We start from the raw sequence: 254,756 nt of genomic DNA on the forward strand, positions 1-254,756 counted from the left end.
CCTTATGTGATATGTATCATAGTTAATAAATCAATCTTGTAAAAAACCAAACCTGAGAGAGATGAGGGTGGCCCTCCTCCCTGGGCCCTGAGCACACCCCCAGTGGGCAGCCAGCAGGGTGGGCTCCGGCCCCACGGGAACCCTGGCCCATCCTCAGACCATCAGGCAGGAGGGGCGAGGCAGGTCTCTGGCCAGGGGGTGAGGGTCCCAGAGCCCCACATCCACCCGCCTAGGGGGAGGCAGTCTCCCATGAGGAGCTGCTGGCACCCTCCACCTGCACCCTCAGGGCTGCTGCCAGGAGCCCCTTCTCTGCTCTCTCGGAGCCGCCCTGCTTCCCCTGCAGCTGCAGTTCTTTCAGGTCCTTAGCCGTCGCACCGCCCACAGACCCCTGTGGCCAGAGGGGCCCAGCAAGCCAGGGCAAGCCCAGAGCTGGCAGTCCCTGCCCTCCCTCTGTGCTGTGGTCTGGGTGGAGGCCGCAGCAGCGGTGCTGGGCTCAGATGCCCGGGTTTGTCCCTGTTGACCCAGGACTGTTGGCCTCTCAGGATAGCACCTCTGGGGTGCAGGTTGGCTGCCCTTGAGAGACACCTCTGCCACCCAGGCTTGGTCTACTCTATCCCTATTCTCTCCTCACCCTCTTCTCTCTTCAAGTCTCCTTAGGTCGCCCTCCAAGTGCCACCTGCAGCCATGACCTCTCTGTTCCCACAGCCTCCCTTCTGGCCCAGGTCCTGGTTCTAGTCCACCTGGACTCTGATGGACACGCCCGTACCTTAAGTGGCCTCCCTGACCTGTCTTCATCCACCAAAGCTATTCCAGAAGGCAGAGCTGGCAGGAGTGGGGACGACTCACCCAACGAGCTGCCTCTCGCCCCTCCTGTTCCCCCGGCGGATGCCGTCCTTGATCACAACGCAACCTTCCCACGCCTCAGGCTCTGCACGCGGCTGCCCCACGGGTGCCTCCGGCGGCCCCACCCCTCCAGTCAGGCTCCGCTTCCGCCTAAATCTTTCTCATTCTCCGAAGGCGCTTGCTTGCTTCTAGCTTCCCAGCTTTCGCTTCTGCTGTTCCCTCGGCCTGGAATCCTTCCAAGGCACATGCCCCCAAACCTCACCTCTGTCCATCAGATCCAGGCCTTCAAAGCCAGTCTTCCTCCATGAAGTCGTCCCAGACTCACACACGGATTCACTCAACATCTGTTGGCCTGCTGTGAGGACTATGTGGCTCCCGTGAATGTTTCAGCTTTTGTCCTTTTTTTTTTCCTGGCCTTTTTAGGGCCGCACACGTGGCATAGGGAGGTTCCAGGCTACAGGTCAAATCAGAAGCATAGCCACTGGCCCACGCCACAGCCACAGCCATGCCAGATCCAAGCCGTGTCTGCGACCTACACCACAGCTAGTCAGATTCATTTCCGCTGAGCCACGACGGGAACTCCAGCATTTGCCCTTTCAAAAAAAAAAAAAAACAACTATAGTATACAGTTGGTACTCCATATATGTTCTGACATAAATCTGTCAATCTGTCTTTGCCTCTAGTTCCTTTTTTTTTTTTTTTTGGCTGCTTCACGGCCTGTGGAATTCCTGGGCCAGGGGATCGAACCTGAGACCCCTGAAGGTGCAGTTGGATTCTTAACCCACTGTACCACAGCGGGAACTCCTGCCTCTACTGCTCGATGTTCAAGTCGTGTACTTGTGTTTTTCTCTCTTTTTTTGTACTTGTATACTTATATTTCTCAGCCACCATCCACCCAAGTCTAGAACTTTGAGGGGCCTGGTTCCCCCATTTGTCTTCTCAAAATGCCTCACCAGGGGCCTTGAGCATGGTGGGTCCTTGGTTTGTTTAGAATACAATGGTCTGTTTCCACCTTGCCTTTAACTTGATCTCTCTCTGTAAGCCGCCCTCTCCCACATGACTCCAGCCTGGTCCTCTGCTCCAGGTGCTGCCTTCCAATCCACCTGCCTATGACACTCCATTTGGTGACTCCAGAGTGACACACCCACGGCCAAACTCCCGGCCCCTGTCTCCAAACCTGCTCTCATCCACCACACTCCCTCACAAGTCAGAGGCCCCAGAGACCTTCCTCAGGGTGTTACCCTCCCTTTCCCATCAACCCGGCCCACTTGCAATTTCCATTTTTTCCTTCCACACAGCTCTTCCTGGGTAAGTCACCCCTTTGCCCAGACCGATCCCCCGCTCCGCTTTCAAAGAAAAAAAACGTTCTCTTCAACAGCGTTTGTCTGTCTTGCTATTCAGATTATATTCACCCACTTAACACCTATGTCCTGAGTGTTTAATCTGTGCCAGGCCCCGTGGAACACAGCTGAAAGCTGACCTCAAGTGGAACAGATTCAGTAAACAGGCAAAGAAGTGAAGGCATGCCATGATGCCATCATCCATGAGGGGTTATGGAGGATGTGGATTTGAGGGAACAGGGACGTTACTTGGGTAGGTCAGAAAGACCTCTCCGGGAGGTGACATTGCAGTGGACAGGGACCAGGATGAACTGAGTGAGGCGCTTGCCTTGGATACAAAACTTAAGGGGACACAAACTTAGGGATCAAGATAAGAAATATTTCAATGTGTCCTTTTTAAAACTCAAAGCCTGAGAGCTTCCTTGCCTTCCTGCTTGCATCTCTTAGAAGCATCTTATCTTAATAAATCTGTTTCTTGCCTATCAAATAAAAAAAAACAAAAAAACAAAAAACCTCACAGCCTGGGAGTGCCCTGGCAGGCTAGCAGTTAAGGATCCCCTGTTGTCACTGCTGTGGCACCTGTTCAGTCCCTGGCCCAGGAACTTCTACATGCCACTGGCACACGTAGCCCAAAAAAAAAAAAAAAAACCAAATCCATGTTGATCAAAATTTCAGGTAAAAAACAGATTGAGTAACAGTGGTGTGAAGCCTGAGGCAAAGGGAGAAATCGGGGAGTTCCCTTGTGGTGCAGCATGTTAGGGATGCTGTATTGTCACTGCAGCTACCTGGAGTGGAGAGAAAAGTGGGCATGGATTAGACCAGAGACAGGAGACACCAGGTGGGAGTCTGGATATCCTAAAGGTCAGGGCGACAGAATTTGCTCAAGATTGTATGTGGCAGAAGTTCCTGTCCTGGCTCAGTGGTTAACGAAACCGACTAGGAACCGTGAGGTTCGATCCCTGGCCTTGCTCAGTGGGTTAAGGATCCGGCGTTGCCATGATCTGTGGTGTAGGTTGCAGCGCGGCTTGGATCCCGTGTGACTGTGGCTGTGGCGAAGGCCGGCGGCTACAGCTCCGATTAGAACCCTAGCCTGGGAAATTCCATACGCCGCGTGTGCGGCCCTAAAAAGAAAAAAAAAAATTGCACGTGGCTGTGAGACAGAAGAGGTGGGATGATTCCAGGCTGACACAAGGTGTATCTATTTACTCTCTGTTCCCCAGGCTACAGCCAGCACCCAGCGAGTACTAGGCGCTCACAAGCCTAAAGCCAGGAGGTGGAGAAGGCGGCGTGTTACTGCGTTCAGCCGCCAGGGGGCAGCGGAGTGCCGACCGCTCCAGCCCGGTCGGACCTGGGATGTGTTGGAAGCCAGGTCGGTGGCATTTTTAAAGCAAGGGGTCAAAACAGCACGATTAGAAGGATGGCGGGTCCCGGGCGGGGGGGTTTTGAGAATGGGAATGGGGTTGGAAGTGTCCCCATTCCCATTCTAAGGAGCAGATGGGACAGCTACTCTTCCCGTCATTTCATCCAACCATTCATCCATCTGTTTATTCCATCACACAGGGGGCCAGGGTTCCTGTCTTGGCTCAGCGGTAAAGAACCTGACTAGTATCCATGAGGACGCAGGTTCGATCCCTGGCCTCACTCAGTGGGTTAAGGATCTGGTGTTGCTGTGAGCTGTGGTGTAAGTCTCAGACATGGCTTGGATCCTGCATTGCTGTGGCTGTGGCTACAGCTTCAATTGAACCCCTAGCCTGGGAACCTCCATATGCCCAGGGTGTGGTGCTAAAAAATAAAATAAAATAAGACTCAAGGGGCCAGGCCACACAGGGCCTCTGAGGGCAAGATAATAAGCTCAAAGTTTGTCCTGAGGGCACTGGGGACCTGTGAGTGTAGTTTGAACCATGGGTGGATTTGCAGGAAGCCGAGGAGGGAGAAGAGAGACTGTTCCCAGGTACTCTGTTTCCTGGGGGAGGGTTAAAGAGCACACACTTGACATAATGTCAGCAAGACAAATCATATTAACAAAAGCTATTAATTTAGAGACAGTTGTTACAGGGCATCGGGCCCTGTTTTCATGAGTTTTCAGGTATCAACTCAGTTTCACACAAACTCTATAAAGTAGGCATTATCATAATCCCCACTTTCCAGATGAGGAAACTGAGGCACAAACGGGCCAAGTCATTTATCCACCATCACAAGCTAGTAAGCAGGAGCCAGGATTTGAACCCAGAGCCCATGGCTCTTCCTGTGGCTCCTGTAATAAGCGACCACAGACTCGCTGGCTTACAACAGAAGTGTGCTTTCACACTTCGGCAGGCCAGAAGCACCAAAACCAGGTGCCAGCAGGGCCCTGCTTCTCCAAAGTTCTAGAGAAAAGCTGTTCCTTGCTTCTTCCAGCCTCTGCTGTCTCCAGACCTTCCTCAGCATCCTTCCAATCTCTGCCTCCATCCTCACATGGCCTCTTCTTTCTCCCTGTGTATTTTTCCTGTGTATCCTCTCTTCTCTCCCTCTCTCTCTCTCTTTTTTCTTTTCTAGGGCCGCACCCGTGGCATATGGAGGTTCCCAGGCTAGGGGTCCAATCAGAGCTGCAGCCACAAGCCTAGACCACAGACACAGCAATGGGGGATCCGAGCCGTGTCTGCGACCTACACCACAGCTCACAGCAATGCCAGATCCTTAACCCACTGAGTGAGGCCAGGGATCGAACCTGCGTCCTCATGGATACTAGTCAGGTTCATTACCACTGAACCACAATGGGAACTCCCTCTCTTCTGTCTCTTATAAGGACACTTGTCACTGGAGTTAGGGCCCACCCAGATAATCCGGGATAGTCTCATCTCAAGACCCTAAAGTTAATTACATCTGCAAAGACCCTTTTTCCAAAAAGGTCACATTCACAAATTGCAGGGGTAGGACATGGATATATCTCTTGGGGTGGAAGGGGCATTGCTCAAGCCCTTCTTCCCCATGGTACTATTATTGTCATTGCTGTCATCAGTCTTATTTTTATGCCGTAAAAGGCAGCTTGGGGCTGAAATAAAATCAGGGGTGCCCATCAGGCAGACGGTAGAGGGTGGTTTGGAAGGTGGGGCGATGCGCAGCAGGCCTGTTTAATCATCACAGCGGAGTTCTCTGGTTAGAACACGTCGCTTTCCATCCCTGTTCTGGAAACCGAGACCCCAGAGCCAGCCACTGCCCGCCGGGGCCAAAAAGTAAAGAAATAAAATAAAGAAATAGGAGTTCCCATCGTGGCTCAGTGGTTAACGAACCCAACTAGGATCCATGAGGATGCAGGTTCGATCCCTGGCCTCACTCAGCGGGTGAAGGATCTGGTGTTGCCGTGAGCTGTGCTGTAGGTTGCAGACTCAGTTCAGATCTGGCGTTGCTGTGACTGTGGTGTAGGCCGGAAGCTGTAGCTATGATTGGACCCCTAGCCTGGGAACCTCAGTATGCCTTGGATGCTGCCCTAAAAAACAAAAAAATAAAATAAAATAAATAATTTCAGAGGTATCGCCTCACAGCCCCCCTTCACCCTGCTGCCTCTGCAGCAGGTGTTCAGCCTCTAGTCCCTCCTCCAGGGGGGATTCTGTGGGGTCAGCCGTGGAAAGAGAGTCCCCTTCTCTCTGGGGGGAGCAGTCCTTGGTGGGGGGAGCCTTCAGCCAAGCTCCTGTGTGGGAACCGCAGACCCCGAGCCGTCTGTCTCTGTAGCTGGTCCTCCAAGCACGTGGGTCACTGTGAAGACAGGGTACCCATCATGCACCACTCGAGCCCACGGGCTAGTTGGCCGCTTGCTACTCTTTAAGTGCCGGCGCCTCCATCTGGGCCCATGGCCTTGCCCAGTGTCACGTGGGGGCAGGCGACCTGCTCCGGGATGCCGACCCTCCCGCCGTGGGCTGCGCCGGAACCAGCATCTCGCTGTTCCCTGAGGCTCACGGTCCTCTTTTGGCACCTGTGCACGGGTGACAGGGAGACCTTACTGTCCATCGTGAGGTCCGAGTTCTTTCCTGACACCTTGGGTGACCTGCAGAGGACAATATGGGGCTGGAAGATGGGAGGCACCTGGGACAACACCCAAGTGTCACGCTGGGTGACATTTAGATGTGAGGCCCTTTATCGAGTTGGTGGGTGGTGGTTCCTCTCATTTCCTTTATTCTTCCCAGGAATTGTCAGGACTTGACCAGCCTACCTAAAATTGAGTGTGTGCACACACGCACACACGCATACAAGCACCCACTCACACACGCACGCACTCCCTGCCTTTTCTTTTTCTTTTGGCCATGCCCTCAGCCTGTGGAAGTTCCAGGGTCAGGGATCAAACCTGGGCCACAGCAGTGACAACGCCAAATCTTTAACCTGCTGAGCCATCAGGGAACTCCCCACCCCTGCTTTATTTTTCTCTAGCATTTAGCTCTACATCATGTAAATTTTTTCTTCTTCTGTCTCCTGACACCACCACTAGGGTGCAAGCCCAAGTGACAAAAATTTCTGCCTGTTTCTTCCCTGTTGGATTCTCGGAGCCTCTGGCATACAGTAGGTGCTCAATAAATGTTTTCTGCTAGCTGGATCAAAACCAAAAGCAGGACAACTCTGGGATAACAGTGGCCTGTCCATGTCTCAAGTGACCTTCATGGTCCATTTAATATGCTTTCAACTGGAGTTCCCGTCATGGCTCAGTGGTAACAAATCCGACAAGTATCCATGAGGACGCAGGTTTGATCCCTGGCCTCTCTCCGTGGGTTAAGGATCTGCCGTTGCTGTGGCTGTGGTGTAGGCCAGCAGCTGCAGCTCTGATTCAACCTTGTGCCTGGGAACTTCCATATGCCTCGGGTGTGGCCCTAAAAAGACAAAATAATTATAATAACAATAACAATATGCTATAAACATATTCTGTCTCAGAACTAAACATGAGCTTGTCCTCTCAAGGAACACATTCCTGGAGTGGTGGCCCCATTAGCACCCCTGGTGGCCGGTGTTGGGGATGGTGGGACATCTCCTTGACAACCTGAGTCTCAGCATCCTGGCCTCGAACCAGCCCTGGCTCCAGGGACGATGACTATATATAAGTTTCCCAAATGCAGGAGGGATGTAGATGAGACTCATAGTAGGACTTCTGGGAAGTGAGAGCCTGGCATATGCTAGGGAGGTCTCGGGGAGAATGACACTCAGCTCTGAGGGGTCTCACCGCTACTGGGACCAACACCTCCTCGGGAGCTCAGACCCTGCACCTGCTCCCCAGCCTTTCCTGCCTCACCTCATTCAAGGGCGGCTCCATCCTCCAGGCCCTGAAGCCAAAACTTCTGCATGCCCTTGACTCCTCCTTGCCTTCTGTCACCGCCACCTCTGGGCACCAGCCAACCCCACGAGTTCTGCTTTTGAAATATCTCCAGAATCTCACACTCCTTCCAACCCTCACTGCCTCCTGGTCGGGCCACCATCACTTCTTGTCTGGATTTTTCCAGTCGCCTCTTCAACTGGTTTCCCAGCTTTTTTTTTTTTTTTTTTTTGCCATTTCTAGGGCTGCTCCCGAGGCATACGGAGGTTCCCAGGCTAGGGGTCCAATCGGAGCTGTAGCCACTGGCCTACGCCAGAGCCACAGCAATGCGGGATCCAAACCGCGTCTGTGACCTACACCACAGCTCACGGCAATGCCGGATCCTTAACCCACTGAGCAAGGCCAGGGATCGAACCCGCAACCTCGTGGTTCCTAGTCGGATTCGTTAACCACTGAGCCACAACGGGAACTCCCATGTTTCCCAGCTTCTGCTCTCAGCCCTTATGCTCCTTTCTCCACCCAGCAGCCCAGCTTGTCTTAGAAATAGGAATCAGGAGTTCCCATCGTGGCTCAGTGGTTAACGAATCCGACTAGGAACCATGAGGTTGCGGGTTCGGTCCCTGCCCTTGCTCAGTGGGTTGACGATCTGGCGTTGCTGTGAGCTGTGGTGTAGGTTGCAGACGCGGCTCGGATCCCGAGTTGCTGTGGCTCTGGTGTAGGCCGGTGGCTACAGCTCCGATTCGACCCCTGGCCTGGGAACCTCCATATGCTGCGGGAGCGGCCCAAGAAATAGCAACAACAACAACAACAACAACAAAAGACCAAAAAAAAAAAAAAAAAAGCAAAACAAAGAAATAGGAATCAAGCATTCCTGCCTTCAGCAATCAGAAGTTAGGGATAGACCTGAGCCACAGCAGTGACAATGCTGGAATCCTTAACCTGCTGAGCCACCAGGGATCTCCCATAGATTCTTCTCATACCTCAGGTTTCCCAGCAAATGCCACCTCCCTTGAGAAGGCTTCCTGTCACCATAACTACCCTTCAGTCACTTTCTTGCCTCACCCTGTTTTATTTCCTTCATAGCGCTTAGCCTAGCAAAGATCGTCTTTTTTATTTACTTGTTTTCCTTTTCTTTCTTTCTTTTTTTTTTTTTTCTTTTGGTTGTACCTGTGGCATACAGAAATTCCCAGGCTAGGGATCAAACCCATGCCACAGCAGGGACTGAAAGCACTGCAGTGACAACACTAGATCTTTAACCCACTGAGCCACAGGAGAACTCCATCATATTAAGAATTCTGCTGCTGTCCCTTTTCCCCCTGCCCCCTCCAGCCCATCACATCTTTCTCTTCTTGCCTGAGACCTAACCTCTCTTCAAAGCCTCACAGTAAGCATTCTCTTTTTTTTTTTTTTTTTTTTTTGTCTTTTGTTGTTGTTGCTATTTCTTGGGCCGCTTCCGCGGCATATGGAGGTTCCCAGGCTAGGGGTCCAATCGGAGCTGTAGCCACTGGCCTACGCCAGAGCCACAGCAACGCGGGATCCGAGCCGCGTCTGCGACCTACACCACAGCTCACGGCAACACCGGATCATTAACCCACTGAGCAAGGGCAGGGACCGAGCCCACAACCTCATGGTTCCTGTCGGATTCGTTAACCACTGCGCCACGACGGGAACTCCCAGCATTCTCTTGATTGATTATTTATTATTCCCTATCTTGCATCCCCCAGGGTCACGTCCCTAAGTGCCAGATCCAAGCCACATCTGCGACCTACAGCACAGCTCACGGCAACGCCAGATCCTTTACCCACTGAGCGAGGCCGGGGATCGAACCTGTGTCCTCATGGATGCTAGTCAGATTCGTTAACCATGGAGCCACAGCGGTAACTCCCTCATTCTTCTAGTACTTAATTTCTTTGACAAATATTCTATTTTGAGATGTGTGGGATGTGGGGGAGCAGTTTTTCATTTATTTTGGGAAACCTGTTAGATTATCCCCATTTTACAGATAAGAAGAGTGAGACACAGGGAGGTAAAGGAAGCTGCTCAAGCTCACACAGATGGAACCAGAATTACAACCTGAGCCTATCACGTCACCTTAAATCCATCTTCTCTTAGTAGCGAATGAGAATATTTAAGAAGTCGTTGGGGAGTTCTTGTTGTGGCTCAGCAGTAACAAACCCGACTAGTATCCATGAGGATTCAGGTTCGATCCCTGGCCTCACTCAGTGGATTAACGAGCCGGCGTTGCCGTGAGCTGTGGTGTAGGTCATAGACGCGGCTCAGATCTGGTGTTACTGTGGCTGTGGTGTAGGCTGGCAGCTGCCGCTCCAATCTGACTCCTAGCCTGGGAAGGTCCACGTGCAGCTGTGTGGTCCTAAAAAGACAAAAAAACAAAGAGTGAAAAAGAAGTCATTGGAACCCTTCAAACACACACACATACACTCACATCCATGGTCTAGGGCCTGGCAAAATCCTTGTCCCTCTCTTTGATTTCCCCCGGCTATAGAGAGCTCATCACCTTCCAGGACACATAGCATCCTTCTCCTTCTCTTCCACCCAGGCTTCTTTGGGAGGAACGGGGTCTCCGTGCTTTGATGGGAAATGTCTCCAAAGCCGAGGAAGGCCCAGGAGAGCTGAATGCAGCCGAGAGGCTGAGAAGCCTGGCTGGGGCAGGAGGTGTCAGATATGAGACCATGAAAGTCTAAACTGCCACCATCTCCAGATCCCCTCCCTACCCCTTCAGGCCCCAGGTGGTAGCTATTCACTACTGCCTCCGCGCGCGCGCCCAAACTTGTCCCCAAACCTTTGTCAAGAGTTCTTTTTGAGGAGTTCCCATTGTGGCGCAGTGGTTAACAAATCCGACTAGGAACCATGAGGTTGCGGGTTTGATCCCTGCCTTTGCTCAGTGGGTTAAGAATCTGGTGTTGCCGTTAGCAGATGATGTAGGTCGCACATGCGGCTCGGATCCCACGTTGCTGTGGCTCTGGTGTAGGCCAGTGGCTACAGCTCCAATTTGACCCCTAGCCTGGGAACCTCCATATGCCGCGGGAGCGGCCCTAGAAAAGGCAAAAAGACAGACCAAAAAAAAAAAGAGTTCTTTATGAAAATGCACCTCCAGGAGTTCCCATAGTGCTGCAGCAGAGATGAATCTGACTAGGAACCATGAGGTTGTGGGTTCTATCCCTGGCCTTGCTCACTGAGTTAAGGATCCAGCATTGCCATGACCTGTGGTGTAGGTCACAGACGTGGCTTGGATCCTGCATTGCTGTGGCTCTGGCGTAGGCTGGTGGCTGTAACTCCGATTAGACCCCTAGCCTCCATATGCCCCACAGGTGTGGCTCTAAAAAGCAAAAAAAAAAAAAAAAAGCAAAAACCACGCACCTCCATTCCCAGCTGGAGGGCCCCTGCTCTCTCCCCTGGGGTTCAGCCTGATGCATGCCCTGACCTGGAAGCTATCCTATTTCTTCACCACAGTATTACCAGGGCGGCAGAAGGGCTCAGACATCACAGAGCAGACCACCCATTTCACAGCTGGGAAACTGAGACCCAAACTGTGCTTATTAGTGACTCCTCGAGGGATGAGAGGTAAGACAATTTCCGTCTGGGTATATGAGGGCGGATGTGTGTTTGGATGTATGTATCATGTCTAGCATATTAAATGCCTGGTTCTATTCTCAGCTTTAAATGGCTGAACTCAGCGGTTCTCAGATTTTTTTGGTTTCAAAACCTCTTTGCATTCTTAGGAAAGACCAAAGAGCTTTTATTTCTGTTTCATAAGCCATTTCAGAAAGTAAAACTGAGAATTTTTGAAAATAATTTAAAAATTCATTTTTAGGAGATCCCGCTGTCGTGGTTCAGCAGGTTAAGAACCCAACATAGTGTCCATGAGGAGTCGGGTTTGATCCCTGGCCTCACGCAGTGGGTTAAGGATCTGGCCTTGCCACAAGCTGCAGCACAGGTTGCAGATGCGGCTCAGATCTGGTGGTGGTGTGGCTGTGGTGTAGAATGGCAGCTGTGGCTCAGATTCAACCCCAGGCCCTGGGAACATCCATATACCATGGGTGTGGCCGCAAAAAAAAAAAAAAAAAACCTCTTTTTTTTTTTTTTTTTTTTTTTTTTTTTTGTCTTTTTGCCTTTTCTGGGGCCGCTCCTGCGGCATATGGAGGTTCCCAGGCTAGGGGTCGAATTGGAGCTGTAGCCACCGGCCTACGCCAGAGCCACAGCAACGTGGGATCCGAGCCGCATGTGCGACCTACATCACCTGCTCACGGCAACACCAGATCCCTAACCCACTGAGCAAGGCCAGGGATCAAACCCGCAACCTCATGGTTCCTAGTCGGATTTGTTAACCACAGCGCCACGACGGGAACTCCGAAAACCCTCATTTTTGAATAGTAATAATAAACGCATTATGGGCTAACATAAAATATTTTATGAAAAATTTTAGGAGTTCCCTGGTGGCCTAGTGGTTAAAGATCTGGCATTGTCACTGCTGTGGCTCAGGTTCAATTCTTGGCCCAGGAACTTCTGCCTGCCACAGGCATAGCTAAAAAAATTTTTTCAGATGAATGTCATTACTTTACACTTTTGCAAACCTCTTTAAAATCTGGCGTCATAAGGGACACCCAGGGAGTTTGCATCGTGGCGCAACAGAAACTAATTCGACTAGGAACCATGAGGTTCTGGGTTCGATCCTGGGCCTCACTCAGTGGGTTACGGGTCTGGCATTCCTGTGGCTGTGGCATAGGCCAGCAGCTGTATCTCGATTTGACCCCTAGCTTGGGAACCTCCATATGCCACATATTTGACCCTAAAAAGGAAAAAAAAAAAAAAAAAAAGCAAACACCCAGATCCTCCTGGTTGCTTCTGCAGGCAGCCTGCCATGATATCACATGGCATACAGCTTCTGGAAAACCCCACTGGACACTCATGGGAGAATGAAGTGAAAAAGGCAGAAAATGTCTCTGAGATGGTCTCAGGCATCAGTGCCCGGGTCACACTTTGAGAACTGCTGGCTGAACTTAATGCTCAACAATGATGCTATAAGGTGGGTACTAAAATGAAATTATCCTCATTTTACAAGGGAGAAAATTGAGGCCCAGAGAGGTGAAGTTACTAGTCGGAGGTCACACAGCAGTAAGTGGCAGAGTTGGGGTCTGAACTCCAGGAATTAGACTGTTAACCTTGACAAGATCTGTGTGTGTGTGTGTGTAATCATAAATAACTTGCAAGGAGTTCCCGTCATGGCTCAGTAGAAATGAATCTAACTAGTATCCATGAGGACGCAAGTTCGATTCCTGGCCTTGCTCAGTGGGCTAAGGATCAGTGTAGGTCACCAACACGGCTCAGATCCCACATTGCTGTGGCTGTGGTGTAAGCCAGAACCTGCAGCTCCTATTCGACCTCTAGCCTGAGAACCTCCCTATGCCACAGGTGTGGCCCTAAAGAGACAAAAAATAAAAAATAAATAAATAAGTTGCAGGTATGTGTGAAATTCTCAAGGCCTGGCATGGTACCTGCCCAGGCCCCAGAGCCAGTGTCAGTAGTTAAGAGCCAGTGATCTGGAGCTCCCTCGTGGCACAGCGGGTTAAGGATCTGGCATCGTCACTGCATCAGCTTGGGTTGCTGCTGTGGCTTGGGTTTGATCCCTGGCCAAAAAAAAAAAAAAAGAAGAAGAGCCAGTGATCTGAGCTCGAATTCCTACCCTGACACCGTAACAGGTCTCTCTGGGGAAAAAGAAGAAACTACTATTGGCTGAGAGACCATCGGCAGCAGGCTATCTGGTATCTATGCCTCAGTTTCCCTAGCTGTAAAATGGGCTTAGTCATAGAACCCAGCTCAGAACTTTGCAGTTGGGAAAAGAATTAGCGGAACATAAGCATCCCAAATTGTTAGGTGTGGTTATTCTGAGCCATTTTAAGAGTATTCCCATTGGAAGTTCCCGTAGTGGCTCAGTGGTTAACGAATCTGACTAGAATCCATGAGGACGCAGGTTCGATCCCTGGCCTTGTTCAATGGGTTAAGGATCCAGAGTTGCTATGAGCTGTGGCGTAGGTTGTAGATGCGGCTCAGATCCTGTGTTGCTGTGGCTCTGGCGGAGGCCGGCAGCTACAGCTCCAATTCAACCCCTAGCCTGGGAACCTCCATGTGCCGCAGGTGCAGGCTTAGAAAAAAATTTTTAAAAAGTGTTCCCATTGAGTTCCCTGTGGCCTTGCAGTTAAGAATCCAGCGTCACTGCCATGGCTCAGGTTACTGCTGTGGCATGCATTCAATCCTTGGCTGGGGAACTTCTGCATGCCAGGACCTTGGAAAAAAAAAAGTGTTCCCATCAGCCAGTGCCCATGAGGGTTCAGAGGTGTGTGCCTCAGTTCTCTGTCCATCCAGAGGTGGCCCTTGCTCTTTGCCACCCCCTGCCCACCTGCCTCTCCTAAGACTTCAGTCCCACCTTCATTAGCTGCACTGTGATCTCCTAGGAGCACTTAAGCACCTGGACACCCCCATGCCAGGCTGCCAAATGGGCTTGGGAAGGAGAGGTGTGGTATCTCCTAGGCTGGGTCATCTGGATCCCTGTTCTCTGTGGGAGGCACTGTAATTCCTACGTTCTCAGCTACGGTCTAATGGGAAGCTCTGATGTTTTGGTTCCCACGAGAGCACGAATAAGACCCCAGAATAAGACCCCAGGATATCGTGGTCACTGAAATTCCTCGGATTCCTGTGTCCCGGTCCCTGGGAGGTCCGGATATCAAATCCTGGTCTTATAGGTGGGGGTGCGGGGTGGTGAGCGAAGGTCACCTTCTTGTCCAAAGGGTCTTGCTGACAAATTGAAGTTTTCGGCTGGAAAATGAAGATCTCCGACGCCTGGATTTGCTTCTGAGTCTCCACCCCTGCAGAGGACTTGGGTGCAGGATGCCGCCCTTGTCCGGAGGGGCTGCTGGGGTGCCCGGTTTTCTTGGGGGAGAGAGGGTGATAGTTCTTCCCGATGGGGTATAGAGATGGAGCCTGGATGCCGATGTTCCCCTCTCGCGGTGGAGAAACTGACTGAGGTTCTCGTTTGGGTGAGAAGGGGCTGGCCCCTCGATGGTGCCCTTGGGTGAGAGGACGCAGACACCTGAGCAGCCCAGGACTCCCTTGCTGGGAACCCCCTGCCATGGAAAAGGCCGAAGTGGTTGACGCTGGGCTGGACCGAGGGGCGGAGACTCAAGGGGCGGGGCTCTAGCAGACCCCGCCCCCGACCGCTAGCGCTGTCCCCGCGCATTCAGGTCTGCGAGGCCTCGGTGGGCGCGGAGAGCCTAGCACCACAGCCTGCGCGCCCCACCGAGCCCGGCGCGTCCCGGGGTCTATGGGGCCGCTCCTCTGCGCCGCCCGGCCGGCCCCACGCCGCGCCCGGAACCTGCCCCGCGGCCAGGTAACGAAGCTGTGGGTCCTGTGGGTAGGGGACGCCTGGTGCCTGGCATGAGAGGACAGGGAACTCCTGGGTCCCGAAGGAAAAGGGGACCGGAACTCCAGTGTCCTGGGGGCTAGGGCGTCGGAGCGTCTGTATCCCGAAGCAGAGGGAAGGGGCACACGGATGTTTGGGTCCTGGGGAAATAGGGAGCTAGGGGATCTGGACTCCAAGGTCTAGGGCACCTGGTTGGGGAGGCTTGGAGGCGGCATGGATATAGGGGTGGGGGTGGATCCTGAACGCCCAGTCTTGGAGGAATAAAGACATAACGGAACACCTTCCTAATTCGGGGGGATCTGGATAGGAGGACATCTGGGCCCCAAGGGTCAGGTCCACCCTGGGGGCGTCCTCGGCCTGAGGCTCTGGCCACTGCATCGGGGGTTGAGGCTCGCACGCCAGGGTCTTCAGGGAGGAAGTTGTGGCTGCGGAGATTTGGCGGCCGGGACACGTGGCACCACCCAGAGGGGCTGGGGGTTGTCTCTGGACAGAGCGTGGGGTGGGGTCCCAACCCTCTGCCCTGCTATCTCCTTAGCCCTGTCCAGGAAATAGGAGCACCGCAGATTCGAGAAGCGGGACTTCTAGGGTGTGCTTGGGGGGTGGGGACGGACCCCCGGGGCAAAGGGCTCTGGGGGCCGAAGCTGCGCGCGGCTGGGCTCCGGCGAAGCGCCCGCCCCCCGCCCGGCTTGGGCATGCTTGGCACGCAGCGCGCGGGCCGGTCGGATCCGTATGCGCGCCGCGTGCGCCTATTGGTATGCGGGAGCCGGCCCGGCGCGGGCGTGAGGCGGGCGCGCCGGCGGGCGGCGCGGGGAGGCGGCGGCGGGGCACGTCCTCGCCTTGAGCTTCGCCTCGAGCCCGGCACGGTGAGAGCTGCAGACTGTGTAGCGGGGCCTCCAGGGAGGGGAAACTGAGGCACCAACCAGCCCCAGCGCCTTGACGGGACCCTGAGCCCCACGCGGACCTCGGTTTACCGAGCAGGCGTCCCAGGGCCCCCCTTGAGCACTGAGCTCTGCCTCCGGCTCCTTCCCGCTGCAGGAGACGCGGCTCTCGAGTCCCGCAGGCTGCTCTGAGCCCGCCTGAGCCGGTCCCCGCGGAGATGGCGGCCCCCTACCCCAGCAGTGGTGGCGGAGGCGAAGTCAGGTGCGGGGGAGGTCGCGGCGGCAGCGTCCCGTGGGACTTTCTGCCGGGGCTCGTGGTCAAGGCCCCTCCCGGACCCTGGTGAGCAAAACCCCGCCCCTCGGGCCTTGGCCCCGCCCCTAAGGGAAGAAATTCACACTCTCTGCCCCGCCCACTGGGGGGCTAGAATTTCTTACCCGGAGTTGCTGCTTTACTGCGGTTCGGTAACGCCCATCCCTGGCGTTCTGTTCCGAGCCCCCTTCCTCGGAATTCCTACTACCCAGTACTCTTATCTACCCCCTCTTCCTCTTCCCCAGAATTTAGACCCAAGTTTCTGTCCCCACGGCCGCGCGTAGAAGTCACACTCAGGCTCTGCCCCCACCTGAATCGACCTCCAACGTCCCGCCTCCTGCCCGAGGCCCGGGGAGGCGGGGCTCGCCCCTCCACCCCAGACCCCCGAGCCTGGTGGCTCCTGCTGACGCCCCCTCCGCGCCGCCCGCCCAGCCTGCAGGCGCAGCGCAAGGAGAAGTCCCGGAACGCAGCGCGCTCGCGGCGCGGAAAGGAGAACCTGGAGTTCTTCGAGCTGGCCAAGCTGCTCCCGCTGCCCGGAGCGATCTCCAGCCAGCTGGACAAGGCGTCCATCGTGCGCCTCAGCGTCACCTACCTCCGCCTGCGCCGCTTCGCTGCGCTCGGGGCGCCGCCCTGGGGGCTGCGGACCGCGGGGCCGCCGGCCAGCCTCGGTGAGTGCGCGTGCAAGGGGGCGGGGGTCTCGGCACTCTCCTGGGGGCAGGGGAGCCCTGATCCGAGGTGCGCGCTAGCCCTGCCCTGGTCCTCCCCCGGGAGAGAGTAAGGCATTTGGAGTCAGACCTTTTGTGCGTCCCTATCAGGCGGCTTCTATTATCCAAGCCTCAGTTTATTCATCTGTAAAGCGAGCACACGAGGTGGGGACAATTGCATGACTTCTGGCCTGATCAAGGGCCTGGCCACTCCAGGGATCATACCACTAGCACATGTTATTCGTATTAGGGGAAATGAATCATTATCATCACAGAAGCGACCCGCAGCTCCATGGGCGGGACAGAGGGGACCCAGCCTGAGCTCCCAGCCACGAATGGGCAAGAAACCCCCGCCCTCAGATCCCAGAAGGAACACAGACTCTGGAGTCTGAATGCCCAGTTTGGGAGAGCGGGAAGGAGACAGGATACTATGGCAGGTCAGATGGGGAGCTTCAGAAAGACAGGGGTCCCTGCCCCACTCGGCCGCTCGCCAGTATTGTGATCGCCTCACCTCTCTGTACCTCACTTGTGAAATGGGAATCAGGATGAAGGCCCTCGCCACCACTGCCCACCGCCCTCCCACCCCGGGCTGAGAAGGGGTAATAGGTGTAAGGACCCTCTACACACCTGGCACTGAGTAAACAGTCAATATGTGGCTAGTACTGTTAATGATAGTATCTGCAGGTTTATTGAGCATCTACTATTCTGAGCCCTAGGATCCAGCAGGAAACAAACTGGATAAAGGTCCCTGCCCCAGGCAGGCTGAGGTCCTACTGCCAAGACACAAGATGAAATAAACAAAGAAATGCAATGGATACTATGTAAACCTCTAGACTATGTAAAACAGATATATAGGCAAATATCTCTTTTCCTTATTATTCAGACTTTATTATTGATAGATGTTTCAAAGTGTTATTGTTACTACTTCTATTTCCTATTTTATTGCATTACTCTTATTACTAGAAGAGAGAGAATCATGTTCAGCTGCGAGTGCAGGGGACAGGGACAGGACATCCTGGGCTACTCCCCCACCACCACCAAAGGGTTGTCCTTAGGGTGGGGTTGGAGGGGCTCCAATTCCCCTCCTGCCCCGGTCTCGGGGGGAGGGGAAGAGAAAATAGCATTGATTAAGCTCGCAATAAATCACCATTTAAATTTAAATAATCCGGCTTCCCAGGCGGTAATTAGGCGAATTGACTGGCGCGGAGAGAATGCGGCATTAGCGCCGCTGATTACTGTCATTACGGCGAACAACATGTGCGCTGGCGGGGGATAAACATCTTGTCTATTGTCCCCAAGCCCTGGGGAGAGAAAGGGAGGGGGGACGCGGAGAGAGCCCCGACGGCGTCCTCTCCCCCTGTCTAGCCCCGCTTGCGGGGCCGGGCCATTCGAGGGCCAGGGTCTCGCTGACGTCACAGCGCTGAGAGGACCGACCACCGACCTGAGCAAGCCCCTGCCTGTATGTGGGAAGGGGGACAGGACAGTGTGGGGAGGAGATATTGCGTGGACTCCCTCCCGAACCCCCACACTGAAGAAACCAGGGCATCTCCTGCTCTGCCGGGTCCCCACAAGAGGCCAAGCACCTGCTTCCCAGGTGCAGATGCCAAACTGACCTTGCGACTTAAGTGCCGTGAGAGGGCAAAGCGCTGTGTCTCTGGCTCTCTGAAGAGGAGGGGAGATTCCATATCCTCCTCAAAAATAATAGTAATAATGGAGTTCCCCGGCGGCCTAGTGGTGAAGGATCCAGCATTTTCGCTGCAGCAGCTGGGGGTTTGACCCCTGGCCTGGGAACTTATGCTTGCTTTGTGGGGGGGATAATAATATACATGTCAGGAGCTCCCCTTGTGGCTCAGCAGGTTAAGAACCCAACTAAAATCCATGAGGATGCTGGTTGGATCCCTGGCCTCACTCAGTGGTTTAAGGATCCTGTGTTGCCACAAGCTGCCACATAGGTCCCAGATGTGTTGCTGTGGCCATGGCTAGGCTGGCAGCTGCAGCTCCAGTTTGAGCCCTAGCCTGGAAATTTCCATATGCCTCGGGTGCAGCCCTAAAAAGAAAATAGTAATAATAATTATTATTATTATAATAATTATATACACATCAGACACCATGTTGAGCATGCTACATATTTTTGCTTAATCCTCAAAAATCGTCGGAGGGAGTCAATGCGTGATTCCCATTTTATAGAAGGGGAAAGCAGCTGCAGAGAAGTCAAACTGTTTACCCAAGGTCACACAGCCGGGAAGGGGCCCACCAGGCTCCAAAGTGCACCATCTCAACACCCATACTTGGCAGGTTGGTGGGTCTCCAGGGGTGGGTCCTACCTTGCAGATCTCAGCCTCTCTCTGGGCCTCGCTCTACCATCTGTAAAATGGGAAGAGAGATGCTGAAGTCTAGCCAGAGGGCTCTGAGTCTGGAGAGGAGACCGCCTTGACCTTATATCAGCATTTGTCATTCATTCAACAAATGCCCAATAAATACCATCTCGGGGAGTTCCCGTCGTGGCTCAGTGGTTAACGAATCCAACTAGGAACCATGAGGTTGCGGGTTCAGTCCCTGGCCTTGCTCAGTGGGTTAAGGATCTGGCGTTGCTGTGAGCTGTGGTGTAGGTCCCAGATGCGGCTCGGATCTGGCGTTGCTGTGGCTCTGGTGTAGGCCAGCTGCTACAGCTCTGGCTAGACCGCTAGCCTGGGAACCTCCATATGCCATGGGTGAGGCCCTAGAAAATACAAAACAAATATATATATGTACCATCTCGGTGCCAGGCACAGTTCTAGGTCCTGGAGACACAGCAGAGTACAGGACAAAGTCCTTGTCCTCGAAGGTGGGCGTACAAACCTGGCACAGTAGGCCCCCTGCCCCCACCTCCTGGGTCTCTTCTTACCCCCTCACCCCTTCACTCCCCTCCCCCACTTGGCCCACCTTGTTGTTCAGAGAAGACTGTTCGCACCTCAGGGCCTTTGCACGGGCTCTGCTTCCACCCGGAGCCCCCTTCCCTTAGAATGTGGGCTCTTCAGACAGCCCCCTGCTTCTAGCACTTCCTGCCTTCCTCTCCTGCCTTATTTCTTTCTGTAGTACTTACTGTCATTGATACTCGATATTTCTTTTTTTTTTCTCTTTTGGCTTTTTTTTTTAGGGCCCCACCCATGGCATATGGACGTTCCCAGGCTAGGGAATCAGAACCATAGCTGCTGGCCTATGCCACAGCCACAGCCACACCAGATCCAAGCTGTGTCTGCAACCTACACCACAGCTCTGGGCAACGCCAGATCCTTAACCCACTGAGCGAGGCCAGGATCGAACCCGAAACCTCATGGTTCCTAGTCGGATTCATTTTTGCTGCGCCACGACGGAAACTCTGATACTCTGTATATCTTATTTCTCTTGTTCATTGCATTTCTCTCCTATAGCACCTTGTTTGTTGATCCTAGAACAGTGCCTGGGGCACAGTAAGGGTCACTAAATATTTGTCAGTAACTGTGGAACTGGGAGAGAGGAGAAGGGACATCTTAAGTCACAGATCAAATACAGCCTCTCTGAGAAAGTGGCCTTCGAGCTGAGGCTGGAAGGCAGTGAAGGTGCAAGCTGTGAGAAAAGCTGGAAGTAGAGCCTTCCAGCCTTGGGAAGAGCAAGTGCAAATGTCCTGAGGCAGGGGGTAATCAGTTTGCTGGGTGCAGCCCACAGCCATGAGGTCAGGAGGTCTGGAGAGGGGTAAGTGAGGCAGGAAGTTGTCAGCCGGTCAAGAGGGCCAGGTCTTGCAGGACCTTGTGGGTCATGGGGAGGACTTTGGCTGTCATCCCAAGTGACATGGGAACCAGCGAGGTGGTGGATGTGAGGGCAGAGCAGGGAGTCCAGTGAGGAGGCAGGTGCAGTGGCCCAGGTGGGAGGTGGGGCAGCTAGACCTGGGGGAGGGGTGGGGGGCCATGGGGTTTGAGGTGGTCGGATTCAGGTCAAGCAGTGAGGGTCCAGCCTCTGGACTTGCAGAACCTGGAATGGGCGTGCAGGAAAGAGAGGCTCAAGTGGACGGTAGGGTCACGGTACCGGGCAGGGTTGAGGTTTCCCACAGCAATACCGAGACTAGCTCCAGACTCATCTACTGTGCACCAGCTTTGTGCCATTTTCAGGCATGTACCCCTTCGGCTCTGGCTCTAGACCCATTTCACAGATGCATCTGAGATGAAATGTACCCGCTCCAGTCCTCAGGCTTGCTTCCAGGGAGCAAGGCGCACTCTGATTTTGGCAGGGGGCTGCCTGTCCCAGACTTCCAAAGCCTAATGAAATCCCAGCCCTTCACCCCCCACTAGCAGAGGTTGGGGGCATGGGGTGGGGGCAGCAAATCCCTCAGGGCAGTTGAGAATGGGAGGTGGAGGGGGGGGGCATGTGTGAGGCCTTGGCTTCTCCCCCCCAACCCCCTCTGTGTGTGGAGGAGGAGAATGCTCCAGCAGTCAGGCTCCGATAGGAAACTCAGCAAATGTTTGTTGAATGACTGAATGATGGTTGGGGTTTGGTCTTGAGGAGGGGGCAGGTCTGGGAGTAGTGAAGGGCCCCCTGCTGAATCTGGGGGACACAGTAATTAAGGTGTTTGTGGGAGAGAGGAGGGAACGTGGAGGAGTCGGGGAGTTGGTGGGTGTGGGCGAAGGGGGAAGGCTGGGGGTAATAAGACACACAAGTCAGGGATGGGGACAGACCCAGGGGACAGGAGGGAGCAACAGCAAGTGGTTGAGCCCTCCCCCCTCACACCGCCCATCCCTACGTGCCCATTAACGCTGTTAATTGCAGCCGTTCAGTCTGACCTGGGCTGATCCTGTGAGAGGGAAAATGAAGGAATTAGCAAAAATGACAGGGGAAAATTGCGACAATTAGCTGGCGGCATTGTTCCCGCCTGTCACCCGGCTGGTTCCCGCTGCATCTCCAGGGAGGGGTCCCCGTCAACCCCCCCCATCATTGTTCCTGGAGCTCCAGGTGGGGGTGGACAAGGGTGTGAACAGCCGGGAGGGTGTCGGGGTGCTCCTGGGGGAAAGGAGGTGGAGCCTAGACCTTAGGGGGTTGGGAGCAGGGGGCTCCCGATTTGGGGGAGGGGGCGGTGTTTTGCCGCCTGGTGTTTTGATGGTCTGGAGATAACAATAGCAATCTCGCTGTTAACACTGATCCCAGCTCCATGTTTCAGAGCACCTGCTGCGTGCAGGCTGGTGCGGGGGGAGGGTGCGGGGGGGGGGCCTTTCTGTTCCTAAGCCGATGTTGAACGCCTCTGCGTGGTCAGCCGCATCTTAGTGAACCCTTTTTTTTCCCCTTGGCTGCACTCACTGCATATGGCAGTTCCCCGGCCAGGGGTCGAACCCACCCCACAGCAGTGACAACATCAGATCCTTAACCCACTGAGCCACCAGGGAACTCCTTGGCAAACCGTCTTGACAGAGGAGGAACCTGAGGCACAGGGAAATGAAGGCACGGGTCCCAGGGCACACAGTTGGGGAGGAAGAGCTCTTGACATCAGACCTGGACCCTCAGCCCTGCAGAAGCCAGGCGCTTGGGGACCCTCAAAATCACTGGCTTCCCAATTTGGGCACGGACCCCTTGAGGGGTTCGTCCTCTGCAGAGTCAGGGAAGGGATCTTGGGTGGGAAGAGGGTCCAGGAACGCAGAGCCTCTGCCCACACCCGGCGTGCCTGTCCAGAGAGCTCTGCTCCTGGCTGAGGGGGGAGGGGTTGGGCTGTGTCTCTGCCTCCATCTCTGTCACCATCTCTGTTGTCCTCCTGACACGTTCTCTGGATCTGTCTCTGTGCATGTCTTTCCCTCTGTCCGTCCAGCTCTTTATGTCTCTCTGTACCTACTTCTGTCTCAATTTCTCTGGGTCCATATATGCCTCTGTCCCTGTCTCTTTCTTTTTTAAAAATTTTATTGGGGAGTTCCCGTTGTGGCTCAGCGGTAACGAACCCGACTAGTATCCATGGAGGTCATAGGTTCGATCCCTGGCCTCACTCAGTGGGTCGAGGATCTGACACCGCCGTGAGCTGTGCTCTAGGTTGCAAATGTGGCTCGGATCCCCCCAGCAGCTGCAGCTCTGATTGGACCCCTAGCCTGGGAACCTCCATATGCTGCAGCTATGGCTCTAAAAAGCAATAAATAAATAAATAAATAGGAGTTCCCTAGCAGAAACAAATCTGTGCGCTGTGGTGTAGGTCGAAGACACGGCTTGGCTCTGGCATGGCTGTGGCTGTGGCATAGGTCGGCAACTGTAGCTCCGATTCCACCTCTAGCCTGGGAACCTCCATATGCTGCAGATGCGGCCCTAAAAAGACAAACGACAAAAATCCATAAGTACAATGAAATAAACTGTGCCATTCAGTGGTGATTAGCACAACATTGTGCAACCAGCACTTCTGTCTGGTTCCAAAGCCTGTTCATCACCCTGCAAAAACCCTGTGCCCACTGGCACTCCCTTCCCAACTCCTCTTGTCCCTGCCCCAGCCCCTGGCAGGCCCTGGCTAATCTGCTTTAGGCCTCTGCATTTGCCTATTCTGGACATTCAGATGAATGGAATTCTACCGTCTGTGGCCTCATGATTCCAGCTTCCTTCACCACCATGTTTTCTTTTTTCTTTTCTTTCTTTTTTTTTTTTTTTCTTTTTAGGGCCACACCCACGACATATGAAAGTTCCCAGGCTAAGGGTCCAATCAGAGCTGTAGCTGCCAGCCTACACCACAGCCACAGCCACAACCACATCAGATCTGAGCCACGTCTACAACCTACACCACAGCTCAAGGCAATGCCAGATCCTTAACCCATAGAGTGAGGCCAGGGATCAAACCTGCATCCTCATGGATGCTAGTTGTGTTCCTTTTTTTTTTTTGGACTTTTTGCCTTTCCTAGTACCGCTCCCACGGCATGTGGAAGTTCCCAGGCTAGGGGTCTAATTGGAGCTGTAGCTGTTGGCCTACGCCAGAGCCACAGCAACGCGGGATCTGAGCCGCGTCTGCAACCTACACAACAGGTCACGGCAATGCTGGATCCTTAACCCACTGAGCAAGGCTAAGGATCAAACCCGCAACCTCATGGTTCCTAGTTGGATTCGTTAACCACTGAGCCACGATGGGAACTCTGCTAGTTGTGTTCTTAACCCACTGAGCCACAACAGGAACTCCCCATGCCATCTTTTTGGTTCTTCACAGCACTGACCGCAAATGATAATTCTGTATTTGTTAGTTTTTTGCTCTTTTTTAATCTGCCTTGGCTTGGGTGCCTTGTGAGGGCAGGACTGGGCTGTCTTGGTCACCTCTGTGTCCCCAGCACTACTTAGTGCAGGGCCTGGCACATTGCTGGGGGGAAAGGAGTCTGCTGAATGACTGAAATGGGTGAATGAATGAAGGAATGAGTCCCTTTCTGTGTTCCCTAGTTTCTCTCTGTATGTTCTCCCCACCTCTGCCCAAACCCCAGGCCTCTCCCTGAGAGCATCCAGGGCCTCCCCCAAGATGGTTACAGGACTGGGCGGAAGAGAGATATGTAGCCTGAGGGCCTGCCCAGAAGGCCAGGGGTCAAACCAACAGGACCCGGCCTCACCCCTCCCTCTCCCACCCCAGGCCGCAGGGGCCCCGTGGCGCTGGTCTCTGAGATCTTCGAGCAGCACCTGGGAGGACACATCCTGCAGGTGAGGCCGCTTCCCCGCCTGCTGCTTCTTGCTGCCACCTGGTGGCCGCCTCTGAAAAAGGCACCCTTTCCTCTTGCATTGGCTCCCTAGGGAGCCCGGGAACCGGGCGGGGGGCGGGGGGCAGAATGCCCTGCTCCCCTCCTGCCTGCTCCTCCCAGCGCCACTGAAGCTCCTTACCCCGAAATAATCCTTCCTTGGCGGAGATGCAGATTTCCGAGAGCCTTTTACAGATACCAGGCCCTCCTCTCCCCGTCCCCTGTCTCTCCCCACTCTAGTCCCTGGATGGCTTCGTGTTTGCCTTGAACCAGGAAGGGAAGTTCCTCTACATCTCAGAGACGGTCTCCATTTATCTGGGTCTCTCACAGGTAAGGGGCTGGCTCCGCGCCCTTGGCGACCCTCCTCTCTCCTGGCCTCACCATACCAGCGTGAAAAACGGACTGCATCTTTGGTTCCCAAGTGCATTCCTTGGAACCCCACATGGCACCGAATAGGGCTCCTCCTCTGTTTTTTGTTTTTTAGGGCCATACCCGTGGCATATGGAAGTTCCCAGGCTAGAGGTTGAATCGGACCTGCAGTTGCGGACTTATACCACCGCTCATGGCAACGGTGGATTCTTAACCCACTGAGCGAAGCCAGTGATGGAACCCACATTCTCATGGATACTAGTCGAGTTCGTTACCACTGAGCCACAACGGGAACTCCCCCGCCCCCACCTTTCCTTTTTTTTTTTTTAAGAGGAGGGTTCTTCAATTACCAGGTGAATTTGCCAATGAGTAGCTGCCACGTGTACTGTATTTACCAAAATGTCTTTCTTCTTAAACTTAAAAGATTACAGCTGTGCATATCAGCAGGGCTTAGGTTTTGCAGCTTGGAAGATTTTCTGTGGGATTTTAGTTGACTGGCTTGCGTTTTGCCTTTATTGCAGCCCATTCTTTCTGCCCCAGCTTCTGCAGCTGGTGGCTGGAATACAAAAGGAGGGCAAGGAGAAGCCAATAGCCCCCATCTCCGGAGTCCCTGGCTCCTTGTGGCATTTTAGGCCTTGCCAATCCGATAAATACAAATTGCTGTCAACTTTTGTCGTTTTTACAAAGATTTTTGACAAGTGGAAAATGTACAGAAAATACCTTGCGTTGGCATTTGGCTTTCGTGAACAGCTCTTCAGTGAGTTGTGGGCGATTCCTGGAGGAGGAGGAGCCTGAAGGAAGACTAGAAACCGAGGCAGGGAGGAAGAGGGAACGGCTTGACGACGCGGGAGGGGGAGGGGTTAACGAGGGGGAGGAGTTCAGAGGGGTGACCAGTAGGGGGAGCCCGTGACCCCCAAGCCCAGGGGCCGTGGGAGCCCCGGGTTTCTGAGAGGAGGCGGGCCACGACCAGGTGAGTCACATATGGAAGAGGATGGTTGTGGGGCCAAAGGCCAAAAGGATGCGGGGGTGGGGGGGAGCTGAACGCAGCAGCGGGAAGACGGAGGCTGGGGTGGCCGGACTCGGAAGGTGTGGCGGTAGGAGGGCTGCTGTGAGAAATTCAAGGGGTGAACTGAATATAAAAAGTCGGTCTGATTAAAAGATTCTAACTCTTTAAAGAGTTTGAAAGCCATTCCGCTGCTTGTGTCCTGATTTCCATTCCTGCTGGGACATCCTGTGAGTCATTTCAGGGCGCAGCTGATCGGCTGTATGGGGGTGACAGTGAGTAAGCAGGAGCTGGGGAAATGGAGGCTATTGCACCCCAATCCCACCCCCCTACACAGCTTCCTAATGCTGTAGACAGAGGCAGAAAATCCTGTTTGTTTGTTTTAGCTGCCCCACAGCATATGGAGTTCCTGGGCCAGGGATCAAATCTTGAGCCACAGTTGCGACCTAGGCTGCAGCTGCAGCAGTGCTGGATCCTTAACCCACCGTGCCAGGCCGGGGATCTAACCTGCTCCTGATCCCCTTGCACTAGAACTCCGAGAAAATCCCTTATTATCACTGGATTTGATAATTTGAGAGTTTTGTAATTTTCTTTTAAAAGGTTAAAAAAAATTTTTCTGGGAGCTCAGTGGGTTACAAAACCGACTAGTAGCCATGAGGATGCTGGTTGGATTCCTGGCCTCGCTCAGTGGGTGAAGGATCCGAGGTGGTTGTGAGCTGTGGGGTACGGTCACCTGGGATCTGGCGGGGCTGTGGCTGTGGCGTGGGCCGGCAGCTGCAGCTCCGATTGGCCCCCTAGCCCGGGAACTTCCATATGCTGCAGGTGTGTCTGTAAAAAAGAAAAAAAAAATCAAATAAATGCATAACACCGGTATGAGACACACCTGCATGTAGGTGAGCCTGAGGCAGAGCAGTTGGGCAGGTGACTGCGCGCGCACCTCACACCTCCCTGCATGTCCCTCCTTCGCCGGCAGGTGGAGCTGACGGGCAGCAGCGTCTTCGACTACATCCATCCCGGGGACCACTCTGAGGTGCTGGAGCAACTGGGGCTGCGGGCGCCGACCTCCGGGCCCCCCACCCCACCCTCCGTCCCCTCATCTTCCTCCTCCTCCTCATCGTCCTCCTCGTTTGCGGATACCCCTGAGATTGGTAATTCCCAGGGCCCCCAAAGAATGAGGCCTGAGGGTATATCCGGGAGGCTGGGTAGAAGTTCTCCAAGAATGTCTCGTTTATCCAAAAAGCGCCCTTGCTAGAGTTGTGCAGAGCAAGTTTTTGTAAAACGAACCAGAGTCTAAATTGAGGCAACTTCCTAAAGTTGCTTAAGCGCCCTAAAATTGCCTGGATCCCCAAGATTTGAGCTTTAGAAAGACCCCTCTGGCTGCTGAGTGGAGGTGAGCGCCTGTGGGTGATGGCTGGAACCAGGCTTTGGTAAATAATAATAATGCATCAGAATCCCTTTGTGACTTAGCGGGTTAAGGACCCGATGTTGCTCTGTGAGGATGCAGGTTTGATCCCTGGCCTCGCTCAGTGGGTTAAGGATCGGCATTGCAGCAAGCTGCGGCTCAGATCCAGTGTGACATAGCCCTCAGCTGCAGCTCCAATTTGACCCCTAGCCATGGAACTTCCATATGCCACCGGTGTGGCTGTTAAAATAATAATTAAAAAACATTTTCTTTAAAGCATGCTTATTGGGCATTTGCATGGACCCTGCCTTACCTACTTTATTAAATCCCCAACCACAATCCCACGAAGCAGGAACTATGACTATCTCCATTTTATAGAGGAGAAACCTGAGCAACAGCACAGAGAGGTTAAGTGTTCCAGGTCACACAGCTGTAAGCAGTTGAGCTGGGCTCCAGCTCAGGTTTAGTCTCTGGCCTCTGGCTCCAGGGTCTCTGCTTCTGCTTCCTCTTCTTCCTCTTCTTCTTTTTGTCTTTTTAAGGCCACACCCAAGGCATATGGGAGTTCTTATGCTAGGGATCGAATCAAAGCTGTAGCTGCCAGCCTACACCACAGCCACAGCTTAATGCACTGAGTGAGGCCAGGGATCTAGCCCGAATCCTCATGGATACTGGTCAGGTTCATTACTGCTGGGCCACAACGGGAAGTCCAGGTTCTGTGCCTCTAACCTTCCTCTCCAGGGGAAAAGTCCACTCCTTGTTGGGGAAGGAAGATGGTGGAGACTACCCTGAAAGTTCCTTCCGCTCTGAGTTATTGGGGGATTGAGTTTAACTTTCCCATAAATTGGCTTTTCTTAGGTGGGGTTTGCTTAATAACAAAACCACCTGAGCTGTCAGCTGTGCTTACAAGATTGAGATGTTTGTGACACATGTGGGAGTTGGGCGGAGCATGATTATATTTATACCTAAAATTGAGGCACGGGGTGATCTGGATGTGAACATATTTAAAAGATTTCATGGGATTTATAGAATAATCTGCCTTTGCGAGTCCTATTTGTTGCTGTAGCCTGAGCACCCACTCTGTGCTCGGCTGTGTGCTGGGCAGGGCTGGGACACTGTAGTGACAAGACCAGAACCACCCTTCTAGATCTCATGGTCCAATGGGGGAGACTGAGCTGTTTGCTCCCAGGCAGTGATGACCTAGAGTGGGCAGGGCTGGGGCAGGAGACACCAGAGGGGTGTCTGACACAGCCTGGCCATCAGGGAGGGTTTCCCCCAGAGATCTGACCCCAGACCTGGAGGTTGAAGCGAGAGATGATGTCAGCAGGAGGCAGTTCTTGCTAAAGTCTTAAGCCAGAGTGAGGAGGAGCTGGGCTTCTTCCCAAGGGTACTAGGAAGCTATGGCAGGTTCAGGGCAAAGGAGGGATAGAGTCAGATCCTGTAGAAAGAGCTGGCCTGGTGCTGCTGGCAGGGGACATTAGCGAATGATGTCCGGGAGCTTGTAGAACCATTAGGTTGGTCTGAGTAACTGTGGCCATGACCCTGTGTCTGGATACCTGTGCAGAGGGTGGGCGGTGGCTTGTGTGTGCCCTCTTTGGGACCCCATAACCTTCCTTCACTCTCCGCCCCAGAGGCCAGCCCCACGGAGATGTCCCCCTCCTCCCGGGTGCAGGAGCGCTCTTTCTTCATCCGCATGAAATCCACTCTCACCAAGAGGGGGCTGCACGTCAAAGCCTCGGGGTACAAGGTGGGTGTGAGCTCTCGGCTCCAGCCTCTGGCCCCCGCGCCGGTGTCTGGCCGGAGGAGAGCCTGCACCACTGCCAGCTCTGCCGCGGTGCATCGGAGCCCGGGGATGAGGGCCAGAGCCTCCCGCCGGCCTTGCCCTCCTGCAACCGCGCCCGCCGCCTGCAGGTCATCCACGTGACGGGCCGCCTTCGGGCCCGCGCCCTGGGTCTCGTGGCCCTGGGTCACACGTTGCCCCCGGCCCCCCTGGCTGAGCTGCCGCTACACGGACACATGATCGTCTTCCGACTCAGCCTGGGTCTCACCATCCTTGCTTGTGAGAGCAGGTACCGGGATTGAGGGCTGAGGCGGGCGGACGGAGCACGGGGGCGGGGGGGGGGGGGGGGGGGAAGAGAAGAGACTCGGGGGCGGGGCCTCCGGGATGGAGGCGGGGCTGCGCCCGGGCCCGCCCTTCGCGGAGCCGCTTTGCAGAGCTCCCTCTTCCCTGATCCTATTTCTCTCTGCCCATCTCGGCCTCACATCTCTTATCTACTGCATCCACCCCCGGCCCCCGCCTCCACGCAGTGGGGTGGGGGGATTGGAGACGGGAATTAAATAGTGAAAGTCTCCAAGCTCTGAGCGCCTCTGGAGTGCCCGGGGCCACCACCCCCCTCAGGAGTGCCATCTGCTTGAATGCCGGTGGAGGGCTGCCTTAGGAGGGACAATATTATAAGCCTTCTCATGCCCACTTCACAGAAGGAAAAACCGAGCACTCCAGAGCGAGGGTTTAGACCCTGGGCGATTCCAGAGCCAAGTTCTGCTTCTTTCTCCCCACCCCACCGTCTCGGACCCCTTCCCCTCTCCTCTCTGTTGCCCCCTGACCTCAGAGTCAGCGACCACATGGACCTGGGGCCCTCGGAGCTAGTGGGCCGCAGCTGCTACCAGTTTGTCCACGGACAGGATGCGACCAGGATCCGCCAAAGCCACCTGGACCGTGAGAACCCCCCCGACCTGAGCATCCCCACTGCGCCGCTCCCGGGAAGTCCTCTGGGGCTGACCACAGCCCCTCGTGCTGCCAGGGGGTTCGGTTCAGCACAGGAAGAGCAGCGAGACTCTGAGCAACGGCTCAGGACATGGGGGGTGGGCAGTGAGGGGGACCGTGGGGTCCTTCTGACCCACCCTTTAACATCCAGGGGCCTGGAGGCGGGGTTACCGCTCCGTCTTCCTGACGCGTGCTCTCTGTCTCCCTCTCTGCACTTGGTCCTTCTTCTCTCCCCGCCCTCTCCCCTGCCCTGACCTGCCCTGACCTGCCCTGCCCTGCCCTGCCCTCCGCTCCGGCCCCCTCTGCCATCTCCCTGCCCCCTCCCTCCCCCTGCCTGTCTCTCCCTGTTTCCCTGTCTCTCTGTCCGTCTCACCCCATCCCGCCCCATCCCTCCTGGTCTCTCCCGCTCCCTGGGCGGGGCCCAGTGCTGGACAAGGGGCAGGTGATGACCGGTTACTACCGTTGGCTGCAGCGCGCTGGGGGCTTCGTGTGGCTGCAGTCTGTGGCCACTGTGGCCGTGAGTGGGAAGAGCCCTGGAGAGCGCCACGTGCTCTGGGTCAGCTACGTGCTCAGGTGAGGGTTGCGCCCCCTTCCTCTCCCCCAGGGAGCTCGGAGCTCCCTCCAGAAGACTCTGACAACTCCCCTCACCTTCAGGTGGGGGCTCTTCGAGGAGGGCTTACTAGAAAAGGACAAGCCGGGGGGGGGGGGGGTAGAGGACACAAAGGGGAACGGGGTCTAGGGAGAGTACAAGCCTGGAGGCGGAATGACCTTGCTTGCAGGGGGACAGGGGGAGAGGGACCACCTTCCAGGGAGAAAGAGGCAGCTGCCAAGTGGTCTCGGGCCTCGGTTGATTCCGGGGCACTGGGGAGCCGTGGCAGGCCCTTACCAAGGGAGGGCCACCACAGAGCAGAGCAGCTGATGGCAAGAACTAGAGGTGGGGGAGTTCCTGCCATGACTCAGCCGGGAACGAATCTGACAAGCATCCATGAGGACATAGGTTCGATCCCTGGCCTTGCTCAGGGGGTTAAGGATTTGACGTGGCTGTGGCGTAGGCTGGCAGCTACAGCTCCAATTCGACCCCTAGCCTGGAACTTCCATATGCCTTGGATGTGGCCCTAAAAAGACAAAAGAACCTAGAGGTGGCGAGGGATTCTGGGCTGAGGACACGGCCCAGGCAGAGGCTCCTCAGCCGGTCCCATCTGAGGAACTAAAGGTAGTGCTTCGGGCTGAGGGAAGCTGAGGACGACCACAGGGGCAGTGAGGGGAGGGTCAGAACTGGAGAGTCACAGTCAGATATGCTTTTTGGAAAGACCACTCTGGCTGCCATGATGAGGGTGGTCTTGGGGACAAGACTGGGGCCAGGAGGCTGGGGGCAGGTCCTGGGACATGCCAGTTGGTACAGGTGGGGTAGGGGAGACGGCCCTCTGGCCTTCTCTGGCTTTGCCAGGCCTGGAGCAGGAGGCTTGGAAGGAAGATGCTGAGGTCAGATGAGCATGAAGGGACACTTACGTGTCACATCTAGGAGGCCACAGGCAGCAAAGATCTGGCCTCGAGATGGGGTCAAGTTGGGCTAGAAGCCAACTTGGAGTGTGGGGGCCAGTGATGTGGCCTGAGTGCCCCCAGTGGGGGCTCGCCATTCACCTTGGGGGTGGGGTATCTATCCTCAGATGGGGAGGGGAAGTCTATACTCACAAGACATGCAGCCAGGAGGGGGTCTCCCCTTACCAGAGGCTGAAAGGCCTGGGACCCCAGTTCCCAATCCCATCTGTCTTGTTCCAGCCAAGCCGAGGCAGGGGAGACACCTCTGGACGCCTTTCAGCTTCCGGCCAGCTTGGCCTGTGAGGACGCGTCCAGCCCGGAGCCAGAGCCCACAGGTGAGCCCCACCTCTTACCCCAGCCCCTGGGAGGCTCCGAGCAGCCTCTGGGACCTGTGCTGTGTGGTAGGAAAGCCACTTACAGTAAAATTAAAATTCCATTTGATTGGTCGTACTGGCCGCATTTGAAGAGCCCTGTAGCCAGAGGTGGCCAGATCTAGGGAACATTTGTCCTTGAAGGAAGTCCTGTGGGACAGCCTGGGTCCAGGCCAGTCTCTCAGTCCCAGTCCCCTGACATCTGGGGCCTGATCACGCCCTGCAGTGGGGGCTGTCCTTGGCACCATATGGCATTTAGCAGCATCTCTGATGTCTACCCGCCAGAGTCCAGGAGCAGCCTCCTCCCCAGTTGTGACAACCATAAAGGTCTCCAGATCTTGCCAAATGTCCCCTGAGGGGACAAAACCACCCCAGCAGCGACCCTGGGGTCTAGACCACTGAGCACAGCTCCATTCCACCAACTGGAAGACCAAGGACCAGGGCTGTGCCCACACGCGGTGGCGCCCCCTCAGCATCTTCCTCTTGCAGAGCCGGAGCCTCCAGTGGAAGGAAAGCAGGCCGCCCCCCGGGAGGAGGAGGAGGCCCCCCAGCCCCGGGGCAAAGCCATCAAAATGGAGCCCAGCCCCCAGGAGCCTGAAGACCGGGAGGACAGTGGGGATGAGGAGCCCTCGGGCCACCTGGCCCCTCCCAGGCCCGAGTTCACGTCTGTCATCCGGGCAGGGGCCCTGAAGCAGGACCTGGTGGGGCCCTGGAGCCTGACGCCTCCTGGAGACCCCCCACCTTCCCTCCTGCACACGGGCTTCCTGCCGCCCGTCATGCGGGGCCTGTGCGCCCCGGGCACCATCCGCTACGGCCCGGCCGAGCTGGGCCTCGTGTACCCGCACCTGCAGAGGCTGGGTCCCGGCCCCGCGCTCCCCGAGGCCTTCTACCCCGCCCTGGGCCTGCCCTATCCCGGGCCGCTGGGCACCAGGGTGCAGCGCAAGGGGGACTGAAGCCTGGAAAAGGCGCCTGCACAGCCGGACCTGCGGGCAGGTGAGGACCCCAAGGGGGCCAGGCTCTCCGCCCCTGTGAATTAAACGCCGGCGGTGCCCCCGCGGCTCCTCTCTCTCTTCCCGACTTCTCTGCACGGGCCCCCGCCCCTCCCCGCTCAGCATCCCCGCCGCAGCAACCACCACGCCGAAGCCGCAGTCAGCGAAGGGTCAGGTTTTAATGTCCCGGTCCTCGGGCCCGGGCTGTCCAGCGCCCCGGCCGTCCCCCGCAGCCTTGCAGCTCACTCCGGTGGCGGCCGTCCCGCCTCATCGGGCCCTTCGGCCGCGGCTGTTCCGTCATCCTCGGGCACGAGTTCCACGTCCAGCTCGAGCTGGCCCATGTAGAGGCCGACGGCACAAGCCCACAGCAGGCCGGCGGCCAGCACGGCGCCCACTCCCGCGGCCGCGCCCCCCAGGGACAGCTGCATGGGTCCCCGCAGCGCCGCCAGGCCCACCACGTAGGAGGCACCGCCCCACACCACGCACAGGCCGCCCAGCAGGAAGAAGCCTGTGGGACAGAGCAGGGTGGGGTCAGGGAGCGGATCCTGGGGACTTAGAAGGGTCAGGGGATGGAGGTGGCCTTAGAAAGGGTATGGGTGCCCTGGAGGGCAGGGGAGGGGGCAGGGAGTGTACAGAGCCAAGGTCCGGATGTGAGAAGGAAGCAGAGGGTGTGTCTAGGACTTGGAGGGGGGTCCAGGATCAGAGGGTGGGGGCGCTGGTCTGAGCAAAGATAAGGGGCAGGACCAGGCCGAGAGTGGGGCTGCCTGAGGGCCAGACCTGCATTTTTGTCCACAAGTCAGGTGGAAAAGGGTGAGCATCCACAGCCCTGCCCTGAGCCACCCCCTCAGGTGGGTCCAGTGCCAATGAGGCAGGGATGGGGTGGGTAGAAGGTGGATGCTCACCAGTGAGGCCGAGGCCACTTTTGGTGGGGGAAGAATGAGGGGTTCTAGCCACAGTTGGGGGGGGTGAGTCTACCCCCATGGAGTGGGGTCTGCATTCCCTAGCTGAGGTGGGGGGGGGAGGCGTCTACACTCTCTGGTGGGAGAGCAGGGGTATGTACTCACCATAAGCAGCTTCACGCCCCATATCACTCTGCATGAAAGAGATGACCCCGATGCCCGATGCCAGGAGGCCATTGCGGAACCAGGAAAGGAAGGCTGCGGGGCGGGGGGGGGGGGGGGGAATGGGAGGAAATCAGCAAGGGCCCACACCCTGCCCCTGCCCCTCCCTGACCAACCAGACAGAGGGGCTCCTCTTCATCCCACCGACCCGACCCCAAATCCCCACCTCTTCCTGACAGCCCCCAATCTAAGAACCCCCAAAACCCTCACTGAGCCCCTCTCCCACCCAACTTGGCAACATCAAAGATTCAAGACAGTCTGCAGAATCTGGAGGGGGATCTAGGACCAAAACTGCAGAACCTAAATCTGGGGACGGGAAGATTCCAAGAGGTCAGCTTGGTCAATGTCTCCCTCACATCCCCATGGCCACCCCCTCACTTCCTTCTCAAACCTTCACACCAACCGTTACCCCTCCCCGCTCCCCCAGGCCTCTCTCCAGCCTCCCCGCTCAGTTTACTAAATCCACGCTGCTATCAGGTGTGCTCTTCCTGGAGGTAATTCACATCCACTCAAGTCCCTGGTGTGGCACTAATCGGGGCTAGTCGGGTTACAGCCATCCCCACCGCTACACCTGTCCACGATCTCTAAAGCCCATCCTCTCCAACCCGGACCCCTCCACCCCCACCCAGCACCCTGCCAAATGAGGCCCCACCCCCTGCAGCCAGGAGCACCATGCCCTCCAATCAGCTCAGAGCTGCTCTTCTATTGGGTGTTCCCTCTTCCAACCCAGAACTTGCCCTCTCTTCTGTGGGGATCCACGCTCCCGCCTTATGCAGAGTGGTCGCCTCTTTAATCCGAACTGGCCTCTCCAACGAGGCCCCCCTCTTGTAGGCAACTCCCTCGCCCCTAGCCCTCTTTGAAAGCCTCCGCCATCCGGACAGGGCCGTTTGATAAGGCTGCCTGTCCTGGCCCGACAAAGCTCTCCAGTCCCTACTGAACCTCATTAACCAGACCCGCGGTCGCATCTGCAAGCCCTTCTATGCGGACAGTCTGCGCTCTTGCAGCCAGCGCTTCCCTGCTCTTACACGGAAGCCGTTCCTCCTCCTGAGCCTCTCCCTGGGCCAGGTTTCCAGCAGGGTCCCACCACCATCCGCTAGCGCGCGCGGGCAGCTCAGCTATTCGGAACCCCTACTCCCATCCGAGGCCGACCCCATCCCCAGACCTGTCTCATGAGCCTTCCGAAGGAGCCAGGCATCTGCGCGATCCAGCTCGGACACCGGGGGCGGCGAAGCCCCAGAGCGGGGGCCGTGGCCAGGGGCAAAGGACCCCCGGGCGCCCCCGCTCCGGGGCCGCGGAGGCGGCAGCAGCGCCCCCCGGAAGCGGAGTCGGGCTAGGCGGGCAGCCCGAGCCCACCACCAGCCACCTCCCATGGTTCGCACTACGGCCGCCGCGCACCGCACCGCCCATGGGCTGCCGGTAGGCTGAAGCTCACGTCACTCGAGCTTAGCGGCCTATCTATTGATTATACGCGTGCCACTCAGGCCCGGTACGCACTGCCCATTGGTCAAAATGGCGCTGATCCCGCCTCTGTCATTGTGCCGGTACTGCGCGGCCCACCTTGTTGTTGGAACTGGACTTCAAATCCCAGCGTTCATTGTGCTTGGGGAAGGCGGGTCTTCTGAAGTCGGAGGCGCGATGTCTGCCGGTACTTGTAGTCTTTGCTAAGTAACTTTAATTCTTGGGGCCAAGAAACCAAAACCAAACAATACTTGTGATGCTTAATGTAGAACCTTTGCAAAATCTCGAAGAGCCCAGAAGAGAAAGTAAAACTCAGCATTAATCCCACCAATGAGTGGTTACTGCTAATATTTTTTTTTTTTTTTTTTTTTTTTTTTTGCCAAGCCCCTGGGCATGCACAACTTCCCAGGGATCCAACCCGGGCCACAGCAATGAGAACGCAGGAGCCTCAACCCACTGAGCCACACCAGGGGATTCTGTCTTTTATCGAAAGAGATGTAAAACGTTTGTTATATGAAAAAAATTAATTTGTCAATCACTAATCAATCATGAACATTGACCTGTAGCACTGAATACTTTGCAACGGCATATTTTTTTTTTCTTTTTAGGGCCGCACCCGGGGCATATGGACGTTCCCAGGCTAGGGATGGAATGGGAGCTGCAGCCGCCGGCCCACGTCACAGCTACAGCCACAGCCACGCGGGATCCCAGCCGCGTCTGGGAACTACACCAGAGCTCACGGCAATGCCGGATCCTTAACCCACTGAGCGAAGCCAGGGCTCGAACCTGCAACCTCATGGTTCCTAGTCTGATTCATTTCCAAAGAGCTACGATAGGAACTCCAGCATATTTTTATCTATTATTTATTATTATTTTGTCTTTGCTAGGGCGGTACCCGTGGCATATGCAGGTTCCCAGGCTAGGGGTCTAATCGAAGCTGTTGCCTACGCCAGAGCCACAGCAACGCCAGATCTGAGTCGCGTCTGTGACCCACATCAGAGCTCACAGCAATGCCTTAACCCACTGAGAGAGGCCAGGGATGAACACGGAACCTCATGGTTCCTAGTCAGATTCATTAACCACTGCGTCACGACGGGAACTCCAGCATAATTTTTTTTTTTAATATTATTTAAGAGTTCCCCTTGTGGCTCATAAGTTAATGAACCCAACTAGTATCTATGAGGACGTGGGTTCGATCCCTGGACTCACTCAATGGGTTAAGGATCTGGCATTGCTGTGAGCCGTGGTGTAGGGTCACAGATGTGGCTAGGATCCTGCATTACTGTGGCTGTGGTGTAGGCCAGCAGCTGCAGCTCTGATTGGACCCCTAGCCTGGGAACCTCCATATGCCACGGGTGTGGCCCTAAAAAGACTATATATACATATATATGTATGTGTATATATATATATATGTATGAATATTTTTTTGAACACAGTACAAGATGCAAAAGTTACAAAGTAAAAAAAAAGTTACAAAATCATCTAATGATAAGTAATACACATCCCATTTCCCAAGCCAATCCCTACCCCCTGTTCCGCGCAGCCTGTTTCAACGGTTCACACTGATGCTTCATAAGAAGGTACCACAATTGATCCCAAGCCCTAGATTGTTTGCGATTTTCCCTGCAATAAATAATTGTAGGAGTTTCCTTTGTGGCTCACAGGTAACAAACTTGCCTAGTATCCATGAGGACACAAGTTGGATCCCTGGCCTTACTCAGTGGTTTAAAGGATCCAGTGTTGCAGTGAGCTGTGGTGTAAGTAGCAGATGAGGCTCAGATCTGGTGTTGCTGTGGCTGTGGTGTAGGCTGGCAGCTATAGTTCCAATTCGACCCCTAGCCTGGGAACTTCCATATGCCTCGAGTGCGGCCCTAAAAAGATTAAAAAAAAAAAAGTTTCCTTTTAGGTTTAAGCCTATGAGTTGAGAGGGACCTGATTTCACTGCCAAACTTCAGGGGCCAGCTTCTGTCTCTGGGTCCACAAATGGCTTTATTTATTTTTGCTTTTTAGGGGTGCATTTTCAGCATATGGAGTTTCCCAGGCTAGGGGTCTAATGTGAGCTACAGTTGCCGGGCTATACCGCAGCCGCAGTAATGCGGAATCCAAGCTGAGTCTGTGACGTACACCACAGCTCACAGCAATGCCAGATCCTTGATCCACTGAGTGAGGCCAGGGATCAAACCTGCAACCTCATGGTTCCTAGTTGGATTTGTTTCCACTGTGCCACAATGGGAACTCCCACACATGGCTTTACATATCCCCTTACTACAGTGTCCTCATGATTTCTGTGCTTATCTGTCCCTGCCATCAGACTGTGAGCGTCCAGGGGACTGCGTCCTTGACTGACAGATCTCCATGTGGCTCCACTCAATCCTGGTAGGGGAATTGGTAAATAATAAGAGCACACACTTACCAATGAGCTTCTCTGTGCCAGGAATCGTGTTAGGCACACTATGTGCACTGGCTGCACCTGAGGCTTGAGGAAGTTTCCAGGCCAGGTACAGAACCCCCATCACTACAGCAACCCAAGTCACTGCAGTGACAACACCAGGTCCTTAACCCAGTGTGCCACAAGAGAACTCTGCTCCCCTCTTTTACAGGGGAGAAAAATAGGCTCAGAGAAGCAAGGTAATAAAACTTAATGTTTGCTGAGCACGAACTCTATGTGTCAGGCAGTGATCTTGCTTCATGAATCCTCATGATAAGCCTATGCAGTATGTGCTCTTATTCTCCCCTTTCTACAGAGCAAGAAGAGAGGTTAAATTAGTTGCCGTAAATCACACAGCTAATTAGACAAGTCCAATGTCAAATTACTAGCCACTGTGCCATGCAGCTTATACTCATTCATTCATTTAACAAGTTTGACGGAGCTGCTCTCTGACATTATGCTACACATTTGGTATAAATCAGCAAACTGATCAAATTCTCTGCCCTGAACTTCCTCAATTTGATAAAGAGCATTGATAAAAATACCTACAAGTTGGAGTTCCCATCATGGCGCAGCAGAAGTGAATCCGACTAGGAACCATGAGGTTTATGGGTTCGATCCCTGGTATTGCTCAGCGGGTTAAGAATCAGGTGTTGCTGTGAGCTGTGGTGTGGGTGGAAGATGCAGCTTGGATCTGGCGTTGCTGTGGCTCTGGTATAGGCCGGCAGCAACAGCTCCGATTGGACCCCTAGCCTGGGAACCTCCAGGTGCCGTGGGTGCAGCCCTAAAAAAGACAAGAAAAAAAAAAAAAAAACTACAATTAGTATTATTTTTTTTTTCCCCATGGCTGCCCCTGTGGCTTATGGAAGTTCCCAGCAGCTGCTAGCCTACCCCATAGCTACGGCAACACCAGATCTGAGCTACATCTGTGACTTAACATCATAGCTTGCAGCAATGCCAGATCCTTAACCAACTGATCGAGGCCAGGGCTCAAACCTGAGTCCTCATGGATACTAGTCGGGTTCGTTATTGTGGAGCCATGACAGGAATTCCCCTAGCATCATTCTTAGTTGTGAAATATTTACTGCTTTTCCCTTAAGATTAGAAACAAATTAAGGACTTCTACTCCCATTACTTCTAATCAAAATTATATTGGAGATCCTAGCTAGTGTACTAAGGCAGGAAAATAAATAAAGGGCACAGGAGTTCCCACTGAAGCTCAACAGCTTATGAACCTGACTAGTACCATGAGGATGTAGGTTCAATCCCTGGCCTTGCTCAGTGGGTTAAGGATCTGGCGAAGTCATGAGCTGTGGTGTAGGCCGGCAGCTGCAGCTCCTATTTGACTGAGCCCTAGCCTGGAAACCTCCATATGCTGCAGGTGCAGCCCTAAAAAGACAAAAAGAAGAAAGGGCATAAATATCTGATGGAAGAAGTAAAACTGTCAATATTTGCACATGATATGATTGCTTATATAGAAATTCTAAGGAATTGAAATAACCACTAAAACTAATAAATGAATTTAAGCAAGGTTTATAATCAGGGTATATGATCAATTTTAAGAAATCAATTTTATGTTAAACAATAAATAAATGCCAATTATTTACCATCGTGAGATAGTTTCCTTACTTAATTGTGAGCAGCTGTGATAATTACTTTTTTTTTTTTTTTGTCTTTTGTCTTTTTGTTGTTGTTGTTGTTGCTATTTCTTGGGCCGCTCCCTTGGCATATGGAGGTTCCCAGGCTAGGGGTTGAATCGGAGCTGTAGCCACCGGCCTACGCCAGAGCCACAGCAACGCTGGATCCGAGCCGCGTCTGCAACCTACACCACAGCTCACGGCAACGCCGGATCGTTAACCCACTGAGCAAGGGCAGGGACCGAACCCGTAACCTCATGGTTCCTAGTCGGATTCGTTAACCACTGCGCCACGACGGGAACTCCTAATTACATTTTCTGATGGAGTTCCCATTGTGGTGCAGTGGAAGCAAATCCGACTAGGAACCATGAGGTTGTGGGCTCGATCCCTGGCCTTGCTCAGGGCTTAAGGATCTGGCGTTGCCATGAGCTGTGGTGTAGGTCGCAGACGTGGCTGGGATCTGGCGTTGCTGTGACTGTGGTGTAGGCTGGTAGCTGTAGCTCTGATTGGACCCCTAGCCTGGGAACTCCATGTGCTGTGGGTGCCGCCCCCCAAAAAAAATTTATATTTTCTGAGATGTTCTAGCATGAGTGGAGATCTTATGAATCCAGAAAAGCGGCTCTCTGTTCACCATAACCCCGACCAGAGCAGGATATTGATAATCTTGATCCTCCAATGTCACCCCATTTAGCTTCTGGGTCCACAGGGAGCCATATCAGATTTATACAGGGAACAGACAATGTTCAACTTACCTGTTAAGGAAATCACTCTGCCTTCCTTTGGAGGGTGGAGGGTAGCTGGGAGAGATCAGCAACTTGCAAACTGACATGCTAGATCCTTGACCTTCTGCGCCAGAGGAGAACTCCTTTTTTGTTGGTGTTGATTTTCGACCACTGCGTGCAGTAGCCTGATGTGCAAGCTCACTTAGCAGGAATTGAGCCTGGGCCACAGTGGTGAAAGCGCTGAGCCCTGGCCGCGAGGGAACTTCCCAGAAGGTGTTTTTAAAAGAGCATCTAGGGCTGTGTGTCCCTCGCTTAAACCCTCCCATGAGGGGGTGGGGGAAGACCTTCCACAGCTGTTCTTTGCTCTCCAGAACCTCGGCTGCAAGGCCTGCTGAGCCAGGGCCCTTCCAGAGGCAGGGCTGAACCTCTGCTCCTTCCTCTCCTACTGGGAAGAGCTCGAATTTCAAGGAGGGAGAGGCAGGTTGGGGAGCTCTGAAGGGGGTTAACCTTGGGGAGGGCATTCAATGAGACTGTAATAGCCCACCTGCTGGTAATGAATACTAAGCATTAAATGGGATTAAGTGGGAACTGGAAATATTCGAGACACATTTTTCACATTCTTGGCTCGTGAAATAGTTTCAGCTGATGAGAGAGAGGGAGAAAAAAAGATTAAATGCCAGAAAGGGTCAGGTCAGAGAAAACAAATCCTCTTTAAAGAGACAGATCTGACCAGTTGCCTCTGTCTGCACTTGTGATTTGATCAGTGGTTCTAATTCAAATCAGCTGGAAGTTCTAAAAAAAGTATTGAGAGTTCCCGTTGTGGCTCAGCAGCAATGAATCTGACTATATCCACGAGGACACAGGACACAGGTTGATCTCTGGCCTCACTCAGTGGGTTAAGGATCTGGCTTTGCCGTGAGCTGTGGTGTAGGTTGCAGACAAGGCTAGGATCTGGCGTGGCTGTGGCTGTGGTGTAGGCCCACAGCTGTAGCTCTGATTCAACCCCTGGCCTGGGAACCTCCATATACTGCAGGTGTGGCCCTAAAAAGACAAAAAAAGAAAAAAGAATTAATGCTTGAGCCCCATCCTAGAGCACACAGTCAGGACCTGCGGATCAGGCAGATCAGGCATTGATATCTTTTTACAGTGAATATATTTTTATTCACCACAAGAAAAGAAATGATACTTATATAATGTGATGGAGCTGTTATCCAACAGAGTGCTGGTAAGCATCCCACAAACTGTATCTATAGACCAATGTATATCAAATCATAACAGTTACATGGACCTAGAGATTATCACACTAAATCAGTCATATAGAGAAAGAAAAATACATGATACTGCTTATAGGTGGAATATTTGTAAATGATACAGGAGTTCCCTGGTGCCTTAGCAGGTAAGGACCCAGCATTGTCACAGTTGCATAGGTTGTAACTGTGGCTCAGATCTGATCCTTGGCCCGGGAACTCCATATGGAAAAAAAAAAATCTGGAAAAATATATAACAACCACTTTATTGTACAACTGAAACTAAAACAATATTTTAAGTCAAGTATAACAAAAATTCTAAAAACTCACCAGCTACAGTGCAAACTTACATGATCACAATTTTTATTTTTTTATTTTTTTTGTCTTTTTAGGGCCATACCCATGGCTTATGGAGGTTCCCAGGCTAGGAGTCGGATCGGAGCTGTAGCCGAGGGCGTACACCACAACCACAGTAACCATACCACAGCTCATGACAATCCTGGATCCTACTGAGCAAGGCCAGGGATTGAACCTGCATCCTCATGGATACTAGTCAGATTCATTTCCACTGAGCCTCGACTGGAATTCACCTTACATTGTCTCAAATTTTTTTTTTTTTTTTTTTTTTTTTTTTTTTTGGTCTTTCTAGGGCCGCACTTACAGCATATGGAGGTTCCCAGGCTAGGAGTCAAATCAGAGCTGTAGCCGCCGGCCTACAACAGCCGCAGCAACGCCAGATCCTGAACCCACTGAGCGAGGGCAGGGATGGATCCTGCGTCCTCATGGATTCTAGTTGGGTTTGTTACTGTGGAGCCACGACAGAAACTCCCTGCTTGCCGATTTCTGAGCTCAGACTATTTTCTCTACTGCAACAGGCCTTTCTTCTTTCTTTTTTTATGGTTGATTTACAAAGCCTGGAGTTGTTTTTATTTGACATCTCCCTAAAATTTCTCCTGTGTTCTTCATTAGGTTATTTCCTAGATACCTTCCAGTTTTTAATCACTCTGGGAAAGGTCTTCTGATTTTCCTTTAATTTCCTGGTTGGATATTGCTGGTCCAGAAGAATGCTCTTGGTCTTTTTCTTTGCTACTAATTTTTACAATTTTTTTTTTTTATAATTTGAGATATAATTCACATACCATAAAAATCTATTTTTTTTAAAGTGCACAATTCAGAGTTCCCTGGTGGCCTAGAGGTTAGGACTGGGTGCTTTCACTGCTGCTGCCTGGGTTCAATCCCTGATGTGGGAACTGAGATCCCACTTCAAGCCACTCCACATGGTGGCAAAAAAAAAAAAAAGGAAAAAAAAAGATATACAATTTATTAGTTTTTAGTATATTCACAAAGGTACAGCATTAGGATATAACTTCAAAATGTTTTCATCATCCCCAAAAGAAATCTCACATCACCATTCACAGGCCATTAATCCTATCTCCTATCTCTTTCTTGCTTGCTTTTTTTTTTTTTTTTTTTTGTCTTTTTTTTTTTTTTGCCTTTTTTAACCCCACATCTACAGCATATGGAGGTTCCCAGGCTAGGGGTCAAATCGGAGCTGTAGCCGCCGGCCTACCCCACAGCCACAGCAATGCGAGATCCAAGCGGCGTCTGCAACTTACACCACAGCTTCATGGCAACGTCGAATCCTTAACCCACTGAGCAAGGCCAGGGATCAAACCAGCTACCTCATGGTTCCTAGTTGGATTCATTTCCCCTGCACAACAATGGGAACTCCCAAGTTAACAACTTTTATGACATCCTGGCCCCTGTCACTTCATCTCTTTCTGACAATCTTCATGCTAATTCTAGAGAACTGGGAGTTCTCAGGCCAGGCTCAGGAATTTTAGCAACACAAAATACAAGCCAGGGAGTTCCCATTGTGGCTCGGTCGTTTACGAACCCAACTAGTATCCATGAGGACTCAGGTTCGATCCCTGGTCTTGCTCAGTGGGTTAAGGATCCAGCATTGCTGTGAGCTGTGGTGTAGGTCGCAGACATGCCTTGGATTGGGTGTTGCTCTGGCTGGGGTGTAGGCCAACAGCTGCTGCTCAGATTCGACCCCTAGCCTGGGAACTCCTGTATGGCACAGGCGTGGCCCTAAAAAAGCAAAAAGTGAAGAAATAAAAATAAAATGAAAGTCATATAAGCAGCAGCAGACTTGGCTGCTGTTTATATAGGCAGAAATGGAAAAGAGGCTAAATAGGATTTTAGGTAATGCTAGGAAATGGGGAATATATAGCATTTTTCTTAACCAAATGCCACCTCTCCACATTTCATCCTCCCTACCCAGGCACTCTCTTCCTTGTAAAAATGACTTAAGGGAGTTCCCTTGTGGCACAGTGAGTTAAAGACCCAACATTGTCTGCTGTGGCTCTGGTTGCTGCTGTGGCATGGGTTTGATCCCTGGCCCCAGAACTTTCCGCATGCTGCAGGCATGGCCAAAAAAAGAAAAAAATATATCTAATATCTTAGCAACTTTCAAGTTACCATTATCTGTACTCAGCATGCATTGGATCCCCAGAAAGCATTCATCTTCTAACTGGAAATTTGGACCCTGTGACCACCTTCCCCTATTTCCCAAGAACCATCACTCTGAAAGCAGAATCGTCAGGGCAAGCCAAGCTGCAGGGAGGGGCTGGGGCCCTTTGCCATCACCCCAGAGTTCTTACATTCCCTGAGGCTTCCTGGACATTTGGCTCAGCTTCAGCATCCTGTGTATGCATCTCCAGGCCTGGATACCCCTGGGGTGGACATGGGCCTTCTGCCCACTTCCAGCGAGGCAGCTGTGGAGTATGAGACATAAGGAGTTCAAACGGAGGGATCGAAAGGCTCTGGAAAGCAGCTCTGTTCTCCTTGCCCCTCAGACCCCGACCTAAGCCTGTATTGTTCACTGGTCTCTCAGCTTAAGTCACTGCCCTTTCTGATCTCACATCTATGCCCCCAGGCCACAAGACCCTCTCTCCCTCCACCTTTGCTTCTCCAGAGGACCCGAGCCACAGTAGTGACAATGTTGGATCCTCAACCCACTGAGCGGGGCCAGGGATCAGACCCACATCCTCATGGATACTAGTCAGCTTTGTTACTGCTGAGCCACAATGGGAACTCCAAGAACTTTCTGCCCTGCTAGAAAACTCTCCTAATCAATCTATAAATCTACAATTTCCATGTGAATGCTGCCACTTGAGGTAGGATGGCCTTGCTCAGTGTGAAACCTTGACAACTGTACAAGGCAATCCTATGTCCTATATACCTGAAAGGAGCCCAGAGAACTCACTCTTTCCTGGATACCCATTCATCCATCCACTCCCTCTCCAGGCTTTCCTGGGCTCCTCTTCTACAAGAAGTGATCCCTGTGTTTAGAACTTAGATTAACTCCTGGCTTGGAGCACTGGTTATTCTTAACAGACCCCTTCATGAAGACACATCAGATCATCCGTGAAGTGTAGGAGAAGCAACAGTCATAAAGCTGGTAGAGTGGGCTGTGTGGGGAGAGAAGAGTGAAGTCGAGATTCTTCCTGGGAAGACTCAGAGCCTGCCCTTCTGCTTCCTGGGACACACTGGGGAGAAAGGGAGGTGCCAATGGTGAAGCAAGGCTTAGTGGGGAGGGGTCCTCTCCCCCTCACCTCCTCCTCCACCAACTGTCATATCTCCTCCTCACTGCAGACCCTCCTCTATAGCTGGACTGTGACTCTGAGGACACCCCCGCGTGAGGGCTGGGTCCTCTACCTTTCTGCCCAAGCAGCAGAAGGCTTCACAGCACCCCTCGAAGACAGCAGATGCCTGGGGCATGAGAAAGACAGTCTATGTATCTTAGACCCATGCTCCTATACCTACCTCTCTGCATGTGGGACAGATGCAGCTCTGATCTGATGTGGCTGTGGCCGTGATGTAGGCCGGCAGCTGCAGCTCCGACTTGACCCCTAGCCTGGGAACTTCCAGATGCCACAGGCTCCAAAAAGCAAGCAAACAAAAAATACCTCTAAGGGAATAAATTTGCCTTGTTTTCAAGCCACAGAGTTTGTGGTCATTTGTTACAGTAGCAACAAGAAACAAATACAGTTACCAAGCTTGACTAGGGATACAGTCGCCAGGAGGTGGGCGGTCATGACCGGCAGGTAGACAGAGAGGAGGATTTGCAGTTGTGTTCGTTTGAACAGGTGGGAAGTCCAGGGTGCTCGCTGGCATTCAGAGCTGTGCTGGCCAGTGCGGCAGCCACAGCGCACAGGTGGCTGTTTAAGTTTAAACTTTATCAAAAATTATCCCAGTTGCACCGGCCATGCCTCGAGAGCTCATTGGCCACCTGTGCCATGTGGGATAGAATTGAGAGAGAACATTTCATCATTGTGGAACATTCTAGTGGGCATTGCCGGGTGAGAGAATAAGACACAGAGAATGAGATGTCATAATATTTAATGTTAGAAGAGCAGCCTGAAAGTAAGGGGAAGGGAAGGGAGCAGGAAGTTGATAGGAAATGTCTAAGGTTGACACATTTTGAGAGAAACAGAGTAACCAGCAGACGAAAGAAGAAATAATGCGAAAGCTTTTGCCTTTCAAGGGGGCTACTGGGGATATGGTAGGATGGTCAGAGGTGGGTGCTATGGAATGAACGGTATTCCAAAGATTCGATTGTTGAAGCCCTAACCCTTCACGTGACTGTATTTGGAGACAGGGCCTTTGATTTCTTCATGTTTTGTTTTTTAGGACCGCACCTGCAGCATATGTAGGTTCCCAGTCTAGGGGTCGAATCGGAACTACAGCCGCCGGCCTACACCACAGCCACAGCCGTGTCAGATCCAAGCCACATCTGTTACCTGCACCACAGCTCATGGCATCGTGGGATCCTTAACCCATTGAGTGAGGCCAGGGATGGAACCTGCATCCTCATGGATGTTAGTTGGGTTGCTAACCCACTGAGCCACAAGGGAACTCCGAGATAGGGCCTGTAAGGAGGTAATTAAGGTTAAATGAGGTCATAGGTTGGGACCCTGATCCGACAAGATTAAGATCCTTAAAAGAGACATCAGTTTTCTCTTTCTCCCCTTCTCCACCAACTCCTATCCCTGGGTCCCGTCCACCCAAGCTCACTCATTGGCTGGAGCAACCTGTAGGGGTGTGGACTCCACCCAAAGTGGGGAGTGGATTTCTGGACTCATGAACTTGGGCCTTAAGATAATGCTGCTCCCTGCAGTTAGTGATCCAGGCCACCACACTTCCTCAGATGGCTGATGTAGCCCTTGGAATGGCACCTGCAAACAATGAGGGCTGCCTGGGAGAAAGGAGGGCTATCTCCAAATATTTCCAGCTCTCTGCCTCTCCCGCCACCGAGTAGAATTACACCGTCCCACCCCTGGGAAGTTAGGCTGGGCCCCTAACTAACTAAGGAAACAAAACGGCAGAAGCCAAGTCCTTACAAGTCCTTAGCTCTCGGGGAGAAGTATTTAAGAGCTGGTGGGCTCCTCTCCACCTCCTTCTCCACTGCCAAGTTGTTCCAGGGACAGTGCTTGTGGCACTAGGAGGAGCAGAGCCCCCTGACTTTGGATGAACCACTGAGATTTGGGAGTTTATTTCTGTAGCACAAACTTACCCATCCTTACCAACACAGCTGCCAGGCTCCAAATCCTAACAAACTGTTTCCCAGTGTTGTTAAGAGATGCTCACCAGGTTACACCATGGACAACACTGCTGAGAGAAAAAGCAGTTAGCCTGTTCCCCCCACCCGGGGTGGGGCGGGGGGGGGGGCGTTTTTTGCAAATACCCAGCAGGGTTCCTAGGAATATTGAATGATCATGTCTCATTTCTGGGCGGAAGCTTGTTTATGGATAAGGGACAATCCAGTGATTGTGGTGAGAATGACTTCTAAAGAGATTTCCAGGAGTTCTCATTGTGGCACAGTGGAGGTGAATCTGACTAGGAACCACGAGGTTGTAGGATCGATCCCTGGCCTCAATTAGTGGGTAAAGGATCTGGCTTTGCTGTGGCTGTGGTTTAGGTCGGCGGCTACAGCTCCGATTTGACCCCTAGCCTGGTGCAGCCCCCAAAAAAAGACCAAAAAAAAAAGGAGACTTCCAAAGATTTTTTTTTTGTGTGGGGGGCCGCACCCGAGGCATATGGATATGGAACTTTCCAGGCTAGGGGTCCAATCAGAACTGTAGCTGCCAGCCTATACCACAGCCACAGCAATGCCAGATCCACGCCTCATCTGTGCACAGCTCATGGTAACACTAGATCCTTAACCCACTGAATGAGGCCAGGGATGGAATCCGCTTCCTCATGGATATTAGTAGGGTTCATTACTGCTGCACCATGACAGGAGCTCCGAGACCTCCAAAGTTTTTATTGCTGGGTGAGAAACACTTAATTAGCAACAACTGTGGCACATGCGTTTCAGGACATTTCAAAGGGGGTTGTTAAGGTCCTACAGAATCATCAGAGCCTTCTCTGCCTGCATCCCTTGAATCAGCTGAAAGAATAGTGTAGGGGGTTTGAACGGTGGTCCCCAAAACACACATTCACATTCTAACCCCCCCAAAACTGTGAATATGGCCTTTTTGGGAAAAAGGATCTTTTCAGATGTAATACTCAAAGACGGTTTTCCTGGTGTTCCCGTCATGGCACAGAGGAAATGAATCCAATAGGAGCCATGAGGTTGCGGGTTTGATCCCTGGCCTTGCTCAGTGGGTTAAGGATCTGGCAGTGCCATGAGCTGTGGTGTAGATCACAGATGCAGCTCAGATCTGGCATTGCCGTGGCTGTGGTGTAGGCCCTCGGCTACAGCTCTGGTTTGACTACTAGCCTGGGACCCTCCATATGCCGCGGATGCAGCCCTAAAAAGCCAAAAAAAAAAAAAAAAAAAAAAAGCAGGTTTCCTTTTGGGGTGATGGAAATATTTTGGAACTAGAAAGAGCTGGTGGTTGCACAACACTGTGAATGTACTAAGTGCTACTGAATTGCTCATTTTAAGGTCATTAATTTTAGGAGTTCCCTGGTGGCTCAGTGGGTTAAGGATTTGGCATTGTCACTGCTGTGGTGAGGGTTCTATCCCTGGCCTGGGAACTTCTGCATGCCATGGGTGCGGCCAAAAAAAAAAAGTTAATTTTATGTATCAGGAATTTCACAATTAAACACATTAATATTAAATACATGAGGAATATATATATTAAAGTGTCAGGAAATATTCACTGTGCTCGGAGTGTAATAGGGTATGACCAGTTTGGATGACAGTTTATTTATATATTTTATAAATAAGTATGTATACATTTGCGGCTGCACCTATGGCATGCAAAAATTCTTGGGCCAGGGATTGAACACACGCCACAGCAGTGACCTGAACCAGTGCTCTGACACCACCAGATCCTTAACCGTTAGGGTGCCAGGCAACTCATAGAAGCTTCTTATAAAACTCAACCTTCACCTGCCCTATGACCTTGCCATCTCACTCCTAGGTGTTTACCCAAGAGAGATGAACATCTTGTGTTCGCCCAGAGACTGGTACGAGAGTGTTTGCTGCAGATTTATTTATAACAGCTCCGAAGGAGAAATGGACAAATGTCCCTTAGCAGGTGAATGAGCAACTGTGGTCCACTGTCCAATGATGCACAAGAGTGCTATGAAAGCAACGAGCTGCTGATACAGACACCAATCCGGATGCTGCCATCCAGAAGTGCAGAAGTTATCTAAGAAGAAATCAGAGGAGTTCCTGCTGTGGTGCAATGGGTTAAGGATCCTGCATTGCCACAACTGTGCATAGATTGCAGCTCAGATTCTACCCCTTGTTCGGGAACTTCCATGTGCCTCAAGTGTGGCTGAAAATGAAAAAAAAAAATCAGAAGAGCGGCTGCCCCTGGGAGGGTGAGTGCAAGGATTGACCAGAAGGAGCATGAGGGAACTTTGTTCTCTAGATTGGTAGGGGTTTGGGGTATTCAGATGGATGTGATTCTCAAAACTCCACAGTGCACATGCAAGATGTGTGCATTTCATGATATGGAAAATTCCACCTTAAAAAAAAGAATGTACATAAATATTGACGTCTGATTAATGATAAACATACTGCAGGATTTAGGGTATTCTAATGTCTGAAGCTTATTTTGAAATGTATCCGAAGTTATGATGGATGGGTGCGTGGAGGGATGGAGAGATGGCTAAATGTATGGCAAAGCGAGTACAGTCAGTACTCACAGGGTCTGGGCGGTGGGGCAGGGCAGACACCTGAGGAACGCCTAGCATTCCTCGCTGGTCCCAACCTCCCAGTGGGAGGCTCTTAGCATCGCTCTTGGCCCCACTCACCAGCCGAATCTGTCCTGTCTGGTCTCCATTTCTTCCTCCAATAGTAACGCTCCTCAGGGCTCCACGTGTCTCCTGCGTGACGCTGTCCATTCCTGCAGCTTTGATGATCAGGGGCCACAGCCTGCAGCCCAGAGCTCCAGGTCCAAAGCTGCCCTCAGCCCCTTCCCAGCCCACCTTCCCCTCCCACGTGCCATCTCAGGGAAGGAACTGCCCTCCCCTGGGACTGCCTCAGACATCCTGTCCTGACCCCTCACCTCTGTCACCTGCCACATCTGACCTGGTCACAACCCCTCTCTGCTCTACGCTGTAAGTCTCAAGCCCACCTGATCCTTTTGCTTTGTTAGGCTCCCTACTTGCTGCCCCCTCAATCCATCTCCAACAGATGGAAGGTTCTGGACTCCAGCCATTACTTGAATACAAGCTCTTCCCTGCCCATATCTGTGTGTAACACAGCCTTCAAGGGTCCCCAGGACCCGCCAACCTCCCAAGCCCCAGGCGCCACCTTCCTTCCCCTCGCAGACCTCACCCCAGCCAGCGGTTCATCCCTGCTGGAGCCTGGTGCCAGCCAGTGGATCTGAAGCAGAGTGGGGCACAACCCAGATACGTGAATGATGGCTGTACCACAGCTGGAGCTTCCAACTCCTGCGCGTTCTCCCCCTGCACTAGCCCTGCGGGTGTTTGCCGGCTCACCTTCCAAGCGGCCATAGGCTTGCCCCAGGATGCTGCATATTTGACTAGTCTAAGAACAAGACATTGGACCTCTGCACCACTCTGGCCATGGACCAACACAGGGAGAAGGGCACACAATCTAATCCTGCCAATGAGACTGAAAGGAAGTCTGCCCAGGGACGTCGGGGACGCGTTTCCTTGCTCATAAAGAGATACGTGGGGAGAGTTTCTTTCCTGTGTCTGCACTTGGCTGTGTGAGAAGGCGAAGGCTGGAAGACATCCTGGCCTTGCAATCACGACTGGCAGTGTGGAAAGATGGGCTGAACCTGGGCGAACTTGGAGTTCACCGACTTTACCACCCTTGGACCTGCCCTACCAACATTCTTACCTGAAATGATGGACTCCTGCAGCTGAACTGGAGTTTTGAGTTAATAGGTGACATCATCCTTGCTCAGTGTAGATAAATGAGAAGAAATTCAGAGATTGAACCCCGAATTTTTTTTTCCTTTTGCCATTTCTTGGGCTGCTCCCACGGCATATGGAGCTTCCCAGGCTAGGAGTTGAATCAGAGCTGTAGCCGCCGGCCTACGCCAGAGCCACAGCAACGTGGGATTCGAGCCACGTCTGTGACTTAAACCACAGCTCACGGCAATGCCGGATCCTTAACCCACTGAGCAAGGCCAGGGATCGAACCCACAACCTCATGGTTCCTAGTCAGATTCGTTAACCACTGCGCCACGATGGGAACACCTGAACCCCGAATTTTTGAGAGACCTAGAGCTTACCTGCTTAAACCAACAACTAGGATAAGGGCCACGAGAATACTTCCTTGAGAAATATTGAGGATGCCAATTAAAGGACGGGATGGGGAGTTCCCGTCATGACTCCGTGGAAACGAATCTGAATAGCATCCATGAAGACACAGGTTCAATCCCTGGCCTCGCTCAGTGGGTTAAGGATCTGGCGTTGCCATGAGCTATTATGTAGGTTGCAGACGCGGCTTGGATCTGGTGTCGCTGTCGCTGTGGTATCGGCCAGCAGCTACAGCTCCAATTCGATCTCTAGCCTGGAAAACTCCATAGATCGTGGACATGGCCCTAAAAAGCAAAAAAAAAAAAGACATGTCAAAGGTGTCTGTTTTAATCCCAGAAACTGTGAATGTGTAATTTACATGGCAAAAAGGACTCTGCAGAAGTGACGAAGATCTGAGACATATAGTAGGTGACCCAAGCTAATCACATGGGTTTTAAAAGCAGAGAAACTAGGAGTTCCCTCGTGGCTCGTAGGGTTAAGAATCAATGTCGTCACTGCTGTGACTTGGCTCGCTGCTGTGGTGCAGGTTCAATTCCTGGCTCATAACTTCCATGTACCCCGGGCTTGGCCAAAAAACTAAACCAAACAGAGAAGTTTTCCCAGCTGTGGTCAGGGAGAGACGTGACAATGGAAGAAGGGGTCACAGACATGCGACATCTTTGGCTTTGTAGCCAGAAGAGGGTCACAGCCCAAGGAAGGTGGGTGGCTTCTAGAAGGAAAAATGAGTTCCTGTCATGGCTCAGCAGTAATGAATCCGACTAGTATCCATGAGAACTTGGGTTCGCTCCCCGGCTTTACTCACTGGGTTAAGAATCTGGCATTGACGTGAGCTGTGGTGTGGGTCGCAAGTGTAGCTCAGATCCTGCGTTGCTGTGGCTGTGACGTAGGCTGACTCGACCCCTAGCCTGGGGGACTTCCATATGCCACATGTGTGGTCCTAAAAAAAAAAAAATTAAAAAAAGAAGCTGGAAAAAGCCCGTAAATAGAGTCTGTTCTTCCAGAAGGGGTGCAGACCTCATCCGACTTTAGCCGAGTGAGACTCATGCCACATGTCTCACTCCCAGAACTGTAAGGCAACAAGTCTGCATTTTAAACCACCAGGTTTATAAAATTTACATGGCAGCCATGGAAAACCATTAGAGGCCCGCTGACACCCAGAAACTGGAGTAAGTTCAAAGAAGGCATAGCCGCTCTCTAGGCCACGCACATCCTGTCCCTTCCCAGCCTGAGTGTGGCTTCCTCAGAGGAGACTCCTGATTACAAGCAGTTAGTGTCTGTGACCATCTGCGCTGCTGTCACAAAATTGCAGCGTCCTGGAGGCTGCCGTCGAGGGCCAGCAGCTCCAACGGTCTCATGAAGAGCCTCTTCCTGGTTCCCAGACGCCCGTCCTCTTGCCACATCCTCACGTGGTGGAAGGGGCCAGGGTACTCTGGGGGCTCCCTTTCGCCCTTTCGTAAAGGTACTGACCCCACTCATGAGGCTCCGTCCCCCTGCCCCAATCGCCTCTCCAAGGCCCCACTTCTAAATGCCGTCACATTGGGCGACTCGGTTTCGACATGACGAATTTTGAGATGACAAACATTGTCAGTGGCAGTTAGGGCTCCCACTTCTGGAAGCCAGTCCGGTTGTCCCGAGCCTATCACTGACCTCTGCCGTCACCCGGGTGCATGTCACACCATGTCCGTATGGGTCCCCCAGAGCTGCGGCTCAGGAGGCGTGGGATGCCGTCCCCAATTGCTAAGGAGAGCCGAGGCTGTCCGGAGGCACCATCCCCAAGGTGTCATCGTGACGGTCATCCTGGGACTGGCCACTGAGAACAGACTGGGTTTCAAGGCTGCACATCACCCCCTTGTCATCTCGGGAGCCAGGGACGTAGGAGCAGCACGGAGAGACAAGACCCGCAGGCTTTTTAAAATAACTGCATCCTTTAATGGCAGTAATACAATTATTGGATTAAGAGACCACAGGAGAAAGGGCAGGTGACGGTTCTGGAAGACAGATCTGGAGTACAAAAGGGGGCGGAATAGAGTCATGCGACAATCATTGTAAAAATACAGTACGTTATATACATATTTGCACCATCAACTTTCAACTCTGAAATAGTATTTACACTTTTGTTACAATCCTGGTTAGAGAACAATTTTTCTTTAAAAGCTCGGCCTGATGGCAAATGAAAATTTCGGGTGAATTCATAGTCCCATGAGGTTCTTAGGCTGAATGTTCCGAGAGGAGAGTTCCAGCTTCTATTTCATCCACAGATTTTTTAAAAAGGTATTTAATTTTGCTTTTACAAAAGAAAATTTTCAAAGGAGGGAAAAAAACCCAACCACGGCCACACTGTGTATTCTTTCTTATTTTACAAACATCAAGGGCTGCAGCCCTCTGCTTCAAGGCCAACTCTAGTGGCTGAAGAAAAATCTCACTAATGATTGTTTAAAAAACAAAACAAAACAAAAAGACACAAAGACAAACCAAACCAACCTGATCATGGCACACTGACCCCGACGAAGGGGCTGCGTCTCCTGTGCTCACTTCTGGCCCCAAACTCAACCACCATTTCTCTCCTGGGGGAGGGGGGTTGGTATAGGAGCCCCGTTTACCTCCCACCCCAAGGAGGTAGGAAGGGGGCCCCTTTGGCTGGGACACCAGGTTTCCTCATTATCAGCGAGGAAGAGTTAGGGACCTTAGGTGAGACGGCTGAGGCGGTGGGATGAGAAGGGAAGGGGCAGGAGACAGTCGGCATGTACTGACATGCAGGCGGGAAGGACCCTGGCCACCCAGCCTCGGCCAGTTCCTCTCGGGCCCGTCCCTTCAGGCCATGTTCGTAGTGTGGACCTCCTCTGGACAGGACAGGCCCGGCCAGGGTCTTAGGGGCGGTGGGGGCACTCGGGGCAGGCATCTCTGCTCCCTTCCTGGCTCAGCCGGATGGGAAGAGCAGGACACAGGCTTTGGGCTCCTTGCCCCCACCCTCAGTGGGTTCCCAGTCCCTCTCCTGGAGAGGGCCATGCAGCCCCTTCCTTGCCCTGGCTCGTCTCTCACCCTTTCCTCAGGCCCCTGTCCCCAAAGTATCCACAAATCCAACACTGTACATGCTTCTGAACTCATGCACCTGTCAGCTTGGAAGAAAACCAAACGCACCAAAAACCACAGGCCCTAAAGATATGGTGCAAGGAGGTGTGAAGAAAGCGGAGGGAGCAGAAACACTTTGCCTAGAACCACCAAGGGTTCCCTGTCGGAAGCCTGGTGGAGTGGCCACGCCACGGATCCTTGAGCTGTCCCCAGAGGGGCTGGCACACTGGGCACTCTGGCTTCTGAGGCCCAGGGCAGACCCCAGCAGGAGGGGAGAAAGGCATGGCCGTGACACGACAGGACAGGATGAGGGCTAATACTGACGGAGAACACGTGGTCTGCGGAGGCGGCCTCCTGGAGGCAGCTCTTGGGGGACGTCGCCCCACACCAGCCCTGCCGACTCCAGGTCCATCTCTTACCCTGGAATCTTCTGACACAAGCTGGACAGCGCGGGTTTAGGGATGCACTCTGGACGGAGGATGGCAGGAAGGCCCATGTGAATCCGGACGAGACAGCAGTGGGAAGGGACTGTGTCTCTCCCAGCCCAGGCAGCTTCTGAGGGTTTGCTCATTCTTTCTTGATACTTTTTCACTTCCACTGGCCCCTGAAGCGGGTCATCATTGCCAGCACACTGCAGAGGAGATGGGGTTCTAGAAGCGCCTGGACCTGCTTCCACGCTGGTCCTGCCCACTGTCGTGGCTCCGTCTCTTCTTATTCACGCAACACAGGGTGAGCAGTGTTTACTGCCTTCTTGATGTCTGCTGTTCCTTTTGTCCTGGGGGCATGGGGGCTAGGGGAGAAGGAAGAGGGGCCAGGCTTTGCCCAGAAAACCCACCGGACCCCCAGCCACCAGACCGCGGCCCCAGCCTTTAAGGAGTCCCTGAAAATCAGGCCCGGCCAGGCCAGGAGGAGTGCCAGTTGGGGCTGAGGCCCGGGGACTCGCGACTGTTCACACGTACACGTAGGTTTTCTCACCGGGAGCCTAGGAGCCCCGCAGCGCTGACCAGAAGTGAAGATGGTTATGTACAATTTATATGTTTCAAAGAAAGTACTACCAAAAAAAAAAAAAAAAAAAAAAAAAAAAAAGGCAAGGGGAAAAAAAAATAGAAAAAAAAGAAAGAATACCCCCCCCTCCCCCAAGCCCCCAACTCTGGCTGCTGCCCTTAAATATTGCCCTGGGAAGGGTAGGGTGCGGGGAGCACTCGACTCTGGCTTAATACTACTGGCAAAAGGGGGAGGCAGTGGGGTCAAAGCCTTTAAAAACATCTTTCAGGGACCCAGCGTCCTGCTCACCCTCTCGGGCTGGGCTGTTGCCGGCAAAGGGGCTTCCGGAGCCCGTCTTGGGTGCCTGTTTCACCGTCCCGAAGAGCGTGGGCACGGGCAGGTTGTGCACACCAGGCTGGGGGGAGGCGCCCTCTGGTGGCGGGGTGCCTGAGGCAGCGGCGGCAGGGGTGGCCTTGGGCCGGGGCCGGTTGTAACTGTTGTATCTGTCCGTGGCTGCGGCCGCGCCCCCATCTGCCCCGGGCTTCCCTGATTCGGGCTGTTCCAGAGCGGACTTGCGGACAAATGGAGGCTCCTTGGCCTTGGTGGCGGCACTCTTGCCGTTGCCCTCGGGACCCTTGGGCTGGGTGCCCGTGTCGGCAGCAGGCTCTGTGGCTTTGCCACCAGCATTGGGAGTCCTGGGGTCATAGAGGCTGATGCCACTCAGCACGCTGCTCTGCCCGCTCCCGCTGCCCTGGCCCAGGCCGCCTGCTGCCAGCACTCGGGGGTCATAGGGGGCAGTGGCTGGTGGGGAGGACTCCCCGCTGGGGCTGGCGGATGGAGAGACTTCAGTGGAGCCAGGCTTGGCGGCCCGCGAGGAGGTGGCAGAGTCTGCTGGTTTCTGCAGCCGAGGGTCGGTGGGTGTCTTTCGCACTCGGGGGTCACTGGGCTTGTCACCGGGACCAGGGGCTGCGAGGGGCCGGTGGCATTGACAGTCTTTAGGATGCGAGAGAGGAGCTCGAAGTCAGGCAGGTTGGAGCCGGATGCGCTGGGATCTGTGGAGGTGCCTGGGCGCTGCCGGGGGTTGGGGGGGCCCGAGGTGGTGGTGGTGCGGTGCAGCCTGGGATCCAGGGCAGGCATGGACTGCAGGGCTACGGGCACGGGGGGCACCGCATCCTGCTTGGGGATGGGCAGGGGGATCAGGTCCTCAGGGTTCCAGAGCACGGTGCGGGCGAAGCTCGGCTTGCTCAAAGTCACATCTTTCTTGATGTGGCTGAACTGCTGCAGCTGCGATCGCGGGTCCCGCAGCGGGTGCCCAGGGAGAGGATCCAGGGGAATGTTCACAGCCTTCTCCCGAAGGGCCCGCTCCCCTTCCTCCTCCTCTGCAGGGGGTGGCCCAGACCCCTTGGAGCCACTGGGGCCCACGGGACTGGAATGAAGGCCGCCTTCGGGCTTGGGGGTGGGCAGGGAGCGAGCCAGTCGAGGGTCTGAAGGTCCCGTGTCACCTGGGCCTGACCCACCGGAAGCCTCAGCATGACGGCTGAGTCTGGGGTCCCGGCTGAGGCGGGGGTCAGCCAGCCGGCCTCCCGTGGGGTGGCCCTTCTGGAGGCGGGGGTCCCCCAGCCCACTGCTGCTCAGCTCCCCGCCGGAAGCCTGGGGTCGGCTGGATGTCTGCTGCCTCAAGGTCTTCAGGATGGAGGTGACACTGCTCCCACCCTCATCCTCGTCGCTTGAATACCAGTTTCCAGGGTCACCTGAGAAAAAGCAGAAAGGCGCAAGGAGAGGGTGAGTGGCCACCGTGTCTGCCACCAGGCTTCCTGGACCCCATGGCGGCCTGCTCCTCTACCTCTTACCTCTCACAATCTCAGGTTCTCCTCTCTTAAAACACCTCCCTCCCCTCCAAAGGATGCCACCAAGAGCCAGGGCGCTCAGGCAGGCCAAGAACGGAGCCCGGCAGGCCGCTGGCTAAGGCTTATGGACTTTTCTCCATGTGCCAGCACCATTCTAAGTGATTTGTCTTATTTGTCACAATCACCCAGGATGTAGTATTATTAGCAAGCCCATTTGACAGATGAGAAAACAGAGGCAAGGACAGTGCCATGAGATTGGGCAGGGGGCGGGGGCCGAGCCAGGACTGAGCTCAGACTCTGAGCCCAGGACTCTGCTGTCACCTCCTCACCTCCCGGGCAGATCCAGGCCCCTACGTGGCAGGCCCAGCTCGGAGGGCCTGTGAGCTGACTCGGCTCTCAGTGTGCCTGGGGCTTACCAGCACTTGCTTCCCAGGCCCCTCGCACATTACAGAGACCCAGGGAAGGGCAGTCACCAGCAGCTAAAAGGCGGGGCCGGGTGGGCAGACTCAGAAACCGGCCCGAATCCAATGGTCTAGGCAGGTGCAACCGGAGGCGCCGGGGATTTGTGTGTGTGTGGCGGGGGGTGGCTGTCCCCTGTTCTCACTGTCCCATTTGCCCCTGGGCTCCTGTCAGGTAGGGCCACCCATGGCCTCTGGCTTCAGGTTCTAGAGACCATTTGTCTGCCCCATGTCACCCTGGGGTGGATGCCATCAGGTCCCTGGCAACTGCCTGTGACTATGTATATTGCTACTGGCTTAGGTCAATGACAAGTCTCAGCTGCTGGCTTCCCACGGACATGGTCTGGGCAAAGGGGGACTGAGCGTCTCCCTACAGCCTCCTCGGTGAGGGTGCGGGGTAAATCTGTCATCTGCTGTCTCCTCCAGGCACCAGCCCCCCTCCCTCCTCGATGGGGTCAGGGTCTCTCCCGAACCCCACACACAGAGGGCTGCCCCAACTTCTACTTTTCTCAGGGACATGCAGCAGCCCTGGCAGCTTCACGGCCCTGGGCAGGGGGCCCTCCCTGGCCACAGGCTCCTTTCCGGCACGTTCCCCACCTCTCCCCTGCACGGCGGCCCGGGGGGCCTGCGCCCACTGGGGAAAGCCCCTGCCCCTGGGGAGGACACATGCCTTCCTCATTCTCCCGGTCCTGCTTGCTGCTCTCAGCCAGCCTCCTCGCTCTCTCCTCCTCCTCCTGCTGCTTCTGCTGGATCCTCAGGTACAGGGCCCTCTGGGCCGAGGGCAGGAAGTCGGGGACACCGGCGCCCGGCTTCGGCCGGCCTGGGGGCCCTCCCTCAGAGAAGCTGTCAGGCTCCAGAGGGTGCTCGGGGAAGAGGTGCTCCCCAGGCTCCCCCGGCAGCTCTTCGTAGTGCCCGTAGTCCTCTGTGGCAGGGAAGAACCGAGGGTTCACGTCGGGAAGGGCCGCACAGCGCCAACTCCGACCCACCCTTGCCCTTCACTGGAAACCGCCCCCGATGGCGATGGGTGGGAGCGAGCAGCCCCCCCAGCCCTTCCTGCCCCCCCCATGGGGCCCGCGGAAGCCCAACAGCGGGAGACGGAGCAGCCAGTGGGGAGTCCCCACCTAGGATGCAGCCACTGACAATGGGGTGCACAGTGTGGCTTAGTGACATGGGCAAATGCTCATGAAGTGAAAACAGGACGGAACGTCATACAAATGTTTATCAATTGCAAAGAAAAGGCTTTGAAAAGACAGACAGAAGACAGCCCCTCTGGAATGAGACTGGGAGAGGGGCTGAGAGATCTTTCACTTTAGGGGCCCCTGAACCCCACACACGTTTATGAGCATGGTGTTGCAGAAGGGGATGGGGTGGGGTGCTGCTCCCACAGAGCATCTAGGAAGCACAAGACTGAAGGGTCTGCCTCCACTGCTGAAGGGCAGGCAGCCACCTCCTCGACAAATTCTACCCAAGTCGGAGCCAGGGACGGGGGAAGAGCACAGGGGGGTGCAGGACGACGCACGCGGAGACCGAGTGTGTGTGTATCGGGGACAAAGCCTAGTTGGCACCGCCCCACAGAAGGTTCTGCAATGAACCCAGGAAGAGAATCTTTATCTTAAACTTTCAGGATTCAAATGATTAAATCTGTAAATACTTCACACACAAAGCACTTGAAGCAAAAAGTGAAAGGTCACTTTTTTCTAGCCCATGAACTTCGTAACACATCAAGCTGATGGGTGAGCCGCTCTGTGTCACACCCTGGCTGGGTACATGGCTTAAACCACAGTCCCACCCATCATCCCTGCTTGGAATTTAAGAGTGAATTACTTGATGGTCCTGCAATTCTGAATGTACTAAAAGCTACTGCACAGCATTGAGAGAGGAGATTTCATGACGCGGACATCAGAATGAGTTACTCCAGGAGTTCCCGTCGTGGCGCAGTGGTTAACAATCCGACTAGGAACCATGAGGTTGCGGGTTCGGTCCCTGCCCTTGCTCAGTGGGTTAACCATCCGGCGTTGCCGTGAGCTGTGGTGTAGGTTGCAGACGCGGCTCGGATCCCGCGTTGCTGTGGCTCTGGCGTAGGCCGGTGGCTACAGCTCCGATTGGACCCCTAGCCTGGGAACCTCCATATGCCGCGGGAGCGGCCCAAGAAATAGCAACAACAACAACAACAAAAAGACAAAAGACAAAAAAGAATGAGTTACTCCAGAGACAGCAGCCATCACCGGCTTGGGAGACTTGGATTTCTCCCCGCAGACCCTCTCCAGGCCCGTGTCACTACACACACTGTTTATGAGGGGAGAAGACGGGGGCAGACACAGCCTCTCCAGGTCGCCTGCTCTTCCCGCTTGAGAACATGCCCCTGCCCTCTCCTCCTCAGGACTTTGAACCGTATCCTTTGCCCCCACCGACCCCAGCCTGGTCGGCTCCCTGGCCCTCCCTCCACGGTTCCGCATGGCTGTCAAACAGGTACCTCACGCTTGATATGGCCGAAGCAGAAGTGCTGCCCCCCCATCCCCCAGCAGGATTTCTGGCAACGGGGCTGGCGAGCACGCCCGTCGAGGGACTCCACCCCAGCCGCCTCGTCACATGGACCCTACAGCGCCACCTCCAAACCTAGCCCTGCTACTCCCTGGAGGCGCCCAGCCGCCGCCCACCTCACCTCTGCCCAGGATGACTCATGGGCAGCCCACGAGGCTCCCGGACTCCACCCTGGACCCTACCAACACCCGTCGCCCTGCCGCCCCTCCACCGAGTCCCCCTGGTCATGGCCTGCAGTCCTGTGTTCTGGGACCTCGCCCCCACCTCCCTCTGCTTTTCTCAAACAGGACGCCTGGCTGGGGCCTCCCTACCTGCGGGAGCTGCTACCTCTGCCATGCCCGGGAGCTCCTTCCCCCTTCACGCCCAACTCGCATTCCCTCTTCTGCCAGGCCTCTGCTGACTGGGGCGCCCCCGAACACAACACAGCCCGCTGCAGCTGCCTCCACCCTGTCACCTCCCCCTGCGGCCCAGCTCGCCTCTAGTGATGACTCGCGCTGCAATGAGCCTATGTGCTTATGCACACGTCTCCTGCCTGCTTCTCCCGCTAAAATGCAGTTAAGGCAGAGGCCACGTGCTCTGCTTGCTCCAACCCCAGGCCTGGAAGCACACCTGGCCCTTGGCAGCAAGGACGCATCTCATCCTTTGGAAGGCTCCGACTGATGTGGCACTGTCACCTAACCAGCCCACGGTCAGACACCTAACTTGTCACCAACACATGTTCTTGTTTTAGCAAGAAAGGAAGGAAAGGAGGAAGGAAGATGGTCAGTGGTGGGGACAGAACAGCAGAGTCGCAAGGCAGCTCCAAGCCCAGAACCATCTGGAAGGAGGCCGCTTTGGCTGAGGGCACCTCAGCCTTGTACTCGATCCTATTGCATACCGCCCCGCTAACTCCCCAGGCTCCCGTTCACGCAGATCAAGCTGGACTTATAAAAAATTAAATAAATTACAGCAATGATAAGCATAACACTCCTTTTGGATTCAACATAGTGACACATGTCACTGAAAACGCTCAACCACTCACAGGACAGAGATGGAGTTGGATTCATGTTTTCCAAGACTCAGACCAAAGAAGAAAAACCAGATCTTCCTGACTACATTCCACTGTGCCAACCCAGCAGCCCCAGCTGGCCCCACCCAAGCCCTGCATACCTGTGTCCCCAATGAGGCCTGGCTCCATTTCCATGCCCTCCTGCTGCTGGTAGAAGTTTTCATAGAAGTTCTGGGCTGGCGGGATGGGGGGCATCATTCCAGAATGTGGGGAGTCTCCAGGACCATAGGGCATCATCGGGGGGCCTCCAGGTCCCATGGGTGGGCCCGGGTTCATGCCTGGGCCCATTGGCATGTCGGGGTGCATGTCGGGGTGCATGTCAGGGTGCATGTCCGGGTGCATGTCAGGGTGCATCGGGCCCCCCATCGGCCCTGGGGGTCCCATGTTGGGCCCAGGGCCCATTGGCCCTGGGGGTCCTCCGGGTCCAGGGAATCTAGAAGGAGAAAATGGTATTGTGAAAGGGGCTGCAGAGGAAGGGTGGCGGCCACAGTCCTGAGGAGACCCAGAGGCCTCCTCATGGTTGAGCAACAAGCAGCTCCAACTTGGGCCTTGGAGCTTTGGAGAGAGGCAGGAGGCTGGCTCGGCCAGGCTAATGGCGACAGGCCCCGGCACAGAGGAGCCTGGCTGAGCCCAGAACAGCCCCAGGGCACTCACCTCACACCCAGCTTCTCGGCCAGCTGTCCTGTGGGCCGCACTACAATCTCAAACAAGGAGGGGATCTTCTTGTTGTACATGTCCTGCTGCTGCTGCAGCTGCTGTGGGGACAGCGGCTCATGCACCGGCATGGGCATCTGAGGGGGCCCAGGGGGTGGAGGCGGGGGTGGGGGCGGGGGCGGGGGGCCACCCTGCAGGGGCCTGCCATTTGGAGAGGTGGGGGCCGGCGGGCCGGGCGGGCGGGGCGGGGTGGGCAGGAGGCCCACGCCAGGGGGTGGTTTGGGCAGGGGGTTGATGCCCTGCTTCTTCAGTTCCTCGACTTCCTTCTCATCCTCGGCGCCTGCTTCCGCGTCATCGGCCAGCATCTGCGGGTGAGAAGGAGGAAAGGCGGCGAGGCTCAGGACTGGAGGGTCAGGTTAGAGCACACTCACACCTGCCTGAGGGCTGAACTTCCTGAGGAAAACTCGCCAATACCCTGAGGCCATCACAGCCTAAGGCCGATGACCTCTGAGCCTCTTTGGTTCAGAAATCAGGGACCCACACTACTGCATGCACACTCGGTGACCAGCTGACAGGAGAGCCGTTCTTGTTTTGCAGCAAAGTACACGTACTGTAACATGCACCACGGCACCATTTTCACGTGTACAATCCAACAAAATGATGTGCATTCACGATGCTGGGCAACCACAACCTCTACCTGGTTCTAGAACTTCTCTATCCCCGCAAATAAGACTCCTACCACTCAGCAGTCACTCCCCATCCCCCCGCACCCCCGGCCCCCGCAACCCCTAATCCACTCCCTGTCTCCAAGGATTTGTCTTATTCCGGACAGTTCATACAAACAAAACCCTATAATGTGCAATCTTTTGTGACTAGTTTCTTTTGTGTGTGTGCTTTTTTAAAAAAGTCGTTAATTTTTTAAATATTTAATTAAGTTATATTTTTAGGGCTGCACCCACAGCATACGGAGGTTTCCAAGCTAGGGGTCAAATCAAAGCTGTAACTGCCGGTCTGCAGTTCACAGCAATGCCAGATCTTTAACCCACCGAGCAAGGCCAGGGATAGAACCCGCATCCTCACGGATACTAGTCAGATTTGTTTCGCTGAGCCGTGACAGGAAAGCCTAAATTTAAAAAAAAAATTTATTTATTTTTGGTTGTTGTTTGTTTCTGTCACTGGCTTCCTTCACTTAGTGTGGTGTTTTCAAGACGCATCCATGTTGTAGTTGTGTCACTTATTTTATCTATTTCAAGACTAATAGTCCTTTCCTGTTTGGATTTTAAGCGTCTCTCACCGCACCTGCAATGAAACCTCAATCGCTTAGGAGGGCTTCACAGGGCAGCAGGGCTGGACATCTGGGGAGGACTTCGTGGCACCCTGGAAGGTTCATTTCCTTCTACGGTACACGGACTCCTCTACCCTAGGCATCCAGCCCAGTTTCGGTTCTGCGGACAGCTAAGCTCTTTCCAGCGCGAGGCCCTGGCCTGGCCCAGGCCTCTCCCTGGGCGTTTATTTTTCCCTCCATTCCTCACGTGTGGCTCTGTGTCCCCTACATGTCGGGGTCTCTTACTAAAGGCCAACTCCGCGTGACTGTCCTGGTCTCCTGTCTTCACTACCGGGACACCCACAGCTCCCTTGAAAATAATGCCCAGGCTTTGTAAGATTTTATATTTAGTTGTACCTTTGTTTACTCCTGGCCCAATGATACCAACCCCAGGAGAGCAGGACCTTCAGCGCCCACTGTAAGGCCTGATACAGGGAGATGGACAAACTCAAAGTCTTACCAGTCAGGATGCTGTGCCGAAGTTACCACCACAGGTGTACCTACTTTTCTTGGAAGGCCAGCTTGCAATAGTGGCCTTCAGCTAGTGCCCAGGAACCTGGATGTTCAAGAGGCCCCCCGCATTCCCTGTGTCTCGAATGTTTGTACACACAATGTGCTTTGTGCAGAACATCACTTTTCCTTCTGGGAGTCTGGGGTTGCATATGTGCCAGGCAGAGGCTGCCCTCAATAAAGCCCTGGGCACTGAGTTTCTAGCGCATGCCCATGATGCAACATCCCACACATGCTGTCACAACCCGAGGAGTTAAGCCTGTCCCTACAACTCCATGAGCCCGAGTGCTCTTGGAAGCTGGTGCCTGGTTTCTCCAGTCTTCGCCCTGAGCCTTTCCCTTGGCTCGTTCTGCTCTGTGTGCTTTCATTAGGATAAATGCTTAGCCATGAGTAGGACTACATGCTTGGCCCTGGGAGTCGCCCCAGCAAACTGGCCAATCTGGGCCTGCATCACCTTGGAGACCCTGGCACAGATGGCTTAGTGGATCCTAACATGGGGTCCAGAGACGGCCCATCCCTGGCCCCTCAGCCTCAGCGCTGCTCAAGAACTCCTTGTGCTCCTCCACTGAGCATGGTGGGGACTGTGGGTGGTGGAAGCAGGCATCCCTGGCCAGTGTCAGGCATTTCCTGGCTTTTTTCTCTCCTTACCACTAGCAACGGTATATGGGCCCATGGAAGCAGGGTCCAAGAAGAATTTGGCTTCAAGGGAGATGGAAAACGTGGACTGATCAGTGGAAAATATTTGTCCCTTAAAGCCCTGCTACTCAAGGGTGGTCTGGTTGTAGACCAGGAGCACAGGGGGACCTGACGAACCAGGACTGCATTTTAACACGTGTCCACTGCAGTTTGGAAAACACCGCCGGAGACGAGCTGTGCTGGGAGAGCCCAGTACCTCACAGTGTCTTAGCACCGCTCTCGCTGGGGGTATGGGGCCCAGGGGCCCTGACTGCTCCACTGCCCCCCGTCCCACCTGCTTCCCTCCCTCTGGCCAGCTGGCCCCTTTCAGTTCCTCAACTGTGCCCGCAGCCGTTGCTCACACCGTGTCTCCTGCCAAGCACGTGTCTCTGTCATTCTTCCGGTTAGCACAGTGTCACCTCCTCACCCAGCCTCCCCTCCTATCAGCCTGTTAGAGTGTCTCTGGGCTCCCTGCCCATTCTCTCTGCTGCCCCGATTCCGGTATGCCATCAGTATCTATCTGATGATTGCATCCTATCTCCTCACCAGTGTCCCCCCACCCAATGCCCAGGACAGCACTTGCCACAGACTAGGTATGGCCACACATTTGTTAAATAAACGAGCAAGAAAAACAAGCAGATGCATCTCCCTCGCACTCCCTGGACGCTAGAGGATGGGCGCAGCAGGGCCGGGGGCGCGGGGGTGTAATAAAGGAGGTGGGGCTGACTGCCACCGTGGCTGCTGGTCTTCCTCCCCAGCTCCCTGGCCCGGAGGGCCTGTCCACCCTCTGGCCTTTGGCTGCTGCCCACTCTTGCTGGGCTACTCCACAATCTCAGCTACAGGTGCCATCTCCATCTGGCCACACCCCAGTCCCCATGCCACTAGCTTGGCTCTGTGAAGGATGGACCTGCCACCACCTGACCGCTGACCCAAGATCAGGGCGTTATCCCCGACTCCTCCCTTCACATATTCCACACCCAAACCCTGCCCTGGAGCTGGGGCCCAGCCCTCCTAGTGGCTACCTGCCCGGCCCAGACCTACCCTCCACCCCAGACCTACCCTCCACCCCAGACCCCCTCCCAGCCTCCCGTGCGGTCTCCCCAGCCTTCTCTGCACACAAGCACAGTAACCTGCGGTTGCAGAGGTGGCCGTGCCCGGCACTGCTAGGTCCTTTCAATGGCAACTCAGTGCCCTCAGGTGCAGGCAAAACCTATCAAGGTTACACCTCATTAAACAGGAGCAAACTTGACCACAACTTCCTCTCCACCCGCAGAGGGGGTGCCATGGTCCAGCCATGAAATGCAGCACGCTCTCATCACCCTAAGACAAGAGCTGCCGGTGGCGAGCACCCAGCACTTCCCTAGGCTACTCAGCAGGCGGGAACACCCAGTTTATGGCCCTTTTGCCGGGGACAGAGCTGCGGTGATCCTGCCACTGCCATCCTGGCATGGAGCACAGGGCTCAGCATACAGGGGCACGTAATGCACTCTAAAACCAAAGGACCTGAAGCTCTGGCCCACAGGACAGCCTCTGAGAGGGTACTGCCGATCCCCAGCAAGGCTAAGGCCCATTCTCCCACACGTTCGCCTCCTGGGGTCTGGTCTACACCTGGCACTTCAGCTTCTCCAATGTGCCCTGCCACGGGGACTCCCACTCCAGCACCCAGCCTCCCTTATCCCTTGCGCAGACCACACAACATCTCAACCAGGACTCCAGCCTGGGGACTCAGCTAGCTCCCTGCACTCATCTCTTTACCCACCTGCCCGCCCTGGGCCGAGGGTGCTGCCTTGAAGGCATGGGCTGAACTGCATCAGAGCCCAGGACGGTGATGCATAAAACACATAAGAAAAAATGACCACCCTCTGACTGCAACCCCCAAAAGCTGAACCCAATCCACTCAGGCCGTCTTGCACGATGCTGTGGAGGGACACAGCCGTCCCTAGAGTCCTGTGCGTCCCTTCTTAGGTCTCTCTGCAGCAAGGAGGTGTGCTCCCGAGCCTGTCACTCCAGACAACAGGGCCTGGCTGGGTCCCACAACCTCCCCCACCAGGACTGATTCTGAATGATTCCAGGGTTTCCCAAAGTCCAATTTTCCTTTTCCTCTTAATGGAAAGGGACTGCTGCACCTGCATGTACACAGATGTGTGGGCCAAATAAATTAGTTCATGTCAGTTTGCTAAAAATGCTAAGCTTCTGCGGCCACGTGGAAACCATGCAAATGTTCTTCAACTGGTGACTAAATCGCCGAACTGAGATCATCTACACAATGAAGACTGCCCAGGACAGACAGAAACCACCGCCAGCAACTGCGAGAACGTGGATGAATTTCAAATCCATTACGCAGTGACGAAGCCAGATTCCAAGGGCTACAGAAACTACACACAAGTTTAGAAACTATGGACGATACACATCTACTTCTGCTGCGTTCTTGAAAAGGCAAACTATAAGGGCAGGTAGCAGATCAGGGTTGGAGATGGGAGAAATGCTGACTCTGAAAGGGAGTTTGGGGAGTGGATTTCCTCTATAGATTGTGAGGTGGCTACATGATTTTCTGTGTTTGTCAAAATTCATAGAACAGGATGGTACACAAACATACACACACACCATACCCAAGTATACATATGGCATATGGAAGTTCCCGGGCTAAGGGTTGAATTGGAGCTGCAGCTGCCAGCCTACACCACGGCCACAGCAACACTGGATCTAAGCTGCATCTGTGACCCACACCACAGCTCACGGCAACATTAGATCCTTAACTCACTGAGCAAGGCCTGGGATCCAACCCACATCCTCATGGACACTATGTCAGGTTCTGAACCTGCCGAGTCACAATGTGAACTCCAGGAAGGTGATGCATTTGGACAGACAGAAACGTCACTGAGAAGCTGGAAAAGAAGGCTGAGGAAAAGGGAGAAAGCATACAGATGTTTTGAGAGAGGGTAGCTAAGGCCCAGTCCTAAGTGGCAACATGGCTTGGACCCAAGGGCTGACCAGGAGCCTCGTGCCCTGGCCTGGCTGACCATGCTGCAACCATCCAGGGAGAGGAAAATGGCTGACCCCATGCCTTCATCGGGGTTAATCTGGGCCTGCTGTAAAAGTTTAAGTTTTACTCTCTGACCAGAAGTTCAACTCTGGGAATAGTTTTTGTAGGTTCAATACTCATTTTTTTTTTTTTTTTTTTTTGTCTTTTTGCTATTTCTTTGGGCCGCTTCCGCGGCATATGGAGGTTCCCAGGCTAGGGGTTTAATCGGAGCTGTAGCCACCGGCCTACGCCAGGGCCACAGCAACACAGGATCTGAGCCGCGTCTGCAACCTACACCACAGCTCACGGCAACGCCAGATCGTTAACCCACTGAGCAAGGGCAGGGACCGAACCCGCAACCTCATGGTTCCTAGTCGGATTCGTTAACCACTGCGCCACGACGGGAACTCCTCAATACTCATTTTTATTATTATTATTTTTTTACTTCTTAGGGCTGCACCTGCAGCATATGGAAGTTTCCAGGCTATAGGTTGAATCGGAGCTGTAGCTGCTGGCACAGCTCATGGCAACACTGGATCCTTAACCCACTGAGTGAGGCCAGGGATGGAACCCCAGTCCTCATGGATACTAGTCAGGTTTGTTATTGCTGAGCTATGACAGGAACTCCCTGTTTTTCTTTCTTTTTTCTTTTTTTTTTTTTGTCTTTTTGCTGTTTCTTGGGCCACTCCTGAGGCACATGGAGGTTCCCAGGCTAGGAGTCAAATTGGAGCTGTAGCCGCTGGCTTACACCAGAGCCACAGCAAAGCGGGATCTAAGCCGCGTGTGCGACCTACACCACAACTCATGGCAACGCCGAATCCCTTAATCCATTGAGCAAGGCCAGGGATGGAAGCCGCAAACTCATGGTTCCTAGTCGGATTCGTTAACCACTGCACCACAAGGGGAACTCCTCTTTGCCGTGAGCTGTGGTGTAGGTCACAGATGCGGCTCTGATCCGGCGTTGCTGCGAGCTGTGGTGTAGGCCAGCGGCTGCAGCTCCGATTAGACCCTAGCCTGGAAACCTCCATATGCCACGGGAGTGGCTCAAGGAAAAAGCAAAAAGACAAAATAAAATAAAATAAAATAAAATGTGGCTATCAGAAAATTTAAATTTAAATTTGTGGCTCTGATCTAGAGTGCAAACTCTGACTCTCCAGCAGGGGGCAGTCCTCAGTCAGGCTGTCTTGTTCTTCAAGTGAGAAATGAAGCTGCCATTACTCTTCCCACTACTTACCCTGCAAGTGACTCACAAACTCTAGACAGCTACTGGTTACAAAACCCTGTTCTTAGAATAATAGGCCAAAAGGCCAGGCAAAGATGAGAACTTTCTCCACAAATGCGGTCCTGATGAGGTGTGGACATTCTTTTGCTTTGCTTTGCATGGCCTCACCTCAAGCCCTCAGGCAGCCCCTGCCCACATTTGGACAGCTGAGTCACGGATGGGTGGGTCCTTGAAGCTGGCTGAGGCACTGACTCTTTCCATTGTCAAAAAAGAGCCAACCTCCTCAAACTTTCTGGGAACCAGATGAATGGAAAGAAAGCCTTCCACTGAAAAGACATGTGCTCTTGCAACCATCCACCCTGGGATGGGTGTCAGGAAACCAAGGACAGGAACCTGAGGCCCCAAAGTCCTTGGCCTGACTCCTTTGGGAAAATAAAAGGTATGAGGGTGAGTTTCTTCTTTTTTTCTTTTTGTCTTTTTCTAGGGCTGCACCCGCGGCATGTGGAGGTTCCCAGGCTAGGAGTCTAATCGGAGCTGTAGCCACAGGCCTACGCCACAGCCACAGCAACACGGGATCCGAGCTGAGTCTGACCTACACCACAGCTCACAGCAACACTGGATCCTTAACCCACTGAGCGAGGCCAGGGTTCGAACCCGCAACTTCATGGTTCCTAGTCGGATTTGTTAACCACTGAGCCACGAAAGGAACTCCAAGGGTGAGTTTCAAGTGCCACCTGGCTGGTAAGGATGCCCTGACACCTCACTGGAGGAAGTCTCCCCACCCTGAGAGCGTCCAACTGCCCTGTACTTTGTCTGCTACATAAAAGAACCCTTAAGAATTGCAAACTTTATACCCTTCTATCAAAACAGAACCCATCCCTGGAATTCCCTAGTGGCCCAGTGGGTCAAAGACCTGGTGTTGTCACTGCTATGGCTCAGGTCACTGCCATGGCAAAGGTTGATCTCTGGCCTGGGAGCTTCTGTGTGCCGTGGGTGTGGCCAAAAAAACCCAAACCCAAACAATCAAACAAAAGAACCCATCCCAGGTCTCTGCTCCTCTTTGTGCACCATGGGGCTCTCTCTACAGGACAGCTAAGAAATCACGACTGTGTCTGGAGACACATCAGGCAACACCCTCTTAGGTAGCTGCCCTCAGTGAAAAGTGCCCTGGCCAGAGATATGATACACATGCGCCCACCTCAGTTTTCTCTGCAGAGACTACCGGCTTCGTGTCCTCAACATGGCCCAGCCCAGAGGCCAGAGAGGCAGGGGTAGTGCCGCATTAACGGAAGGCGCAGCGCCTGGCTCCTGTCAGCCCGGGCCTTACCTTATCCAAGAGCTCTCTCGTCTCCTCAGTCAGAGGGTCGTGTGAGAACATGCAGTCGTCACCGTTGATGCAGTTCCCAGTGGTGTGATACAACTTACAGGGAAAATCACGTTCATGGCAAGTTAAGGCAAATGCTTCATCTCATGAAACCCACCCAACTGAGGACAGAATCCAAGTCTCTTTTAGAGATGAGGAAACAGAAGCCCAGAGAGGGGAAATGACTGGCTCAGGGTTGCACTGCAGGTTGGCAGCTGACCCAAGAGGAGACCCTGGGTCTGGAGAGCTTCCCACCCCACCACTTAGGCCTTGAGGCTGTACCCTCAGATAGTCATTCCACAGAAATAGGGGAAATTTTCAATGATTTGCCCAAGGTTATGTAACCATTTGGAAAAGTCTCAGAAAAACAGCAGGTAATGATATAGGCCAGTACACTTGACCACTGGACAATATGGGGGTCAGAGATGCCAACCCTCTGTGTAGTCAAAAATCCAAGTACAACTTATAATCCGTCCTCTGTATCCTTGGCTCTGCATCTGTGGATGCAACGAACCACAAACTGTGTAGTCCTGCAGTGTTTACTACTGAAAAAAATTCCATATCTAAGCGGATCTGCACCGTTCACATCTATATTGTCCAAGGGCCGGATGTGTATGTAAAGAGAAAGCATAACCTGTGGGCCTGAGTTTGCTCATCTGCAGAATGGGAACAGCAGACCAGTCACAGAGGCGATGTGAGGGTTAGAAAGGAGGGAGACGCACAGGAAGCTCTTGGCATGGCAACAGCACCCGGAGCAAAAGTGCCAGGAAGGTCAGCTGTTATCACCAATAAAGCGAATAGATTGCAGCCTCCATCAGATCAGATGCAGGCGCCAAAGGATATCATGCATATAGGGGCAGTTCTCGGCTCTGGCACAAAATCCAGTGATATAAAACTTGCACAGTTCTCGCTTCTTTGGTAGCTCGATGTCATGGCTAAAATTACAGTGGTCTCCCTGGAAGAAAAAGAGAGGTGGTGAAAAGCTAAGGTGGTTTGCAAAGGGAGGTACTGCTCTGTCACTGCTGAAGCACAGAGGAACCAGGACAGAAATGAGCCCCACCCCCATCCCGAAAGGACAGGACACCCAGGAAAAGCAGGTTCGCAAGTGTGGTTCCCTGCTAATTTTATTTTCAGTCTTTTTAGGGCCGCACGCATGGTATTTGTAAGTTCCCAGGCTAGGAGCTAAACTGGAGCTGGAGCTGCCGGCCTACACCAGTCACAGCAACGCTGGATCCTTAACCCACTGAGCAAGGCCAGGGATCGAACCTGTGCCACAGCTGCAGCTCAAACCACAGCAGTGACAAGGCCAGATCCTTAACCCACTGTACCACCAAGAGAACTCCTCACTGCTTCTTTCTTTTTTCTTTTTTTTTTGTCTTTTTTGAGATTTCTTGGGCCGTTCCTGCGGCATATGGAGGTTCCCAGGCTAGGGGTTAAATCGGAGCTGTAGCCACCGGCCTATGCCAGAGCCACAGCAACGCGGGATCCGAGCCACTTCTGCAACCTACACCACAGCTCACGGCAACGTCAGATCCTCAACCCACTGAGCAAGGCCAGGGACCGAACCCGCAACCTCATGGTTCCTAGTCGGATTCGTTAACCACTGCGCCACGACGGGAACTCCACTGCTTCTTTCTAATTCTTCCTCCTCTTGCCTTCCCTTCTCTCCCCTTCTCTTACTCACTGGTTTTCACTGTTTGCTGCATGTCATACCCAGTATCCAATTTCATGCTTCTTGCTTTCTAACAGAATCCAAATTTTGTTTGCACCCAGCCATAAATACTCTTATTTCTACAACTTCCCACAGAGCTCTAGCCAATAAAATGTATGCAAAAGTCCCCAGGAAGACAATACTGCCTTGATTTAAAAAATTAAAAAAAAAAAAAAAAAAATCCCTTCACACATTTTTCCTCCTACTACCCCTTAGACATGACGCCTGGAGGCACAGCAGCCATTAGGCAACCATGAGGATAAAAGCCACATGCTTAAAAATGGCAAAATAAAAACTAGGAAGGAATTTGGGTCCTCCAGGGTGCCACTGACCAATACACCAGCCCTGCAGTGCAGCCCTAGCCACAGACCCTTTGTTCTGAGACACAAACATCTATGTGTTTAAGCCAGTGGAGATGAGTTTTCCACTATTTGCAGTCAAACCATACAATCCAAATAAAATGACATCCAGGTGAATTGAAGAGAGAAGCTGTTCTATACCCATTCATTGCCTCTTAGGAATAGCTAACCACTTTTGTTTATATGCACTTTAAGTTTCTAAAAACAGTAAGAGTTGCAACTATAACAAGGCATATTTTATGCATAAACACATCTTTGAAACACAACAGTATTTTTTCCTAAGGCAGATACACAAGTGCAGTCCTCCCTGGGCACCTGCTTGCCAACGTCCGCCTGCTGCCTATATATATGAATAAAGAGCTGGCTGGTAGAACTAACGCTGGATCTTGCTTGCTTCCTTCATAACTCTGTGGCTCGCTGGCCCGTCTTTCAGCATTAGACTCTGCTGTGAAGTTCAAGGCTGGTCTGATTGCCCCCATCACCTCTTCTGTTTGGATGCCTTAATAATTCCCTCTCCAACATCGAAGCTCAATAATTTAACCAGGATACGCTACATCTTTGCACTAGCAAAATGTTCTAATAAAATATCTGAAGCCACATGGATTGAGTGAAAATTTGGCCTAAATATCCCCCCAAACCAAAAAAAAACCCAAATGTGTCACCCATCTTGTTCTAGCTCGTCAGTCACTCTGAGGAGTGAACTGAGGCTTCCAGGCCCCTGGGCATCTCTCAGATAATCACTCCAGATCCATCCAAACACTGCCCTTCAGTGAGTGTGGACTCCAGAACATTCCCAGAGGCCCACGTGTCCTTGGGAGGGGTGCCACCCTGCCCCAGGCACCCTGGCAGTGGACCGGGCCCCTTACCCATGTGCACCGCCCTTCCACGAAGTATTTGCAGATGACTTTGCCTTTCTTGTCGGACTGCTGGTGGGGTTTGTCATGGTCACTCCGCCGGTAGCTTCCGCCGCCGCCATCCTATGAGGAACACAGGGTGCAAATGTAAAGGGAAATGAACAGGAAGGGGGAGAGGCGCCCGTGCAGGCCGGGAGGAAACGGGCTCTAAGCGAAAGAGGGTGAGCGGGGTGGGCTGGCAGGGATGCGCATGCCCTCGTGTAACCAGAGCACTGGCCAGCAGGTTACGCCCAGCACCCGGGGCTGCGGGGCTGGAGCCCACGGTGTGGCCCGCAGGCACTCGGAGGGGCAAGGTTCTGGCACCTGGAGCTGTGGGCAGCTGAAGACCCAAGCACCGCACACCTGTGCGGGGACACATCCACTCCTAGCAGAGCGGCAGACGCCTTCCAATAAAACGCTCCACGGTGACAGGATGGGTCACCTAGAACCTCCCAAGACTGGGGGACTCAGAAAATCGGTGACCGAAGGTGCTACAGAGACGTGGTTGTAAAAGCAGAGCGTTCCACCAACAGCGCATCCCCCACAAGAGCTGACTCGTGCTGACAGGCCCTGAGGGGAACAGCTGACGGGAGCAGGGGGACAGGATCAGCCTCACGGGACAGCTCATTAGAGGAAAACAACTTTGAGTAGAAACATCAGATCAGAATGAAGAGTCGACTCACGCCCATGTCCTCATCGTAGAAGTCGTCGTCCTCATTCATTCCGCCCTTGTTCATCCCTCCGCGGCTGCCACCTCGACCACGGCCCCGGCCCATCCCTTTCCCTCGACCGCGGGAGCCCCGGCCGCGGCCTCGACTTAAGCCTGCGGAAGAGAGAAGCGGTGTCACCCTGCAGCCTCTCTCCAGGACCCACGTCCGGCAGCTGCCAGAAGGAGGCCCACGGACGTGTCCCTCCTGGCCCCTGCCCACCTCGTCCTCGGCCGTCCTTGGACCGGCGGTACTGGTTCAGCTCCTTAGAATAATCGTCATAATCCTCGTCTCCCATTGGCTCCTCACTTTCTCCATACTGGGATCCCCAAGGGAAGAAAAGCGGGAAAGTGTCATTTGGGGAACAACGAACCATGTCCTTCACGGTACACTCTGCCCCTTTCTGCCTTTTTAGTGCTCAGGACATCCGACTCAGAAAGCCAGTGAGCAACCCAGGGACGCACACCTACGCCCCCTCTGCACACGCCGCGGCCTGAGCGGCGCCAGTCCTGGTCCTTCCCCTGCAGGCGTCGCTCTCAGGGGCAGTGCCCAAAGGACGGCTGCACAGGAGACCAAAGGGCAGCGTGGAAGGGTCTCGGGCAGGGACAGAGCAGCGAATGCGGCAGTTCTCTGAGTATGTGTGCATGTGTGCACGTGTGTGCGTGTGTGCAGGAGGTGAGTCAACGGGCACTTGATTTCAAGGCATAAAATGTTTTGAGAACACACTCAGGAAGCCTGTCCTCAGCATCAGGGATGAAGTCTCTGAGAGCAGTGGGATGGGTGTATCTGACAGCTCATCCTTTGGTACTTTGAACCACTGGAAGGTTTTCTCTACTCCAAATAATAAAAGAACATTTTAAAATACATAAACCAGAGGTCCCATCATGGCTCAGCAGAAACAAATCTGACTAGGATCCATGAGGATGTGGGTTCAATCCCTGGCCTCGCTCAGTGGGTTAAGGATCTGAGCTGTGATGAAGGTTGCAGACACGGCTCGGATCTGGCATTGTGGCTGTGGCGTAGGCCAGCGCCTCAGGTCTGATTCGACCCCTACCTAGGAACCTCCACATGCTGCAGGTGCGGCCCTAAAAAGACAAAGAACCAAACAAAAAACAAAAATAAAACACACAAACCTGCCATCTGATGCTTTCTTTCCACCTTAGTCTCCCAGGCCACCTCCAACAGAGCTTGCAACCCACCAGCCAGCCGCCACCTTCAACTCCCCCCCCATCCCCCAAGCTGGAGAAAGCCTCACCTCCATCTCTTCCTCGTAGAAGTCCTCATCATCCTCAGGGTGGTCTCCTCCCATAGAGCCTCTGCCCCGGCCTCGGCTGCCCCTGCCCATGCCTCGGCCTCGAGACCCTCCACGGCTTCCTCGGCCCCGGTAGCCCCGGCCCCGGCCCCGGCTGCCTGCAAGGACATTCAGACAGTGAGGGCCAGAGTGAGCAGAACCACGAGCAAGAGAGAAGTTAACCCATCATCTACCCAAGGTCAACCATTTCCTCCCCTTCCTCCGCTACAAAGCTTTCCCAGCTGCTCCAGGCCGAATCACGGTCCCTGGGCCCCTTGATGGAGGTGGCTCAGCACTGTGGACACATACCCGCTCCAGTACTCACTACACAGTGGCATTAGCCACGGGTGCCGACAGAGCACTTGAAACATAGGGCTGACCAAAGTAAGAAATGCTGTGAGTACAGAGTGTGCACTAGATTTTGAAGACTTAGTTTAAATAAAACACAAAATATAAAATATCGATCACATCTTTTTTTCTTTTTGCTTTTTATGGCTGCACCTGCGGCATATGGAAGTTCCCAGGCTAGGGGTCGGATCAGAGCTACAGCCACAGCAACCCCAGATCCGCACCAGGTCTGTGACCTACACCACAGCTCACAGCAATGCTGGATCCTTAACCCACTGAGCAAGACCAGGGATCGAACCCGCATCCTCATGGTTACTAGTCGGATTTGTTTCTGCTGAGCCACGACGGGAACTCCACATCTATTTTTAGTATGTGTTGAAATAAGGTTTTGAATGTATCAGGTTCATAAAACGTATTATTAAAATTAATTTCATCTGTTTTATTTTTTTTTTAACGTGATCACCATAAAATGTGTAATTAAATGGCGTCTTGCATTTTATTTCTATTGGATACTGCTGATCCATAATCTCCCCAAAAAGCTGGGCCTCTTCAGGGAGGAGTCCAAGAAAGACCGCTGGAAGGAAAAAACAAATGAAAAGCCAAACAACAAGCTGAGCCTCAAGCAGGGCTAAGAACTGCTGAGCTTGAACTTCTGGAAGCCTTCTAGGGGTGGGAAATATCACTGCCAGAAGATGATTGTAAGAGGCCAGGCTGAGTCTCGGGTGCTCTGCCCTCCCCTACCATCCTCCTAGCTGCCACAGGTTCAAGGTTCAGAGGTGTGGCAATCCCATGGGCTGCAGTCACACCTTGTCAGGTGATGGGAAGGTTGGAGCAGCCAGCTGGCAAGTTACCCTCCTCAAACATGAGAGAAGCTGTCCCCTGTCTCTTCACAGTGGACCAGGAAGTGAACTTACAAAACAATCCTGGGGAGTTCCCTTGTGGTACAGTGGGTTAAGGATCTGCATTGTCCCTGCAGTAGCCCAGGTTGCTGCTGTGGTGTGGATTTAATCCCTGGCCTGGGAACTTCGTCTCGACGCAAGCATGACCAAAAAATAGCAATGACAACCACTCTTCAGCCCCAGCATCCCTCTCCTTGCCTCACACCAGCCTGGCCCCACCTCCACCACGCCTCGGCTCTGGACCTCCCCTCACGTGGCTGAACTCTGGCCCCCTGTGCTTGTGTGTGCAGCTCCCTGCCCATCTCTTCTCCCAGACTTGACGCTTCATGAGCACAGGGCCAATCAGGTGTGTCTCACTCTGCACCTTGCTCCCAGGTCTGCTCCAACACCCAGAGGCCGAAGCTGTCGGGTCTCACCTCGGCCTCGGCTGCTGCCCTCCTTGGCACGCCGGTACTGGTTCAGCTCTTTGGTGAAGTCGTCGTAGTCGTCCTTGCCCATGTCCTCCTCCTCGTCACCCTCGTACTCCCCATACTGCTCGTTCTCGTAGTCTTCATACATGCTGTAGCCTTTGCTGTCCATCTTGGAGTAGGCCTTCTTGGGCAGGGGCGTGGTATGCGACGGGGGGTACTGCTGATGGGACTGATGGGGAGAGGAGGGTGAGCCGGCCCTGGGGTCTCGGGTCCAGACTACCAAGATCCCCACCGATCCCTGAACTGGTCCATCTGTCTGGGTATCTCTGCTGTCCCTGGGGTGAGATGCTAGTCCCAAGCCACTCTTGGGCCTGGTTCCCACCGGAGTGAGATGCATCCCGTTTGTGAGATATATGTTTCGAGTCTTCAGAAAGAGCCACAGACTTAAAGAAACTTGAGAAACACACACCTCATGATCCCTGAAGAAGTGGAGAGGGCGTACTTCCCAGGGACATAGAACAATCTCATTTGGGGAGGGAGCCTGGTAGGCTAGAGGGGTGCTCCTTAGTCAAAATTTTCCTGGGGCTGTGGAATTCAACGAATGAGCCAAACTAGAAAACTATTTTAAATAATGCTTTTCAATGTGTGCTAGTCCCAAGAGATAACAGGATGAAGTTAAAAAATACACACATGTGCGCGCGCGCGCACACACATATATACGGAAACCACCAAGATGTCCTTTCAGCAGGTAAATGGGTGAGCAAACTGGTACATTCACACAACGGAGTATTCATTCCGTAATTAAAAGAAATAAGGAGTTCCCGTCGTGGTGCAGTGGTTAACGAATCTGACTGGGAACCATGAGGTTGCGGGTTCGGTCCCTGCTCTTGCTCAGTGGGTTAACGATCTGGCGTTGCCGTGAGCTGTGGTGTAGGTTGCAGACGTGGCTCGGATCCCGCGTTGCTGTGGCTCTGGCGTAGGCCGGTGGCTACAGCTCCGATTCAACCCCTAGCCTGGGAACCTCCATATGCCGCGGGAGCAGCCCAAGAAATAGCAACAACAACAACAACAACAAGACAAAAAAAAAAAAAGAAATAAGCTACAGAGCTATGAAAGACAGGGAGGGACTGTAAACACATACCACTAAGTGAAAGAAGCCCAGGTGGAAAAGCTACGTACTATGTGAGTCCAATTATATGACATTCTGGAACAGGCAAAACTAGAGAGACACTTAGAACACTGGTGGTTGTGGGGAGGGAGTGGTGAACAGGTGAAGTGCTGAGGACGTCTAGGGAACTGAAACCCTATTTTATATGATGGTTCATCGTGAATCGATAGCAACACGCATTGATCAAAACCCAAGGAACTGTGAAACACAAAGGGGAACCCTAATATAAACTACGGACTCTAATAAAAAATAACACACTGGAGGAGTTCCCGTGTGGCTCAGCGGTAACGAACCCGACTAGTATCCAGGAGGACATGGGTTCGATCCCTGGCCTTGCTCAGTGGGTTAAGGATCCAGGTTGCCGTGAGCTGTGGTGTAAGTCACAGACCTGGCTGGGATCTGGCATTGCTATGGCTCTGGCATAGGTCAGCAGTAGCAACTCTGAATGGACCCCTAGCCAGGGAACCTCCATATGCCTCTGGTATGGCCCTAAAAGGACAAAAAATAGGGGGAAAAAAAAAAAAGCCTCAACCCCTAGTTCCCAAAGCTCATGATGTTCCCTCCATTGCCTGCCAACCTCTGATTTAAAATGTGAATCTGTATTAGTAGATCAACGTCAACTATAATATCTTACAAGTTATCTGTTATGATGGATGATGCTGGGACATCGTTAAGAACTACTAGCTTTATAAGTATTTTTTATTAAAACTTGAAAATCTACATCGACTTACTTTACTGGTTTTGCTGGGGGAAGAAAACAATACACAAACTGGGACAAATAATCAAAATTTACGTTTAAGCTCCATGATAGAATAGGATAAATATTTAACTTCTGGTCTCACAACATCTGAAATGATTTAATGATAACTTAATTCTCATGCCAGTTTTCCACAAAACCTCATTTCTAAACAGTGGAAAAGTCAGCAATGACAGGGAGAAATCATCTTTATTGGATGCACTGGTCCTACCCAGGGCACAGGAAGAAGTGGCACAGAGATGACTGATCAAACGCCAGCTCCTGTCCATCAGAGCTGTGCAAGCAGGCCCAAGTTCTCTAAGCCTCAGTCTGGGGATAAAAATACCTGATCTTGAAGAATTCAAATCCACGTGAAAGGCCACACCAGGAGGCCCAGCACATAGCAAGCGCCTAGCAAACATGGACAATGTTATCGCTCCGTGAGGAGCCCCTGACCAGCCATTACTCACCGGCGCGTACGGGGGGCTGTACTCTCTGTACTTGCGGTGCCCCTTCTCACTGGGGCTGAAATCCGAGTCATCCGAGAAGTCAGAGAAGTCATCGCTGGAAGAAGCATGGCGCTGCAATGACAGGGGCAGAGGGTTCAGTGCTTCTGCTGCAGGCAGGCCACAGCGTGGACTGCTGGAATGTGCCAGAAGGGCTCTGTGCTCTACGTGAAATGCCTCACCTAGGGGCATTTGGTGGCAATGGAGCATGAGCTACCAAGGTCTTCATTGGGGAAAGGAAAAGCAGCACTGTTAAAAGTGCCCTCCGGCCTGACACAGCAAGCCCAGCCCCAGGGTGCCGGCCGGCCGCCCACCCACCCGGGCAGCACAGGCCCAGTGCGGCCTCCGGGACCTACTTTGTGCTTGGATTTCCGCCTCTTCTTGGATCTCCTCTTCTCCTTCTCTCGCTCTTTCTTGCGTTTCCGCTTCAGCCTCCGGTGAGACTTCTCCTCGTCAGAATCGCTGTGGTGCTTATCCCCCTTCTCCTTCCGGCTCCTCTCCGGGCCTCCGGAGGTGTCCTGGGTCTCCTCGGCCCCGTCATCTTCCAGTTCGCCTTCTTCCAACTCACCATCCTCCCTACAAACCAACCCCAGAGCCGACATGAACACGGGGTTTGAGAGGAGACCCTCGGGGACTCTGGAACTGGCCAAGGCCGACAGGAACACGGCCGATGCTGAGACAGAGGCCTGGGGAGGGGACCACGCTGTGTCCTGCTCCGTCTCTTATCTCCCCCTGGAGGGTCCTGTCCTGGCTGGGGGGCAGGGGGGCCAAGGCTTTTAAAGGTACTGCTACTAATGAATCGTTCAGGTCCCGGGCCCCAACTTTCAAGGCCAGCTGCACAGCTCTGGGCCAGAGGGGGGAACTGAGCAGGGAGAAAGGGGAAGGGTCCTAGACCCGAGACCCTTCTTGAGGTCCCCACACGACGGCTGTCAGACTGCCCACAGAAGGGGTTTGCCCTTGTTTCCCACCTGACTCACCTCGCCTCTGGGCATCCTTCCTAGCCTCCCCATCCTAGCATCTCCTGACTTGGTCAAATCCCCACGTCAACCCAATCTCTAGGACTTTAAAAAATAAAAGCACTCCCCAAATATGACCGATGCTGCCAATAGGATATTGTGAGTATCTACAGATCTGTGGGGTGGGGTGGGGGTGAGGGATAAAACAGGGTTAAGAAAGCAGCAGCTGGAAAAATACTCCAGTTTTGAGCCAAACCCACAGTTACAGTTCTCACAAGTACAGGAGGTTTTTTTGGTTTTTGTTTTTTAGTGACTATAAAAAAAATAATAATAATTTAAAAACTCCCAAAGTTCCTGATGCATGATCATGGTTAAGTATGTGTGAGAGCATAAAAAACTCCTTCCAAAAAACAAACAAACAAACAAACACCTCCTTCCTTCTCCATTATCTAAGACCCACGAAGAGAATGAAGAAAAGATAAAGGAAACGTAGTGAACCCCTGTCCTAAAAGGCTAACCACAAAGGGAACTAATCCAGACAGCAAAGGCCTTGGCTGTTGTGCTGGGACCAGGTCGGTGTGGGAATAAGCTCAGCAGACAAGCCCAGCCCCTGGAGCCGGGAAGGTTCTAAAAGGCTTTGTAGGAAAACAACTGCCGACCTCTCTGAGGACCCTTCACAGCCTATTCGCTCACATCGCTCCCTTTGTGCGTCTCCACGCTGTGCCCCAACTGTCAAGGAGACCTTCCTATTAACTCTCATTCCCAATTCAAAGGGGTCGAGGCACAGCTTAAATCCCAAGAAGTCCAGCCCCCGTCTCCCCCCCCCCCGAAAACTGTTGCCCCAGCAGAGGTCAAGGGCAGCTCTCAAACACAGAATGCAGGACCAAAACCTCCTCCTGGTGCCTCAAAGTAAAAATACAGAGGGGTGACAGATGGGTGCCTCGTGCAGTTTCCTTGTAACCCGCCAGGTCGTCCTGGGCCAGCCTCAGGAAGATGCTGAGTAAACTTGGAGGAGGCAGCATCCCTGACCAGTGAGGCCCCTGCTGGTTTGGGTGCGGCCCACAGGTGGAGCCGCTCTCAGGGGAGCGGCTCTGCTGGAACGGCCCCACCCACAGAAAAAGCGCCACCTAACTGGGGAAACTGGTTTTGGCGAGCTTGTCAAGCAGAGGGGGAAGCTGTTATTCAGATTCGGGGGCAGGGCACACTTCCTGCTGCTGCCTGGAGTTTCACAGGACACTGGGAGAGTGGTTCCCAGAGCAAAATGAGGTGTATCCCTGCTGGGGACACTGTGGGAGGGCCAGGTCACCACCCGTCAGGAGAAATACACGGTGAGACAGACTAGAAAAACAGACGCTATGGGAACCGGGGAAAGCCCAGAGACAGACCAGAGAGGAAAGGGTTGGAATTCTGTGAAGAAGAGCTAAAAAAAAAAAAAAAAGCCCCTCTCTCCATACTGGAATCTGGAACGGGAAAAGCTGAGGACAGGGGTGTAAAGCAGCCAGAACTCCAGGGCAGGGATGGAGGGAACATGGGGAGACAGGAACTGCCTGGGGGGCCTAGAAGCCCAGATGAATGCAAAGAGCAAAAGGCCCTCCTGGAACCGGGAGAGGTCTGTCAGAATGGAAGGGACTGTGGGACACCATTAACTGTCATTTCCAAACAGGAAGAACTTAAAGGGACAGGAGACAAAAGGATCTGTTGAGGTCAGACAGAAGTGGCAGGAAGCTGGCTCTAAGCTCGCCATTCCTCCTTAATCTGTGAGGAAGGAGAGGGAAGACAGAGCCCATGCATCAACCGCCTACTTGGGGCAACATTTCTGAGCCATCTTCTCTGTACCAGGTCCTTGAGCACCTCTTGTTCTGCATCGTCCTTGCAGGAAAAGATATACATTGCAGGAAACCCAGTCCACAGGGCAAGGTCTATGCCACAGGGCCGAGGGTGTCCAGCCAGAGGGAGTTGGTATCCCCAGGCACTGCCCCAGTGCTACAGCTCACGGGTGAGGACACTGTGGCAAGAAGCAAAGGTCTTGCCCAGGATCAGGTGTGACTCCCATCCCTGTTCTGCTGCCTCACATCAAACACCCGGGGGGAGGGGAGACACAAAAGACCATCCGAGCAACTCCCAGAGCTTTACCCATCATCAAGAATAATTCCAGAAGGAGGTCTTTTCATTCCAAAGGATTTATCCAAGGCAGGGAAGTGCGGCAATCAAATCCACCATACAAAGACTTTTAGCCGAAGACAGATTCTCTGCATTATCTATATTTACAACTCCAGGCAGATCTGGGCTCAGTGAGAATCTACAACTTTTCACAAACCAGGTAAGTGGACACTTGAAACTTTGTGCCCTTGGAGTTGGGAGCAGCCGAAAAATAAACAGGATACCAAATGCCCCTAGTGATTTCTGAAGGACACTGGGATGGCCACACTTGCCAGTCCACTGTGCCCGCTCAGTGCCATCTGGCCCCATCATGCTCTCCAACTCTTCAGAGCCCTTGGCTCACCTCTGACCTGAGGAGGTGCCCTCTGCCAACACTGGCAATGCCCAGCTAAAGGTCCTCATGAATGCAGGGTCTACTTTCTTCAGCCTCCGTTTAACAGAAGGGGAAAAAAAAAAAAAAAAAAAAGACGACATTCAAACCAACTGGGACAGAGGTAGAAATCCTGTGGGCCACCAACATGACTGCACAAAGGCTGCCTCCACAAAACAGTAACCGGGTTTAAGTGGTGCCACTTAAGAGACTGTCTGCAAAATCCCCGTCAGAGTGGGATTAAATACCGAGGGAGCAAGGTTAATAGACGGTGACATAATCCCCCAAGCAAAGTGGGGGAAGCCACTCTGCGCTAATCATTTCAATCTAGACGTGCCAAACCCTCTTGAGACAAGCCCGCAGGAGAAACGCTGAAAGGCTGGCCTGGGCAGAGACCGCCCGATTCCCAGAGCCTGGACTGGCAAGGTGTTGGGCCGACCGGCCAGAGACATCAGGGCACCAGGAGACCAACTAGGAACTGGAGCTCAGGAGGACATGGGCAAAGGCTGCTGCCTTGCCGAGGGTTAGTTCTGCCTTGTGCCTCCTGGACTAAGCATCCAGGGCATTTAAAGTTCCACATGTAGAGCTGGGGATGGCCAGCTTGTTTTCCTGGGTCAAAGATGAGCTCTGGGTGCCCATTCTAAGGAATGCCTACGGGGCCAATCCCACGGGCCACGGACGACTTAGGTTCATCGCGTACCGTGGGTTTGGCAACAACAGTACCATAAAAAAACCTCAGGCTTTAAAGTAAAGTAGACTGGCCCCACCCTCCAGTCTACACAAGTGGGCATCCTGCTTCTTTCTTCAGACCAAATGATTCAACTGGCTCTGCGTCTTTCCTAGCCTGAGCTCTTGGTGGGGAACCTGAGCCTTGGTTTTCTCATCTGTAGAATGGATTCTGTAGAGTACCTACCTCAAGGGGTTGTGAGGGTTAAATGAGACAACAGGAACAAAGCTCCTGACATGGGGACAGGCACAAATAAGTACCAGACAAACAGCAGCTCTGATACTAAGCAGCAGCTAATATGAGCACCCTTCTACATGGATAACCCTAAACCAGCTGGAATGCTTCCCGGAAGCAGTTTCTCTGTGGAGAAGCTACAGCCAACTCCGCACTATCCTTGGCCTGTCCATGCATGCACTGTCCTCTCCCAGTAACTCCTACTGGCATCTCCTCTCCTCAGCTCTCACCTAGGTGGTACGAGAAAGGAGCCATGGAGCTGACCAGGAGGAAAAGGCACAGGGAGAGTTGAGCCCCGGGAAAAAGGGACAAAGGTCTCTTACAAAAATGAAGTTTGGCAACATAAAAATTCCTTAGACAAGAGAGCTGGATGGAAACAAAAAGGGGCCTGGCTTTATGGATCTACCTGGTTTACAAAATGAGAGAGCGAGAGCAAGAGCGGGAGAGAGGCAAAAACCAAAAAAGATGAAAACCCATGCGAGCAGTGGCTGTTACCTGAAGATCATGAGAGCCCTTGACCAGAGGCAGCTAGGTTAATGGGAAGGTCAGGGTTATGGTCATTAACTGCCCAAACTCTCAACAAATTGCCTGGGTAGGCTTTGAATGACCATTAACTAGGCACAAAATTACCAAAATTACAAGGAGGCTCCGCCTCTTCAAATGTTTAACCAAAGGCCTAGGATCCCCAAATCCAACTCTATGGGACAGTCATTTACTACGAGTAAAGGCTCAGAGCCTCTCCTTCACAAAACTGGTTCAGGGCTCACGCCTGAGGAAGGCCCCCAACACCTTCCCCCTCGATTTAGGCCGCGGTGAAGCACCCACAGCCAGGGGTGGGGGCACCTCACTGAGGGGCTTTCAGAGGCAGGACATTCTTGAAATAAACCTCTGGGTCTTGCACATGTTTTTCAGTGTCCTTACTACCTAGGTTCATCAATCACAAATCAAGAGCAAATGGGCGCTATGCCTCCCTCTCCCTCAACATTCTCAGGTGTGGTCATCACTGGCTCTGTGACACCACAGCATTTCCATGGCAGTGTGCCCACATCGTGGACACCACCTGAGCAGCAGGCACAAACCAACCATCATGGAAGAAGAGAAGCCTAAGCTGCACCCCGAACCTCTCACTTCAGTGGAAGCAAAATGGCCTCCCCGCACCAGGACTCGGACACGAACACCTACAGGCAGAGGTCGATGTGGGGGGAATTAGAGAAATTACAACCTGGACTGGGTATTTAAGATACTGAGAAATTATTGTTAATTGTGTTAGGCATGATTATGGTTTTGTGGTTATGCTAAAAAAATATATTCAAGTTAAAGATTCATACTGCAGAATGTATGGGTATAATGAGATGAGAACTGGGATGTGCTTTAAAATACTTAACAGGGGAGTTCCCTTGCAGTGCAGTGGGTTAAGGATCCAGTATTGTCACTGCAGCAGCTCAGGTCGCTGCTGTGGCACAGGTTCAACCTCTAGCCCAGGAGTTTCCACATGCCATGGACATCGCCAAAAATCATAATAAAATAAAATATTCAAGGGGGATGGGGGAGGTAGTAAGATGAACAAAAACTGGCAAAATGAGTACAACTGCTGAAACTGGTGATGGATCTATGGCAGACCATGCTACTATTTTCTCTTAAATATGTTAGAAAACTTTCCTAACAAAAAGTTAAAAGAGAAAAAAGATGCCCTGGGGGGGAAAACCTCTCCGTAAAGGGAGGAAAGGTTGTTAAGGGCCTCGAGAAGTTAATGTCCCCAGCTTAGAGCTGGAGTCGGGAGTTCCCCGTCCTGGGAAATGAATCCGACTAGGAACCACGAGGTTGCAGGTTCAATCCCTGCCCTTGCTCAGTGGGTTAAGGATCCGGCGTTGCTGTGAGCTGTGGTATAGGTTGCAGATGTGGCTCGGATCTCGTGTTGCTGTGGCTGTGGTGCAGACTGGAGGCAACAGCTCTGATTAGACCCCTAGCCTGGGAACCTCCATATGCCGCGGGTGCAGCCCTAAAAAGACAAAAAAAAAAAAAAAAAGAAAGAGCTGGAGTCCAAGGTGGGGGCCTTGGCCAGCCCTCACCAAGGCCTCATCTCTCCGCTGTGGTTTCGACTATAAAACCTGCCTGCGTACCTCAGGGTCTTTATATGTCCAAGAACAGTGGGAAACATTCATTACTAACACCCTGAGCAGCAATTTCTATGGTAAGCACCACACTGCTGGGCCCTCCAATGTCACTGCGACGCATTAACAAACTTACACAGTAGCAGTTTGCTAGTATCCCCATTTTACAGACAGGGAAACTGAGCCCAGAGATGGAAGAAATTTGCCCAGAGGGTCACATCAGGAAGAAGAACTGGAACTTGAGCCCAGGACTTTCTGACTCCAGGCCCAGCTCTTAACCTCAACTCTAAAGACAATTAGAAATTAGCTAAAAAAGAACAATTTACATAACAGGGCAAGGGAACACAAAACAACACATAGGCACAGAAAACCGATGAAAGGAAACAGTACTGCAAAAAATGCCAAAGTGGAGTTCCCACTGTGGTGTAGCAGGCTAAGGATCCAGTATTGTGACAAAGGCTGAGCACAGGTCGCAAATGTGGCTTGGATTCCCACACTGCTATGGCTGTGGTGTAGGCCAGCAGCTGCAGCTCTGATTCAACCCCTAGCCTGGGAACTTACATGTGGGGCAGGTACAACCCTAAAAAAAAAAAAAAAAAAAAGCCAAAGTGAGATACTAAAATGCTGGGCAAATTCCTTAAACCCTCTCTGTGCCCCAGTTTCAACTGTGAAGGGAAGGCAGTAAAGGAACCTCCAGAATGAATATATATCCCATGGGGGAGTTTCCTGAGACTGTGCAAACCAAGTGTTTAGCACCAATCTGGCCCAGAATAAATGCCTAGGAGTAAAAACTGTCAACGTGCAAAGATACAAAGCTAATCCAGGCCTTCCAAACTCAGCTAAATGGAATTGGGACATTCAAAGATACAACCAAAGAACACTTGGATAGTTTAGGGATTAAGAGGTACCCAGAAAGTTTCAAGGAATCCCAGCAAAAAACCAAACAGGACCTATCCCAAGATGGACAGAAAGCAACCAGAATCCAAGGGAAGAACATCCCACAGTCCTCTAACACTAGAAGGAACATTCCATCCCCAAGCGAGAGGCATCCACACTGGGGTTTGTCCAACCACACAAACCTCTTGGGTAGAACATTTCTAAAGAGCTTAAAACAAACTGACCAAGAAAAAAACCTGGCCTGCCTGGGGAATCTGAGTCAAAGCATCCTTTTCTTTGCTCAAGTAGCTCTTCTACTCCCACTCACTCTGAAAACAGCCATGCTCTTGATAAAGGTATTTCTCTGATCCAAGTTCTTCCTGTCAGATGAACCTCTGAAATTTGCTTCTCAGCAACAAAGAATTTCCTAAGCACCTTCTCAGGCCAAGCACACTTTGGATTGCTTACAGCTGGGAAGACGCTGGTTCTCACCCAAAGAGGGATTACTTCTGATTCCAGAAAGGAAAATCTAACCATGAAGCTTGTGAACTAAGACTTCCTGTTTGTAATTTTTTCAGAGGAATCAATTTGGTTCTATTCAACCAAAACAACGTATTAACATTTTCCTCTTAAAAGAGACCTGGCCTGGAACACAAAGATTTCTTGTTCGTAATTATCTGTACACAATTATTTGTTACTTTCCAGTCAACTGTGGGCTCCTGGAGGGCGGAGCAGAAGGAGGCGGACCATCATCCCTAAGCTTCCAAGGGCCCAGCACAGGGCCAGGTACAGACTGGGCGGGTGCTTGAGGTCAGTTCCACACAAACAAGCCATCCGTCTCAGCTACCCACACCCTCTTCGTCAATTTCACAGACAGTGGACTATTTCCCAGGCAGCCACCTAGTTAACTTAAAACTCTAGATGTCAACTGAGGGGCTGTTTTCAGTCGAAAAGTCAGTCACCAAGTGTTTCTTGAGAGGTTCCTGACAGGCCAGGGGGTAAATGTCAAGAGCTCCTATGTGACGGGTGCATCAGCAGAGCAGATGAAAGTGGCTGCCAGTCAGTCACCTCAGGGCTGCAATCCCCCTCTGCTGCAGAAAGGTTGTGCTTCCTGGACTGCTCTGGTGGCCCGTGCAATGGCAGGGCCTGGAATCCCAAGGAAACCTAAGCCCTAGTGTCTGTTAGGAAAATGAGGAGGGCAATAATCCAAAGCCACCTGCAGTAGACATTTAGCCAAGTGACACTCGCTCATGTCTGGGCCCAGATCCCTTGGGTTGGGCCATAGCAGGGATGTGTTAGCTGCCATCCCTTCCACTCTGGGCTTCAAGAGGTCTCCAGTTACTTCTAATGAATGAAAATCCCTTTGATTTACAGGTTCAAAAGCCTGGGCTTGGCTTCCTTCATCCACTGGAAGGAGTGAACACAGCGATGATGGAACCTCCGCAAGCTATGGAGGGGCAGGAGCACACCCCCACTCTCCCTGGGGACCACCTGAAAGTTCCCTCCCAGTCTCCCCCACCACCTCCACCACTACAATAAAAATAACCACGGTGTCTGCTGTGCTGTACAGGCACTCCTGGGACCAGGCCCATCTTCCCAGCGCAGAGGCCAGCAAACTTTTTCTTGCAGGGCAAAAAACGAAATATTTTAGGCTTTGTGGGCCATACAGTCTCTGTCCTCATTACTCAACTCCGCTATCTGGCACAAAAGCAGCCAGAGGCGATATAAACGAATGTTCCAATAAAACAGCACTTAAAAAGCCAACGTCTGCTGCTCCCTGTCCTATCTGCAGTGGCTTTCAAATTTTGACCTTGACCCACATCTCCTCCTCTGCATTTCTCTCAAAGAACGTTCACAAAGCCACAGTGAACCTTCGCGGCACACTGCTCTCTCTATCCTCTTCCACTTTGTGTTTTCCAAATGCAGGAGGCAAATCAATAAATGGACGTCACATCCCACTAATGCCTGTATACTGCAGTCTGAAAAACATCCTACCAGATCCAGGACAGCACGGGGGTACAGAGCTCAGGTCTGGGTATACCCGAGGTTCTAGGTGCCACTGCACCCAGTAGCTCTGTGACCTTCAACTAGTGACCTCATCTCTGTTTCAGTTTCTTGGCATAGGGCTGAAGTGAGCTAATGCATGAGAGGCACTCGGCCCCTGGCGGGTAATCTTTGACCTTCACGTGACAGGGCCCAAGAGGTACTGTCACACCTTTGGGAAGGCCAGGTTAGCAGTTGAATAACTCACCGGTCACATCCAACCTGCCTGACAGCCATATCCACAGCCATCCAACACTCCCCACCACCTCTCTACCAGAATAGAGCCAGCCTAGTGTGCATGGAGCAGGCAGCATCCATGCTGTATTAAGCTTTACAGGTTTCTGGGACCACACAACAGGGACAAGTAGGACAAGGGAACCAGCTCAGAACTCAGCTGCTGAGCCAAGGTTTCACTGATGGGTCTGCCTGGAATCTAGCCACTTAGCCTAACCCTAAAAGTCTTTTTTTTAACTCAATAAATTTTATCATACTTATAGCTGTACAACAATCATCTTAACCCAATTTTACAGACTTTCCATCCCAAACGCCAGCCCATCCCCCGCAACCTGTCTCTTTACACTTCACTTTTAAGGCCTGCCTTGCAGCTGGGTATCATCAGGAGCCGCAGTAGCAGCAACAAACTCTCACAGTGGCCAGAAGCTGCAGAAGGTAGGCAGACACCAGAAGGTAACATGAAGCCTGGTAAAGGCGGTGCCAACCTCTGCCCAACTCTAAATAGAGTCCTGAGGGAGAAGAGCTCCTAGAACACTGCAAAAACTGCTCCACTACAAGAAAAACATGGGACATGCCTGGCTGCTGAATGAACACAACCTGAACTGACTCAGCCAAATCACCAAGGGGTGGGAAAATCCTGGAGCTGGGACAGACCTCACTCATCTCTCTCAGAGACTCTGGGGAGAGTCAAGGACTAGCTGAAGGGGAGCTGACACGGTAGCAGTGGGGGAGGGGCCAGAGCCCTGGTCTCCCAGCTCTCAGGAGGCCCACCAAGGTTGCAGCCCTGATCCTAATTGCAAAAGATCCACAGGGGAAGGGAGCCAGCCCCAGCTCAAGACAGTGACTGTTCTAGCATATTCTACTAAGGACACTGGCAAGCAAGACATGCCTGAAGATGGCTCCCACTGAGTTTTTTGCTTTTTCTTTTTTGGCAACTGGAGTTCCCAGGCCAGGGATCAGATTGGAGCTGTTGTTGTGACCTAAGACTCAGCTTAACCCTCTGTGGCCAGGAGGGGATCTAACCTGCATCCCCGTGCACCCAAGATGCCACCGATCCCACTGTGTCACATCGGGAGCTCCTCCACTGAGTTTTAACCCCGACTGGCTCTTTGCAGTTAATTAAATACGCTGACCAAAAACCTAAGAGGTGAAAGATAAATTGACTTCCTTCAAAACAGATGTTACTCATTTCTGTTTACACACCAGACTGTAAATTCTGTTTAGAATTTTTCTCTAGTACAGATGGCAGGAGATAAACTAAGACTCCGAATGCCAGGCATTGTGTGGGTGTCCTGCATATGCCCATTTGATCACAATGACCCCAAGAGAAGGACGTTATCCTCAGTGCCCACTGCACAGAGAGCCAGGCCGAGACACAATCTTATCTGCCCCCGGAGCCCACACTGTTCCTTCATATCCTGTTGCCACCTTCCATGTTCAAAAGATGTCACCTGTTCCCTTACCAACAGCAAGCTGAGTCACCAGTTCACACAGCTAAGAAATAACAACAACAAAAAACACATCCGAGAGAGATCCTCTATCCAGAGCAATTTGGCCAGCAGAAGCAAACTCTGCTCTGAGCAAATAATATGTGCACTGCTCACCACAAAAAAAAAAAAAGAAAAAAGAAAACTGTTCCAATAGCACAATGCAACTATGTCTACGACACCAACCAAGAGACTATGTCTTCATTCAGCAACTGTTAGGAATTCATTTAAAAACTGCCCGTGGGACCTCATATTGTTACTAAAAAAAGCAAAAAACCAAAAGCAAAAGAGATACATAACAAGGACTAGGCTGATGAATCTGGAAAGCCAAATCCAGGAAATCTGGCTCCCCACAAAACAATCTGCTTTACCTTAACTTACCCAAATGAACTTTAGATGCCAACCAGACAGACAGGCAGCTTTTCCATTCTTTCCACTGGGTTTCAGCTCTGAAACCAACCTCAAACTTACCAGGATTCCCTCAAACAATGAACAGATCACGCCTATGGGTCTTTGAATCGGCTTATTAAATACCAACTGCCAGAAATCTCAGAAACCATCCTTTTTTTTTTCCTACTGTGTCACCAGTTATACTGCGAAAGTACACGTGAGCCCGTTGCTCATTTCTAACTCGGCCACTTCACTATTTGCTCTGGATTATTTTCTCCTAACCTCCTAAACTGCATCAGAACCAGTTGTTCTAGTACTAAAAAATACCTTTTATAGGGGCCAAAATTAGGTTCTCTGAAACATGGTTTGACCTGAAGCGCCTGGAAATAGTTTCATTAGCAATTATTTACTGTAACTGGATCTGGCCTATATGATGAGACCTGGTTCTAGGGACTTCATACCCACAAAAATGGAAGTGAACAACAAACAGAGCAACCCTGAGACCTCCATTTTTCTATCAGGGAAGGGAAAAGATCTAAGAGAAAGAAGCAGAGATGGCGGTACTATTCAACGACAAACCAGCCCAATATGAAATTGTCCACATTCAACTGGATGGAAAAGTACAACCTCAGACCCAACCATCCATCCGTCTCTAACCTGCCAGTCAACAGCTGAGAAAGGCTCCACTCCTACAGGCGCCAAACAACTTTCCCTAGGGATCAGTCTTCCCGGCTAAAGGCTGAAGAAAAGCCATAGAGGTGGTTTTCTAAAATAGCTAAGCTCTACTTTAAAAAAATAATGGCTTGTCAAGAATCAAAATTTAACCTTCAGAGCAAAGAGAAACCCTAGCTGGGAGATAGTACAGAAAGTGAATTAGAAAGCCCTTTGGAGGAATCATTTTTTCTTCTGAAGAGCAAATCTGAGGGGAGTAAAAAATAAAGGGGTTTCTGGGCAGAATAAACATATTTTCATAAGTGATTTTGTTTCTACTGGGAGACTTTTGCTTGCTTTCAGATTAATTCTCTCCCCAGAGAACACAAAAATGTTAAAGATTACAAGTGTGTAAGAGCTGCTGTTAAATCAGGGATTCTGAGCGACACCCTTTTTTTTTTTTTTTTTTGCAACATCCATTAATTTGAATTTTAACTAATACTGGTACATCAGTTTGGGGGGAAAGGTAGTACTGTGACATTTCAAAAACAAAGACTACTGAAATTCAGTTTGACATCATTATTGGGGCTGCTTGGATGTGATGGATGAGATTCCTTTAGAAGAAAAAACAATAAACCATTGTGCTGGTATGCCTGAGCGTTTTAAAATATTTAAAAATTAATGACTGCTAAAATTTTCACTCACAAGAAAAATTCCATTTCCTTCACATTTCATTTTAACAATAAAGTTAAAAAGGCATCCTTCCACAACTCAGTAGCCCTTGACACTTGGAAGGTTCATCTGTTAGCGTCCAGTTTCTGCACTTGGCTCCTGGAGGAGGAATTTCACAAAGGATGGGTAACTCCAAATAAATGCAAAGCATCTGCTGCTGACTCTGCGCACTGGATGGTGTGTTCAGTTTGTGCTTCAGACATTTTTTGCAGACTACTGGACTGTGTGGACCATTCTTCCTCCCACAAATGATTTTCATACCTAAGATCACCACAGCAGTTAAGTTGTGAACATGTTGAGAGGAAGATCAAAACAACTGGCCCACGGAACTGCAGTTTACATGTTTCCTCGTCTAAGTGTCAGTGGACTTACTTTCATCTAAGAATGGAAAAAGAGGAAACAGGATCTTTTGCAGGGGAAGAGAGCTGTGTGCTAAAAAGTTTTCTCTAACAAAGTATGTCAGGGACCAAAAGTGGGCAAGAGGGAAAATGGAACTTCAACGTGTTTTGTCTTTTAACGGAAGAACTTATGCTTGTAAAACACATCAGAAGCAGTGTTTGGTTCTGCAAGTCATTTCTGTTGCTGTTTTTTCCTTGTACACGTAGGAGAGGAGGGGGTACTGGGGGTCAGAGGAAGTGTTCTCTCCACCATGGCTGGGCGTGTAACACGTTTGCATCAACTTTTCACGGTCAGGCATGTGCTTTCGAACAAAGGAACAGTGGAGACAGGGAGAGGAGACTGAGGCTTGACACACTTTACAGATTTGGTGCTTAAACAGTACTTTACAAATGACTTGCTTAATTTAAACGTCCATCACCATAAGAGACATTGGAGTCAAATGAGAAAATTGGATCTACTTGAACCACAATCTCTTGGGGGGGGGCAAAGGGAAGGAGAACATTAACTTGAACGTAAGTATCATAAATCAAATTCAGTAACCTTGTCTCCCACAAATGGACCTGAAGTATCCACTTTCTTCAAAGATGAAGGCTGGAGACAAAGCAATGGATTGACATGGCAAGAGGGATGCCAAGGGCTTGAAAACACAGGGGCCTTTTACATAGGTTTTTGTCATGTTACAGTAATACACTTTTTTCTTGAAAAAAAAAAAAAAAACTGTGTACATTAAATTTTAAATATTAAACATTGAAAAGGATGTGCAAGTCTAAAAGGGCTCAACAGGGTTAGAATCCTGATTCGAACATATAAATTCACTCTCTCAAGCATCACTTTGGTCTAAAGGCGAGGAGGAAGGCAGGCAGGAAAGGGACAAAAAGAGGGAGATAATTGAATTACTCAATAAAAGAGGCTACTTACCATCCCAACCCATTGTAAGACATACACTTCTGACATAAGAGAACTCCTTAGAGGTCGAATAAAGCGTGTAAGCACCTTTGAGTAATGCACCTGCCCCCAAGAGGGGGCCCGGAAGCCCAACGTGGGTTTAGCGAACAGACCTTTGCTAATCTGTTTATTTCCTTGAACTGGAGTCAGGCTGCGATGGGCTGCGATTCCCAGGATGATACATTTAATTAGAACAAAACAGAACAAAACAAAAAAAAAATTTTTGTAAAAGCTCACCAAACTGCTGCACTTGTGTCTCTGAATGTGGGTGGCATTTCTTTTAAAAGGCAAAGTATGGTCTGTGAAGGAGAAAGGGAAACGGGGGAGGTGGGAGTGGGGAGAAGGGGCCGTGGTGCCTGGCAGGGAAGCCCTAGCTAAGACCCCTGTCTAAGGGAGGGTCCTCCCCAGCCCCGGGCTGCGACGGGGCAGCCATCTGTCCAGCGCCTTCTCTTCCCCTCCCCACCCCCACTCCTCCAAGCCTCACTTGCCTGTCGCCTGAAACCCTTCCACCACTTCCAATGCCACACTCTAGCCACCTCTTCCCCTGCCCCAACGGGAAAGTGTGGGCGAACCCTGCACCCCGACCTTCTGCTGGAGCAGGGAACACGGGGCCCCAGCTCGCGCTGAAACGCGCCGGGCTGGCCCCCTTATCACCCTCCCTCCAGAGAAGGGCAGGAGGCGAACCCATTTCGCACTTACTAAAGGCAAAGGGGGCGCTCCCTTTCGCCCTCTGCCAAGGCGCAAGGAAACCTCGTTTTCTCTCCCGGAAGGGATGGCGCCCCGTTTTAGCTCGAAAGAAGAGGGACCCCCCACAAGAAAGAGGGGAGCAACTTCCTCTCCTCTCCAGGGCAGGGAAACCTAACCTCACCAGCTCCCTCCCCTAAACGCATCACCTACCTACAAAAAGCAGGAGGACCCTTCCCTTTAACGAAAAGACATGGGCTTCCTCTCCCCCACAGAGAGGCAGGGGCTTCGAAAGGGGGCTAGAGATCCCCCCAGTTCTGCCCTCTAGGGAACAGCTCGGAAACACCTCCCGCCAAAAGTCCTAGAGCCCCCACCGAAAGGGAACCCCCCCGTTAGGATGGATAAAGACGTGAACGAACCCCCACTTTCTGCCTCCTACGAAAGCTAGGGGACCTCTCCAAAAAGGGCAGGGCACACCTCCCCCAGGAGAAAGGATATTGCGGGGGGCTGGGAGACCCCCAACTCCAAACCCCTAAGAGCGGGGCTGTGGCTCGAGATCTCCCCCAAAAAGGTCCGGGAGCCCCTCCCCCAACCCCTTCCCCGAAGCCAGGCGACGGGCAGGCGGGCCCGAGGCTGCCAGCTCCGGGCGCAGGGGCAGCCAGGACCCCAGTGGGCCTCCGAAGCCCCCCTCGGCGCCCCCTCCCCAGGGCGGGCGGGCGGGCGCGGGGGGTCCGGGGGGCGCCTCCTCACCTTCCCCTCAGCATGGCGCCCAAAAAAGACAGAGCGAGAGCGAGGGAGAGCGGGCGAGCGCCGCGAGGGGGGGGAAACGCATGAGGCCAGGAGAGAAAGCAAGCGAGAAAGAGCGAGCGAGCGAGAGACACCCACCGACCCCGCCCTTCCTCCTCCTCCTCCTCCTCCTCCTCCGTGGCCCGGCCCAACATGGCGGCCTCCCCCCTTCCTCCTCCTCCTCCTCTTCCTCCCCCCGGGGACGCTGCCCCGGCCGGGCCGGGGGCCTGACCTGTCGTCAGGGAGCGGGAGGCGGTGGTGGAGGAGGTGCGGGGTGGCCGGGCAGGCGTCGGGGGAACACGGAGGAGGCGAAGGCGTTGATGGCAGTGGCGGCGATGGCGGCGGCGGCGACTCTGATGGCGGCGGCGGGGGGGTCCCGGGCGCGGCCTCCATAGTTCCTTTGGGGGGGAGGGGATGTTAATGCACGAAAAAGGACTGCTTGGGCGTGGCGGGAGGGGCACACTTCAGCTCGGAGGGCTCCTGACAGGAATGAGTATATATTTTTTCGGTTTCGGAATCACCTCTGCGCCGACCTCCGCGTAGGCCGCGCGGCCTTGGCCTCAGAGGGCCGCTCGCCGCCTGCTTTCTCCGCAGCCCGCCTCTAGGTTCACTCGCTCACGGGCGCGGGGCCCTCATTGGGGCGAGAGGGCCCCCCCCACACACACACCCCCTCGCGGGCCCGGGGGAGGGTCGGAGACCCGGAGGACACGGACACTGGTGGGTGGTTCGGTGTAATTAGCGCGGGCCGCGCGCGATGGAGCAAGCGAGGGGGAAGGGGAGAAGAGGAGAGCGAGCAAAGGGGATTTAAAAAAAAAAAAAAAAAAAAAAAGGATTTTAGGGGAAGGAGACGGGCCGCGGAGACGGGCCGACTGTCTGTCTGCCCGCCCGCCCTAGGTGCCCCAGCTGCCCGGCCTCCGCCGCAGTCAGAAATTCACACAAAATGGCGGCTCGGCCCGGATAAGCCCAGAGGCTGAGGCGGGAGGAAGGGCGAGGTGGGAGGGGGAGCAGGGAGGCTGTGTCACGTGGAGCTGAGACACGAAGGGCGGCGGAAAAGGCCGAAGGTGTCGATGTGGGTGGAGCTAGAGAAAGAATGGGAAGGCCCGGGGAGCCGGAAATAGCCGAGGCGAGTCGGGACTGGCGGGGGTGGGCAGAAACGAGGAACCGAGGTGATCCGGAAAGAACCGAAGGCGGTGCCAAGGGTGGGTGACAGGAGGCGGAAACAGCCGAGTGAGGCCGGGCGGCGGTAATAGCATTTAGACAGAAAGAACTGAAGTGTGTGGCGGATGAGGCGATTAATAGAGTAAGAGAGTTTGAGGAATTCGCCTGAGAGCAGGCGGGCAACAGAGAATTGCCAGCCTGAGAGACAGCGGGAAGAGTCGAAAGGTTTAGGCAGAAGAATGGGAGAGAAGGAATTCGAGCTACGGAGAAAAAAAAAAATAACCGAAAGCTGGTGGCCGGGTGCCTGGAGTTGTAGGTTTCCGGAGGATGAAGCCGAAAGGGCCCGGAGATGACGTCATTAGAGACCTCGGTCGTGGATGTTATCCTTGGGCAGTGTGAGAGGGCGGGCCTTGGTAGTGCTTTGGCAGAGTTTAAGAACCTAGAACGTAGTAGGTGGAAGACTCTTAAATGCTGGATTTGGGAGCACTGACAGGGTTCGACAGTATAAAAGGATAAATCGTTTAACCCTCACAACTGTACTAAGGAAGCTACTATTATGTCCATTTAATAGGTATCCTGAAGCTCAGTGTCTTAAGTTTTTGGCTCGAGGTTGTAAGATTACGCGCAAGAGCCCAGAAAGATTTTTAATCAGAGCTGGCATTTCATTGCCTCCTGCAAAAATTTGTTCAGTCCTATTTTCAAGAGAGGATCTTGGTTGGATACTTTATGAGCTTCTACATGGCTAAGTGCAATGATGGGCGATGGAAACATAGTGTCTTTATGTATATAAAAATCGATAATGCCCCAGGGGAAAGAAACTGAAAGTTAAAGAGTAACTGAAGGGTTCTTAATATTTTGGGGGGCAGGGTTGTTTAAGCTGACACGGAAGAAGAAGAAATAGCTCCAGGCAGAGGAAATACCTTATTTCAGGCCCTGACAAGGCAAGGATCACTTAGATGCCAGGAACCGAGAAAATTCTTGTAGCATGAGAGCGATGTGGAGACAGAGGCGCCAGATCACATGCTATATTAATCCTACTATAAAATTTAGAAATAAACTCTGCCAGGGTAATTTACAACCTCCTTCAGGGAAGAAATTAGCATTCCTGATAAAGTAAAATGATTAACCTATTTTCTTTTTGTCTTTTTAGGGCTGCATCTACTGCATTTGGAAGTTCCTGGGCAAGACATTGAATCAGAGCTGCAGCTGCTGGCCTACACCACAGCCACTGCAACTTCAGATCCGTTCTGTGTCTGTGACCTACACCACATCTCAAGGCAATGCTGGATCCTTAACCCACTGAGGGAGGTCAGGGATTGAACCGGAGTCATCATGAATACTAGTTTGGTTCCTTACTGCTGAGCCACAATGGGAACTGCCCCTTTTCCCTATAAAACCAGGCTCTCTTCCGTTGCTCTTTGGACTTGCCTCTGGTTCCTCTTAAGTTGTAAATCCTGAATTGCAACTGATTTGTCTCTGGATAAACCCATTTTGGAGATGAAATAACTGGCTTTTTTATTGGTTTGGGTTCAGTATTATACAACTTGATAAGAGAATATACTATGTAATCACCTAAATGATGAAATGGAGAATGATAAGCCAACCCAGAGGCCCCTCCTAGCCCCATCTAGTCACAGCCTCCCCCAAGGTAATGGACCTTCTGATTCCTAACCTCATAAATTAATTTTGCCTTCATGTCCTCATCTAAATAGAATCTACAAGACATACTCTTTGGTATCTGGCTTCTTTCACTTAACATTTAATTGGTGGCATGTGGTTGAAGTTCATTTGTTCTCATTTCTGTGTAGTATCGAAACTGACAGCACTTAGGACTTGAACCTAGCCTGAACCCAGGCCTCTGTCCACCATTGCTGAACAGAAACGCAGAGACAGAGTTTGGGTGAAGGAGAAAAAGATAGCTTTATTGCTTTGCCAGGCAGAGGGGGCCACAGCAGACTACTGCCTTAAAGACTGTGCCCTTACAGATAAGAATCAGGGTAGAGGCAAGCTTGTATTGTCTTTCAAAGCTGATGTTTAGGAGTTCCCATCGTGGCTCAGTGGAAACGAATCTGAGTAGCATCTATGAGGACGCAAGTTAGATCCTTGGCCTTGATCCGTGATTTTAAGTATCCCATGTTGCTGTGAGCTGTGGTGTAGGTTGCAGCGGCCACTCAGATCTCATGTTGCTCTTGGCTATGGCGTAGGCTAGTGGCTGCAGCTCTGACTCAATCCCTAGCCTGAGAACCTCCATATGCCATGGGTGGGGCCCTAAAACAAACAAACAAACAAACAAAAAGATGTTTAGTGGCCCCAGGACTGGTGCTGGTGGTCCCCCTTCATTCCCAGAATGAAAAATCCTTCTTCGAGTAATTCTTCCATTTCTTGAGAGTTTTAGTTCTACGGAAAGGCTCAAAGATATTGTTATGTATTATGTATATTCCTTAAGGAGGAACCAGGACCCTGCCCCAAGGCTCCACTGCTCCTCCCTGGTCTCTGCATCCCCTCCCTCCCCTGATTAGCCACTGCCCTTTGGAACTCAGGGAAGGTCATGGAGGCTGAGGCGTATTCCCTAAAAACAGAAAGGCTTGTGTGCCTAGGGGCCCCACAGGGCAGGAGCTCTGTTACAGTTACTGTAAGTTTATTTTGTCTGTTCCTCTGTTTCTATTTTGTAATTAAGTTCATTTGTATCACTTTTTTTAGGGGGCCACACCCACGACACAGGGAAGTTCCCAGCTAGGGGTCAAATTTCAAATCGGATCTGCTCCTACATCACAGCCACAGCAGTGCCAAATCCAAGCGTCATCTGCAGCCTACTCCACCGCTTGCACCAACACCAGATCCTTAACCCGTGGGCCAAGGCCAGGGATCAAACCCACATGCTCATGGATACAAGTCAGGTTCTTAAACCATAACAAGAACTATATTTTTAAAAAACTTTTTATGAAAGTATAGCTGGTTTACAATGTTACTTCAATTTCTGTTGTACAGCAAAGTAACTCAGCCACACGTACAAATACACTTTTTTTAATACTGTCTTTTTTTTTTTAATACTATACGTTTTTTATACTATCATGTTCTAACCCAAGAGACTGGACACAGTTCCCTGTGCTGTACAGCCTTGTATCATTTTTTTAGATTCCACGTATAAATGGTCTCTCTCTGACTTACCTCACTTAGTAAGATCATCTTTAGGTCCATGCACATTGCTGCAAATGGTTTATTTCATTCTTTTTATGGCTGAGTAACAGTTCATTGTATATAGGATCACATCCTTTTTTTTTTTTTTTTTGTCTTTTTGCTATTTCTTTGGTGTGTAGTTTTGTTTTGTTTTAGGGCCGTACCCATGGCATATGGAGGTTCCCAGGCTAGGGGTCCAATCGGAGCTGTAGCCACCAGCCTACGCCACAGCCACAGCAACGGGGGATCCGAGCCTCGCCTGCAACCGACACCACAGCTCACGGCACACCGGATCATTAACACACTGAGCAAGGGCGGGGACTGAATGCGCAACCTCATGGTTCCTAGTCGGATTTGTTAACCACTACGGGAACTCCAGTACCACATCTTCTTTATCCATTCATCTGTTGATGAACATTCAGGTTGCTTCCATGCCTTGGCTATTAAAAGTGGTAATCTTGGGAGTTCCCGTCCTGGCGCAGTGGTGCAGTGGTTAATGAATCCGACTAGGAACCATGAGGTTGATCCCTGCCCTTGCTCAGTAGGTTAACGATCTGGCGTTGCCGTGAGCTGTGGTGTAGGTTGCAGACGTGGCTCAGATCCCGCGTTGCTGTGGCTCTGGCGTAGGCTGGTGGCTACAGCTCCGATTAGACCCCTAGCCTGGGAACCTCCATATGCCATGGGAGTGGCCCAAAGAAATAGCAAAAAGACAAAAAATAATAATAATAATAATAATAATGTGGTCCTCATTTAAAAAAAAAAAAGTGGTAATCTTTTTTCAGGGGGGACACCCATGGCATATGGAAGTTCCCAGGCTAGGGGTCGACCCGAGCTGCAGCTGTGACCTACACCACAGCTCATGGCAATGCAGGATCCTTAACCCACTGAGTGAGGCCAGGGATCAAACCCACGTCCTCATGGATACTAGTCACGGGTAGTCCCTATTGTTATTAATTTGAGTAGTCCTTTGCAGAGAAGACACATTGCAGAGTGTGGGCCAATACCAGCAGCTGGCTCCAACCTCTGGAAACCCTGGGGAAGAAAGGAGACCACTGGTCAAAGAGAGACATTGTGCTGGATCCTACTGACTGCCAACCCCATCTCTATTTCTACCTTCTTTCTTGCTAATGCAACCTTGGATTTATTTAGGAGACAGGAGGTAAAGAAGTCCAGTTTAGGAGATGGTCAGTCATGGGTCTACCTAGTTCTTAAAAAGATGGTGTCACCCCCTAGAGGACATTTTGAAAATTATGGAGGGAAATTATTTTTGAACTAAATTATATTTAGTTCTCAAGAGGAAAATACTGGAAGTTTGTGTGGGCTTTTGGGGGGCATCACAATAATGAGGGGGTTGTTACCAGCATTAGAGGCTAGGGAATGGGGTGATAGGATGTTCTACAACATTACATTGGTAATGAATGATGGTCTAATAAATGAAGTCAATGATCTTTCTTAAACAATGGAAAGAACTGTTGGGAAGTTCCCATTGTAGCTCAGTGGTAATGAACCTGACTAGTATCCATGAGGATGTGGGTTCCATCCGTGGCCTCTCTCACTGGGTTAAGGATCCAATGTTGCTGTGAGCCGTGGTGTAGGTCTCACATGCAGCTCAGATCCCTTGTGGCTGTGGCGTAGGTGGGCAGCTGCAGCTCTGATTTGACCCCTACCCTGGAGACTTCCATGTGCCGCAGGTGTGGTCCTAAAAACCAAAACCAAACAAATTTTAAAAATGCATAGAAAAGGAAATTTGCAAAACATATATCACCACTTTGGGGGAAATAAAAATGTTTTTGAACTTGATGGGGTGGTTGTCAATGGCGGCTGCATTAAATGCCATTAGAATGGTTAATTTTATGTTATGTGAGTTTCACTTCAATTAAAAGAAAGTTTAAAAAGGAGTCTCAAAGTTCCTGCTGTGATGCAATGGGGATCAGTGACATCTCTGCAGCAGGTTAAGGATCCTGCATTGCCACAGCTGAGGTGTCAGTTGCAAATGTGGCTTGGATCTGATCCTGGGCCCAGGAACTCCATATGCTATCGGGTGGCCAAAAAAGAAAACATATATAAATAAATAAAACAGAGTTATCTTCTTGTACAGTGGGTTAAGGATCTGGCACTGTCACTGGGTTGCTGCTGTAGCACGGATTCGATCCCTGGCCTAGGAACTTTCATATGATGTGGGCATGGCCGAAAAAATTAAAAACAAATATATCCCCAAGTTTTAGAATATACCGTTACATTGAAATTTCTCCAAGAGCTGTAAAAAAGTAAAATGGGGAAAAGGGAAAAGGGACCTTTTTCGATATTGGGTGTGTCAGATATGCAGCAGAAGGCGGAGCAGTGAGCTTTCTGTTCAGGGCTCTTTTTCACGAAGAGATCATTTTACAGGAATTACTAAATATCCACAGGTAGTGGCTCAGGTCACTCCCTAACCAAATGCAAATGAGTCCATGCCATGGATCTTTTTTTTTTTTTTGCCTTTTCTAGAGCCGCTCCTGCGGCATATGGAGGTTCCCAAGCTAGGGGTCTAATAGGAGCTGTAGCCGCCGGCCTACGCCAGAGCCACAGCAATGCAGGATCCAAGCTGCGTCTGCGACCACAGCTCACAGCAACACCAGATCCCTAACCCTCTGAGCAAGGCCAGGGATCAAACCTGCAACCTCATGGTTCCTAGCTGGAGACATTAACAGCTGAGCCATGACGGAAACTCCTACATGCCATGGATCTTTAAGGTCACTTTTTTTTTTTGCCACTCGAATCCGAACCACAGTATCCACCAGAGCCACAGCCATAACGACGCCAGATTCTTAACCTGCTTCACCACCAGGGTCACATTCAGGGTCAGTATATGAACTAATAAATCATTGAATGCTAAGGATCTGTTTTTGCTCTTCAAAATAGTTTGACTCCTTTATTTTGCTTTTTATGATCCATATACATTTCACTTTAACAATATAAAGCAACTTGGCAAAAGTGTTTATTTCCAAAGGCTTATCCAAAAGATACTCAATATAGCCTCCTGTTGCCTAGTCATTCCATAGCTTTTATTGTTTTTTATTATTTTTTATTTTATTTTGTCTTTTCTAGGGCCGAACCCAGGGCATATGGAGGTTCCCAGCCTAGGGGTGGAATCGGAGCTGTAGCTGCTGGCCTATACCAGAGCCACAGCAACGCAGGATCCTTAACCCACTGAGCGAGGCCAGGGATTGAAACTGCAACCTCATGGTTCCTAGTCGGATTTGTTAACTACTGAACCACGACGGGAACTCCCTCCCATTCCATAGCTTTTAAACTTCTTCCCTAAACAGAAGTTACTTGATCTTGTCATTGGCATTTTTACCTGTGATCACTAGTAGTGGCCAGCATAGTATGATAGTTTTGGATTCAGAACTTTAAAACAAGGTTTTAAAAAACCTTTTTAGGAGTTCCCTGTCAGCCTAGTGGCTTAAGGATCTGTTGTTGTCACTGCTGTGGTGCAGTTTCAATCCCTAGCCTGGGAACTTCCACAATCCACAGGCACAGCCAAAAAATAAAAGTAAAAAAGAAGGAAGAATCAAATGAATCCTCATGTACCCATTATGCAACGTCAACTCTTATACACTCGTAGCCAAGCTGTTTTCTCTCCCACTGACTGACCACCCCCCCAACTCTGATTGTATTGAATCAAATCTCAGATTATTCCATCTCTCCAGCTAGCTATCTAGCTCCACACACATATATACAGTTATGTCCACATATGTAGCTATATATATATACACATATTTTTTTGTTTTTGTTTTTGCTTTTTAGGGTGCACCTGCAGCATATGGAAGTTCCCAGGCTAGGGGTTGAATCAGAGCTACAGCTGCCAGCCTACACCACAGCCAGAGCAACACAGGATGTGGGCTGGAGTCTGTGACCTACACCACAGTTCACGGCAATGTCTGATCCTTAACCCACTGAGCAAGGCCAGTGACTGAACCCACATGCTCATGGATACTAGTCAGGTTCATTACCATCGAGACACAATGGGAATTCCTGTAACACGCCCGCGCGCGCGCGCTCTCTCTTTTTCTCTATTTTTTTGGTCTTTTTTGTCCTTTTAGGGCTGCATCTGTGACATGTGGAAGTTCCCAGGTTAGGTGTCTAATTGGAGCTGTAGCCGCTGGCCTACGCCAGAGCCACTGCAACACGAGCGGCATCTTCGACCTACAGCACAACTCACGGCAATGCTCGACCCTTAACCCACTGAGTGAGGCCAGGGATGGAACCCACAACCTCATGGTTCCTAGTCGGATTCATTGCCACTGCACCACGACAGGAACTCCCATGTATTTTTAAATATGCACTGCTACCTGAATTGGGTTAAATAATATTTTCCTCTCCTCAAATTCATGTCCTTCCTGTAACTTCAGAATGTGACCTTATTTGGAAATAGGGTCTTTGAAAATACGAAATAAATGGAGTTCCTGCCTTGGTGCAACAGGATCAGTGGCATCTTGGGAGCACTGGAACACAGACAGGCTCCATCCCCAGCCCAGCATAGTGGGTTAAGGATTTGGTGTTGCCACAGCTGCCATGTAGGTTGCAACTGCAGCTTGGATCTGATCCCTAGCCAAATAACTCCATATGCTCCAGGGCAGCCAAAAAAGGAAAAAAAAAAAAAAAAAAAAAAAAGTGAGGAAAAAAAAGGAGTTCCCATTGTGGCTCAGCAGCTAAAAACCAGTTGTAGTCTATGTGGGGATGTGGGTTTGTTCCCCAGCCTTGCTAAGTGGGTTAAGGATCTGACATTGCTGTGGCTGTAGCATAGGCTGGCAGCTGTAGCTCTGATTCAACCCTTAGCCTGGGAACTTTCCATATGCTGCAGGTGCAACCAGAAAAAGACAAAAAAAAAAAAAAAAAAAAAAGAAAATTAAAAAAAAATTTTAGAAAAGGAAATGGGGTCTTTGAAGATATAATTAATTAAATTAAGATGAGGTCACATTGGAGCAGGGTGGCCTTAATTCAATACGATTGGTGTCCTTAGAAGAGAAGAGACACAGTACACGCACACCACGGGAGAAGACCATATGACAAGAGAGGCAGAGATTAGAGCGCTGCATCTACAAACTAAGAGATGCCAAGGATTGTTGGTAACCATCAGGACTAGAAGAGGCAAGGAAGGATTCCTTCCCAGGGGTCTTCAGAGAGAGAGTTTAGACATTCATTTCCAACTTAACTGTGAACCAGGAGTTCCCGTTGTGGCTCAGAGGTAACAAGCCTGACCAGTATCCATGAGGACGCAGGTTCAATCCCTAGCCTCACTCAGTGGGTTAAAGATCCCGTGTTGCTGTGAGCTACGATGTAGGTCGCAGATGCGGCTCAGATCCAGTGTTGCAGTGGCTGTGATATAGGTTGGCTGCTGCAGCTCCTATTTGACCCCTAGCCTGGGAACCTCCATATGCCGAGGGTGCGGCCCTAAAAAAAAAGAGTGGGAGAAAAAAACAAAACCTTAACTGTGAGGCAATACATTTCTCTTGTTTTAAGCCACCCAGCTTGTGATACTCCATTATGGCAGCCAAAGGGTACTAACACATACCCATAACTTTCATGCCAATCCAGGACCAGAGGGATTATCCCAGCCTCACCCTTTCTCCATTTGTCCCCGCTCCAACACTAAGACAACCTGACCTGTGCTCACCTTCATATACTGGATGCAGTTATGAAGCAGTCTATTTTAACAACATACTTAAACTTGGGGAAATAACTGCTAGATGAGTTTGACTAGCTTAGCCTAAGAAAAATTCTAGTTAAAGTGCCATGTATTATTTCCTAAGGCTGCAGGGCTACCCTAACAAAGCAGTACAAACGGTGGCTTAAAACCACCGTTATTGGAAGTTCCTGTGTGGTGCAGAGGGTTAAGGATCTGGTGTTGCTGCAACCGTGATGGGGGTTGGATCCCTGGCTGGGGACCTTCACACAGGTGCCACCAGAGTTAGCTGGTGTTCTGAAGCCAGGTCTGAGATCAAGGTGTGGTAGCGCTGGTTCCTTTAGACGGCTCTGAGGGAGGATCTGTTCCAGGCCTTTTTCCCTTAGCTTCTGGTGAAGGCCAAAAGCTTTGGTGTGTAGTTTTGTTTTGTTTTGTTTTAGGGCCGTACCCATGGCATATGGAGGTTCCCAGGCTAGGGTCCAATTGGAGCAGTAGCCACTGCCCTACGCCACAGCCACAGCCACGCAGGACCTGAGCTGCATCTGCGACCAACACCACAGCTCACAGCAACGCCAGATCCTTAACCCACTGAGCAAGGCCAGGGACTGAACCCGAAACCCCAGGGTTCCTAGTCGGATTCATTAACCACTGAGCCACGATGGGAACTCCCCCTCATCCAATGTATTTTAAATAGCCCTAAAAGTTAGATGGTTGTAACAGGAAGAGCAAGGAAAGAAGACAGACTAGAATGAAGCAGTACACAGATCTTTGTTTCGTGGTTCTCCACACTGACAGCATTTTAGAATCATCTGGGGAGCATTTTGTAAAAATCCCAATGTCTCAGCTCCACCCCAAGCCAATTAAGCAGTCTCTGAAGGTGGGGTCTGGGCTCTGTGTTCTGCTGCAGAGCTCTCCAGATAATCCTAATGTGCAGGTGGGATGGAGAACCACTGCTGGCTTGGTGGTGAGCAGTCACCTGGGTGGAGGTAATTATGTAATCCTTAGACCCAGGAGCCTGATCAACTGAATAACTACTCTCCACCCCTTTTAAGTTACAGTTTTAGCAGCTGTTCTGATTAGCTGTTGCTAAAAAACAAACTGCCCCGTGGGTATATATCCAAGAGAAGTGAAAACTGTGTCTCAAAGAGATATTTATACACCCATGTTCACAGCAGCCTGATTCATTCACCAGAGTAGAAAAGCCCACGCGTCTGTTGATGGATGAATGGATACACAAAACGTGGTCTGTACTTATAGTGGAATATATTCAGCCATAAAGAGGAACGAAATTCTGGAATTTCCTGTTGGTACAGCAGGTTAAGGATCTGGAGTTGTCTCTGGGAGGATGTGGGTTTGATCCCTGGCCTTGCTCAGTGGATTAAGAATCTGCTGTTGGGAGTTCCCGTCGTGGCGCAGTGGTTAACAAATCGGACTAGGAACCATGAGGTTGCGGGTTTGATCCCTGCCTTGCTCAGTGGGTTAACAATCCGGCGTTGCTGTGAGCTGTGGTGTAGGTTGCAGACGTGGCTCGGATCCTGCGTTGCTGTGGCTCTGGTATAGGCTGGCAGCTACAACTCTCATTAGACCCCTAGCCTATGCCGCAGGAGCGGCCCAAGAAATCGCAAAAAGACAAAAAAAAAAAAAAAAAAAGAATCTGCTGTTGCTGTGAGCTGCAGCAGAGGTTGCAGATGTGGCTTGGGTCTGGTATTGCCCTTGCGGTGGCACAGACCCCACCTGTAGCTCCAATTTGACCCCTGGCCCAAGAAATTCTGTGCCACTGGTGCAGCCATAAAAAGAAGAAGAAGAAAAAAAAAAGGATCCAGAGTTATCACTGCTGTGGCTCAGGTGGCTGGCTGCTGATGGCCCAGGTCAGTTCCCGGACCCGGAACTTCCACATGCCGTGGGCATGGCCAAGCGATATTTGGAAGAAACATGGCAAATCTGAAGAGGCAAGTGCTTCCCATACTTGCTCACTTCAAAGAGAGCATAAAATCATTCTAAGCAAAGTGGTGCTCATTCTGGAAGAGGTTTTTTTTTTTTTTTTTCTTTTTAGGGCTGCACCTGCGGCATATGGAGGTTCCCAGGCTACGGGTCTAATTGGAGCTGTAGCTGCCAGCCTAGGCCACAGGCAAAGCAACGTGGGATTCAAGCTGTGTCTGTAACCTACACCACAGCTCACGGCAATGCTGGATCCTTAACCCACTGAGCAGGGCCAAGGATTGAATCTGTGTCCTCATGTATACTAGTCAGATTTCTTTCTGCTGAGCCATGACGGGAACTCCCTGGAAGAGCTGACTTGCATCTTCAGTAGTCAGGATCCTGAAGTTTTTATATTCTCTACTTGCCTCAAAGCATAATGATCACATATTGAAATTAACAAATAGATTTCCAGGAGTTCCCATCATGGCGTAGCAGAAACGAATCTGACTAGGAACCATGAGGTTGCAGGTTCGATCCCTGGCCTCAATCAGTGGGTTAAGGATCTGGTGTTGCTGGGAGCTGTGGCGTAGGTCACAGACATGGCTCACATCTGGTGTTGTGGCTGTGGCTGTGGCGTAGGCCAGACCCTTGGCCTGGGAACCTCCAAATGCCTCAGGTGGGGCCCTTAAAAGCAAAAAACAAAACAAAAACCAAAAACCAGAAAAAGAAAAAAAAGATTTCCGAAAAAGAAAAAGAAAAAACCAAATAGATTTCCAGACTTAAAAAGAAAAAAGACCAGGAGTTCCCATTGTGGCGCAGTGGTTAACGAATCCGACTAGGAACCATGAGGTTGCGGGTTCGATCCCTGGCCTCGATCAGTGGGTTAAGGACCTGGCGTTGCTGTGAGCTGTGGTGTAGGTCATAGACATGGCTCAGAACCCGCGTTGCTGTGGCTCTGGTGTAGGCCGGCGGCTACAGCTCTGATTAGACCCCCTAGCCTGGGAACCTCCATATGCTGCTGGAGTGGCCCTAGAAAAGGCAAAAAGACAAAAAAAAAAAAAAAAAAAGAAAGAAAAAAACGAAAAAAGACCATACACCTAAAACTAATACAATGTTGGAGATCCTACTATGATGCAGTGGGTTAAAAATCCAAGTGCAGAGTTCCCATTGTGGCTCAGTAGTTAATGAATATGACTAGGACGCATGAGGTTGCGGGTTCGATCCCTGGCCTTGCTCAGTGGATTGAGGAACTGGCGTTGCCATGAGCTGTGGTATAGGTAGCAGACGCTGCTCGAATCTGGTGTTGCTGCGGCCATGGCATAGGCCAGTAGCTACAGCTCCGATTGGACCCCTAGCCTAGGAACCTCCACATGCTGTGGGTGCAGCCCTAAAAAGCAAAAAAAAAAAAAAAAAAAAATCATGATCTGGTTTCTTGATGAATGCATTTGTCCCCTGTGCCCCTATGGTCACCATGGCTCAATCACTTGACTTCTCTTCATTCCTCAGGCGTCTAGTGGGTCATTACTTTCTCTAAGAGATCTTTGCTTAGCACGCGGTACAAAAATACTCCCTCAAGACTTTATGTACCGCTGAGCATCGGGCTGGGTATTGACAAGATCCTCAGGGAAATTTAAATGAATGAGTCCATCAGAGAGACTAAATTCAGAAAGATGGAAAGTGAGTTTACACCCTCAGAATAGTCTTTCCTGACTCCCACTCTAGGTCAGATACTGTCACAGCTCCCTCTTCTTTTCCTTGACAACAATTCTCAAAGTTTCCATTTATTTTTATGCTGCTCTCAACAAAGAAAGATAACAAGAGTCAAGGAGAGAAAGAGGTGAGGAGTTTGCCAGTGGCCAGCATGTTCAGGATCCAACACTGTCACTGCTGTGGCTTCGGTTGCTGCTATGGCATGGGTGTGATCTATGGCCAGGGAACTTCCACATGGTGGGGGTGTGCTATCCCCAAAATAGAAAGAAAAGAAAATCCTTTAAAAAAAAAAAAAAAAAAAGAGGAGTTCCCGTCGTGGCGCAGTGGTTAACGAATCCGACTAGGAACCATGAGGTTGCGGGTTCGGTCCCTGCCCTTGCTCAGTGGGTTAACGATCCGGCGTTGCCGTGAGCTGTGGTGTAGGTCGCAGACGCGGCTCGGAAACCGAGTTGCTGTGGCTCTGGCGTAGGCCGGAGGCTACAGCTCCGATTCGACCCCTAGCCTGGGAACCTCCATATGCCGCGGGAGCGGCCCAAGAAATAGCAAAAAAAGACAAAAAAAAAAAAAAAAAAAAAAAAAAAACAGCAGTTCCTGTTGTGCCTTAGCGGTAACGAACCCGACTAGTATCCATGAGCATGCGGGTTTGATCCCTGGCCTCCATCAGTGGGTTAAGGATCTGGCATTGCCATGAGCTGTGGTGTAGGTCACAGACATGGCTCGGATCCCGTGTTGCTGTGGCTGTGGCACAGGTTGGCAGCTGCAGCTCTGATTCCACCTCTTGCATGGGAACTTCCCTATGCCACAGTATGGCCCTAAAAAGCAAAATAAAATAAAATAAAATAAAAATTTTTATTTTATTATTATTTTTTTGTCTTTTTCTAAGGCCGCTCCCACGACATCCCACTGAGTAAGGCCAGCGATTGAACCTGAAACCTCATGGTTCCTAGTCGGATTGTTAACCACTGAGCCACAACGGGAACTCCTAAAATAAAAAAATTTTTAGAAAGAAAAAAGAAAAAAGAAAGAGTTGGGGTTGGAAAAAGAGAAAGAAAGCAAGAGGAAAGAGAGTTGGGTAAAGAGAATATTCAAGTTATTTAATACTCTGTACCAAGTGGTCCCAAAATTTAGTAGCTAAACAGCAAACATTTATTTTATGTACATATCTGTACTTTGGCCAGGGCTTGGCAAGAATGGCTTCTCTCTCCTCCCTCTTGGGTGACTTGACTGTCTGCCAGAGGAGCTCCTTCCATGGTGGCTCACTCATAAGGCCAGCAAGATGGTGCTGGCAGGGATGCTAGACCTGGCTGAGGGTCAGAAGCTTTGATTTTTTTCCATGTAGCCTTCTCTATACGTTGTTTTGGCTTCTGCTAACGTGGAGGCTGAGGTTAAGAGCAAATGACCCAAGAAATAGAAAGTGGAAGTTGGCCACTTCCTTTTTTTAAAAAACAACTTCACTGAGATATTCGCAAATCATGCAATTCACTCATTTAAAGTGTACAGTTTAATCATTTGGGGTACATTACATTATTTTATTTATTTTTTTAGGGCTGCACCTGCAGCATATGGAGGTTCCCAGGCTAGGGGTCTAATTGGAGCTGTAGCCGCTGGCCTACACCACAGCCACAGCAACATCAGATCTGAGCCCTGTCTGAGACCTACGCCACAGCTCCTGGCAACGCCCGATCCTTAACCTACAGAGCAAGGCCAGGGATGAACCCGAGTCCTCATGGATACTAGTCAGGTTTGGTACCGCTGAGCCACAATGGGAACTCCCCAGCATTCACTTCTATCACAAACACACACACACACACACACACACACACACACACACACACACACACACTCACAGGCTATATCTGTGGTATATAGAAGTTCCTGGGCCAGGGACTGAATTTGAGCTGCAGGTGAAACCCATGCTACAACTGTGACACCAGACCCTTAACCCACTGCACCATGGTGGGAACTCCTCCTATCATATCTTATTAATCAAGTAGTCATGGAGCACAGATTCAAGGACAGAGGACATAGGTTCTACTCCTCTCCCCCATTATAAATGAAGGCTATCAAAGGATCTGAGGAAATGCTTTAAGTTTCCCTCTGGCAGTCTCTAAGGAGAGACCCTCCGGGAGGCAGAGTCAGACAAAGAGAATGAGCTTAGACTCTGGGTCTTGGCAGATGCAGCCATCCTCTCTAGTTGGGGTTCTTTTCCTGATATAGAAGTTTTCATCTTTATTTACTCGGTAAAGTTCAGCTGAAATTTTGTATTCTCAGAGTATCCTTTCCTGACTCCTATGCCAAGTCAGACACTGTCATAATTCCTTCTTCCTTGATAACACTTCTCAAAGTTCGTATTTATTTTTTATGTCACTATTTTATCTCTCGTACTGGGCTGTGATTCCCCCCATAGCAGGAGTGTGTCCCTTTTTGGGGGCCCTGTCTGTGGCATGCAGAAGCACTCAGGTCAGGGATGGAACCCCACCACAGCCATGACCAGAGCCCCAGCCATGATGACATCGGATCCTTAACCCTCAGAGTCACTAGGAGCATTCCAGGAGTGTGCCCATTTTCTTTTTTTCTTGTCTTTTTTTTTTTTTTGTCTCTTTTGCCTTTTCTTGGGCCACTCCCGCAGCATGTGGAGGTTCCCAGGCTAGGGGTCGAATCGGAGCTGCAGCTGCCAGCCTACACCACAGCCACAGCAACGCCAGATCCGAGCCACGTCTGTAACATACACCACAGCTCACGGCAACACCGGATCCTTGACCCTCTGAGCGAGGCCAGGGATCGAACCCGCAACCTCATGGTTTCTAGTCGGATTCGTTAACCATGGCACCACGATGGGAACCCTTCTTTTTTTCTCTTTTTAGGGCCGAACCTGTGGCATATGGAAGTTCCCAGGCTAAGGGTGGAATCTGAGCTGCAGGCCCATGGCCACGGCAACGCCAGTTACAAGCTACATCTGCAATCTATGCTGCAGCTTGCAGCAACACTGGATCCTTTAATCCACTGAATGAAGCCAGGGAATTCACCCATATCCTCATGGATACTAGTCAGGTTCTTAACCTGCTGAGCCACATGGGAACTCCAAATGTGTCCATTTTTATCAGGATTATAACCCCAGGACCTGGCACAAAGTTCAATACATAGTCGAGATTTGGTAAATTATTTGTTGAGTAGTTGAACTACTGAATAATTCTCTTTTTAAAATTTTTCTTTCTTTCTTTCTTTTTTTTTTTTTTTTTTTTTTGCTTTTGAGGGCCGCACCCTCTGCATATGGAAGTTCCTAGGCTAGGGGTCGAATTGGAGCTATACCTATCAGCCACAGCAATGACAGATTCAAGCCGCATTTTCAATCTACACCACAGCTTATGGCAATGCCGGATCCTTAACCCACTGAGCAAGGCCAGGGATTGAACCATCATCCTCATGGATACTGGTTGGGTTCATCACCACAGAGCCATGGCAGGCACTCCATAGTGAACAATCCTTTGATTGATGAAGCACTGTCTCCCCTTCTTGTATCAGCACCACTCAGGGCATATTTCCCTTGTTCACCTTATCATCACAGGATGTGACACATAGTTGATGTGGTAACCAACCTTCAAGATGGTCCACAAATGATCCTTGCCCCCAATAGTCACACGCTTTCATCATCCCCTCCCACAATGAACAGAGCTGACCAGTAAGTGGCCAATAGGATATTGGTGACCATGTGTGACTTTCGAGGCTGAGGCATAAAAAGCATTCCTGCTTTCAGCCTGCCCTGAAGGATCACTTGTGCTGGGGGACGCCAGTGCCATGTCATGAGGACACTCCAGCAGGTGGACAGACCCACGTGGAGAAGAATGGAGGTCCCCAGCCAGCAACCAACATGAATTTGCCAACCATGTTTTTTTTTGGTTTTGGTTTTTAGGGCTGCACTCATACCATATGGAGGTTCCCAGGCTAGGGGCAGAATTGGAGCTACAGCTGCTGGCCCTTGCCACAGCCATAGCCGCACTGGACCCAAGCTGCATCTGCAAACTATACCACAGCTCATGGCAACACAGGACCCCTGACCCACTGAGCAAGGCCAGGAATCGAACCTTTGTCCTCATGCATGCTAGTTGGATTCATTTCTGCTGAGCCATGATGGGAACTCCCCACTTCTTTTTTTGTCATTTCTAGGGCCACTCCCATGGTATATGGAGGTTCCAAGGATAGGGGTTGAATCAGAGCTGCAACCTACACCACAGCCACAGCAACACCAGATCCTTAACCCACCGAGCAAGGCTAGGGATTGAACCCGCAACCTCATGGTTCTTAGTTGGGTTCGTTAACCACTGAGCCATGAGGGGAACTCTTTTTTTTTTTTTTTTTTTTTTTTTTTTAATAGTCACACCTGAAGCATATGGAAGTTCCTGGGTCAGGGCTTGAATTCGAGTCAGATGATTTAACCCACTGCATTGGGCCAGGGATCAAACTTGCTCCTCCACAGAGACCCAAGCCAATGCAGTCAGGTTCTTAACCCACTGCACCACAGTGGGAACTCTGTGAGTCACTTTGGAAGGGCATCTTCCCCACCTTGTCCTCAGAAGGCTGCAGCCCTGGGAGTTCCACTGGTGGCACAGCAAGTTAAGGATCTAGCGTTGTTACTGCTGTGGCTCCCCCTGCAGCTGTGGTGAATGTTTGATCCCTGGCCCAGATGAAGTCCCCAGCTGGCATCTGACTGCATCCTCATGAGACACTTTGAGCAAGAACTGCCCACCCAAACTGCTCCTGCATTACCGATTCACAGAATAAGAGATAATAGTCATTAAGCCCCCAAATTTCTACGTAATTTATTTCACATCGCTTACCAACAGAGTAGGTATTGGCCATGTTTGTTCTTGTTTTCTGTTTTTTGTCTATTTAGGGCCACATGTGCATCATATGGAGGTTCCCAATCTAGGGGTCAAATCGGAGCTGCAGCTGCCAGCCTACACCACAGCCAAAGGAACACTAGATCTGAGCCACATCTGCGACCTACACCACAGCTCACAGCAACGCCAGATCCTTAACCCACTGAGTGAGGCCAGGGATTAAACAAACATCTTCGTGGATCCTAGTCAGATTCCTTTCCACTGAGCCACTATGGGAACTCCGGTCACATTTTTTTTAATGATATACATCTTTTGTCTTTTTTTTTTTTTTAGGGGTTTTACCCACAGCATATGGAGGTTCCCAGCCTAGGGGTTGCACTGGAGCTGTAGCCACTGGCCTACACCACAGCCACAGAAGATCCAAGCCACATCTGCGACCTACACCACAGTTCACAGCAACGACAGATCCTCAACCCACTGAGTGAGGCCAGGGATCGGACCTGCATCCTCAAGGATGCTAGTCAGATTCAATTCCGCTGAGCCACAATGGGAACTCTTTTTTTGGTGTCTTTTGTCGTTTTAGGGCTGCACCAGCAGCATATGGAGGTTCCCAGGCTGGGAGTCTAATCGGAGCTACAGCTGCTGGCCTATGCCTGAGCCACAGCAACATGAGATCCAAGCTGCATCTGGGACCTACACCATAGCTCACCGCAATACCAGATCCTTAACCCACTGGGCCAGGCAGGGAATGAACCCGCAATGTCATGGTTCCTAGTCGGATTCGTTTCTGCTACGCCATGACAGGAACTCCGAGAACTCTTTTCAATGGTATTTTGACCTGGGATGAATTACTACCCTTTTCTGGGTCCCAGAGTCATATTGTAAAGTGGAGGAAAAGTCTATCTTTGAGGTTCACGGAGTATGTACCCACTGGATAAGATCAGAGCACATAGTAGGAGCTTAATGTACCACCAGCGGTGTAACCTCTTGTATGTGTGCCACACAGCCTGGATTTGAATCCTAGATTCACTACTTCTATGATATAAGACTTCGTTCAGGCTACTGATAATCTGTTGTACCTCAGACTTCTTAGCTATGGTATGGGACTATTAAATAAATTATCTACTCTCATAAGGGTTAGAGAAATAATCCATCCACACAAAGCCCATTTACCCTACATGAGGGGGCAGCCGTTTTTTTCCTTTTTTTGGCTGCACCCTTGGCATAGGGAAGTTCCTGGGCCAGAGATCGAATCCAAGCCTCAGGTGTGACCTATGCCGCAGCTGTGTCCTATACCATGGCTGTGGTAACAATGATCCTTTACCCACTGTGCCACAGCAGGAACTCATTTTTTTTTTTCTTTTTCACTGCCCTAGTCCTAGCACATAATTACTGAATCAACATGCATTTAGTAATTATTTGTTGAATGGATAGTAAAAATGCACTTTGCCTACAGAAAATACACATTAGCTATCACTAACCTACAAGGGCTTACTATTCCCCACCTGCTTCATATTATGATTTTAACTCCTACCATTTCCCACCCTCTCACTCTGTTCCAGTTGCCCTGCCCTCTTCGCGGGCTCCTCAGTTGTGTCAGTAAGCTTCAGGGCCTTTGCACCAGCTGTTTGTTCTCCTGTCCAGAAATGCTCCGTCTACCCAGTTATCTATGTAGCTTGTTTCTACAGTTCCCTTCAGATCTCTGCTCAATGGCATCTTCTCCGAGAGGACTTCTCTGGCCACTGCTGTCACCCTGGAGTGCCATATCCTGTTTTTTTGTCTTTTTTTTTTTTTTTTTTTTTTTTTTTGTTGTTGTTGTTGCTATTTTCTTGGGCCGCTCCCGCGGCATATGGAGGTTCCCAGGCTAGGGGTCAAATCGGAGCTGTAGTCACCGGCCTACACCAGAGCCACAGCAACGCGGGATCCGAGCCGCGTCTGCAACCTACACCACAGCTCACGGCAACGCCGGATCGTTAACCCACTGAGCAAGGGCAGGGACCAAACCCGCAACCTCATGGTTCCTAGTCGGATTCGTTAACCACTGCGCCACGACGGGAACTCCCATATCCTGTTTTAATTTTCCTCTATTTTTTTCCCCTGGGCCCTCCTCAATAGAATGTAAGCTCCCTCTGGACAAGACTATGTATTACTCGACACTCTTTCACAACACCTCCATTGCTGCGATTTCAGCACATGCTCCCTCGTTATTGCTGAATTAATAGACTCACAAACAAACGATCACTTGGGTATCCTCGCGGGTTCAGAAGCCCTGCAGTTTTTTGGCCGGGATTGGCAGCAGCCTCTGTCACGTGACTGGCTCTCGCCTGCCAGCCCGCCCGCTTTGGAGGCTTAGGAGTTCGACTTGGTTCCAGGCTCCAGGGCCGGGTGGCGGCGGTGGGGGCGGTACTGCGCAGGCGCTGTTCCCGGCGCAGGCGCAGACCCGGCCCGGGAGCGCGGCCGGCGGCGGTTGGCGGCGTGTGGGGCCGGCGGGCGGTTGCTGCGAACGGACCCGAGCGCAGGCAGCGAGAGCTGGCGCCATGGTGGAGAAGGAGGAGGCGGGCGGCGGTATCAGCGAGGAGGAGGCGGCGCAGTATGACCGGCAGATCCGTCTCTGGGGACTGGAGGCCCAAAAACGGTCAGGGCCAGTGCGGCTTGTGGGGCTGAGGGTTTGGAGGGGCGTCTGGCCTGAGGCGTTGGCGGCCCTCGGGGAGCCAGAGGGTCGAATTTGAAGAGAGGAGGTGGGAATCATGTACCCGGGCATGGTCGCCCGCTTGAGAGGACTGGAGGGTTTGATTTGGGATGTTTCCTCGGCAGGTATGGGAAGCGAGGACGTCCCAGGGTGGTGGGAAGGCCGTTCTGGGGGATTGGAGGCGTCTAGAGGGGGCGGAGGGAGAGCCCGGAGCGTTCGCGAGGATTCAAGACTCCGGGGCTCGGCGCTCGGAGGGAGTGATGTTGGAATTTAGATCGAGGTGAGGAGGAAGGCTTAGGGTATAGAAGGGGGCCAGGAACGCATGGAAAGGATGAAAGCGGGGGGGAGGTCATAGTTCATTCATTCATAGGTAATGGGAACGTCTTCTGTGCTGGCCGCTGGTGAGACTGGCGAACCGAGCAGATGCGAGCTTCCATTCATTCTTGTGGCCTCTAAAGGGTGGGCTAGTCTGAAAGAATGAGGGGTTTTGAGGTGTCTTGGAGCAGGTTATTTCAAGTGGGAGTCCTGACAGGTTTGAAGCGTCTAGGGGGGCAGGAGGACCTGAAGAGGTTGCTTGTGTCTAGATGTGGGGGCGTGTCCACAGAGGACGGGATTGGGCATCCTTGGGCATGGAGGAGAAATTGTCCGAGGGCGTGAGGTCTTTGAAAGAGGTGATTGATTTAATCAGCTATTGATTGAGCACTTGCCACGGGCACTGTTAATGGGCACGGAGCGTGGGTCAGTGAACTAGGCAGACTCCTTGCTCACCTGGAGCTTATATTCTACCCGAGGAGGCGGTAAACATAAAGAAATAATAAAATATTAAGGAATGTAAGTGCTAGAGAGACAAGGAGAAGAGGAGCAATAAAGGATGGTGAGGTGGGAGAGCTATTTTGAGAGGGGCCAGGGGAGGCTCTGAAGAGGTAACACTGAGCCTCCGACCTGTATGAAAGGAAAGAGCCATCTGGAAGGACCTTCCTGGTATAGAGAACAGCAAGTGTAACATCCTGGAGGCCAGAGCATGCTTGGCACATTGGAGCCTCAGGGTGACTGGAACCAAAGGAGTTGAGTAGCTTTTTTTATTATAAATGTGCTGGGAAACCCGTTGGAGAGTTTGAGCGTAGGCGTAACGTGATCTGATTTGTGTTTGAAAAGCATCACTCTTGTTGCATTGGAGAATAGGTTGATGTGGGCAGAGGTGGGAGTAAGGATTCCAGTTAGGAGGCTGCTGCTGCAGTAATCCCCTTGAGACAGAAGTAATGGTGGCTCGGAACTCTAGGAAAGGGTCAAAAATAGATTCTGGATAATTTGAAGGTAGAGGGGACAGACTTTGCTCAAGGGTTCATTGTGTGGGGTATGAGAGTCTGAACTCAAGGAAGGTTCCAAGGTTTTTGGCCTGAGCAAGTGGGAAGATGGAAGTGCCCTTCCTGACGGAGGTGGGGGAAACTGCAGGTTTGGTGGGGTGGGGGAAGAATCGGGGGTTCTCTTTGGGACTTAGGTTTTTTGTTGCTGTTTGTTTGTTTTGGCTGTGCTTGTGGCATGCAGAGGTTTCTGGGCCAGGGATTGAATCCTCGCTGCAGCAGTGTCCTGAGCTGCTCCAGTGCCAGTGCCAGATACTTAACCAGCTGAGTCACAGGAGAAGTCCTGGATTATGTTTTAGATGTTTACTATACATCTCAGTAGAAATATGCGAATGGTTGAGTTCATAGCTGCGGGCTGGGTGATGGGGAGTCATTATGTGATTGAGGACAGAGTGTAGAATTAATTGATCTAAGGGTTGGGGAAGCAGGCAAGTCAGGAGAACTTAGTTTGAGGGGTAGAATTTTTTGGTGAGAGAGAGTGTGCGTGGTGGGTGGGGTGAGGTTGGGTTACTTCAGGTTCATTTCCGTTGTGCAGGGTCTTCTTGTGATTGGGCACATCATGAGGCATTAGCGAGCCTTGGTCTGAGGATTAAAGGCACCTGAAATAGAAGATGGGAAATTAAATGATGAGAATGGGCCTGAAGACCCAGGTGGGATTGATGGAGTTTAGGGATTGCTGTTTGAAGGATTGGGGTGTTGGGAGGCCCTGAGTGTACCAGAAGAGTTGATCCAAGAGCTTGGGGCAGCAGGTAGTTTTGTTTTGAGTGAGGATTAAACTGGAATTAATGAGGGACCTGTCAGAGGGGTAGAAATGGATGATTTATCTGAAGAGCAATAAAAAGGCATGGGGGTGGGGCTTTGAGGGGGGAGATGACCTAAGGGGCAAATCAAAATTGGGGCATGGAAATGAGAGGTGGGAGTTAATTCTGAGGAAGTGAAGACATACTGAACTCAGTGGAGAACCTGAAAAGGATTGACTGAGGGTCCTGGGAGGAAAGGAAGGGGTTACTTATAAATTGGAGTCTTTAGATTTGTACACAGTCTTACAGAGTTGATGAAAGTGCTCTCATGTTCATTTTTCAGCTGAGTCTCTTAGTAGCTCTTCGGGGAAGGAAGGGCAGTGATTTCCTCCTCTATACAGAAAGGAAGGAGGAAATTGGCTTGCCTCTAAGGGCGTCCAGGATGGAATGAGAGACCTTTGGGCACTGGGGTTCCTTTGCAAAGTGGAAAGTAGCCTGGGAATTGACAGACTGCATTCGGGCCACAGTTTTGCCTCTGACTCTGTACTAGTGGACCAAGGTTGTCAGAATTGTAAGTGAGAGAAACACAAAGGGCCTTCAAGAGAACGTATACAGTCTGGAGGTTAAAAACTATCTCTTATACAGTGTTTTAATTTTTTTTTAAAGTTAGTTGCCAGCATTTAAATATCTAGAGAATTGGCTGAATTTGGGACAATTTGAACATCAGAAAGAATAAAGTTGACTTCATGTAGAAATATTTAATAACTTAGAAATATATGATGTGTCTTCTGATGTGATGACACAAGAATCTCAGTGCATCATCTCCGATGTTTTCCTGCCAAATGTATGTTACACTAATCATGCTTTTTGAGAACAAGGGAGCAAATTAAAGGACACCATTGAGGTAATGATAAGATGTCCCAAATGTGAGACATTTTACAAGACAGTTGCCCTGATTCTCTTCCAGAAGTCATTGTTATGGGGGAAAAAACAAAACAAAACAAAGAAGGGACTGTTATAGATTGAGAGTAAAGAAGAGTGGAGCCAAATGCAAGGTGTGACCCTTGACTGGATCCTGGTTCAAAGATAGTGTTTTTCTAAAAAACATGTTTTAGACAATAGGGGAAGTCTGAATATTCAGCCCTATTAGGTGACATTTGGGAATTATTTTGTAGACATGGTAATAGTGTGGTTATGAAGGAGAATGTCATTTTTGGAGCTATGTGCTAAAGGTATGAAGTTCCATGATGTAGGTTTGTGGGTAAAGCCAGCAGGGCAAGATGTTAACTATTCTTCCTACTTTTCTGTATGTTTGAAATTTCTTTTTCTTTTTTGGCCATCCTGTGGCATATGGATTTCCTAAGGATCAGATTGGAGCTGCAGTTGCAGCCTACTCTGTAGCTGTGGCAATGCCAGGTCCTTAACCCACTGTGCTGGGCCAGGATCGAACGTGCCAGCCCTGTCAGGCCACACAGGAGGAACCCGTGTGTGTTTGAAATTTCTTATAATGAGAAATTGGGAAATGTTTCAGTCTCCGTCCTAGCCACCACCTGCCCCCCTCACGTATGGCGAGTTCATAGTTTCTGATTTCTGTCTTTTGAAAAATGGTAAGGTCAGACATCCCCACATTACATTACATTGGTTGGAACTAAGTAGAGGCCTCCTCTTTTTTTTTTTTTGGCTGTGCCCGGGCATGTGAAAGTTCCCAGGCCAGGGATTGAACCTGTGCCACAGCAATGACAATGCTGAGTCCTTAACCACTAGGCCACCAGGGAATTCCCAAGGCTGCCTCTTATACCCAGCACATGGTCCCTCTACTTGGCCATTGTCTCCATCAGTTCTGTCTCACCCATTGGTAAAATTGCCTGGCCCCTGTAAGCATGTGAGTTTGCATCTCTGGCAGTGCTACCTAGCCCACTTTATGGATGAGGTTCAGGGAAGAGAAGCCAACTATCCCAGGGTCACATACCAATAGAAGTTGGACTTGAATCTGAGCCACTAACTCAGGTTTACTTCTGTGACACCTCGTTTGCTGCACAACGGGGGCTCATTCTTTTAGATTAACTTAAAGGAGAGGGTTGAAGCTTGCAGCGGTGTATGTTCTCAGACTGTGTCCTTCAGCCATTTTTGCACTGCCTTTCACAGCAAAGGCTAGTTTTTCTTCTTTCACTTGACAGCAGTTTATCCCCTGAGAGGAAGAGAGGGTGACTGGGAAGAGAGAGGTAGATGATAAGCTCCATGAGGGCAAGTGCTTTATAAATGTCCAGTAAGTAAGATTTGGGTTTCTCTTGGTCTCTGTTAAATTTCCAGTGCTTGCAAGTGTGTAGACGTTCAGATATTTGTTGAGTGAATGGAATGACTATACACTGCAGAGACCTCGGAAGCCTAGAAACATGGGTTCAGTTCCCAGCCCTGCTGTCTGTGACCTCGGGTGAGTCACACAGTTTCTTGGCCTTAGGTTCCACTTCTGCAGAAGGGGGCAGTGAGTGTGACTAAATCTTTAAGGACTCTTTCTTTTCTTTTTTTTGCTTTTTTGGGCTGTACCCACAGCATATGGAGATTTCTAGGCTAGGGGTTGAATTGGAGCTGTAGCTGCTGGCTTACACCACAGCCACAGCAACGTAGAATGTGAGCCGTTTCTGTGACTTACACCACAGCTCACGGCAATGCCAGATCCGTAACCCACTGAGCAAGGCCAAGGATCAAACCTGCGTACTCATGGATACTAGTCAGATTCATTAACTGCTGAGCCATGATGGGAACTCCAAGGACTCTTTCCCCTGTGAAATTTTGACTTTATAGAAAAGGGACTCTAAAAATTTCCCTGTTTTCAAGCGCTCATTACAGAATACTGCTACTGTTCAAAGAGCACTACAGGGAGTTCTGATTGTGGCTCAAGGGAAATGAATCCGACTAGTATCAATGAGGATGCAGGTTCAATCCCTGGCCCCACTCAGTGGGTTAAGGATCTGGTGCTGCCGTGAGCTGTGGTATAAGTCAGAGATGTGGCTTGGATCCCATGTGGCTGTGGCTGTGATGTAGGCTGGCAAGTGTAGCTCCGATTAGACCCCTAGCCTGGGAATTTCACATGGCACACATGCGATCCTAAAAAGCAAAAAAAAAAAAAAAAAGCACTTTGGTTGGTTCCATGGGCGACTATTTGCCATGAAAGTGACTGAGCAGGTGAGGTCAATCCTGGTTGTTTCTCATAAGGACCAGTTTTTGTCGTGGTTGATAGTGGCTAATAGTTGAATTTGAATCTCAGCTCCAGAACTTCTTTGTGAGTTAACCTTGGATACATTTCTTAACTTCTCTGTGCTTCAGTTTCCTCACTTATCAAATGAAGATGACAGAATCTATGTAATCTAATTGAGAAAAAAATGAATAGAGTTTATACAGAGAAAGCATTCAGTGCATTATATCTACAGTTATTTGCCAAGTATAAATCACCAGCAACAAGAGAGGAGAAACTAAGTAGGAAATAGGTTGAGATAAATGACATAAACAGGGAATGAGTGGAAACTCCAGAAGGACAGGGAAGACTGTAGGAGCAGATTTGCCCAAGCAGATCAAGGTGGCAAATAATCATAAATACAATGAATCAACAGTTGGATGGAGCAGGATTGTAGATTTAAATGAAAAGTACTGTACTTCTGGTTAAGTGAAGAAGAAAGTATTTTTTTGAAGGAAAAAATGGTCAGATCTGCCAAATGGCTCCGTCATTTATCTGGCCACACTGACCAGAAACCTAGGAGTTCTTTATTCGTCTCTGTCCTTTCTGTCCACATCCAGTCTATTGGGAAGTCCTCTAGGCTCTGCTTCAAGCTTTTTCTCCTTCATCTTTCTTCATTTATTAGTCCAAACCACACCATCATCTCAGATCACCTCAATATTTCCTTCCTGGTTTAGCCTTTTCCACTCTTGATTCGTTATCATTCATGCTCCACATAGCAGCCAAACTGATTTAAAACAAACAAAAACCCACCAGGGGATTCCCATTGTGGCCCAGTAGAAATGAATCTGTCTAGTAACCATGAGGATGCAGTTTCGATCCCTGGCCTTGCTCAGTGGGTTAAGGATCCGCCATTGCCCTGAGCTGTGGTGTAGGTCACAAATGCGGCTTGGATCCCTTATTGCTGTGGCTGTGGTGTAGGCCCTTGGTGACAGCTCCCATTAGACCCCTGGCCTGGGAACCTCCATATGCCTCGGGTGCACCCCCCCCAAAAAAGGACAAAAAAACCCCAAGAACAACCAAAAAACCACCACCAGGTCCTGCTTAAAGCCTCCCAATGATTTCCTTTATACTCAGACCTTTTTTTTTTTTTTTTTTTTTTGGCTTTTGTCTTTTCTATTTCTTGGGCCGCTCCCGTGGCATATGGAGTTCCCAGGCTAGGGGTTGAATGGGAGCTGTAGCCACCGGCCTACACCAGAGCCACAGCAACGCTGGATCAGAGCCGTCTGCAACCTACACCACAGCTCAGGGCAACGCCGGATCGTTAACCCACTGAGCAAGGGCAGGAACCGAACCCGCAACCTCATGGTTCCTAGTCGGATTCGTTAACCACTGCGCCACGACGGGAACTCCACTCAGACCTTTTAAAATCCATTCCCTTTCATGCCCTGCCTTGTTTGACCTTGCCTGCATCTCCCTGGCTCACTCCATTCAAGCTACTTGAATCTTTGCATTCCTCCCTAGTGCTAAAGCTCTGGCCTCTGGGACTTCGAGCTTGCCCTGTTCGAAATAGTCTTATACAAGATTTCTGCATGACTCACTCTTCTGCATTTGACTTTCGGTAAATGTGGTTTGAATGTGAATTTGGTAGTCTTTAGAATTTTTAATCATGAGTAGGATTCGTTGGCTTGAGCAGAATTGCTTTGCCATTTGGTAGCTGTTTGGTCTTCAGCAAGGTCCCTAAAGAACTCTGCCTCAGTGTATTAGCTTCCTGTTGGCTGCTATAGCAATTACCACAAATTTAGTGGCTTAAAAAGACACAGATTCTGGATGTCAGAAGTCTGGAATCTGTTTCAGCGAGCTAAATAAAATCACTTTGGGGGTTTCCACTGTGTTGTCTCTGCAGTGCTGGGATGCGGGTTCCATCCCTGGCCTGACTGGCGCGGTGGGTTAAAGGATTCAGTGTTGCCGCAGCTGTGGCGTAGGCAGGATCTGATCTCTGGCCCAGGAACTCCATATGTCGAAGGTTGGCCAAAAAAGAGGGGGGAGCCCCCAAGATGTTGGCGGGATTGTGCTTCCTGTGGAGGCTCTGGGGAAGAATCTGTTTACTTGATTTTTCTAGTGTCCAGAAGCCATCTGCAGTCCTTGTCTCTTGGCCCCTCATCTCTGAAGCCAGCCTCTCTTCTCTGACCAAGGCCTCTGCTCATGTCATCTTATCTCTGACTCTGACCCTTCTGCCTCGCTCTCATAGGGACCCGTGTGATTACTCAGACACACTTGGAAAATCCAGGATAACAGCCCAATCTCAAACTCCTTGATTTAGGAGTTCCCGCCGTGGCCCTGCAGGTTATGAACCTGACTAGTATCCATGAGGATGTGGATTCGATCCCTGGCCTCACTCAGTGGGTTAAGGATCTGGTGTTCTTGTGAGCTGTGGCATAGGTTGCAGACAAGGCTCAGATCTGGTGTTGCTGTAGCTGTGGTGTAGGTTGGCAGCTGCAGTTCCGATTTGACCCCTAGCCTGGGAACTTCCATATGCCAAGGGTTCGCCCCCCCATCCTTAATTTAATTACTTTAACAAAATTTGTTGTTCTGTAGCGTAATTTATTCACAGGTCCAAAAGATTAAGGCGTGGACATGGGGCGGGCATTATTTTGTCTACCACTCTCAGCTTCCTTTATCTGTAAATTGAGAATGATATTACTACGTACCTTAAAGAGTTTAGAACAGTGGTTGGCACATGGTGAGTGTTCAGTGAGTGTTAGCTATTAACATTTATTAGGTACCAGGTTTATGTAATTCAGCAGGTGGACACTTTGGCTTTCTTGTGGTTCACTACCTGTTTGAGTAACAGTGTAATAAGTGCTAAGCACAGGCATAGATGCTAGGACACCATGGTTTCTGGAGCTTGCTTCCGTCTCAGTGGAGGAATGAGCAATGAACACATCAACAAGTAGCCTAATTCCAAATAGAAGAGAATTTGGATTAGGTGGCTATTGTGGACTTCTCTGAGGAGGTGACACCTAAAGAATGGATCCTGTGAAGAGTTAGGGAGGAAGCAGAGAGAACACCTAACACCAGAATCCTACAGTGGGAGCAGATGTGATGTTTTCTAGGATCAAGGCAGGCCAGCCTGGCTGCAGATAAGTTACCAAGGGAGAGAGTAGGATGAGCCAAGGCAGCAGTGGGACATGGGAATGTTGGTAAGGAACTTGCATAGGGAGCCATTTAAAGGTTTGAGGAGAAGAGTGGCGTGATCTGGTTTAAGGAGGAGACAGTGGGTGGGGTGGGGGCAGGAATGGAAGCAGGGAGGCCAGGTAGCAGGCTGTTGCCATTGTATAGGTGAGAAAAGGAGGCTCAGTGTAGGGTGGTGGCTATGAAGGTGGAGGGAAATGGTGGAGGGGCTGCTGTGAATATCACTGTACATGGTTTTTGTCCCCACTTGAGTATTTCTGTGGGATTGATTCCTAGAAGGGAATTAGTGCATTCGACTATGAATAATAATAGCTGACATTCATTAAGTGCTGACTGTGTGCCACTGTTTTAAGTGCTTTTCATGTGATTGAGCCATAAATCAGCAGTCGTCTCAGGGCCCCTAGAATGGTTAAGGATTAAAAACATAAACATGATATTCAGTGTTGCTGGCAATTGAATAAAGAAATCTCCCGAGCAGTCAGAGTCTGCAGAGCCCTGTAGGATGGCGGGATCGTGGAGAGGCCACGGGCTGCATGTGATTTATGTCGGAGGCGAGAATGTGGAGCAGTTGCTCTCAGAGTTCAGAGGGAGTACTTGCCTGAGTCTGCCATGATAAGAAAGGACTTTTTGAGGAAATGGCAATCGAGTTGGGGTTTGAAGTCTGGAGGAAAGGCTTGACTGGGCGGAGGGAGGAAGAGAGGCTGTGTTTCAGGTGTGTGGAATGTTGTGATTTAAAGTCTGCAGGTGGCAAACTGGAGGCATGTTCGGGAGTAACCTGGTGGTAGTGGCAGATAAGGCTGGGAGGGAGCCAATACTGAAAGGGATTCTGAATGCCAGTTTAATTTTTTTTTCCTCTGTCAGATTTTTTTTTTTTTTGGCTGCCACCTGGCCTGTGGAGTTCCTCGTTCCAGGGATTAGATCCGACCTACACCGAAGCTGCAGCAATGCTAGATCCTTTAACCCACTGTGCTGGGCTGGGGATTGAACCTGTGTCCTGGCACTACAGAGACACCGCTGATCCCCTTGCACCACAGCAGGAACTCCCGTTAGATTTTTTTTGAAAATCAGAATCGAACCCATCACTGATTCCTTTTGTAATTAAGTCAATGGGGATTGAAGAGATGTTCAGTCAGTTTGAGTACGTTTTGTTGAGCATCTGTTATATGCCAGGGACTATGCTATGCTGCACACCTTTCACCAGGTTGTCGAGGAGATTAAATCACATGAAATCAGAATTGGTATCTCCATATCACATATGAATAATCTGAAGTCCAGAGAGATTGTGCAGTTTGTCTGGGTCACCCAGTTAGGAGGTGACAGAGCCAGAATTCAAACCCAGGTCTTGGCACCTAGAGTACCTTAGTAACAGACCGTGTGCGTTGCTGAAGGAGCATCGAAGACAACAGAGCCAGGGGAAAAGTTAGTTTGGAGTTGAAGGGGGCTATTTGAAAATACAGATTTCCCAGAAGCGAGCTGGACTCTTCCAGCTGTATCCTTAAGGTAATTCATGGGAAAAGACCAGTCACTCAGGCGGGAAGGGAATGTGATTTATGTCGGAGTCCCAGGTGCAGCAGTGTTGGGGCCAGGTGAAGGGTGGGCTCGTAGACTCACAGTGACAGCAGGTGAAGCAAGGCTGCTCAAGCTTTCTGATGTCAGAGATTTGATCTGTGCACAGTGGAAATACTGGTTATTGTATGTGCTGATTCTCGGGATTGGGGTGCCTTTGGAAAGCTGTGCAGCTTCCTTCGTCCTCCCCCTGCTGATGTAATGCTCTAAGTTTGTGATAGGAGACTTGCTCATTGCTGGCATCTCTGATGTTTACCTTGCTTGAATGCGGTAAGCCCTCTTTCCATTTCCCTCCTGTTCTAGTGAAGTGGGGTTGTCATTGAAAGGCTCCTGTCTGTTGGGCTGTGGTTGGCAGTGGAAGAAAAAAGCAATAATGCAGAAGCTGAGACCCAGACATATGCCTCTGAGGGAAATATTGTTAATATTTTCTCCCTCCCATTTTATTTTTGGTCGTATCTTTGAAGGAAATCTGAAATTTCTAGCATCAAGAAGCAATATAGGACTTGATTTTATCAGCCATAATTCCCACTCAAGACTTATAATCTATTGACATGCAAATGTCCATAATTATTAGAACCATTTTCAGTAAAGAGTTTCTGCATGTTCTCCCTAATAGTGTTACTTGATGAGAATGGACTTACTTCTTAAATTAGTAGCAAACTCATTGTCCAGCAGAACTTGAATTTACATGAGACTTCTTAGTTCTTACTAATCCTTTTCAGTATGAATAATCATACGTTTGCTGCATAAATATTAATGGGCTTATTACAGAGTGCTGCATAAGATCCTGTTGGGGTTTTTCATAAGGTATAATCATAAAATTCTGATTCTGAAACACTTATGGTTCAGGGGATTTCAAATAAGAAATCTTGTGCTCTACTGCTTTCTACTGAGCTCAGAGTGAAGTCCAAACTTCTTGGGATAGCCCAACCTCTGACTACCTTTTTTTTTTTTTTTTTGGTCTTTTTGTCTTTTGTTGTTGCTGTTTCTTGGGCCGCTCCCGTGGCATATGGAGATTCCCAGGCTAGGGGTCGAATCGGAGCTGTAGCCACCGGCCTACGCCAGAGCCACAGCAACGCGGGATCCGAGCCGCGTCTGCAACCTACACCACAGCTCACGGCAACGCCGGATCCTTAACCCACTGAGCAAGGGCAGGGACCGAACCCGCAACCTCATGGTTCCTAGTCGGATTCGTTAACCCCAGCGCCACGACGGGAACTCCTCTGACTACCTTTTTAAAATTTATTTTTAGAGTTCATGTGATGGTACAGTGGAAACGAATCCAACTAGTATCCATGAGGACATGGGTTCGCTCCCTGGCCTCCCTCAGTAGGTTGGGGATCCTGTGTTGCCATGAGCTGTGGTGTAGGCCAGCAGCTGTAGCTCTGATTCGACCCCTAGCCTGGGAACTGCCATATGCCATGAGTGCCGCCCTAAAAAAGCAAAACAAAAAATAATAATAAAATTTATTTTTATTTCTTGGGGGCTGTAGTTGCAGCATATGGAAGTTCCCAGGCTAGGGGTCGAATGGAGCTGCAGCTGCCGGCCTACACCACAGCCATAGCAACGCCAGATCTGAGCCTGATCTACCTGTATATCACAGCTCACGGCAACGTCAGATCCTTAACTTACTGAGCAGGACCGGGGATCGAACCCATGTTCTCATGGATGCCAGTCAGGTTCTTAACCTAGTAAGTCACAATGGGAATCTTATTTTATTTATTTATTTATTTAATTATTTTTGGGGGGGGGTTGTGCCCACAGCATACGAAAGTTCCTTGGTCAGGGATCAAACCTGTACCACAGCAGTGGCCTAAGCCGCAGCAGTGACAATGCCAGGTTCTTAACCATCTGAGCCACTGGGGAACTCCTAACTACCTTTTTTTTAAGCCTTATTGTCTGTCACTTTACAGACTCAGATCCAAACACTTCCCAGATTTTGTGCCACAACGCTTTTTTTTTTTTTGTTTTTTTGCCTTTTCAAGGGCCACTCCAGCGGCATATGGAGGTTCCCAGGCTAGGTGTTGAATCGGAGCTGTAGCCGCTGGCCTACGCCACAGCAACGCAGGATCCGAGCTTCATCTGCAACCTACACCACAGCTCATGGCAACACCGGATCGTTAACCCACAAGCAAGGCCAGGGAAGGAACCCGCAACCTCATGTTTCCTAGTTGGATTTGTTAACCACTGAGCCATGACGGGAGCTCCTGTGCCCCATGTTTTTGTGTGCCAGAGCCAAACTCTACCCCTTCTCACCTTGTCTTCTGCTATCATTACTAGTCCAGGCCATCATCCTTTCTCACCTTAACTGTGGTACTCTTCCTGTTCCAAACATGCTCCCCCCCACCCCCATGGTTTGCCATTGTGTTTAGACTAAAATCTAGAATTGTGACGATGCCTGTGAGAGCCTTCTTGACGTGGCCCTTGGTTCTGTCTGCAGCCTCATCTGCCAGTCTTCCTTTGCACTCTGCTCTTCATTCAGCTGCTCTTCCTTCCTGTTGCTGAAACATGCCAAGCACTCCTGCTTCCGGGCTTTGGCGCTTGCTGTTTTCTCTACCTGGAATGCCCTCTCTCTCTATATATATCTATATCTATATCTATATCTATATCTATATCTATATCTATATATGTAGATATATATATATTTTTTGGGGGGGGGGGCTTCCCTGAGGCATGTGTAGTTCCTGGGCCTGGGATCAGATCCGAGCTATAGTCAAGACCTGATTCATAGGTGCAACAACACTGGATCCTTAACACATCTGACTCAAGAAGCACCTGAGTCCCAGTGCTTCCTAGATGCTGCTGATCTCATTGTGCCAGAGCAGGAACTTCTTTCATTTCTTTTTTTTTTGGCTTTACGATTTTGGCTTAGCACCTCTGTGGGAAGGCCTTGATGATCAGTCTGACTAAAATAGCAACTTCCATCATTCTTGATCCATGTTTGATTTTCATCACTTTTTGACATGTATCTCTGTTTGTCTCCTCTACAAAATACAAGCTCTGGGAGGGCAAGGGTCATGTCTGTTTATTCACCACTGTAGTTCCACACCTCGGAGGGGTGCCTGGCATAATAGGTGCTCAGTAAATATTTGTCGAATGAATTGTTCTCTGTAGGATAGATTGAAGCCTGTCTCTTCCTAGATTTGAGGCCTCCATGCTTCAGTGCATTTAGTGAAAACTGAGATTATTTCCCTATTTTTGTCTTGATTTGTTTTTCAATGATGGAGGGAACTTTTGCTGTTCTCTATCATCCCATTGACAATGTCTGCTTTATAGGCTTCGGGCCTCCCGGGTGCTTCTTGTCGGCATGAAGGGACTCGGGGCTGAAATTGCCAAGAATCTCATCCTGGCTGGAGTGAAAGGACTAACCATGCTGGATCATGAACAGGTGAGATGTTCTGGCACCTATCGCTCTCCTCCGCAGTCTGCCCCCCTCAGTATAAACCCGCGGTGATCTTGTGCATTCCTCCTTGCCCCTTCAGGATTGTGGACTGGTGTTAATGGCACTGTGGCCCTTGCAGACTGTGCTGGCTTTGAATTCAGCTCCACCATGTTCTAGGTGGTCAGCCAGTGGAGACTGTCTCCTCATTGAGCTTGCCTGTCTGTAAAGTGAAGTTAAGATTTCCCTTGGGGGGGGACTGTGAGGGGTAGGGGTAGAGGAATGGTTTTCCAGTTTGTACCTATACATCACCTGAATAACTAATTTATTTTTATTTATTTATTTATTTTTGGGGTCTTTTTTTGTTTTTAGGGCCGCAGCCGTGGCATATGGAGGTTCCCAGGCTAGGGTTCCAATTAGAACTGTAGCTGCTGGCCTATGCCAGAGCCACAGCAACACGGGATCCTTAACCCACTGAGTGAGGCCAGGGATCGAGAATAACTAATTTAAAATTCAGAATTGCCTCGGGGCTTTGTTAGGGTGTAGTTTTCACCCCAGATGTTTCTACTTCAGAAGGTCTGAGGTAAAGCTCAGGAATACATACTATTTTTTTTTTTTTTTTTTTTTTTTTTAATGGCTGTGTCTGTGGCATATGAAAGTTCCTGGGCCAGGTACTGAATCCCAACATTGGATCCTTTAATACAGGGAATCGAACTTGCACCTCCACTGCAACCTGAGCCACTCCAGTTGGATCTTTAACCCACTGAGTGAGGCCAGGGATTGAACTTGCATCCTCATGGATACTAGTCAGATTCGTTTCTGCTGAGCCATGACAGAAGCTCCCTATGTAGATTTCTCCGACCTGTCTTTTCTCTAAAGTGAAAGTAACTGCTTCTTTGTCTACATTCTCATGCTTCAGTGACATTTTGGTTTTCTTTTCTAGGGAATTTCAAATGTATTCAAAAGTAGAATAATATTTGACACCCCACCCACTTGGCTTCTACAGATACCAATATTTTGTTGATTTTTTAATTTCTCATTCCCCCTGTATTTTTGGTGGGTTTTTAAATTTAATTAATTAATTTATTTTTTTCTTTTTATGGCTGCACCTGTGGCACATGGAAGTTCCTGGGCTATGGATCAAATCAGAGCTGCAGCTGCCAGACCAAGCCACAGCAACATCGGATCCATGCCGCGTCTGCAACCTATGTTGCGCTTGTAGGAACACTGGATCCTTAACCCTCTGGGTGAGGCCGGGTATTGAACCTGCACCCTCATGGAGACTGTTTCAGGTTCTTAACCTGTTGAGCCACAACAGGAGGTTCAAAGGACAGTTTTTTAAAGCAAATTCCAGAAATCATGTTGCGTTTTTATTTTTTTTTCTTTAAAGGTAAAATATTTTAAAAATGTGTTGTCACATGATGTTATTTATGTCTTTTTTTCCTTTTAGGCAGTAAGCAGAGGTCCTGTCTCATGCTAATAACTAGCACACGCAGTGTGCAGGAAAGCTTCTGTAGACAAAAGTAAATGTCAGTGAATTTTTTTTTCTCTCCTATTTCTGGCCACCCCATAGCATATGGAGTTTCTGGGCCAGGGTCACTTCTGTTGCAATTAACTGTGGCAACACCATATCCTTTAACCTGCTGTGCAAGGCTGAGAATTGAACCTGTGTCCTGGTGCTACAGAGACGCTGCATATCCCATTATGCCACAGTGGGAATTCCTCAATAAAGTTTTTATTTTATTATTTATTTATTTATTTTTCTTTTGGCCACCCTGTGGCTTATGGAGTTCCTTGGCCACGGATCAGATCTGAGCTGCAGTTTGACCTAGGCCGACGTAGCTGTGGCAACTCAGGATCCTTAACCCACTGTACCAGCGCCCGGGGTCAAACCTGCATCCCAGTGCTTCCAGGAAGCTGCTGATTCTGTTGTGCCACAGCAGAAACTCCCTCAATGAAATTTTTTAAAAACTCAACTTGTTTAGGGAGTTCCTGCTGTGGCTCAGTGGAGTAATGATCCAGCTTGTCTCGGTGGAGGCTCCCGTTCCATCCCTGGCCCAGGAACTTCCAAAAAAAGAACACCAAAAAAAAATCACCTTATTTGGGACCTCAGGAGAAAATAATATCTGGAGGTCTTTTTTTGTTTGTTTTAATTATCCTACAATATGGAGAGAAACTTGGATTGGCTGACTTAATATCACAGTCACAAATTGATTTTAGACTTGAATTCAAAACCTTCTAAGGAAAGAAAATCCTCTCCAGTAAGCTGCCAGATAATTAACCTTTGCTGTTTTGAAATCTCCCCAACCACAGTGCCCCCTGGTGGCAAGAACACCCCATCCAGAGGAAGAATTTGTTTGCATTGTGTGGAGGAGTGGAGACTGAGGAAGGATGGTCCAAGACTTGGAGGCCCTTGGTGTGGAAAAATGAAACCATAGTAGGATGCTAGCTTCCTCATTTGGTTGAGTAATCTGAGATTAGGGAACGGTGGTATGATACTGAGGGTGTGTGATGTGGTTCACACCACCTCAGCACAGTGCCGAATGCCACCCATTGTTGGAGTTAACAGTCTGATTGTCGTCCCTTCCTGCTTCACTTCAAGGGCTTACAACGTAGCCTTCTACTTGCCTTCCACTGCAGAGTCTAAAACAGTGGTTCTCAATCCCATCTGAGCTTTTGAATAGCTGCAGACTTATTTAAAAATAAAAAGTCTCAAAGTCAAGGAGGGTTGAGAACCACTGACTCTTTTTTTTTTTTTTTTTTTTTTTTGCCACAGGCTTCTTTTTGGCTGCACCCATGGCATGTGGGAGTTCCCGGCCCAGGGATTGAATTTGTGCCATAGTTGGGACTGTAGCTGAGGTGGCAGCACCAGATCCTTAACCTGCTGTGCCATGAGAGATTTTCCTGCCACTGGCTTCTTATAAACTAATCCCAGTCAATTTACCTAGCTTGACTCCATCTCATAAATCTAAGAGCTCATGAACACTCTTTGGTTGTTCTGCCTTTTGGATTTTGCTTGTGCCTTTTTCCCTTACTAGGATATCCCAGGGAGATGGTGCTACATGTGCAAAAGCTTTGAAATCATGCAGACTTGGGCTCAGATCCTACCTTCTTAAGCTGAGCAGGGTAGTTAACCTCTTAGAAACTTAGTTTGTTCATCTATAAAATGAAGATGTTAATTCCTGCGTCTTGGAGTTTTTCATTTTGTTTACATTAGCAAGCATCCAAAGCACCTGCTGGCTGTCCTGAAATATTGGTGATACAAAATGCACAAGATTTGTTTCCGGAGTTCCCGTCGTGGCGCTGGGGTTAACGAATCCGACTAGGAACCATGAGGTTGCGGGTTCTGTCCCTGCCCTTGCTCAGTGGGTTAAGGATCCGGCGTTGCCGTGAGCTGTGGTGTAGGTTGCAGATGCGGCTCGGATCCCGTGTTGCTGTGGCTCTGGCGTAGGCCGGTGGCTACAGCTCTGATTAGACCCCTAGCCTGGGAATCTCCATATGCCGCGGAAGCGGCCCAAGAAATAGCAAAAAGCAAAAAGACAAAAAAAAAAAAAAAAAAGATTTGTTTCCATTTCCAGCCCCCCCCCCCCGCCCCACCGGGAAGCCAGAACTGGCAATCTGACTCAGGTTGTGGCAGGGGGGACATGAGAGGCTTCCTGGAATTCTGAACTGAGCTGTATCTTAAAAAACAAGTAGAAGTTTATCAAGTTTAAGGAATTGTGCTTTGGGCGAGGGATGTTAGCCCAAAACAGTATGATGAGAAATCAAGTATAACAAGCAGTTAGCTGTTTTTGGAGTGTGAAGCCCACAAGGGTCGGGGGGTTGTAGATTGCAGGTAAGGTCTAGGACATGAAGGGCCTGCTTGTAAGCTCTGCTGTGAGTGATGAGGATTTGTTTGAGAGTTTCAGATGGAAAAGTGGTGACCTCATCATTGGGCTTTCTATAAATCACTGTTACTCTGTAGGCTATGGTTGGCACAAAATATGGAGCAGAAGGCTGCTTTAGTAGTTGAGGTGAGAGATGGAAAGGGTCTGAGGAATGGCATTGATGATGGGTATAGCAAGATGCCCACAGAGGTGAGAATCTCTTAGGTGGCAGAATCAGTGGGATCCTATACAGGAGAGTAAGGAGTAACTACAGCAGCTGACACTGTAGGTGGTGGCACTGCTCTGAGAACTCTAGTTATAGTGTCTCGTTTAGCCCCAGAGCAACTCTGAGATGTAGGGATTATTCCTATTTTACAGATAAGAAAGCAGAGGAAAAGGAAGTCAAGTATTGGCCTACCCAAGGTCACAGTAGTTAGTGGTACAACCAGGACTGGGCAGTCTGACTCCTGGCAGAGCCCGTGCACTTAGCTATTTCACCTGGAAATGTCAAGGATACTAAGACCAGGTTTCTGGTGACCAGATGGGTCACTGGTGGACTCATCAACAGAAACAACGATATAGGAATCGAATATAATTGGCCTATGGGATATCCAGAGGAAATAAGACTCAGATGGATCAGAAAGCAATCTGTAGCAGAAAGACAATTTGAGAAATAACAGCAGCTTTTGGTAGAAACTAAAAGGCATTGAGTTGGCTTATGGAGCTGTATAGAGTGAAAGGATGAGTGGTTCTGAGGTGGAGTCCTGAGAACAGCCACACCTCAGAGAGTCCATGTAGAGATGGGAATGTCCAGTGAGGGAGAAGGAGAGCTAGGCTCTCTGAGGCCAAGAAGCGGAGCATGGGTGGTACTGACTGACACTGGTAGAGTGATGAGTAAGTGTCCTCACCTGTTAGGTATGAGTCCCTCAGACTCACTCAAGATCACACACTTAAGTGGTTGAGCCAGGACTTGAATCAAAGATTTGGATCCAACCTGAATTATCACAGAGCCTTGCTCTTAACCGTCACGCTGTACAATCCCTGTATGTGGTGAGATCCCTGAAGAATTGTGCAGGATAGGTCAGGATCCTGGCTTTGAACAGGAGGGAAGGAAGAGTGTATGCTGTGGCTGGTTGGCAGGAGAGGAGGACAATTACTTCTGCTGACCCCAGTCTTGGTGAAGGTGGTGAGGTCAGACATGGAGATTAATGGTTAAATTAGGTGTTTTGGGGGTTTTTGTTTATTTTGGTTGTGCCATTGGCATGCAGAATTTCCTGGGCCATAGATCAAACTGTGCCACAGAGGTGGCCCAAGTTGGTACAGTGATAGCACTGGATCCTTAACCTACTAGGCTACCAGGGAACTCCTATATTAGATGTTTTTTGTGTGAAGAAAGTTTTTTTTTTTTGGTCTTTTTTTTTTTTTTTTAAGGGTCGCAACCCTGGCATATGGAGGTTCCCATGCTAGGAGTCTAATAGGAGCTGTAGCCACTGGCCTTTGCCATAGCGGCGCCAGATCTGAGCCTTGTCTGCGACCTACGCCACAGCTCACGGCAACGCTGGATCTTTAACCCACTGATCGAGGCCAGGGATCAAACCTGAAACCTCATGGTTCCCAGTCCGATTCATTTCCACTGAGCCACGATGGGAATTCCCCCAAGAAATGTATTTTGAATAGTGAAATCTGTAATCCTATTGGTGGCTGTCAGGTGATAATATTATCTGTTTTTGAGGCTTCTGCTGACATCTGGCCTTATAAGTGAAATTATCCCTCTGCTCCAGCCTCCCCTCATCTCTCCTCCTGTCCGAGTTTTGACTGAATATAAGAGTTTATTTCAAACATTCTTAATTGTGTCTGATTTGCATTGATCTAATTTTTTTTTAAGATTTTTATTTTTTCTATTGTAGTTGATTTACAGTGTTCTGTCAATTTCTGCTGTATAGCAAAGTGACCCAGTCATACATTATATATATGTATATGTATTATATATATATGTATATTCTTTTTCTCACATTATCCTCCGTCATGTTCCATCACAAATGACTAGATATAGTTCCCTGTGCTATACAGCAGGATCTCATGGTCTGATTTTAAACCACTTGTAAGTAGGGACTACATCCTTTAAACTCCTTATGTATTTCTACATGGTTTAGAGTTGGGCACATGGTAGGTATTCGGTTAATTCTTAGCACTGATAATTATGTCATATCGTTAATTTTCAGTTACAAACTTACTTAAGGAAGCAAGGACTTTCTTGTTTAGAGTGAATTTTCATTATAAACACAAGGGGGTGCTCTTTAACTGTGAATGCCCAGTTTAAAAAAAAAAAAAGTTTTTGAGAGTTCTCTTGTGGCTCCTGGAGTTAAGGATCCATTGTCCTCACTGCAGTGGCTTGGGTCACTGCTGTGGTGCAGGTTTGATCCCTGGCCTGGGAAATTACACATGCCATGGGTGAGGCCAAAAGAAAAGTTAAATATCTATTTTATTTTACTTTGTTTTATTTATTTTTTATCTTTTTAGGTCCACACCTATAGCTTGTGGAGGTTCCCAGGACAGGGGTCAAACCAGAGCTGCAGCTGCTGGCCTACACCACAGCCATAGCAATGCCAGATCCGAGCTGTGTCTGTGACCTACACCACAGCTCATGGCAATGCCGGATCCTTAACCCCTGAGTGAGGCCAGGGATCAACCACATCCTCATGGATACTGGTGGGGTTTGTTACCGCTGAGCCACAATGGGAACTCCGTTAAATATGTTTTAAAATCTCAGAAGGAGAGAGTATAGGAACTCTGCATTGGGCAAATTCCTATAGGAATAGTAGTAATACAATTAAATGGTAGATACTTTAGTTATCCTTCAAAATGGAAAAATCCATTTGTTTTCCCCCTAAATTTAGGTATTAAAATATATATATATATATATATATATATTTCTAGGTATCACCAGAAGACCCTGGAGCTCAGTTCCTGATCCGAACTGGGTCTGTTGGCCGAAACAGGGCTGAAGCCTCTTTGGAGCGAGCACAGAATCTCAACCCCATGGTGGATGTGAAGGTGGACACTGAGAATATAGAAAACAAACCCGAGTCATTTTTCACTCAGTTCGATGCTGTAAGTTTCATAGGGAATGTAAAATCTGCGGTGGGAATTCAGCAAATTAAAGCATTAGTGGCATATATACTAGGTACACTGGAGCATTAGAATTTCAGATCTGAGTGTTTTCCCAAGTAGATTTATAAGCTGTTCTGTTCTTTAGTTTTAGTCTGTTGCCTTACAGATGGAAGTCTTACATTGCCTTAGTGTGTATGCTTTATTAGTGTGTTGCCTTAGTATATTGAGTGTATTGGTAGGTAGATCCAGTCTGTTGAATCAGCTGTAGTTGCTTGTGAGTTGCTATCTTTTTTTTGTCTTTTGTCTTTTTAGGGCCGCACCCGCGGCATATGGAGGTTCCCAGGCTAGGGGTCTAATCGGAGCTACAGCTGCCGACCTACACCCAGCCATAGCAATGCCAGATCTGAGCCCTGTCTGCAACCTACGCCACAGCTCACGGCAGCGCTGGATCCTTAACCCACTGAGTGAGGCCAGGGATCGAACCTGAAACCCCATGGTTCCTAGTCGGATTCGTTTCCGCTGCACCACGACCAGAACTCCTGAGTTGCTATCTTTTGGTTTCTCCTTTGGGCATATTTTCCCCAAGACCAGGTTTCGTCATTGGTGTTTTGTCTTCTATCCAGAATCTTTGCATGTAGCTTCTATACATTTTATTGCAAATGTTTTCTCCTGAAAGCTTAACAAGTTGGTGATTAATTTCTTGCAGCAGAGTCATTTTTTTGTGTGTGTTAGAAATATCAAACTACAGCTTGTGTTTTGTCTTTAAAAAGAGCACACCTGATCTTGGTCTGTCTATGTCTCGCTCACGCAGCCACTTTGACCATGTTGCCATGGATAACTAGACAAAATCACTATAGTCATAAGCCAAATGAGCCATGTCCAACCTCATTTGATTTCACTGCCAAATCTTTGCAGAGGTGAAAGGAGAAGTTAAGTTCTGTTCAGTATCTGTGACCTTTCAGACGTGGTTCCCTGTACCCTGGAAAAGCTTCACAAATGTTGGATAACCATGAAGTAGTCGCACATGACCTACTTGTTTTTTTTAAATGAAAGGCCCATTACATGAAAGAGTGAAATCTGGGTTTGGTAGTTTGTTTTTCACACTGTTACATTTCATATGTGCATCTGTTCAAATGTGGGCTTGGAATGGTGATCATCTGTGCATTTGTCCCTTTTTAAAAAAATCATTCTATTTTGTAAGTTCAGGTACTGGAATATTTTCCATTTGGACCTAAGTCCTCTCTTCATGTCTTTATCCATAATAACCACATTTGGTGTACTCTAGGTGTCCCTTGAAAGCTTAGTTGGAACCAAACCAGGGGTTTGTTGGCTTGTATCACACGTGTTCACGGGGCAAGTGTGACGTCCTTGTGTTTGAGCCACATTTGACCGGTCCTTGAGGTTTTAACACTCGCTTTTGACTTCAGGGCTTCATTTGGTCAGTTGGTTGTATGTTCAACTGCCGCTGTCTTATCTCTTTGATTTTTTCCTCGGGTGCCTGCACCCTTTGAATGGCAGCAGAGGTTCATATTTCTCTGTAAGCGTTATTTCAGTATTCAGGCTACCAGACAAGAGCAAAGGGGTTTATCAAATGAAAATATCATTTTGTGATTTTCCAGCTTTCAGTGTTCAGAAGAAAACATGTGCAATTTAGAAGGTGTCTTCTTGGCCCTGATCACAAAGCTTCTCCCCAGAAGAGACCGATGTTCTGTGCCTTAAAACTTAGCTGTTTCCAATACCTCCATTTACTGGAAAACAACCTAGAGGTGTCAGAGCCACTTTGATAATTCCACTGAGTGAATCACCAGCTCATTGTCTAGGTCTGAATGGGAGGTCACTTGGTCTGTAACCTTTTCTTTTGTCCTTAAATTCAGATAAAGTTTCACATCGAAAACTGGAAAAATAATCTCAATAGGACTTGTTTATCTTCTTTATCTTAACATATCTATCAAAAGAAGGAAGGAAAAATGCCCTTGTATTTAAACATGACCTTTAGGTGAATTTCAGAAACTAGTTTTGCTTCTCCCTATAGCTTATTCCAATTTTAATAGGTTTAGTAAGTTAGAAATAATTCACTCTAAGTTATATTACTATTGTCTTTTCATGAAAACTATGAAGTGTGGTTTATATATGTTCATGAATTAGGGGAGCAAGTTCATGGAATGCCTTTCACTCTCCTGCTAAACACGTCTCGTTCTGGTTGCAGAAGGTAAAGTGACGGTCTCATAATTTACGTTTTCTGTACACTGAAACATTTCTTTTGTCTTCATAGCATCCGAAGAACCTGTTGTACCAGTTTGAAACTGCTTTTTAGACATGCCCGATGCCCAGAGAGACTGTTCATTAAGATTTATTTAGACATCAGGGGCAGTGATTCACAGTCTGCACAATTCACACCCAGCTGCTTTCTTTCTTTCTGCAGGTTTGTCTAACTTGCTGCTCCAGGGATGTCATAGTTAAAGTTGACCAGATCTGTCACAAAAACAGCATCAAATTCTTCACAGGAGATGTTTTTGGCTACCACGGATACACATTTGCCAATCTTGGAGAGCATGAATTTGTGGAGTAAGTTTGGGGAGAGGAGGAGAGAACATAGCATTTTCAAAATGTAGTTTTTTGTTTTTTTGTTTTTTTTTTTTTTGCTTTTTAGGGCTGCACCCGAGGCATATGGAGGTTCCTAGGCTAGAGGCCTGATAGGAGCTGTAGCCACTGGCTTACACCACAGCCACAGCTACGCGGGATCCGAACTGCATCTGCGACCTACACCACAGCTCACCGCAACGCTGGATCCTTAATCCACTGAGCGAGTCCAGGGATGGAACCTGCAACCTCACAGTTACTAGTCAGGTTCGTTAACCACTGAACCACAATGGGAACTCTTCAAAATGTAGTCTTATTTACTGATCAGAAATGAGCCATTTAAGCAAAGTAGATTGCTATAACATTTAGCATTTTGGAAAACCAGTTCATTACCAGCTTACTGAATACGTGGATTGTATGTTCAAATTGCAAGAGACATGGCCCTGCCTTTTCTAGAGCATGAGGAAAGCACACCACAGGGGTATGTTATCTGATCAGTCTGGCCTTGTGGTGGTAAAGCCACAGTCTGTCTAGGGGAGACGTGTTTGGATTGTAAACATTCGTTCCCCAGCTCGGGTTTGCTGTGTTCAGGGTGAGCGATAGTAAAGTGAGTATTAAATAGTTAGATGGGTGGCTCTGGAGGTATGTTGTACCACAGTCCACCTTGGGAAAGCTCCAGGGTCCAGAAACTGCTCTGGTGGAGCAAACAGATCTCCTCTCTAAACGTTGAGGTTGCAGACCGTGGTGATTCTCATGAGGGGACCTGCAGTTTTGAACTCGTAGCTTCTAGATGAAAGATGGCAGATGACACCAGCGTTGTTAAAGTACATGAGTTGTTTGGGGTTTGTAACTTTTGACCACCCACCTTGCTGATGCGAGGTGAAGAGAGGCCCTGTGAGGTAGGTGAAGCCTCCACTGAGAGTCAAGAACTGCTTTCTTGGATTCAGAGTCTCAGATAAGTCACTGAAATTTCTCTGGTCTACAAGTTTCTTGCCTCTGAAATTGAGATGGGGGAAGGCCAAACATTCAAAGTCTCTCGTAACTAATGTTTTATGGCTTTAAGAAAACCTAGTTCTTTGTGCACATTATAAATGGATAAAGAAGTCATAGTAGGAGTTCCCGTTGTGGCTCAGTGGTTGATGAACCCGACTAGTATCCATGAGGACGTGAGTTCAATCCCTGCCCTTGCTCCGTGGGTTAAGGATCCAGCGTTGCCGTGAGCTGTGGTGTAGGTCGAAGATGCAGCTTGGGTCTGGTGTGGCTGTGGCTGTGGCTTAGGTGGCAGCTACAGCTCTGATTGGACCCCAGCCTGGGAACCTCCATATGCCGAGGGTGCAGCCCTAAAAAGACAAAAGACAAAAAAGCAAGTCAGTAGGGGAAGAAGGCCAGGTGATTTTAATGTACGCTCCTTATGGCAGGGGAAGGGATTAAGTTCAGCTCTCTAGCACAGGATTCAAGTAGAATGTCTACAAAGTTTACTGAGAACTTACTATGTGCTGGGCAGTGTGCTAAGTGTGTTATTTCTCTTTCAATAATCCTGCAAGGGTTGTTACTCCCACAGAGTGGCTAAGTGCCACATCAGGTAATCAGTGGCCAGGCTGGGATGTGAACCCAGATCTATACGACCTTTTGCTCTTAAATATCATCCTGCTCAGTGAGCTGGTGATATTCTTTTTGTTCTAATGGCCTGATTAGTAGGCTAGAACTTGATCCCCTCCCCTTGTCACCCTCTAGGGAGAAAACCAAAGTTGCCAAAGTTAGTCAAGGAGTAGAAGATGGACCTGATACCAAGAGAGCCAAACTTGATTCATCTGAGACAACCATGGTCAAAAAGGTATGGGTTGGGGGTGGTCAGGGAGGGTGCTGTGTCAAGGTTCAGAAGTCCTGTGGCCTTGGAGGGGACAGGCCATAACTATTGCCAGCAAGGGAAGCATGCATGTTGTCCTGAAGGGAGGAGTCTGGACAGACAGGGCCAACACTTGCCCCATTTAAAGGGGGGCAACTGCACTTAGCACCAGCCAGCTGTAGCCTTGGGGGAGTGTGGACCTAGTGATGCCAGAGAATCAGAAATGTAGACTTGGAGGGAGGTGGTCTGCCCTCCTGCCATGCACAAGTTCCCTGGCCAGGGATCGAACCTTGCCATAGCAGTGACTTGTACCACAGAAGTGACAACACTGACTGCGTAACTGCTAGGCCACCAGGGAACTCCTGTCCCCAGCTTTTTTTTTTCTAGGGATGCTCCTGAGGCATGTGGAGGTTCCAGGCTAGTGGTAGAATCTGAGCTGTAGCCGCCAGCCTACACCACAGCCACAGCAGCTTGGGATATGAGCCTTGTCTGTGACCTGCACCTCAGCTCACGGCAATGCCAGATCCTTAACTCACTGAGTGAGCCCAGGGTTAAACCTACATCCTCATGGATACTAGTCAGATTCGTTTTTTTTTTTTTTTTTTTTTTTGTCTTTTGTCTTTTGTTGTTGTTGTTGCTATCTCTCTTGGGCCGCTTCCGCGGCATATGGAGGTTCCCAGGCTAGGGGTTGAATCGGAGCTGTAGCCACAGGCCTACGCCAGAGCCACAGCAACGCGGGATCCGAGCCGCGTCTGCAACCTACACCACAGCTCACGGCAACGCCGGATCGTTAACCCACTGAGCAAGGGCAGGGACCGAACCCGCAACCTCATGGTTCCTAGTCGGATTCGTTAACCACTGCGCCACGACAGGAACTCCCAGATTCGTTTTCTGCTGAGCCACAATAGAAACTCCCCCAAACTTTTTTTTTTTTTTTTTTTTGTCTTTTCAGGGCCGCACCCTCAGCATATGGAGGTTCCCAGGCTAGGGGTCTAATTGGAGCTGTAGCCGCTGGCCTACGCCAGAGCCACTGCAACACGGGGTCCCAGCTGCACCTATGACCTACACAACAATTCACGGCAATGCCGGACCCTTAACCCACTGAGTGAGGCCAGGGGTGGAACCCACCACCTCGTGGTTCCTAGTTGGATTTGTTTCTGCTGTGACACGACGGGAACACCGAGACTATTACTCTTAAAGAAAAATGTTTTTCTTTTCATATTGATAGACAATTTAGTAAGGTTCTAAGTAAGCTGGGAGACAGTTTAAACTTGAATTGCTTAATTGCTTTTTTAAAATAAAGGTTTTTTTCCCCCACCAAATAACCTTTTAAGAAGAAAGATCTCAGTGTTGACAAGTGTTATCAAGGGTATATTTTTCTAGAATTGGTGCCGTAATTCATTTTCTAGAAAGTGGAGTGGGAGGAGAATCAGCAGATGATGGTTTTGTGCCTTGTGTTGGGATCTGAGAGGGGAGCTTATGCGATGGGGAAAACAAGATGAAGTGGCCAGAATTGGTTTTGTTGAACTGAGAGGAAAGACATGACCAAGCCCATATTTACTCTTTGCTTTGTAGATTGAAACGTTGAGAAAGAAAAACAGCTGGTCAGGGCCTCGAGTTAAAACTGCTCTAAAGGGGGGATTCTAAGAGTGCAGAAACCACAAAAGAGACTGCAGAAAACCACAAAAGTGGAACTCTCTGAGTTTCCTGCAGGGCTGCACTGGAGATTGTCTTTTTCTTGCTCTTTATGTTTGTACTGGAATAGTTTGATGCTGTGAGTGTGATAACAGAGGAATTATTAAGCCCTAATTTTAGTGTCTATTCACGAGATTGTAATTATCCAGAGTGAACATTGGTGTTTTGGCCAAAACTTGGGTCCTTTCCTTTCTTCCTTCCTGCCTTTCTTTCTTTCTTTCAGAGGCCCAGTAAAGCTTTATCTGAATAGCTCCGCGAGTTTGGTGGGGGAGAGAAATTGTTAACTAACAGAGGAGTACAAAAGCAGCTTTGTGGGTGCTGTCAATTTATAAATCACACCCTCTTACAAGTGTGACACTTGGCCTTGGTGTGAAGGGTTTTATGGCTTAAGGGCCTTCTCTGATTGAGGCAGGTCTTTCACATTCAAATGGAGAGCCCTAGCTTTGTTAGCCCTTCACAGCTGGAAGTTTCCTGGGAGTCAATTCTGATGGTGCCCACTGGGGCTGATCTGGAAACCTCTTTCGGGAGCCACTTTTTCTAGCTATGAGGAGAATGTGGGCAGCCCTGGCAGCCACTCGCGTACCATTCCTAGGGCTCTTCAGGCACAGAGCTCTTTGTGCAGCCTCTTCCTACACGGGGCCGAATTTGAAGGTATCAAAATATTCCCCAGCTGACATTGTTAGTCAGCTGTTTCACTTGGACAATTCAGCCTTGAATTCCAAGCCCGAGCCCTTAAGGTTGCAAGGCATTCAGTGCATCCCTGGGATTCCAGACCTTGCCTTTGTGCGGCCTCACCGAGAATGCTGCCATGCTGCCGAAGGCCTGGGGTGAGCAGGGTTTGGGCCATGGCTTTGCCACCTTGTCATGACATGTTTCCTCCATTTGCGCAGTGACTGTTCCCTGATTTCGAAGTTTTCCTCCAATTCAAAAATGCCTTGATTTAGATATTGCCCTTTTGCCTAAATTGTACAGAATAACTGGTGGGGTTATGTTCAGAGTGCAGGATGGGGGTGGGGAAGCAGCCACTTCCTGTTTCCTGTGAAAGGCTTCTGGTTAGGGTCCCCCCCCTTTTCCTTAGGTTCAACCAAATGTTGTAAAGCCACTTTCGCCTCAAGGTACACATTGTGCTCCTAAATTAGAAACTTTAAAAAACAAAGAGGAAAAACAGAGCTTGTGGTTTTCACACCATCTAGGAAGACACTGGCTGGGCCTTTCTAGCACCTGGGCCATCATGATCAATAGGGCAGTGGGGAAGTGCCCAGCCCAGAGATAGGCGCTCAGTGATAGGTTATCATTGCTTCCTTTGGTGCCCAGGAGAAGCCAGGATACAGATTTCATCAGAAATAGGTCTTGGGCACAGGCCTGATGTTGGCACTCTTACATCGTTTAGATAAAGGAGGTTGCAGTGGTTTGTGATGAGGAGGTGTCCAGAAAGGCTTCTCAGAGGAGGAGTTGTTAGAGTTGGCATGTGAAGAATGGTTTGCCAAGTACCAAAGCCAGCACTGACGTTCAGTCACAGGAAATAGGATCGAGAAAAAGCACAGACGTCGGGACAAAGCGACTCTGGCTTCCCTCCCTCCGAACAGCCAGCTCTTTCTGTTCCTGTGAGTCGCAGAGTGCCTGCTCTGTGCAAGGCACTGTGTTGGGTCCAGGGAAGCACATTCGTCCTCTTGCTCCTTTTTCAGGAGACACTGAATCTAAGAGAAGTTAAATGCCTCACCCAAGATCCACAGCTGTGTAAGGAGGACTAGATGGGCAGAGAGCAGAGGCAGCAGCTAGGGGCACAGGCACGCTTTATGGGCTCGCAAGGTGAGTCCCCTAGGGGTTTCTAGGATGACGTGAAGTTTTATGAGGATGGTGGGATAAAGTATGAAAATTGGGATCATTCCAGAAAACTTTTATTTACTTATCTATTTGGCCTTACCCACTGCATGCAGAAGTTCCCCAGCCAGGGATCAAACCCATGCCACAGCAACAACCTGAGCCACAGCAGCCACAGCTGCTGGATCCTTAACCCACTGAACCTCCAGGGGAACTCCTTCAGAAAACTTTGAGGATGACAGGCTGTCAGCATGCTTCCATGTAGCTGCTCATATTTCTTTACTGTTAGGGGTGCCAGATGCAAGTAGGTGCCTGGTGGTGATTACCCTCCACGATACCATTTTCAAGATTAAACATAAAGTAGGATTTGGGTGTGACGTGCTAAGAAATACAGATTTTACTTCACCACTGTGTCTGAAATAGTGGTTGACTCATTTGGGCCCTGGTCATTCTTTTTTCATGAATTGGTTGTCAGATTCCACAGTTGTATAGTGATTCATTATTTTGATTCTCCCTTTCTGAGCAATTTGTTGACAAGGCTCCCATTCTCCCCTCTCCTCCACCTCAAAGAGGCATTCTGATGACTGACTAGTTTACTTCCTCCTCTTTAATGTGGCACCTTGGTTTGTAACATCCGCTCACTTGTCAGGGTCTCTCCCATTAGAGTTTTTTTTTTTGTTGTTTTTTTGTTTTCTTGCTTTTTAGGGCCACACCCACAGCATATGGAAGTTCCCAGGCTAGGGGTTGAATCGGAGCTACAGCTGCCAGCCTACACCACAGCCACAGCAACACCAGATCTGAGCTGCATCTGCGACCTGCACCACAGCTCACAGCAATGCTGGATCCTTTACCCACTGAGCGAGGCCAGGGATCGAATCCCTGAAATCTCATGGTTCCTAGTCTGATTCATTTCTGCTGCGCCACGACAGGAATTTCTCTCCCTTTAGAGTTTAAATGCCACATGGCCAGGCAGTTTTGTTCCCTGCTGTATTCCTCGTCCCGTGCCTGGCACAGTCACGTGCAGGAATTGTTTGTTCAGTGTAGTTGTGGCTTTTCCAGCAGCTTACTATAACAACTCTGGAGGAATGTTGTCATTTTAAGAAGCATTTATTCAGTTAACTTTCTTTGTGTTCAAATAAATGGATTAATGTTGTAGAACATTAGTTCTCATAGTTGAAGTTATTTGAGCTGAGCTGAGGGAACAGACTTTTAAAGAAGACAGAGACTCGGCTGGGACTACTGAGACGTAAGTCATTGGGTTGCCTAGACTAGAACCTGCAGGCCACAGAGGTTCAAAACTCTGCTAATTGTCAGAATCACTTGGTTTGTCAGAAGAGCAGGCAGAGGGCGGAGCAGGGAACAAGATGCTGAGAACTTGGTGGGATGCTGACAGTAGGTTTTACAGATGGGGCATTTGTGGAAGGTGTAGTACCCACATCGGTGGTAATGCCTTGTCTCACCTGAGAGAAATTTCTGGGCTCTACGGATGAGGAAAGGGGATCCTTTCCAGCATCACAGCACAAATAGGGGTCAAATTGGAGCTGCACCTGCTGGCCTACACCATAGCCACAGCAGCGCAGGATCCGAGCCTTGTCTGCAACTTACACCACAGCTCATGGCAACGCCAGATCCTTAACCCACTGATCCAGGCCAGGGATTGAACCTGCATCCTCATGGATACCAGTCAGATTTGTTACTGCTGAGCCACAACAGGAACTCCCTGGCATGGTGTTTTATTATGTGTTTGTAAATCTAAACAGTAGAACAAAGCTTGTAATGTGACATCATAGGTATAAAATAAGAATCATATAGCTGACCACCATGCACCTGCCAGCTGGTTTAAAGCATAAAACATTACTGATGTGATCGAGGCCCCTTGGTCATTCCTCGCCGACATAAGTCACTGCCGTCCTCAGTTGTGGTTCTCATTCCCATGCGTTTCTTCTTTCTTATATGCATTTCCAAGCAATAGAGAATTGTTTGGTACGCTTTTCAACTTCTTCAAAATTGGCTTTGTATTGTTTGTATGCTACCACATGCTTTTTTAAATTTTTTTATTTTTGTCTTTTTGCCTTTTCTTGGGCCGCTCCTGCGGCATATGGAGGTTGCCAGGCTAGGGGTCAAATCGGAGCTCTAGCCACCAGCCTACGCCAGAGCCACAGCAACGCGGGATCCGAGCTGCGTCTGCAACCTACACCACAGCTCACGGCAACGCCAGATCCTTAACCCACTGAGCCGGGCCAGAGATTGAACAGGCAACCTCATGGTTCCTATTTGGATTCGTTAATCACTGAGCCACGACAGGAACTCCCCACATGCTTTTTAAGAGCAGCATTAGGTTCGTGAGGCCATCTATGTTTGTATGTAGTTCTGGGGCTTTGCTGTCCATTATGATAGCTGCTGGCCACATGTGGCTATTTACATTAAAATTAATGGAATTTAAATTAAAAACTGTTCTTCAGTCTCCCTCACCACATTTCAAATGCTCAGTAACCACACTGGCTGGTGGCATCCCTATTGCAAAGCACAGATGTATAGAATGTTCTCTTGAACAGCAAGCACTCCAGGACAGTTGGACAGTTGTTGTTTTGACCACAGAGTATTTGGTGTATGAAAACCATTACTATTTATTTGTTCGCCTATTAATGGGTGTTTAGGTATATAAGTTGCTGCTCTTACAAATTTGCTCCGGTTAGTGGTTGTGTGTGTGTGTGTGTAGATAATCTCCTTGGGTAAGCGTGTGATTTCTAGGGTACAGGAGAATTAGGATGTGCACACCTTCAACTTTACCAGACCCTGAGAAGTAGTGCTCAAGTAGTTTTATCAATTTACATTCCAAACCCAGCAGTATGTCACAACACCATTGGTAAGTTCAGGCTCTTTTGCTGCTCTGCTGAGTGTGAAAACTGCCTGGGATCATGGTTGTCACTTTTTTTTTTTTTTAATCCTTTTGCCTTTTCTAGGGCCACTCCTGCAGCATATGGAAATTCCCAGCCTAGGGATCTAATTGGAACCACAGCCACTGGCCTACACCACAGCCACAGCAATGAGGGATCCGAGCCGCATCTGCAACCTACACCACAGCTCACGGCAACGCCGGATCCTTAACCCACTAAGCAAGGCCAGGGATCGAATCCACAACCTCATGGTTCCTAGTGGGATTCGTTAACCACTGCACCACGATGGGAACTCCAAATTTTAGGTGTCGACTTTTTTTAAATTTTTAAATTTTTTTTCTTTTTGGGGCCACATATGAAGGTTCCCAAGCTAGGGATCCAATTGGAGCTGTAGCTGCTGGCCTACACCACAGCCCACAGCAACTCCAGATACGAGCTGCCTCTGCTACCTACACCACAACTCAGGGCAACGCCGGATGCTCAACCCACGGAGAGAGGCCAGGGATCGAACCCAAAACCTCATGGTTCCTAGTCGGATTCGTTTCCACTGTGCACGACAGGAACTCCTCGTGGTTGTCACTTGTTAGAATGCTTCTTTGAAGGCTATAGTCTCCCCTGAGGAGGTCTGGAAATTGGACCTAGAAATCTATAGTTTTGAAAGTTGTTTCAGTTCTGATTTTCATTCAGCTTTACATCCAGAATTAAATTACTCATTGTAGATGTTCAGCCTTGCTTTAAAAATAAAATAGATTCAGTCCCAAATGTGGAAAATAGGGAAGTTGAGAAAATGTGAACCCTCCTACCTGGTAGTGACTGACATTCCTGTCAGTGTTTTTTTTAATGCATGTACATAAGAAATTGGAGGACTAGCTGATGTATGTTACTGCATGTTGGTCATGATGACCTAATGTATGTGACATATTTGAGACACACTGTCTTTCCCCTTTTTTGCTCAACATTTTTCCAAAAGCACTCCTTTTGTCTTTGTGTCTTCTTTGGAGAGCATGACTCTATTCTGCTGTCTTTATTTATTTTTATTGAAATATAGTTGGTGTACAACTGGAGAACATGATTTTCAATGGCTGTCTGTAGGTCTTCCTTTTTTTGCCTCACCGTGATCTATTGAGCCAGTTTCCTTTTGCACAGAGGTTATCGCAGTTTCCCACCATTCTGAATGGCTCAGCACAGACCCTTAATTTGATAGCTGATAGACTGTGTGGAGAATTCATCTTTTCTGTTTATTGTTGGGCTTTTTGGTAAATGAAAAGCAGGTGGATCCTGTCAGCTCTTGGGTATTTATTGAAAATCTAGTCTATTCAGTGCTGTGCTTTTCACGGTGGTCCCTGCCTGTGGAAGCTGATAGCCATTTGCAGAAGGGAAACAGTTAATGGTGTAAGAGAGCTTGTTATTAGTCTTACCTAGACTTTCAAATTGAAATCCTCAAGGCTCAGAATTGTCAGAGAAGAAACTGGGCAGTGGAGGGGAGCAGGTTAGGCGTTCCGGCCAGAGGGAGCCTAAGGCACAGAGAAGTGGGGCAGGGTGGGTGACGCCTGTTCAGGTCATGGTGGGCACTGCTCCCCGGCGGACACTGCTGGCTGCTTCACCTGGAAGGCTCTGCATTCCCTGGAAGCACTGCAGGCTCGCTTTTCCTCTTAGAAACTCAGGGCCAGTGCTTTGGGCAAGGCCAGCACCACCACCTTTTGCATCTCTTCTGCTACAGATTAGGCAGCTTAATTTTGTTTGATTTTTAATTGTTATGAGCCATGATAGTAGATTTTGTGTAGTTTGAACCAAAAAAGGGGACATTGGAGTTCCTGTTGTGGCTCAATGGTTAATGAATCCGACTAGGAACCACGAAATTGCAGGTTTGATCCCTGGCCTCGCTCAGTGGGTTAAGGATCCGGCGCTGCCGTGAGCTGTGGTGTAGGTTGCAGATGTGGCTCGGATCCCCTGTTGCTGTGGTGTAGGCCGGCGGCCACAGCTCTGATTAGACCCCTAGCCTGGGAACCTCCATATACTGCACGTGCAGCCCTAGAAAAGACAATAAATAAATAAAGCAAAAAAGGGGACATTAATTGGAGGCAGGCTGGAGTAGCACAAGCAGCATTAACTACTGTGATCTGAGAAGGGTAAAGCTGGGGCGCCTCAAAGGCAGTAGGAATTTGAGCTTTAGCTCTGCCATGAATGTCTCCATTTCCAACTTTCATATACTCAATTCTTGGGAGAAAAGAATCTGATTGGTCTAGCTTGGGTCACATGCCCACCTCTGGTTCTGTCACCTGTGGCAGGAAGGCTGGTACACATTAAAGATGAGGCCACTGGGAGCCTCCTCCTCAGATACCAGGAAACTTCTCCACAGGCAGGCCCAAGAGAGGTAAATTAATTTGCCCAAGGTCACAAGTTAGTGGCAGGACCAGGGTAGTTCTACCCTTAAAGTTGGGGAGGGAAAAGGGCCTCTATCCTTGGCCTGAGTGCTCTAGAAGGTCCCACTCTGGCCTTCTTCCAGTCATTCCCCTTACAGGGTAAGGATTCCATGGGATTAAGGAAATGTGCCTGTCTGGATCCCTTAGCCTTCCCCCTAGTTCTCGACCACATTCTGGATACCTCGGACCCTTGGCATCTTCTGCCCAGATAACCTCAGACTTACTTCCCAGGCTTTTCCGAGTTTCTTCCCTGGTCTGTCCCTGGAGTGCAGGCGTTGTCAAAGTGTCTGCATGTGTACGCCTGAGGCATGGATGTTTTGGTGGGGAAGGATGGGCAAAGCCTTTTGCAAAGTCAAGTGCAAGGTCCCCTCTATTGTGGAGCAGAGCCAGAGGTGAGACAAGAGTGGGGCAGCAGCCTTCCCAGTGTAGCTCATTCTGGCTACACAACAACTCGGGACCCGAGCCACGTCTGTGGCCTATACAACAGCTCACGGCAACACCGGATCCTTAACCCATTGAGTGAGGCCAGGGATCGAACCTGAAACTTCATGGTTACTAGTCGGGTTCGTTAACACCGAGCCACTACGGGAACTCCCCCATTCCATATTTCTCATTCTCTTCTCTGCCGTTGAGAAACCTGGCTCCCCAGATTCTCATTGTCTTTTCTTGTTGCATTAACCGCATGGATGTAATCAGTCCCCCATCCTGACCTCTGGGGATGCCCTTCTTCCCCTGGCCTGCACTGTCCACTCCAGCCGGCCCCCCAGCTTCTCCATACACGCACTCTTTCCCTGCCCTTCTTCAGTCCCAGCAAGTGGCTTTTGAACTTAGTTGTTTAGGAAAGGGAAAGGAAAGTCAGTCCTTTATTCATATTTAGTTGTTTATATTTAAAAATATAAATATATCATGGCATATTAAAAAGAAATTTGATTTCGGTTTCAACCATATTTCCTCCTACCACAGGGCTCTTGCAAAGGGAAATCATTTTCATAGCCTGGAGCTTTCGTTCCATCCCCTTTGCTTGTTCTTCTTGCTGGTATTTATTAGTGTTGTTATTTGTTTACTAATAAAATGTTTTATTGAAAATCTTTAGACACGTATTCTTGGTCACTGGTGCAGGCACTTTAGCAGTGGAAATACTGCCAGAGTTAAGGAAAGAGCCGGAATGGAAGTAGGTCTTTAGACTTGCTGTCTTCCTTGCGTGCAGGGAGTACACGTCATTGATTACTGTGTCCCCGGTACCCAGAGGAACACACAGTAAGTGCTCAATAAACAGTTATTGGATTTGAGTGGCCTCAGCTGCTTCTAATGAACAGCAAACCTTGTATAATGACATTTCTCCTAGAAATGATGAGGAGCTACTGCCTTGTGATTCAGAGCCAATGTAGTTTATCTCTGAGCAGTTTTGTCTTTTTTTTTTTCAACAGAAGGTGGTCTTCTGTTCCGTCAAAGAAGCGCTGGAAGTGGACTGGAGCAGTGACAAAGCAAAGGCAGCTCTGAAGCGCACGACCTCGGATTACTTTCTCCTTCAAGGTGAGGCCTCGCAGCAGAGGTTCCCGGTGGCGCTTTGTGCTTTGATTTCTGCAGATGTGGCTGCAGAGTCCAAAATGTTTCTTGAGGTTTGCCCTGAGTCGAGTTCCTCCTTAGCTGGTTCTCAGCAGCCACCTAAGAACAGAGTGAATGGAGGGAGTTGAGGCCTGTCATTAAGCACTGGTTTCTTAATGGTTTTTGTTTTTGTAATTATTTGTTGAGATGAACTGCCCTCTAAAGTTGAGCCTGAGGTAACAGTGTCAAAAATCAAGCTCCTTTCATCACCACATTTCCTTTTTGTGAGTTCTTCCTGGGCCTCAGAACCAGCTTTCCTCTCCTGAAAGGTCTTTTCACCTGTCTCACCATCGTTGCAGGTGTTAGCTAGGTATTGATTGCCTTCTCAGTGTTCTCTTGCCTGGCACTTAGATTTTTTAAAGCTAATTTAAAAATAATCGTGAGCAACAACAACAACAACAACAACAACAACAACAACAAAGACAAAAGACAAAAAGACAAAAAAAAAAAATAATCGTGAGCACTGAGGGCTTACTCGCAAGCGCTATTGGGTGTGAATACTCTTAGCATCCTTGTTTCACAGACAAGGCGACTGAGGCACAGAGAGAGCAAGGTTGCTCATGTTCTCAAAGTAAGCAGTAAGTGTATAACATCAGTTTGTTAATTAGTGTAAAAATTATCCGTATCTGTTATAGAAACTACTAGAAAAGTACACCCAAAAAACCCCACTTGGATGTTTTTGTGATTTGGGGGGTGTACTTCCCAGCGTTTCCCCTGTGCCTGGCACATAGAAAGCCCTTAGTAAACAACCGGTAATTTGCAAAGGTTTGGGGTATAGCCTCAGCATTTCTTTTTTTGGGGGGGGGATCATTTTTATTTTTTCTATTATAGTTGGTACCTGAGCATTTCTAACTGCTGTTCATAAAAGAAAAGGAGACAACTGATATTTAAGTTTACCATAATCTGGGGGTTCTTGGTGTGGGGGGGCAACCTTGCCCTCCAGGGAACATTGGCAGATGCTGGAGACATTTTTGGTTGTTAGGACTGGGGTGGGGTGGGAGAGGTGTTCCTGGCATCTAGTGGGGAGAGGGCAGGGGTGTTGCTTAATATCCCCACACACATGCCCCAGGACAGCCCCCTGTGTCATTAGGGCCAAGGTTGAGAAACCCTGATCTAACCTTGGCAGTTTCCAGAGTATTCTCTCAAATATCTCATCGTCACAGCTCCATTATGAGGTAGAAAATGGTGCATACTATCCCGTTTGGTTTCTTGGGATGAGGAGACAGAGACCCTGAGAGGCTCTGTGTCTTGCCTGAAAGGACACAGAATGCAGATGGTGAAGGGTGTGCCGTGAGTGGGCCAGGTCTTTGCAGTCTAATAATTAAACGCCGTGTGAGGTATCAGACTCCATTCTCAATGCTAGGTGAGTATTAGCTCACCGGATCCAGGCCACATTCACACAGAGTAGCTGCTCTACCCCCACTTAAAGTTGTTTTGATAGGCACAGACTAGAGTTCCCTTCATGGCTCAGCAGAAAACAATCTGACTACTATCCATGAGGATGCAGGTTTGATCCCTGGCCTTGCTCAGTGGCTTAAGGATCCAGTGAGTTGCCATGAGCTGTGGTATAGGTCACAGACATGGCTCAGATCCCATGTTGCTGTGGCTGTGGTATAGGCTGGCAACTGCAACTCTGATTCGACCCCTAGCCTGGGAACTTCCATGTGGCGAAGGTGCGGCCCTAAAAAACAAGGAAAAAAGAAGAAGAAGGTACAAGGGGCTGGGGAGTAGGCACATTGTGGGGAAGAAGCAAGAGCTTTAATTTAACCCCATGACACAGATGGCAGGCAGTGGCACATGATTGTTGAGCACTAGCACTTTGAGGGCAAAGCAGACTTGGCTTTTAGCCCTGGCTTTGCCAGTTTTTTAGGTGGATGATGTCAAGCCCCAGACTTACATTCCCTGAGGCTCACTCAGATCATGGGGTTTTCACAGCCCTTGCCTTAGAGGGCTTTGTAAGGCTTGGTTGATGCACATGCAAGAGGCTTAGCACCAAGCAAGTCTTAGAGACCTGGCTTAGCTAGTTGTGTGCTGCAGGGGGGTGTAGGGTACTTTGCTTCTGTGTAGTGGAATTTTAGGATTGACTCATCTTACCCTTAATTTCATACTTGAGTAGATATTATCATGGCAGCAATTTTAGTTTTCTGCCTGTGACATTTTGTTGGGTAATATACTCCATATGTTTACTTTCTTCTAACTGTACTAGTTATCTTGTTAGCTGCAAGTTCCCAGGGTTTAGACTTGGTGATTAAAAAACTATGTTTATAGTTTATAGTCACAGAATTTCTTTATTATGATAAAAAACACACACCATGAAAATTTCCATCTTAACCTCTTTTTTTCTTTTTTTCTTTTTTTTTTTTTTGTCTTTTTAGGGCCTCACCCTTGGCATATGGAAGTTCCCAGGCTAGAGGTTGAATCGGAGTTGTAGCCATTGGCCTACGCCACAGCAACACCAGACCTAAGCCTCTGCTGTGACCTATACCACAGCTCACGGCAACGCCGGGTCCTTAACCCACTGAGCGAGGCCAGGGATTGAACCCGAAACCTCATGGTTCCTAGTTGGATTTGTTAACCACTGAGCCACGACTGGAGCTCCCTTTTGTTGTTGTTGTTGTTGTTGTTTTTGTGCTATTGTAAATCAAACATTGGCAACGTTCTAACTTTGGAATGTGGAATGGCCTTGGGGAGTACCCAACTTGAATGAACGCTTTTTAGGCAGTACTCATGTAGTACAGTTTTTGTGTTTGTGGCATCTGAAAATGGTTATTGTATGTTGAACACTACTTGCTACCTTTAGGAGGCACTGTGCTGAACATGTGATATATTTTCTTTCTTTCTTTTTTAAAGATCCCATGTATGTATGTATGTATGTATATCTTGTTTTAGGGCACACCTGTGGCATATGGAGGTTCTGGGCTGGGGTCGAATCCGAGCTGTAGCTGCCAGCCTACGCCAGAGCCACAGCAGCGCCAGATCCGAGGTGCGTCTGTGACCTACACCACAGCTCACAGCAACACCAGATCCTTAACCACACTGAGTGATGCCAGGAATTGAACCTATGTCCTCATGAATGGTAGTCAGATTCATTTCTGCTGAGCCATGCTGAGAACTCTGAGCCACAACAGGAACTTCTGATATATTTTCTTACCATCTTTGGAGTATGGTGGCTTTTGTTTTTGTTTTTGCTGCACCGTGGCATGTGGAAGTTCCTGGGCCAGAGGTCAAACCCGTGCCACAGGGAATTTTATTTTATTTATTTATTTATTTATTTTTGTCTTTTTGCCGTTTCTTGGGCTGCCCCTGCGGCATATGGAGGTTCCCAGGCTAGGGGTTGAATCGGAGCTGCAGCCACCAGCCTACACCAGAGCCACAGCAGCGTGGGATCCAAGCTGCATCTGCGACCTACACCACAGCTCAGGGCAACGCCGCAGCCTTAACCCACTGAGCAAGGCCAGGGATTGAACCCGCAACCTCATGGTTCCTAGTCAGATTCGTTAACCACTGAGCCACGACAGGACCTCCGGGAATTTTAGAAAGACTGAAATTGAACATAGTTATGACTTGCTTGAAATCGTACACTTGGTTTTATAGGCAAAACCAGGATTTAGACCATGAGTTCTGTTTTACCCATGGACTGTGCTGTCACCTCTATAATATGCATGTCTAAACTGAGTGATTTTGTTAAATTTTTGATCAGCAGTCCTGCATGTCATGAAAACAGGGTCACCACTGTAACTACAGACAATCCTGGTTCAAATATGTATTAGACACAAAGATTATCTGAATTCTGACCCAGAGCGTCATCTTCCTTTACCCAAAGAAATACTTAAAATTTATTATTTATTTTTTTTATTTTTTGTCTTTTTTTTTGCTATTTCTTGGGCCGCTCCCGCGGCATATGAAGGTTCCCAGGCTAGGGGTCGAATCGGAGCTGTAGCCACCGGCCTATGCCAGAGCCACAGCAACACAGGATCCGAGCCACGTCTGCAACCTACACCACAGCTCACGGCAACACCGGATCGTTAACCCACTGAGCAAGGGCAGGGACCGAACCCGCAACCTCATGGTTCCTAGTCGGATTCGTTAACCACTGCACCACGACGGGAACTCCTAAAATTTATTTTTATTAGAAAATTATCACATAAAAAATTTTCAAACAATTCCCAAAGGTGTAAAAAGTAAGCTTTCTTTCTTTAAACTCTTTCTGTTCCTGATTACCAGTGGAAACTACTGTTGAGAATTCTCTTGAGTGCCTTCTTGAAAAATGATTCCCTGTAATCATACATGTGTGTATGTATGTAACCAAACTATTAAGCAATTTAGCAACTTGGTTTTTTTTTCACTTGACGGCCCTAAGTGCTTCAGAAAGGATCTTGGAGCATATACAGAATGACCCCATTTGTTTTGTTGGCTACAAAATATATTTCTTTGCCTGCACTGTCTTTGTGACAGTCTCATCTTGAAAGCAATTTTGTTTTCAGTTTTTCCTAGTCCTACAATTGTTCCCAAGAGCCTTTCTAGGAATGTGACTAATATACTGATGATGCCGAAGGAATTCCTCGTGAGGTCAGGGGTTGTGGTATGATATGCGGCGTGAGGATACCTTGTGGAGAGCCTGACCATGTTTCCCCATTGCCTGATGGAACACTTAGTAGGTGCTCGGCAAATAGTTTTTGCATGGGTGACTGATTTGCTTGTCCGTCATTTCTTCACCCTGGAGGGAGAGCGGCCTGCCCATTGGTGCCCCCACAGGATCCTCCTGCCTGCCGACTCCCCTGGGTACCCATTAGGTGACATCCCAGTGTCACCCTGGTCCTGGCCTCCCCCTCACACTTAGACCATTCGCAGTTCAGCCTCTGGTAAAGCAGCTGCCCTGCCGTCTATGTGCGTGAGTCTGCCTTGTTTGGGTGTTGAGTGTTTTTCCAGTTTACTTAATGAGATAGTGGCCAGACCAAACGCTTCCTGCTGCATTTTTCCACTATCTGGAGAGTTGGCCTCACCATCTTTCAGCAGAAGGTCTCATCTTTTTATTATTCTCCCATGGCATGTTGCAAAACATTAAGTGTGAGCTGGTTTCCTGTGGCAAAAAGTTGACTTTGATTTGTTCTTTTTGAGGTTACTGTGAGTTTATCATAACAGGAGTGCTAAAAATATCGGGTCTAGTATGGAAACAGCATCTCCTTACCAGCATGAACAATAACATGTAGGTTTAGCCCAGAGCGGGAAGAAATGGACTTCATCTGCAGGCGAGTTACTTAGCAGAGAATCCTTGGCAATCTTAACTTTCTCAGTCTGTCCTGATGGGTCGTGGAAAAGTACTTAGGCCATTTTGAGCCACAAAATTAAAGCTGAAAATAATGTTAGACCAGACATTTTTTGAGCACCTGCTATATGCCAAATCTCGTGCCTGGGAATCATCAAGGGAAGACGAGTAAGTCTCCTTGCCAATGGAAAAGACAAATACAAACAATTCTAGTCCTCGTGAGGAGAGCTATAACAGAGGGCTATTGAGAAAGCTCGTGTTGTGCTGGCCGGGTTTGCAATATGTGTGAGTTATGCCATAATCAAAAGCAAAATGTTACGGGAGCTCGGGGCGCTGAGGGTCTGGCTGCCTTTGAGAAGTTTGGGAAGTCTTCACAGAGGAGACCTCTGAGCTGGATTTTTTTTTTTTTTTTTTTTTTTTTTGCTTTTTATTGCTTTTTAGGGCCACACCCATGGCATATGGAGGTTCCCAGGCTAGGGGTCGAATTGGAGCTACAGCCGACAGCCTACACCACAGCCACAGCAACTCAGGATCTGAGCCTCGGATGTGACCTATACCACAGCTCAGGGCAACGCCATATCCTTAACCCACTGAGCAAGGCTAGGGATCAAACCCAAGTCCTCCCGGGTACTAGTCGGATTTGTTTCCATTGCACCACAATGGGAACTCCCTCAGTTGGATTTTAAAGAATGGGTTTTTGCCAGATGGTGAAGGGAGGTGAGGCCATTGTTGACAGAGGAGCAGTGCATGCAGGCAGCCTGCGGTGCAGAGACCATGGCACAGTGAGACTGGAGCTTTGTGGGAACCTGCCAGAGATGAGATCAGAGCCCCACTTGGTTAGGTTTTTATTCTTACAGCCAGTGGTTTCCCAATTAGTAGGAGAATATCAGGGTCACTTGGGAAACATTTGGAAAATGCAGAACAGATTCAGGTTTTTGGTTTTGTTTTTGTTTTTAATGGCTGTACCCAAGGCATATGGAGGTTCCCAGGCTAGGGATCAAATCAGAGCTACAGCCGACAGCCTATACCACAGCCACAGCAACTCAGGATCTGAGCCTGGGATGTGACCTATACCACAGCTCAGGGCAACGCTGTATCCCCAACCCTCTGAGCGAGGCCAGGGATTGAACCTGTAACTTCATGGTTCCTGGTCGGATTCGTTAACCACTGAGCCACAATGGGAACTCCATACATATATATTTCTTCGTTCTGGCTGTTGCTAGAGCTTAGATGCAAAGATACTCTGGTAGCAGTGAAAGTATTTTATGCCCAGGTCATGATTACTAATGTCCAAGGAACCAGGACTCCTTGGAGAAATGGTTGATTGTGGGACTGGAGTAGGAAAATTACAGGTGCGCTCGAGCATCCTGCTATGCCAGAAAGTAAGGAAGTACTCAGAGAATCATGGGTCATGTCAAAAGGTTACAGGAGTCGAATTGAAGGGGCTCCTACTATCCACACCTCGGACAATTTGAGGATCAAATAAGTGATGATGGTAATGGATTATAACTCAGAATAAAATAGCCCGTGAATCTATACTGATGGATAATTAAATAAGTGAATTAATGAGAGGGGGTTAATTCGATGGATTTTGTTATATTTATAGTTATACAACCATCATCATAACCTAGTTTTAGAACTTTTTTTTAACAGAAGAATAACAGTAAATCAAGCAGGAATGACAAAGATTTTAAAAAAATCTGTATTTGGAGTTCCCGTCATGGCTCAGCAGAAATGAATTTGACTAGTATCCATGAGGACGCAGGTTCAATCCCTGGTCTCACTCGGTGGGTTAAGGATCCAGCATTGCCTAGAGCTGCAGTACAGGTCACAGACGTGGCTTGGATCTGGCGTTGTTGTGGCTGTGGCATAGGCTAGTGGCTATAGCTCTGATTTGACCCCTAGCCTGGGAACCTCTATATGCCATAGGTGAGGCCCTAAAAAGAAAAAAAAAAAAACAAAACAAACCACAGCCCTGTATTTGATCATTATTACAGTGGTAAAAATTGTCAAGAGACATTGATGAGGAAGTTCCCTGGTGGCTCTGCAGGTTAAAGATCTGGTATTATCACTCCTGTGGTGGGGCTTTGATTCCTGGCTTGGGAAATTTCTGTATGCCACAGGCGTGGCCAAATAAGAAAGAAGAAACATTGATGGATGCTGAAACTAATAGGAAAGTTTGCTGTGAAGCAGGATAGATGTCCTCCCAAGAGAGACTAGAGAACCTTTGGCTCAACCAAGAGGCCGCAGTTAACATTCCAAGAGGACAGATAGGGGTTCCTGCCTCCTGATAGATGCGCCAAGAAAGGACACACCACCACTCTGGTTTCCTACCCAGAGTGGGTAATCTCAGTCTAATAATGAGGGAAACTCAGACATATGTGGATTGAAGAATGTTCTGTAAGGTAAATGGCCTGTACTGTTCAAAAGTGTCATGATAGACCCAGGAACTCCATTCCAGATTAAAGGAGAATAAAGAGACACGATTGCTAAATGGAACACAGACTTCCAGATTGGATCTGAGAGAAGAAGAGTTTTTTTGTTTTTTTTTTTTTGTCTTTTTGCTATTTCTTGGGCCGCTCCTGCGGCATATGGAGGTTCCCAGGCTAGGGATCTAATCGGAGCTGTGGCCGCCAGCCTACGCCAGAGCCACAGCAACGCAGGATCCGAGCCACGTCTGCAACCTACACCACAGCTCTTGGCAACGCTGGATCGTTAACCCACTGAGCAAGGGCAGGGACCGAACCCGCAACCTCATGGTTCCTAGTCGGATTCGTTAACCACTGCGCCACGACGGGAACTCCAGAAGAGTTTTTTTCTTTTGCTCTCAAGGACATTAGTGGGACAGTTGGTAGAATTGGCAAAAGATCTGTCGATTAGATAATGATACTCTATCAATGTTAGGTTCGTAATTTTTTTTGTCTTTTTGCTATTTCTCTGGGCCGCTCCCGCGGCATATGGAGGTTCCCAGGCTAGGGGTCGAATCGGAGCTGTAGCCACCGGCCTACGCCAGAGCCACAGCAACGCGGGATCCGAGCTGCGTCTGCAACCTACACCACAGCTCACGGCAACGCCGGATTGTTAACCCACTGAGCAAGGGCAGGGACCGAACCCGCAACCTCATGTTTCCTAGTTGGATTTGTTAACCACTGCGCCACGACGGGAACTCCAGGTTCATAATTTTGATCATTGTTTTCTGGTTATTTGAGAATATTCTTGTTAGGGGGAAATACACAGTGAAGTATTCAGGGGCAAATTTCAAATCATTTAGAAAAAATATATATATAGATATAAATATAAAGAAATAGTGATGTATAAATAAAATTCTATGAATTATAAAAATAGTGGAAAATGTGGTAGAATGTTAGCATTTGGGGAATCTAGAGGGCGTTACGCAGAAATTCTGTGTACAGAATTTTTCTGTATGTCTTAAATTATTTCAAAATTAACATAATGAAAACCAAAAGCTACCTCCAGAAAAACTCAATTCTTAGCACCTGGAAAAGTCCTGGTATTTGACGGCTGGTGAGCAATACCTGCAAAGGCTTTATCTGTGCTGGGTCCACAGGAAGGGTACCTGTAGCAGTACATCCTCCTGTCTTCAAATGTTCAGTCCCCCCGGGAAGGGGCGCTAGAGGGCTGCTCTCCCACATTTCCAGAGGCGCCTCTCCTGTGGGGGACCTAGCATACCTCGTGACTGAGAACAGAGCCGATGCCTCCGGTAGGAGACGGCATAGCAAGAACCACCCGCTGGCCTCCACTTGGACCCTTGCTCTGCAGAAGGAATTTTCTCTTTCAGGCCCAAGTGTTAGGCAGACTGTAGGGCGGAGTATTTGCATATAAGCAACTAACTGCAAACGGTGACCACGAGAGCCAGGCAGGACCTTACTAGGGATAAAAACAAATGCTGGCTTGGCGGCAGGTACTAGGAGGGACAGAGGGTGAAGATGGTGGCCTCTTTTGAGAGTCACTTTACCCTGCTGAGCCTCATTGTTGGGCGGATTAAAGAGGAGCTGTGCAGTGTCTGCTGCCTGCGTTGGAAACCAGTTGACAATGGAGCGGTTCCAACCTATTTGCCGATTCCTCTTCTGCAGAGTATTTATCAAGTTCAAGAACTTGACTGGCAGCTCTCTTCATCCAGAGCCCTGGACAAGCCCTCTTCGGGGCTCTGTGGGACTGCGTCTCCTCTCGGCCTTCGTTGGTGGCTTAGCCCCTTCAGCCTTGCCCTCAAATCTCTTCCTTCTAATCCATTTTCGGTCACCAGACCCGTCACCAGAGCAATCTGTCTACAAACCGAGCGCCATCCATAATTGTCTTGCCTTCAGGAGACAGTCTGGCCCTCGTGGACTGGCCTCCGAGATCTGGGGCCCGCTGACCTCTTCTCCTCGCCACTCACTCTGCTCCTTGAGCCCGATGCTCAGCATTGAACGAATTGCTGCTCCATGCAATCACCCCCTTGTTTCCACAGGCATTTTTTTCATGTTCTGTGCACGTGTGTCGAAGAATTTCCAGGCTCATATCAGGGTGAAAGGAAAGAAGAGTTTATTGAGAATAGAAACACTGCTGGCGCAGCGCGACGACTTCGCTGATAATCAGGGAGAGCCAAACCGGGGTGCCTGGTCGTGTCTGTTTTTATAACTCAGGGAGAAAAGAGAGGTCTTAGGATGTACGTGCTGACCTGCCGATTGGTTGGGAAGGACGGGTCTTCTGTTTGGTTGGGGGCCTAAAGGGTCCCAGAGGGGCGGGGTATGGAGTGGGCCACATACCTTTCCAATAGGGAGTAGGAAGGAGCAGGCCAGGTTGCTCAGGCGGGGGGGGGGGGGGGGGGGCGATGGTCAGGGTCTGGTAATTCTTGTCTTGGCCGAAGGCTTTGAGTCCAGTCTCCTCGAAGGGGCCTTGAAGTCCAACAGTTTTTACTCCTTGGAACATCCCGCTTTGTCCCCTCCCACGTCTCACTGCTCACTCTGTGCCTTCCAGGAGTGCAGCTCCCCTGATGTGCATTGGGTTTCCTTTTTGGCATCCCGGGTGATCGAGGGCAGGGCCCACAGCACGCCGCCTCTGAACAGTCCAGCACAGGCCTGGCACAGAGCAGGGCCTTGGTAAATACATATTGATTGGTTGTTGCGGACACTTGTCCCCAGTTGGGAGAATCCTGCCATTTCTTAAACTGTGGCTTCTTTTATTTCTTTAGGCCCCCCGTAAAGCCGTTTTAGATGGTGCTAATTTGCATAGTTGGCCTTTGGCCTTGTTCCCCGACAGGGTCCTAGGCAGGCAGTACCTCTTAAGCCCCAGGCTTGGCTGTAGGACTGTCCTAAACCACCCAAAGGGTTAAGGGGTCCTTCTTCTCTCCTCTTAACTCCTCATGTGCAAGGAACAGGGGCTGGTTAATAACTGGCAGGTAGGAGCTGGCGAGGTCAGACCTAGGGCCTGCCTCCAGAGAATGAGTATCTTTTCTAATGTGGCTGATTGTTCTTGGTTTGTAAATCTAGCCAGGTAAGTTTGGAGTTCATGCTTTCTTATTCCTGCCAGTAGAACCTTCTCAGTCACCTAAGCCTTGCTGTTTCCAGATTTGGATTTGGAAGAAAGGAATTTAGGTCTCACTCTGTCATATACTCCCTGGCCTTGAACCAGTCCCTTCAGCTTGTGGCTCTGTTTCCTCATAAAGAAATGGGGGAGATGCTAATCAGTCTTCTTCCCCTGCTCATGTAGAGGAGCGAGCCTTCTGAATGAGTCTCTTTTCTCCTGATGATTGAAAAAGTGAGACATCTTAGTATTCAGGTACCTCAAAGGAAGCTGCCATTTCTTGTGTATTCTTCCAGAATTTTCTAGTATTTCGTACCTCATTCTTCCTCATCACTGCAAGGATTCTTTCACAGGGTTTCTTATTGATGGACACTTTGTAACCTTTTGACTGTTGTACAAAGACTTTAGGAAACTGAGTTTCTTTGATTCCTCCTTCCTCAATTCTCCCTGCCCTCCCCAGCCTACCTGTTTTCATGTTTAATTGACTTTGTCTCTAGACTTCAGTTTGATTGGGTGATCAGTTCTCCTCAGAAGGAACTTCTTCTTTTAGAACTTATCACCCTTGCAAACCAGGCAGAGGCCGCCTTCCCCACTTGGGGCTGGGTTCCCAGCCGGTGTTTTGGCGTCCAGCAATGACGAGAACTGCCTGGACAAGACAGCCACAGGGAAGCGGGTTCTGATAACGGGGCAGCAGCTGAGTGCTTGTTGATTTGCTGCTGTCATAACCACAGATGTTTAAAAATAATCTAGGGAGGTGGGGAGCAGTGGGTTTTGTTGTGTTTATTTTTTTGTTTGGTTTTTTCTGATGCCACTCACTTATCAGTGGTAGAAAACCCAGACCACAGTCATTGAGAAAGGAAGAAGGCACTCCATGCAAGAAGAGAGGCGAGGGGGAAGGGCGGCGGGGACCCGTACGTGCAGTTTACTGCCTTGCCACCTTCCGAGGATAGACCTGGCAAGAGAGCCGACTCTGGTTTGGCACCTGCTCTACTCCTCAGCCTGAAAAAGAGGCGTAACCGCCGGTCTGCTGCATACGTGCTCAGGGCTTAGGCGAAGGCCAGGCGCAGGTTACAGGCTGTGCCTTAACAGTTGTTGACGAAGCGCTTCAAATGCTTCATCACGGCCTCGGCACCGCCTCACAGCACCTCCTGAGAGTAGGTCTTACTGTGATCATGTCATTTTCACAGCAGGAAACTGAGTCTTGGGGAAGCTAAGTCATTTGTCCAGGCTCACCAAACCTAGTCAGTGTTTAAAGCATCACCCAGTACCTCAAAGTGCTCAGTCCAACTTTGATTATTAGCCTTGCTAATACTAATAGCATTATGTCCATTTTTTAAATCTAAACTTTGCAAGAGCCCCCTGGCATTTTCTTTCCCCACTTTTCCAGATGGGAGACTGAGGAGACTGGGTCCAGACCAGATTGTAATAATGGGCAACATTGTCAGCAACCTGCCTTGTCTTCTTGGTTGCAGGCCCACGTCTCCCCCACCCCCGCATGAGCCTGTGTTTGAGCTGCTCTCGGGCCCCAAGCCCAGCTGCAATTCTTGTTGAAAGCCTCACATCTTTTCTCTGACTGTCAGACAACAGTCACGGGAATGTCCTGTGCCATCTTCCCTCGGTAAGAGCGGTTGGCAGAGAGGAGCAGATGCCCAGAGTCAAGGTCATGTGCCACTCAAGTGCTGGGTTGGAGAAAAGCTCCTGTCTCCCTGCTGCTTGTGACCAGCAGGGTGAGTCTGAATGCAGAGGGCTCTGTCAGAATAGCTCCGAGTGGAGGGGGCAGCTGCCCAAGCTGGGAGCCGAGTCCGTGCAGCAGGCTCCGTGGATCTCTGTTTCGTCCCCACGTAATGCACCTCTGCACTCACCATGTCTGTGTCCCCTTCCTTTTGTAAATCACAGGCCTTTCGTACTAGTCGGTGTTCCACTTTAAAGGTGAGCGTCAAGCTCAGGAATCACTTGACCTTTTTTTTTTTTTTAAGAGGAAAAAAAATAGAATATTTGGCCAGACTAGAGTCTGAGTGGGTGGTTTGCATTATTCTAAACTGGCGGACTCTGGGGTGGGGAGCTGAGTTCATCTGAAGTGATTTCCCTTTTGCTTTTTCTCTTTTTTTTTTAGACTAGCCTGCCTTCTATCTTCTGTCTGTTTCCAAGGAGGCAGAATAACTTAGGGGTCAGAAGTGTGATGACTGTGGAGTCCTTAGTGATCTTATGCCTCAGTTTCCCACCTCTAAAATGAGGAGGGTAACCATTGTACCTACCTCATTCTATTTTATTTTTACATGGCGGAGTTCATTCTGAATATAGGCTATTATATGCCCCCCCTTTTTCCTTTTTTTTTTTTTTTTTTTTTTTTTTTTGTCTTCTTAGGGCCGCACCCACAGCATATGGAAGTTCCTGGGCTAGGGGTTGACTTGGAGCTACAGCTGCCAGCCATAGCCACAGCAACACGGGATCCGAGTCACATTTGCGACCTATACCACAGCTCAAGGCAATGCCGGATCCTTAACCCCCTGAGCGAGGCCAGGGATGGAACCTGCGTCCTCATGGATGTTAGCTGGGTTTGTTACCGCTGAGCCACAATGGGAATTCCTGCCCCCCCTTTTGAAACCTAAGTGTTATTTATTTATTTATTTATTTTTGTCTTTTTGCCTTTTTCTAGGGCCGAACCTAGGGCATATGGAGGTTCCCAGGCTAGGGGTCTAATCGGTGCTGTAGCTTCCGGCCTACACCACAGCCACAGCAACGCTGGATCCTTAACCCACTGAGCAAGGCCAGGGATCGAACCCGCAACCTCATGGTTCCTAGTCAGATTCATTAACCACTCACTGTGCCACAACGGGAACTCCCAGTGTTACTTTTTTTTTTTTTAAAGTGACTGAAAACTGTTTAAACATAACTCTAATAGCTGAATAATATTTCATTTTGTCAATACATCCTATTTTATGTAGTCATCCTATTATTGGAAGTGAGATTATTTCTAGGTCTTCTGTTTCATGAGTAACATGGCAACGACCATTTATACATAATTAATCAGTGGCCAAGGGGCATGACCTTTTGTAACGCTCCTCACTACCACATCTTCGCATGGTTTACTGAGCATTCACTCCTACTAGCTCTGGGTGACAGAGCCTGGCCTTCTGCGTCTTGCTCAGGTTGAGTAATCTTGGGCGTTCATTTGCTAGGCAAAAATGGCATCTGATTTTCGGGTCATTTCTGAGAAGTAGTACTCTGTTTTCTCCCATCAACAACTTTCATCCAGCTGCCTCAATTTCTTTTCAGAAGAGAGTAAGATATAAATAGCAGGAGACAACTTGCTTTCTCTGTTTTGCACCAATATGTGATGAGGTCAGAGACTCGGTTTCATTGGAGAGGTGAAAGGATGGCCAGGACATGGCACTCAGAAGGTGCGTTTCAGGAGTTCCCGTCATGGCACAGCAGAACCGAATCCAACTAGGAACCATGAGGTTGCGGGTTCGATCCCTGGCCTCAGTGGGTTGGGATCCAGCGTTGCTGTGAGCTATGGCGTAGGTCACAGATGTGGCTTAGGTCTGGCGTTGCTGTGGCTCTGGCGTAGGCCGGCGGAAACAGCTCGTATTAGACCCCTAGCCTGGGAGCCTCCATATGCCATGGGAATGGCCCTAAAAAGACAAAAGACAAAAAAAAAAATAAAAAAAAAAAAGAAGGAGGAGCATTTCAGAAAAAGTCCTCAGGGGAGGCCACTCTGGAGGTAAAGTTGTCTGGAGAAAGAGATCAAAGTTCTGTGTGGCTGTGGTGACCGACGGGGCTTCTGAGTGTGCCCTGGGTGGATTGTGAGCTCTGCCTTCCAGGGCAGGGCCCGGGGCTGTCTGCATTACTGCTGAGTCCCCAGCACAGGGTGCTTGGGGAGTGTTCCTGGATGAAAAAAATGAATGAATGAATGAATATATGCACACGCCTCCTTTTAAGTTTCTGGGTTAAAGAGGAAAAGTAAAAGTGAGGTCAGTGGAGGGGAAGTGGTGTGAAGCGGAGCTGAGCAGATGACCAGAAGCCTCGAAAGGTGAGAGGCTGAGAGCCAGCAGAACTTATGGTGGCTTCCTGGAAACGCTCCTGCCTTCCCCAGTCCAGCTTTGTCCTGCCTTTGAACTTCACACCCATGGGCCAGCCATTCTGTACCTTCAGTCCTTGGCTGTGGCCTTGAAAGCCAGCCTTCTATCTTGTTTCCTTCTTGAGGGCAGATGGGGCCCACTGTGTATCTTTTTTTTGTTTCTTTTTCTTTTCTTTTTTTGGGTGGCCGTGCTTGCGGCTTGTGGGAGTTCCAGAGCCAGGGATGGAATCCATGCCACAGCAGTGATCCTATCCACAGCAGTGACAATGCCAGATCCTTAACCTACTAGGCCACCAGGGAACTCCCTCTTTTTTGTTTCTTGATGGACATTCCATGGCCTGTTTGTAAACACTTGATAAGAAACAGATCCATCCTGGGTATCTTGAGAACTCCTTTCCGTTTGATTAGTAAAGAGCAGGCCTGGTTAGGAGCTGTGCAGACCTCATGTCACTTTGTTGTGAGCCTCCTCCCCTCATGTGTAACTTTTCCTTCCTTCTCCAAACACTGAAGCTTCCCACAGAACAGGTATTTTCTCAGTGCCTACTATGGGGCCAGCCCTGTAGTAGGCATGAAGTAGAGAGAAGTGAAAAAACAGTGGGTCTCTGCCCCACTGTGCACTGAAGTCTGTGGAGGAAACAAGTCAGTCCTTGTGCAAGTGAATTTCCAAAGATGACTGTAAAACTGCAAATCGAGATGAAGACCGAGAAGGGGAAGAGCCAGGTGCGGAGGGCATCAGTACAGGTCAGAGCCCAGGCGCTGCACTTCCCACCGCTTGCCGAGGAGGCGAGTGAGGAATCCCGGCCCCAACAAGTACCTCAGCTCCGCTCAGGCATGTGGGCTGCGGTTATGGAGGTCGAGGATGAGCAGCCACTGTCCCGGAATAGCACCGTTTACCTGGTGCTCACCTTGCTCCAACCTTGGTGCCTTAGGTGAATGAGTTCCCTTAATCCTTCAACCCTGGAAGGCAGGTGCTCTTAAAGATTCCCATTTCACAGAGGAGGCTCAGGGGCTGTATCACCATGCAAGGTCTCAGAAAGTAGGAAAAGAAGGGATCCAGCCCAGGCAGTCTGGCTCCAGAGCTGTGCTCCTCATTGCTGCACGCCACTGCCCGCCATTCCAGAGCTCCCCAGGCCTAGGAAGGGCTTTGCAGAAAGAAGGCACGTGAGGAGTTCCCGTCGTGGCGCAGTGGTTAACGAATCCGACTAGGAACGATGAGGTTGCGGGTTCGATCCCTGGTTTTGCTCAGTGGGTTAAGGATCTGGTGTTGCCGTGAGCTGTGGTGTAGGTCGCAGACTCGGCTTGGATCCCACATTGCTGTGGCTCTGACGTAGGCTGGCAGCTATAGCTCCGATTCGACCCCTAGCCTGGGAACCTCCATATGCCCCGAAAGTGGCCCACGAAATAGCAAAGAGACAAAAAAAAAAAAGAAGGCACGTGAGCATGGCGTCATCCATGTTTGGGGCTGGGGGGGCCGTGAAGAAGAGGCGGTCTCCCCTGGGTGAGGGTGGGGGTGCTGGCTTTTGCTGAGACCATCCCTTTCCCACCCCATCATGCTCTCTCAGAGCTCCTCTTCTAGTTTTTTTTTTGTTTTTTTGTTTTTTTTTTTTGAGATTTGCAACTTTTTTTTCAGGTTCTCTCTTGTTTTTTTTTTTTTTTTTTTTTGTATTTTTTTTTCCTTTTTTGCCACACAGGCAGTATGTGGGAATTCCTGGGCCAGGGATTGAACCTACGCCACACAGCAGCAACCAGAGCCACAGCGGTGAGAACGCAGGAGCCTCAGGAGCCTCAACCCGCTAGGCCATCAGAGAATTCCCTCTTCTAGTTCTTGAGTAGTTTTTGTCCGTCACTCTTGTGAAATGCTCTGAGAGGTGGAGCAGGCATTTTGCTCCCCCTCATCCCCACCACCCCCAGTGCAGCATGGGTACTCTGTAAATAGTGATTGAATGAATAGTTGACTAAATGTGAGACCTAGCATCTTGCCTTAGAAGGTAGGCTATGGGCCGGAGCTCCCATCGTGGCTCAGTGGTTATCGAATCTGACTAGGAACCATGAGGTTGAGGGTTTGATCCCTGGCCTCACTGAGTGGGTTAAGGATCTCGTGTTGCCGTGAGCTGTGGTGTAGGTCTCAGATGTAGCTCGGATCCCGTGTTGCTGTGGCTCTGGTGTAGGCTCCAATTTGACCCCTCGCCTGGGAACCTCCATATACTGCAGGTGCAGCCCTAGAAAAGACAAGAAGACCAAAAAAAAAAAAAGAAGAAGAAGAAGAATTAGAAGATAGGCTACTGGCTAAGAGGGTAACTATGTTTTTTGTTATCTTGGAAGGTTGTGTAACGCTGGAGTGGAAGTGATTTCCAGGCCATTCCCAGAGGTGATGAGCCTCCACTCAGTGATCCAGGTTGGGAACAATGGGGCTGTGGTTGGTTGGGGAGCACCAGAGAGATGGGGGCAAGGGTGTCTGGCACAGAACAGCTTTAGGCATGAGTCAGACAATTTATATAAAATTTGGCTTTTTTTCTTCAGTTGAACTGTTTTGGGGAACAGCAGTTTGGTTGGAGCTAGTTTGCAACATTGACATCTTTTTTTCCTACAAAAATACTGGAGTTTTTGGCTAGCCTTAGTGATTATGCTAAATATAATCATGCTATTTAAATGCAACAGGAAATTTTTACAAAGAAATAGAGCGATCAATAATATTGCATCCCAAATTCCTGCTATAACACTAATCTGATATTCTTTTTTTTTTTTTTTTTTTTTTTTTTTTTGTCTTTTTTTTGTTGTTGTTGTTGTTGTTGCTATTTCTTGGGCCGCTCCCGCGGCATGTGGAGGTTCCCAGGCTAGGGGTTGAATCGGAGCTGTAGCCACCAGCCTACGCCAGAGCCACAGCAACGCGGGATCCGAGCCGCGTCTGCAACCTACACCACAGCTCACGGCAACACCAGATCCCTAACCCACTGAGCAAAACCAGGGATCGAACCCGCAACCTCATCGTTCCTAGTCGGATTCGTTAACCACTGCGCCACGACGGGAACTCCTTATCTGATATTCTGACTCATTAAATTTGAATTTCTTTTTGCAAAAGTAATAGTTTATTCGCATGTACAAGATTTTTCTGCTCATTCATGAAAAGGTGCCTGGTTTCTCCTTTTCAGAGTTTGTCTTTTCCATTACATAGGCAAGTCCTGAGCTTGAGCAGAGACCCCATCCTATCCTCTGTAGCAGTGAATGTCATCCTCCTGGACCTCAGCAGCCTGAGTTAATTAAAAGGGTCAGATGAAGTTAATCGAGTTTAGAACTCTTATTTTGTGCAGTGCTTTGATACGTTTTCAGTGAGTCATCCTTTGGCAGGGCAGTTCTCTGTCCCTGACAACGTTGGATCTTAATGGAATAGTTTCATAATCTGGAAACGAGTAGGGAGGTGCTCTTCAGAAATGCAGAGTCAACGTGTGTGTGTGTGTGTGTGTGTCTGGCTATTTGGGAGGGCGGACGGCAGAACAAAGGGGAGAATTTAATAAGCAAGTACTTCTCAGGGTCTAGGGTCAATTCTGAGGCTGCTGCCTGTCTAGAACATTGGGCTTCTTCCACCCGCCACCTCCACCCCTACTACTGGAGTGCTGACATTAGAAAAAGAGTGAAAAATACGGCCTCTGTTTGCTTTGCTACAAATAAGTGGCCGGAATGACTGGCCCCCTTCCCGGAGGCCTTGAGCAGACCTCAGATGTGGTCAGCGAAGTATCTGGATGGTGCCAGGCTGCCGGCCCATGTCCAGGCGGCCTGCACCAGGAATAGGCAAAGGGCCCAGAGGAACAGTGGGGCCAGCTGCTGGCTGCCTTTGCTCCTCCTCTTCATGCCATCTTATTTCTTTCTGAGATAAGACTAGTCTTACCCTCTGGAGATTGATGGGCAGGGTTTCGTATGGCCTCTGCCTCTACTTCTCACCCACCGAACTAGTAACAAAATTAATGAACCAGTTAAGAACGGGCAGGGCCCATCTGGACAGGGCATCTCACAAAAATGTGGTCTGTGGGAGGGAGTCCGGGGGCGGGGAATGCAAAGAGCCAGACCACTTGGAATCCTTGGGCTGCATTCCCAATGGTCCTGCCATTTCTCCTGGATCCAGTTAGGGTTAAGAAGCACAGGCTGCATTTCTGCACCTCTGCTCTTTGGCAGTTCCCCTGAACAAGCCCCTTAATCTCTGAACTTCAGCTTCTTCACCTGTGAAGCAGGAAGAGTATTAGGACCTACCTGCCTCACTGGGGTATTGCGAGTGTAAAATGTTTTGGATGGTGCCTGGTACAGAGCAGGCACTGTATGTTTTGCAATTATTATAGTAGTTTGAGTTTGCTCCAAGACCTGTGTTTCGTAACCAGAAGATGAAACGTTTTGTGGTGAGGGCTGAAAAAATGATCCTCTCCTCTCTGACCCTTGTGACAGTTGGTACCTCTGTCCCAGTGACACAGAAATAAGAGGTTCACACAGGAGGCAGCCAGGGCGGGTCCCCTGCTGCTGTCCCCACCCTGATGTCTGGAAAGCAGGCAGCTTCATTCACTTTCCGTGTGGGTTGCCTCTGGGCCTTGGATTGTGCGAGGCCAAGAAGCCTGTTCTTGGCACTGCCTCTGTCATCTGCTCTGGCGACCCTGATAGACATTCTGGGTCTGCTGTCCTTTCTTCCCAGGAGTGACTGACAGGAATTGGGCTGACATGGGATTCCGTCCCCTCGGAGTATCCTCTTTGGGCTAGATTAACAGATTTCCAGGTTCCTGTGTCTTCACAGGACATTGTTGCAAAAGAGGCTTGATCCAGACAGCAGTTACCTGCCACTGCTTCTGCAGTCTGTTCTCCGCCCTGCCCCAAACGCTGACTTGATTCCATTGGTTTTCTCCACATTGGAACCCCAGCCATATACCTGCAAAGCTAGACGTTAACGCTTAGGTGATGGCAGACCTGTGGTAGCCAGTATCCAAATCGTCATCGGCTTTGAGTTGGCTGCCAAGTGGCCAGGTAGAATTGAAGGTGGTGGAAGCTGTGTTCTTGAGAAAGAGAGGAGAGTAACATTCCCAGAAAGCAAACAGTATTCAACATAAATATTCCGAAACCTTTCAAAACAAACAGGAGTTCCTGCTGTGGCACAACGGAATTGGTGGCATCTTGGGAGCGGTGGGACACAGGTTCAATCCCTAGCCCAGCACAGTGGGTTAAGAATCCAGTGTTGCCGCAGCTGCGGCTTAGGTCAAGACCGCAGCTCAGATCTGATCCCTGGCCCAGGAGCTCTATGTGCCGCGGGGCAGCCAAAAATGAAAAAAAATAAAATAAAAACAAACAAAACCTCTCTGACATGCAAAGCCCTGGGCGTAGGAAAATCGCCAGAGAAATGCAGACCAGGGTCTTCCTCCAACACTGGCACTGAGAAAAGCGTGGCCCAGAAGCTGCTTGGCCACAGCCTCCATGAACCCTGATACCTGGGCCTCCACGGTTCGGGATCTTCTTGAAGCACTGTATAACCTACTTTTGAACTTCTTGCCGGCTTCAGTGGAGCCATCCGGCACGGCTCCTAAATTCCCTGTCCCCCACCCCCCAGCCCCCATTGCCCTCAGACTGCAGAGACCAGGACTCCCTTGCTCACCACCAGACCTTTAGCCCCTAGGTCAGCGGGGCACACACTGCGTGCTCGCTCACGCTGGCACATGAATGAGTTGGTGCTGCTTCTGGGAGAGTGCTTCTCAACCTAGGCTGCTCATCACCAAAATGATTTGTGAGTCTTAAGAAAGAGCAGGACAATGACTCATTAGCCTGGAGTGAGTTCCAAATACTTGCATTTTTAAGAGCCTCAAACCAATGGCCTGAGGTGTTTTTTGTTTTGTCTTTTTGGGCCACACCTGGGGCATATGGAGGTTCCCAGGCTAGGGGTCAAATCAGAGCTGTAGCTGCCGGCCTACACCACAGCCACAGCAATGCTGGATCCTTAACCCACTGAGCGAGGCCATGGATCAAACCCACGACCTCATGGATGCTAGTTGGGTTCGTTAACCACTGAGCCCCAATGGGAACTCCTGGCCTGGGTTTTTAATCCACCTCAGTTTTTAAGGACGAGGCCCTCGTACTGAGGGAGTGTCACTTCCTGGATACGTTCACCTTTTTAGTCAGCAAATTGTGATGAAACGTAAATGGAAGCACTTTAAACTAGAGTATGAGGGGCTCTCCCAGGTCACCCGGGGTCTCCACAGCTCTGCCTCTGCCCTGAAAGCATCTTGTAATGTGGGAGGAGTCATGCCCTAGAGACAGGCTCCTGGCGGTTGGGCTGGCTGCCTGCCCTGGGGAGCATGTGTGGATCAGGAATGCCACCCACCCAGTCTGCAGTGCACACTGGGACAGGGTGTCGTGGGCAGTGGAAGGTGCTTGTGTTTTAATTGATCTTATGTTCCTGCCTGTCTTTTTGTTCAGGCTGAAACGGAGCCTTGTTAGGGTCTCCTTACATAGGAGCTCTTATGTGCTGCCATCATCTGAACCTGTCCTCTGGTTCACATCCAACATGACACATCCGTTTCTGAGGTTGACATAATGGTTGTACTGAGTGAGGGAGGCTGTGTCTGTGCTGATGCGCCGGTCTGATGAATCTGAGCACTTGGCTGGCCTTTCTGGCTGAAGCAGTCCAGCCTTTGAACTGATGCCTAGAATGCATGCCTCCTTCTCCTGACCTCTCTGCTGGGTCACAGTAGGGCCTTTTCCCTGTGCTGGCCGCTCCCTCACCCTTCTTCCCCAACCCACACATGCTTCACTCGTGCTGCTTCCTCCGTGCTGCTTCCTCAGGCAAGCTCTCTTTACCCGACAGCACCCTATAGAGAATGTCCGATCCTCCATTGTACTGTCATGGCACTCAACATGGTCATTTTAGTCATTTTGGTAATTATACGATGACCTCTCTGACTCTTTGGTCAATAAATGAAAAAGGTGGAGTTCCCGTTGTGGCTCAGTGGTTAACGAATCCAACTAGGAACCATGAGGTTGCGGGTTCAATCCCTGGCCTCGCTCAGCGGGTTAAGGATCCAGCATTGCTGTGAGCTGTGGTGTAGGTCGCAGATGCGGCTCAGATCTGGCATTGCTGTGGCTGTGCTGTTGGACAGACCCCCAGCCTGGGAACTTCCATATGCGGGAGCGGCCCTAGAAAAGACAAAAAACAAAAAAAGTAATAAAAATAAATGAAAGCGTGTTTTTCACTTGGCGTACATTTGGGTTTTTTTGTGGCCACACCCTTGACATATGGATGTCCCTGGGCTAGGGATTGAACTGACGCCGCAACTGCAACCTGTCCCACAGGTGTGACAGCACTGGATCCTTTAGCCCACTCCTTTGGGCCAGAGATGGAAACTATACCTCCACAGCGACCCGAGCCACTGCAGTCAGAGTCTTAACTCATTGCACCACAGCAGGAACTCCCAGCCTGCTTTTTTTTTCTTTTTAGGGCCGCACCCACGGCACATGGAAGCTCCCAGGCTAGGGGTGGAATCGGAGCCACAGCTGACCACCTATTCCACAGTCACAGCATCACCAGATCCAAGCCGGATGTGTGACCTACACCACAGCTCACGGCAACACCAGATCCCCAGCCACTGAGTGAGGCCAGGGATTGAACCCCCAATCTCATGGATCCTAGTTGGGTTCATTAACCGCTGAGCCATGAAAGGAACTCGTAGCCCACATTTTAATAATTGTACTACTTCCTGTAGAATTTTTAAAAAGTCTTAATTATCAACATCTATCAGCATTTATTTATCATGAAAAGATTTGCTTTTTAACCTCCTTTTTTCCTTTCCCAGTGCTTCTGAAGTTCCGCACAGATAAAGGAAGAGATCCAAGTTCTGACACCTTTGGGGAAGACTCTGAGTTGTTGCTCCAGATTCGGAATGATGTGCTCGACTCCCTGGGTGTTAATCCTGACCTGCTTCCCGAGGACTTTGTCAGGTTGGTCTCCGTATTTCTCACCGTTTAACCCGGGTCAGTAAACGTCTGTTTGCAATATTTGCCTTTATTTGGAGAGAAGCTTTATTAGGACCAAAAGCCCTGAGGAGAGCCTCCTTTGCCACGTTCTGTCACCTCCTGTGACCTCTGCCCCTCTGTCAGTACAACAACAGGATATGAAAAGTAGAAGTGCAGGTTCTGTCTGTAATGTCTGCATACACTGTGCTACACCTCTTTTCACTTCACGTTATCTTCTGGGGATGCTTCCAGATCCATACAGTTTCCGCCCTCGTACTGCGGCTCTGTGGTATTCGAATGGGAGCAGTAGTTGGTTGAACCAGTCAGTCCGTCGTGGTCAGGCTTTTGTTGTCATGTAAGTGTGCAGTGGTTTCTGACCTCGTCTGTGTGTCATTTGTACGTGTGCAGGTGTAACTGCAGGGTAAACTACTGGGAGGGGGTGGCGGGTCAGAAGAATGTGGTTCATGGTTTGGTAGATGTTGCCCCACTGGCCTCCACTGGTGACTTAGCAGCCCCGGGAGGCTTGCCCCATGGATGATCAGTCTTGCGCTCTTGTACCGTCCGGTTGAGGAGTAGATGGGAAAGGTCCAAAGGGCAACTGGGGTGGAACCCCTTCCGGGCAGTCCCAGATCATCTGCTCACTCTCATTCGCAGTGTCTCTGGGGGCTCCCTACACTGCTTTTCCATGCCCCCAGCTTGTTGCAGCAGTGATGGCGGCTCTCATTTATCAGGCAGCTCTTAGAATACCAGGCGTCAGGGTAGTTGCTGCATGTATCTGCTCTCTCTTGACAACAGCCCATTTTTTAGGTGAGGGAAAGTTAGGATAGAGCTCAGAGAAGTGAAGTGGCTAGTGTGAGGTGACCTAGCTAATAACGATACTACGGCGTCTTGAAGCCATTCTTTGCTGTACCAGCACAGCCACATCAAACAGTTATAACAAGCTTCTAAGTGTTTATTAATTATTTTCTGTGAGCTAAATGAAGAAACTAAGGCTCAGAAAAATACAGTCACTTGTCTGAGGTTTTAGTAAATAGCCACCCAAGATCTCTCGACAGTGCTCACCTCTGGTAAGAGCACACCGCCTTGGTTCCTTTTTAGGGATAAGGTGCATCAGAGTCCCTTCTTTGTCTAGTCCTTTCTTTACTCGTGGCTGGGAACCTCGCTTAGACACTAGCAAACCTCACCCAGTTTAAGACCAGTGGCGGGCTTTGAACCACCTGCCAAGCCCTCAGCAAAAAGAGGCAGCTGTCTACAAGGTGCTTTTGTAAGTTGGCACCAGGAGGTCAGGGGCTGACACTGCAGACTGGGCCAGGGTCCCTGTCTCAGGCTAAGGCAGGTGGAGGAGGGGACAGCATGTGAGAACCCAGTGGTGTCCACTCTGGGCTTCACAGCAGGAAGGGGGCAGGCTCCTGCAGCACTCTGGTTTCAGCAGACCCTGCTGGGCTGTGCCACCAAGTACACCCAGTGCTGAGTGTTGGGCCGTGAGCTCACAGCTGGATGACTAATTTGAGCATTTAGCGTGATGAACGGTCTGCATCTGCATCGCCAGCCAGTGATGGAGGCGCCGCTTCCCAAAAGTAGAAAGCCATAGTCTAACTGCTAACAGCCGGACTAGCCCTTTAAGTAAGAAGTGTCTGATAGCCTCTCCAGGGCTGCCTGTGGCTGGTGGGGGTAAGGCCTGAGATGGGAGAGGATGCGGCAGGGAAACGGGCTGCCGTCTGGCAGCTGAGCTCCCTCACAAATTGCCTGCTACCAGCCAGCTCCCAGCAAGGCGCGCTCACTTGAGTAGGGAAAGCCGTGCCCAAATCTCCGTTTCCCTCATCTGTCCGCGCTCTGCTTGCTCTGTCCTTCGTGTTACGTTATTTATAGTCTTTCCAGAGCGCTTTATTGCTCTTCTGACTATGAAAGTAACCAATGCCCGTTGCCACGAAGCATAAAAGAGAAGAAAAGGATCATCCATGGTCCTCCCAGTGAGAAGCAGCCACTGCTGACAGTTTGGGGTTTCGCCTCACAGACTTCTCTATGTGTCTTTACTCATGTTTTTTCTCTTTTTTTCAGGGCCACACCTGCAGCACATGGAGGTTCCCAAGCTAGGGGTCAAATCGGAGCTACAGCTGCCAGTCTACACCACAGCTCACGACAACGCCAGCCCTTTAACCCCCTAAGCAAGGCCAGGGCTCGAACCCGCAACTTCATGGATGCTAGCTGGGTTCATTACTGCTGAGCTACGACAGAAACTCCTTTTTGCTTTCTTGATCGTATCCTTTGAAGTACAACTTTTTAACTTTGATGGAATATAGTTTATCTTTTTTCTCTGTTTTTACATGTATGTTCTTTTAAGAGTTTTATAGTTTTAGTTTTTCTCTATAGGTCCATGACCCATTCTTCTTCTTCTTTTTTTTTTTAAAGGGCTACACTTGCAGCATATGGACGTTCCCAAGCTAGGGGTCAAATCGGAGCTGTATCCACCAGCCTATGCCAGAGCCACAGCAACGCGGGATCCGAGCCACGTCTGCAGCCTACACCACAGCTCACGGCAACGCCGGATCGTTAACCCACTGAGCAAGGGCAGGGACCGAACCTGCAACCTCATAGTTTCTAGTCGGATTCATTAACCACTGCGCCACGACGGGAACTCCTGTATAGATTAATTTGGAAAGTATTGCCATCTGTTTTTTTCCCCCCCTCCCTTTTTAGGGCCGCACCCGTGGCATATGGAATTCCCAGGCTAGGGGTCAAATCGGAGCTGTAGCTGCCAGTCTGTTTCACAGCAACTCAGGATCCAAGCTGCATCTGCAACCTACACCACAGCTCATAGCTATGCTGAATCCTTAACCCACTGAGCAAGGCCAGGGATGGAACCTGCATCCTTATTGATACTGGTTGGAGTCTTAATCTGCTGAGCCACAGTGGGAACTCCCGGTATTGCCATCTTTAACAGTATTAAGTCTTCTGCTTCATCAACATGGGTGTATCTTTCCATTTGTATCTTTTTTTTTTTTTTTTTTTTTTTTTTTTTTTTTTTTAGGCCCACACCCACGACATATGGAGGGTCCCAGGCTAGGGGTCGAATTGGAGCTACGGCTGCCAGGCATAGCCACAGCAATCCGAGCCGCATTTGTGACCTACACCACAGCTCATGGCAACACCAGATCCTTAACCCACTGAGCGAGGCCAGGGATCTAACCCTCAACCTCATGGTTCCCAGTCAGATTTGTTTCCGCTGCTCCGCAACGGGAACTCCTCCGTATGTGTCTTGAGCTTGTATTCTGCAACCTTGCTGAATTTAGTAGTTCAAATAATTGTTCTGTGGTTTTCTTAGTATTTTCTATATACCAAATCATGTCATCTGTGAATATATATTATTACTTCTTTCTTGCCAATCTGGGTATCCCTTATTTCTTTTTCCTTTCTTAAGTGCCTGGGCAAGAACCTCCAGTACAGTGTTGAATAGAAGTAGTGATGGCAGACATTCTTGCCTTGTTTTTTTTTTTTTTTTTTTTTTTTTTTGTCTTTTGTCTTTTTGTCGTTGTTGTTGCTATTTCTTGGGCCGCTCCCGCAGCATATGGAGGTTCCCAGGCTAGGGGTTGAATCGAAGCTGTAGCCACCAGCCTACGCCAGAGCCACAGCAACGCCAGATCCGAGCCACGTCTGCAACCTACACCACAGCTCACGGCAACGCCGGATCGTTAACCCACTGAGCAAGGGCAGGGACCAAACCCACAACCTCATGGTTCCTAGTCGGATTCGTTAACCACTGCGCCACGACGGGAACTCCTTGCCTTGTTTTCTGATCTTAAGAGGAAAGCTTTTAGTCTTTTGCCATTGGGTATGATGTTGGCTATGGATTTTTCATAGATGCCCTTTATCAGTTTGAAGAAATTTCCTTCTCAGTTTATTGAGTGTTTTTATCATGAAATATTGCTGGATTGGGGGAGTTCCCACTATGGCACGGTGGGTTAAAGGGTCCGGTGTTATCTCACCTGTGGCTCAGATTCGATCCCTGGCCCAGAGACTTCCATATGCCCTGCGTGTGGCCAAAAAAAAAAAATAGTGCTGGATTTTTGTCACATGCTTTTTCCTTGTCTGTCAAAGTGATCTTGTGTTATTTTGTCCTTTAATTAATTAATTTGGCATACTACATTGATATCTCATATGTTAAACCAACCTTCCATTCCTGGCATAAATCCCCCTTCATCATCTACATGTTGCTGGTTTGGTTTGATTTACTAGTAACATTTTGTTGAGATGACATACTTTTTTTTCTTTCTTTCTTTTTTTTTTTTTTTTTTTTTTTTTTTTTGTCTTTTTGCCTTTTCTAGGGTGGCTTCTGCAGCATATGGAGGTTCCCAGGCTAGGGGTCGAATCGGAGCCGTAGCCACCGGCCTACACCACAGCCACAGCAATGCGGGATCCAAGCCTCGTCTGCGACCTACACCACAGCTCACGGCAATGCTGGATTCCTTAACCCACTGAGCAAGGCCAGGGATTGAACCCGCAACCTCATGGTTCCCAGTCGGATTCATTAACCACTGTGCCACAGCGGGAACTCCAAGATGATATACTTTTAAAGAAAGAAAGATCGCATAGAATATGGGTGAATTTTCTTTCTCTTTTCGGTCTTTTTTTGCCTTTTCCAGGGCCTCAGCTGCAGCATATGGAGGTTCCCAAGCTAGGGGTCGAATCAGAGCTGTAGCTACCAGCCTACACCAGAGCCATAGCAACTCGGGATCTGAGCCGAGTCTGTCACCTACACCATAGCTCATGGCGATGCCGGATCCTTAACCCACTGAGCAAAGCCAAGGATCAAACTCTCAACCTCATGGTTCCTAGTCGGATTCGTTAACCACTGAGCCACGACGCGAACTCCAGGTGAATTTTCTTTTTAGGAAAAATATTCCTGCATCTGATTATCTTTGTGTAGTTGAATTAGGAGTGGCTAGTTTCTCTTTGGTATAGTCCTCTATGTGTTTTATAGTTCTCTAATGGACCTTGATACGAGGGATGACGTTGCCTCTGTGGATGAACATCCTGGCCAGGGTATGAGGAGATGGGCACCCCCAAGCGCAGTTGATGGCAGTTAAATGGATCTAGCCTTTCCGGAGGGCATTTTGGGAGAATGTATCAGGACTCAGCAGTTCTGTATTTAGAAATTTGCTGTAAGGAGTTGTTTGGACACCTATTGCAGTATGTGTTATTTCAATGTTGAACAGCTTAACTATACATCAGGAGGTTTTAGAACACCACAAATCATAATTGCTCTACTGGATTTTAAATTATGTGTGTTTAGGAGTTCCCACTGTGGCTCAGCAGTAACAAACACAGCTAGCATCCATGAGGATGTGGGTTCGATCCCTGGCCTTGCTCAGTGGGTTGGGGATCTGGTGTGGTTGTGGTGTAGGCCAGCAGCTATAGCTCCAATTTGACCCCTAGCCTGGGAACTTCCATATGCCTCAAGTGCGGCCCTAAAAAGCAAAAAATTTAAAAAATAAAAAATAAAATAAAAAATAAAAAGGTCTAGGAGTTTTCTTGGTGGCACAGCAGCTTAAGGATCCAGCATTGTCACTGCAGCTACTTGGGTCACTGCTATGCCATGGATTCGATCACTGGCAGGGAACTTTTGCGTCCCCCCCTCCAAAATAAACAAAAGTTCTTTTAAAAAAAAATAAAAAATAAACTAAAAAGTCCAGAAGGATGTGTGGCAAACTGAGAAGATTGGAGGCGGTCTTCTGGAGGTAAGGTTCCATAGGGAAACTTACCCTTTAACTTGCCTGCACCCAGTTTCCTCACCTAAAAACCATCTTTGTGTTCAGGGGTGGGAACTGGCGAGGCATGCTTCCTCAGGAGAGGTGGTGGAAGGAAGCGTTTTGCTGTCCAGGATGGGTGACTTGGAGGGGCAGGTGGCAATATTAGCTAAAATTTGTCCTCTGGATGCCCCATCCTGGCCTAGAAGGGTTGGTATCTACGTGGGTAGTGAAGGCTTTTTTCTACTCCCGTGCTGTAATTTCAGGCCCTAACTTTCCCAGGCCTCGTGCATGTTAACACAGGCCTGCTCCTGACATTTGTCTGGGAATAACATACAGACCCCACTGCCCATTGTGGGTAAGGAGAGAATTGCGAGAATGTGACTGGGGCACTGAAACATCTGATATATTTAGGATGCACAAATATAGTCTTTCCTTTAACTTAAAAAAAAATGTTGTGAAACAGTTCTTGCTTGCCAAGGTTCAGAGGTCTTTCCCAGCCACCTACTAACCTCCTGGATCAGATTTCATTTTCACGCCTAGATGCCAGCATTGGTGTGGCTGTCTGGATTGACTCCTCCCGGTAGGAGATGTGTTCATTCAGGCTAGTCCACTACTGACCTTTCCCAAATGTCTCACCAGCCTTCCTGCTCCTCGGGGCTCCGTATCATTTGTCTTCTCTTTCAGGTACTGCTTCTCTGAGATGGCCCCAGTGTGTGCAGTGGTTGGAGGGATCCTGGCTCAGGAAATTGTGAAGGTAAAAGTCACTGTGGAATCAAAGACCATTGACCCACTGCACCATCCCCTTGTAGATGTGCCAGCAGAGAGAACCCAGGACTGTCTTAGCAAGCTGCCTGGCTTATCTGCCGTCACTCATCCTTTTTTCCTGCCCTCCCCATCCTCTTCCTTCCTTTTCCCACCCCATCCTATTCTCTCCAGCCCATCCAGCTGGGCATTCAGCAAATGACCTTCAAGTGCTTGCTTTGTGCTAAGCCCAGAGCCGGACAAGGTGCCTGGAAGGTGCTGTCTGCCAGCCCCTAACTCTACAGATTAGTTATCTGGTGCTTATAATATTTGCCAGGTATTCAGTTGCTTCTCACAGCTCTATGAAGTGGACACTGTCATGGTCCCCGTTCAAGGGGTAGACACTGAGGGCCAGAAAGGGACCCCAAAACCTCTGCTGCTCCACCTCTCCTTGATACAGTTTCTCTCGGTCCATGACCGTGGCGTCAGAGTGCCCTTGCTAATGCGCACGTCCGGGGCTTGTGTGGAGAGGGGGAGTCAATACCGGGTAGTGTTGTCCCCTCAGAAGGGAAGTGTTTTATCCGAGGTCATGCAACCAGTAATTAGCACAGCCTTTGGAGTCTTTTCTGGAACATTTGGGTTGCCAAACTGTAGCATACCCTGAAATAGATTTTACCTTTTTGGGGGGACCTGATATTTGCTCAAAGATGTTGAATTTGCCTTTTGCAAATTCTTGACTGCTTTAGTGGATTTGCAGTCATGGTTTTTCCTTTTCTTTGATGGAGCAGAGTCATGTCAGCTTAAATGATTTCCCCCTGTCTGTTTACATGTCAGGTTCGAGCTTAGGACGATTTAGAGACCAGCTCTTATTGCTTTGTCTGTAAATTTGCTCTGGAAGCACTTGACTCAACTTGATGATCCCACCGTCTTCTTCCTTTTTTTTCTTATTCTTTTGTCTCTCCTTGTGGCATATGGAGTTCCCAGGCCAGGGATCAGGGATCAGATCCGAGCCAAGCTGCGGTAACGCCAAAGCCTTTAAGCCACTGTGCTGGGCCAGGGATCGAACCTGGTGCTGCAGAGACCCGCTGATCCTGTGGTGCCCCTGCCGTCTTCTTAAGGCTCTTTTTCTCTCTCATTTCATTCTCTCTGGACAGAATCCTTTCCCTAAACCTAAGGCTGCCTATAGGGAGACCTGGCAGGAGAGAGTGCAGTGATGGATAAATGGGTGGGGGGGACATTACCGTTCTTTTTGTCTCTTGTAATGATGACAACAGTAGGTAACATTTATTGAGAGCCCATTATGTACCTACCCCCCGGAGACCGTGGATAGACTCATTTTATCCTCACAACACCCAAGAGATAGAAGCTGCTGTGATCCTTGTTGCATGAAGGAGGCACGGAGGCAGACAAGCAGTGGGGCTAGGGCTTGAGCCCACTCGGTCTGCTTTCAGAACCTGTGCATCACTTGGCCATCCGGCCTCCGGTGCCCTCCCTAGCACCACTGCTGTCCAGTGCTGTCTGCGTGGGCCTGGGGCCACTGTCCCTGCACCCTGGGCCTCCTCTACACATCCCATTGAGAAGCTGCTTCCTGAGGTGCTCACGTGGGATGGAGATTGGGGGTCGCGTAGGTCACCTTGACCCCATTGTTGGCAGCGGCCTCTCCACGTCTCAGTCACAGCCTCTGGTGCAGCCCCCTCCTTCCTGCCTGCCGGGCACAGCTGTCGCCCAGCATCTCGTTTCTGTTTATCCCGGATCCGGGTCGCCAGAGCACTCTGCATTCTTGGTTCTGGGCGTGTTTGGAATCTCCTCCTACCCCCATCCTGCTTGGGAAGCACTTTACCTTTGCCCATGTTCACCCCGTGCCCTGCTGCCTTGTCCCCGCCACTCCCCCCTACTTAGCACCGTTCCTGCTCCGGTAAAGTCCTGCCATCTGAGGGTGCAGATCTGCCCCTTCTCCCTGGCGGGACCATCTGACTACCCGTAACAAGGAAACTTCGGGAGATGGGGGAGACCCAAGCCTGTTCCTTTGGAATCATCAGTGTTTCCCTCCTTCCTTCTGTCATTCCAGATGCCACGTGGTCTCTCCACAGCCTCTGGCGTGTCTCCTTGCTTAGGTTTAATCGCCCTCTTCTCTCCCCACTGTCTTACTTGGTCTCCCTGCCTGCAGTGCTGGGGCGATGCTGACAGCAGCCGTGCAGGCACCCCATTAAAATGCTTTGTATCATCTCCAGGAACTTGGGGTCTCGGGTCTAGGAATTCTACCTGTGGTCCTTCCACCAGCTGAGTGCTTGTGGTCCTCAGATATTAGGGAAGGGCCCCTGGCAGCCTTTAGTAATAGTAGCTCCCATTTATTGAGAATTTACCATGTGGCTGGCACATTACAGGCTTGATCACATTTCATACTCATCAGGAGCCCCAGTGGACAGGTGCCGTTTATTTCCCATTTTATATATGAGCCCAGAGAAGCAAACCTCTGTCTCAGCCAAGCCCCCGGCCGGCAGGGACTTCAGAATCCTTAATACTTGACACAAAGTAGATGCTAAAAACATTTTCCTCAGAAGGACGGTTATTTCTGGAATAACCACTTGGAATAGGTATATTGTCTACATTTTTTGGGTGAGGAAGTGGATTGGGCTTGGTGCCCAGGTCAAGGAGGAGAGATTCCGGGTGTTTAGAGTGCATTCCCAACCTCGTGAGTGACAGCACGGTGCTCCCTGGAACCTCGAAACCTTGCCTGGCAGGTTGCATAGGTGATGTCCTCCTCTTTTTTTTTTTTTTTTTTTTTTTGTCTTTTTGTCTCTTTAGGACTGAACTCGTGGCATATGGAGGTTCCCAGGCTAGGGGTCAAATCAGAGCTACAGCTGCTAGCCTGCACCACAGCCACAGCCACATCAGAGCTGAGCCTCGTCTGCGACCTACACCACAGCCACAGCAATGCCGGATCTGAGCCGCGTCTGTGACCTACGCCACAGCAACGCCAGATCTGAGTCATGTCTGTGACCTACATGCAGATCCTTAACCCACTGAGCGAGGACAGGGATCAAACCCGCATCCTCCTGGGATGCTAGTCAGACCCGTTACTGCTGAGTGACAGCAGGAACGCCCATGTCCTCCTCTTGAAATGGGAACCCTTCTTGGGTTGCAACCTCTAAGAAAACTCACTGTCACCTATGGACCTTTTCCAAGTACACATGTGGTTCAGCGTGTAATTTCAGGGCCTCTGACTCCATCTCTGAGAGTGCTGTGAACTTCTGTTAACCCCACGAGATAATCTCCATCTCCATAGCTGAGTAGCATCTCTCAGCCCTCCAGATCCCCGCCTGGCCTGAGCTGTGGAGGCAGGCAGCTCGGCTCCTACGGAGGGCATCCCCCCAGGTGATGAAGACTGCGCCCCGAGACGTGTTGGAATGAATCACTGCCTTTCTCAGTGGAATAGTCATAAATAATGATTACAGCCGTTTGCAAGCGGCGCATTGCCATGTTGGGCCTTGTTTTAGATATTTGAGGTACAGCATCTCTTGTAATCCCTAGGATAAGACTGGTTATTTCCATTTTACATGGGGAAAGTAAAGGTCAGAGAGGCTAAGCCATCTGCTTGAGGACGCACAGCTGGTAAGGGACCATTCCAATCCCATGTTTCCAGACAGAGCCGAATCGCCCCTGGGGAGCAAAATCAACCTCTGTTGGGAACCACTGTTGCTTTTAGAAAGGTCTGGATTTCGAGGTTTATTCTCTCCTCTTCATTTTATCCCTTTTAAAGCACTTGAGCTGAACCCTGTTGTTTTTCTCCCCAGGCCCTGTCTCAGAGGGACCCTCCTCACAACAACTTTTTCTTCTTTGACGGCATGAAGGGGAGTGGGATTGTGGAGTGCCTCGGCCCCAAGTGAACCCCACACTTGGCGGCCCCAAAGATGCCAACTCGCAGCCCGCCCATACGGGGTCCCCGTCCCCTGTCCCCCGGCAAGGCATCTCCAAGCAGGGCAAATCGAGGTCCTTGAACCAGTATGAACCGTGTCCTGCGAGCAGGGAGGTCCTGCAGATGTGCCCCTTCTCAGCACCAGCAGCTGCCAAACAAGGGGCCTAGGTCCTGGCTGTCTCCCCGCCAGCCCCAGGCCTGCAGCTTGCCTGAGTGGCCAGCACCGGGAAGCCCCCTCTCAGGCCTCTCAGTCCTGGTGTCCTCCTGGCCCCACCAGCCCCCCAGGGATCGCTGGAGGTGCTGGCCGGGAGCCAGCTCACCTTGTTGCACTGGAGCCTCTTGCCACCTTCGTGGACTTAGTCCCCGCCTGCTATCGCACAGAGAAGAGCATGACTTCAGGTGGGGAGTAAGGCCCGGGACCCATGAAACACTCGTGGAACCACAGTTCCAAATGCAGACAGGTGCCCTTAGAGAGGAAAAACCATAGCAGGTGGAATGTATTTCCTCCAAAGTTTTCAACTCTGAAAAACAACAGGTGGCATCTGGTGTGCTGTTCTTGGGGTTTAGTTTAGGATTAGTTGAGTTCCAGCCAGGCTTTTGGAAGAGAAGAAATGTTACCAAGTCCTCTTGGGTATTAGAATGAGCCCTTGCCAATTGAATATTAGTGGGAAAGCTTGTAAAAAGGCAGATTCCTGGGTCCCACCCCCCTGGGACTCGGAACATTGGGATCTAGCTGGGACGGAGGAGCCCTTCGTGGCGCTGCAGGGACGCTTTGGAGGCACAGCACGTGAGGGCTGTGTGTGTCTTTCATCTTCCCCCGAATTGCAGCTGTTTGTGTTTTTTTATATTTTCTATGTTTCCTTGGTTCTTTAAAAAGAAATGGTAGAAATAAAGTTATTTGCTTTAGAATTTGTTTGTTTTTCTTCCGTGTTAGAAACGTCTTTCTCTGACAGGGAGTGATCCTACCAATTGCCTTTTTTTTGGCTGTGCCTGCAAGTATATGGAAGTTCCCCAGACCAGGGATCAAACCCGCACCACAGTAGAGACCCAGGTTCCTTCAGTGACGGTGCAGATCCTTAACCAGCTGCACTGCAAGAGAACTCCGAAATTGCTAGGGTTTTTTGGTTTTGGGGGGTTTTTTGTTTTAATGGCTGTACCATAGCACTTGGAAGTTCCTGGGCCAGGGGTTGAATCCAAGCTGCAAATGCAACCTACGCTGTAGATGTGGCCACATCAGATCCTTTAATCTACTGTGTCAGGCCAGGGATAGAACTGCACCTCCTCAGCAGCTACTGCAGTCAATTCTTAACCCACTGTGCCATGGCGGGAACTCCCCCAATTCCAAGTACCCCTGGATACATTAACACAACAGAGATCATCCCCTCTGTCACCACTCCTGCCACCGTTTTTCTGGGTTATGCAGCAAGAGTTAGACTGCTCAAATTCTAGAGTTCATAGAAGCTTCTGATCTAGTTGTCTATTGAATAATTCAGTTAAGTAGTGGCTGTACTCATTGACAGCAGTTGTAATAGTGGGAGTAAAAGTGAGCAGTGGTCTCATAAAAGTTAAGTGACACTTAAGGAACATGCCCCAAGTCCCAGAGCTGGGCCGGTCACAGCTGTCATTGGAGCACCAGGTTTGCCTTGATGCTGCAGCTGGAGGCTCCTCACCCTCACATGGCTTCCTCCTTGAGGTTAAATTGTCTGGCTAGTTTGAATAAATCAGTTCCTTTTCAGCACTACTGTAGTTAGTGAAAACAAACAAAAAGCTGGTGTCCTCTGGGAGCAGGAACTCAATTCTCCAGCCCTCCTGGTCACCTCTGCTCCTGCCTCAGTTGAGGCTAGGGCTGCGCTTCTGGCGCGGCCTCTTTCTGGACCCACATTAGTGTTGAGTCCCGGGATCCTGGCATGAATCTGACTTGGAAAATTTGAGCTGATTACACGCTTTGCTCTGCAATGTGGGCCTGTGGTCACAAGGGGGCGCAGGCAGGTCTGGACAGATTAAAAACAATTGTCATTGTAGAAGCATCTCTGAAGCTTTTCAAACTTTCCCACCCCTGTTCCTGTCATCTCAGAGATTGAGTGATCCAGACAGGATCCCTTGGGAATTAGGGGTGGTGCGGGAAGCTTCCAGCCCCAGACAGGAAAGGTCTTTATTCCCTTTGCTTCAGATTTCATATTTGCCCGTGTTACATGTTGATGTTATCATAAAAATGGATTTCCCTGTGTCTCCAGGCAGTGCACAGTAATTGGCCTGTGGTTTCTAGTACCTCAGGAGATGGGTAGCCCACTTGGGAAGGGGATCCAATCTGTGACGGTTTGGCAAAGATTGTTGGGGTGTGGGAGTTAGCAAATGAAACGGGCCCTCTTTGGGGCTGCCAGCCTTCTGCGCTCCATAGCCTGCTTCTCTTGTCTCTGGTATGCGTAGTAGCCTAACTGAATTAGGTGCTCAGTGGTTGAAGTTTCAGAGAGCATTGTTCCAGCGAACAGAGAAAAAAAAAAAAAGGCTCTTGGCCCCATCCAGCCCCACATTCCATGACTTGCCTTGTGCAATGCAGACCCTTGTCAGATTCTTGCACTTTTTAATAAGTATAAATGTATTCTTATTGAGGCATCCCCTATTTGCCCCTTTACAGATGGGGAAATGGAGGCTGAGGTGGTGGTTGGCAAGTCAGAAGAGTATGGTAACAGCTAACATGCTCACACGACCTGCCTTATACTTTCAGAATAATCATACTTGAGCTAAATTGACTCCTCACAGCAGTTCCGTGGTGTAGATACTCTTGTGTCCATATTTCAGACGAGGAAACAGCCTCAGCCAACAAGTAAGGGCTGGAATGTGTGCAGGTGGCGAGGCGTCTCTACGGGACACCTAGTAAACACTGATGGAGTGGCACTGCTTCCTGTGATCTTGGAAAGGACAAGAAAACGCTGGCTTTGCCTTTACAAGTCCCTGAGACCTAGGAGTCACCGCTGAGTCAGGCCCAGGTGCTGGGGGAGGGCCTTCAGCGGAGTTCAGAAGGTGGACTTTGTTTTGGGGCTCATGAAAAAACATTCAAGGAGTTCCCGACATGGCGCAGTGGTTAAAGAACCCAACCAGGAACCATGAGGTTGTGGGTTCGATCCCTGGCCTCACTCAGTGGGTTAAGGAATCCGGCATTGCTGTGAGCTGTGGTGTAGGTGTAGACGCGGCTTGGATCCCCAGTTGCTGTGGCTGTGGTGTAGGCCGGCAGCTGCAGCTCCGATGAGACCCCTAGCCTGGGAACCTCCATATGCCGCAGGTGCAGCCTTAGAAAAGACCAAAAAAAAAAAAAAAAAAAAAAAAACCATTCAAGCCATATTTGTACAAGTGTACGAGGCAAAAGTTGCCTCCCCATGCTTGTCAGCTCAGTGGCAGGAGCAGCTGACTTCACAGCTACACTCGATTTGGGAGAGAGACGTGAGATGCTTTTTGTAGACGTTGGCTGTGTCCCCTTTCCTATCTACCTCCCGGAGAGAGCACGCCTGGCTGTGTAAAGAGAGTGAACGAACCCCTCCAGGCTGTCAGGTTCAAAGCCAGACTCTACTACTTAGCCACATGACTTGGGAAGGTGTCTTTTTTGTGCCTTAGTTGCCCCATCTGTAAGATGGTAATAGTAAAACAATCCATTGGTAAGTGGGAATTAAATGAGTTAATACATTCTTTGAGTAGAATTGCTCAACGTTAGCTGCTATCACGCAGAGTCACAAAATAACTTTCTATATTTTGCTTTTTCTCACTGGGTCTTGAAATCCTTGTCAGTTAAAGTTGGGGATTAGCTTGCTGAAGCTGCACAGTTTGCAGGTGGCATGTTCTAGCTGAGGGCCTCATTGCCAGGTCCTCTGGGTCTCAGCTGCACTGCTTTGCAGAACCACTTGGCACCTGGGTTCCAAGAGCGGAGGCCACACAGATGACTTCTCATGTTTCCTTTCCCTCTGAACAACTGATGCCTCCTTTGTTTTTCTAGGAGCCCTTGGACTTGGCTATCAAAACATGGCCTTCTCTGACCTTGATTGTCCCTGGGTCTCTGCCTTTTTCCCTCCAAACTCGGTGATAGGGTGGGATTCCACACTTTCAGTTCCCCAAAATGATAGCTTTGGCTCTATTAAGAAGAGGGAGTTCCCATTTTGACTCAGCAGAAACGAATCCAACTAGTATCTATGAGGACACGGGTTCGATCCCTGGCCTCGCTCAGTGGGTTAAGGATCCAGCACTGATGTGAGCTGTGGTGTAGGTCACAGACGCAGCTCGGATCTGTGTGGCTCTGGCTGTGGTATAGGCCAGCAGTTGTAGCTCCTATTTGACCCCTAGCCCGGGCACTTGCAAATGCCACAGATGCAGCCCTAAAAAGAAAAAAAAAAAAAAAAGAGAGAGAGATGCAGGAGGAGCTCCCATTGTGGTGAAGTGGGTTAAGCTGCAGCCTGCATTTCTGCAGCTGTGGCAAGTCGCATCTGCGACTTGGATTTTTTTTTTTTCTCTCTCTCTTTAGGGACACACATGCTACATATGGAGGTTCCCAGGCTAGGGGTTGAATCAGAGCAACAGCTGCCAGTCTACACCACAGCCACAGCAACGCAGGATCCAAGCCGCGTCTGCAACCTGTACCACAGCTCACAGCAACGCCAGATCCTTAATCCTCTGAGGGAGGCCAGGGATCAAACTCGACTCCTCATGGGTCCTAGTCGGGTTTATTACTGCTTAGCTGTAACAGGAACTCCTGTGACTTGGATTTGATCCCTAGCCTGGGAACTTCCACATGTCATGGGTTCAGCCAAAAAAAAAGATTTGGAAGATGCACAAGTTGTGTTTCTGGTGTGGTGGGGTAAGGTTTTAATAGAAAAGACTCTGCAGTTATCTATATTCTGGACAAAATATTACCCACCCACTCACCAACCACCATCCCCCAAAAACTCTAGGAAGACTTTGGAGAGTGAACAGAAGCAGGTAGATTTCAGAGGTGAATGGAAAGTAGTGAGAGCCCAGAACAGGACGAATTTTTCTGGGGGCGGGGGTGTTTGCCAGAGGTTTAGATGGAGGTGGGGGCTATAGCCCTTAGCACTGCACCAGGCAGCTAAAACTTGGGTGGAAAAGCAGCTGTCTTATAGGCCTGAAGGACCAGAGGGCAGGGCCCAGAGTAACCACAGCTGCTGGAAGAGCAAGCACCAGGGAAGGGAAACCACAAGTCCTCTGTATAAATTTGGTGGAAAATTGCTGTCCCTCGGTCTGTGAATGCGTGGGACAGACCAAAGCTAGACTGCAGTGAACTGGAGTTGAGCTGTCACCCACTGTACTGGATTGAATCTAACAAATATAAGTATCTCCTAAAACAACATTCACATCTTTGGGAGGAATATAACCGAACCCAGAACATCTGCAATGTAACATTCATAAATATCCAGGATTCAAAAAATAACCATACCTTCCAGGATACAATCCAACATTACCTCGGAGTTCCTGTTTGTGGCTCAGTAACGAACCCAACTAGTAACCATGGGGATGCGGGTTTGAGCCCTAGCCTTGCAATGGGTTGAGTATCTGGCGTTGCAGTGAGCTGTTGGTGTAGGTCAAAGACACGGCTCGGAATCTGAGTTGCTCTGATTCAACCCCTGGCCTGGAATTTCCATATGTTATGGGGGTGGCCCTAAAAAAAAAAAGTCCATGCGTACACCTAATGAAATGGAGATGGTGAAGATTCCATGAACTGGAAACAGATTAACAGAAAGTATCGAGTCTAGGAGTTCCAATTGTGGAAACGAATCTGACTAGGATCCTTGAGGACGCAGGTTCAGTCCCTGGCCTCATTCAGTGGGTTAAGGATCCGGCATTGCCGTGAGCTGTGGTGTAGGCCGCAGGCATGGCTCAGATCCTGAGTTGCTGTGGCTGTGGTGTAGCCTGGCAGCTGCAGCTCCGATTCAACCCCTAACCTGGAAACCTTCCTGTGCTGCAGGTGTGGCCCTTAAAAAAAAAAAAAAAAGAATTATTGAGTCAAAAAAGAGGAATTTGTTTAAATAACAAGAACTTCGGGGACTTGTGGGACACTATCAAGAGGTCTAATACACATGCGATTGGAGCCCCAGAAGGAGAGGAGTGAGAGGATGGGAAAGAAAAATATTTAAGTAAATAACAGCCTAAAGGGAGTCCCTGGTTAGTGGTTAACACTTGATGCCTTCACCACTGCAGCCCGGTTTCAATCCCTCACTGGAAACAGAAATCCCAGATCAAGCTGCTGCACACTGTGGCAATAATAATAATAATAATGGCCTAAAATTTCTGAAGTTGGGTGAAAGATAACAAATTTACAGACTTGAAAAGCTCAACAAATACCAAACTGCCTAAACGTATCATAACCAACTTGAAAACCAAAAATGAAGACAAAAATCTTGAAAGCAGCTTGACAAAAAGGACGCATTACAAACCGGGGAACTGATCCAAATGATCTGATCGTGGATTTCTCATCAGAGACAGAGGAGGAGGAATTCTCTGATGGCCTAGCAGGTTGAGGCTCCTGTGTTCTCATCGCTGTGGCTCTGGTTGCTCCTGTGTGGCGTAGGTTCAATCCCTGGCCCAGGAATTCCCACGTACTGCCTGTGTGGCAAAAAAAGAAAACAGGAGTTCCCGTCGTGGCGCAGTGGTTAACGAATCCGACTAGGAACCATGAGGTTGCGGGTTCGGTCCCTGCCCTGCTCAGTGGGTTAACGATCCGGCGTTGTCGTGAGCTGTGGTGTAAGTTGCAGACGAGGCTCGGATCCCGCGTTGCTGTGGCTCTGGCGTAGGCCGGTGGCTACAGCTCCGATTCAACCCCTAGCCTGGGAACCTCCATATGCCGCGGGAGTGGCCCAAGAAATAGCAACAATAACAACAACAACAACAACAAAAAAAAAAAGAAAAAAGACAAAAAAAAAAAAAAAAAAAAAAAAAAGAAAACAAAAGAGAGAACCTGAAATAAATGTTGCACCTCTCATTAAAAAAAAAGAAAAAAAAAAAAAAGGCCAGAAGCCACTGAGACTATCTTTAAAATGCTGAAAGGAAATTGTCAACCCCCGGATTCGACAAACAGTGAAAACAGGTGTTTTTAGATAAAGAGAATTTTTTGCCAACTGAAATACTCTATACAAAATGTGAGTGGGGAGTTCCCGTCGTGGCGCAGTGGTTAACGAATCCAACTAGGAACCATGAGGTTTGCCGGTTCGATCCCTGCCCTTGCTCAGTGGGTTAACGATCCGGCGTTGCCGTGAGCTGTGGTGTAGGTTGCAGACGGGCTCGGATCCCGCGTTGCTGTGGCTCCGGCATAGGCTGGCAGCTACAGCTCCGATTCGACCCCTAGCCTGGGAACCTCCATATGCCGCAGGAGCGGCCCAAAGAAATAGCAAAAAGACCAAAAAAAAAAAAAAAAAAAAAAAAAGTGAAAGTTTTTCAGGATTAAGGGACGTTATCCCAGGATAAGCTTGGAAGACCAATGGGAATGGTAAACAGAAAAATTAGGAGTTCCTGTCATGGAGCAGTGGTTAACGAATCCGACTAGGAACCATGAGCTTGCGGGTTCGATCCCTGCCCTTGCTCAGTGGGTTAACGATCCGGCGTTGCCGTGAGCTGTGGTGTAGGTTGCAGACGCGGCTCTGATCCCGCGTTGCTGTGGCTCTGGCATAGGCTTGGCAGCTACAGCTCCGATTCGACCCCTAGCCTGGGAACCTCCATATGCCGCGGGAGCAGCCCAAGAAATGGCAAAAAGACAAAAAAAAAAAAAAAGAAGAAGAAAAATTCTAGCAGTTCTTTTGTGGCACAGCAGGTTAAGGATCTGGTGTCACTGGTGTGAGAGTTTGATGGCCCTGGGAGCTTCCACATTCTGTGAGTGCAGACAAAAAAAATTTTAAGGGTATTTTTTTCTTTCTTTTTTAATCTTTTCATGGCTGCGCCTGTGGCATATGGAAGTTCCCAGGCTTGGGGTCGAATCAGAGCTGCAGCTGAGGCCTACACCACAGCCACAGCAACACTGGATCCAAGCTACATCTGAGTCCTACACCACAGCTCCTGGCAATGCCGGATCCTTAACCCGCTGAGCAAAGCCAGAGATTGAACATACATTCTCACATAGACAACATCAGGTTCTTAACCCACTGTGCCACAATGGGAACTCTTTTTTTTTTTTTTCTTTTAATTTCTTAGAAATATATGTGTGAGTGTATAAAGCAAAAGTTTAATAATTGGGAGTTCCCGTCATGGTGCAGCGGAAACGAATCCGACTAGGCACCATGAGGTTGTGGGTTCGATCCCTGGCCTCGCTCAGCAGGTGAAAGATCCAACATTGCTGTGAGCTTGGTGTAGGTCGCAGACGCAGCTCAGACCCTGCATTGCTGTGGCTGTGGCATAGGCCGGCAGCTTCAGCTCGGATTCGACCCCTAGCCTGGGAACCTCCCCATATGCTGTGGATGTGGCCCTGAAAAGACAAAAGACAAAACAAACAAAAGTTTAATGATTGTCTTGTGGAACCTGTAAGGTGTGTAGATGTGATCCATGCAACAATTATAGCAGGACATGATGGGACGAGTAGAGGGTTCCTGGGCAGAGTTACTACATTGCATGTGAAGTGGCCCAATAGTCTAAATAGGCCGTGAGTAGGTAAGGTTGTGTGTTATCCCTAGAGCAGTACTAAAAAACATTGCCGAAGCACCAGAAGATAGAGTTAGAAAAATTCTTAAAAAGTATTCAAGGAGTTCCCATTGTCGAGCATTGGAAATGAATCCGACTGGTATCCATGAGGATGCAGGTTCTATCCCTGGCCTTGCTCAGTGTGTTAAGGATCCAGTATTGCTGTGACCTGTGGTGTAGGTCACAGACGCAGCTCGGATCCTGCTTTGTTGTGGCTCTGGTGTAGGCCGGCAGATGCAGCTCTGATTGGACCCCTACCCTGGGAATTCCATATGCTGGGGGTCCAACCCTAAAAAGAAAAAAAAAAAAAAAAAGTATTCAAATAATCCAAGAAAAGGCAGGAGAGAGGAAACCAGAAACAAAAAACAGGACAAAACAAATTAAGCGATAGAGGTCACGCAAGCAGATCAGCAGTTCCAGGAACTGTTCCTGGAGGCTGTTGGTGGCAGAAGGAGGAAGCATCCTCTGCCAGGAGAGCAGGTCAGGCCGCAGTGAGGGCCAAGCGGAGCTTCGTTGCCAGACGGCTGAGTGGGAATGCAGCCCTTCTGCCGCCTGTGGCCCTGGGCTCTGTGCACAAGTAGATAGAAAATTGGGAGTTCCCTGGTGGCAGTTAAGGATCTGGTGTTGTCACTGTTGTGGCACAGGTTCGATTCCTGGCCCAGGAACTGGTCTATGCCGTAGGCATGGGAAAAAAAAGAGGGAATAATATCATACAATGAACACTTGGTGTTCTTTACTCATAAAGAACATTGGTGATGTTCTAGCTCACGCCGGTAACCTCTGGCTATTGCTTGGTTGTATGACAGGCTGACGTGATTTACCCTTCCAAGTCCTGTAGAACTTAGACAGCGACTTTGCGCATTGCCACTGCCCGGACACCTGTGCCCATCCACTGCTAAGGGGGACACCCAGGAAGGCACATGCGCCCATAGGTACGGACATCCTCGGCTTGATGAGGTTTTGCCAAATTCCTCTCCCAGGTGATGCTTCCCGTTTCCCTCACTCTGGCCTTTTAGGGGGGCCGTTTCCCCTGATCTTCCCCTTTGGCAGTGAAGACAGCCAGTAGGGGCAGAGCTGGGGTATGAACCTGTGTCTGCGCCCGTCCTGTATGCAAGATGGCATGGGAAAAGTATTAGGCCGGTTGCCCTGTTCTCTGGAAGATAACAGTAGACGCTCCCTTCTTTGTATTAATTCCACACAGGCCTTTTTTTTTTTTTTTTTTTTTTTTTTTTGGCTTTTTAGGGCCATACCTGCAGTATACGGAAGTTCCCAGGCTAGGGGTGGAATTGGAGCTGCAGCTGCCAGCCTACATCGCAGCCACGGCCACAGCCATGCCACATCCCAGCCGTGTCTGCAACCTACACCATGGATCAAGGTAACACTGGATCCTTAACCCACTGAGCGACAAGGCCCAGGATCAAACCCACCTCCTCATGGATACTAGTCGGATTCATTAACCACTGAGCCACAACAGGAATCAACAGAGGCTTTTGCTGGCAGGCACTGTGTCAGGCCTTAAGGTTAGAGTGTGATGTGGATAAAACTTTGCTTGGGTGCCAGCTGGAGGTACTGTCCCACACCTCACCTCTGCCTCCCCGAGGGCAGGGACCAGGTTTGTCTCACAGGTGACACATTCCCCAGGACTCCTCAGGGTGGTAGGTCTAAGCTACAGGTCATTCATTCATTCATTCATATTTAACCTCCCTACATACTTTATCCAGTGGGGAGAAAGCAAGTAGAAAGCCCCCCAAAACCCCTATCTTCACGGGACTCTGCTTTTAGTGGGGGCTGAGCAGGGTACGTGAAAGCTGGGTGCACACGGCAGTACCTGAACCTTCCTTTAATTTCAGCTACAGGAGTTCCTCTCAGTGGAAACAAATCTGACTAGCATCCGTGAGCTGGGTTCGATCCCCGACCTCATTCAGTGGATTAAGGATCTGACATTGCTGTGAGCTGTGGTGTGGGTCCCAGTTGGGGCTCAGATCCCACATTGCTGTGCCTGTGGTGTAGGCCAGCACCTGCAGCTCTGATTCGACCCCTAGCCTGGGAACCTCCATATACCACGGGTGTGGCCCTAAAAAGCAAAAAAAAAAAAAATCCAGCTACAAACAGCCTAGGGTGCTCCATGTACCACCCCTCCCACCCCATCCCAGCAGGGGTCACAGGCTCTGACGGGGCACCACTTCAGGAAAAGAGGGCAGAAAGAGTATCCACTGTTCCAATCTGATTTTATTGAAAAGGAAACATACAAAAATCATGTACAAAAAAAATTAACCAAACATGTACAGAAAATTCATTCCGGTATCTACAGCAGCGCATATACAGTATTTTACAGGCTGGGCCATCCCTCCCCGCTCCCAGACTCCTCCCTCTTCTGAGATTCCCCCCCTCCCTGACTCCCCGTCTTCCCCCCAGCGCTTCGCCCTGGGGACTAAGGCTGGGGCGGTTTCCGCCAAAATATCCCACCCCCCAAATGAATGCCAGTGGTCACACGTGCTCTCTCTAAACCTATGCAATGAGATTGATGGGGGCAGGGGGTGGTCACGGGCAGAGCACAGGATTCACAGTCTGGGCCCCTCCTGGCCACCCCCAGATGAAGGTGAGGCAGGCGTGCCCACCACCTGCCGGCTGGCTCAGGGAAGATGGCTGGGCGCCGGGCTGGGGCCGCCGGCAGAGGCACCCCACTCTCTGGCTCCAGGAGGCTAGTGGTCACGTTTGGCTCATTTGCTCTTCACGGGCCCCCTCCCCAGGAGGAGGGGGGGAAGCACCAGGGGCCTGAGGCCAGGCCCAAAGTGAAGGAGCACCAGGAGAGAGACCCCCCCCCCAGTGCCACCCCTGCAGCTGGAACGGGCAGCCAGCACCAGCAGCCTTTCCTGAGATGGTGGTGGGCGGCAGAGGCGGGTGGCTCAGTCCCCACCCCCTCGGTCACTGCCGCCTACGGTCCGTCAGCCCTCTCTCCCCTGGCTTCTCTCTCAGCCAGGGCCCCTGGAGTCCATGTCTCCGTGTCAGGGCGCCCCAGGCTAGGCCGGGGCTGGGTCTGGAGTGGTGGCCCCGGCCCGCCCTTGGGCCAGGCAGGGCTGGGAGTCCAGTATGCTACATGGTGCAGAAAGAGTCCCCCGCTCTGGCCAGGGCGTCAGGAGGCGGGAGGGTCCTGCCCCCCAGGTCCCCGACGTCCACCGGGCGGGTGCAGGCACCTAATTAGGCTCCATCTCGGGGGCTCCACGGCCCCTGGGTAAGGGCAGAAGTCCCATGATGAGATTGTACAGAACCCTCCAGGGCGAGGGGCGGTGTCGCTGCTGCTCCTCTTGTCTCTAGGCAGAGAGAGAGAGAAGCGGACGTCAGAGTGGGCTTGTGACGGTGGTGTCGGTGGTCATGTGGAAGTGAGGGACAAGGCATGGTCCTCAGAGGGAGCTCCACCATCACCAGCCTTCTGAGCTCAGCACTGTTGTTATTATTATTATTATTATTATCTTGGCCGAGACATGCAGCAGCTTCATGCAGGAGCTCAGCTCCCAGACCAGGAACTGAACCTGGGCCGCAGTGATGAAAGCACCAAATCCCAACCACTAGATCACCAGGGATCGCCACCATTATTACTATTATTATTATTATGTCTTTTTAGGGCCGTACCCACAGCATATGGAAGTTCCCAGGCTAGGGGTCGAATCAGAGCTGCAGCTGCCGGCCTATGCCACAGCCACAGCAACACCAGATCTGAGCCATGTCTGCCACCTACACTGCATGATCCTTAACCCCCTGAGCAAGACCAGGGATTGAACCTGCATCCTCATGCATACTAGTCGGGTTTGTTAACCACTGAGCCACAACGGGAACTCCTCCCTCGTTATTATTGTTAATCGGGTCCAAATCCCAGCTCCTCTGCCCACCGTGGGCCAACATCATCCCCTCATCTGGAGCATTCGAGGAGGACAGAGAGGATGTAGACAGAATGGCCCCAGCGCAGCGCATATTAGCTGTGACCTCCTAGGCCCTGAGTTACCCAACCAGAGTCACAGGAGTGGGAGGGGTCAGGGGGTGGGGCTGTACTGCAGCCCAGTGCCCTCCCATCAAAGGCTGGTGAGACAGAAAAGGGAGCAGCGAGCCCATAGTTTCAGTGATTCTAGAACAATCTGTGGAAGAACTGGGAACGATTCCCCATCTGTGCTGAAGCTGCACGGAAGTATGTCCAGGCACAGCTGAGCCTGTGCCTGCTCCCCAGGGATGGCAGGATGAAGGCTTGGGGCGGCCTTGAGGACCCTGCTAGTTCCAAAATGCTGGAAAAGGGGGAATGAAGGAAGCTAGATACAAGACAAGGCTGCCCACCCACAAAAAGTAAAGGCAATACCAACAACTTAGGACCAGTTCTAATACTCTCCTGCTGCTTGTATTGAGTGTATGGCTAGGCTCTGTGCAGAACCCACCTGACATCCCCACAACATGGGAAGGGGAAACCCATTTTACAGATGCAAACAAGAAGGTCAAGTAAACCATCATAAATGATCCCAGTCGGTACTTGGGGGTGGGCTGCCTGGTACCAGCCTGCCTCATCACTCCCCACCAAGTTCTACAGCCAGGAGAAGGTGGCAAACGGGGCCCATCAGATTGGCATATTTTATTTTATTTATTTTTGCTTGTTAGGGCCACACCCACAGCATATGGAGGTTCCCAGGCTAGGGGTCCAATCAGAGCTACAGCTGCCAGCCTACACCACAGTCACAGCCACGCAGAAGCCGAGTCACGTCTGTGACCTACACCACAGCTCACACCATGCCAGATCCTTAACCCACTGAGTGAGGCCAGGGATCGAACCCACAACCTCATGGTTCCTAGTTGGATTCCTTCCCGCTGAGCCACAAAGGGAACTTGAGATTGGCAAATTCTAGTTAAAAGCCTGCTGCTGTTCTACTGCTCTGGAGCGCCACCTGGCTCAGCCACCTCGGTAAGCAGGCTCATGGTCCTTCAGCAAGGCTGAGGGCCAGCCCACCACCCAGCTGTCTACTCTGGAGGCACACCTGTGCAGCTGGAGATGTGCATTTACTAGAAGAGTGAGGGTGGGGGCAATAAAAAAAGTGGAGAAACTGCTTAAAAATCCTAAATTCCTATCAATGAGAAAATGAACAAGGTAGCTATATGTTGACCCAATAGAATGGTACATAGCAGTGATAGCGAATGAACTAAATACAGCTCTTTTGCCGATATGGATGAATCTCAAGCCTAACATGGAAAAGTTTGGAGAAGAACACACACTATACCACCTATATTAAGTCCGAAACGCCCCGACAAGCCTAAGCATTGTTTTCGGCCTGTTAAATATATAGTAAAAGAATCACCATCTGCAGAGAAATGGGACAAGCCCATTTGAGAAGTTTCCTTTGGAAGGGGGGAGAGGGAAAGGGTCATGGGGGGAAACAAGGGGCTTCACAACATCCGGTTTTTGTTTTTCTTTCAATAAGCATGCAGTTTGGGTGTAATGTTCAGGTTGGACAGAGCTGGGTGGTGGGCGCCCTGGTTCTTGTTATTCTCTTCACCGCCGTCGGCTCTAAGTGCTCGGTTTTAATGAGACGGCTGGCAGCGGGCCTTGGGGGCGGGGCCTCCAGCGGGGCGGAGCTCCCGGGCCCGCCCCCGGCCCTCCCGGGAAGCGAGGTGGCGCGCCGCTGGCGGGCAGGCGGGAGAGGCGGGCGCGGCCGCGCCGAGGCTGCTGACTCACCGGCTATAAATAGCCTGGGATATATGAGCCGCTCGGCTGAGCGCCGCCCTCAGTTCTCGCGGCCGCCGGCCGCCGGCCGCCGGCCGCGGGCACACCGTAACGCTCGAGGCTGCCCCGGCCCTGGCCCTCGACCCGGTGGTGCCAGCCGCAGCGCGGGCCTTACGGTGGCTCCGCGGACAGGCCGCCCCTCCCACCTGCCTGTCCCCAGCGCGACCCCGCCGCGCAGGGCAGCAGCTGCCGCACATCTGGCTGGGTCGCCCCCAACCCCCTCCCCGCGGGAAGTCCCACCTGCCGTCTACCCCTCCCCCAGCACTCACCCGCCGCTCGTACAGCGCGTTGAGATCGTCAGCCATCCGCCGCAGCTGGGCCCCGATCTCTCGGGCCCACTGCTCCTCCTCCCCCCGGATTCCCGGGGCTGCTTGGGTGGGGCCGCCCGCCAGGGCCCCCGGAGCGCTGGGCACTGGCGATTCCAGGTGCTGCTCCGCCGGCGAGAGTGAGGGCTGAGGACCTGGGAAAAGCCGAGGGGCGTGGTCAGCACCCATCACCTCTCTAGGTCCCGGGTGTCTCCTAGGGAGGGACCAGTTAGCCTGAGCCTGCTTCTCCCTCTTCCAGTCGCCTGATTTATCTGCCCCGCCTCATTTCTAGAGATTCTATTTTCCCCAAGAGCCAGAAGTCTCAGCTCCTTCTCAGGCAAAAAAGAGGTCCTGGGGAGGCCTCCCTGGGGTCACCTGTCCAGCAAGCCACCATCCTACTGCCCGTGATAGTCGGGAATTGCTGCTGCTTATCCGACCTAAGTACTTGTCTTCCAAAACGAGGCCAAACTTTGGCTGCTCCACTTAGCAGATGGGGAAACTGAGGCTCGCCCTAAGAAGTGGCCCAAGGTCACACAGGGATACAGTGACTACTACACCCGGAGTCACAAGCCTCAGGTCTCCTGCCCTCTAGTGTCCAACCACAGTGAAGCCACACCCCCGGATGTGGCGGAGGCCTGAAGACCGCAAGGCCAGACTGTGGCGGCCTCTGAGCACAGCATCCCCAACCCCGGGGGCGGGGAGTGGGGGAGAGGCCTTGTTGCCTCCCCGATACACACACACCTTCTGAGCTCCTCCGGTGTCTCTTTATCCCTCCTGTCGCACCAGGTCCCCGCATGAAGGATCCCTAAGACCTCAAATCGCAACCTCAGTTTCCACACCTGTGACTCTAGTCTCTGTCGTCAGGGAACTGAGCCCGGGAACTTTTCTCTCTGGACCGCTCTGGGCTCCGGGGGTGGGGTGGAGGTGGACGAAGGGAGGGGAACCCTGACAGTCTCTCCCTTGCCCCCGAGTGCGCTGGCTGGGATGGGCTAGCTGGGCACCACAGAGTTAATAGCCCATCAGGCAGGGGACCTTTAGCCCTTCCCTCCCCAAGATCCGCCCCCCTGGCCCTTTCGCTGCACAACGGCCCCTCCCCCCTCTCCTTCCTGCTCCAGGGCTGCAGAGAGAGCGGGCCCTGGCCAAAGAGATGCAGATAAAGGCAAAAGGCTACCCTCGACCCCTCCCCAAAGTCCTGAAGTGACAGTCCTCTCTGCCCACACTGTCTCCAACTACAGTCCTCAGGGGGGTTCACGGGGACCCAGAGCCAGGAGGAGGGTGGTGGGAAACAGCTGTTGCCCCAGGCCCGGAAAGGGCCGTGGGCTGCAACTCGGGACTTGCAGTCAGATTCCAGGAGGGACTTCCCACTTGGCCTCCCCCCACCCCCAGCCTCCCACTCCTTCTTCCTGCTTCTTGCAACACAAAGACCACACTGGCCACACCCTCCCCGTGGTCCGGCCAGCTCGCCACCTCCCCCCTCCCGCTCCCACTTTTCCCGTTCGTCTGTCTCTCCGTCCTGGTCCCAGCATCCCTGGTGCGGGGCGAGCACTCACCGTCGGGGCGCGGGCCTCGGGGCCGGCTGCGGGGACCCCCAGGCCAGCGGGGGCCCCCCAGGGCGGCGGTGACGGCGGGCGGGGCGGTGGGGGCGCAGAGGTAGGCAGCGGGCAGCAGGGTGGGGGCGGCGGGGGCGGCAGGCAGACCGGGTTCGCAGAGGCCGCAGGACACGGCGGAGGGCACCAGGCGGCTGAGGGGGAAGGGACGCGGGCCGTCGCGGGCCAGGCCCTCTACGGGCTCCGGGGAGCTGCCCTCCTGGCGTGCTCGGGCCATGGCGCTCCCTGGGGCCTGCAGGACAGGACAGAGGGGCACGGTCAGCTGAGAAGTGCAGGGGGCATCAGGCCGGCCCCCAGGGCACCCCCCTCCCTGGGGTACACAGGGCACCCCACTCTTGAACCCAGGCATGAGGACACGTGGCAGGCAGGGAAGCCCAGGGCTGGCACCCACAACACACACAAGGCCCAGATGGAGGGGAGGCAGGTGAGAAGGCCCCAAGAGACACGCCCCCCCCATGGTGGGGGGGCTGACCCAAGGCACTGGCTGGCCAGCACAACCTCCCACAAACACGGTCATGGGCACACAGGAGGGACGAGGAGGCACACGATGGCTCTCACGGCAAGAACAAGGGCTCACGCAGGACCTAGACTTGTGGGTCTGTCAGGTATGCATGTGTAGGAGGGCTGACAGCCCCACAACACAACCTCACAGGACCTGGGACTCACACAGGGCCTGGGCTGCTGGGGTCTGCTTTCCGAACACAGTGATGGGCACGCACAGAGGGCAGCCAGGCACTGTGATGGCTCCCACAACACACACGGGGACTCAAGCAGGACCCAGATGGAAGGGACTTATTGGGGGCGTGTAGGGAGGGTACACGACACACACATTAGGGCTCACACAGGACTGGCCAGCTTGACCTCCCACCTCCTCTCCCATTTGCACAGAAACACTGAAACGGCCCCAGGCTCAGACATTGCTACTCTGTACCCAGGACACACACACACACACAAACACTGACCAAAACGTAGACATACACATGCACACAGACCACCGGAAAAGTGAGCCACACAATCCATGCTATCTGGGGCAACCCGTCCCCTCCATCCCATACACACATACACAAACTGTCAGGACCTCACCCACTGGACACACGAGGCAGCCATCAGACAGAGACACACTCTAAATAGGCACTACCACACCTCTCAAACACACATGCCCCTCCCCACAATACACAAAATAGGGAAGACCTACACCCCTCAGGACCCACACACACATCAGCACAAAACAGACCTCCATGGACACACACGGACCAACACAACTGAAACACACCCAGTTGTCACTAACTCTCAGCCCGACACACTTAAAGCAGGCACACACAGACACATGTCATCAGATTCAGATGCATCACCGCATGCCGGCAACAACACACAGACGCAACAGCAGAACAGCAGACATCAACCCACCCTCTTTCTCCAACCTCAAAACACCATCACCAACTGTCAGCCCCAGGGACACACACACACACTAAGACTAACTCTAATCCCACTGCCCTGGCAGCACGCACACCTAGAGCACCCACAGAAAACACTGGTCTCACGTGACTGACATAAACACTACACACACGCAGCCCACATGACACACACGAGCCAGCCGATCACAGAGACAAGCCCCTCAGAGCCAACACACATGCACACACACACTGAGGCTCAGACACGGACCGACCCGTACAAGAGGCTGCCAGCAACACCCACTGACTGCTCTGCTCAGACCCCACAGAACCAGCCGAGGTCCTTAATTCCCAGACAGCGATGCCAGACACACAAGCCAAACACAGACCGAGACAACCCCCCACCATCCACCCGGAGACACACACCACACAGAACTCACACAAACACCTGGGCAGAACACACATGATGCTCTTCGGCAAGTACACCATCGCAAACACTGAGCTGAGCCCCAGTGCCCTGCAGACAGACACAGACGGTCCACACAGGCAAGACACACAAGCACACACAAACACAGCACATCGGGCAATACACACACGTATAAACACACCAACAGCTCACTCAAGCAACACACCAACACACTAGGACACACGCGGGCAACACAGACCTACAGAATCACCCCCAACCAGCACACACAGACAACTCTCACAGAGAACACACACACACACACACACGCAGAGGTACACCACACACAAACAGCACCCCCTCTCTCAAGCGCGGCGTACACAGAGAACCCTACGCAAACACACAGGGACAGGGCATACGCTCCGACGGGGCCACAGCCCCAACATTCCCCGGGACCGATACAACCACTCCCCGCAGACCCCAGCACAAACTCGGAGCCAGACACCCGCACACACCCAGGCGAGACACCTGCAGATCCACAACCCCGCACACGCGCGCTCCCACGGCGGGCCCAGACGCCCCCCCTGCGCTGTCACAGCCCCCCCCACCCCGCCGCCGCCACGTGCGCCCGCCCCGCCCGCCAGGCGAGCGCGGGGCCAATAACCGGCTGTTGCTGGGGCGCAGCCCCCGCCCGCAGGAGCCTCAGACTCCACGGCCCGCGAGCCGCCCCCAGTCGCCGCCCCCAGCGGGCGCGCGCCCGGGGTGTGGCCGCCCCTCCACGCCATCCCCCCCCAACCCCGCCCCTCCCGGACTGCAGGGGCCGGAGCAGTCGGGGTCGACTCACTTCCCCGGGGCCTCACTGGCCGCCAGGGGGCGCTGCCGAGCCCGCACCCCATTGTTTGTAAACAAACCCGCCAGACCGCTGAGGCACCTGCGCTCTCGGACCCTTAGTGCCTCCCGCCCAGCAACCCCAGCCCAGGGTGCCTCGTGGAGGTGGAAGGCAAGGAGAGAGGAAGGCACAGTGTGGGGACACAGCCCCCTCCCCCCGATCACACTGCTCTCCGAGTGCACTACCGCCACCTCCTCCAGGGAGCCCACCGGGCCTGGCCAATCGCGACTGGCGGAGGGTCGGGGTGGGCACACTCACCCCGGGGGCATGAACACGCCGGAGGGGACGATGATGGGGGGCGGGCGGCTTCCTTCAGGAGGGCGCGCCCGCTGAGCGCCGCTCGCTGCGGCGACTGTTGCTGCGGTGGCGACTTCTGCTGCTGCTCTAACTGCAGTGGCTGCTGCTGTTGCTGTTGTAGCGGCGGCTGCTCCTCGGGCCGCAGGCGCGTCTACGTCCTGAACGCCGCTGCTGCTGATTTCGCCGCCGCCGCCGCCGCCTCCAGGCGCCCGCTCGCATGTGGCTCGCGCAGCGTCTCAGGCCGCCGGTCGGATCCCGGGCCCGCTCAGCGGCCGCCCCGCCCCGCCCCGCCCCGCCCCCGTCCCCGCCTCCGCCCGGCGGGTCCCACGCCCCGCCCCCGCGTGACGCCACGGCCCCGTCCGCCCGCTCGCCCGCCGCGGACAAGTCGGGACTTGCAGGCGCGCGCCGCTCCCCCTACCTCGGCGGCGCCGGGGGTTTCCCTGCAGCCGCGGGCGGAGCAGGGCCTCTCCCCCGCGTGGAGGCGCAGCGATCCCGCCGCGCTGATGGCGGGACAGCCGGACGCACACGCACTGACACACTGACACGCTGACTGCGACCCGCAGACACACGCACCCAGAGACTTGTCTGCTGCCTGACCGCCTGGCGCTCCAGGGTACACAAAGTCACGTGCTGACAGGGCACGGAGACACGCCGACTCGCAGACACACCCTGGACAGGGGCGTGGACACACAAACTCACACACTGATGGAGCCCACACGCACACACACATCCAGACCCAAATACATAGCCTGACTTGCTAACAGGATCGCTGGGACTGACGGAGTGACACAATGTCAGGGTCACGCAGTTGTACAAACACCCACACTGCTGAGCACGCCTGGGCCCACAAAACGGCTCTGTTCACAAGCATTCCCACTGAGCGGGTACCCACAACACGCACAGTGGCGACAGGCCCACATAGACACAAGCCGAGGGCTTCTCAGGAAGTAGAAACTTCCTGACGAGTGCTGCTGGACACACACGCACATACACGCAGGACACCTGTCACAGAGACACCTGGACACGCGGCTTGATCTAGATGACAGGACCACAGGGACACACAGGAACACACCCCCAAGCCGGTTCCCAGCTGACACATTAAAACTGGCAGAAATGGCCCCTCACAGACACAGATCAATCAGACAGAAAAAAGACTGACCCCCAACAGACAGTCACAAAGTCACACCTGTGACAGGTTCCTGCTCACTGGCCCACTGATGGGACACGCTCCAGAAGCCATGCACCCCTGACCACACTCACCATGAATCTGGTGGGGGACCAGGGTGAGCAGAAAGCCCTGGGCACTGGGCACGGACATGCCCGGGCAGCCCCTGCACTGACTCTCGCTCGGTTTTCTGCCTTTTGGTTCCCTTTCCCTTCTCGGTTTCCCGTTGTCACTCCTTCCTGTACTCTGATGTAGTGACCTCGGTGACCCCACGGTGTCCCGCCCTCCCCCAGGGCTCTGGGGCTCTGTCGTCCCTGCACCTTTCATTCCCTCCATGTCACAGCCCAAACCAGACTGTGTCATCAGAGGGCCAGGGGCCTCTTGAGTGCTCAGTTCTGGGCTGGCTAAGAAGGGGTGCCAGACTTGAGCAGAGGTGCACTTGTTCAGGCTCTCAAGCTCCACTCTCTCCAGGACCAGACCCTTGGATTTTCCAAGAGAAGCAGAAAATGTTAAAATCTCATGTGTAATCCCCCTACTTTCAGTACTGGGGACTAATTCAGCCTCCCTCTCTCCTCTTGCTTTCCCTCATTCATTCCCTCATTCATTCATTCATTCACTCCCCCCTCCTTCCTCTCTTCCTTCCAGTGTTTTTCAAACTCAGGGTCATGACCCACATGCGCAAACCATGATTGTGGACTTCTGTGGATCTTTATTGTGTTTTATTCAAGTTTATTGAGATATATTTACATGCCATATAATTAAATTTTTCGGTGTTTTTAGTGAGTTGGGACAAAAGCACATTATTGCACACCATCACAATCAAGATTTGGACAATTTCTGAAGTTCCCCGGTGGCTCAGCAGGTATTGTCAGTGCACTGGGTCTGGTTGCTGCTGTGACACAGGTTCGATCCCTGATCCATCCAGGAACTTCTGTGTGCCACAGGTGCAGGCAAAAACCAACCAAAAAAGCAAATTAGAATCTCATTTAAAAACTCATGAAGTTGGAGTTCCCTTCGTGGCTCAGCAGGTTATGAACTCCACTAGTAACAATGAAGACGTGGGTTCAATCGCTGGCTTTTCTCAGTGGGTTAAGGATCCGGCATTGCCATGAGCTGTGGCTTACTTAGTTCACAGACGCAGCCCAGATCTGGCGTTGCTGTGGCTGTGGCATAGGTCGGCGTGGCTACAGCTCTGATTCGACCCCTAAGCCTGGGAACCTCATATGCCACGGGTGCAGCCCTAGAAAGCAAAAAAAAAAAAAAAAACAAAAAACATAAAGTCAAAGGAAAATATTGTTTGATGAAAATATTTTTTATGATAGCGAACATACACCAAGTCACAGAGAAAGTGGCTGTGTTTCTGACTGTAGATCAAGTCTAAAGGCGTTTGAGAAATGCTGCCTTGGACATTTTTAAACGAGATCACACACAGATGTCAGTGAGCACAACATCTCACACGTGGTGAGGTATAACCTACTACAGGTTAGCCGTTATCACTAGTATTACTGCGTGTGGCAGTGAAGTTGGGAGAGGGGCTCATGGAGCAGACTGAACCCTTTATTCACTGATCAGTGCCCTAAAGCTGCTTCATCTAGGACTGGACACCAGGAAGCCAGATATGCTAGAATATTCTTCTGAGAAGAAAATGAATGTGAAAGAATCTGGTTTGTTGCTGTGGCTGTGGTATAGGCCAGTGGCTACAGCTCCAATTTGACCCCTAGCCTGGGAACCTCCATATGCCATGGGTGGGGCCCTAAAAAGACGCCCCCCCCCAAAAAAAAGACAAAAAATGAATCTGGCTTGGTGGGTAGGGCTGAAAGCAGATGAGAGGGCCAAGGATCCACCAGACCATAAGCATTTGCACCTTCCCACTATCTAGTCCAGATTCTTTTTCCAAATTCTGCCATCGTATCATCCCAGACCAGGGGTCTCAAACTTGAGAGCTAATATGAACTAAATGAGAGAAATGAGTCTGGTGTAATACAACAGGGCATGGTAGGGACTGTGGCTAAGTGAAGAAAGTCAAAAAACAAAACAACAACAAAAAATCCTGTGTGCGTGGGAGTTCCCTGGTGACCTAGTGTTTAAGGATCTGTTGCTGTCACTTCTCTAGCTCAGGTCACTGCTGTGGTGTGGGTATGATCCCTGGCCTGGGAACTGCTGCATGCCACTGACACAGCCAAAACAAACAAACAAAAAACTCGTATAAAAAAAAGAGAGAGAGACAGAATCTGTGACTGGCTGAAGGTCTGCCTTTTCAAGACCCCTACTATAGGGGCTCAAAGAGGGAAAATCCCCAGCCTCTGTCTTCCAGACTCAATACCCTCCACCTCTACCCTGGCAGGTCTCCTGTGGGGCCAAGGGACTCCCTCATCTAAGTTCCTGGAGGAGCATTCTGGGCCTCCCTCCAATCCTGCCTTTGGTCCCCACTCCCCTGGGGAAGGACAAGGGGGTTCTGAAGATCTGAGGGGTCACCAATCCCTCTGACAGAAGATGAGAAGCAAAAATAAACAGACATACAAACAGAGAGACAGGAAGACTCAGATCAGGGGAGGGGAGGGAGTCGGAAAGAGAGAGGGGGAGAGACAGACAGAGAGCAAATGAGGGGGGTCACAGATGGGGTGGCTGGGGAGGGGTCAGGCTTGGTGAAGACCAGAATTTCTTTCTTTCTTTTTTCTTTTTGGGGCCACCCTCCCAAGGCATATGGAGGTTCCCAGGCTAGGGGTCAAATCAGAGCTGCAGCTGACAACCTGCACCATAGCCACGCCAACACCAGATCTGAGCTGCAATCTGCAACCTGCGCCACAGCTCATGGCAACACCGGACCCTTAACCCACTGAGTGAGGCCAGGGCTAGGATCGAACCTGTATCCCCATGAATCCTAGTCAGGTTTGTTACGCTGAGCCAGGACAGGAACTTCCAGGGTTTCTTAACCTCCATCCTACTGACATTTGAGGCCAGATGATTCCTTGTTGCAGGGGCTGTCTTGTGCTCTGTGGGATGTTTAGCAGCAACCTTGACCTCTGCCGCTAGATGCCAACAGCAACCCCTCCCTTTGCGATAATCAAAAAATGTCTCTAGGAGTTCCTGTTGTGGCTCAGTGGGTTAACCAGACATAGTGTCCATGATGATGTGGGTTCGATTCCACATCCTCAGTGGGTTAAGGATCTAGCCCAGTGGATTAAGATCCAGCGTTGTTGCAAGCTGCGGCGTAGGTCATAGATGCAGCTCGGATCTGGTGTTGCTGTGGCTGTGGTGTAGGCCTGTAGCTGTAACTCCAATTTTACCCCTAGCCTGGGAACTTCCACATGCCTCAGGAGCAGCCGTAAAAAGAAAATAAATAAATAGGGAAATAAATACATAAATAAATTTATAATAAAACTATGTCTCTAAACACTGCCAAATATCCCCCCCCGGCGGGGGGGGGGGTGGTGCAAAAATCACCCCTGGTTGAAAACCATTGACTAAAAGAAATCAATCAAGGTCTCCACTTCTGTGACCTATCCCCCCAAAGCCTGCAGGAAAGCTCATCCCAGAGCCAGAGCCCTGGGACTTGATGGCCTGAGTTAGAATTCCCAGCTCTGCCACCTTCTGGCTGTGTGACCTTGGGCAAGTGGTCCCATCTCTCTGCCTCAGTTTCCTCACCTGTGAGTTGGGACAGCACAGGTCCCTACCTCCTAGGATTTTGTGGAGTGAGAAGATTAATAAAAATAAAGCACTGGGGGAGTTCCCTGGTGGCTCAGTGGGTTAGGACCTGGCTCAGGTCGCTGCTGTGGTGCAGGTTGGATCCCTGGCCTAGGAACTTCCACATGCCGTGGGCGTGGTCTCACACAGACACACACACACACACACACACACACACACACACACACACACACACACACAGCACTGGGGCCTTAACATGTATTAAGTGGGTCCTTAATGCATGCTATCTAGCATTACTACTGCTAGTGTGGGGGGCTATTGGTTCTGAGACTCCAAAGAAGGTCTTCAAGCTAAGACCTCATGTTGGAGCAGGGGTTTCAAACTGCACCTGCCGGCCAGCCACGAATGTGTTTCACTGGACCAGCACAGTTTCTCCATCAATTAATGCCTCTCGAAGGGACATTCCACACAGAGAACACAAGAGCATCCAGACTCTGGAGCAAGGCTGCCTGGGTTGCAGTGATGACGGTGAGGAAGTCACTTCCTGCCCCTGTCTCAGTTTCCACGTGAGTATAAAGGGGATCACCATAGGACCCCAAATTAAATGTGCAGATCAAATGAGTTCCTATTTGTAATGCACGCAGAACAGTGCCCAGTAGTAGTTGGCTCCATGCAAAGCGCTGGTTAAAGAAAATAAATATCCCAGCTAGTTTCCTGCCGACCCGCAACCTTCCCCAATGTCTTGAATGCCATTCTGGGGAAGGAGATTTCTCAGCACGGGAGAGGGAGTTGAGACGGACTTAACTTTTCACTGCAGGGCCTGAGTCCTGGCTTTCCACGGCGCGGAAGGGGCCTCCTGGGTCCCCTCAATGCAGCCGGCCTTTCTGGCCCGGAGGCTGGACTGGAGCCGGGTGGGGGCTGGGCGGGGGCGCCGGTGTCCGCAGGGTCCGAGCGGCCGGCGCATGTGAAGGTTACCGCTCCCTGGCGGGGCGGGGGCCGCGCTCTGTTGCTGGGGTCTGCGGGGCCTGCCTGTGCCCGCGCCCCCCCTCCTTCCCGGCCAGCCAGTGAGCGGTACCCGCCGCCGTTGCCAGGGGAAACTCGCCGCCCCGTTACCCAGCAACAAGCCTGGCCCAACCAGGCGCGAGGACCCCCCAGGCCCCGCCCGCCGCTGCCCACCGCGTGCCCAATGCCAGGCGGGCAGAGCCGGCCCGGCTCCCGGAGACGGCGAGCGCGCTCATTGGCCGCCGCCGCGCCTACCCGCCCGGATCTGGGGGAGCCAACGGCGCGGGGGGCGGGGAGTCGGGCCCCGGGGAGCTGCCGGGCTCACGGCCCGCAAGCCTGCGGCCGGCTGGGGTGAGGCCTGGGCTGGGCACTGTCCCCCGCCCCGCCCCCCGCGCCGCAGCCCGACCCCGTACTCGCACTTTCGGACGAGGATGGCACTTGGGTTGGGCAGGAAACAGGGGCCCGTGCGCGCGTCCAGTCCCTCCCCCAGGAAGGTACGCGACTAGAGTTGGCCTTGTGAAAACAGGGAGCAAACCTTCCCCTCCCAGAACACCTGAGCATCCTGACCTCGGGAAGACGGGCTGGTGGTCGGCACAACCCCTGCCCCCGCCCCCCCACCCCAACAGGATTCAGGCATTACGGCTTTTAAAAACAGGCCGAGGATCCCCCCCCGAAAAGGACTCAGGCATCCTGAGCCTATAAAAATAGGGGTGCCCTACCTCTCTCCGAAGGAACCAGGCATGCCCTGTCCTGTGAGTATGTGAAGACCCTCCCCCCCAGGGCACGCTAGTTTCCCAGCCCCTGGAAACTAGGGTTGAGGATGCTCCTAGAAGGGGACCCGTGCAGGAGTGATTCTGGGTAAGTTCGAACCGAGCGCCCCACCCCCACAGGAAACAGGGATTCAGGCCTTTGGGCCCCGAGGCACTGAGATGTCTCAGAGCCTCTAGGCATCCTATAGCCCCTCACCGTATTGATACTGGAAGACCCCCACTCACCCACACACACCTGTCACCAGGCCCTCAGGTGTCCAGGTGTCCAATTCATCCAGATGACCACCTGCCCAGCCCCAAGGTGTAGACTGCCAGCTCCCACCCCCCACCCCCACCCCCACCCCCGCCTCTGAGCTGTTTTCCCCAAGGTCTAGCTTTTTGATTTCCCGGGACTCAGGCATCTGACCCCACAGCCACTCCCTCTTCTCCCCGGCACTGGCACTCAATGTCCCCCCTCCCCGCCCCCCAGCAACACTTGCCAAGAACCCAGGAGTCTAAGCCCCAAGGGTCTCAGACCCCCTCCTCCAGACCCCTGTCCAGGGGACCCAGCCCCTGGCAGTGGTGCTCCCTTCCCAGTCCTGGGGCCTGGGATGTCCAGGACCCTACGTCTGGAAAATCCAGTCCCCTAGTGTCTTCATTTGGCCACCACGGATTCAGGACCGGGAGCCTCCGGCCCCCTGGGACCCTAATGCGAGCGCCTAGGCCGCCGCGGAGAGGCTCAGATTTCTCAGGCCCCCCCACCGCCTCCGCCCCCTCCCCCCCAGGCAGCAGAGCCCCCAGCTCCAGACCCTCGTGAGTCCAGGTGCGGCCCGCCCCTACCCTGGTACCTGGGGGGGCGGAGTCAAGGATTACTCAGCCTCCAGAATGAGGCGATGACATCATCCTTGGGGGGGTTGACTAATGGCCGCGCGGGGGGGCGGGGAAGTTTACCCGGTAACAGCGGCTGCCGCGCGGCCCCGCCCCCAGGGAAGGGCCGGGAGAGGGAGGCAGAAGCAAGTACACACACACACACACACACACACACACACACACACACACGCTCCCACTCAACATCGCTCCCCTCCCCCCGCAGCATCCCACAGCACACACATCTCACCGGGGCAAGGGCTGGGATAAGTGTGTGTGTGTGTGTGTGTGTGTGTGTGTGTGTGTGCTGGAGAGTTCACTGTAAGTCTGATGGGCCAGTGGGCTGTGTGTCAGGGGTCGACTTATGAGAGCTGCGGTTGTGTCAGGGCACTGTGTGTGATTGTGTCAGTATAATGCTGTGTATCAGTTGATTGTGTGTGTCCGTGGGATGGTGTTGTGTGTCAGCAAGCTACGTTTGTCCCATAGCGCAGTCATGTGATTGTGTGTGGGCACACGATGTGATTGTGCGTCCTTGTGCTATTGTATGATGTTCAGGCATGTTGTGTGCGAATGTGGTAGTGTCCTTGTGTGCTTGTGTCCATGGGCTGTTTCGTGCAATGTGCTGGTGTGCATGGGTGAGGTGTTGTGTGTCCATGTGATTGTGTTTGCGTGACAGTGGGATTGCAGACGTGTTGGAGTGAGCTTGAATGTTTAGCGGAAAGGTCTGTGGACATGCTGTCTTACTGTTGTGTTAGAGTGGTTGTAAGCATCCGTGTAACATGGCATGTCAATGTGGTTGTGTCACTGTGGTTGTGTATGTGCAACACTATGATTGTGTGTGTCCCACCAACACACACACACAGTGCTGTGTGTGGGTGGGATTGTGTGTGTGCACAATGCTGCACGTCCATGGGATTTTCTGTGCCACTGTGTCGTGTTGCGTTGTGTGTGGTGGATATGTTGTGTGTCACTGTGATGGTGTGTGCCCATATGCTTTGCTGTGATCGGGGGAAGATGTGCGAGTGTGTCACAGGTATTGTACATCTGGACAATGCTGTGTATAGAGGGGTTGTGTATGTGACACTGTTATTGTATCTGAAGTGTGTGTCTGTGGGACTGCATGCTACTGAGAGTGTGCATCTGTACAGTGCTATGTGTTCTTGTGATTGTGTATGTCATTGTAATTGTGTGTCACTGTGATTATATTTGTCAGGGTGATGTTGGTGTCCATGGGACTGTATGTTCACGAGCCTGTGTGTGTCTGTGCAATGTTGTGTGTCACTGTGATTAAGTTGTGATTCTGTGTGTCACTGTGATAGCGTGAGTGTCAGGACCAACTGGCTGTGGGAATATGAGGTGTCACTGTGATTGTGTGTGTGTTACTGATATTGTGTGTTCCAGGAACAAAATCATGGAGATTGCCTGGGTCTGGGCAACAGTGGGTGTCAGTGTGGTTGTGTGTCGTTGTGATTGTGTGTCCGGGCTGTGCTGTGTGTCCTGGACCTACATCTGCGTCCTGAGATTTTGGGTCGGTGTGATGCTGTGGGTCTCTGCATGTTCCTGAGACCGTGTGTGTATGACACCGTGTGTGTCACTGTGATTGTGTGTGTGTGGGAAGGGGAAGGCGATGTTGCGTGTCCCTGGGACAGTGTAAGTGTGTGAGCCACTCTGACTGTGTGGCCGCGTGCTTCGCTGGGTGTCGGGGGAAGGTGCGTCTCCAGGCCTCCTGCCCGAGAACAGCGACGCTGCTTTCTGATTGGCTGCGGCCTCGCCAGTGAGAAGCTGCGGAATCCTGCGGTAACTTGGTAACTCGGTAACTCGGCCGCCGCCGCCGCCGCCGCCGCCGCCGCCGCCGCCACCGCCGCCGCCGCCGGGATGAGCCGATTGGGAGGGGCCCCGCCCACGTCCCGCAGGGCCCGCCCTGGCGGGCGACCGTAACCCCGAGTGCTCCTCCCCGCGCCCCCTCTTCCCACTGGCTTCCCCCCTACCTGTCTGTACGGTGGTCCTTGACTCCATCTCCCTCACCTCTGCCTCTGCCTCTGCTTCCCCGTCTCTACCACTCGCCACGACTCTCTCCGCCTCTGAGTCCCCCCTGTTTGTCTCTCCCTATCTCTGTGTCTCTGCCTGTCTCTTTCTCTTTTTGTCTGTTTCCCAGGTCCCAGCTCTGTCTCTCCAGCATCTCTCTCTCCTTGATCTCTCTCTCGCCCCATCTTTCTCTTCCTGTCTCCGTCTTTCCACCTTTGTCTCTCCAGAGACGTTCTCGGGCTGTCTCTCCTTTTCTCTGTCTCTCTCCCCCTCTCCTCTGTCTCAGTCTCCCCAACTTCGTCTTTCCCACGTCTCGTCTCTCTCTCTCTCTCTCTCTCTCTCTCTCTCTCTCCCTCCCTTCTCCACCCCGCCTCCCAACTCCCACAGCCAAGCTCAGAATTCACTTTTCATTCTGCGGAGAGCGCAGGGGACCTTTCGCTACTTCATCCTCGCCCCTTCCCAAAGGCCCAGGCTCCTGGCAGCAGGCCCCACGCGGGGCAGACCTCAGGAAGGACTTCCCGCCCTGGTTCAGCAGTGGAGTTTTATCGCTCCGGCCAGGCAGAGGCCGGGCGGCCCCGTGGCTTCCGGAGGCGCCCGGGCGGGATGAGCTCACTGCAAGTTGGCTTGGATTTCATCAGCTTCCTCTGCCGGAGTTGCCCCCGCTCCTCATCCCGCGCTGGCCGAGTCGGCGAATCCGCCGGGCTCTGCTGCCCCCGAGCGGCAAGAGGAGGTAGCGCAGGCGCCGTGTAAAAAATTCCACCTTTGCTGTTCACGATGTCACCAATTCATGAATGCTGCAAATACGAACCCATTTCAAACTCACGAGAGCCCCATGAGATAGAGACTATTTCAAATCCAATTTAAAACTGAGAAGCTGAAGTCGGAGACTTGAGGTCAGCCGCCTGAGGTGAATGGAGTCCTTTGGAGGCTGACGTGGGCAGAGAAGGGAAATGCTTGTAATCACCAAGATATCTGTGGTCATTTATTCTTATATTCTTATATTCATTCATTCATTCATTCATTCATTCATCAGAGATTCGAATCTCTGGGCCAGGAACTGTTGTAGGCATCGAGGACACAGCAGTGAACAAAACAAAAATCTCTGCCTTCCAGAGGCTGTTACTCTGGTCTGGGGGAGACAGATGCTGAATAATATAATTAACAATACAGAGTCTCAAAGTAGATAAAAGAAGCAGGGAAAGGGGCTCGAGAGTGTTGAGAGTGGTCTTAGTCACTAGGATGATCAAGGAAGGTGTTCCTGAGAAAGCGATGGTTGAGGACGTGCCCAGAGGGGGTGAGGCAGCGAAGAGCGCCCCAGACAGAGGGAAGGGCAGGTGCACCGGTCCTGAAGCCAGAATGGGCCTGTCCAGGAGAGTGGGTGCGGCTGGAAGGAAGTGAGCAAGGGGAGAGGGTTGGGAGGTGAATTCCAGTGCAGGATTAGATGATGGTGAGGATTTTACTACTTACTCTGAGTTGGGTGGGAGCCCCTGGAGAGCCCCTAAGCAGAGGACGCGCGTTCTTAAGCCGCCCTCTGGCGGCCAGGTGGAGTATAGACTGTGGGCGGAGAGAGCAGAGGGCTACCGTAATAACCCTGGTTGGTGGGTGGAGAGTGGACCAGAGTGGTTACTGTGGGATCAGGCTCATCGCGGAGCCTATGGGATTGGCTGAGGCACTGGGGGTGGATGTGTGGGAAAGAAAGGAGTTTAAGGGGTTCCCGGTTTTGACTTGAGCAGCTAAAAGGATAAAGGGGCCATGATGATGACAGCGGTAATAATAATAGCAGTTGTAATAACGCAGTTCTCACTTTCTGTTCACCTATTAGGTGCCAAGCTCTGTGCCAACGCAATGCTTTACACACCTGACCTCGTTAAATCCTTATGACTATCCTGAGAGGCACAGGTGGGTGATGTATGGTTCTGGATTTATTTTGAAAGTAGAAGAGTTCCGGAGTTCCCATCGTGGTGCAGCAGAAATGAATCCAACTAGGAACCATGAGGTTGCAGGTTCGTTCCCTGGCCTTGCTCAGTGGGTTAAAGAGCTGGCGTTGCTGTGAGGTGTGGTGTAGGTCACAGATGTGGCCCGGATCTGGCATTGCTGTGGTGTAGGCCGACATCTATAGCTCCAATTCGACCCCTAGCCTGGCAACCTCCATATGCTGTGGGTGCGGCCCTAAAAAGCAAAAAAGAAAGAAGGAAAAGAAAAAAGAAAGTAGAGGAGTTCCCATTGTGGCTCAGAGGGTTAGGAGCCTGACTAGTTCCATGAGGAGGCGGGTTTGATCCCTGGCCCTGCTCAGTGAGTTAAGGATCTGGCATTGCCTCGAGCTGTTCTGTAGGCCACAGATGCGGCTCAGATCCTGCTTGCTGTGGCTGTGGTGTAGGCCGGCAGCTACAGCTCCAATTCAACCCCTAGCCTGGGAACCTCCATATGATGTGGGCACGGTCCTAAGAAGAAAAAAAAAAGTAAGTCTACTACATGATTTGCTCAGTAGCTATTTGTGAATTTGATGGATAATCACAATAATAGCATACATATAGAGTGTGTGTCTGGCACTGTTCTCAGTGCTTTAATTGTATTATCTTATTTATTCCTCACAACCTGTTGTCACTAGTGCCATTTTACACCGGGGGAAAATGAGGCAAGCAAGATTAAGTACCTTGCCCAAGCACAATGAATAATTACAATAATGTATCACAGAGGTGACAGGGTAGGCTCTGGGAGTCAGAAAGCTCCCCCTGGTTTCAAATCCTGGCTGGACGCATGACTTTGGACAGCTCACCAGGACTCTGGGCTTTGCTCTCCTGCTTTGTACAATGGAAATTGCAAGAATACTCTTGGCACCAGGCTTTGGGAATGAGTTGATGAGGAACAAAAGTGAGCCCCAGAGGCAGAAAGTGCTCTTTAAATGCCAGTAAGACCCTTTAAGGGGTGGGGGCTACGGAGATAAGTGGGAACCTTAAAACAATCATGATAAAATAAATATTCATTCAGTCACCCCAGAGACCTACAAGGTTTGAGTCTTGTGAAGACTCCTCCAGGCAGGACCCCCGATTGACCTCTTGCCTCTTCTTGTCTGTACTTCGGATTGCCTTTCTCCATCTGGGACACCTCATGTTCAGCCGGCTTGGCCCCCATGTTTCACTCCGGTCTCTGATCAGATGTCACCTCCTCAGAGAAGCCTTCCAGGACCCTCTCACACTGCCTAATTTTGTTGGGCAACACTCCTTTTCCATATTTATTTGTTTAGCTACTTACTGTCTGTCTCCTTTTGGAGAAAGTGAGCTCCATGGCGGCATGAACATGCTTCCAGCATAGTTGTCTCTTCTAATCCCCATTTCACAGATTGAAAAACTGGAACAAGGCTCCCTAAGCAGGTTTTATGGTTAAAAGGACTATTCGTTGAACGAATGCATCTGGCTTCTAAAGCGGCAGTGGCGCGCCACACCGCCCCCTGGTGGCGAGTGGGAAACTCGCACCCGGAAAGTTGGCCTTCAGGGCAATCAAGTTTCCCCCAGCTGCTGGGGTAGCCTGAGATTCCGTGTGCAGTAATGCTGGAAATTAACTCCACTTCACATCAAGCACAAAGTACTTTTGTTGTTGTTGTCTTTTTGTCTTTTCTAGGGCCGCACCCGCGGCATATGGAGATTCCCAGGCTAGGGGTCGAACAACAGCTACAGCTGCCAGCCTACGCCAGAGCCACAGCAATGTGGGATCCAAGCCGCATCTGCAACCTGCACCACAGCTCACGGCAACGCCGGATGGTTAACCCACTGAGCAAGGGCAGGGACCGAACACGAAACCTCACGGTTCCTAGTCGGATTCGTTAACAACTGAGCCACGATAGAAACTCCTTTGTTTGTTTGTTTTTTATGAAATTGCCTATTTATTTATTTTTATTTTTTGTATAATGATTTTTATTTTTTTTCCCTTGTAGCTGGTTTACAGTGTTTGTTTTGGGGATTTTTTTTAGGGCCTCACCTGTGACATATGAAAGTTCCCAGGCTAGGAGTTGAATTGGAGCTGCAGCTGCCAGCTTCCACCACGGTCACAGCAAGGCCAGATCCAAGCCACTTCTGCCAGCCACGCTGAAGCTCAGGGCAACGCTGGATGCTTAACCCACTGAGTGGTGCCAGGGATCGAACCTGCATCCTCATGGATACTAGTTTGGTTCATTACCCACTGAGCTACAAGGGGAACTCCCACAAAATGTTATGTTAACAGAGGCAGACCTACCAAACTTTTGTAAGACCCACAAATCTCACATGTAAAGCTCCACATGAGTGCAAAGCACCCTGGGGTCGGAGGGAGAAGAAACAGAACATTGCAGGCCCCCTAGGACCTCCCCTCTGGGCCCCTCTTTGTCACCATCCCCTGGGAATCATCATCCTTAAATTCTTTTTCTTTTTTGACATGTTGAGTTCCCCTGGCCAGGGATTATGTCTGAGCTTCAGTTGCAACCCAAGCTGTGGCAATGCCAGATCCTAACCCACTGTGCCAGGCCAGGAATCAAATCCAACTTCCAGCTCTCCCAAGAGACCACCGATCCTGTACCGCCACAGCGGGAACTACTCATTACCCTGAATTCAAACAAGATATTAGTTCTGCCTCTTCTAGAACTTCATACACATGGAACTGTGCAGGAGTTCCCGTCGTGGCTCAGGGGAAATGAATCTGACTGGTATCCATGAGGATGCAGGTTTGATCCCTGGCCTCCCCTAGTGGGTTAAGGATCTGGTCTTGTCATGAGCCATGGTGTAGGTCGCAGACACAGCTCGGATCTGGCGTGGCTGTGGCTGTGGCCTAGGCCGGCAGCTGCAGCTCCGATTAGACCCTGAGCCTGAGAACCACCATATGCCTTGGGGGTGGCCCTTAAAAAAAAAAAAAAAAGACAAATGGGACTGTGCAGTACATGCTCCTGTGTGTTTGTCACTCCGCCTCATGTTTGTGAGATTCATCATGGTAGAGATGGCTAGTATTTCACTTTTGTGTAGTGTTCCTTGGTGTGAATATCCATACTGGTTTTTTTGCCACACCCTTGGCGTATAACTGAGCCACAGCAGTGACAATGCCAGATCCTTAACCTGCTGTGCCACCAGGGAACTCCACCCATTCCACTGCAGTTTGGGGTTGGATTAGGTTGCTTAGGGCGGCTATAAGAAAGTATCCCTGGGGAGTTCTGGTTATGGCTCAGCGGTAACAAACCCAACTCGTATCCATGAGGACATGGGTTGAATCCCTGGCCTGGCTCAGTGGGTTAAGGATCCAGCATTGCCATAAGCTGTGGTTTAGGTCACAGACACAGTTTGGATCTGGTATTGCTGTGACCGTGGCGCAGGCCAGTGGCTACAGCTCTGACTGGACCTCTAGTCTGGGAACCTCCATATGGTTCAGGTGCAGCCTTAAAAAGACAAAAAGAAAGAAAGAACGAAAGAAAGAGGCACTGAAGTTTCCACTATGGCACAGTGGGTTAAGAATCTGACTGCAGCAACTCCGATCACTGTGGAGGCATGGGTTTGATCTCCTGGCCCAAGACAGTGGGTTAAATGATCCAGCATTGAATCTGCTGAGGTTCAGATTAAATCCTTTTTATGTGTCTTTAGTGTGGCCATTTTAAAAAAAAAGGGGAAAAAGGAAAGTGGCACAGACTGGGTGGCCCAAACAAGAAATATTTATTGTCTCATCATTCTGGAGGCCAGAAGTCTGAGATCATGGCATTGGTGGCGTTGTGGCCACTTTCTCCTGTGTCTTCCCATGGTCGTCCCTCTGTGTGTGTGTGTGCGCGCATGCCCGTTAATCTCTCTCTCTCTTTTTTTTTTTTTTTTTTGCTTTTTAAGCCTGACCCTGTGTGTATGGACATTCTCAGGCTTAGAGGATGACTCAGAGCTACAGCTGCCAGCCTACACCACAGCTCACAGCCACACCGGATCCTTCACCCACTGAGCGAGGCGGGGGATTGAACTCGAATCCTCATGGATAGTCATCAGATTTGTTTCCGCTGGGCCATAACGGGAACTCCCTAATTTCTTCTTATAAGGACCCCAGTCATCCTGGACTAGGACCCACCCTAAAGAGCTCATGTTCACTTAATTACCTCTTCAAAGAGCCCATGTCAAAATGGGGTCACATTCTGGGGTCCTGGGAGGTTAGGACTTCAACATACACATTGTGGGGACACAAAGCTGTGCACGTGAGATTTGATTATGTTCAAGCTGCTAAAGCTGCTATGAACCTTAGGAACACTTTTTGTTTGTAGGCCATGGCATTGACGCGGAATCTCAGATCCCAAACCAGGGATTGAACCTTGGGCTGCAGCAATGAAAGCATCAAATCCTAACCCCTAGACCACCAGGGAACTCCCTATGAACCTTCCTATACATGGCACGTCTTTCGGGGAACACGTGTATGCAGTGCTGTTGGATAAATCCCTTTGTGGATCTGCTGGCTCATAGGCGCCTGTGTAGGAGACCCTGCCCAGTGGTACCTCACAGCGATTGGAGCATTTTACCTTCCTTCTCCTCCTGCCCTGAGAGTTGCAGTTGCTCCACGCCCTCGGCAAGTTTTGACATTGTCGTCCCCCCCCCCTTTTTCTTTGGCTGCACCTGTGATGTGTCAAAATTCCCAGGCCTGGAGTTCCCGCTGTGGATGAAACAGGATCAGGGGCATGTCTGCAGCACCAGCACCAATCTCCAGCCCTGCATAGCGGGCTAAAGGATGCAGTGTTGCCACAGCTGCAGCTCAGCTCTTATCCCTGGCCTGGGACTTCCATATGCCGTGGGGCAGCAACAGCCCCCACCCCCCAAAAAAAATCCTGGGCTGGGAGTCGAACCTATGACATAGCAGCAACCCAAGCCACTGCAGTGACAACACTGGATCCTTAACCTGCTTCATCCCAAGGAAACTTCCTTGGGCCCTTTAATTTGAGCCATTCTCAAGTATTATTTGCATGGTTTTAACAGAGCGTGAATTTTCCAGGGATGCAAAGTCTTCTTTCAAGCGATAATTGTACCTTGTTTTGTTTAGAAATCAATCAAAGTTTCATGTCTCCACTGCACTTCCACTTCTGATGTCAAGGTCACATCAAGTGACTCTCCTCAGCGTCTCGTGATGGTCTGCCACCATCCTGCCTGCCGCACCCAAGCTGCGTATAGATACATACACAGACACACACTCGCAGCCCTTTCTCAAAGTCTCAAATATAGCAAAAGGCTGTTGACAATATTCCACTGATGATTTTTCGAATTCTCATGTACTCAGACATATTCATTACAAGTATGGGAATGCATTTGACTCTTTTTTTTTTTGGCCTCACCAGCAACATGCAAAAGTTCCCGGGCCAAGGATCGAACCCTCACCACAGCAGTAAACCAGAGCTCAAGTAGTGACAAGGCCGGATCCTTAACCTTCTGCACCACCATGGAACTCCAAGTGACTCTATGTTTTCCAGTATAGCTGGACTAATGCTATTTTTTTTTTTTTTTTTTGGCCTCCCCGTGGCATATAGAGTGCCCTGGCCAGGGATCAGATCCGAGTCACAGTTTCAGCCTACCCCACAGTGGCGGCAATGCTGGATCCTCAACCCACTGTGCCGGGCCGGGGATCGAATCTGTGTCCCACTGCTGCCAAGATACCGTTGGTCATCGATCCCGTTGTGCCACAGTGGGAACTCCTGGACTAATGGATTTTTATGTATATATTGATTTAATATACTTAAATTTTGCCTTTATGTTGCAGTCAGGTTCTTATATTTTTTTAAATGATGGGGAGTTCCCCGGTGGCCTAAGGGTTAAGGATCTGGTGTTGTCACTGCAGTGGCATGGGTTCAATCCCTGGTCTGGGAACTGAGAACCATATCAAGCTGCTGCACACTGCAGCCAAAAAAAGGAAAGATGTATGGAGGTAAGACATGCTGTCTGTACATCTCCTTTCAGGCTAGGAAAAGGGGCGTTATGAAAAGTGGGATCCCCTGGGGTTGGGACGTGTTGGTCTAATGGGTTTGGGAGGCTGAGAAGTTCCCTGAGAACTGGGTCACAGTCATGCAACATATATCGAGACCTACTGTGTGCATGGCCCTGGGCTGGAGAGTGCTGGGGACATAGCAGTGACATAGACAACCCCAGCTTTGATGCAAGGGCCCAGGTTGTTCAGTGGCCAACCTGGGATTTGAGCCCTGGGAGGCTGCCAACCCCAGAGAGACAGTGAGGAGAGCAGGTGAGATCTTGGACTCTGGGACCAGGTTCAGATCCCAGCTCTGCCACCCGAGCTGTGGGACCGTGGGGAAGTTCCTTAATGTCTCTGAGCCTTCGTGTCCTCATCTGTAAAATGATAATAATCATGTCTGCCCCACTGGGCTGTTGGGTGGAGAGCGGGCTGAATAGTGACTCCCAAAGATGTCCACCTTCGGGAGACTGTGAATGTTATCTTACCTGGCAAAAGGGACTTTTCAGATACGATTAAGAATCTTTTTTTTTTTTTTTTTGGGTTGAGTGGGAGGCTTTGGAATTTGCTGAGCCACAGCAGTGACAATGCCAAAGCTAAACTGTTAGGCCACCAGGGAACTCCTAAGTTAAGAATCTTTTTTCTTGGAGTTCCCGTCGTGGCGCAGTGGTTAACGAATCCGACTAGGAATCATGAGGTTGCGGGTTCGATCCCTGGCCTTGCTCAGTGGGTTAACGATCCGGCGTTGCCGTGAGCTGTGGTGTAGGTTGCAGACGCGGCTCGGATCCTGCGTTGCTGTGGCTCTGGTGTAGGCTGGCGGCTAAGCTCCAATTAGACCCCAGCCTGGGAACCTCCATATGCCGCAGGAGAGGCCCTAGAAAAGGCAGAAAGAGAAAAAAAAAAAAATTGGAAGAGGAAAAAGGATGAGAAGTATGTAATTTTCAAATGGGTGGTTTTAAGGAAGGCCCCTAAGAGGAGGTGACATTTGAATAAAGAGCTAAAAATGATATAGTGAATTTGGCAGGTATTTGGGGGAATTTTAAGAGAATTAAGTTATATGCGTGGAGAAGGTCTCTGAAAGGCTGTTCCCAATAACTATGTAAGTGGCAGGTGATTGCCAGGTACTTCCCTTTTCCACGATTTAAATCACAAAATGAAATTACTGGCCACCTCAGGGAATCCAGCCTCCCACTTATGTCATCCCCTGTAAGGGTGTCCCATCACTTTTTGTTGTTGTTGTTCTTTTCTAGGGCCGCACCCACTACATATAGAGGTTCCCAGGCTAGGGGTCTAATCAGAGCTGTTGCCACCGGCCTACGCCACAGCCACAGCAACGCAGGATCTGAGCTGCATCTGCGACCTACACCACAGCTCACGGCAACGCCGGATCCTTAACCCACTGAGTGAGGCCAGGGATCGAACCCAAAACCTCATGGTTCCTAGTTGGATTCATTTCCGCTGAGCCACGACATGAACTCCACTGTCACATTTATTATCACTTGTAATAACATGTTAATTATGTTTGTTTTGGTTAATGCATGTTACCCTCTGGACTCTAGGCAATCCAGCAGATCTTTCTCTGAGCTTCTGCAATTCCTAGAATGCACCAAGCTCACTCATCACAGGACCTTAGCACAGGCTGTGTGTCCTCTGCCTGGGCGCCTAGCCCCCTCACCCTCAGCCTCTCTTCCCGTCCCTCTTGCAAGCCATCTCACACATTTTTGTTTTCTGTTATTTCACATATACTTACGTCTTCCCTCAAGAGGACAGGGATGGGGTCTGCCTTGTTCATCATTTTGACACGCCCCCTCACGCCCAATTCCCCATCCTCCCAGCACAGAGCCTGGCACTCAGTGCTGACTGATTTTTTGCTGTGTCCCCGCCACGCGGAAGTTCTGAGGCCAGGGATAGAACCTGAAGTACAGCACCGACACCACCAGATCCTTAACCTGCTAGGCCACTAGGGACACCCTCAACGCTGATTTAGAGGGTGAAGGAAGGATTCTTTCGGTTGAAAATTTTGTCTCTACAACTAATTCTAAGGTTTCATTAGCAGAAGGGTGGGGGAGCATCCACCCCCTGCACAAGCTGGTAAGTCAGGATTCCAGGTTATCATTGCCCAGGGCAGGGCGCCGATTTACTGGAACCAGGAAAGGGGAGAAACAGGAAGCAGGTAGAGGCCAGAGAGAGAAGACGCTGTCTCCTCCCCCTGGAAGGTGGTCGTTCAGGCAGAAGGCAGTACAGCAAGCTTCCGGAACACCCTTGTCGACCCGCTTATCTCACTTTGCGCCTCTACCCAGACGCGAGCGGCGCCTTTAAGGCTCCCGGAAACGAGCCAGAACAACCGGAAGTGACCCTCGTTAGTTCCCCTCTTCACGTGGTGCGGGCCGGAAGTGACGCGCGGGGCCCGGGAGCTGCCGACGCGGAGGCCGACGGAGCCGGAGTAGCGGACGCCGCGGGGTCTCCGGGACAGGTGACCCTAGGAGGGGGCCGGGAGCGCGCCCGGAGAGGGCGGGGCCTGATGCCCACGTGGGGGAGCTGGCGCGAGCGCAGGCGGGGTAGCGAGCAGCCCGCGGGGGCGGGGTCAGATACTCTGCGGGGGGCGGGGACTGGACGCCCACAAGGGAGGCTAGGGGTGGGTGCTGGCTGGGCGGAACGTCGGCGGGTGGGCAGGGCTGGGGTGGGCCAGTCTGCGGGCGGGTCCGGAGTGTAGGTGGGCAGCTGAGGGCGGGGCCCAAAAGTTGTGCCGGGGCTGGGGGCGGGGCCAATGGAAGCCAGCGGTGCGGGCGGGGCCGGGACTCCCGGCGGAAAACGCTGGGGGCGGAGCCAGAAAGTTTTTCCTGTCCTGAAAGTGGGTCCTGGAAGTCAGGGGTGGATCCAGAGGCTGATGCGACGGTGAGGGCAGGGCCAAAAAGAAGCGGGGGAGCTGTGGGCGGGGCCAGGTACTGGCTAGGAATGATGAGGGTGGAGCCGGAAAGTTTTGCAGGCGCCAGGAGCTTCCCCACAATGTGGTGAAGCTCGCCGTGGAGCTCGAACCTTGCCTTGGGGCGCGCCGGGGGCGGGGCCAAATATTGGCGCGACGAGGCGGGTGCAGAGTCCGGGGCGTGGCCAGGAGGTTGGCCGGGCAAATCGTGTAGGGACCACAAATGTTGACTCGTGAGCTGGAGGCGGGCCTGGTGTAATAACGCGAGAAGGAGGGGGCGGGCTTAGGTTGCAGCCTGGGGATCTAGGGGGCGGGGCCAGAGTGTTGGCTGGGAAAATCCGAAGCCGGGTTGAGGGGCGACAGCTTCTTGACGCGAGCGTGCGGGCGGGGTCGGAAAGTTTTGGCTTTGCCCGGGGTGGGCCGGTGGCGTTCCGACCGGCTGGAGAACGGAGCTTTTTCCCTGGAAAGCCGCAGGCGGGCCAGAAAGTTTTGACCGTGTAGAGGCGGGTACAGTATTCTCTAGGGAGGTCGCATCAGGCCCAGGAAGCCTCGCCAGTGAGTACTGGGTCTGTTTGGGGAATCTTTATAGGGGTGCGGGGAAGCAGGGGCACCTTTCTTGGGATGCTGGGGGCAGCGAATAAGGAGTGCGGTTCAGACTCTTTGAGTGTGGGGTTATGAGACGGTTCTGAAACTCCTTGGAAAGAGCCAGATCTAGACTGTTAACGGGGATGTGAGCGGCACCAGAACGGGCACAGGGAGTTGGGCCTAGAACTTTCTTGTGCAGGTCGGGGGAGAGGCTCGTTACCTAAAGCTCTCTTGGGATGGAGACCCGAGGTAAAACTCCCAGCATAGGGGTGTGGAGACTGAACTAGAATTTTCGTTTGGAAGAGAGCAGTGTCGGATGTTTCCCTAAGTAATGGGGGCGTGGTCAAAACTTTCCCAAGGTGGGTGTGACTACGTTGTTTACGTGGAAAGTAGGTGGGCCCAAAACCATGGGAGGGGGCAGGGGCTAAAGTTTTCCAGGTAAGGGGCGGGCTAGCACTTCCGGAAGAGATGGTGGGAGGGAGGGCTAGCTTTCCCTTGGAGTGAGTGTGTGTGTGTGTGTGTGTGTGTGTGTGTGTGTGCGCGTGCGTGTGTGTGCGTGCGCGCGGAGGAGCCCAGGCTGGGAGAGGAGGAAGCAGCTTGGGTAGAGCCATCCGCCTAGTCCTGTTCCCTCTGCTCTCAGGAACCCCCAGTGGCGTTTTCTGCAGGGGAAGTTTGCTGGGACCCTGGCTCCACTCAACCAGCAGAATGGTGAGAAGGAAGGCGTGGTCTCTGGGATCTGAGCTATGGGGTAGGGGGCTTGGGAGGAGGGGACTCAGACTCTCCCAACACCGGATTGAATGGCACTGGGGTGGATATAGGTTTTTTCCCCAACTGTCTACCCCTCTCAGTCAGCCACACTGGATCTGAAATCGAAGGAGGAGAAGGATGCTGAGCTGGACAAGAGGATCGAGGCTCTTCGGCGGAAGAATGAGGCCCTCATCCGGCGCTACCAGGTGCCCTAGCCCCGCCCTGGGAGACCCCATCCCCTCTCCTCCCCGCAGTGAGTTTCCCTCACTTCTCCCTTCCGCAAAACCTTTTCATGACTCATCACTCTCAGGATAAAAGCCAAAAGCCTTAGCCTGGGATTCTGTGTTTCATTCCATCGTTCATTCATTCCTTCACAGTGTCTTCACTGCTCCAGGCCCTGTGCTAAGTGGTGGTGGGGAAACAGCAGTGATGGAGATGGTCCTGAGCTTGACCTTCCAGGGGCACAGACTTGGCTTCAGTCAGTGATGGAACCACGGTGGGCAGGGCTGGAGTTCAGGGTTCTGTGGGAGCTCAGAGAGGGCTCTTCACCCATTCTGGGGGATTCTGGGAGGGCTTCTTGGAGGAGATTCTGAGACCTCAAGGGTGAGTAGACGTGAGCCAGTTGAAGAGGAGAGCAGAGCCTGTTTCAATCAGAGGGGACACTTTGTGCAAAAACTTGTTGGAGCATCAAGTTGGGGGGTCACTTGGGGGATATTGACTTGGAGAGGGTCAGCTGGGGCCTGGCCATGCAGGGCCCCAAACACCACCAAGCTAAGAGTTTGTCCCCTGAGGACACTAGGGAGCCCTGCAGGACTTTGGGAGTGGGGCCAAGTCAGAATAGTTTTTTAGGAAGATCCCTCTGGCTGCTGTGTGGTGGTGGGTGGGAGTGGGGGAGACCAGGAGGAAGGTGGGGCAGTGACTCCTGCGGGACTTGTAGAGAGGAGGTGCCACACCTGCGACAGGGCTGTCAGGAGGGACTCATGACTGACGGGCAGTAGTGGGAGGTGGGAGGAGCAAGGGTCCAGGGTGAGGCCCAGGTCCCTGTCCCAGGTGTCAGAGTGGGTGGTAGAGCTGTCCCTGAGATGGGATGAGGAGTGGGTTTCATTTATTCGTTCGTCATGCATTCATTCATTCACAACAACAACAACAAAAGCATATTGAGCCTGTTGTGTGCCAGGCAGTGTTCGAGGCTTAGGGGGTACATCAGTGAGCCAAACAGACAGATATCCCTGTCCCTTGGCAGCTTCTGTCGCAGAGGGGAGGCAGACCATAAGCCAAACACACCGAATGCCAGGTAGTGAATGGGGAAAGGGGAGGGGTGAGCAAATGGTGGAGCAGAGCCCTGAGTGAGGTGAGGGGCTGGAAGATCTCTGGGAGAAGAGTGCTTCTAGTAGCAGGAACAGCAGGTGCAAAGGCCCTGAGGCAGACTTGATCCTGGTGTGTTCCCAGAACAGTGAGGGGGGCAGAGTGAACGAGGGGTTAGAGTGGGAGATGACAGCAGGGGGTAAGGGCACCCGACCCCATAGGGCCCTACAGGCTGTGGGGAAGCCTTGGCTCTGGCTCAGAGATGGACCCCACAGCAGGTTTCTGAACAGAGGAACAGCCTGATGCAGTCCGAGGGGAGTTGCTAAAGTAACCAGGCTTGTTGTCGAGTGTGCAGGAGAGAGGCCTGGGCCCGGGCAGACTTGGGAGAGGTTCAGGGGGCCGTGGGCGTCCAGCCAGTACACACAGAACCCCTGACACTCCCTTTCTCTGGTGTTCACTTCCAGGAGATCGAGGAGGACCGTAAAAAAGCTGAACTCGAGGGAGTGGCGGTGACAGCGCCGCGGAAGGGCCGCTCGGTGGAGAAGGAGAATGTGGCAGTGGGAACGGTGAGCGCCAGGCCGAGGTGGGGACTCAAGAGGACAGGGAAGGGCGAGGGTTGAGACCTCAGGGCCTTCCCTGCTGCCCAGACCCCTGGGGGCCTCGATCCTGGCAGCCACCCCAGCGACTGTCCTTTTCTATCCGCGCCCTTTCCAGGAAAAGACCCTGGGTCCCTCCCGGAGGTCTCCTGGGACCCCTCGGCCCCCTGGGGCCAGCAAGGGAGGCCGGATCCCCCCACAGCAGGGAGGCCGCGCAGGCATGGGCCGGGCCTCCCGCAGCTGGGAAGACAGTCCTGGGGAGCAGCTTCGAGGAGGAGCTGGGGGCCGAGGCCGGAGGGGTCGGGGTAGGGGATCCCCGCGTCTTGCTGGAGCTGGAGATGCCTCGACTGCCGACCGCAAATCCAAGGTAGGAGCCGGGCAGGAACTGGAGGCCCAGAGGCTCTGTGCCGCCATGTCTCTCTCTGTTCTGCCCTCGAGGAGATTTTCTCCTTCACCCATCGTTCTGTGTCTGTCTCTTTCTTCGTCCCTCCTTCCTCTCCTCCCTCCTCCTGACCAGTGTTTGTGATGCTCTCCCTGGGTCTTTCTCTACGTCTTCCCTGTTGGCTCTCTGTCCGCTGTGACCTCGCCCACCTGCCTTCCCTTGCCTGGCGCGCTCTCTGGTACTGGCTGCTGGCTGCTGTCCAGGGTGCTGGTGCCCACACTTTCTCCTGAGAGTGTGTGTGTGTGCGCACGTGCGCACATGCTCCTCTGTCACTCCCTGGATTTGTTAGCTGAGTGGGAGGTTGTTTAGCATTGTGGCTTAGAGCCCACCATGGACTTGGAGTCAACCTTCTTTTTAAAATTTTGAGGAGTTCCCATCATGGCTCAGTGGTTAACAAATCCGACTAGGAGCCATGAGGTTGCGGGTTCGATCCCTGGCCTCGCTCAGTGGGTTAAGGATCTGGTGTTGCCGTGATCTGTGGTATAGGTCGCAGACGTGGCTCGGATCCCGAGTTGCTGTGGCTGTGGTGTAGGGCAGTGGCTACTGTTCTGATTCAACCCCTGGTCTGGGGACCTCCATATGCCGTGGGTGTGGCCCTAGAAAAGACAAATAAATAAATAAATAAAAATTTGAAATTCGTTTTATTTGTTATGGCTGTACCTGCGGTATGTGGAAGTTACCAGGCCAGTGGTTGAATGCAAGCCACAGCTGCAACTTCTGCCACAGCTGTGGCAGTGCCCCATCCTTTAACTCAATGCACAAGGCTGGGGATCGAACCCACACCTCTGCAGTGACCCAAGCTGCTGCAGTCGGGTGCTTCACCCACTGTGCCCACAGCGGGAACTCTCAACCTCCTTTTATTAGTTCCCTCTCCTTGGGCAGCTCACTTCCCTTCTGGGAGCTTCTGGGTTTTCCGTCTCAAACGGGAATGGAAATCGGGTTTAAAGGTTATTGTTAGTAACGTGTGACATCAGGCCCTGAAACCGTCAGAGTTAGCACTAAACCCAGTGAATATTCCGTAAGGATGTTTATTTGTATGTGCTGAGCTGTTGTAACAGAGAGAACCCAAAATGCCATGGCTTAAATCAAGTGGAAGTTTCTCTTTCTCTTGTATGCTGAGTCCTGCGAATGAAAACGTTTCCAGCCGCTTGGCTCTGTGCCCATCTAGAATTCTGTCTCTACAGAAGGAGGGGAGAATGAATTGTGGGGGTCACCAAGCCACCTGGAACGTTGCTAGTGTTGTTACCGTGACATTGTTTCTGTGGCAGCCATGGTGTGTTGGGGTCCCCAACCTCTCTCCCAGGTTCAGGGTTTTGCTAGAAAGATTCACGGCTAGGATTTATCAGTGTGAAAGAATACAGAGCAAGGAGTTCTGTCGTGGGTCAGTGATTAACGAATCCGACTAGGAACCATGAGGTTGCAGGTTCGATCCGTGGCCTTGCTCTGTGGGTTAAGGATCCGGCGTTGCCGTGAGCTGTGGTGTAGGTGGCAGACATGCCTCGGATCCCGCGTTGCTGTGGCTCTGGTGTACGCCAGTGGCGACAGCTCTGATTAGACCCCTAGCCCAGGAACCTCCATATGCTGCAGGAGCGGCCCTAGAAATGACAAAAAACAAAAACAAAACAAAACAAAACAAAAAAACAGAGCAAAAGCAGCAAAAGGAAAGGGCAGGTGAGCCAAAGTCTGGAGGAAACCAGGCAGCAGCTTCCAAGAGTCCCTGCCCTGTGGAGACACATGAGCTGCACTTAATTTCTCCTGCATTGAATTGAGACAGCCTATGTCAAGAGTTGTCTTCTGGGGACTCAGTGGAGACCTAGTGCCTGGGCTTTTTATCCTGGGCTGGTCAGGTAGCCCCCCCCCCCATATGTATCCAGGTTCTAGATCCCATGAGGAAGGCAGGCGTTCCGCATACAGTGTGGTTTGCCCAGTCGAGGCACTTTGAGTCCCCCAGTATTGGTTCACTTTTTTTTTTTGGGGGGTCTTTTTAGGGCCGCACCCGCGGCACATGGAGGTTCCCAGGCTAGGGGTCGATTTGGAGCTGCAGCTGCCGGCCCACGCCACAGCGACGCAGGATCTCGTCTGTGGCCCAGACCACAGCCCATGGCAGCCTCGTCTGTGGCCCAGACCACAGCCCATGGCCCAGACCACAGCCCATGGCAACACCGGATCCTTAACCCACTGAGCGAGCCCAGGGATCAGACCCGCATCCTCATGGATGCTAGTCAAGTTCCTTAACCTCTGAGCCAGGACAGAACTCTCTCGGTTAGCTGTTGACTGGGAACATGCTGAGAGTTAAATGCCCCAATGCCAGCCGTGGGCTGGGCTCGCAAGCAGGCAGGGCAGAGAGTCTCGGGTGGCGACAAACTCGCAGGTTTGAGTGTCTGTTCGTGACACCCCGTGTCTCTGTCGTGTTCCCCCCTCACCCCCTCCAGGAGTGGGAGGAGCGGCGCAGGCAGAATATCGAGAAGATGAACGAGGAGATGGAGAAGATTGCCGAGTACGAGCGCAACCAGCGGGTCAGTGCCGCTGGCGCCCCCTGGCGGCGGGGCTGAGCCGCCCGCCCGCCCGCCAACCCCCGCCCCTCCCGGTGCCCGCAGGAAGGCGTGCTGGAGCCCAACCCGGTGCGGAACTTTCTGGACGACCCCCGGCGTCGCAGCGGGCCGCTGGAGGAGCCTGAGCGGGACCGCCGGGAAGGCAGCCGCCGGCACGGGCGCAACTGGGGGGGCTCCGACTTCGAGCGGGTGCGCTGCGGCCTCGAGCAGGAGCGGCAGGTGGGTGAGGCGGCCGGGACGCTCCCGGGCCTGCAGCCAGTCTCTGGGTTCGGGGTTGGGTGTGTGCCCAGTGCCAGACGCAGCGGGGCTGGAGAGGGAACAGAGAGGGGCAGCAGCCCTGCCCCCAGGCTCCTCCCCCAGGTTGACTGGGTTCTTGGCCTGCACCCTGCCTCTCCCCTTTCATAACGTCACGGTGGCTTTTGGTGGTTACTGCCCTTAGGGATGTTTACGGGGTACTCTCCGGGGCCAGGCACTTTTTGGAGGCTGGGCCTTAATCAGTGAACATGTAATAAAAGTGTCAGGAAATTTCCAGTGTTGTGAAGAAAATTCCAGCCCAGCTGGGTGAGGGGACAGAGGATAGAGGGGGACACAGCTAAGAGACAGAAATCTGGGATGGCCTTTCTGAGTAGGTGGCTCCGACCTCCACTCTCTCACCTCCTCCTGTGTGACCTTGAGTGGGTGGAGGTTGGAGAGCCTGGGGAAAGGGGTGTGTGTGCGCGTGTGTGCGGGGTTGGGGACCGGGGCCCTGACCCCCTGTCCGCGGGGGGGCAGGGCCGCCGGGCAGGCCTGGGCGGTGCCGGGGACATGACGCTCTCCATGACCGGCCGAGAGCGGTCGGAGTACCTGCGCTGGAAGCAGGAGCGGGAGAAGATTGACCAGGAGCGGCTGCAGAGGCACCGCAAGCCCACTGGCCAGTGGCGGCGGGAGTGGGACGCTGAGAAGACCGATGGCATGTGAGTCCCTGGCCCGCTTGTCCTTGTGTGGCTCCTCCTCCTTGGCCTGACCTCTGACTCCTTTGTGGCGCTCTGGTTTCTCGTCCTGTGTGTGGGTGAGCAGTCACTGTGTAGCTGTGTAATCACCACCAAACCTAAGTGGCACAGAAAGGCAGTTCTTTATCACGTGTTCCCTCCTGGGTCACCCAGGCTGGATTTGAAGGTATGGGTCCAGCTGGGCGTGGCCTCTTGCTGCAGGTTGAATTCACCTGTGTCCCACGTGTGCTCATTCTGGGGTTCATGCTGAATGGAGCAGGTCCCCTGGGACGCGTTGGCCGTGGCGTGGGCGGACGTGAAGGAGGGAGCGTGGACATGCCCGCCCATCCTCTTGGCCCCCAGAGCCTGCCTGCGCAGGAGCTTAAACCCTGCACACGCTCAGGGGTGGGGCTGCGGTGGCTACTCGGCCAAGGGTGCGGCTGTACATTCTTGTTGTAGGCAAAGCAAAAAGAAAGCGTCACTCACAGTGATGACCCCCTGCACCCTCCCTTCATCCCTCTAACGTGGCCCCCACCAACCCAAACCCATTGTCCTAGTGGCACTGTTATTCTCAGCGCTGACTGTGTGCCCTTTTGGGTCCCAGAAAACATCCTGTTAGTCACACTGGAAGTGAAGGTGTCATCAACAGGATGAATCTCCATAGCAAAGATGGAGAAGGTTCTGGAAGAGCTACCAACCAGCAGTCTCAAGATTGGCAGCTATAGTTTTTACATGGTCCTCTGTCCTCTGCTGTGGCAGCAGTTTTCATGCCCAAAACTTCTTGTTGGCACTTGCTAAAGAAAGAGGATCTTGTCTGTGTGCCTGGTCGTTGGAGCGTTTATTTTCGGATTGTGAGCTAGGCCTGTGCCAGCATGAGAAGCATTTTGCACAGATACCGTAGCTCGTTTTTCTTAAGGTGTGGGCAGCTGGGCTTTGGGGGAGATGTCTTCAGGCTTAAGAATGAGAAAATAGGAGTTCCTGTTGTGGCTCAGCAGCAACGACTCTGACTAGGAACCATGAGTTTGCGAGTTCAGTCCTTGGCCTCATTCAGTGGGTTAAGGATTCAGCGTTGCCATGAGCTGTGGTGTAGGCCACAGATGCAGCTCGGATCCTATATTGCTGTGGCTGTGGTATAGGCTAGCAGCTGAGCTCTGATTTGGCCCCTAGCCTGGAAACTTCCACGTGCTGCTAAAGCAGCCCTAAAAGCCAAAAAAAAAAAAAAAAAGGAGGAGAAAACAATTATTTTCCTTTTGTGTTCCCAAGGCAGCCTGTAGCAAGTTTCATTAATGTACATGTGCACTGATTTCATGGGCACTTTTTTTTTTTTTTTCCCTTGGCCACCACATGCAGTGGCTTGATGTGGGATCTCAGTTCTCAGACTAGGGATCGAACATAAGCCATAGCAGTGAAAGTGCTGATCCTAACCACTAAACCACCAGGGAACTCCCAAGAGCAGATGTTTTTTGAGTCCCATTCATGAGTCATGGAAGCTTCTAGGTGATGAGGGATGGGGATGTAGCAGTGAAGAAATTGCTTCTTTGTGGAACTCAGAGTCCAGTGGGAAAGACAGACAATGAATAGCTCCAATATCAGGTCATGAAGAAGAATGAAGCAGCATACGGAGAGGGATAGCGGTTACTTTTTTCGACACAGATGGTACATGTGATGATGTGTGATTGGTGATACTTTTGCTGAGGCCAGGAGGAAGTTAGGGGGTGGGCCACTGAGAGAGCTGAGCGGGCGTATCCCAGCAGGTGCAGCAGGTGCAAAGGCCCTGAGGTAGGAGCACCATGTAGTAGAACTCACTTAGCTGGAGGTAAGAAAGAGGGGTAGGAAAAAAAAAAAAAAAAAAGAAAAAGGGATAGGAGGGAGTTCCTGTCGTGGCACAGTGGTTAAAGAACCCGACTAGGAACCATGAGGTTGCGGGTTCGATCCCTGGCCTCGCCCATTGGGTTAAGGATCCAGCATTGCTGTGCGCTGTGGTGTAGGTCGTAGACGAGGCTTGGATCAGATCCCACGTTGCTGTGGCTCCAGCGTAGGCCGTTGGCCACAGCTCCGATTCAACCCCTAGCCTGGGAACCTCCATATGAAAAAAAAAAAAAAGAAAGAGGGATAGGAAATGAAGCTGGGGATCATGGACTTTCCACATTTTTGTTCTGCAGGGGAGCTCAGATGCTGAATTTTTTCCTTTCTGTGTCTGTCACTACAATGTGAAATTTGTTCTTGTCCATCAGCTGATCTGGTTCTTTCAGTCTGTGTCCTCCCCCGCGTCAGTTGACCATCTCTTGTGATCTTGATTTCTGACCCAGGACCCCATCTCTCCCCTCTAGTCCTCTGGTTCTCCCTGTGCCCCCAGGTGCCTGCTCACCCCTTCTCTTTGCCCAGGTTCAAGGATGGCCCAGCTGCTGCCCCCGAACTATCGCACCGCTATGGTGAGTGGGTGTCCTTGGGTGGGGTGAGGTGGCTGGCCGGGCCAGGCGAGGTGGGGGGATTTGTGCTGGGCCCTCCACCACTGATGCCCCCTGGGCTTCCTTGCAGACGACCAGGCTTGGGCCCGGCCCCCCAAGCCCCCCACTTTCAGGGAGTTCCTGTCCCAGCACAAAGCTGAGGTCAGCCGCAGAAGGAGGAAGAGTAGTCGACCCCAGGCCAAGGCAGTGCCCGGGGCCTACAGGTGGGGCATCCCTTCCCCTGGCCCGCCCACAACCTGGGCGGGGCTCTGTGGCTTGTGGGGGGGGGGGTCTGTCTGTCTGTCCTGCCTTGGCCCTTGTCTCTCCCGCCCTTGTCTTCCTGTGGATCAGGAACTTGGTTTTAGGGGCGTTGGGGCCTGGCCCTCCGCTTTGCCGCCTGTCCCCTCCTCCTCTGCCACCTGGCCCCCTCCAGCTGTCCCCGACACCGTTTCCTCCTCAGTGCTCCAGCCTCCGGAAGTCCCACGGCCCTGCTCCCCGCCCGAGTCGAATTTTGCAGCCCTCTCTCTGGGGAGGAGCCGGACGTGGGAAGCCCCTGCCTCCTGTCCGCCCGGACTTGAGCCCTTTTTCTGTCCCCTCCAGTGACCATGATGACCGCTGGGAGTCGAAGGAGGCCGTGTCTCCGGCCCCTGAGCCCCCACAGCCCGTGCGCCCCGAGGAGCCGCCCACACAGGTAGCGGGTCTTCTCCCGGCGGGGAGGGGGCGCCGGGGCCCCTCCCTGTGACCTGCCTTGTGTTCCTCACAGCTGCCCGAGACCCCGACCCCTGCCCATCAGCCTCCCGAGGATGAGGGCGAGGAGTACGAGGGGGAGGCGGGGGACGGCGAGGACGAGGAGTGGGAAGATGTGAGCGAGGAGGAGGAGATCGAGGAAGAAGAGGCGGAGGAGGAGGAGGAGGAGGAGCCCGCGCCCACCGGAGACCACCAGCCCCACAAGGCCGAGCCCAGCGGGAGCCCTGCCCGGGAACACGCTGACCAAGAGCCTGCCAGGCCTGAGGAGCCCCTGCCGCCTCCCCAGGCCCCTGCCACACCTTCCAGCCCTTTCTCGCCCTCTGGGGGCCACCAGCCTGTGTCGGACTGGGGTGAAGAGATGGAGCTGAATTCTCCCCGGACCCCCCACCCGGCAGATGCCCTCTCTCCGGGTGAGGCCTGGCCTTTTTTTGGAAATGCATGAAGCTGGCTGCTTGTGTGTGTGTGCGCTAGAGGGGTGCATGGGGGACCCTCAGGCTGGACCCCGGGACCCCTGCGTGACCCAGCACCCTGGTGGCTAGGGAGGACCGTCCATGCTGTTTGCGGAATGCTCGCCTCCAGATCCCGTCCCTGCTCTGAGCCATTCACAGCCCCTCCCCAATAAAGAGTTCACATCCTCAAATGACATCCCCCAAATGTGTCCTTGGACCCCCTCTCCCTCCTCCAGGGCCTTCTCTCTCTCTCTCTCGGGTGGGGGATATTTAGAGGGGAAGGGGTTTGACTGGGCCTCCCCCTTCCCCAGGAGGTGACCCGCCAGCCTCTGCTTCCTTGGAGAGTGGGCCCAGCCTCCCAGGAACCCAGAAAGCTGAAGAGGAGGGGTCTGAGGCAGCTCCAGGTGGGGGAGTCGCTGTGGCAGTGGTGGAGGCCCTCTTCCTCTTCTGGGGTTGAGGGGAGGAGGGTTTGCCGCGGTGGAGTGGAGTGGGGCTCCACCGTGGATGGGGGTCGCGGCTGGCCCCTGGGGGTGGGGTTGGACTGCTGGGTTGGGGGAGCAGGAAGCTGTACTCAAGGGGTGGGGCTAAAGGAAGGACTAAGGGCCAGCGACCAGGAGTTGATCCCAGGAATTGATCATGCTGTGGGTTTACAGTGAGGAGATGGAGCCAGGATTGGATTAGGATTTAGAGGCCCAGCCTGGGGGTTTTGGAAAGTAATCTAAAAATATGGGGGTGGGCTAAATTCAGGGGGAGGGGCTAAGTTCAGGGGGAGTAGCTAAGGGCAGGATCAGAAATTTAAATAGGTCAAAAATAAGTACAGGGAGGGGCAGAGTAATGGATTGAGCTGTGGAGGGATTAGAGTTTAGAGGTGTGCTTGAGTGGCATAGATTAGAATTGAAATAGGTGAGATGAAGGGGTAAAAAAATTGGGGTAGGGGCTCCCGCTGTGGTGCAACGGGGATCAGCAGTGTCTTGGGAGCGCTCGGAAGCAGTTCAATCCCCGTCCCAGCACAGTGGGTTAAGGCTGCGGCGGGGCCGTAGCTGGGGCTCAGTTCTGGCAGCGGCTCGGCTGGGATCTGATCCCTGGCTCCGGCGCTGTGTATGCCGTGGGGCGGCCAAAACCGGGGGGGGGGTAAATAGGCTGTTTTCTGTTTTTTTTTTTTTGTCTTTTTGCTATTTCTTTGGGCCGCTCCCGCGGCATATGGAGGTTCCCAGGCTAGGGGTCGAATCGGAGCTGTAGCTACTGGTCTGGCCTACGCCAGAGCCACAGCAACGTGGGATCCGAGCCGCGTCTGCAACCTACACCTACACCACGGCAACGTCGGATCATTAACCCACTGAGCAAGGGCAGGGACCGAACCTGCAAACCTCATGGTTCCTAGTCAGATTCGTTAACCACTGCGCCACGACGGGAACTCCTGTTTTCTGTTCTGTAGAAATAGGACGAAGCCTGATTCCACCTCCACCAGGTGGAGGCAGAGCCAAGGAAAGTGTGGGTAGAACTGAGGAGGTGGGCAAAGGAAGTGGAGGGCAGTTCCCCCGGGACGGGCAGGATGGAGGTTGGTTTGGGCCCGCGGGTTGGGGTGGGGCTGAGGTCGGAGAGGCCAGGTGGTGGTGGTGGTGGCTGAGGACTGGGTGCCCGAGCGCTTTGTCTTTGGGTCACGTGGTGCGATTTCGCTGTTTCAGATTAGGTACTCTGTAAACAGGGTTATTTTGGGGTCTGTACTGCTGCGTGGGTCCACTCGGAAGATTAAAAGAGCCTGAGGCTCCTAAACCGCTTAACTGGGGGTAGGCGGCAGCCAGGCTCAGTGGGGGTGAGGGGCGGGGCTGGAGTGTCCGGGTCCGGGGGGTGAGGGGGTTACTGTTCCTCTCCGGTGACCGTCCCTTCTCTTCCCAGAGGCGGGCCGCGAGGGCCAGGAGACGGCTATCAGCGACTTCCAGAGGGTGCGTTTCTGCAAGGTGGTGGCGGCCGCTTCGCCACTGGGGGCCGCCCGCTGACCGCGCCCTCCGACTTCGGCCTCCGCGCTCTGCACTAACCTCCCGCCGCCTCGCTCCTCTGTTCTCTGCTTCCGCCACACTCCAGCCAGGAGAGGGTTAAACGTAAGGGGGGAGGAGCCAGGGACAGTGAACCGGGTGGGGTCAGGGCAATAGTCCAGTCTCACAAATGGGGGGCGCCGTGGCACCGGGGTGGCTGAGACGCCCCCGTTTCCCAGTTCTGGAGGGCATGGGGGGGGGTCCAGGTGCCAGTTCCCGGGCCGAGTTTCCCGCCTCCAGGAGCTTACATCTGGGGCATGGCAAACAGCCGGTGACTCTTTCGAAGGACTTGAATTACCCGGCCGCCGGCTCGGTCTCTTATTAAATGCAGCACTTCCGCTAACCTTTGAACTGTGTTTTTGGCGGGGGGCAGGCTAGGTTGCTTGCTTGGCGGGCTTTTCCGTGGCGGAAGAGGCGGGAGGAAGGGGTCTTTTTTCCTCCATTTACCCTGATACGTATTCCCTCCCCCCCTCCCGCAGGCCTCCCCGAATTCCTGAAGACGCTGCTGGGAGGGGACTGAAGCTTCCCCTCCTTGATGGGGAGGGGGCGGCAGAAGGGGATTAGTCTGGTTCTCCAGGCAGTGCTCCCTCCTCCCTGGAGCCCACTCTGGACCTCCGGGCTTTAGAGAGACAGCAGTTGAGGGTGGTGGGGGAGGAGCTGGGGAAGGGGCGTGACTGGGGTGTGGGGCGGAGGTGGAACTTCGGGGTTTGAGCTTAGACCTCAGGACGCAAGTATGGAGGGGGCAGGTCCCGTGAGGGGCGTGGTCAGGGCGCCTGGGCGGGGCGGAACCACAGGAGCAGGTTTAGATTGGGAATCCCTGATGCAGGTGTAGGGCGCCTCCCGGGGCAGGGGGGCGTGGTTTAGGACGCGCAGTTCAAACCAGTGGAGTGGAAAGAGGCGAAGCCTGGGCTGGAGATGGGTGAGGGTAGGGGGAGAAGAGGGTGAGATCGAGTGCTGAAGTCCAGTTTGATTTGGAGAAAGGCAAGTTAAAACGGGGGCGGAACTGCGGCTAAGGAGGGGCGAGACTTATAAGCCCTGAGCTTGGCAAGGGGTTGGTGGAACTAGACGCTTGGAAGAAGTCTGAGTTCCGAAAGGGGACGGGTTTAGGGCGCGGGGAGAAGGACAAAAAGAGAGTGGAGCTAAGCGCCGGGCCGGGTAAAACACCGACGCCTGGCGGGAGTCGACTGGGCTTGTATTTGAGAAAAATCGAGATAATGCATGCCTGCGGCGGGTCCAGAGCCAAGGAGGGCGGGGTCAGAATGCTGTAGTTAAGCCTTGCCTTGATAATGGTTGGCCGGAGGCCGGGGAGGGGGAGTGCCTAAAACGCAAGAGGTGGTCCCGCTCGCGCGGGGGCGTGACCAAGGTGGCGGGGGCGGGGTTGGGCGAGGGAGAGTTGGAGCGCGGGGGCGGTCCTCTGGAAGGGGGCGGTTCTCTGGAGGGGGCGGCCCCCTGAGCGGGCGGGCCTAGTGGGTGGGGCCTGTGCGGGCTGTGGCTCCTGGACAAGGGGGCTGCGGAGATGCGGGCACGAGCTGCGTGGGTGGCGGCGGCGAGAGCCCGGGTGGCGCAGGGCTGAGCGAGGGCCCGCGGGGCCGCTGGCTGCGCCTGGCCCCGGTCTGCGCCTACTTCCTGTGCGTTTCGTTGGCTGCCGTGCTGCTCGCTGTGTACTATGGTCTTATCTGGGTTCCCACGCGGCCCCCTGCAGCCCCCGGCGGTCCGCCGCCCAGCGCGCAGTCTTCTCCTTGTGGCGCCCGCGCGGGTGCGCTGCCTGCTCCGGCGCCCCCAGCTGCTTCAGTGTCTTGCCTCCTGGGAGCCCCTGGCGGGCCGCGACCCCAGCTGGAGCTGCCGCGGAGCCGCCGCCACTGGGACCCCAGCCGCCGCCCGAACCGCCAGACGCCGGGAGAGACGCCGGAGGCCTCAGGGGGGCGAGGACCCGGGTAACTCTCCCTTTCACCTAGGATGGATCGCCGGTCTTCGAGAGTCCGGCGCCCCGACTACGGATGCGCCATTCTCGGATTGGGTTCTGGCTCCCTTTTCACGACATCGTCTAGCGTCTCCGGAGCCGTCATCCTGAAGACTGGGATGGGAAGGGCCCTCGCCGCTAGCAGCTCCTCCGCCGTCAGGCTGGGTCCTCCGCCATCTGGCGGACCCCCTCCTGATCTCTGTTCCTGATCTCCCTCCTTAGGATGCTGAGCACAGAGCCTTCAGTCCGCTCCCTTCTTCCTCGAATCTCCATGTCCATATGTCCACCTGCAGTAAACTCCAGTCCCAACTGCCTCGCATTGTGTTTGTCGTGTTGTCGCAGAGGTGCCTCCCCCCTTGAGTTTGGGAGAGAAAGTCCTTCCTGGCATCTGATTTTCTTTCGTCTCTCACTCTGGCTGGATGGTTGTGGCTTTTTCTCTTCCCTATGGGGGCCCTTTTTCCTCCTTCCGTCGCCGTCGTGTAGTTTCTGGGTTGGGGTGAGGTGAAGAGGCTTATCTGCAACAGGGCAGTTGAAGGTCAGACGACGTGAAGGGCTTCACAGTTTTTGGCATGCTCGGGGCCGAGGACAAGTGTCTCTGGAGGGCGTGAAGGGGCTCCTGTGACAGCCCAGGAGACCAGAAGGGAGATGGGATGATCTAGAGTCAGAAGAGCGTTTCTGGAGTTGTGATGAGTGTCATGTCGGGTCGGAGGCTCAGTCTCTGGAGATGTCAAGAGAAGATGCTCCTGGGAGGTAATGATGCCTTCCTCCTGGAATCTGAGAGATGTGCTTGGCGGGGGTCACGGTGGGGTTTCTCTGCCTCTGGGAATCACTGAGGATGTTCTCAAAGTTTCCTGCTGCCCTTGAAGATGAGTACTGCCCCTCTGGTACCCCTGCAAACCCAGGCAGGGAAACTCTGGTCCTGCTAAAAGTCAGAGGTTTTGATCGAATCCATGTTTGCACCCAAAAGACTGAGGCCTTGCTCTGGACAGGGCATTGGAGCAGGACGTGGTTTCCTCTCCAACCACCTCCCTTGACTTGGAGATTTTCCCAGGAGGGTGAAGCTGAGCCTCCTTCCTCCCTCATTCCTTTTATTCTGCAGGCACTACTTCCCAGAGGCTGTCCCCAGGCTGAATGGAACTCAGGAAGCCAACCCCCCCGCCCCTCCTTCCCAGCTAGGTGGACCGTGGTTAAGGGAACTGACCTTGGGGCCATGATGCCCAGGTTCAAATCCCAGCCCTTCCTCTCACTAGCTGTGTGACTTTGGGCAGGTAGCTCAACCTCTCTGGTCCTGTAAAATGAAGATGATCATAGTATTGACCTCAAAGAGTTTTCTCTGAGGAGTAAAGAAGCTGGTGGTCTGAAGCCCTTAGAACAGCTTCATACTTGTTTTCTCCCCACCCAATTCTGTCTCTTGGGGCTTAAAATCCCGCAGCTTGGGAGTTCCCACTATGGCGCAACAGGATGGGTGGTATCTTGGGAACGCTGGAATGCAAGTTCCATACTCAGCACAGCGCAGTGGGTTAAGGACCTGGCATTGCCACAGCTGTAGTTTAGGTTGCAACCGTGGCTCAGATCTGATCCCTGGCCTGGGAACTCCATATGCCGCTGGTTGGCCAAAAAAAAGGAAAGAGAGAAAAAAAGAAGAAGAAGAAAAAGAATCCTACAGCTTGGATCCCAAGGGATGTCCAATCAGCCCAGAGGCCGGGACACCAGCCAGCAGTGAGTTAGAGGGAGGGACTCCATCTCTGTTCCCACTACCCCCCCCCACTAGTTTCCAGCTCTTGTCTCCCAGCCTCTTTTCCTGCTCTCTGTCCTCTCTCTTTTTTTATCTCCTTCACCACCCTCTCCTCTTCCCCTTTCCTCTTTCTGTCTGTGTTTGTCTCTCTCTCCCAGACCTTGTGTGTGTCTCTGTGATGTCTCAGTATCGTCTCTGTTCTCTTGCCCTCTCGGCTCTGTTGAGGTCACCCCAGCTCTCTCTTTCCCTTCCTTCCTTTTCTCCTGCACATCTTTTCTTTCCCCACTCTAGGCACGCGGAAGTTGCTTGGCCAGGGATGGACCAACCCGTGCTAAAGCAGTGACCTGAGCCCTAGCGGTGACAAGGCCAGATCCTTAGCCCGCTGAGCCACCTCGCCCCACATCTTGATCCAGCCTCCCTCTCCCCCTCCCTTCCCATTTCTTCCCTAGTTCAGCCCTCCCCACTCCCCTATCTCCTCCCCTGTTTTTGTCTCTCTTCCCTTTTCTTTTCCGGTACCTCTCAGGCTCGCTTTAGGTCGCTCTCTCTTAATCTTTCATCCAACAAAATTTTTTCACTATTTACTATGTGCCAGGCATCATTTTAAGCACTACGAACACAGCAGAGAAAAAAAAAAAAAACAAGCAGTAATTTCTGCTCTCAATGGAGTTGACATATCAGTGAGGAGACGGACAGGAAATATGATGAATAATTTAAACATGTGTTAGGTCAGATGATAACACGAAGGAGAAAAATAATCAGGGCAATAGGGGATAGGGGGTGATGAAGTTGCTGGCTATCGGCTAGAAGCCTAAGAGAAGTGAGGGCAGAACATGCAGATCAATGCGGGAGGAGTGTTCCAGGAATTGGGAACAGCAAGTGCAAAGGCCCTGAGGACGGAGGTGCTTCCTTTGTTCAAGGCCCGAGGTCAGTGAGGCTGGAGCAGAGTGAGTGAGGGGAAGGGTGGGAGGAGGTCCAGGGAGAGAGAATGGGGGTAGGTTGTGCAGAGCCTCGCGGGCCAGGGTGAGGACTTTGGCTTTCACTTTGACTACGTGGAGCCCTGGGAGGCTTAGTTATGAATAGGACCCTGACTGCCACCTGAAACTGTGGGGCCTGGGGGTGCAAACTGGGAACCCAGTAAGGAGTCCACCGAGTCCTCTGCAGTGATTCGGGTGAGGGATGATGGCAGCTAGACCAGGGTGACGACAGAGGAGGGGACAGGTGGCTGATCAAAATTTGTGTGTATGAAATGCAAGGGGCATAAAAGTTATCATTGAAACCACTGTGAGGTGTACAGTTCAGGGCATCAAGTGCATTTACAGCCATCATCCATCAGTGTGAGAGCTGTGAAAAGTGAGAGGAAGGAGGGCCTGGGTCAGAGGAGCCTTAGGCTGTATGTCTGAGTGGGTGGGAGTGGGGGTGTGTCTGTCCCTATGGGGGAGGGGGGTCCTTGAGAAGTCCTGGATGGGGCCGCAATGGCCTGGCACTAGTACCCACTGTGTTCTCTCATTGGAGCAGCCCAAGGGAGGCATGGCATCCATGCCGTGTGGCTGTCGGTTGTGAAGCAGGATCTCTGCAAGGGCGATCTGAGCAGCCCCATTCCATGGCCATCACAGGGATCTAAACTGTTTCTGGTTCTTTCTGACCTCATTCTCAAGCGATTTTTCCTGATGCGCACAGATCAAGGCACCTGTGAGCTCCTCATTTTCATCCTTCAGGAGTGGGGAGGCCTGGCCCCTACTGGTGAACCAAAGGGCTTTCCTTCAATCTGATTGGATCAGCATCGGTCAGCTTGACAACCCTGGAACCAAAGTCAGGTGCTGATTGGTTAAGACTTGGGTTCCTGCATCGTGGCTCAGTGGTTAATGACGAGGAACCATGAGGTTTCGGGTTCGATCCCTGGCCTTGCTCAGTGGGTTAAGGATCCAGCGTTGCTGTGAGCTGTGGTGTAGGTCGCAGACGCTGCTCGGATCCCGCATTGCTGTGGCTCTGGCATAGGCCAGCGGCTACAGCCCCAATAAGACCCCTAGCCTGGGAACCTCCATATGCTGTGGGAGCAGCCCAAGAAATGGCAAAAAAAAAAAAAAAAAAAAAAAAAGAAAAGAAAAAAGAAAAAAAAAAGAAAAAGAAGACTTGGGTTCCTGAACCACTCATTGGCAAATGAAAGCGGGCTTATTCTGAGGGTTTAAACCAGAGAGGCCCTATTGTGGGGCCTGGCCAAAGCCAATAGCCCTCCCAACTTCTCAACCAAACTGTAAGGGCTGGGATTTCCCGGAGGGGGCGCTGAAGAGTCGCTATCAACCTGGATGCCTCTGTCCTTCCTCACGTCCAAGTAGATTTGCAATCACTTTAGCAGGGGTGTATGTGGATGCAGGTGTGGAGGCCTGCCAATGGAATTCCCTATCCTTTTTTTTTTTTTTTTTTTTTTTTTTTTTGTCTTTTGTCTTTTGAAGGCCGCATCTTCGGCATATGGAGGTTCCCAGGGTAGGCGTCTAATCGGAGCTGTTGCTGCCGGCCTTCGCCACAGCCACAGCAACACAGGATCTGAGCCGCGTCTGCGACCTACACCACAGCTCACTGCAACCCCGGATCCTTAACCCATTGAGTGAGGCCAGGGATCAAACCCGAAACCTCATGGTTCCTAGTCGGATTCGTTTCTGCTGTGCCATGACGGGAACTCTGGAATTCCCTATCCCTTATCTGCAATTCCGAATTCCAAAAAACTCTGACAGTTCCCCCACCCCGCACCAATTTCTTTGCTGGGAAATTTTAGCTCAGTCTCACACGCTTGCGAATCAGCTGAGTTCTTTACACTTTTTATTTATCTCCTTTGGTGTGAATTTTCACATATTTTACTGCAAAAATATTAACATGTCTGATGGAGAGGGGTCTGCTTGAGGCCCCGGGGAGTGGTACATAACATACAGCATTCGCTCAGAATTACCTTTCTAAAATTGGAACAGTCCTGAGCTCTGAAACCCACCTGTCCCCAAGGACTTCAGCTAAGGGATTGTGGACCTCTAATTGGGCGCGCCACCAAACCTAGATTTATCTTAATTATTTGCTCAACATTTATTTAATGGCTTTGGGAAGAAGCTCATTTTCCATTACAATTTTTTAAAAATAAAGACTGACTCTCATTTACTAAGTTTCTTTTGTTAATGATATGCTATACTTAGTGTTGTGTCTGTGCGTGTGAAAGTGTCTGCATGTATGACTGTATATGTGATCACGTGTGAAGCTGTGTCTCTTTGCGTGTGACAGTATTTCTGTGTGTGTATATACGTGGGTCTGTGTGAGAGATTGTGTGTAAGTGTGGGTGTGTTTGATCTTGTCTGTGACTGTGTCTATTTGTGAGCATCTAGTTATGTCTGTATGACTGTGTGCATCTGTGAGCATCTAGTTATGTCCGTAATTTTGTGCGTGTGAATGTGTGTGTTTGTGTGAATGTTCAGGAGAGGAGACATGGTTCAGGGTGAAAAGTTCAAATCAAGTCATTTCACGTGACCTTCTCTGCCTTCGTTTTAATTGGTTTTTGCTTTGTTTTTGACTGTACCCGCGGCATGTGGAAGTTCCCGGGCCAGGGATCGAACCAGCGCGACACAGTAGCGATCTCATCCGCTGCCGTGACAACGCTGGATCCTTAACCCTCTGCGCCCTAAGGGAAACCTTCTGCCTCCCTTTTAGAGTTGCCGCGAACTCTGCAAACTACTCAGAACGTTTCGCGCTGTCGAGCAATACCTCATGCGTCCACTAGAGGGGGCGTGCGAGAAGAAACCAATTCCCAGGAATTTGCAGCTCCTTGTGGAGAAGTGCCAGGAGCAGCTAGCTCAGGCTCCCTTCGGCTGTTCGGCAATTCACAAACTTGTCGGTCTCAATCTTTTATACCCTTAAAATTCTTAAGGACTCGAAAGTTTTTTTTTTTTCGTATTCGTGTTATATGTCCCAATACTTAAGTTAAAAATTATTTAGTAATTCTTTTAAAAATAACCACGATAAGAGTTCCCTGGTGGCACAGTGGGTTAAAGATCCAGAGCTGACACTACTGTGACGCCAGTTGAACCCAACATAGTATCCAAGAGGATGCGGGTTCGACCCCTGGCCTCGCTCAGTGGGTTAAAGGATCTGGCATTGCCACGAGCTGCAGTGTAGGTTGCAGCTGAGATTTGGATCCGGTGTTGCTGTGGCTATGGTGTAGCCCTCGGCTACAGCTCCGATTCAACCCCTAGCCTGGGAACTTCCATATACTGCAGGTGCGGCCCTAAAAAGAAAAAAATAAAAATAAATAAAAATTCCACTAGCTTTTATTTGGTTTTGTTATTTCTCCCTTCATCTATCTTGCTCATAGTGCAATAAACATTTCAGCATGAAGTAAAGTGTCTTTAGTTCTTGGTTAATATTCTTAGTTCTTATGTACAACCGCAATATTAATTCTACAATTCTTTTGTTTTTCTGCCACGCGACACAGCGGCTTGGTGTCAGATCTCAGTTCTCACACGGAGGCTTGAGCCCAGGCTGAAGTGGTGGACCCACGAGACCAACAGGGAGCCCCCGTTATGAAATTCTTTTTTTTTTTGTTTTTTTGGCCTCACCTGCAGCATGTGGAGTTTCCTGGGCCAGGGAATGAACCCACACCACAGTAGTTACAAGGCCGGATCCTTAGCCTCTAGGCCCCCGGGAAGTCCTAAAATTCTTCGTTAATATTTTTGGCGCATAGTATTATATCCTCCTCAGTCTTTCTTTTCCCTCCTTCAGAGAGAGTCTGTATGACAAAAGTCAGAACATTTGTGTGTATCTCCCCCATGGCTTGTTTTTTTCCCTTAGCGTTTCTCTCTCTGTCCCTTACAGTTGCCTTTTGGGAGCATATGTTCAGCTTATTTATTTATTTATGCTTTTGAGGGCCGCCCCTGCGGCATAGGGAGGGTCCCAGGCCAGGGGTTGAATCGGAGCTGCGGCCGCCAGCCTACACCACAGCCACAGCCGCAAGGGATCTGAGTCATGTCTGGGACCTACATCCCAGCTCACAGCAACGGCGGATCCTCAACCTGCTGAGCGAGGCCAGGGATGGAACCTGTGTCCTCATGGATAGTAGTCGGGTTCATTAACACTGAGCCACAAGGGGAACTCCACTCATTTACTCTTTAGCTGTATCGAGTCTGCCATTTAACACACTTTTGAGCTCTTCATTGCAATAATGACAGCGAATACCCCTCCTCGCCAGTGACATTCTACTTCGTAACGTCTTCTTACTTCCAGTTCTCAATATGTCTCCAAGGATATTTATTCTGCTGGTTTCCATCCCTTATTAGCCCCACGTGCTTGGGCCTCGTTTCTTCCAAGCCCCACGGAGACGCCTCATGGGCATACTGAGAATTTCACACTTCAGAAAAGGTGACAATTCAGTGCTCCTTAGACCTGATCATTTTTACATTATTTTTCGCTGAGTGTTGATGGAGAGGTGAAGGAGAGAAACTGATTTCTTTTTTAAAAAATTATTTTTCTACTTTATTTAAATTTTTTTTTTTTTTTGGTCTTTTTAGGGCCTCATCCGTGGCACATGGACGTTCCCAAGCTAGGGGTTGAATCAGAGCTGCAGCCGATGGTCTACACCACAGCCACAGCAAGGCCAGACCCAAGCCACTTCTGGGACCTACACCACAGCCACAGCAATGTGGGATCCAAGCCACATCTGCGGGCTACACCACAGCTTGCTGCCACATTAGATCCTTAACCCACTGAGCAAGGCCAGGGATTGAACCTGCATCCTCATGGAGACTAGTTGAGTTCTTAACCCACAGAGTCACAACTGGAATTCCAAGACACGGATTTCTATTCATCAAAGAAAATATAAACATATGGGCAGAAGGACAATGATCATTCTTTTTTTTTTTTTTTTTTTTGGCTTTTTAGAGCCTCACCTGCGGCTCTAAAAAGGGGGGTTCAATCAGAGCTTCATCTGCCAGCCTACACCACAGCCACAGCCACGCTGGATCCTTAACCTGCTGAGTGAGGCCAGGGATTGAACCCACAACCTCATGGTTCCAAGTCGGATTCATTTCTGCTGTGCCATGACGGGAACTCCGAGAATGATCATTCTTGATAAAAATAAATTGCTGAGGGAGTTCCCGTCATGGCTCAGTGGTTAACGAATCCAACTAGGAACCATGAGGTTGAGGGTTCAATCCCTGGCTTTGCTCAGTGGGTTAAGGCTCCGGCATTGCCATGAGCTGTGGTGTAGGTTGCAGACGCAGCTCGGATCCTGCGCTGCTGTGGCTGTGGTGTAGGCAGGTGGCTACAGCTCCGTTAGACCCCTAGCCTGGGAACCTCCATAGGCCACGGGAGCGGCCCTAGAAATGGTAAAAAGACAAACATAAAGAAAAAATAAAAAACAAAAAAAATTGTCGAGGGTCACCTGGGTGTCGTGGAACTGTGGGTGCCCCTCTCCCCTTTCCCCCCACCTGAAGCTGGAGCCGACAGTTTCCAGCACATGTACCGTCTCTCAACTCAGCCCTCGCGTCTCTCCGCACAGCTTTCTGTGGCATCACTGCACTTGCTTGGCAAGTTGTGGGGAGCAGTGTAATGTCCCCTGGGACAGACTGTACCCAAATGCCACGGGAGTGACTGCATCAGTGCCCAGCCTCTCCAGCCTTCGGGCACATTCTGCCTGGTTCCTCGAAGGGTCTCAGCAGAATTGAGCCCCATTTGCCTTCAGCTGCCCTCCCACAGTTTAGCTCACTCTCTCTCTCTCTCTTTTCTTGGCTGCACCCATAGCTGCACACGGAATTTCCTGGGCCAGGGATGGAATCCCAGCCATGACACTGGATCCTTAACTCGCAGGAACGCCCTAGCTCTCTCTTTAGAGGCTTTTGTCCCCTCTCTGACTCATTTCTTTACTTCTTCACTCCCGGATCTTGAGATCACCTCCTAAGTCAGAGTCTCAACATCTACTCTTGGGGAAACTCAAGCAAAATTGGTGCTACTCTCTAGATCTTGTTTATTTTCTTCAGAGTTTGTCTTCTTAGGGGAGTATATTAAGCAGTTAAAAATGAGAGAATAATATAAATTCCTTATTTCCAAGAACGAATCTCTGCCTTCCTTTCAGATTTCCAGTGGGTTGCAAATGTATGCAACCGATCGCTCAATGCAGTGAGAGCGAGAGACCCAAAGAGAAGACTGAAAACGTCTCCACAAGGGGGCAGCATCTACTCGCGAGGGCAGCGCAGGCCATGGTCCTTTTCTCCCAGCTCTGCTCTGGTCCAGACCCTCTTAGAGCTCAAGGTGCCCAGGACCAGCCCCGGGGTGGGGGACCTCTTGTTAAAATCCAGGCTGTGATTCAGCAGTGTGGGGGCAGGGCCTGAGAGTCTGCACGTCTCACAAGACCAGGAGAAACTGGTGCTGGGCATGGAGATTGCGCTTTCAGGAATGAGGGGCTTAAAGGTGGACACCCTGGGGTTCCCCTTGTGGCTCCGTAGGTTAAGAACCCAACTAGTATCCATGAGGATGCGGGGTCCATCCCTGGCCTCGCTCAGTGGGTTAAGGATCCAGCATTGCTGCAAGCTGCAGTATAGGTCACAGAAGTGGCGCCGATCCCACATTGCTGTGACTGGCGTGTAGGCCGGCAGCTGCAGCTCTGATGTGACCCCTAGCCTGGGAACTTCTATATGCTGTGGGTGCGGCTCCAAAAAGCAAAAAAAGAATATTTATTTATTTATTTATTTATTTTTTGGTCTTTTTTGCTATTTCTTGGGCCGCTCCTGCGGCATATGGAGGTTCCCAGGCTAGGGGTCGAATCGGAGCTGTAGCCACCGCCCTACGCCAGAGCCACAGCAACGCGGGATCCGAGCTGCGTCTGCAACCTACACCACAGCTCACGGCAACGCCGGATCGTTAACCCACTGAGCAAGGGCAGGGACCGAACCCTCAACCTCATGGTTCCTAGTCGGATTTGTTAACCACTGCGCCACGACGGGAACTCCTATTTCTTAATTTTTGGTTGCACCCATGGGTTGAGGAAGTTCCCAGGCCGGAGAATTGAAGCCATGCCACAGCAGTGACAATGCTGAATCCTCAACTCACTGAGCCACCGGGGAACTCCTATAGATCTTTAAAATAAGAGACTTTGCTGGTAGGAATGCAAAATGGTGTTGGCATTTTGGAAAACTGTTACTGTCCTAAGTTGAATGGTTCCCCCCCCCCCCAGAGATACATCCACTGGGAACCTGTGAATGTGACCTTATTTGGGAAAATGGTCTTTGCAAATGTAATTAAGGATCTCAAGATGAGATCACCCTGAATTATTCAGGTGGGCCCTAAACCCAGTGCCAGGTGCCCTTGTGAGTGGCAGAGGCAAAGCCACAGACGCAGAGGAGGAGGCCAGGTGAAGATGCAGGCAGAGACTGCAGTGATGTGGCCACAAATGCCTGGAGCTACCAGAGGCTGGAAGAGCCAAGGATGGATCCTCTCCAAGAGACGTGGGAGAGACTATAGCCCCGTGGACACCTTGATTTTGGTCTTCCAGTCTCTAGAATTATGGGAATTAATTACTGCTGTTTTAAGCCACCCAGTTTATGGCCCTTTGTTATAGCAACTACAGGAAACTTATACAGTCAATTTCTTTTCTTTTCTTTTTTTAGGGCCACACCCGCGGCTTATTGGAGTTGCAACCACTGGCCTAGGCCTCAGCCACAGCAACTTGGAATCCAGGCCATGTCTGCCATCTACACCACACTCATGGCAATGCCGGATCCTTAACCCACTGAGTGAGTCCAGGGATTGAACCCGCATCTTCGTGGATCCTAGTCGGGTTCGTCAACCACTGAGCCATGAAGGCAATTCCTCCAGTCAATTTCTTATAAAATTAGATATACACGTGCCTAATGACCCACTCCTGGGTATTTTCCTAGAGCAATGAAAACTTGGGATCACAGAACACCCTGCAGAGAATGTTTACAGCAGCTTTTTCAGTCATTGCTCCAAACTGGAAACAATTCATATGTCTTTCCACTGGTAAATGGACAAACCATTTACACCCACACAAGGGAAAAGCCCTCAGCGGTAAAAGGAGCATATGGTACATGCAGTGACACGTGTGCTTTTTATTTATTTATTTTTGTTTTTTAGGGCCACACCTGCAGCATATGGACGTTCCCAGGACAGGGGTTGAATTGAAGCTGCAGCTGCCGGCCTACATCACAAGCACGGCAACACCAGATCCGAGCCGAGTCCTCGATCTATGCCTCGTGTAGCTTGTGGCAACACTGGATCCTTAACACGCTGAGTGACGCCAGGGATTGAACCCTCATTGTCACAATGTTGGGTTCTTAGCCTGCTGAGCCACAATAGGAGCTCCTATGCACTCTTTTTCTCATATTATCTTTCATCATTTCTATCACGAGAGACTGAATATAGTTCCCTGTACAATACAGTAGACCCTCATTGAGAAACTTCTAGAATTTTCAATAAGCAATGAGGTCCAGCACAGGGAATTATATCCACTCTCTTAAGAGAGACCATGATGGAAAATAATATAAGAAAGGGACTGGAGTTCCCTTCGTGGTGCAGTGGTTAACGAATCTGACTAGGAACCATAAGGTTGTGGGTTCGATCCCTGGCCTCACTCAGTGGGTTGACGATCCGGTGTTGCCGTGAGCTGTGGTGTAGGTTGCAGACGCGGCTCGGATCCCGAGTTACTGTGGCTCTGGTGTAGGCCGGTGGCTACAGCTCCAATTCGATCCCTAGCCTGGGAACCTCCATGTGCCGCGGAAGCGGCCCTAGAAAAGGCAAAAAGACAAAAAAAAAAAAAAAAGACAAAAAAAAGAAAGGGGTTAAGGATCCAGTGTTGCTGCGAGCTGTGGTGTCGGTTGCAGACGTGGCTTGGATCCCACATTGCTGTGGCTGTGGTGTAGGCCTGCAGCTGTAGCTCCGACTGGACCCCTAGCCTGGGAACCTCCGTATGCCACGGGTGTGGCCCTAAGAAGCAAAATAAATAAATAAATGAATAAAAATAACAAATTTGTCTTTAATTATAAAAACATAAACTAGGCCTGAGAGGCGTAAAATTCGCACAATGGCGAGGAAAGGAGCAGAAAGAATGGTGCCCAAGTGGCGCGTGGACTCATGTTGGTTTGTGATCCCAGCTCCCAGGCCTCTGCAGGGTCCGAGCTGAGCAGGTGGCTGCAGCCAGCACACCCCAGAGAGGAGAAGCTGTGGCCAGCCACAGAGCCAGATAGGCCTGAACCATCTACTCTGGGGCCCTGGGCTGTGGGCACAGTGGCTTCTGCAGCAGGATGTGTGGGGCCCATCAACAGCAATGCTTGTGTCCACACAGTCTTCCAATCCTGGCCAGACTGGCCTGCCCCACAGCCACAGCTACTCAAGATCCGAGCCACTTCTGTGATCAACACCACAGCTTGTGATAACGCTGGATCCTGTAACCCACTGAGCAAGGCTGGGGATAGAACCCACATCCTCATGGATGCTAGTTGGGTTCTTTACCCCTGAGCCACAATGGGAACGCCCATATCCAGCCATTTTCAAACATGCTCCCAGGGCTCCAAATGGGACCTGTAAGGCGATCGTTAACCCACTGACAAAGCCAGGGATCAAACCAGCTTCCCCATGGATACTAGTTGGGTTTGTAACCTGCTGAGCCACAACAGGAACTCCTTTTTAAACAGCATTTTTTTTTTTTTTTGGTCTTTTTGCCATTTCTTGGGCTGTTCCCGTGGCATATGGAGGTCCCCAGGCTAGGGGTCGAATCGGAGCTGTAGCTGCCAGCCTACGCCAGAGCCACAGCAACTTGGGGTCCGAGCCGCGTCTGCAACCTACACCACAGCTCACGGCAACACCGGATCCTTAACCCACTGAGCAAGGGCAGGGATCGAACCTGCAACCTCATGGTTCCTAGTCGGATTCGTTAACTACTGGGCCATGACGGGAACTCCCTAAACAGTTTTTTAAATTAGTATTTTTCTTTTTTGGCTGCCCCATGGCATGTGGAGTTCCCAGGCCAGGGATCAGGTCTGAGCCATTGTCTTGACCCCAGCTGCAGCTGTGGCAACCCCAGATCCTCAACCCACTGCACCGGGCTGGGGATCTCACGTGTGTCCCAGCCCTCCCAGATGCTGCCGATCCCATTGTGCCACAGTGGGAACTTCTCTCAGGCCGACTTCAAAAAAAAAAAGGCAGGGGGAGTTCTACTGTGGCTCAGCGGTAATAAACCCAACTCGTATTTGGGTAACTTAATCCCCTGAGCCGTAAGGGAACTCCCTGTAAGAATTCCTTACAGCGGCTACACATAGTACTTTTGCTGGAGATATGTGCTATATTTTCTCCCACTCTGTGAGCTGTCAGACCTACAAAAATTTTTTTTCTCCTTCTTAGTGCTAACTGAAAGGACCCCAGTGCTTCGTTATTATTATTGTTGTTGTTGTTTTGTCTTTTGTCTTTTCAGAGCTGCTCTCCCAGCACATGGAGGTTCCCAGGCTGGGGTCAAATTGGAGCTACAGCTGCCGGCCTACACCACAGTCACAGCAATGCAGCATCTGAGCTTCGTCTGCGACCTACACCACAGTCACAGCAACACCGGATCCTTAACCCACTGAGTGAGGACAGGGATTGAACCCACATCCTCGTGGATACTAGTTTGGGTTCATTAATGGCTGAGGCATGATGGGAGCTCCTTGTCGAAATCTTTTACAATCTTTGTTGTTGTTGTCGTAAGTCTTGGGAATCTGCTGTGTATGTTTTACCCAGGACTCATCTCAGTTAGACTCACCATGTTTCAGTTACTCGGTAGCTGCACGTGGCTGGTGGCTCCTGTGTTGGAGCCTAGGTCTGAGCCTTGAGGAAGAGGATGAAGAGACACTGGCACAGAGGTTGCAAATACTGGAGTTCCCATCGTGGCAAAGCAGAAACAAATCCAGCTGGGAACCCTGAGGTTTCGGGTTCGATCCCTGGCCTTGCTCAGTGGGTTAAGGATCCGGTGTTGCCCTGAGCTGTGGTGTAGGCCGGCAGCTGTAGCTCTGATTCAACCCCTAGACTGGGAACCTCCCTAAGCTGCAAGTGTGGCCCTAAAAAGCAAAAAAGAAAAAAGAAAAAAAGTGATAAGAGCACATTATTGAGACAATTGATGATATGTGATGGAAAACAGCGGATTGATAAAGTCGTGTATTTCTTATTCCTTTTGCTATCCTGGCCCCTTCCCTTTCAATTTGAAGTTACAACAACTTAAAAAGTTATAACAATTATTCCGAGAAGCAGTTCATAACTTGGCAATGGGTCCAGGATGTAGGAAATGTCAAGAAGCCATGATTTTAAGGCAATACACAACTTTGGCCCCAAAGGCGAAAGAAATCAGGAGGTTTGGGCCTGGCCTCCAGAGTCTCCCTCAACGCAAGCGCCCTCTGGAGGTCGGGGTCAGTATAACAACCTGGCATTCTTTCCTGCACCAAATCCTACAGAGACCTTCCACGTCCTTGCTTCATTTCGTGGAACTAAAACTTGCTGAACATCATGCACTCGCAGGTCCATTCCCCAGTACAAACACCGTGTTAGCAGGCGTCTGGGTGAATACACTCCAAACCGCTGATAGGCGTTTCAGAAGCGTGGCAGGTAGGAGATTTTTTTCAGTGCTTTTTTGGGGGGTGGGAAATGCATTTCTGGATTGCTCAAATGTTTGCAAGGCGCATGGGTTGCCTTTGCAATGAAAGGAAAGCTAGATCTTCACAAATCGAAGCTTGCTGGAGAAAAGTAGTCTTTGTGGGGATGGTGTGGGTGATCTATGGTAGAAGAGCCTGGGGAAAATGAACCTATTTGGGCGCCCATCGTAATAATCATTCTCATTGGGGCAGACTCTGAAAATGGTTCGCAACGACATCCGCTTTCCAATTCCTGGAACCTGTGGCATGACGTTATGGAGCAAAAGGGACTTTGCAGATAAATTGAGGACCTGGAAATGGGGGGTTATCTTCAATCATCCAAGGGGTCCTTCAAGGTAATGACAAGAATCCTTATATGAAAGAGGCAGAGACACAGCAGGAGGGAAGGGGATGTGTCCACAGAGGCCGAGATTCTGATCTGGGAGAAACAGCAGTGAGTGATGGCTCGAAGCGAGATCTTAATTCTCTGCTCAGGAACCGAACCTGGGCCCCCTGGGTGAAAACCAGGAATCCTCACCACTAGATTAGCTAGAGGCTAACAGCTGAATTGCCTTCATTCTTGCCCTCTGCTGAAAGCAAGGATGTTTCAAGGAGGCAAAGACTGTCAAAACAGGTACAAAGTTTATCACTAAGAGTTTATCCCTCGGTGTGGGAAAGGACACCGAGATTTAGGCAGAAGCAAAGCAGTAATACACACCCAGAGGAGTGCGGGTGCAGGCGCCCCCCGAATGAGGAGCACAGCAGAGAGGTGGTTGAAACCACGTGTACGGGCAGTTCTTCCAGGTCTTTGTCTTCCTTTGGCCAATTATTATTATTATTATTATTATTATTATTATTATTATTATTATTTGGTCTTTTTGCCTTTTCTTGAGCCGCTCCTGTGGCACATGGAGGTTCCCAGGCTAGGGGTCGAATCAGAGCTGTAGCTGCCTACACCACAGCCATAGCAACGTGGGATCCGAGCCGCGTCTTCGACCCACACCACAACTCAGGAAAACGCCGGATCCTTAACCCACTAGGCGAGGCCAGGGATACTAGTCAGGGATGCTAGTCGGATTCCTTAACTGCTGAGTCACTGTGGGAACTCCCTGCCCACCTCTTGATTTCAGACTTTTGGCTTCTAGAACTGTGAGAGGATAAATCTGTTTTGTTTTGTTTTTTGTTTCCGCAGGTGTGGCACATAGAGGTTCCCAGGCTAGGAGTCGAATCAGAGCTGCAGCTGCCAGCCTACACCACAGCCAGAGCAATGCCAGATCTGAGCCGCATCCGCGACCTACACCACAGCTCAGAGCAATGCTTAACCCTCTGAGCGAGGCCAGGGTGGAACCCGCATCGTCATGGATACTAGTCAGGCTTGTTACCGCTGAACCACCTCGGGAACTTCCTTTTCCTGTTGCTTTAAGTTACTCTGTTTATGGCGATTCGTTACAGCGACAATAGGACATTGACCATA

The 254,756-nt window shown here is 51.1% G+C and overlaps 7 protein-coding genes across 23 annotated transcripts; 4 read left to right on the forward strand and 3 right to left on the reverse strand.

Annotated features, from left to right (window-relative positions):
• Positions 15,972–32,974, forward strand: NPAS1 (neuronal PAS domain protein 1). 2 transcript variants are annotated; one of them, XM_021094623.1, is made up of 11 exons: positions 15,972–16,108; positions 16,511–16,746; positions 24,359–24,426; positions 24,702–24,791; positions 26,807–26,981; positions 28,864–28,979; positions 29,144–29,301; positions 29,842–29,948; positions 30,422–30,569; positions 31,776–31,870; positions 32,396–32,974. In XM_021094623.1, exons 1-11 carry the CDS (start codon positions 15,987–15,989, stop codon positions 32,857–32,859), a joined length of 1,779 nt encoding a protein of 592 aa, XP_020950282.1. In that variant the 5' UTR covers positions 15,972–15,986; the 3' UTR covers positions 32,860–32,974. The 2 variants fall into 2 exon arrangements, with proteins under 2 accessions (XP_020950282.1, XP_020950283.1); XM_021094624.1 differs by having other exon boundaries at positions 30,469–30,569; positions 32,396–32,519.
• Positions 33,056–35,494, reverse strand: TMEM160 (transmembrane protein 160). The gene is made up of 3 exons (XM_003127241.5): positions 35,179–35,494; positions 33,960–34,052; positions 33,056–33,403 (listed from the first exon to the last, which is right to left on the reverse strand). Exons 1-3 carry the CDS (start codon positions 35,384–35,386, stop codon positions 33,138–33,140), a joined length of 567 nt encoding a protein of 188 aa, XP_003127289.1. The 5' UTR covers positions 35,387–35,494; the 3' UTR covers positions 33,056–33,137.
• Positions 53,177–96,948, reverse strand: ZC3H4 (zinc finger CCCH-type containing 4). Its single transcript, XM_005664626.3, is given in 16 exon segments — positions 53,177–56,295; positions 56,298–57,074; positions 58,299–58,550; positions 61,319–61,650; positions 61,872–62,236; positions 69,952–70,061; positions 70,831–70,942; positions 72,924–73,034; positions 73,634–73,773; positions 73,880–73,976; positions 74,913–75,067; positions 76,612–76,834; positions 78,980–79,090; positions 79,372–79,591; positions 95,033–95,198; positions 96,242–96,948. Coding segments are annotated over 16 exon segments (3,984 nt in total). The 5' UTR covers positions 96,318–96,948; the 3' UTR covers positions 53,177–55,558.
• SAE1 (SUMO1 activating enzyme subunit 1) lies at positions 115,707–185,371 on the forward strand. Of its 2 annotated transcripts, XM_003127243.4 has the most exons (9): positions 115,707–115,906; positions 129,271–129,382; positions 136,177–136,350; positions 138,773–138,915; positions 140,665–140,764; positions 151,040–151,145; positions 173,899–174,043; positions 180,490–180,559; positions 184,341–185,371. In XM_003127243.4, exons 1-9 carry the CDS (start codon positions 115,809–115,811, stop codon positions 184,431–184,433), a joined length of 1,041 nt encoding a protein of 346 aa, XP_003127291.1. In that variant the 5' UTR covers positions 115,707–115,808; the 3' UTR covers positions 184,434–185,371. The 2 variants fall into 2 exon arrangements, with proteins under 2 accessions (XP_003127291.1, XP_013853985.1); XM_013998531.2 differs by lacking the exon at positions 136,177–136,350 and having other exon boundaries at positions 115,712–115,906.
• On the reverse strand, positions 195,336–205,135 carry BBC3 (BCL2 binding component 3). Of its 4 annotated transcripts, none has more exons than XM_013998533.2 (4): positions 205,034–205,135; positions 200,737–201,025; positions 199,151–199,341; positions 195,336–196,437 (listed from the first exon to the last, which is right to left on the reverse strand). In XM_013998533.2, exons 1-4 carry the CDS (start codon positions 205,034–205,036, stop codon positions 196,321–196,323), a joined length of 600 nt encoding a protein of 199 aa, XP_013853987.1. In that variant the 5' UTR covers positions 205,037–205,135; the 3' UTR covers positions 195,336–196,320. The 4 variants fall into 4 exon arrangements, with proteins under 4 accessions (XP_013853987.1, XP_013853986.2, XP_003127302.2 ...); XM_013998532.2 differs by having other exon boundaries at positions 204,960–205,059; XM_003127254.5 differs by lacking the exon at positions 205,034–205,135 and adding an exon at positions 203,735–204,070.
• Positions 223,405–239,225, forward strand: CCDC9 (coiled-coil domain containing 9). Of its 12 annotated transcripts, none has more exons than XM_021094629.1 (15): positions 223,410–223,631; positions 225,307–225,374; positions 225,515–225,619; positions 227,183–227,284; positions 227,433–227,681; positions 230,189–230,272; positions 230,354–230,527; positions 231,080–231,261; positions 233,662–233,708; positions 233,815–233,947; positions 234,324–234,414; positions 234,487–234,880; positions 235,231–235,323; positions 236,816–236,862; positions 237,432–239,225. In XM_021094629.1, exons 2-15 carry the CDS (start codon positions 225,372–225,374, stop codon positions 237,447–237,449), a joined length of 1,722 nt encoding a protein of 573 aa, XP_020950288.1. In that variant the 5' UTR covers positions 223,410–223,631; positions 225,307–225,371; the 3' UTR covers positions 237,450–239,225. The 12 variants fall into 12 exon arrangements, with proteins under 12 accessions (XP_003127303.3, XP_020950288.1, XP_020950295.1 ...); XM_021094627.1 differs by lacking the exon at positions 223,410–223,631 and adding an exon at positions 224,645–225,025; XM_021094636.1 differs by lacking the exon at positions 237,432–239,225 and having other exon boundaries at positions 223,572–223,631; positions 236,816–237,366.
• Positions 238,167–239,226, forward strand: INAFM1 (InaF motif containing 1). Its single transcript, XM_021097554.1, has 2 exons — positions 238,167–238,205; positions 238,420–239,226. Exons 1-2 carry the CDS (start codon positions 238,167–238,169, stop codon positions 238,888–238,890), a joined length of 510 nt encoding a protein of 169 aa, XP_020953213.1. The 3' UTR covers positions 238,891–239,226.

Source organism: Sus scrofa, chromosome 6 (assembly GCF_000003025.6).
Source record: "Sus scrofa isolate TJ Tabasco breed Duroc chromosome 6, Sscrofa11.1, whole genome shotgun sequence".
NCBI lineage: Eukaryota > Metazoa > Chordata > Mammalia > Artiodactyla > Suidae > Sus > Sus scrofa.

What these genes read in the sequence shown, in the direction of transcription:
- NPAS1 (XM_021094623.1), top strand. Translation starts at nt 15,987, where the DNA reads ATGGCGGCCCCCTACCCCAGCAGTGGTGGCGGAGGCGAAGTCAGGTGC. An exon ending in AAGGCCCCTCCCGGACCCTG is followed by an intron (nt 16,109 to 16,510) that starts GTGAGCAAAACC and finishes CCGCCCGCCCAG; the next exon opens with CCTGCAGGCGCAGCGCAAGG. An exon ending in TCAAAGCCTCGGGGTACAAG is followed by an intron (nt 28,980 to 29,143) that starts GTGGGTGTGAGC and finishes CGCCGCCTGCAG; the next exon opens with GTCATCCACGTGACGGGCCG.
- TMEM160 (XM_003127241.5), bottom strand. Translation starts at nt 35,386, where the DNA reads ATGGGAGGTGGCTGGTGGTGGGCTCGGGCTGCCCGCCTAGCCCGACTC. An exon ending in TCGGAAGGCTCATGAGACAG is followed by an intron (nt 34,053 to 35,178) that starts GTCTGGGGATGG and finishes CCCGCCCCGCAG; the next exon opens with CCTTCCTTTCCTGGTTCCGC. An exon ending in GGGGCGTGAAGCTGCTTATG is followed by an intron (nt 33,404 to 33,959) that starts GTGAGTACATAC and finishes TCTGTCCCACAG; the next exon opens with GCTTCTTCCTGCTGGGCGGC.
- SAE1 (XM_003127243.4), top strand. Translation starts at nt 115,809, where the DNA reads ATGGTGGAGAAGGAGGAGGCGGGCGGCGGTATCAGCGAGGAGGAGGCG. An exon ending in GGATTACTTTCTCCTTCAAG is followed by an intron (nt 151,146 to 173,898) that starts GTGAGGCCTCGC and finishes TTCCTTTCCCAG; the next exon opens with TGCTTCTGAAGTTCCGCACA. An exon ending in CTTCCCGAGGACTTTGTCAG is followed by an intron (nt 174,044 to 180,489) that starts GTTGGTCTCCGT and finishes CTTCTCTTTCAG; the next exon opens with GTACTGCTTCTCTGAGATGG.
- BBC3 (XM_013998532.2), bottom strand. Translation starts at nt 205,013, where the DNA reads ATGGCTTCTGGAGCGTGTCCCATCAGTGGGCCAGTGAGCAGGAACCTG. An exon ending in TGAGCAGGAACCTGTCACAG is followed by an intron (nt 201,026 to 204,959) that starts GTGTGACTTTGT and finishes CCTGTCCTGCAG; the next exon opens with GCCCCAGGGAGCGCCATGGC. An exon ending in ACGCGCTGTACGAGCGGCGG is followed by an intron (nt 196,438 to 199,150) that starts GTGAGTGCTGGG and finishes CTCTCTGCCTAG; the next exon opens with AGACAAGAGGAGCAGCAGCG.
- CCDC9 (XM_021094626.1), top strand. Translation starts at nt 224,998, where the DNA reads ATGGGGGCGTGGTCAAAACTTTCCCAAG. An exon ending in TCCACTCAACCAGCAGAATG is followed by an intron (nt 225,375 to 225,514) that starts GTGAGAAGGAAG and finishes TACCCCTCTCAG; the next exon opens with TCAGCCACACTGGATCTGAA. An exon ending in CCCTCATCCGGCGCTACCAG is followed by an intron (nt 225,620 to 227,182) that starts GTGCCCTAGCCC and finishes GTTCACTTCCAG; the next exon opens with GAGATCGAGGAGGACCGTAA.
- INAFM1 (XM_021097554.1), top strand. Translation starts at nt 238,167, where the DNA reads ATGCATGCCTGCGGCGGGTCCAGAGCCAAGGAGGGCGGG. An exon ending in CCAGAGCCAAGGAGGGCGGG is followed by an intron (nt 238,206 to 238,419) that starts GTCAGAATGCTG and finishes GGGCGGGCCTAG; the next exon opens with TGGGTGGGGCCTGTGCGGGC.